Source organism: Dendrobates tinctorius, unplaced genomic scaffold (genome assembly GCF_039654945.1).
Source record: "Dendrobates tinctorius isolate UK_male_01 unplaced genomic scaffold, ASM3965494v1 ptg000189l, whole genome shotgun sequence".
Lineage (NCBI taxonomy): Eukaryota > Metazoa > Chordata > Amphibia > Anura > Dendrobatidae > Dendrobates > Dendrobates tinctorius.
Window position 1 is genome coordinate 3464827 of NW_027361856.1, and position 288358 is coordinate 3753184.

The 288358-nt window shown below is 46.9% G+C and overlaps 2 protein-coding genes across 3 annotated transcripts; both read left to right on the forward strand.

Annotated features, from left to right (window-relative positions):
- Positions 1 to 34560: 34560 nt before the first annotated feature.
- On the forward strand, positions 34561 to 109974 carry NECTIN4 (nectin cell adhesion molecule 4). Its single transcript, XM_073552275.1, has 9 exons — positions 34561 to 34760; positions 83107 to 83460; positions 83771 to 84061; positions 84259 to 84370; positions 86750 to 86901; positions 95262 to 95409; positions 100568 to 100649; positions 107464 to 107535; positions 108485 to 109974. Exons 1-9 carry the CDS (start codon positions 34706 to 34708, stop codon positions 108773 to 108775), a joined length of 1557 nt encoding a protein of 518 aa, XP_073408376.1. The 5' UTR covers positions 34561 to 34705; the 3' UTR covers positions 108776 to 109974.
- Positions 109975 to 110393: 419 nt separating this feature from the next.
- ARHGAP30 (Rho GTPase activating protein 30) lies at positions 110394 to 229322 on the forward strand. 2 transcript variants are annotated; one of them, XM_073552276.1, is made up of 12 exons: positions 110394 to 110703; positions 154034 to 154136; positions 154234 to 154378; positions 158639 to 158721; positions 169380 to 169487; positions 173941 to 174068; positions 174394 to 174559; positions 177684 to 177784; positions 213096 to 213164; positions 213873 to 214382; positions 226588 to 226751; positions 227304 to 229322. In XM_073552276.1, the coding sequence occupies exons 1-12, from the start codon at positions 110598 to 110600 to the stop codon at positions 229206 to 229208; spliced, it is 3588 nt and encodes a 1195-aa protein (XP_073408377.1). In that variant the 5' UTR covers positions 110394 to 110597; the 3' UTR covers positions 229209 to 229322. The 2 variants fall into 2 exon arrangements, with proteins under 2 accessions (XP_073408377.1, XP_073408378.1); XM_073552277.1 differs by lacking the exons at positions 110394 to 110703; positions 154034 to 154136; positions 154234 to 154378; positions 158639 to 158721; positions 169380 to 169487 and adding an exon at positions 171501 to 173149.
- Positions 229323 to 288358: the final 59036 nt, after the last annotated feature.

Sequence of the window (288358 nt, forward strand, 5' to 3'; positions counted from 1 at the left end):
TACCAGACATGGCAGGCATGATAGTTTGGTGCGCATGCACACTGCTCCAGGCATCTTGCAGCACAACAGTCACGAGGTACGTGTGCACACTGTTCCAGATATCTTGCAGCATAACAGTCATGAGGTACGTGTGCACACTGCGAGACCCGCGGGGCGCCCGCAGGGACCCGGACCTGGGGACAATGAGGCATGACAGGCATGACAATGGGGATCATGCAGTGCAAGCAGCATGGCCGGCATGACGGACATGACAGTGTACAAGAAGAGAGAGCAAAATGTACTAGCAGAGAAAACAACCAGTACAGACAGAGAAAGCAACAAGCAAAGAAAGAGAAATCAACCAGTATAGACAGTGAAAACAACCAGTACAGACATAGAAAGCCACCAGTACATGCAGAGAAAGCCATCAGTACAGGCAGAGAAAGTAACCAGTGCAGGCAGAGTAAGCAACCAGTACCGCCAGAGAAAAAAAACAGCAAAGAAAGGGAAAGCAACCAGTACAGACTGAAAAAGCAACCAGTACAGTAAAATAAAGCAACAGTACGGACAGAGAAAGGCACCAGCACAGGCAAAGAAAGCAACCAGTACAAGCAGAGAAAGTAGCCAGCACAGAGAAAGCAATAAGCACATATAGAGAAAGTCACCAGCACAGAGAAAGCCACCAGTACAGGCAGAGAAAGCCACCAGTACAGGCAGAGAAAGCCAGCAGCAAAGAAAAAGAAAGCAACCAGTAAAGACAGAAAAAGCAACCAGTACAGGCAGAGAAATGAACCAGTAAAAAAAGAGGAAAGCCACTAGTACAGACAGTGAAAGCAACCACTACAAGCAGAGAGAGCAACCAGTACAGGCAGAGAAAGCAACCAGTACAGGCAGAGAAAGCAACCAGCAAAGAAAGATGAAGCAACCAGCACAGACAAAAAAAGCAACCAGTACAGGCAGAGAAAGCAACCAGCAATAAAAGAGAAAGCAACCAATACAGAGAAAGCCACCAGTACAGGCCGAGAAATAAACCAGTACAGGCTGAAAAATAAACCAGTACAGGCAGAGAAATAAACCAGTATAGACAGAGAAAGTCACTAGTACAGTCAGAGAAAGCAATCAGTAGAGAGAAAGCAACCATTACAGACAGAGAAACCAACCAGTACATATAGAAAAAGCCACTAGTACAGGCAGAGAAAGCAAAAAGTACTGGCAGAGAAAGTAATCAGTATAGGCAGCGAAAGCAACCAGTGCTGGCAGAGAAAGCAACCAGCAAAGAAAGAGAAAGCAACCAGTACAGACAGAGAAAGCAACCAGTACAGGCAGAGAAAGTAACCAGTATACAGGCAGAGAAAGCAACCAGTACAGGCAGAGAAAGCAACCAGCAAAGAAGGAAAAAGCAACCAGTACAGAGACGACTACAGAGAGAGGAAAGAATGTGAATGAGATATAGGAAAAAAACAAAAGAAAAAGAACGTGAACAAGAGAGAAGAATAAAGAGAGCATGAATGAGAGAAAGAACAAGAAAAAAATTGTGAGACAGAGAGAGAGAAGAGAGAGAAGAAAGATTGAAAGACAGAGAATGACAGAACACTGCTGAACCTGTGCTGGAGCCTTGGGCTGTATATACTGAATTTGGTGATTCAGGGGGTCTTATTAGGGAGATCTACCTTAAACTACCACAAAGGCAGCAGTGTGATAAATTACACCATAATAGACATGGACCCAGCAAACATAAATGCCTTCATAGTCACCTAATGCAAGTTAATCTCATCACATCTTCCTTTTGTCCTCTGCATATTGGCGTGAAGGACAACAGTTGTGAACTATATAAGTGTGATATGCTTCTTACAATACAGTATACATCCAGACAGCCAAGAGATCCAGAGATCTAAAGATCCAGAGACTCTTTACAAAACCACAACCAGAATCACTCTACAAGACAGCTGCCAGATCAAGGCTCCATTACGTGGTACACAGGTTTGACATTCAACGGGATGCCAGCTTAGGGGACCACAGCCCCGCCTGAAAGAATACATATCTGCTCCATTGACCATCACTTAACCATTGATACATTTTGGAAAGCCAGGATTGGGACCCATCGGTCACCTGGCTCCATGGAGATGTTCGGAGAAGCCAGGATCTGACCCTCCGGTCACCTGGTCTTGTACCTCAATGGAATGTCAGCTTCCTAAGCTTGTCATTACCTCCTCTCTGTGCATGCCACAGGTGGGGGTAGTTAGCCCTGGAAGCTCTGAAGTCACAGCTGATCTCATCCCGGTGAGTCACCGAAAGGGTGAGACTCTGTAATGTGCACCATCTTGGGTATTATGCTGGGACTGTTCTATGTGTTATTTGGCTGTTTTGTGGTTCGATAAAGTATTGCCACTCGGTTTTACCCTCATCCTGTGTTGGCTGAGTAGTATTAAGCCGATGGTAAAAGGAGAGTGGGAGTTCAGTGGGATGTGCCCTGGTCCATGCGGTTTCAGCTAGCAGACTAGAGCACCCACTGATTCCCATGTCTTCACAATAACCAACAAAAACAATATTCAATAGCTACTTGTAAACTTTAACACAAGTTACTTTACACCAAAACAGCAAGGAGTCAACCTGGAAACGAACAACTTTAGTAACACCCTTTATACCATGGCAGAACTAGCAGGCCTCAGAAGGACCGTCCCCAAGAGACCTACAAATAAACAGTGCCAAAAAATGTATGAAAAAGAATGCAAAGCAAAAACCCTCCCTAAGGGTAGCCTCAAACCAAAAACACAGACCCCAACAACAGGGACCAAAGAGCGGCCAATGACATCCTAAAGATACAAGCGAATCCTCAAGTAGAAAAAACAGGCACATTTACCACAAACTACAGCAGCTTGAAGACTCCATCCAGAACAACTCATTCTGGAATGGTATAATCTGGAACAGCTACTTTGAGGGCCTCAACAAGAACATACCAGAAGAGGACCTAACCTCAGAACAGGAGCATCTAACCACAAAACTGAGAGATGAGATGTGGCGCCCCTGAGGGTTCAGTCACCACAGAGATACTGAACCTCCTCCTGAGGTGTGGTACCCCACCATTCAGGTAAGGTGGAGACTCCTGACCACGCTCCAACACCTGCATCCCACACAACACATTAGTGTAGCAAAGCACCCTTTGGTGGCTCCCTGCTTGGAACACGAAGCGTGCTGGGGGGCGGGTGAAGTTTAGTTAGCATCAAAAGAGCGGAAAGAGTTTAGGATTTGGTCAGTCAGTCGGTCAGTCTGACTAGGTCAGTCTGTGAGAGGAGCTCCCCTGAGAGGGATGGATGAAGGAAGTGCTGCAGCCGACCTCAGTGACCTGGGTCTGCTGGCACAGGAAAGGAACATTGATAGAAAGTCTGACTCCATAAGAAAGAAGGATTTGTACGGAACGTGAGGAGAGGAGGACTAAGGATTAGGGTTAGAGGAGAACCCTTCCCAAGTTCACAGCGCAAGGCTGGGGTCTGGTCCCCAAGGTTGTATGGATACTAATGGTCCTGCGACAGACAATACTAGTAGAGGAATAGTAGTTGTTACCACTTTATTCCCACACAAGACTTGGGGGCACAACAGCAACATGAGTGAGCCGGGACTTAGTAGCAAGAAGTCCCCGAAGTAGGCTACAGCTGTCTGCCGTACAAGTAGAGTTCATAGGAACATCTGACAGGAGGAACTTCAGTGTAACTCAGTACTGTGAGTACTTCACTATAGGTGCAAAAGGGAGACGTTCAGAAAAGGCACATATGTTGGCAGAGTGTTGGAGGGGAGTACTTCATCTTGCCTGGAAGTTGGCTGAGCCCCTGACCCGGAGGACACTGCACCGAGGCGGGCACCTGTACCTGCAACAGACTGTGAGTAAAGCTTTGGAACTACATGCCCTGGTGTCCTCCACTTATTCCTGAGTCAACACAGGGCTGCTACATCCTTGTGCCTAGCCCTGCACCATTCACGTCTCTCCCCTATCTCTTCATCTACACTGCCGTGGGACTACAGCCCTGCCTGTGGAGGGCTACACCATCATTGCTGCACCACACCATCTGTCCCAGAGGACCTGTCTGCAGCGTCGACTTAACATCTGCATTGCCGAATACCACAGGTGGTGTCACGAAACATTCATTAATAAACTTTATTCCATCACTCAACATTCCCCCCTTTTACAATGGACGCCCAGGGCGATGGACCGGGTCACTGCCACTGTGACAACCCCTATTGAAATCCACCGGGCCCGTCTCCGAGTACCCCGCTGCCCTGGGTGCGAGGGCGATCCATTTTTGGTGTCACGAACAGGATGACGAAGCCCAGTGCCACAGGGTTCTGTGTGCCGCTGCTTTATTGGACTTATGTTTGCTGAAAATGTGCAGAATAACCAAATTAATAGACTGTAAAATGGACTCTCAAAATGGCCGCCGACGCGGTGAAGAAGGGTGTGACAACATGGTGGTACTAAGAAAAGACCGCGAACCGTCCTGGACCTCCCCTGCCTGAACTTCTATGCAACTGCAACATGGCCCACCCCCCCCAGGGGTTCGGATACTGGCTTGGTATGGAGGAGTAGGAAGAAGATGCTGCCCTCAGAAGGAGGGGCGAGAGCCGAGAGCCAGTGGCGGGAAAAGAGGCCAGGAAGGAAGAAGGAGAGAACGCCATGATGGAAGAAGGAAGGAGGCCCGAAGAGCGCCAGGAGGCTGAGCTGAACCTCCCTGGCGCATTGGCTGAGGGCTCCGATCCGACTTCCACGTTGGACCGCCAGCAGCTGGAGGCCGAAATCGCCCAGCTGACACACCATCTACGGCTGAGGCAGGAGGTGCTCTGGATAATGAACTGGCAGCACGCCCGGGAGGGGCCTACATCATCGGTACCTCCATGCCCGGTACCCTCACCATTGGTACCCGTTGTCGCTGCTGTCACACCTGTACTTTCACCTGCGGTACCTGCCGCCGCTGCACCCGGCATCTCCCAGGCAGCACCTGTGGAACTCGCGGCCGCTGCTATGCCGCAGTCAGCACCTGTCTCCTCCCGCACGCTACCATCACTGCAAAGCGTGGCTTGTCGGGAGGAGTCCTCTGAGAACCTGGGAGCCGGAACGGAGGAAGTTGAGCTCCTGCCTGGACCTGACACGGCTGTGCCGGTCCCACCGGAGACCCCTGCGGACCCGGACCCGTCATCTGCTCCACCGCCGCCTCCGACAGCTAACTGGACTATTCCGGTGGATGTTCCTGCCGTTGATTGTCGTTCCAAACCTGCACCGGAGCATCGCCAGAGGGCCCCAGGTACGTCCACTGCCCCTGCACCTGGGAAGGCCTCGGGGTGTACCGTTGCTGCAGCGGCCAGACAGGTCATGCTGGACCTTGTCTGGGACCGGGACTCTGGGCCCTGGGGAGAAACACCTGAACCCCTAGCGGTAGTACCCTTGTCCACGGTGGGTAAAGGCAGATCCCAGGAGGAGGAAGAGGAGATGGAGTCCTTTTGTCAGCAGACCCTCCGCCAGTTGGCAGCCGAGCAGAGAGAGAACGGGAACAGCGGAGGCTGGCTGTGCTGGGCCCTGATCTGGACCGGAAGTAAAAGGTTCGTGCCGGTCACTACGGTCCCCGGGACTCAGCAGGATGGGGTCAGGTCCTGAATGTTAATCATGAGCAAGGGTTTGGTTTCATCTCAGACTTATTCTTCAGCAGGAGGGATGTGGAGTCTTACCTCAGGAAGGGACACTCTGCCAGAGACCTACAACCGGGAAAATACATTACCTTTACCCGGCATGAGGGGTTGCGTGGCTGATACGCTCTGAATGTGCGCCGCATACCAGAAGATTTCATTGTGGCCTACAAGAAGAGGCACGCCTATGTTCCCCCGGCAGGAATATCTCCCACCATAGTGATCACACCTGCCAAGGTCAGGCAGGCTATATCCACTAATGTTAACCACCCTATGGTACAAGTTGTTACACCCGCTGTGCCTCAGGCAGCCATTTTGTCAGCTGCCACCACCTCTTATGTCAGACCATCAACAGGAAGAGGAAAGCCTGAAAATTTCCCCTGGAAGCAGCCCAAGTCATCAGCTTTCAGCACCCCAGGAGGGGACCACCAACACTAACAATGATTAGTAACTAACTCTGTTACCCAGGAGGGTATTTGCACCGTTGTGCTTTAAAGTTATTTTGTTTTTGTTTGTTCATCATGTTTTTCCAGGTTGCCCAGTTTTATTGGCAACATTTTCATAGAACTGTGGAGATCATGGACACTGAATGATCCAGAACTGTAATGTACATAGTTGCACCTCCTTAGGTGCCCTCTCTTGGGCATAGTTGTATGTTCCTTATTTTGTCTAACTTTGTTTCACTTGCAGCCCGCGGACATGCTGTGTTTAATGAGGGGGGTATGTGGCGCCCCTGAGGGTTCAGTCGCCACAGAGGTACTGCACCTCCACCTGAGGTGTGGTACCCCACCATTCAGGTAAGGTGGAGACTCCTGACCACGCTCCAACACCTGCATCCCACACAACACAGTAGTGTAGCAAAGCACCCTTTGGTGGCTCCCTGCTTGGAACACAAAGCGTGCTGGGAGGTGGGTGGAGTTTAGTTAGCGTCAAAAGAGCGGGATGAGTTTAGGATTTGGTCAGTCAGTCGGTCAGTCTGACTAGGTCAATCTGTGAGAGGAGCTCCCCTGAGAGGGATGGATGAAGGAAGTGCTGCAGTGACCTGAGTCTGCTGGCACAGGAAAGGAACATTGATAGAAAGCCTGATTCCATAAGAAAGAAGGATTTGTACGGAACGTGAGGAGAGGAGGACTAAGGATTAGGGTTAGAGGAGAACACTTCCCAAGTTCACAGCGCAAGGCCGGGGTCCGGTCCCCGAGGTTGTATGGATACTAATGGTCCTGCGACAGACACCGGAGGAATAGAAGTTGTTACCACTTTATTCCCACACAAGACTTGGGGGAACAACAGCAACGTGAGTGAGCCGGGACTTAGTAGCAAGGAGTCCCCGAAGCAGGCTACAGCTGTCTGCCGTACAAGTAGAGTTCATAGGAACATCTGACAGGAGGAACGTCAGTGTAACTCAGTACTGTGAGTGCTTCACTATAGGCGCAAAAGGGAGACGTTCAGAAAAGGCACATATGTTGGCGGAGTGTAGGAGGGGAGTACTTCATCTTGCCTGGAAGTTGGCTGAGCCCCTGACCCAGAGGACACTGCACCGAGGCGGGCACCTGTCCCTGGAACAGACTGTGAGTAAAGCTTTGGAACGTATCCAAACTAAAGGAACAAAAAAAGCGCAATAGGGTCTTATCCGGGTTAATGCTGGAAAAGTAGATTAGAATTTACTCACCCTTTTTAGGAGAGGTTCAGGCATGTGGGATCAGTAATCTGCTTGTTGCACGTCCAAAGGTCAACTCTGCGACCGCTTAAACATCAGATTTCGGAATAAATTCTTGGACTTTTGTGCGCTACCAGATAAATTCACCAATCCAGTATTTAGGAGAAAAATTAATCCATTTATTTCCCAACGCATTTCGAAATGTGTACCATTTGTTCTTCAGGGGATGACATATATGATCAAACAGAACTGTCACAGATTATATACAGCAGGATTTCAAAAAACGGTGCCAAAGGGTCACATGTCATCTGGTGCAAATGTCAGGGTTCAAAGTGCCACAGTTGAACTAATGTGTTAATTAATCTCAATTCATTAAAAACATAATATTTTTATTATTTCATAGATAAAAGAAAGAAGAAAAAGAAGGAAAAAATAAGAAGACGGAAAACAGGGAATATATATAAAACAAGGGAGATATATAAAAAAACGAACTCTTGACATCTGAGCATAAAAATGGCAAAGAGTGTATCTTAGATCACTGAACCACGGTCAGGTCGTACCTGACAAGGAAGAAGAAAAGGACTTAAGGAAAAATGATAAAAAATAACCGAGTTATTGATTAAAATGATGTGTATAATTTATATGACAATAAAAGGAACTTTCTCTTTTTTTTATAAATGTGTATGAATCACCAATTAATCAATAAAAGTGTAAAAAAAATATATATATGAATGTAGTTAGGTAATATGTGTCCGAAAATAATGCGATCGATTATAAGAAACTCCCACGTCACTTAAGAGGGGGGCGTTGATTTCATTCACAAATCCTCACGTTGGGAAATAAATGGATTAATTTTTCTCCTAAATACTGGATTGGTGAATTTATCTGGTAGCGCACAAAAGTCCAAGAATTTATTCCGAAATCTAAAGCTTTGGAACGACATGCCCTGGTGTCCTCCACTTATTCCTGCGTCAACACACCCAGCACTGCTACATCCTTGTGCCTAGCCCTGCACTATTCACGTCTCTCCCCTATCTCTTCAACTACACTGCCCTGGGACTACAGCCCTGCCTGTGGAGGGCTACACCATCATTGCTGTACCGCACCATCTGTCCCAGAGGATCTGTCTGCAGCGTCGGCTTAACATCTGCATTGCCGAATACCACAGGTGGCGTCACGAATCATTCACTAATAAACTTTATTCCATCACTCAACATTCCCCCCTTTTACAATGGACGCCCAGGGCGACGGACCGGGTCACTGCCACTGTGACAACCCCCATTGAAATCCACCGGGCCCGTCTCCGAGTACCCAGCTGCCCTGGGTGTGAGGGCGATCCAGAGACAATCAAGGACTTCCAAAATTCTCTGGACACACCAATAAGTGTGAAGGAAATAAAGGACAGAATCAAACTGATGAAATGCAAGAAGGCTGGGGGCAGTGATGGCGTCTTGCCAGAGATGATGAAATACAGTTCCCCAGACATACACGCAGCACTAGCAAGACTATACACCCACGTCTTGAGTGCCAGCTACTTCACCCAAACCTGGAATCAAGGTCTCATAATGCCCATCTACAAGCATGGGGACCAATTCGATCCAGCAAACTACAGAGGGATATATGTCAATGGCATTCTTAGAAAACTGTTCAACAGCATCACTAATAAAAGGATCACCATCTTCCTCTCACGGACGTGATTTGTGGAACCACTGTGCCACGGACCGCGGAGAGCCTGGAGGGGAGTGACTGAGTGATCACCTGACTGTTCACTAGAGACTCTGATGGTGAGGTTAGACTTGGCTCCCGATGAATGCTTGGTGCCACTCCAGGACAGACCACCGGTCGTGCAGAAGCTGGACCCACAAGGACAGACTGGATGGAGCAGCAGGCAGAGCATGCATCAGAGTGCAGCTGACCAAGTTTGTATCCGAGTGCAGCAGAGTTTGTGTCAGAGTGCAGCAGGGTCTGCATCAGAGTGCAGCAAGCAGGATTTGCGCTTAGAGTGCAGCAGGCAGGAATTTCACTAGAGTGCAGCAGGCAGGATTTGCATCAGAGTGCAGCAGGCAGGATTTGCATCAGAGTGCAGAGAGCAGGGTTTGCACTAGAGTGCTGCAAACAGGACTTGCACTGGTATGCAACCTTACACAACATAGACTGTAACCAGGAAGGTTGCTCAGTCACTTCCCCAGTTGGGAGGAAGCAATATATACATAATGTCCCACAGCCATTGGCTGGGGAGGAAATAGCAAGTGAACGCGATGACCCTTTAAGAGGGCTGGCGCGCACGTGCGTGTGCCTTATGGACAAGGCTAGAGAACCGGCTGGAAGCATGCAGAGCATGGGGAAGGGAAGAACTGTCTGCAGCATGGGTGAGTGAAGAGTGACTCCAGAGACCCTGCCTGTCAGACCAGGAATCCGGAGTGGTGCTAACACTTCCTCACCCAACATGACATCATCAGCAAAAGCCAAGCAGGGTTCATGCCGAACCACTGATCACATCCACATACACCCTGCACAACCTCATCAAGACCTACCTCCATGTCAGGAATCCTATTTTGCGATCTCTCTTATATGTGAGGGATTTACTTGTATTTCCCACTTTCCAGTTCCGGTTAGGAACTTCCAGCTCTCTGGCACCCCCTTGCCCTCAGGTCAGTCAGGGAACTACACCGAGGTTAAGTAGTTGCCAGAAAGGCTGCCTTGCCGTGTACTGGCCATTGGGCACTCTGCAGTGAGGGCGGTATGTATATCCCCATTCTCAGGCCGGAAATACAAATGTAAGCCTCTGTTCTGTCACTGCTAGGGTCTCCCAAATCCCCCAGAACACTTTGCTGCCACCAGCTCCTTGTTTGCCATGAAAAACTAATATCAGGTCAAGGGCCCACCCACTAGGTAGCATAATTTAGCGTCCCTAACAAAAGGTCGGTGGGCAAGTTTTCAGACAACCCCACTTCCTTCACCCCACTCCCAGCACCCCAATCTATAAAAACCCGAGCCATCGGCAAGGGACAGGGAACGCCCCCAATCCTGGTGACAGTCAGGGTTTTTCCCAGAATAATCTCTTCATGGGTCACAAGTTTGGGTCAGATGAGGGTTCGTTCAGCCCCGGTGTCCTTGAGGCCTATAGCGCCATGGCTCCCCGCGATGACATGCTGCAAATTTTCACAGACCCTCCCAACCTCTCACCCACAAAAAGAACTGCTACATTAGGCCCCGAGGCCTTAGCTGGGGGGCTCTTCTTATGCTTTTCCGAACAAGTGGCGTGGAGATGTCCAGTCTGATAGAAGAAATAACACTTGCGAGGGTCGAATGTAGACCTTGCGCTGGCAAAAGGGACAGGGCCTCTGGTGGGTCATCTGGTAGGGATACTGGGGTTGGCTGATGGCTTACTCCCTTTCCAGCTGGCTTCTGCACTTCCTGTTGGCCTCGTAGATGTCGGTGATCTGTGCTGCTTTGTCTGCTTCTTTTGACTCACAGTCCATCATGAACTGTCGCACCTCAGCTGGACAAAGATTTAGGAACTGGTCTTTTATCATCAGGTCCTGCAGCTGCTCGAAGGTGGTTGCTGAGAGTCTTTGGATCCACTGGTCAAACTGGGCTCTGAGTCCATGCACCACATCGCTGTAACTGTCATGTGGGTCACGTTGGAGGTTCCAGAACTTTTTACAGTAAACCTCAGGAGTCAATTGGTACTTTTTTATCAGGGCATGCTTGATGGACTCATAGATTCCATCTTGGTCTTGAGAGAGAGAAGCAAATGCCTCCAGAGCTTTTCCTTTGAGCCCTGGGGTTACATATCGGGCCCATTGGTCCCCAAGCAGCTGGTACTGTCTGCAGGCTTTCTCAAATCCCCGCAGAAAAATGTCCAAGTCTCCATCCTTTTCCATCACTGGAAAGTGCTCTGGCCAGGGTTTAGGAGTTGTTGCATTATTGGACTCACAGCTCCGTGGGGTAGATGGTGTTACCACTAGGGATGAGCGAGTAGTGAAATACTCTGACTCGCTGTACTCGTACGAGTACCTCCTATTACTCGGGTACTCGTAACGAGTCCAATGTAAGTCTATGGGAAATGCGAGTAATGGGCTGTGCGGGACTGTGCCGGGCTGTGCGGGATTGTGCTGGGCTGTGCAGGGACTGTGCGGGACTGTGCAGGGACTGTGCTGGGCTGTGTGTGTACTCTGCGGGGACCGAGCTGGGCTGTGCGGTACTGTGCTGGGCTGTGCGTGGACTGTGCCAGGCTGTGTGGGACTATGCTGGGCTCTGCGGGGACTGTGCAGGGACTGTGCCAGGCTGTGCGGGAGTGTGCTCGGCTGTGTGGGACTGTGCTGGGCTGTGCAGGGACTGTGCGGGACTGTGCGGGGACTGTGCGGGACTGTGCTGGGCTGTGCGTGGACTGTGCGGGGACCGAGCTGGGCTGTGCGGTACTGTGCTGGGCTGTGCCAGGCTGTGCGGGACTGTGCTGGGCTATGTGAGACTGTGCTGGGCTGTGCGGGGACTGTGCAGGGCTGTGCGGGGACTGTGCCATGCTGTGCGGTACTGTGCTGGGCTGTGTGGGACTGTGCTGGGCTGTGTGGGACTGTGCTGGGCTGTGCAGGGACTGTTCTGGGCTGTGCGGGGACTGTGCGGGACTGTGCTGGGCCATGCGGGGACTGTGCTGCGCTGTGCGGGGACTGTGCCGGGCTGTGCGGGACTATGCTGGGCTGTGCGGGGACTATGCTGGGCTGTGCGGGGACTGTGCGAGCTGTGCCGAATATTCCGAGAAAAGTAGTGAAATACTCGCCAGGATTCGAATACCGTGAGTAACACATTACTCGCCGAGTACCGAATCCTAACAAGTATACTCGCTCATCCCTAGTTACCATGAGTCGGGCCAACTGCAGTTCATGGTCTCTTTGAGCTTGGGCCTCCCGTTCAGCTCTCTCAGCCTCTCACTGGGCTAGGGATGAGCGAGTAGTGAAATACTCGGACTCGCTGTACTCGTACGAGTACCTCCTATTACTCGGGTACTCGTAATGAGTCCAATGTAAGTCTATGGGAAATGCGAGTAATCGGCTGTGCGGCTGTGTGGGACTGTACTTGGCTGCACGTGGACAGTGCGAGACTGCGCTGGTTTGTGCGGGGACTGTGCAGGGATTGTGCCAGGTTGTGCGGGACTGTGCTGGGCTGTGCGGGACTCTGCTGGGCTGTGTGGGACTGTGCTGAGCTGTGCAGGAACTGTGCGGGAATGTGCTGGGCTGTGCGGGACTGTGCTCTGTGGGACTGTGCTGGGCTGTGCGTGGACTGTGCGGGGACCGAGCTGGGCTGTGCGATACTGTGCTGGGCTGTGCCAGGCTGTGCGGGACTGTGCTGGGCTATGCGGGACTGTGCTGGACTGTGCGGGGACTGTGCCGGGCTCTGCGGGGACTGTGCCAGGCTTGCGGGACTGTGCTGGGCTGTGTGGGACTGTGCTGGGCTGTGTGGGACTGTGCTGTGCTGTGCAGGGACTGTTCTGGGCTGTGCGGGGACTGTGCGGGACTGTGCTGGGCCGTGCGGGGACTGTGGTGGGCTGTGCGGGGACTGTGCTGGGCAGTCGGGGACTGTGGTGGGCTGTGCGGGGACTGTGCTGGGCTGTGCGGGGGACTATGCTGGGATGTGCGGGGACTGTGCGGGCTGTGCCGAATATTCCGAGGAGAGTAGTGAAATACTCGCCAGGATTCGAGTACCGCGAGTAACGCATTACTCGCCGAGTACCGAATCCTAACAAGTATACTCGCTCATCCCTAGTTACCATCAGTCGGGCCAACCGCAGTTCATGGTCTCTTTGATCTTGGGCCTCCCGTTCAGCTCTCTCTGCCTCTCGCTGAGCTAGGGATGAGCGAGTAGTGAAATAATCGGACTCGCTATACTCGTACGAGTACCTCATTACTCAGGTACTCGTAACAAGTCCAATGTAAGTCTATGGGAAATGCGAGTAATGGGCTGTGCGGGACTGCGCCGGGCTGTGCTGGGCTGTGCAGGATTGTGCTGGGCTGTGCAGGGACTGTGCTGGGCTGTGCAGGGACTGTGCGGGACTGTGCTGGGCTGTGCGGGGACTGTGTGGGACTGTGCAGGGACTGTGCCAGGCTGTGCTGGACTGTGCTGGGCTGTGTGGGACTGTGCTGGGCTGTGCAGGGACTGTTCTGGGCTGTGCGGGACAGAGCTAGGCTGTGCGGGGACTGTGCTGGACTGTGCGGGGACTGTGCTGGACTGTGCGGGGACTGTGCAGGGACTGTGCCAGGCTGTGCAGGGACTGTTCTGGGCTGTGCGGGACAGAGCTAGGCTGTGCGGGGACTGTGCTGGACTGTGCAGGGACTGTGCCAGGCTGTGCGGTGACCGAGCTGGGCTGTGCGGTACTGTGCTGGGCTGTGCGGGGACTGTGCCAGGCTGTGTGGGACTGTGCTGGGCTATGCGGGACTGTGCTTGGGCTGTGCGGGGACTGTGCCGGGCTGTGCAGGGACTGTGCGGGACTGTGCTGGGCTGTGTGGGACTGTGCTGAGCTGTGTTGGACTGTGCTGGGTTGTGCAGGGACTGCTCTGGGCTGTGCGGGGACTGTGCTGGGCCGTGCAGGGACTGCACTGGGCTGTGCGGGGACTGTGCCGGGCTGTGCGGGGACTGTGCTGGGCTGTGCGGGGACTGTGCCGGGCTGTGCGGGACTGTGCTGGGCTGTGCGGGACTGTGCTGGGCTGTGCAGGGACTGTGCGGGACTGTGCGGGGACCGAGCTGGGCTGTGCGGTACTGTGCTGGGCTGTGTGGGGACTGTGCCAGGCTGTACGGGACTGTGCTGGGCTATGTGGGACTGTGCTGGGCTGTGCGGGGACTGTGCCGGGCTGTGCATGGACTGTGCCAGGCCGTGCTGGACTGTGCTGGGCTGTGTGGGACTGTGCTGGGCTGTGCAGGGACTGTTCTGGGCTGTGCGGGACTGTGCTGGGCCGTGCAGGGACTGTGCTGGGCTGTGCGGGGACTGTGTCGGGCTGTGCGGGACCATGCTGGGCTGTACGGGGACTATGCTGGGCTGTGCGGGAACTGTGCGGGCTGTGCCAAATATTCCGAGAAGAGTAGTGAAATACTCGCCAGGATACGAGTACCGCAAGTAACGCATTACTCGCCGAGTACCGAATCCTAACAAGTATACTCGCTCATCCCTAGTTACCATGAGTCGGGCCAACTGCAGTTCATGGTCTCTTTGTGCTTGGGCCTCCCGTTCAATTCTCTCAGCCTCTCGCTGGGCTTGGGCCTGGCGCTCGGCCCTCTCCTGGAATTACTGGATCAGCTGCAGACATCGCTCCTGATCATCTGCGGGGAGTTGTTCCAAGGCCATCCGCAGGTGGGGGTCCACACTACCCTTGTTGCGTGTAGGGCTGGCAGGCACAGGTTGGACCTCCGCAGCAGCAACACCACCTGCGCTAGGGCTAGCTTCCGAACCACATTGCATCAGGGCAGCAACCAGATGGGCATTGGTTTTGCCATGGAGTCAATCTATTTGTGCATGCAAAGGGCAAAAAGAGTGTCCTTGGACTGCTGCTTATACCAGGCCTCTCCCCTTGTAGCCATAATTATCAAATAAAAGGACAGAAAAACAAAGAGAAGGGGAGGGGGTAACTGCTATACACACAGTATTGTCTCAGCACTAATAAACACTAAGGCAAGTTTCACACTAGCGTATGGAGGAGCTGCAGACTTCCTGTGTCTTTTTGACGGTGCGGCGACCGCACCAAAATGCAACATGCCGCAGGTCGCCGCACCTTCAAAATGACGCATGCAGAGGCATCCGCATACATCGGCACAGCCTGCATATCTAATGTTAAAGATAGGATACGCAGGCCGCATGCCGACAGAGGCGGAGCTGATCAACGGCGGTGCGGCCGGGGCGGAGCTTCACGGAGGAAGACCGCAGCCCTCTGCAGCTCCTCCATACACTAGTGTGAAACTAGCCTAAGTTCATTCTCCAAAACGTTTTACGCAAGATCCTCGCATGAATATGTTTTTAGTGAGAGGAATGATTGCTCAAGCCAGGTTACTAATGCTCTATGATCCCACCAATGTGTCAGGAATCCTAGTTTGCGATCCCCCTCATATGCCAGGAATTTACTTGTATAACCCACTTTCCAGTTCTGGTTAGGAACTTGCAGCTCTCTGGTGCCCCCTTGCCCTCAGGTCAGTCAGGGAACTACACCAAGGGTAAGAAGTCACCAGAAAGGCTGCCTTGCTGTGTACTGGCTATTGGGCACTCTACAGTGAGGGCGGTATGTATATCCCCATTCTCAGGCCAAAAATACAAACATAAGCCTCCATTCCGTCACTGACAGGGTCTCCCAAATCCCCCATAACACTTTGCTGCCAGCTCCTTGTTTGACATGAAAAACCAATATCGGGTCAGGAACCCACCCACTAGGTAGTATAATTTAGCGCAGAGGTTGTGGCGGTTAGTTTACATAGCAAGGAAAATGAAACTAGTAAATTTTTTAGATTTACTCCAGAAAATATAGGCAGTGTTTACAAAAATATAAAAGATGTTACAAAAGAGACCAAATACAGTATATATAGACAGTTAGAAATAAAAGGGATTAAAGTAAGAACTTACACATATCAGTCACAGGTATGCCGTGTGCATGAGGGGGGAGGGGAACCTTCCCAGAACAAAAGGGTACATGTTGTGAGCTCATTTTCAGGTTTGCCTCTGGCTTCTGGTGAGGGTTATGGAGCTGGCTGTGCTGAGAGAGGAGTAGTGAGTTCTCTATCTGGACTCCCTCTGTTGGTGAAGGGAGGTAATGAAGCTGATCTAAATGGCAGAGACCGGCCACTTGAGGAGGAGGACTGCGATTGGACATCAGGAGTTTCTGATTGGATTTAAGGCAGCCGACTCCCTAGTTTCTTGCTGGTTATTTTTCCTGACTCTGGCTCCTGGTTTCCAGTTTGGTTCCTGCCTTCCTAAAGCTAAGTTTTCTCTGCTATTGTTCATATGAGATTTTGTCTGGTTTACTTAGTTTTTGTGTTCAGCCAGCCCTGGCTGGGACTGGGCTGAATCCCCATTTTGTCTCTGCTCAGTTGATCTCTTTTGCTCTGTCTTCAGAATATACCTGAGTTTTTCTATCAGACGTGTTGGACATTCTTTTTGGCAGGGTTTTTTGCGTGATTGCAGACAGCAGCTTTTCTTTCCTGTCCTTTCTAGTTAGCGAGGGCCCCATCGTTTGCTCAGCCTATCTTTCTACCTGTGTCTGTGTTTTCATCTTGTTTCACTGACAATACATGTTGGGGCGTTCTATTGCTTTGGGGTCTGCTCTGGGGCAGTTTAGATTTTCCCTTTCTTTCTTTAGGCTTATTTAGTTCTCCGGCCGTGACGAGGCGTCTAGGATCACCGTAGGCACGCTCCATGGCTACTGCTAGTTGTTGTGGATAGGATCAGGGGTCTGCAGTCCGCTAGTTACCAACCTCTCCGGTTTTCTGGGCTTAGCTTGCTTTTTGTTTTTTCCTCCTCGGTGACTCATTCATAACAGGTACATCTGTGCAGCTGGCTGTAGCTGATTCCCCAGGCAAAAGACAACTTCCTAATCAAGCATCCTAGCTTTATGCATTTCGCTGGCTGACCTCACTGGGTGGGCGGAGCTATGGAATGTACTCCCCTTTTGAAAGTTACTAAAAAACTTCTGTGGGCCATATCTCAGGCTGCGAGGCTCCCAGAGTGACGACAGGAGTATCATCTGTCTTCTTACAAATTATCTTTCATTTAAGACCAAACATCATATATGTAGGTATTAATGAGTGGCAGATACCCGTTTTTCTGTTTCTGGTGGGAGCACAATCTCCAAAACACTGCTGTGAATAGCTTTAATTTTGCAGTGTCACGCTGCAGCACTGCAGGTAGCTGCAGAGTAGTGCAAACTCCACAGAATCAGGTCAGAGCCAAAGCTGAGTTGAGTACCGGGGAATTCAAACACACAGAGACACACAGAGACAGGACGGGCAGGGACAGAGTACACAGACACAAGAAAAGTCAGCTCAATGCAGCAGGACAAACCAGAGATTCTGCAAAGCCAGCTACACATGTCGTAGGCAGAAAATATAACTAACACTGCCTGCAGGATGCAGCGCAGAGAAATAGCAGACCTGGCACCAGAACGAGGCAGAGAAAAGATAACCCCTGACATAACCAAACTGGGGAAAGGAGAGATAGGAAAAACCTGGTCTGGATCATGACATGCAGATTCCAAAAATATATGTGTCCTGCCCCTATGTCCATTCTGTGTTATTAAATTCGATCCTGAATAGACAAAGAACTGTGTGCTCTAAACCTTCACTTCCTGCCTGAGCCAGTGGACCAGGATCTCACATTACAAGAGCTGGCATAGCTGGAGGGAGGGGGCAAGTGGACATTTCCACTAGGAGGGAAAAGGGAGGAGGTTGAATTCTGCAGCTACGTGCCAGCACATGAGAAGCGCAGTTCTGCACTGCACAAATGTAATGGAAGAGGGGCAGCACAAGCCCTGGAAGCGTACATAGAATTTAAGGAATTATTCATATTTTCCTGACAGTCCACAGCAAAAAACAAGGTAAATTATCCTGTCCTGTTTCGTGGACATCAAGAAGGTCTTTGACTCAACGTGGTACCGTGGGACTGTTCCTGAAACTCCTAGAGAGCGGAATACGTGGCAGAACCTATGACGTCATCAAGAGCTCATACACTGAGAACCATTGCAGCATGAAGGTGAACAGGAACAGAATGGCTTTCTTCATGCAGGGGGGTCAGACAGGGATGTAGTCTGATCCGGATAGAATCACCGCCATATAGTATATATGGATGCGGTGAAAAAAAGGTGTCGGGGCTTGTATGCATTTCCCCAACCTCTCTGCTTCGGCCATATGTCTCACGGTAATCAGTATTACTGTAGTTTCTTATTTCTGTTGCACTATATTTTCACTCATTATTGATTATCTTCATTGCTGGTCTGCCAACCTTAGCACTTACATGAGACTATAGCCGTGTGTTTACATCTATGCAGCACTGCTGGGGAATGCTTGTTTTTTTAAGTACTATATATTCCATCTTATTTAGTACTTAGAAGTTTGACTGTATTTACTCTGAATACCCTGTCTTTTATGAAAATTTTTTGCAATAAAGTTTATTACTTTTTTCTAAAAGAGACCCCTAGCTTTTGGCTTTAATTTATGGTAATATAATTTATATACCATATGGCAGTGATTCTATCCGAATCTTTCTATTGAGGTCACATTTCCTTTTCTTTTCTTTTTGGTTTATACATACTGGCCTAGGGGCTCTGTCACATTTGGCCATGGTGACAATTTTGTAGGTTTAGGGATGTAGTCTGAGCCCAACTCTGATAAACATATACATAAATAGACTGGCTGCAGCTCTGGAATCCTCCTCCACCCCAGGCCTTAGTCTGCATGACCAAGAAGTGAAGTTCTTGCTGTACTAAGATGATATCCTGCTACACCAGGCCCGGATTGGTAATATCACCAACCGGGCATTTTCCCGCTGGGCCGCTGTCATGTGGGCCGCTGTCATGTGGGCCGTGGGCGGCAGCGCCCGATCATCTGGCCGCTTGCCAGCTGATGCGGCCACTGGCCTGGCTGTTGCTCCTGCCGCCGGCCCTCTGCGTGCACGGCGTTTATAGTTTCCAACCCTCCCGCACTGCAGGGAGATAAGCTGCCACGCCCCCCCCACGCACCCCATCGCTTGCCTGCTCTCTTCTCTGTTCACAGGACCTGTGATGAGGTCACAGGAGGGGAGGAGTCAGGGGTCACATGATCAGGAGCCTTTGTCCAGACCCCTGATCATGTGACCCCCTGACTCCGCCCCTCCTGTGACCTCATCACAGGTCCTGTGCGCTCAGCCTTGCCTCTTGGTGTCTGCAAGACTCTGCTGTGCTGTTGTCATGGTGCTGGATGAGGTAAGTATGTGTGGGGTCAGGAGGGGTTTACAGGGTAGATGTAGCAGAGCTGTGTGTGTATGAGGTGTACGGTGTGGAGCCATGTGTGTACGAGGTGTACGAAGCGGAGCCGTGTGTGTACGACGTGTACGGAGTGGAGCCGTGTGTGTACGAGGTGTACGGAGCGGAGCCGTGTGTGTACAAGGTGTATGGAGAGGAGCCGCGTGTGTATGAGGTGTACGGAACAGCGCCGCGTGTACGAGGTGTACGGAGAGGAGCCGCGCATGTTCGAGGTGTACGGAGTGGAGCCGCGTGTACCTGGTGTACGGAGCGGAGTTGTGTGTATGAGGTGTACGGAGCGGAGACGCGTGTGTATGGGGTATACGGAGCGGAGCCGTGTGTGTACGGAGTGGAGCCATATGTGTACGGGATATACGGAGCAGAGCCAAGTGTGTACGAAGCATAGAAAGCGGACTTTTCCCACGGACACAGGAGTACATGGTGGAGCCCCAATGAGCATTTTGAAACACACACATGACGGTCCACCTGAAGTGATGTCCTGGAAGCTGACCGGAAATGAGATAATTTCTTGAGATTGTGACGGAACCAGGGATGCTTCAGATCCATCACCGTGTCCTCCTCCGACAGCAGGATCGCCTTGGAATCGGGGATGCCGGCCATGTGAGCGGATCATGATATGTCCTGCACCGGGAGGCTCTGGTGGGCACGACAATGGGAGACGGGCTGCTATAGTATCTTTATAGAATCTTTCTTTATTTCTTTCTCTCTTTTTCTTTCTTTCTCTGTTCTTTCTTTCTCATTCTCTGTTCTGTCTTTCCCTCATTTTCTTTCTCTCTCTTTGTTCTTTCTTTCTCTCTCTAATCTTCTTTTTTCTTTCTCTCTCTCTGTTCTTTCTTTCCCCTTTTTCTTTTTCTTTCCTCTCTTTCCTTTCTTTCTTTTCTTTACTTCTTTCTTTCTCTCTCTGTTCTTTTTCTGTCTCTCTCTGTTCTTTCTTTCCCCTCTTTCTTTCTCTGTTCTTTCTTCTTTCTCGCTCTGTTCTTTCTTTCTCTTCCGCTCTCCTTTCTTTCTCTCTTTTTTCTTTTTCTCTCTCTCTGTTTTCTCTCTTCCTTAGTGCCAGTCACTGTGCCCATAATGCCAGCCACTGTGCCCTCAGTACCAGTCTGTGTGATCAGCAGTGCTAAATGGGTGTGATTGGGAGTGGACATGGGTGTGACTAGTTGCAAAATGGGTGTGGCCGGGCGTGGCCTAAAATTTGCGCAGTCTTTATCCCTCTTTACCTTCTTCAAAAGTTGGGAGGTATGATAGAGGCAGCTATGACCAGGGGGTCTGGTTGCCCAATGGATAGCAGTTCTGCCAGGAATTCTGTCACCGTGCGTATAAAAGGGGACAGAGCTTTGGGAGGAGTACTGTACCTAAAAGCAATAAATAGGACTGAGCTGAAATACTGGGCACAGCTCTGACTACATGTTATATAGTTGTGTTAATCTCCTCTCACTTCTTGTAACCTACAAGTGTACAAAGATATTATATAGTCACCATGTGACTAGTGGGCCTGTGTAACTTCAAATGCCAGGGCTGAATTTTAGTCCAAGTCCGCCCCTGTGCTACTCTCCCCAAACTTGAGAGGCCATCAAGATAGCCTGGCAGCGCTGGAAACATTCAGCACCACATGGCTGCTGCCCATCAACCAAAAGCAGACCAAAGTCATGGTGTTTCAGAAAAGAAACCAGAACAAAACACCCTCTCCCTCACATTAAATAGCTCCACACTGGAGACCAGCAGCTATACCTACCTCGGTCTGGAGCTAGGCCAAACCTGGAGCCTCAAGCAAGCAGCAGAGGCCCTAAAAATAAAAGCGTGCAGAACCTTCTATGCCATCAGAAGACAACTGTAACATCTCAAACCACAGGTGAGAGTCTGACTTAAGATATTTAACAGCGTCATTATTCCTGTATGGTATGTGGCCAAGTGAACTGCCCAGACCAGACAAAGTGGGAACTCAGCCCAAACGAAGTCTTCCACCTGGAGTTCTGCAAATGTTTCCTCCAGGTCCATTGCAGCTCCTTAAATATAGCCTGTCAGGCAGGGCTGGGCTGATTCCCTAAATGGCTCACTATACACAGGAGGGCGCTTATGACGACACAACATTTCTTCTTAATTATGCCAGATGTTAATTCAGTAGGCCCAGAATCATAAACTGTTGTCTGAAGTATTGAATCTTCTTGTAGGTTGAATTAATATTTGCAAATGGATGAATAGTTATTTACTTCCTATATCAGCTCCTACAGTTTATTGTACTGTTAGCTTTGCAAAACAGGGATGCGGGGTCACTGAACAACAATGTTTGCTGACATGTTGATTACACACAGTACCGGGCCATACAGTCTGTTGATTTGCAAACTGTGAAGAAACTGTCACACTGCTGATATGCAGGTAGATGCAAGCTCCACTAGATGGCAAAAGAGTGGAGGGAGGACTGCACACAGCAAGAGCAGACCTGCAGCGTAGCGGTGAGGCTACCAGTAGGTGGCAGCAGAATAGTCAAACAAGCCGGGTCTATATTAGTCTGTAGTGCAGTACCAAAGGAATAAACAAACACAGAGTAAGCCAAATGGTTCAGTACCAGTCAGGAGCAGATATGCCAAAGACAAGAGACAAACAGCAGGTCAGGGTCCAAGCCAAGTCAAATACCAGAGAGTCCAAAAAATGTAAGGGGGAACCAGAGTCTGGACGGGAAGAGGGGAACAAAAAAGACCAAGGGGAAGTCAGCAACAGCAAAAGGACAAATCAGGGCATACACGGAGTCAGCTACTCACTCCATAGGCAGAAACTATAACTGTAATTGATACCACCTGCAGGATGCAGCCTGGCGCCAGAATGAGGCAAAGAAAAGTTAACCCTTGACATGATCAGACCTGGAAAGGGAGACAGGATACAAAACCCGGCCTGGATCATGACAGAAACCAGATTGCATCTTAAGTTCCCAGACAACTATGTTTTTGCAAACCAAGAAGAATTGACTTTTTATCTGTATATTGGCATGTGGATTTAAGTGTTTATTTCTGGTGGGTCAAGAAGACAGATTTGCAAACTGATATACTATTTAACATACTGTGTAAGTCTGTAATAGTGACTTGTACTTAATGTGTGTTTATATTTGTTTATTCATGTTTGCTGATATGCTAATTGTGCATTGAATTCTGGAACCAGCTTGTTGACTTCAAAAGTAGTTAGGGAAAGGCTGTGAGGGTGGACAGAAGGACAATGGGTAATTCTAAAAATAGCTTACATGCTTCGGGTATAAAAAGACTCAGAGATCTCATCACTAAATCTGAAGTAACACAGAGCTACCAGTCGGACATTCTGCAAAACACTCAACGGACGAGAGACAGGACTGTAGCCAATTCATCATGGCACCATCATGAGGGACACGGATCTCTGATTCTATAGGAAACAACCTAGGGGTTTTCGGCTCTTGTTGGAAGGACTCAGATCTGATCCAGTGTCCATCTCTGAACCATGGATATGTTTGGAGAAAGCCAGGTTTGGGACCCGCTTGTCACCTGGTTCCATGGAGATGGTCGGATAAGCCAGGTGGTGTCTCATGTCACCTGGCTTTGGACCTTGTATGGACTCCATGGACTGTCATCTCCCTACACTTGTTGTTACCTCTTCTCTGTGTGTATGACAGGTGGAATAGCGACCCTGGTAGCTCTGATGTCATGTCAACTGGCTTTGGACCTTGTATAGAATCTATGGACTGTCATCTCCCTACGCTTGTCATTACCTCTTCTCTGTGTGTGTGTATCACAGGTGGAATAGCGACCCTGGTAGCTCTGACGTCATGTCAACTGGCTTTGGACCTTGTATGGACTCTATGGACTGTCATCTCCCTACGCTTGTAGTTACCTCTTCTGTGTGTGTGTATCACAGGTGGAATAGCGACCCTGGGAACTCTGACGTATCATCTACCATTATCCCGGTGAGTCAGTGGGAGAGTTAACTTCATTCACATCTTTCTCTTGACATCTGGATGCTGGCTTGAAGGACAGTTATGAACTATATAAGGATACTTTTTCCTCTGTTCCAAGCGAGTCTACAGATTGTCAGCTCAGGGGACCACAGCCCCAGCTGGAAGAACACAGAAATGCTTCATGCTTCATGATGAACCCTCAGAGATGTCTTGAAGAAACCAGGTTGGGACAATCAAGTCACCTGGCTACATACCTCGCTGCTCTCAGTTAGCTTCCTAAGCTTGTCATTACCTCCTCTCTGTGGGGGCCCGCCAAAAGTGGGGTGCCACCGATGGTGGTAGTCGGCCCTGGAAGCAGCTCTAATCCCGGTGTGTCAGTGGAAGTGTGAGACTCTGTAATTTGCACCATCTTGGGTATTTCCTGGGACTGTTCTATATGTTATTGTTTGTTGGTGGTTCATTAAGTCATTGCCACGCTGTTTTACTCTCACCCTGTGCTGTCTGAGTAGTGTTCTGACTACAGTAAAAAGGAGAGCAGGCATTCGGTGAGATGTTCCTTGGTCCAGGTAGTTTCAGCTAGCAGACTAGGGCACCAACTGACCACCATGTCTTCACAGCACTATCACACCAGGCGCACATACAGAGCAGCAACTCCAGCTGCTACCATCATAAAGCCCTGCTTAGCTGGAGCCCAGAGCAATCCAGGAACCCTGCCAGCCAGTAAATGCGACCTCAGAGATCTGCAAGAAGCGATACATAAAGGGATGGAAGAGTGAATTTGAGACACCCAGAAACTCAATATCTACTAGTAACTGCGGAGGGACTACACTCTGGCTCCATATCTGAAGAGGTTACGCCACCCCAAAAAAGGCAGATCTTGTGTCTGTACAGACTTAGTTTCCACAGCCTAGAGGTGGAAACAGGGTGGCACTAACAGACATACAAGCTGCGGGAGAACAGACTGTGCCAGCACTGCAGCAGGGGGCCCTGGAGGACGAGGTGCACTTCCTGCAGCACTACAACAACTACTTAGCAGTGAGGGCCTTACTTCCCAGGCTTTCCACCCATGGACGAGGAAAGGAAACTCTGCATCCTATTGTGGGAAGAAGAATCAACGGTAGAGATTAAAGGGAATCTGTCACCCTATTTTTCGCCCATCAGCTGCCGGCACCGACATCAGGGGCTTATCTACAGCATTATGTAATGCCGTCGCGGCTCCTGCGCCGATGCACTGCTCTGCCCTGTTGAGGGCAGAGCAAAGCCCTGCAGTGCGCAGGCGCCGGGAGAGGTCCGGCGCCTGCGCACTGCAGTATTCTGCTCTGCCCTCAATAGGGCAGAGCAGTGCGCCTGTGCAGGAGCCACGACAGGCAGCAAAGAAGATGTCACCATTAGAAGAAGGGAGGCGCCGGACCGGACTGTGACACCCATCGGACACGGACCGGACCAGGACCGTCCCTGTGTGAGTATAATATAACTCATTTTTCTTGAGCCTGAACGTGAAAGAGAACATGAACAAGAAAGAACGAGAGAAAATAGGGAGAGAACGACAGAGAAAATGAGAAAGAGAATGAGAGAGCATGAGAGAGAGCGAAAGAGAACGTGCATGACAGAATGACAGAAAAAACACAAGGATGCAAATGTGAAAACGAGACAGAACATGAGTGAGAACAAGACAGAGAAAACAAGACAAGGAATGTTAAAGAAAGAATACGAGAGAGAGCAAATGAAAGAGAGAATGCAAGAGAACATGAGGGAGAGAAAGAAAGAGTAAATGAAAGAGCAAGAGGATAGTTTTCTACTGTCTTCATGTAGTGTGATAGGCGTCCCTCACACCCGAGTTGTGGGGGGGGCTTTGTGTTTTGAATAAGAAACAGCTCTGGGATCCTCCCCAAAATCAGGTCTCGACCTCAATTACATCAATGAGTGTCCACTGATTAGGAATCTTCCACAGCACCACAACTCACCATCCATGACATCAATGAGCAGCACTGAGTGGTCACTCCTTTGGGATCCAAATCAACACCCGGTCTAAACCTTCCATGACATCAATGAGCACTACTGCTCTGAGATCCTACTCAGCAACAGGTCTCACCCTCCATGACATCAATGAGCAGCCACTGTTCTGGGATCCACATCAGCACCAGGTCTCACTCTCCATGACATCAATGAGTCGCTATCGCTCTGGGATCCTACTCGGCACCAGGTCTCACCCACCATGACATCACTGAGCAGCCACTGTTCTGGGATCCTCACCAGCACCAGGTCTCACTCTCCATGACATCAATGAGCTGCTATTGCTCTGGGATCCTACTCGGCATCAGAAGTTATCCTCCATTACATCAATGAGCGGCCACTGCTTTGGGATCGTCCCCAGCACCAGGACTCACAATACATGATATAAATGAGAGACCATTGCTCTGGAATTGTACCAGGGACCAGGCCTCACCCTTCATGACATCAATGAACAGCCACTGCTCTGGGATCCTCACTAGCACCAGGTCTCATTTACATGACATCAATAAGCCGCTATTACTCTGGGATCCTATTTGGCACCAGGTCTCACGCACCATGATATCAATGAGAGGCACTTCTCTGAAATCCACACCTGCACCAGGTCTCACCTGCTATGACATCAAGGAGGCACCATTCTGGAAATCTCCCCAGCACCAGGTGTTATCCTCCATTACATCAATGTGCAACCATTGCTCTGGGATTCTAACCACCACCTCACCTCCCAAGTATTTACAAGGAAATACTGATATAATCATTTAGTAATATAGCAATTTAGTAATACACGCTCCTCAACAATAAAAATGCAGCACCACGAAGTCATGGGATTATGAAAATCACATGGCTAAATATGCCACCATGGCTACAGCGCTTCTGGACGTGTCTCCCATCGATCAGGGACGTAACAGGTCGGTGATTACACAGGAGCTGCCAGCAGTGGATTCTAATGATTTGCTCTAGTGGATTCAGAGCCAAAACTTTCCTCAGATGATAATTCATAATTTCAGTGATAGCAGACAAGGGTGTAAGTGCCCGGATTTCTGGCTGGATCATACACCAGATGTTTTGAAAATTTAGTTTTCATTTTTTCATAATTTGTAGATGAGTATCGTCTTCATCCAGCAATTTCCATAATTCCACCACTTTTTCTTCTTGGTTTTGGAATTTCAGTGTTAAGAAGTGTATTAACAGAATCCCATAGATTCACAGCACCATAATGACATATTATCTGTTAGTAGCATTGTAACATACTGAAAAGAGAGAAATGATAGATAATAGTGAGATATAAATATAGGGTCATTAGAGAGCAGATACATAGTTAAGTTGGCTGCCATAGATGTAATGGACCAAAGGGGTGGAAAAACCACTAAAATGCGACTACAGATCCGGTGTAAAAATAGAATATCTTTATTAAGGCAAGTACACAGTACCGGTCCACGGCCTTTTTAAACTTCCCGGTCTCGCTGTTTACCACGCCCCCTGACGAAGGACGAGCATCCGAAACGCGCTTCGGGGCAGACGCACGGACCCCCCCAGGACTCTCCGACCTACCGACCTATTTTGGTGAGATTCTACTGCTCCCGGTTTTGTATTTTTGAATTGATGGGAATTGAGCGAAGTACTACCTGACTGGGACTATGGCCAGAGCTATATTACATTCATCTCGGTATGGTGGGATTGTGTAGGAACTTATACCCCATATATATTTGGACCTTTTCTTGTTTAGCGCTCCTCTGGTATTTTTGCTATAGTGATCCATGGGCTCATACTGATGCTGTGACATGCTGTTAAGGTGGGCTTGATTATTGATATATATAACTTATGGGGATTTATATGATGCATGAAGGTATTTAGGTGACCATAGATGTATTTCCTATATATATATTTTTTCCGTTTTGGAATATAATATGATGAGTTCCTGAGGTGGGTCTGTTCTGCAGTTCACACTGCGTGGGTTGTTTTTATGCACCATTCCACACTGTCTTTGTCCTGTACTGTGTACTTGCCTTAATAAAGATATTCTATTTTTACACTGGATCTGTAGTCGCATTTTAGTGGTTTTTCCACCCCTTTGGTATATTGCTTTGGCGATGGATCTGAATTTAGGTCCTATTTAACAAACAGAGACATCTAGGTGTGATATACATTATGCCAGGAGTATGTTCTCTTAGTTTGTTTTTGCTTATGAGTATTTCTCTGGATTTACATATTTCTGTGTTTTGCACAGGTGTGACTCGTAAAAGGATGGACTACAAAGCCAGGGAGAAATCCTGGCTAGGGCAGGTGGACCAGGTCTTCGGCAATGACGGTGTGGGTGACCAGCCAGTGGGTGATACTGGATTTGAAAGTCTCTGCGATTCAGCACAGACGTTATTATTACGACGCACCAGGATTTGGTGGAGTCGTGCGTTTTTGCAGAAATATATTGCACGCAAAATGATCCCTAGAGGTCTCAGGATAAGAGTAACACCCACTTTTGTAGTGGAGGATCAGACATTTATTAAAGAGTGGGAGGAGGCATGCAACACGTGTTCTGTGAGTTTGATGCAGTTATTGATTGGTCTGAATACCAGATTGATTAATGAGCTGGATAAAGATATTGATTCTACGCTGCTGGATCTACGCGGAAGCAATTCTGAAGAACGCATCAAGTCATTTGAGGTCGAACTGGAGAAGACGATTGATAGTGTAGTCAAAAAAATCAGTGACTCACAGACGTCTAAAATTAATAGAGACATAAAGGACTACCAGTCCAGTAGTGTATATCATTGGAGGAAGATATTTACGGATACACGCCAGATACAAAGGGCTATCTCTAATCAATCTGTATCTTCACTAAGCGCTCAATCTGATACATCAGTCTCGTCGGTGACAACTCGGTCGGGAAGCACTCGGTCAGCAAATAGACGGACCAGGAACCATGATTATCATCCCTATAAGAGATATAAGACCAGGTTCCATGAAAGTGGTCATGATACAAACAAGGTAATCAATTTGAGTCAGCATGTGCTTTCTGACCTTGATTGTTCACTTTTATATAAAGGTCTCTCTTTTTCTCCAGCTTCAGGTCCGGATGTCTTTTCCATAGTAAAGGACTTACATGTTTTTGCACGCTCTTTATTATTTAAGAGATTCTTTTTTAATAACGATGTACATAAACTCTTCCCTACAGAAGACGAACAGGCAACGCTAAGAATTTTGGAGGAACTATCTGAAGAGCATACCACAGTTGAGGGAGGTAAGATACCTCCTATTAGGCCACGATCAAGACGGTTTCCTCCTTTATCCAACTGTAGTTCCATCGATCTATTCGTTAAAGTGGTATCGAATGAATTATCTGGTATTCCCCGATTTATTCGTAGTGATAATTTGAATCGGGAGGAACGAGCAAGATTAAAACACCTGCGTGGTCTCTCTGATGTGGTAATCAAGCCGGCGGACAAGGGGGGCAACATTATTATATGGCCGAAAATGATGTATGAGAAAGAATCATTTCGCCAGTTAACAAATGACACCTGTTATAAAAAACTTACGTTTAACCCCTTGTCCGCCTTTGATTCCCAACTCAGAGAGATCATATCGGCGGCTATCAGGGCAGATATTATTACCAAGGAATTGGGATCTGCTTTGGTTGTCCATGAGCCGACAATATCTACTTTCTACTTGCTCCCAAAAATTCATAAAGATATACAATGTCCACCGGGAAGGCCGATAGTCTCAGGTCGGGGTAACTATTTAGAACATGTAGGCCGTTGGATCGATTCAATACTACAACCTCTTGTGGAAGAATTACCATCTTTTCTTAAAGACACAAATCAGTTATTACGAAGAGTAGATGGACTTTCCCTAGATAAAGATGTTGTACTAGCAACGGCTGACGTGGAGTCACTGTATACTAGTATACGACATGCCGATGGTCTGAGAGCTGTTAAATTTTTTCTTAATATTTCCAGTATGTCTATGGGTTTACAACGCTTTGTACTGGAGATGCTCGAATTTGCACTTACGCACAATTTTTTCGTCTTTAAGGGGTCCTTCTTCCTGCAGACCCAGGGGACAGCCATGGGGGCGGCCTATGCGCCCTCCTATGCAAATCTGTTCCTGGGTCTGTGGGAGAGGGATCTCTTCCAGTCAGATCTACATGCATCTATGGACTGCGTCCTTCTATGGACGAGGTACATAGATGACGTGTTCTTGATCTGGCAGGGTCCTAGCCATCTGCTGGGACAATTTTTCCAACAGCTTAATGACAATATGCTGAACATCAAGCTGACCTTTGCGTATAATGAGAATAAAATTGAATTCTTGGATGTTCTACTCAGGAGGGATGATCATGATTTGATTCAGACCAACATCTTTAGAAAACCGACCTCTACGAATTCGTTATTGCATGCCTCCTCTTCACATCCCGGCCATATGATTAGATCAGTTCCGACAGGACAATTTTTGCGCCTAAGGCGTATTTGCTCGACTGATGCCGACTATGAAATACAGGCCAAGGATTTAAAACAGCGTTTTCAGGAGAGGGGTTACAGTCATAGATCAATTAAAAAGCATACAATCGTGCAAAGTATAGTACGCGTAATTCCCTTTTATATAAGACTGATGTCTCTCCATCTAAAGAAGATCGATTGAGATTTGTAACCACCTTTCACTCCCAATCAGATAGGGTCAGGAAGATATTGGAAAGGTCCTGGCCTATCTTATTAGCTGATCCAATAATGGCCAAAATGTTACCTAAAAAGCCCAGCATCGCATATCGTAGGGCAAAGAATCTGCGGGGACATCTAATTAGGAGCCATTACGAGACCAATCCACCATTGACATTTTTGAGCAGTGGTACCCCACGAATAGGGTGTTTCACCTGTGGACAATGTGTGGCTTGTACCAATATCGATCGTAGTGATACATTTATGGACTCATCTGGTACCAAGGTATTCAAAATCCAAAAGAGAATCACTTGCTTATCAAAATATGTGATATACTACGCCACCTGTCCGTGCTCCCTGATCTATGTGGGATTGACCACACGTCAACTGAAAGTTAGGGTCAGGGAGCACGTGTTGGGTATACAGGCTGCGGTGAATGAAAATGATGTTTCAATGCTTAAGACCATACCTAAGCACTTTAAGTTACATCACCAGTGTGATAGCAAGTTATTCAGAGTTAAAGGGATTGATAGTTTGAACTTCGGTATTCGGGGAGGTAGGCTTTCATTATGTCTAGCCCAGTGTGAGGCAAGATGGATATGGACCTTAAATACGGTCCATCCGAATGGGTTAAATGAATGCCTTAATTTTGCGTCTTTTCTATGATCACCTGCTGGCTGTATCATTCTGTGCATCTAGCCATCCACGTTTGTGTGATTGTTTTTATCTGGCTGTTATTAATTTTTATTTTATTTTATATTTCTCACTTTTAGGCCTTTAGTTTATTATGCTGTGTTAGATCGGGAGCCGGATCCGTGGACCTTTTACATTCTGATCTACGCGGGCCATATACCAACATGTTATATCTATAATCCACTATACATGTTTATCCCTGTTGTACTTGTACAAGTATTGTCTTATGATAACCAATGAACCATTAGAGGCAATACATGGGATTGACTAAACAATTTTTTGCATGGACATTTATATTTATCTCCTTTATATATGGGATAAATATGTACTGTATTATTGTCATCTAATGGAAGGGAAATAGGATGGATCTATGAACCTGCTTGTTCCATAATATACTATATAATCTTTATTCGTTTGTGGCTGGCACAATATATACTATTCATGGTATATTTATCCTTAAAGTGATGTATAGCAATTTGTACACAGGCAAACACTGTTTAGTATCAATAACATGTGTATTGGTGTGCCTCATATGATATATATGGTTAATGTGGCTTAAACTATATATATATCGTTATAGATATGTCTATTAGAGTGCATATGTGCATAGGGCCACTCTATATATGGTATATGTGACTAATGGGCTAAAGTATATGTATGCTGCTACTGATATATTTATTAGAATACATATAAACGGCCATTTATTATATCTTATATGCCCCCTAGTATTTTCAAGCTGATTCATTGATCCGGATTATCCCTATGTCCTGTCCAAACATTATGCCCCTTTTATGATTAGAAATTTTCCCTGTGCTAATTGTTATGGATTTTAGTTTGACCCACATGATCTGTCCTGACCAGCACGCATGCGTGTCATGGTCTGGGGCTGTGACGCGGCCTCTGGCGTCTGTGATCGGTGCGTTGCCATGGTGCCGGTCTATACCTTGGCGCGCGCTGATAGACGCTGGCGCCGCCTCACATCCCTGGTCTTCATGACTGCGGATGCGTCACTTCCGGTCGGACTTCCGGTCCATGGCCTTTTTAAACTTCCCGGTCTCGCTGTTTACCACGCCCCCTGACGAAGGACGAGCATCCGAAACGCGCTTCGGGGCAGACGCACGGACCCCCCCAGGACTCTCCGACCTACCGACCTATTTTGGTGAGATTCTACTGCTCCCGGTTTTGTATTTTTGAATTAATGGGAATTGAGCGAAGTACTACCTGACTGGGACTATGGCCAGAGCTATATTACATTCATCTCGGTATGGTGGGATTGTGTAGGAACTTATACCCCATATATATTTGGACCTTTTCTTGTTTAGCGCTCCTCTGGTATTTTTGCTATAGTGATCCATGGGCTCATACTGATGTTGTGACATGCTGTTAAGGTGGGCTTGATTATTGATATATATAACTTATGGGGATTTATATGATGCATGAAGGTATTTAGGTGACCATAGATGTATTTCCTATATATATATTTTTTCCGTTTTGGAATATAATATGATGAGTTCCTGAGGTGGGTCTGTTCTGCAGTTCACACTGCGTGGGTTGTTTTTATGCACCATTCCACACTGTCTTTGTCCTGTACTGTGTACTTGCCTTAATAAAGATATTCTATTTTTACACTGGATCTGTAGTCGCATTTTAGTGGTTTTTCCACCCCTTTGGTATATTGCTTTGGCGATGGATCTGAATTTAGGTCCTATTTAACAAACAGAGACATATAGGTGTGATATACATTATGCCAGGAGTATGTTCTCTTAGTTTGTTTTTGCTTATGAGTATTTCTCTGGACATAGATGTAATGGTAAAATGGGACCAACAGTCCCATATATATAAATATACAGTTTATTGAGAGGGAACATATCACCATCACATTGAGCATTGAAGCATGGTCTCATCATAGCTTGAAAGGAAAAAGAGCTAACACTTCACTCAAACCCCTATTCAGCTGTGACCTCCTGCTCTGAACAGGTAATTGAAGTTGGTTATCTGATAATAATGAGATTACCTTGACGTTGGTGAATGGGCTCACATTTTTTGGCCAAATTTTGTGCTAAGTATCTCATGTGCTTTTTCTAAATTTCAAAAGCCATTATGCTATTCACACTTCATATATTTCATATTGACATGCCTTAATGCAATTGAGTGCAACCATTTTCTCATTTTGATATGTAAGGCTGGTTTCACACTTGTATTTTTTTGCGCAAAAAAATGCATGCGTTTTTTCTTCCTATACTTTACATGGGTGCGCATACACATGCGTTTGTACGTGTTTGTGTGCGCATGCTTTTTTTTGTAGTGTGCGCTCGGACGCACAAAATGCATCCTGTTGCATTTTTTGTGCGTCGGACTTGTCCCAATGCGTTTTTTTTCACCCAACCACCCATTATAGTCTACGGGTGCGCTGACGTGCGCATGGTAATGTTTTTTATGTGCGTTTGCACTGCGCACGGTGCACAGCGCAAAAAACGCAAGTGTGAAAGTAGCCTAAGCTGTTTTTAGTATGCAACTATTCAGACTAGTTCTTGATGTGCCGTCAGATTTTCTGTTATTTGTAGGCTTGCTTTCTGACTGAGCACTCCGCCCTTCACAAAGCTGTGATTTTAATTACATCCAATTGCATTTGGTTCCTATCTTCCTATAAATATAGGCTTTACCAAGTTATTAGCCAGAGGTAAGTGTTCACACTAGGCAGTTAGAATAGGGACCCATTCGATCATGAGATCACCTTGACGTTGGTAAATGGGCTCACATTTTTTGGCCAAATTTTGTGCTAAGCATCTCATGTGTTTTTTCTAAATTTCAAAAGCCATTATTTCATATTGACATGTCTTAATACAATTGAGTGCAACCATTTTTCTCATTTTGATATGTAAGCTGTTTTTTGGAATGCACCTAGTCAGACTAGTTCTTGATGTGCCGTCAGTTTTTCTGTTATTTCTATCCTTAGGATAGGTCATCAACGTCTGATCGGTCGGGGTCCGACACTTGGCATTCTCGCCAATAAGCTGTTCTCGGTGTCAGCGGCAGCAGCCGCAGGGCGGAAATGCTCAGTTTCCTTCTGTGGTCCACTTACGGTTTCCCCCTCCTGTCGTCAATGTCAAACAAATCAAACAGAAAACCAAAAAAAGAACTGGTTTCAAGGTAAAAACTGGTGATCACCAGAAATCAATATTTCATATGTAATGCATGTAATACTTCCACTTATACACTGCTCCAAAGACTCGCTGTAATAAATGTAGACACATCATGACCTCGAGTCACCAGGCCCAAAGGTGATTGTGTAAATAGCGAAGAATCCAAGTTTCTGTAGTGCTTCAACCTGAAGAATGGCTGCGGTCAGGGCTGAGCCCTGCAGTTACTCAGTCGCGCAGAGCTGTGTAGACAGGACCTTTCATTTTATTGTAATCAGATAAACCGAGTCACAAAGCTCTTCCAACCTGTTTGTAACACTCTGGAATCATTAAGAGGAGTTTTTGTCCATCAATGAGCTCTTCTTTTGTATGTCATTGTTTATTGGTGTCTTCCTGGCTGTATCTGACACCATAACAAGCTCGGTTGAAGCTGTGGGATGGTCTTCATAGGACATTACCAGAATCAGTTCTCCTCCATACGGAATAAATGTCACTATGTCAGTGGAAGGAATAAATGGCTGTCAGTTTAGAGTTTTGGGTCAGAGTTAGAGGTTTCGCTGGCCTCGACCTGGTTCCACCCTCCCCCTCCACTATTTCAACACCGAAAAGTAAACTAGGGTCAGTTTTGGGGGGCAAGATTGGAATTAGCAGGTTTAGGATTAAAGATGTCCATGTCCTTGCCCTAGTTCTACCCTCCTCTTTCTGCTCTACACTGGTCAGTGCGTTATGGTCAATGTTAGACTTAGTTTGGGTTTTGAGGTAGGATTAGATGTGTCCATGTCCTCGCCCTGGTTCCACCCTCCTCTTCTTCCACACCTCTCAATGGCTTAGCATTTTTGGAACTAGTTTGACGACTTTTTAATCCGGAACTGAGCAGTGAGAGGAAAGAGTGGCGACCTGCGAAGAGTCGCTGCCCGGCTCCCAGGGAGATCTGTGTGGCCTGGATTGTAGGGTACCAGCTGTTCTTGGGTTACACTGGACTACAGAAAGCTGTTGGGGCACATACAATGCCTGGAGGACACTGGGATCTCTGGGGGGCAGTGCTGCTGCTCACCTGTACAGGTAAGGAGGCAAAACTGCTGTACATGGTGCTGTCTGCAGGAGGACATCTCAAACATAGCAGGTACCCCTGTTTATAAATATACATCCAGCAGAGACCCCTATAAGTGATCAGTGAATATATGCACACACACGCATCCAACATATACTCCTGTATACTGTATGACCACTGCATATAAAAATACATCGGCAGAGACCCCAATATACTCCAGGGCCAGTACATATAAATGTACGCTGCACAGACCCCTATATATGACCAGTATACACACATTATATATATAGATATATATATATATACTGTATATATACACACACACATCACAGTCCTATGTTTAACTAGTACATATATGTATATATAAATATTGAGCATGGTCCCCTATAGAATTGGCAGTGAATATATGAATATATATGTTCGCACACTCAGCATACCCCTTCATATGAATAGATATACATCCTGTAGAGAGCCATATATATGTCCAATGCACATATATACATCCAACATAAACCTCCTACACATAACTAGTACAAATATTATATACATATATATATATATACACACATACACACACACACAATGAGCATAAAACCATATGTATGACCAGTGCATGCATATACATACATGTTTGTGTGTGTATACACACACATATACATACACTGTATATATCCCCAGTATGTACATGTGTATATACATATATCTGTGGTCACAGCACGGTCAGGGTGATGGTTCTTCTGGTGACTGGATATATATTATTATCCTCCTGATGATCTTGTCACTGCTGTTATGATGAGGATGATGGGATACATGGCATGCTGTCAGGGTGAATCACGCTGTGATGTTATTCTTGTTGTATGATGACTCCTTATAGTCACGCACGGTATGGAGGGTGTTTTATGGGATTGGGGTGATTTCTTGTACACTCAGCCCTCACCACTCTCTGTATTTAAAGATTTAAGAGCCATGAGACAAGTATAGAGGCTGGCGAGGGCCAAACAGGTACTACTGGGATGTAGCTATAAGTGGTGCCCTGGAGCCTGAGGCGCCACTATGCCGCTTAAACAGACACCAGTATTAGCAGTGGTGAACAGGACTCTGCCTCACCTAAGAGCCTGAAGTGAATGACATGATAACATGGACCCATCCACCCATCATCACTGTTCTTTATTATCAATGATAGAGCTGTGATGGATCCCAATGATGGGTGAAGTGTGGTCAGTACGAATGGCCTACAATGACGGGTCTATTACGGTCACTATTAATAGTTTATTAAGATGGGACTACTATGTTGGGTTTAGTATGATCACTAGGAATGGTGTTATGATGGGTCTACGGTGGTCACTATGAGTCTACTATGACTGATCTAATAAGATGGGTCTACTATGGTCACTATGATGGTTCTATTGTGGTCATTATTACGGGTCTACTATGACAGGTCTACTGTAGTCACTATGAATGGTCTACTATGAGATGTCTACTATGGTTACTATCAGAAATCAATTATGAATGAATGATCTACTGTGATCACTATGAAAAGTCTATTATGGACACTATGAATTGTCTAATATGACAGGTCTACTAAGACCAGTCTACAATGATCACTTTGATGGATCTACTATGATCACTATGAATGGTCTACTAAGAAGGATCTATTATGATCAATATGACATATCTACTATGATGGGTTTTCTATGATAGGTCTACTATGGCAGGTCTGATATGAAGGATCACTATAACAGGTCACTATGATAGATCAATATAAAGGGTTACTATGACAGTTCACTACAGTGTTTTTCACTTGTTTATATGTTATAAGACCACCTGCACAGTGAGAGAATTAGAACAAATCCCCCTGGTGAAGAGGTAAAAGCCACACCAGAGTGTCAGCTCCTGAGGAGACCGGCCTGGTGACTGTCTCCTCTCAGGGCGTGTGAAGCTTTGAGCCATTGTGTATTAATCACACCGATACAGCCACATTCCCCAGGAGCAGTAGACTCACCTGTCTGGGACGACACAGGTGGAGCCCTGAGGTGGGCCAGTTCAGACACATAGCTGGGAGTAAGGGGCAGGTTCTGCCTCAGAACAGGTGTGATTATGACACAGCCAGTGATTAGATGAGCATAGAGCCCTCATGTTCCTGGCTTCAGTATTGCTCATTGTATCATACAAAGATAAAGGAATAGCACATTCCTGAAGTCCTAAGAGGACCATCCACCACCAAGACCCCAAAATAATTGGTGAACAAAGGCTTAAAGGAGTCAGTCAGCACTGGATGACTGTTCAAATCAAGTACTGAAGCTTTGTGCTTGATCTCGGGCACAATAATTTAAATAAACCTTCCCACCTGTTTGCTTTCCATCTATCTCCATCCTTCTCTGGCTCTATGAAGTCAGACCTGTCAACCAAAGAAGAAGGTTGTTGATAACTAAGGGAAAACAAGCAAGTGGGAGGGTGTATTTAAATGTGTGGCCATGACAAAATGTGCCAAGCACCTGTATTTGGTTTGAACAAACATCTTGAGCTCACAGAGTCCCTTTAAGATAAGCATCCAGCATAATGCAACCAATACACTTGTGATCAGAGGTCTAAGATGAGCATCCACCATCTTGGCCACAATACACTAGTGATCAAAGTTCTGAGAGGAATGTTTCTATCCTGTTGACAATGCCCTGGTAACCAAAAGCTTAAGAGGAGTATCAGGAGTATCCACCACCCAGACACCAATACATTGGGGAAATAAGGTCTAAGAGGAGCAATACCATGCTCACTTCAATACACTAGTGACCAGAGGACTGAGAGGGGCGTCCGCCATCCAGAACCCAGTACAATAATAAATAATAATACATTTTATTTTTATAGCACCGACATATTCCGCAGCACTTTACATTTCAGAGGGGATTTGTACAGACAATAGACATTACAGCATAACAATAATCACATACAGTACATTATAACAAATACCAAGAGGAATGAGGGCCCTGCTCGCAAGCTTACAGTCTATGAGGAAAGAGGTAGACACGAAAGGTGGGTGGTAACAGTTGCCCTGATTGTATGGACCAGCTATAATGTTAAGTGTGTAACAGTTCGGACACAGAGGGCTAATGGATGCATAAAGCATGTGGGAACATGATGCGGGGAACCTGGTTATGGTAAAACTTTTGGCTGTGCCACACAGGGATAGGTTAGGTTAATATGTTGAGGCGGTAGGCCAGTCTGAATAAACGCATTTTCAGGGCACGCTTAAAATTTTGGGGATTGGGGACTAATCGTATTGACCTGGGAAGTACATTCCAAAGAATTGGCGCGGCACGTGTAAAGTCTTGGAGACGGGAGTGGGAGGTTCTGACTAGGATGCTAACCTCAGGTCATCAGCAGAACGGAGGGCGCGGGTAGGGTGGTATACTGAAACAAGGGAGGAGATGTAGGGTGGTGCTGAGCCATGGAGGGCTTTGTGGGTGAGGGTAATAAGTTTATACTGAATTCTGGAGTGGATGGGTAGCCAGTGTAATGACTGGCACAAGGTAGAGGCATCGGTGTACAATGGTGACTAGAGGACTGAATGGAGCATTTACCATCCTGACCCCAATACAGTTGTGACCAATTGCCTGAGAGGAGCATTTTCCAAGTGACCTTGTAATAAATGCAATGGGAGAACATGGACGTTCCCTTATTTCCACGGAAATTATGGTTGTTGTTCTGGATTAGTTGTTACAATGCCAGGAAACTTAAACCTCTGAGGTCTCCCACAACCCGTAGTGAATGTGGTGTGAATATTACCGACTCCTCCACATTGGACTAATGTAGGTAAACATTATAAATTCCAGCTCTCTGAGGACGTCTATGGAATCCTACTGTTGATAGTTGGATAATAATTATTATAATTGGCAGGAAGTGACCCACATGCCACCCTCCTTGCTCTTCTGCTTTGCTATGCAGCTTCCGTGCCCAGCTTGGGCGTTCAGACCCAGCCCCGCTCCACCCATCATATTGTCTCCTACATTGCCTAATAAATCCCGAGACTAAACTCCATTATTCTGCCTCACTTGCTTTTCAATGATTCATGTCTTGTTATTGTAATGAGGAAAGTTTACATAAAGCTCCGTATCCATCCCAGGCCTTGTATAGATAACTATGTCAGAATGCATCATATGGAAATGTTGGTAAGTAGTAGAGAGAATGCATAGACATGATGCGGACAACATAGAGGCAGTGTATATTAGTGTGACCCTAATGTGTACCCTACGGAATGGTAAGATCATAATAAGTCTGTATACTGCCTTCACGCGGTTTATACTATTATATGTATATACAATATATATATATACACTATACTAATATATATATATATATATATACTGTGTGTGTGTGTGTGTGTATATATATATATATATATATATATATATATATATATACACATGGATCTGAATCCAGGACAGGTTGCTGGGTCATGTAGTCCCACAAACCTGTAGTATTGTGGTAAAGTGCTGGATTTAAGGATTAATCAGAAGTGATGGGTGGGACTGGTTAACCACACCCCTCCCATGTGGTGTGCTCCTGTGACATCAGGAAAGTCCTATATGTGTTTTCTGTTTGCACCACATGGAGATGATGGCCTTGTGTGAGACTGGAGCTGGCTGGAGCTCCTGAAGGTCCAGAAAGCTACTGAAAAATCTGGACTACTGACAGGACTCATGTAATGCCAGCCTGTGAAGCCTGCAAAGCTGTTAAGCAGGTAGCCCAGAGCATGGTGAACTGTGTGCACCGACGGGGGTCAGTTACTGAACTGTGCGGACATAACCGAGTGTGGACTGTATGTTAAGTCTGTGATGTATAACATGGCCTGCAGTGGTTTATGATTGCCTAATAAACCAGGACTGGACTTGTTTAAATGAAGAAACTGCTGTTGTGCGTTTGAATATCGCTGCCCTGTGAGTGTTCCCAAGCCCGCTGAGTGATCGCTACGTCACTTGTGGTGGAGAATGCTAGGGGCACTCTTGTAGCCTTGTTGCTACGGGCAACAAACTAGGCCTACTAACTCGGTTGCTGGGGGCAACAGACGAGGTGCATGTCTTCTCGATTCTGCAGCAGTGCAGCCTGGTTGCTAGGGGCAATGATACCACTGCAACATCACATGTGGAAGCAGGCATCTGGCTGTGGCTCGGCGGATCCACAAAGATTAAACCTTCTGGCGGTAACTTGGCGGGGTTACGAAGGTTTCAACACCCTCAACTCAGGTTTGCTGTGGCTCGGAAAAGCATGCCAAGACCAAGAGTGACTGCAGCAGGAGTTGTGTATCGGTGTGCAGGGCCAGGGGGTCCAGCCACAGTCATGGGAGGCGAAGCAGCCATATGTGAAGTGGTTTGCAGTGACGCTTTCAAGGAGTTCTATCACTTCGCGATCCGCGGGTATCCACAGGAGTCCCAAAAGGGGTAGTTGCCCAAAAGGGGGTGGGGTCCCAAAAGGGGGCAGTATCCCAAAGTGGGTAGTTGCCCAAAAGGGGGAAGAGTCCCAGAAGGGGGCGCTATCCCAAAGTGGGTAGTTGCCCAAAAGGGGTAAGAGTCCCAGAAGGGGGCGGTATCCCAAAAGGGGGTGGTTACCCAAAAGGGGGAAGTGTCCCAAAAGGAGGTAGTTGCCTAAAAGGGGCAGAATCCCTAAAGGGTTGGTGGTCCTAAATGGGATAATGGCCCAAAAGTGGGCAGAGTCTCGGAAAGTGGTCATTGACCAAAACAGGGAGGAGCATCCCGAAGTCAAAGGGATGGCGCAGACGGACTGTTGCCGGGAACAATGGTACTATGTATGCCCAGTCTGTCATATGTACTACCCACCCAGCAAGGGGCTACATGAGTGTGCCCTGCAGATGGACGCAGAGGGCGTGGTCAGACTGGTCGATTCTGGAAGCTTGGTGACTCTATTTGGGGCTGTGTCCAGTGTATTTGAGTAATCCAAAGCTAGATCAGGGTCACCTGCATCCATGGGGACACTAAAGATTAACAGGTGACCAGGGCGATCCTCGACATGGCCACTGTCATTGCCAGCCATGATGTCGCGGTAGTCCCGAACTTATCCTATCCGTGATAGTAGGCCGGGACTCTAGGCTGTTCCTGGAGTTGTGGGAGAAGGGAGCTCCTCTACAGCAGGAGGATGAAGGGCTCTATGCTGATGGGGTTGGGTACATTACGGCACTTACACCTCCCAACATTGACGGTTCAGATTGGACTTGTTTAAATGAAGAAACATCTGCTGTGCATTTGAATATCACTGCCATGTGAGTGCTTCTCAACCCACTGAGTGATCGCTACGTCACAATATATATAACAGATCATATACAGTACATATATGACAGATCATGCTACTAAACAGTACATGCAGGCGCTTCTCACAAAATTAGAATATCATCAAAAAGTTAATTTATTTAAGTTCTTCAATACAAAAAGTGAAACTTGTATATTATGTAGCGTCATTACAAACAGAGTGATCTATTTCAAGTGTGTATTTCTGTTAATGTTGATGATTTTGGCTTACAGCCAATTAAATCAATGGAAGTCTTCAAACAGAGGCTGGACAGACATCTGACTGGGATGATTTAGCGAATCCGAGAAGTGGTGAGTTCTCCTACAATGGAAGTCTTCAAACAGAGGCTGGACAGACATCTGACTGGGATGATTTGGCGAATCCTGCTTTGAGCAGGGGGTTGGACCAGATGACCCAGGAGGTCCCTTCCAACTCTACGATTCTATGATTCTATGAAATCCCAAAAGTCATTATCTCAGTAAATTAGAATACTTTATAACACCAGCTTGAAAAATGATTTGAAAATCCGAAATGTTGGCGTACTGAAATGTGTTATGATTGAGTCACCGTAGGAGGCAAAAACAGAAATACAAGCTAAGTCCAGAAAACCAGAGAAGTTGGCAACTATCAGATTGCAGACCCCTGAACCTATCAACACAACTAGCAGTAGCCGTGGGGGTTCCTACGATGCCCTAGACCCCTCGATCACAGCCGGAGAATTAAATAGGCCTAAAGAAAGAAAGGGGAAATCTAAACTGCCCCAGAGCAGACCCCAAAGCAATAGGCAGCCCCCAACATATAATGACGGTGAAGCAAGATGAAAACACTAACACAGACAGAAAGATAGACTGAGCAAAGCCGGGGCCCAAAACTACCTAGATAGGAAAGGACAGGAAGGCTGCTGTCTGCAATCTGCAAAAACCCTATCAAAGACATAAGCCAACAAGCTGATATGAAAAAGACCCTGAAGCAGCTAGGCTTCAAAAACTAAATCAGCACTCAGGTATTTTCAGAAGACAGAGCTAAAGGAATTCAGCACACCCCAGCAGGGAATGGCAGAAATCCAGAAAAACAAAGCAAAACAAAGTCAAAGCACAAATGCAAGAAGCCGAGCAGCAAACTTAGCGTTAGAGGAGCAGGAATTCAGACTGGTCTCCAAGGATCCCACAGAGAAATCACCTGCAGGGCAGAAGGGCGTCGGCAGCCTTATATCCAGTCAGTAACTCCACTCAGCCAGTCATCATCATCAGCCTCAGGTGTTTGATAATCAGGCTCACTACCTTTCTTTACCAGAAGAGGGAGTTCCTCGGGCCTCAGTAGTGAAGGGGAAAATGAACTCACAACAGTACCTCCCCCTTGAGGAGGGGTCACCAAACCCTCAACCACGCCACCAGGGCGATCAGGGTGAGCCCGATGAAAGGCACGCACCAATCTTTTGGCATGAATATCAGAGGCAGAGACCCAGGAATTATCCTCCTGAACATAACCCTTCCACTTAACCAAATACTGGAGTCTCCGTCTAGCCAGACGGGAATCCAGTACTTTCTCTACCTCATATTCCATGTTACCTTCAACCAATACAGGGTCTGGAGGTGCCACCCCCAGAACAACAGGTTCAACAAACCTCTTCAACAAAGATTTATGGAACACATTATGGATTTTAAATGTGACAGGAAGAGCCAAACGAAAAGAGACCGGATTAATAATCTCCACAATCTTGTAAGGTCCAATAAATCTAGGCTTAAACTTAGGAGAAGCCACCTTCATAGCAATATTTTTTGATGATAACCACACCATATCACCAACCTTAAACTGGGGACCAATAGTCCTATGTCGGTTGGAAAACCACTGGGCCTTTTCCTGGGAGAGAGATAACTTATCCACCACTTGGTCCCAGATCTGGTGCATTCTCTCCACCACAGTGTCAACACCTGGGCAGGCAGAGGGCACCACCTGCCCTGAAGAAAATCGAGGATGAAACCCAAAGTTACAAAAAAAAGGTGGCATCAAAGTGGCAGAACTAGCTCTATTATTTAAAGCAAATTCGGCCAAGGGCAAAAATGAAACCCAATCATCCTGATCAGCAGAAATAAAACATCTCAAATATGACTCCAAGGTCTGGTTTGTTCTCTCTGTCTGCCCATTGGTCTGAGGGTGAAAAGCAGAGGAGAAGGACAACTGAATTCCCAGCCTGGAACAGAAAGTTCTCCAAAATCTAGACAAAAACTGGACTCCTCTGTCAGATACAATGTTCTCAGGACTCCCGTGCAAACGAACCACCTGTTGAAAAACAGGGGCACCAACTCAGAGGAAGACGGCAACTTAGGGAGTGGTACAAGATGAACCATCTTAGAGAACCTATCACAAATCACCCAAATAACAGTCATCCTTTGAGAGACTGGCATATCAGAGATGAAATCCATTGAAATATGGGTCCATGGCCTCTTGGGGACAGGCAAAGGCATCAACAACCCACTAGAGCGAGAACACGATTTAGACCGGGAGCACGTCCCACAGGACTGCACAAAATTCCTGACATCACGAGACAAGGCGGGCCACCAAAAAAACCGACTCACCAGATCTCTAGTACCAAAAATACCTGGATGACCAGCCAAAGCAGAGCAATGAACTTCAGACATCACTCTCTTCTTCCACTGGTCAGGAACATACAACTTTCCACTGGGACAACGCTCAGGTTTGTCCTCCTGGAACTCTTCCAGAGCACGTCTCAAATCGGGCGAGATGGCAGAAAGAACTACCCCTTCGCCTAAGATGGTAGCAGGCTTGGTCACCACAGGAGAATCAGCAAAGAAGCTCCTCGAGAGGGCGTCTGCCTTGACATTCTTCGTTCCAGGAAGAAAAGAAACCACAAAATCAAAACGTGTAAAAAATAAGGCCCACCTAGCATGTCTAGGGTTCAAGCGCTTAGCCGACTCTAGGTAAATCAAATTCTTGTGGTCAGTGAGGACCACGACTTGATGCTTGGCTCCCTCCAACCAATGTCTCCACTCCTCAAATACCCATTTCATGGCCAACAGTTCCCTATTCCCCACATCATAGTTACGTTCAGATGGAGAGAACTTTTGGGAAAAGAAAGCACAGGGATTCATTTTAGATGTTACAGGATCCTTTTGGGACAAAACAGCTCCTGCACCAATCTCAGAAGCATCCACCTCTACCTGGAATGGAAGTGAGACATCAGGTTGCCGCAAAACCGAGGCGGAGGTGAATCTTCGCTTCAGCTCCTGAAAGGAAGAAACAGCCTCCGGAGACCAATTTAACACATCAGCACCCTTCTTAGTCAAATCAGTCAATGGCTTGGCAATACTAGAAAATTTTGCTATAAATTTCCGATAAAAATTAGCAAAACCCAAAAACTTCTGGAGGGCCTTCAAAGAAGTGGGCTGAACCCAATCGTAAATGGCCTGTACCTTGGCCGGGTCCATTTCAATAGTTGACGGGGACAAAATAAATCCCAAAAAAGAAATCCTCTGTACTCCAAAAAGGCATTTAGATCCTTTGACATACAGGGAATTCTCCCTCAAGATCCGGAACACTGTCCGAATATGTTCCACATGAGAATCCCAATCCTTGGAGAAGATCAAAATATCATCCAGATAATCAAAAATTTATCGACAAAATCTCGGAAAATGAAGCACTGGAAGACAGAAGGGGCATTAGTGAGCCCAAAAGGCATCACCAGGTACTCAAAATGTCCCTCCGGAGTATTAAACGCCGTCTTCCATTCATCCCCATACTTAATGCGAATAAGATTATACGCCCCCCTGAGGTCAAGCTTGGTAAACCAGCAAGCACCTTTAACTCTGGAGAATAGATCAGAAATCAGGGGTAACGGATACTGATATTTAACAGTAATTTTGTTAAGGGCATGATAATCAATACAAGGTCTTAATGATCCATCCTTTTTGGCTGCAAAAAAAAAAAACGGCACCTAAGGGTGACGAGGATGGTCTAATATGACCCTTCTCCAACGCCTCCTTAATATAGGATCGCATAGCCTCGTGCTCGGGTACAGATAAATTGAAGAGCCGACCCTTGGGAAATTTACACCCCGGGCTCAGTACAATTGCATAGTCGTAACTCCTATGAGGAGGCAGAGACGCAGACTCATTCTCACTAAATACATCATAAAAGTCCGCCAAATAATCAGGAACATCATGCGACTGAGGAGAGGTGGAAAACACCGGAGCCTCACTAAAGGCACACCGACAACCCCAACTCACCACAGAGACAGATTTCCAATCCAAAACTGGATTATGAATTTGTAACCAGGGAAACCCCAGAACAATAGTATCATGCAGATTATGCAACACCAAAAATCTGCAATTTTCTTGATGGTCTGGGGCGACCCGCATTACCACCTGGGTCCAAAACTGAGGTTTATTTTTAGCCAAAGGAGTAGCATCAATCCCCCTCAAAGGGATAGGCGTCTGCAGAGGTGTCATCGGAAATCCACAACGTTTAGCAAAATCCAAGTCCATTAGGTTTAGGGCTGCTCCCGAATCCACAAAAGCCTTGGCGGAAGATGTGGACAGGGAGAAGATCAGAGTAATAGCCAGAAGAAACTTAGGTTGAACACCCCCAACGGAAAACGTGTGTGCAAAGCGTTTCTCTCGTTTAGGACAGACAGAAATAATATGAGAGGCATCTCCACAGAAAAAACACAACTTATTACGCCTTCTGAACTCCTGATGCTGCTCTCTGGAAAAAACTCTATCACATTGCATAGGTTCAGACATTTGTTCAACAGGTGGCAACACCTCTCGTGCAGCTTTGCGTTCGCGGAAACGCCGATCAACCTGAATGGCTAATAACATAGAATCATCAAGACCAGAGGGAACAGGAAATCCCACCATAGTATCTTTTACGGCTTCTGACAAACCCTTCCGAAAGAGAGCAGCCAAGGCACTATCATTCCAGATAGTAAGTACTGCCCACTTTCGGAATTTTTGACAGTACAATTCTGCAGAATCACGACCCTGGTTCAATGCCAGCAGGGTCTTTTCAGCCTGATCAATGGCATTAGGTTCGTCATACAACAACCCCAAGGCCTGAAAAAATGCGTTCACATTAGTCAGAATAGGATCATCTGGTTTCAAAGAAAACGCCCAATCCTGGGGATCGCCACGCAGCAAAGAGATGACAATTTTAACCTGCTGCGCGGAGCTCCCTGACGAGTTAGGCTTCAAGGCAAAAAATAATTTACAATTATTTTTGAAATTCAAAAATTTAGACCGATCCCCAAAAAATACATCAGGTGTAGGAATCTTTGGTTCAGCAGCATGTGAATGAGCAAGGTAGGCGGAAATTCCCAGCACTTCCGCAGCGAGCTGCTCCACACGATCATACAATTGCTTTATCTCCATTGAGAGAAAAAAAAATTCCCCCTACGGCCTCAGAGATATAGAGGAAAAAATATACACACTTTTTTTTTTTTTTTTTTTTACAATTCTTTCCTGCTATTGAGTACCCTAGGATCTGCGGTATGGCGGGTGATTCTGTTATGATTGAGTCACCGTAGGAGGCAAAAACAGAAATACAAGCTAAGTCCAGAAAACCAGAGAAGTTGGCAACTATCAGATTGCAGACCCCTGAACCTATCAACACTACTAGCAGTAGCCGTGGGGGGGTTCCTACGATGCCCTATACCCCTCGATCACAGCCGGAGAATTAAATAGGCCTAAAGAAAGAAAGGGGAAATGTAAACTGCCCCAGAGCAGACCCCAAAGCATTAGGCAGCCCCCAACATATAATGACGGTGAAGCAAGATGAAAACACTAACACAGACAGAAAGATAGACTGAGCAAAGCCGGGGCCCAAAACTACCTAGATAGGAAAGGACAGGAAGGCTGCTGTCTGCAATCTGCAAAAACCCTATCAAAGACATAAGCCAACAAGCTGATATGAAAAAGACCCTGAAGCAGCTAGGCTTCAAAAACTAAATCAGCACTCAGGTATTTTCAGAAGACAGAGCTAAAGGAATTCAGCACACCCCAGCAGGGAATGGCAGAAATCCAGAAAAACAAAGCAAAACAAAGTCAAAGCACAAATGCAAAAAGCCGAGCAGCAAACTTAGCTTTAGAGGAGCAGGAATTCAGACTGGTCTCCAAGGATCCCACAGAGAAATCACCCGCAGGGCAGAAGGGCGTCGGCAGCCTTATATCCAGTCAGTAACTCCACTCAGCCAGTCATCATCATCAGCCTCAGGTGTTTGATAATCAGGCTCACTACCTTTCTTTACCAGAAGAGGGAGTTCCTCGGGCCTCAGTAGTGAAGGGGAAAATGAACTCACAACAGAAATGTATATTCAGTAAATGCACTCAATACTTGATCGGGGCTCCTTTTGCATCAATCACTGCATTAATATGGCGTGGCATGGAGGCGATCACTCATCTGCATTGTTGGGTCTGGTGTCTCTCATCTTCCTCTTGACAATACACCATAGAGACTCTATGGGGTTAAGGTCGGGCGAGTTTGCTGGCCAATCAAGCACAGTGATACTGTTGTTTGGGTACTTTTGGCAGTGTGGACAGGTGCCAAGTCTTGCTGGAGAATGAAATTTCCATCTCCAAAAAGCTTATCGGTAGAGTGAAGCATGAAGTACTCTAACATTTCCTGGTAGACGACTGCGCTGACTTTGGTCTTGATAAAACACAGTGGACCTACACCAGCAGATGACATGGCTCCCCAAACCATCACTGATTGTGGAAACTTCACACTAGATCTCAAGCAGCTTGGATTGTGGCCTCTCCACTCTTCCTCCAGATTCTGGAACCTTGATTTCCAAATGAAATGCAAAATTTACTTTCATCTGAAAACAACACCTTGGACCACTGAGCAACAGTCCAGATCTTTTTCTCCTTGGCCCAGGTAAGACACTTCTGGCGTTATCTATTGGTCTTGAGAGGCTTGACACAAGGAATGCGACACTAGTACCCTATGTCTTGCGTACATCTGTGTGTGGTGTATCTTGAAGCAATGACTCCAGCAGCAGTCCACTCCTTGTGAATCTCCTCAAAAATTTTGAATGGCCATTTCTTAACAATCCTTTCAAGGCTGTGGTTATCCCAGTTGCTTGTGCACCTTTTTCTACCACACGTTTGTTTTCCTTCCACTCAACTTTCCATTAATTTGATTGGATACAGCACTCTGTGAACAGCCAGCTTCTTTAGTAATGACCTTTTGTAGCTTACCCTCCTTGTGGAGTGTGTCAATGACTGCCTTCCAGACATCTGTCAAGTCAGCAGTCTTCCCCATGATTGTGGAGCTCACTGAAACAGACTAATGGACCTTTTTAAATGCTTAGGAAGACTTTGCAGGTGTTTTCTGTTAATTATTCTAATTTACTGAGATAATGGCTTTTGGGTTTTCATTGACTGTAAGCGATAATAATCAACATTAACAGAAATAAACACTTGAAACAGATCATAAAAGCAAAAAGTGCACCGCGCTAGAGTTGTTGCTAAACAGGTGAAAAAATGCCTGCTTGCAATAATTGGTGACTGAAGAGATATAGATGATATGGCATGTAAATGGTGAAAAACCTGCTTACCTCAAGATGAACCGGTACTCCAACCAGGAAATGATGACAAAGTGAAATGGGGGTCATGTGAAATAAAATCGCTTTTGTGAGCGGGGAGGTTTGTCACCATAATACGCCCAGTGATGAACCTTTTGTGCTCTGACAGACATAGAGACCCCTGAGCGTGCAAATATCTCCATTTTTAACTTGGCATATTCCCGGTCATCCTGTAAGGCCAAGTCAAAATAAGCTTTCTGGGGTTCACCTGTCAGATAGGGGGCCAGCACCTCCGCCCACTGCTCCGGGGGAAAGCCTCTCCCATTCTGCAACCTGTTAGAAAACAGTCAGTAGTGCCTCTATATCATCCCATGGGGTCATCATTTGCATGGCTCGTCTTACCGGATGCACAAGTCAACCCCTTGATGTGGGGGAGGGGCTGTTTCTGCTCTGGACATCTCCCACAAGGAGTTCCATCTGCCTTTGTTGTTATTGAATCTGCTGCATAAGGAATTTATTTGTCTCCTGCTGTTCCTGCTGCTGCTCACAAAACTGCTGCTCCTGGCGCTGCTGCTGTTCACGATGCAGTTGGTGTTGCTGCTGTCGGCTCAGGATCAGGTGCTTAATTAGCTCCTCCATTTTTTCGACAATTGTGCCATCTTCGTACCCGCCTTAATCTAGAACATATGATTTGTCCACAGCTGCTACCCGTGTTCCTGGAACGTTGCCCACATCCAAAACACCACTTTTGGAAGGTCAGCTCACTTAGATACTCCCTGAGGTAGACACACAAGGAACATGTTTGGTTAAAGTCTCTGGGTGGTTTATTGCTTCATAAACCATAAAGCCCAAGCTAGTAACAGAAAAACAGCCTTTCTGGCTCAAATGAAAGTAAAAAGTCCATATAAAAGTCATTCCCAGTATCATGGCTCCCACCTACTGGGACAACACATACTGCAGCTCTCATAGGAGCTTCAGTCTGGAGTCTTGCTTCCTTCAAACAAAACTGACAGAGAAAAAATACTGGCTGGACATGTAAAGGGAATCTGTCACCCTATTTTTCGGTGAGTTAGATTATACTCACCGGGGGCGGTCCGGTTTTGGCCCGATGGGTGTTGCGGTCCTTCGCCTCCCTTCTTCTAATGGTGATGTCTTCTTCTTTGCTGCCTGTCTTGGCTCTTGTGCAGGCGTACTGCTCTGCCCCATTGAGGGCAGAGCAGAATACTGCAGTGCACAGGCGCCGGACCTCTCCCAGCTCCTGAGCACTGCAGGACTCTGCTCTGCCCTCAGCAGGGCAGAGCAGTGCGCCTGCGCAGGAGTCACAACAGGCAGCAAAGAAGAGGACGACCGTTAGAAGATGGGAGGCGCCGGACGGGACGGCGACACCCATTGGACCGGACCGCCCCCCTGTGAGTATAATCTAACTCTTTTTTCTTATCTTTCAGGTTACATCTGGGGCTTATCTACAGCATTACCGAATGCTGTAGATAAGCCCCTGATGGCGGTGTCGGCAGCTGATAGGCGAAAAATAGGGTGACAGATTCCCTTTCTCCCTACAACCACATACTGGAGGTGGAGATATGGTGGGTAGGCATCCTGCCCATCTATGACCTACCCACTATGAAAGCCAGGCGCATCTAGCGACTTGATTGCTCTCACAATATATCATAAGGAAAACTTATGGCTTTCACATCACGCAGGATAGCAACCATTGCAACACATATCTCCCCTCATGTACAGCTCCAGTGACCCTGTTACAGTATATAGGACATGTCCTGCACCTATACAGTACATATATAGGACATATCCCTGCATCTTTACAGTACATATATAGGACAGATTCTGCACCTATACTGTACAAATATAGGACAGATTCCGCACCCATACTGTGCATATATAGGACAGGTCCCGCCCCTATACAGTATATATGTAGGACAGATCCTGCACCTATACAGTACATATATGACAGATCCTGCACCTATACTGTACATTTATAGGACAGATCCTGCACCTATACAGTACATATATAGGACAGATCATGTACCTGTACAGTACATACAGTATATAGGACATATCCTGCACCTATACTGTACATACTGTATATAGGAAAGTTCTCGCACCTATACTGTACATACATAGGACAGATCCTGCACCTATACTGTACATAAATAGGATAGGTCCCGAACTTATACTGTACATATATAGAACAGGTCCCGAACCTATACTGTACGTATATAGGACGTATCCTGCATATATACTGTACATATATAGGACATATGAAGCACCTATACTGTACATATATAGGACAGATCTCGTACCTATACTGTACATATAGGACAGATCCTGCATCTATACAGTACAAATATAGGACAGATCCTGCATCTAAACAGTACATATATAGGACATATCCCGCACCTATACTATACATATATAGGACAGATCCTGCGTCTATACTGTACATATATAGGACAGATCCTTCATCTATACTGTACGTATGTAGGACAGATCCTGCACCTATACAGTACAGATTTAGGACATATCCTGCATCTATACTATACATATATAGGACATATCCCGCACCTATGCTGTACATATATAGGAGAGGTCCCGCACCTATACTGTACATATAGAGGGCAGGTACCACACCTACACTGTATATACTGTATATAGGACAGATCCCGCACCTATACTGTACATATGTAAGACAGATCCTGCACCTATACTGTACATCATAAATATGGCAGATCCTGCACCTATACAGTAGATATATAGGACAGATCCTGCATCTATACAGTACATATATAGGACATAGCCCACACCTATACTGTACATATATAGGACATATCCTGCACCTATACTGTACATATATAGGACAGATCCTGCATCTATACAGTATGTATGTAGGACAGATCCTGCACATATACGGTACATATATAGGAGAGTTCCCTCACCTATACAGCACATATATGGGATAAACACTGCACCTATACAGTACATATAGACAGGTCGTGCATCTATACAGCACATATATAGGATAAACCCTGCACCTATACAGTACATGTATATGACAGATACTGCATCTGTACTGCACATATATAGGACAGTACCTGCATTTATACAGTACATTTATAGGACAGATCCCGCACCTATACTGTACATATGTAAGACAGATCCTGCACCTATACTGTACATCATAAATATGGCAGATCCTGCACCTATACAGTAGATATATAGGACAGATCCTGCATCTATACAGTACATATATAGGACATAGCCCACACCTATACTGTACATATATAGGACATATCCTGCACCTATACTGTACATATATAGGACAGATCCTGCATCTATACAGTATGTATGTAGGACAGATCCTGCACATATACGGTACATATATAGGAGAGTTCCCTCACCTATACAGCACATATATGGGATAAACACTGCACCTATACAGTACATATAGACAGGTCGTGCATCTATACAGCACATATATAGGATAAACCCTGCACCTATACAGTACATGTATATGACAGATACTGCATCTGTACTGCACATATATAGGACAGTACCTGCATTTATACAGTACATTTAGAGTACAGATCCTGCATTTATACAGTACATATTTGACTGAATATGTACCTAAACAGTACTTATAGATCAGATCCTGGATCTAAACAGTATATGTACAACAGATCCTGCACTTGCACAGTACATATATAGGACAAAACCTGAATCTGTATAGTACATGTACAGTATATAGGACAGATCCTCCAGATATACAGTGCATACATAGCACAGATTCTGCACCCATACAGTACATGTATATAGGACAGATCCTACACCTTTACTGTACATATATAGGACAGATCATGCACCTATACAGTACATATATAAGACATATCCTGCATATACAGTATATATATATATATAGTACATTCAAAGCACAGATTCTGCAGCCATAAAGTACATATATAGGACAGATCCTTCGCTTATACTGTACATATATAGGACAGATCATGCACCCATACAGTACATATATAGGACAGATCCTGGATATGTAGAGTACATACATAACACAGAATCTGCACCTATACAGTACATATGTAGGACAGAGAATGTACCTACTGTATACAGTACATACACTCACTGGCCACTTTATTAGGTACACCTGTCCAACTGTGTGTTAAGACTTAATTTCTAATCAGCCAATCACATGGCGGCAACTCAGTGCATTTAGGCATGTAGACATGGTCAAGACAATCTCCTGCAGTTCAAACCGAGCATCAGTATGGGGAAGAAAGGTGATTTGAGTGCCTTTGAACGTGGCATGATTGTTGGTGCCAGAAGGGCTGGTCTGAGTATTTCAGAAACTGCTGATCTACTGGGATTTTCAAGCACAATCATCTCTAGGGTTTACAGAGAATGGTCCGAAAAAGAAAAAAAATCCAGTGAGCGGCAGTTCTGTGGCCGGAAATGCCTTGTTGATGCCAGAGGTCAGAGGAGAATGGGCATACTGGTTCGAGCTGATAGAAAGGCAACAGTGACTCAAATTGCCACCCGTTACAACCAAGGTAGGCAGAAGAGCATCTCTGAACGCACAGTGCGTCGAACTTTGAGGCAGATGGGCTACAGCAGCAGAAGACCACACTGGGTACCACTCCTCTCAGCTAAGAACAGGAAACTGACACTACAATTTGCACAAGCTCATCGAAATTGGACAGTAGAAGATTGGAAAAACGTTGCCTGGTCTGATGAGTCTCGATTTCTGCTGCGACATTCGGATGGTAGGGTCAGAATTTGGCGTAAACAACATGAAAGCATGGATCCATCCAGCCTTGTATCAACGGTTCAGGCTGGTGGTGGTGGTGTCATGGTGTGGGGAATTTTTTCTTGGCACTCTTTGGGCCCCTTGGTACCAATTGAGCATCGTTGCAACGCCACAGCCTACCTGAGTATTGTTGCTGACCATGTCCATCCCTTTATGACCACAATGTACCCAACATCTGATGGCTACTTTCAGCAGGATAATGCGCCATGTCATAAAGCTCGAATCATCTCAGATTGGTTTCTTGAACATGACAATGAGTTCACTGTACTCAAATGGCCTCCTCAGTCACCAGATCTCAATCCAATAGAGCATCTTTGGGATGTGGTGGAACGGGAGATTCGCATCAGGGATGTGCAGCCGACAAATCTGCGCCAACTGTGTGATGCCATCATGTCAATATGGTCCAAAATCTCTGAGGAATGCTTCCAGCACCTTGTTGAATCTCTGCCACGAAGAATTGAGGCAGTTCTGAAGGCAAAAGGGGGTCCAACCCGTTACTAGCATGGTGTACCTAATAAAGTGGCCAGTGAGTGTATATAGCATAGATCCTGCATATACAGTATATATAGCACAGATTCTGCACCCATACAGTGCATATATAGTACAGATCCTGCATCTGTACAGTACATATATTGGATAGATCATGCACCTATACAGTACATATAGGGTACAGATCCTGACAGACAGCCCCACTAGACTGACAGTCAGCGCCAGTGTTGAATTAGTGCTGGGGCGCAGTTACAGCCGCCGCTCTGTATACTCAGTACGGTAAGTGAACCAGCGCTGGCGTGGACCCCGTGACTGAGACCGGAATGCTGCCAGAGGGAATAAAGTTTATTTTCTCCGGACAGCGTTCAGCTACGTTCGGGTGCCAGGCAGGTTAATAGTGCTAACCTGCATATTAACCTCATACCTGCAAAATAACTATTTTTGTATGGTGACAGGTTCTCTTTAAAGAGAAGTGTGGAGGTATGCAACGCAGCTCAAAACCCAAGTGCAGGTAGCCCCGCTGCCTGGTTAGAAGCAATCCTAGCCCTGCTGTTACGACTCCTTCCCTGTCCTTAACGCTAGGGGCGCCCTAGCTTGGCCTGTTCCACGGATTACTTCTGATGATGAAGATGCCAGGGCCACGTACCTTGCCTTATCTCCTGAATCTGCCCTCAATCTGTACCCTTCCCCTACCCAGGCAAGAGGGGAGTAGTAGTCTACCATAATACACCAACCAGACTAACAAGGTAGTACGAACAGGGAAAACGAAAAATACCAATCATACAAATATACTCACACATACAACAGATGAATGCACCGGGTTGTGGAGGATGGAGTTAAACCAATGTAGAAGAAGAAGGGGAATTAGCACACATCCAAAATCTAGCAACAATCACAGATAAATCAACCAAACTCCTTCTCCAATAACAACCACCAACAACTTCCAGCCATGCAGCTACTCTGACAATGAGTGCTTGCTAGGGCCCAGATTATATAGGAGATGGAATTGGTTAACAGTACACACCTGAGAGCCTTAATGCAGAAGAGCTTCAAGGAGCTCTCAACTGAGCAGATTAACCCCTGCACTGCTAAAAGAAATTTACACCATTTAATATGAAGGTGAAGTGCAGGAGTAAGAGAAATCAGACATGGCGGTCTTCTGTCCCCTCTCTGTCACAGTAAACCAGTGACACCTGCTGCCCAGGAACAGCACTTTTAGCCCTGCTACCCAGGGTCATCGTTCTTAGCTCTACTACCCAGGAACTGTATTCTTAGCTCTACTACCCAGAGGCAGCACTCTTATCTTTACTACCAAGGGACAGCGCTCTTAGCTCTACTACCCAGGGACAGCACTTTTTTCTCTACTACCTAGGGACAGTGCTCTTAGCTCTACTACCTAGGGACAGCGCTCTTAGCCCTGCTACCCAGGGACAGCGCTCTTATCCCTATTATCCATGAACACCTTTTTAGCCCTTATACCCAGGGACAGTGTTCTTAGCCCTGCTACCCAGGGACAGCACTTTAGCCCTGCTACCCAGGGACAGCGCTCTTAGCTCCACTACCCAGGGACAGTGCTCTTATCCGTATTATCCAGGAACAGCTCTCTTAGCCCTTCTACCAAGGGACAGTGCTCTTATGCCTGCTACCCATGGACAGCGCTCTTAGCCCTGCTACCCATGGACAGCGTTCATTGCTCTACTGCTCAGGGACATCATTTTTAGCTCTATTAACCAGGGACATGGCTCTTAGCTCTACTACCCAGGGACAGCGCTCTTAGCTCTATTACCCAGGGACAGCGCTCTTAACTATACTACCTAGGGACAGCACTCTTAGCCCTTCTACCCAGGGACAGAGTTCTTAGCCCTACTACCCAGGGTCAGCTTTTTATAGCCCTACTACCCAGTAAGACTTCGCTTATCCCTACTTACCCGGAAGAGTGCTCTTAGCCATACTACCCAGTAACAGCGCTCTTAGCCATACTACACAGGGACAGTTCTTTCAGTCCTACTACTCAGGAACAGCGCTCTGAGTCCTACTAACCAGAGACAGTTTTCTTAGCCCTGCCATCCAGGGACAGCTCTCTTGGCCCTACTTCCCAGAGATAACTCTCTTAGCCCTACTATCCAGGGACAGCACTCTTAGCCCTACCACCCAGGAACAGCTTTTTTTAAATGCTACCCAGGGACAGCTCTCTTAGCCCTACTACCCAGGAATAGCTCTCTCAGTCCTACTAGCCCGGGACAGCGCTCCTAGCCCAACTACCCAGGTATAGCGCTCTTAACCCTCCTATCCAGGGCCAGTTCTCTTTGGCCTAAAACTCAGGAACATCTCTTTTAGCCCTACTACCCAGTGTCATAGATGTAATTAAATAAGTCATTTCACAGTTAACCCCTTAATGTCCAATGACGGACACAGTCCGTCATCAGACATTTCCCCTGCTTTGATGAGGGCTCCGGCGCTGAGCCCGCATCAAAGCCGGGACATGTCAGCTGTTATGAACAGCTGACATGTGCCCGCAATAGGCGCAAGTGGAATCGCCGTCCGCCCGCGCCTATTAACTAGCTAAATGCCGCTGTCAAAGCTGACAGCGTGCATTTAAATAGCATTTCCGGCCGCCGGGCCGGAAATGACGTCACCGCCGACCCCCGTCACGTGATCGGGGGTCAGCGTCATGTTGCCTGGACAACCAGAGGTCTCTATGAGACCTCTATGGTTGTTCCAGGCATATGGCTTTCAGCGCCACCCGGTGGTCGGCGCTGAAAGCACAGCAGTAAATCTGCTACATATGGGCGATCTGCTCATCGCCCATATGTAGCAGAGCCGATCGGGTTGCGCAAGCTTCTAGCCTCCTATGGAGGCTATTGAAGCATGCCAAAAGTAAAAAGAAAAAATGTTTAAAAATAAAAAAATTAAAAAAACCTATAAGTTCAAATGACCCCCCTTTCGCCCCAATCAAAATAAAACAGTAAAAAAAAAATCCCACATACACATATTAGGTATCGCCGCGTTCAGAATCGCCCGATCTATCAATGAGAAAAAAGCATTAACCCGATCGCAAAACGACGTAGCGAGAAAAAAATTAAAAACGCCAGAATTACGTTTTTTTGGTCACCAAGACATTGCATTAAAATGCAATAACGGGCGATCAAAAGAACGTATCTGCACAAATGTGGTATCATTAAAAACATCAGTCCGGCACGGAAAAAATAAGCCCTCACCCGACCCCAGATCATGAAAAATGGAGACGCTACGGGTCTCGGAAAATTGCGCAATTTTTTTTTTTTTTTTTAGCAAACTTTGGAATTTTTTTTCACCACTTAGATAAAAGAGGACATAGACATGTTTGGTGTCTATGAACTCGTAATGACCTGGAGAATCATAATGGTAGGTCAGATTTAGCATCTAGTGAACTTAACAAAAAAGCCAAGCAAAAAACAAGTGTGGGATTGCACTTTTTTTGCAATTTCACCACACTTGGAATTTTTTTCCCGTTTTCGAGTACACGATATGGTAAAACCAATGATGTCATTTAAAAGTACAACTCGTCCCGCAAAAAATAAGCACTCACATGGCCATATAAACGGAAAAATAAAAAAGTTATGGCTCTGGAAAAAAGGGGAGGGAAAAATGAAAATGTAAAACCAAAAATACCCTTGGTCATTAAGGGGTTAATAGTGACCTCCAAATAACTCCAGTGCAGGGGGATCCCCTGATGTGAACAGGTAATTAAACAGAACTATCTGATTGATAACAGACCAGGCAGGGTTGAAAGAGGAATTTTGGAATATAACAGATTTGTGGTCAGTAAAGAACATATCATCTCTAGTTTCAGCTTGAAGAGAAAGGCAAGCAGAATACTTTGTGCTTCTTTGATTCCAATTATAAATATTGTTTTTTATGAACAGCAAGGATCCTACTGATATGAAAGACATATTTTCAATGTTGTGACGAATTGACGAACATAACGCATTGTCTTCCGTCACTCGACGGTTGCAGCAACTCCTCCAAATTAATATCAGTCAGATAGATTATGCTATCTGTGCCATGTCTCCAATCTATAGAAAGGTAAAATTGTGATAGGTAACACGGCAGTAATATCTCTCGCCTGGGACCCCCAGGGGTGACGATGTAACGGAAATTGGGGATCCAATAATTTTTTTAAAAGAATTAGACACATCCTTGACCAACCATATTTTGAGTAACTGGATGATAGATATGTGGGTATGACTTGTGTTAATAAAAGCAAATGATGAGAAACGATCAGTATCAGTCCTGAGAGGCACAGTGCACTCCCTAAAAAAATACCCCCAAAAATGGAAGAGCTCCCCCTCCTCAGAGACAGAGCCAACCTTGAGACATCAGATTTAGTACATTTCTTCTGTTTATCATTTTTATTTTAATTTATGTGATTGCTTGTACTGTTTTGTTTTATCCATATTGCAACATCTTTCTTTATTTTTATAAACTACTTTTTGTATTAAGTATATAAAAATGTAATAGCTTTGTCCCTCTTGCCCTATAAACCGCATCGCTGAAGCCATACGCTACGTATAGCAGGTGTCTAATCGGCCTGTATACATAATTGATGATGGCAGCTAGTTCCCTTTTCTATTGTGGAGTTTGGCAGCGACTGTACCGAGAAAAGTGTGTGTGTGTGTGTATATATATATATATAGCGCCCTGGCAAAGATTGAGAGTAAAATGTAAATTGTTCTTTTAGTCTATAATCTTCTGACAACATGTCTCCGAATTTCCAAGCAATAAATATTATATTTTTTCTGACAAAGAAATATGGTCAAAATTAAAAGAAAAAAACAGTGCTTTCAGACCTCAAATAATGCAAAGAAAACAAGTTCATAATTATATAGAAACAACAATACTAGTGTTTTAACTCAGGAAGAGTTCAGAAATCAATATTTTGTGCAATAATCATGATATTTAATCACAGCTTTCATATGTCTAGGCATGCTTGCCACCTGTCTTTCACACTGCTTCTGGCGCTTCGTCTGACTTTCAGGCTCTATATCTCACCATCCACTACAGGTTTGATCGCGAGACTGCCATCATTTTATAGACAATCATCTTTGATATCTTATACATAAATTTGACAAGCTACTATTTAGCATATGATTTGTTGTGCAGCTTTTTATCATGTTACTGCATTATTACTGTTTTGACGATAATAATAATTTGTGGATATCTCCCACGCTGCTGTGTATGGAAGGAGGCACATCTCAGGGATTTATTCAAACATGTGGTTTTTATTCAACACATTTTAAAGTGTTAAGCACTTCTTCCTTAGGAAATGACCACAGATGGTAGCCTCACTATCAAAGCAGTAGTGGTACCATTTTGCTCTTCAATGTATATATTCCATGCCTTGGAATTGGATGTGTTTATACCATACACTCACTGTGAGTTCCCCAATAACCAGCCTAGTAGTGGGAGCAGCTGCGGTCTCATCAACCACTCGTCAGTCAGTTGCGTAATTGTCCTGACGATTGCCACCCACGGAGTGTTGGTTTATGATTATCTGATAATGGCGGGGAGATATGTGTGGGATCTCCCTCCTGTTCTTTGTGACAAATTGGTAGCAGTGTTGGGATCTACGTGATCTCCCGAACATTAATACACATCCCGCCCATGTGTGTAAAGCAAGTAAAAGGATGCAATAACACAGAGGCGCAGAGCAAGGGTTAACAAGGGTGTGGTTTACTTAACACAAAAGGGGTTCTCCTCGCAGGGAGCTAACAAGTGGTTAAACAGTTTTAATAGTGTAAGGGTTATTTTAACTCAACAGTCTTTTTATCAGGCTCAACTTATCATGACTCCGCTGTCCTTTATACGCTTGCAATCCGATGGGTGATGTGATCCCGGCGGAGGACGGTGCTGCGTCTTCAAGTTTCCTGCCTAACACATGGTCCCGTTTATGGCAGCAGTGAGCGGTCACCGGTGAAGCTCTGCACAAGTGTCTACTTGGCGTGTGCTTTCCTGTGCATCCACCAAAACCTGGATGCCCGCACCGCAATGCTGCACTTGGCGCACAACTCTCAGCGCATCTGCTGGTACCTGAATAGCCGCACTGTGATGCTTCCCTCGGTGCCCGTCTCTCTGCACATTAACTGGTACTTGGGAGTCCCCACTGTGCCCTTCCAGGGTCTCTGCTCTGCAGTCTGTCTCTATGGTGCGCAGCAGGTCCCTGGCACTTCTTTTCCTTCCTCAGGACCCTGGGATAGGCAGGGACGCAATATTTAATGATGAACTATCCAGGTAGGCGCTCCTTATTCTCGTTCAGGCTGGACTTCATATAACGGTCCATCAGAACCGACTCGGCGCATCACCTTATGCGGAGTCTTCTCCCATCGGTATTCCAGTTTTCCTCGGGGCCGCTTGTTCCGGTTTCATGGTGATGGAGTTCTCAGAACTTTGTCTGCACCAGCCGGTGAAGAGCCCTGAATCCAGGAAGACACCCCCATCTGCAGGTAGTCTTCTTCTGGGTCTAACTGCAGCTCGGTAATCTCTTGTCCCTTTTGCCCAAATAGCAAGGTATACAGGGTTTATGTCGTACTGTGCACTCAATTGTTGCACACCCACACCAGTTCAGCCACGAACTCAGGACACCATATCTTACAATCTTCCTCCAAAGTTCAGAGCATCTGGATCAACGTCCAATTAAAGCGCTCACAAGCTCCATTCCCCTGAGGATGATAGGATGAACTGACTTCTCAATTTGGTTCAAACGATGTAACTCTTCCATCACTCAACCTTGGAAGCAAGCACCTGGGATGAAGCCTCGGCAAATGGCCTGCGCAGCTGACTCAGCAGTCTGGTCCCAGGTTGGAGCACTACAGCGAACTTGGTGAAGTGGTCGGTCATCATCAGATGATGGTCATACCTGAGATGTGCCTGGTCTACGGCTAAGTAGTCAATCATCAATAGCTCAAAGGAGGCAGAAGTCACGATGAGCTGCGTTGGGGCCTTCTGCTCTGGAGATTTAGCTAGTTCACAGCTCTGACATCTTTGACAGACCTCTTCTGCTGCAGCCCTTAATCGGGGGTGATACACCAGATTCTGTGACCACTGGAACGTCATCTCCGGACCGAAGTAAGCCCCTCTCTCATGGGCCTCCGTAGCCACCACACGGATCAACTTTTCTGGGAGCACTACTTGCCAAGTGACCCCCAATTCTCGTAGTAACTGTACTCTTCTGTATAGCAATCCATTTTCCAACTGGAGCCTCTCCCACTGTCTCAGAATCTATAGAGCCCCTGGGGACAGAGCATCTCTCTCTCTCGCCGGCTGGGAAGTTGCTTCAGGGCCACCCACTGTGTCAGCTGGGCAAGTTCTTTATCTGTTTACCGGAGTTGCACCCAGTCATCCTGAGGTTGTCACAGCACCCTTTCTCCAAATGCCTCTCCGATATGGCCCTGTGTCCCCACCAATGACCTAGCAAGGTCCCGAAAACCAGGAATCTCTTCTGCCTCCAACTCTTCATCTCGGTCGCATTTGAGCCGCTCATGAGTCACTCTCAAGAGAGCATCAGCGTGTGTATTCTCGACCCTGGCCCTGTGAGCGATCTTGTACCGATACTTCGCCACATGGGCCACCTATTATTGTTCCAAGGCCTCCAATTTTGCATTTTCCAGGTGGGCAAGGGGATTATTATCGGTGCGCACCAGGACTTCAGACCCCAACAAATACTCTGCGAACCTTTTGGTTATTGTCCACACCAACGCCAGAAGTTCCAACTTGAATGAGCTATAATTGTCCGGGTTCCGTTCCAAGTCGTGAAGAGACCAGATCGCTTAGACTATCACTCATTCATTTCCTCCCTGCATCTGTGATAGAACGGCCCCCAGACCTTGTAGACTTCCATCAGTGTGAAGGATGAAGGGCTGAGAGAAATCCACATAGGCGAGTATTGGGACCTCTGTCAAGGCCATTTTTAAGGCTCTGAAGGCTTCTTCCCCATTGAATAGTTCGATTCTTTGAGCCAGATGGCACTCCCTTTACTAGTTCCAATAGTGGATTAGTGTGATAAGTGAAATTCTTCAAGAATCTTCAGTAGTACCCGGTAAGCCCCAAACGTCTTTCACTGTTGTCGGGGTGAGCCACTCTTGCATGGCTGCCATCTTTTCATACGCAGGCCGCACTCCTTCACTGGATACAATATGTTCCAAATACTCAATTTGTTTGTGGAAAAGGTGACATTTTTGAGGCTTCACCTTCAGGCCGTGACTCTGCAGCCTGTGAAAAATGAGGATGAATGAACTAATGGAGATCAACATCCAACACTGCGGAGACACCATCACATGTTTCTTAACACAGTGATTCTAGAGCAATGCCCCCATCCCTTATGGGAAATATGTAAAAACATGCAAAACACAAGCCGCGGAGACACCATCACATGTTTCTCAATGCAAGCAATGACTAGCCAGGCCTTTCCCCGGGAAGGAACAACCACGGGAAGGGCAGTCTCCAATGAAGGAAACCACCTATGCCAAAACATGGTGTCCATCCACAGACAGCTGCCTCGGGGTATTGCCCTTCATCAGTGTGGAGTAGGAAACTGGCCAGTAGGAGCAATGCCTAGTAGAAGACTGTGAAAAATGAGGATGAATGACTGCAGCCGACTCAACACTTCAGTCGCCGAAGATGTTCTTCAAAGGTGGCCGCGTAGACAATAATGTCATCGAGGTAAAAGAGTGTTGCTTCAAAATTAAAGTCTTCCATGCATCTTTCAATCAACTGCTGGAATTCCCCGAGGGCGTTGGTCAGTTGAAAGGGTATCCTATTAAACTCAAACAGTCCCATAGGCAGTATGAACGCTGTCTTTGGCCGGTCGTGTGCAGCCATACTTTTCCTTTCCCAAGGCAGACAGTGATTCCTCAATTCTGGGCAATAGATAGGAGTCCCGCACTGTAGAAGCATTCAGTCGTCTGTAATCCACGCAGAGCTCCATCCTTCTTCCGGACTAAAACAATGAGAGCCGCCCATGGGCCCTGACTTTCCCGTATGACCCCGCTCTGCAGCATGTGAGCCAGCATCTCCTTTACTTCTTTATACATCTAAGGAGTTATCTGCCGATATCTCTCCCGAGCTGGTGTAGAACTTCCTGTAGGAATTTTGTGGGTGATAGCTTAAGTGCCCCCGAAGTCATCTTCATGACAGGCAAAGACCTCTTGATATCGCTCTAACACAGCTTCCACCTGTTGCACGTGCTGAGGTGAGAGTCCAGTCAATTCGGCCAGCATTTGCTCAAAGATTCGGCGGCCCTCCCTCACGCCTCCAGATGAGTGTTTCGGTGTCATTGTAACAGCTAGGGTCCAGGGATCTCCTTGCATTACTGCCAACTGCATGGCCTCCGGTTGCACCAGTTCTTCTGGCATTCCCAGGACCTGAGCCACTTCACTCGTAGGTGAAAGGGTGAGGCTATCTTTGCTCAGGTTGACGCACCGCACTACAACGTTACCGTCATGGACTGTGGCCAATGTTCAAGCTATGAGGAATCCAGGGGGTACCTGTCCCACCGATGTCGGCTCTGTCTGTACCTCAACTCCCCCGAGGGGCGTACAGGCTTGTACTGGCAATGTGAGCACTGTTTGATCAGGCAGTAGAGTAAGTTTAATGATCACCTTTCCTAGAATATTTCCTTCGCTTGATGATTCCTGAGCCTGGGCAGCTTGAATCAGTTGCTGAAATACCTTTTTTTGGGGAGTTCATGGGCTCCAAGAATCCAAAAAGGCCTTTTGTGGCTCACTGATCAGGAGAGTTCTGATATCTTTCAGTACATTCATCCTGAGAGTCACCACAGGCATGCCACCGACATCCTCGGCGACCAACACGACTCAATTTCAGCCTACATCCATTCCACATACTCTAATCTCCATCCAGACCACCCCTGCGACCGCGATGGGCAACTGGTTGGCTGCCGTCAGTCTGATCACTGGGTCCCACTCCAGCCGCACCACTTCTGGAAAATGACGTCTAAAGTAAGCTTCTTGCATGGTGGTCAACTGTGATCCGGTATCAATCAAACAATGAACTGCTCGCCCATTAGCCCACATGGTAGGACTCGTAGAAATTAAACCTCAAGGACTTCCATCTCTCCTCCTTGGTCTTTCAGGCTCCGGGCTGCATCCTCCAGCCATGGAGCCCATTTGTTTAATGGCTGCCTTGGTAGGGACCGTCCCCGTCTCGCACAACCTCGGGCATAGTATCCAGTGTTCCTGCACTTGAAACAAGTCGGATCCCATTCTGCATGGGGCTGTCTCATTCCTTGACGAGGTTCGACAAACAAGTGGGACTCTGATACGCTCCTATCTTGTGACATATTTTGGGCTAAAGCAGGGACTCTTCTAAGGCTGGACCACTCTTCTCGCATTTCCTGTATTTCCTTCTGGATTTCCCGGGCCCACTCTGGTTCAGCTGCAGTCAGGGTGGGTACCTCCTTGCTCCGGACCATCCCTGCCAAGGCCGCCATCCCCTATTCTTACTATCTCACACGTGCCTATTTCTAGGAAGGTCATATGCGGTTTAGTACGCAGGCGCTCTGGCAAAGCTTGTTTATGCGATGTGTCCCTGAGGTCCGCCACAAACTGATCCATCAGTATTACAACAGAGTGTCCCTTCCCTATAGCCTACTTGGTCACAGACTCCCCTTCCCTCTGGACGTGGTGAAACAGTCGCATCCGTAATTCCCACACATTGGTGGGATCCCCATGCATTTCTTCCAGGATCCGCATCACTTTGTCCAGAGTATCCCGCTCATGGGGGGGAACCGAAATATAACAGAGCACCGAGCCTCACCATCCAGGGCCATCACAGCAATCTCAGCTTGCATAGCAGGGGTCATGTGGTGCATGCTCAACATGCTTTTAACGTGCTTGGTCCAGTCCCACAACATTATATTACTCCGCGTGAATTTTGGGAAATTGCTAAGCATGGCCCCCAACGGCAGGCTAGACCTCAGAGCACTCATGATGGATTGGTCTGCTGCGTCTGTGTCCGAAGACTGCATCCTGCTGACTACGCCAAATGTAAAGCAGGTAAAAGGATGCAGTAACACAGAGGCTCAGAGCAAGGGTTAACAAGGGTGTGGTTTACTTAACACAAAAAGGATTGATTCTCCTCACAGGGAGCCGACAAGGGGTTAAACAACTTAAACAGTGAAAGGGTTATTTTAACTCAAGTCTTTTTATCAGGTTCAACTTATCGTGACTCTGCTGTCTTTTACATGCTTGCAGTCCAATGGGTGATGGGTTGCCGGAGGAGACCAGTGCAGAGTCTTGAGGCTTCCCTGCCTAAAACACGGATCCGCTTCTGGTGGTAGGGGGCGATCATCGGTTTTGCCCACTGAGCCCCTAGTCCATTGAACTGCAGAGCTGAAAAGTGAAGCTCTGCACAAGTCTCTACTCAGCGTGTGCTTTCCTGTGCATCCACCGATACCTGGATGCCTGCACCGCAATGCTGCACTTGGCGCCCGACTCTCAGCACACCCACTGCAATGATTCCCTCAGTGCCCATCTCTCTGCACACTCACTGGTACCCAGGAGTCCCCAATGCACCCTTCCGGGGTCTCTGCTCTGCTTTCTGTCTCTCTCTGAGGTGCGTAGCAGGTTCCTGCTCTCTCTTCCCTACGGAGGGAACCCGCTGCCTTTTCCCATGCTTGACTCTCCCTCTTCCCCTCGCTTACCACGCCCCTTCTCTCTAGGTCATGGACTTTTTCTGACTCCCATTTCCTTCCCACCTGCAACACTGGACTTGGCCTCGGCAGTTCTGGACCCGGTGTCTCATAGGTACCCACAGCCCGGTCTCCTTCCTTACATGTGCACCAAATTAGCAGACACATTCAAATGGTGATTTAAGAAGAACCATAGAGAGGATTTCTTCACCAAAGGTATAAGTGTAATTTGTATCACTGCCTTTTCTGTACTTTACATTACAAGATCCTGCTGACAGGTTTTCTTTCATGGTGGCTAACAATGAAAACTGTGGTTGTTAGTTGTTAAAAGTTGCAAATCCACAATGCACAACTGAGAGGAACTGATCTATAAACAAGAATGTGGAGGAACAAACAGAGTGAGATCTCTCTGTCTGTGTGTGCACAGCACCAAGTACCCAAGAAAGTAACTCCACTGAGCTGACTAGCAACCAACTCCACCGAGCAGACAAGCGGCCGACTTCACCGAGAAGGCAAGCGGCTGACTCCACCGAGCAGACAAGCGACCAACTCCACTGAACAGATAAGCGACCAACTCCACCGAGCAGGCAAGCGGCCGACTTCACCGAGTAGACAAGTGACCAACTCCACCGAGCAGACAAGCGACTGACTCCACCGAGCAGGCAAGCGGCCGATTCCACCGAACAGACAAGCGGCCGACTCCACCAAGCAGGCAAGCGGCTGACTCCATTGAGCGGACAAGTGACTGATTACACCAAGGGTGGGGAACCAATTTTCTTTCAAGGGCCAAATGGATATTTATAAAATAGTTCCCCAGTCATACATAATTATCAACATAAAAATTATCCTGCTAGATGTGGTCAAACATTTAAATAACTCGCCTCTAATATGATGTCCAGAACTGCTTCTCTTTGGAGAGTCTTGTGCTGTTATATTGTTGATGTTGCTATTCGCAACTGCTTTTCCATCACAAAGGAGACCTCAATTCTGTTGTATATACATCACATAGGAGACACCGAGACTGATGTATATACATCAGTTACAAAACACCGAAACTACTACTGCATATACATGACATAGGAGACCCAGAGACTGATGTATACTTCAGATAGAAGACACATAGACTGCTGTATATATCACATAGGAGACACAGAGAGTACTGTATATACATCATATAGGAAATTCTGAGACTGCAGTATGCATCACATAGAGATCACTGGGCCTGATGTGTATATACATCAGATATTGAGACACCATGACTGATGTACATAAATCACATGAGCCTGATGTAAATGCATCACATAGGGGTAACTGGGCCAACGTTGGGAGGAGCCAACATCCGACATTAATTCTTCATTTGTGCGTGCGTGCCGGCGCTCTTTGAAAAATTAAATGGCATAAAAACAGTCCAGAAACCGAGGCCCACACCAGAAGTTACCATAGGCAGGACATTCCCCACCTCTGGATAACACCAACATTGTACACATCACTGATGCCAGATTTACTCCATAGACGATGTGGATCTTCATAACAGTTCACCACTACGCACATCCTGCAGTCCCTGAGCATTGTACACTGTCAACTGTCAGCAATTGTCTCCACCAACTGCAGATTATCACCCTTCATCACTTATTCATAGTCTGTAGGAACAGCTGCCTCGTGGGCACAAACTTTTCCATCCTCAAATAGTGACCTATCACTGGTGTGTCTCCCCTGTGACTGTGTCTGCAGTGCATTTTGGCTGTGGAGACCCTAGGCAATAGGGATACTGGTCTTTTGCTAAGGTGTGGCTACAGCATATATATGAAAAGGAACATTAATTTCCCATAACAGATAACAAACAAAACTACGGAGACAACAGATGACAAAAAGATACCAATAGCCCTCACCTCTAATATAGTCATGTACATTATATATCAATATCTCCCACCCCTAATATAGTCATGTACATTATATATCGATATCTCTCACCTCTAATATAGTCACGTACATTATATATCAATACCTCCCCCTCTAATATAGTCATGTACATTATATACGGATACCTCCCACCTCAGCACCTCTAATATAGTCATTGTCAGGAAAATATGAGTTATTTCCTAATATCCTAGGTACACATCCAGCGCTGCCAGTTGCCCTTCCCACATTGGTTTGTGAAAAACCAAGCTCACAAGCGATCCCCCTCGCAGCTGCAGCCCCCTGTGTCTGCCTCGGTGAAATTCTATCCACTCCCCCCTCCCTTCAGCAGATGGTTACTTTTATTACTCTGGCCAGTTAAAGTGAATCTGTCACCCCTTTTTCCGAATATGAGCTGCCGGCACCGACATCAGGGGCTTAGCTACAGCATTCTGTAGATAAGCCCCCCCCAATGTAACCTGAAAGATAAGAAAAAAGAGTTAAGGTCCCGTTACATTTAGCGATGCACCAGCGATCCAGACAACGATACGACCCGGTCAGGATCGCTGGTGCATCGCTAAATGGTCGCTAGTGAGCTGCCAAACAGGCAGATCTCACCAGCGATGCAGCAGCGGTCGGCAGTCGTTACTTACCTGTCACACGCAGCTCTGATGACGTTTTCCGCCCACGTCCATGCGTCGCTGGTCGGCACCAGCAGGAAGCCGGCGATGAGAAAATGGACCAGGACGTTCTTGCGCGATCAGCGATATCTAGCAGGGGGGCCGGTCGGAGGTAAGTGTCACATGTAGCGAGATCGCTAGCGATATCGCTGTTGCGTTACAAAATCGGTGACGCTTTAGCAATATTGCTAGCGATATCGCTATGTGTAAAAGGCCCTTTAGATTATACTCATCTGGGGGGGCGGTCCGGTCCGATGGGTGTCACGGTCCGGTCCGGCGCCTTCCATCTTCATACAATGCCATCCTCTTCTTTCCTTCCTGTCTTGGCTCTGGTGCAGGCGCACTGCTCTGCCCTGTTGTGGGCAGAGCAGTGTACTGCAGTGTGCAGGCGCCGGACCTCTCCCGGCGCCTGCGCACTGCAGGACTCTGCCCTGCCCTCCACAGGGCAGAGCAGTGCACCTGCGCAGGAGCCACGACAGGCAGCAAAGTAGAGGACGTCACCGTTAGAAGATGGGAGACGCCGGACTGGACCGCCCCACCCGGTGAGTATAATCTAACTCTTTTTCCTTATCCTTCAGGTTACATCGGGGGCTTATCTAGAGCATTACTGAATGCTGTAGATTAGCCCCTGATGGCAGTGCCAGCAGCTCATATTCGAAAAAAAGGGTGACAGATTCCCTTTAAGTGTGTTTTTTTTTTCATTTCCATCCAAAACTTTCATTGTCTATTCCAGGTCGAATTTAATAATTCCCGTTAATCCTAGAAACAGGAAAAGTAGATTTCCAGGATCAGGATAATTAATGCCACGCACGGCAACGTTTTGCAGCCAGTACGGCCATCAGAAACCTGGGAAATTGTTTCTAATTTTTCAAAAGGGGTGTATACGTCCTCTAACGTAGCCCACCAAGTGAGGACAGCAAGGGAGGAGTCCCTAGGTTTGGGGGCAAAGCATAAAACTGAAACGCTCAATTGGGGAGGTGTCAGATGTCCGGAGAGCCAGCTAAACAACATGCTATGCTGATGAACCATCTTTCCTTGGGAAGGCTCTCCTCCCCTTTATCGACACGTCATACCTTTGATGGAGATAGAGTAAGTTTCTAATTTTAATCAGTTACATTTTCTAACTGTCTGTACATACTGTATTTTGTCTCCTTTTGTAATATCTTTTGAACTTTTGTAAACACTGCCTATATTTTCTGGAGTAAACTTATAAATTTGCTAGTTTCGTTCTCCTTGCTCTATGACCGAACCGACACGTACTCTGCACCAAATCACGCCACCTGTGGGATAGTTCCTGACCCGATTTAGGCTTTAGTATCAAACGAGGAACTGGTGGCAGCATAGCATCCTGGCAGTATTGGAGAACACTGGCAGTGACGGAGCGGAGGTTTATATGTGTATTCCCTGCCTGTGACTGGTTATATACACGCCGCCCTCACTGCAGAGTGCCTGATAGCCAGTACGCAACAAAGTTTCTGGCAACTACTTATCCTAGGTGCAGTTCCCTGACTGACCTGAGGATAGGTTCATTTTATCAATGAGAGATAGAATATCAAAAATAAAATGCAGAAAATCACATTGTATAAATTAATTTATTTGCATTTTGCAGTTAGAAATAAGTATTTTCTGTTCCCCTATAAACCATTAAGAGTTCTGGCTCCTACAGACCAGTTAGACGCTCCTAATCAATGTTACCTGCATTAATGACAGCTGTCTTACATAGTCACCTTTATAAAAGACTCCTGCCCACAGATTCATTTAATCAGTCAGACTCTAACCTCTACAATATGGGCAAGACCAAAGAGCTTTATAAGGATGTCAGGGACAAGATCATAGACCTGCACAAAGCTGGAATGGGCTATAAAACCATAAGTATGATGCTAGGTGAGGAGACAACTGTTGGTGCAAAATGACTGTCAATCGACATCGATCTGGGGCACTGTGCAAAGTCTCACCTTATGAGGTATCCTTGATCATGAGGAAGGTGAGAGATCAGCCTAAAACTACATGGGGGAACTTGTAAATGATGTCAAGGCAGCTGGGACCACAGTCACCAAGAAAACCATTGGTAACACATTACGCCATAAAGGTTTTAAATCCTGCAGTGCTCGCAAGGTCCCCCTGCTCAAGAAGGCACATGTGCATGCCCGTCTGAAGTTTGCCAATGAACACCTGGATAATTCTGTGAGTGATTGGGAGAAGGTGCTGTGGTCAGATGAGACAAAAATTGAGCTCTTTGGCTCAACGTGTTTGTAGGAAGAGAAATGCTGCCTATGACCCAAAGATTACCTTCCCCACTGTCAAGCATGGAGGTGGAAACATGTTTTAGGGGTGTTTCTCTGCTTAGGGCACAGGACTACTGCACCACATCAATGGGAGAATGGATGGAGCCATGTACCGTAAAATCCTGAGTGACAACCTCCTTCCCTCTGCCAGGACATTAAAAATGGGCCGTGGCTGGGTTTTCCAGCAAGACATTGACCCAAAACATACAGCTAAGGCTACTTTCAGACTTGCGTTAGGAGGCACAGGGCCACCGCTACGCTCCGCCCCCGGCCACCCCTCCTCCGGTCAGCTCCTCCTATGGGCGCATGACGCTGCATGCGACCAGCGTACCCTATATTTAGCGTTGGGTACGCTGGCCATGGGCTGGTATGATTTTGGAAGCGTGTGCGCCCTTTTGGCGCTGCGCCGACGTGCGCCAAACGCACCGTGGTGCATTTTTGTGTGCTCGGCGCAGCGCCAAAAGGGCGCACGCGCCAGCAAAATCATACCAGCGCACGGCCAGCGTACCCAATGCTAAATATAGGGTACGCTGGTCGCATGCAGCATCATTCGCCCATAGGAGGAGCTGACCGGAGGAGGCGCGGCCGGGGGCGGAGCTTAGCGGCGGCCCTGCGCTGCGCCTCCTAACGCAAGTCTGAAAGTAGCCTAAGGCAACAGAGGAGTGGCTAAAAAAGAAGGGCATTAAGGTCATGGAGTTGCCTAGCCAGTAGTGATGGGCGAGCACTAAAATGCTCGGGTGCTTGTTGCTCGGGTGCTTGACCCGAGCAACGAGCCAAATGTAAGTCTATGGGAAACTCAAGCATTTTTGCCGCAGCACCCCCGGCGGTCTTTAGTGGGTCTAAACCAGAACAAGGAAAAAGAAGACCACTATGATGAATTCACACCACAATTGTAATTTGTGGATAGAAAAAGCTTTATTGGCAACACCGAATAAAAACATTTTTTTAGTGGGTCTAAAAATGCAGAAATCTATGGGAACAGTGCTCAAATTACATGGGAACATCATGGGGAAGACCCGTGGAAATATTTCCAACTCCCAGGTCACTGATGTGGACAATGTTGTCTGAATATAACGCCACTTTTACAGGCACACAATAAAACATACAAAAACAAAACCAAAGTGGATTTTCCTGGGAAATATGTTAAGGAACATCCTTTCCAGGATAATGATTTGTAAATGATTTGCATATAAGGCAAAATAAATAACCCAAAGCAAAAATGCTCCTCCACCACTTGGGCTATGTTCACACGTAACGTTTTTTATGCCAGCAGGCAGCCTTTACTATTAAAGGGCCAGCAGTCGGTCCTCACTATTCTATTCTTAGAGAGCCATCAGCTGGCTATGCTTTGTTTTTTCTTTTATTAAACAGTGGGTCTCCTATACTGTTATTGCTTATGCAGTGAGTGGCAGGGCTGCCCAAAATTTGGATGCACCCCAATAACTCTTTGAAAAGACATACAGGAGGGCCACCAGAAAGCAATATTCCCATTATTAGGAAGTTGGTAATCCCATACTGCTTGCTTATGCATTTATTGCAAGGCCTGCCCCAAATTTAGATGCACCCCAATACCCCTTTGAATCCATGTACAGGATGGCCACCTGAAAGCAATGTTCCCATTATTATGAAGTTGGTACTCCCATACTGTTTGCTTATGCATTGCATGCAAGGCTTGCCCTGCATCAAATTTAGACCCACCCCAATACCCCTTTGAAGCCACGTATGGATGGCCACCTGAGAGCAATGTCACCCATTATTAGGAAGTTGGTACTCCCATACTGTTTGCCTATGCATTGAATGCAAGGCCTGGCCCAAATTTAGACGCACTCCAATACCCTTTGAGCCACGTACAGGATGGCCACCTGAAAGCAATGTTCCCATTATTTGGAAGTTGGTACTCCTATACTGTTTGCACGGCCTGCCCTGCATCAAATATAGACCCACCCCAATACCCCTTTGAAGCCACGTATGGATGGCCACCTAAAAGCAATGTCACCCATTATTAGGAAGTTGGTACTCCCATACTGTTTGCCTATGCATTGAATGCAAGGCCTGGCCCAAATTTAGACGCACTCCAATACCCTTTGAGCCACGTACAGGATGGCCACCTGAAAGCAATGTTCCCATTATTTGGAAGTTGGTACTCCCATACTGTTTGCACGGCCTGCCCTGCATCAAATTTAGACCCACCCCAATACCCCTTTGAAGCCACGTATGGATGGCCACCTAAAAGCAATGTCACCCATTATTAGGAAGTTGGTACTCCCATACTGTTTGCCTATGCATTGAATGCAAGGCCTGGCCCAAATTTAGACGCACTCCAATACCCTTTGAGCCACGTACAGGATGGCCACCTGAAAGCAATGTTCCCATTATTTGGAAGTTGGTACTCCCATACTGTTTGCACGGCCTGCCCTGCATCAAATTTAAACCCACCCCAATACCCCTTTGAAGCCACGTATGGATGGCCACCTAAAAGCAATGTCACCCATTATTAGGAAGTTGGTACTCCCATACTGTTTGCCTATTCATTGAATGCAAGGCCTGGCCCAAATTTAGACGCACTCCAATACCCTTTGAGCCACGTACAGGATGGCCACCTGAAAGCAATGTTCCCATTATTCGGAAGTTGGTACTCCCATACTGTTTGCACGGCCTGCCCTGCATCAAATTTAGACCCACCCCAATACCCCTTTGAAGCCACGTACAGGAGGGCCACCTGAAAGCTTTGTTCCCATTATTGTGAAGTGTGTACTCCCATACTGTTTGCCCATGAAGTGAATGCAAGGCCTTCCCCAAATTTGGATGCACCCAATAACCCTTTGAAGCCACGTACAGGAAAGCCACCTGAAAGCATTGTTTATTAATAATTTGGTACACCCATACTGTTTGCCTTTGCAGTGAATTGCAGTGTTGAGCCTGAAGAACCTGCATTGGAGAATGTCAGTGTTGAGGATAAAGATCCGGCAGTGGAGCTTTGCAGTGTTGAGCCTGAAGAACCTGCATTGGAAAATGTAATTGTCGAGGCAGAAGACCCGGCATTGGAGCATTGCAATGTTGAGGCTGAACACCCGACAGTGGAACATTTCAGTGTTGAGCCTGAAGAACCTGCATTGGAGAATTGCAGTGTTGAGGATGAAGACCCGGCAGTGGACAATGTCAGTGTTGAGACTGAAAAACCTGCAGTGCAGAATTTCAGTGTTGAGGCTGAAGAAACTACAATGGAGAATTGCAGTGTTGAGGATGAACACCCTGCAGTGGAGCATTGCAGTGTTGAGCCCAAAAAACCTGCATTGTAGAATTGCAGTGTTGCGGAAGAACACCTGTCAGTGGAGCATTTCAGTGTTGAGCCTGAGGAACCTGCAGTGGGGAATTGCAATGTTGAGGCTGAAGAACCTTCATTGGCGAACTGCAGTGGTGAGCCTGAAGAACCAGCAGTGGACAACTGCAGTGTTAAGGCTGAAGACCCGGCAGTGGACAATTGCAGTGTTGAGGCTGAAGAACCAGCAGTGGAGAATTGCAATGTTGAGGCTGAAGAACCTGCACTGGAGAATTGCAGTGGTGAGCCTGAAGAACCTGCAGTGGACAATTGGAGTGTTGAGGCTGAAGACCCGGCAGTGGACAATTGCAGTGTTGAGGCTGAAGAACCAGCAGTCGAGAATTGCAATGTTGAGCCTGAAGAATCAGCATTGGAGAATTGCAATGTTGAGGCTGAAGAACCTGCAGTGGACAATTACAGTTTTGAAGCTGAAGACCCGGCAGTGGAGAATTTCAGTGTTGAGGCTGAAGATCTGAGAGTGGAGAATTGCATTGATGAAGCTGACCAACCACCAAAGTTCACATTATTAGAAGTGGGTCTCCAATACTGTTTGCCTATGCAGTGAATGCAAGGCCTGCTCCAAATTTGGACGCACCCCAAAACCCTTAGATGAGACATGAAGGAGGGCCTCCTAAAAATCTGTTCCCATTACAAAGGAGCGGGTCTCCTATACTTGTAATACCCAAACACCAACTGTATGGGCTGACAAACATTTTCCCCTGGTGTATATACATCAACATACAGTCTTTAAAATGTATTTACTGGCATCATAAACAACCTTTACAACAATAATGTGGGTGTTGCATCACAGACCACGGTCATCCTGGTGATTTAGTGATGGTGGATGATGAGGTGAGGAGAAGGAGGAGGACAACAGCAAATAGGCCAAATCAGGAAGCGTATACCCATGTGTAGATGTGAAGAGGTGCATAGGAAGAGAGTTCCCAAAAAAAGACACTGGATTTGAGTTTATGTTACGCTGCTATCATTCAGTGGTGTTGAGAAGATTGACAGGTGGATGCGCTTATCAGTTATAATTCCACCAGCGGTACTAAATACCCGCTCTGACAAAATGCTGGCGGCAGGGCAGGCCAGGACCTCCAAGGTGTGGAGAGCCAGTTTATGCCACGTGTCCAGCTTGGATACCCAATAATTATACTGCACAGAGGAATCATGAAGGATGTTGGTATGATCAGCAAGGTACTCCCTCAGCATCTTCCAAAACCTTGTGAGAGTACCCCACGCCTCAGGCTAAGTGCGATGGGATGGTCTGAGAAAACTCTCTCAGAACTTTGCCAGTGTTCCCCTGCCTCTGAAGGATTGGAGTTGTCTCTCTCTCTCCTGTACTCCTTGGTTTTCCAACGAACTGTGACCTCTGCCGCCAGCGTTTTCAGAGGAGAATTTTTTAATAATTCTGCTACAAGAGCCCTCTGGTTCTGCACCATTTTAGTACACATGTCTGCTGTAGAATAAGAGATAGAAAGTTCTCTTTGTAGCATGGGTCTAGAAGTGTCACCATCCAGTAAAGACTGTCACCAAAATTTTGAGAATGAGAGGGTCACGGGAAAGGCAGCATAACATAAACTCAGCCATGCGTGCCAGACCGCTAACAGGCAAGATTTCCGTGTCATCATCAAGAGGACGACTGACCATGCTCTCCTCCTCCTCCCTGTCCTCAGGCCATCCACGCTGAACAGACGGTATGACAGTTGTGCTTGTAGTAATTATCTCCTGTTCTTCCTCCTCCTCCTCTTCCTCATTGTCACCCAATTCACGTTGGGATGAGATGATGCTGGGCTGTGTGTAATCACCCTGTATGGTTCCTTGCTCCATCTCACCATACTCTGTCTGCAATGCATCCTCTTTGATTGTGAGCAGAGAGCATTTCAGATCACAGATAAGCAGGATGGTGACACTAATTATGGCATCACTGCCGCTCACCATCTTGGTGGAGTCCTCAAAGATTTGGAGGACGGTACATATGTCTTACATCCATGTTCACTCCTGAGGTCTTATGTGTGGAGTCTGAACTGAATACCGACGGCCTTATTGATGCTAGTAGTCAACAACTACCCTCTTCTGCTCACAAATCCTTTCCAACATATGCAGTCTAGAGTTCCAACGTGTGGGAACATCACACAACAGTTGGAGAGCCGGAAGCTGCAAACGCTGCTGAAGCACGGCAAGGGCGGCTGAAACTGTGGCAGACTTTCTAAAATGGGCAAACAGGTGGCGTACTTTCACAAGCAGATCTGGCAGCTCCTTGTAGCTTTTGAAAAACCATTGAACAACGAGGCTAAGCACATGGGTCAGGCATGGTACGTTTGTGAGCTCACTTTGCCTCAAAGCCGCCACCAGGTTTTGGCCATTGTCACACACGACTCTGCTTGGCTGTAGGTTCAGCGGTGTCAGCCACAGATCTTCCTTCTCTTTCAGAGCTGTCCACAACTCTTCAGCATTGTGCGGTTTCTCACCTAAGCATATTAGCTTCAGTACAGCCTGTTGCCGCTTGGATGAGGCAGTACTGCAGTGTTTCCAGCTTGTGAATGATGTGGACATTTTGGAGATGTAGGCTGAAGATTAGGAGGAGCAGGGGCAGGAGCTGTAGACTGTGGGGGCAACCCTGATTGACGTAGGGCCCGCAATCCTCGACTTCAGGAGGATAATGTTCCATCCCAAGGTTCGACTGGGTCCTGTCTTCCACTATCTTCACCCAGTGTGCTGTCAGCGAGATGTACCATCTCTGCTCAAAAGCACTTGTCCACGTGTCCATGGTTAGGTGAACTTTCCCAGTAACTGCATTGTTGATGGCACGGCTAATGTTGTGAGAGACGTGCTTGTGTAATGCGGGGACGGCACACCTGGAGAAATAGCGGCGGCTGGGGACCGAGTACTGAGGGACGTCTGCCGCCATAAGGTTGCGGAAACCTTCCATCTCCACGAGCCTAAAAGGCAACATTTCGAGCGCAAGCTGACGAGAAATGTGTGAATTTAGTAGTGTAGCCTGTGGGGCATTGGCTGTGTATTTGCGCTTGCGTTCCAAGGACTGGGGTATAGACAACTAAACAAGGACTTGCTTGATGATGTAGTTAGTTGAGTGTGTGCAATGACAGGTGCAGGGCAGGAGGCATCTTCACATGCACCATGTACAGGAGATTGGCTTTCACGCACAACAGCGGAAGAAGCAGTGGTGTCACCTGCAGACACTGTTCGAGGACCCAGGGGTTCGGCCCATAAAGTCGGATGCTTTGCTGCCATGTTCCTGATCATGCTGGTGGTGGTCAGGCTGGTAGTTTTGCTACCCCTGCTGATGCTGGCATGGCAGGTGGTGCAAATGGCCTTTTTGAGGTTATCGGCAGAGTCTTTAAAATACAACCAGACTCTGAAAGACTTAAAGTTGGACTGGTAACTTCTGTCGTGTTGGTGTTACGGGGAATGGTTGCCTGCTTTCTGTCTGTTGCCACCACACTGCTTCTTCCTGCCTGTTTTGGTGCTATGTCTCCTTCCCTCTGTGTGCTGCTGCCCTCACTCTGCATATCCTCCTGTCAACTTGGGTCAGTTATTATATCATCTACCACCTCGTCTTCCACTTCCACACCCTGGTCTTCCTGACTTTCTGACAATTGTGTCTCATCATCGTTCACCTCTTGTGACACGTTCCCACCGTTGCCATCTCCTCTTGCCCTGCTTAAAATGGACCGAATCTATTAATGGAAAAGTGAACAGCTCTTCAGAGTGTCCAAGTGTGGGATCAGTTCCCTCCGGGCATTCGGCATGGTGGGAGGAAGGAGGATCAGGGTGAAGAATATGTGGTCCAGACTCACAGCTACTCAGACTTGACCGTGTGGAAGACAGTATGGTGGTGGTGGTGGTGGCAAAGTGACTGGAAGCATTATCCGCTATCCAACCAACAAACTTTTGACACTGCTCTGGGTTTAATAGTGGTGTGCTGCTGCGGTCCCCTAGTAATTGGGACAGGAAGGTCGGGCGAGAAGAGGTGGGTATTTGTTGTGGCACAATTTCAGCTTGCCCACGGTCTCGGCCTCTGCATGCACCATCACCATCACGTCCAGTTCCCCATACCTTGCCACGCGCCTTTCCCATTTTAAATGGAGGACAATATTTTGCACGGTCACTACAAATGGCTGAGTTTAAAATAGCCTGTAAGCAACTATTTATTTTCAGCAAACTGGTGTCAATAACTTGTATAAGACAATCCAACAAAATATGACAGTAGCCCAGAAATGGCAGAATTTTCTGCGCACTCGTGATCGCTGTGACGGCAAAACCTCTGTTTAAAAGAGCTGGATTTTCACGCTCTAATATGGAAAGGATTTGGCTGTATTCTGCACTTCCAACAAGCAAATGGAGCAAAAAAATATGTGTGCTCTGGATTAAAATGCAAAAAAAAATTTTCCTGACCACTGATACCTGGGGCTATGTATACTGTGTGTATACGGTAAATAGCTGTAATAGGCAGCAGCAGGCAGTAATGGAATGGACCCTCTTGCCGTATGCAATCAAGTATTCCACATACAATGCCTGCCTACCACTGATATCTATATATGCCGTAATTAGTCCTCAGAAGGACTGTTTGTTCAGATGGATTTGTGTATTCAATAATGGTATACTCATACTATCTTATACACCACCAAATCTGTCCCTATCTCTGCAGCAACTCTCCCTACACTGCCTAAGTCCGGAGCTGACTGGGACGAGAAGAGCGGCGCCAGGTCTGATATAGACCTGATGACGCTGTGCGACCAGCCAGTCACTGTAATGCCACAACCAACATGGTGGCGGCATTACAGTGTGTGGCAGACAATTCCTGCATGCTGATTGGTGCTCTAAAGAGCGCCAAACATGCAGGGCAGGTACCCGAGCTGCCGACAAGCAACCCCGGAAATTCTTGGCACTCGCCGAGCATCGCGAGCAGCGATATGCTCGTGCGAGCACCGAGCACTTCCGAGCATGCTTGTTCATCACTACTAGCCAGTCTCCAGACCTTAATCCTATAGAAACTTATGAAGGGAGTTGAAGCTCCGAGTTGCCAAGCGACAGCCTCAAAATCTTAATGATTTAGAGATGATCTGCAAAGAGGAGTGGACCAAAATTCCTCCTGACATGTGCGCAAACCTCATCATCAACTACAAAAAATGTCTGACTGCTGTGCTTGCCAACAAGGGTTTTCCACCAAGTATTAAGTCTTGTTTGCCAGAGGGATCAAATACTTATTTCTCACTGCAAAATGCAAATAAATTTATATAATTTATACAATGTGATATTCTGGAATTTATTTTTGATGTTCTCTCAATGTTAAAATTAACCTACCCTTAATATTATAGACTGTTCATGTCTTTGTCAGTGGGCAAACTTACAAAATCAGCAAGGGATCAAATATTTCCTTCACTGTATATACCGATAGATACCTCCCACCTCTAATATAGTCATGCACATTATAAACCGATACCCCCCCCTCTCCCCCTCTAATATAGTCATGTACATAATATATCGATACCTCTCACCGCTAATATAGTCATGTACATTATATATCAACACCTCCCACCCCTAACATAGTCATGTACATTATATTCCAACACCTCCCACCTTTTATAGTTTCATGCACATTATTTACCGATACCTCCCCCCTCTAATATAGTCATGTACATTATATACCGATACCTCCCCATCTAATATAGTCATGTACATTATATACTGATACCTTCCCCCCACTTATATAGTCATGTACATTATATGCCGATACCTCCCCTCTTCTCATATAGTAATGTACATTATATACAGATATCGCCCACCTCTAATATTGTCATGTACATTATATACTGATACCTTCTCCCTCTAATATAGTCATATACATTATATACTGATATGTCCCTGCTTTCACCTCTGGATCCCTCTCCTTCAGACTCCTCTGTTCCTTCCAGAAAGACATCTGTGACCTTGAACAGTCTTTCTCTTCTGGACTCTTCTGTTCATTTTGGCCCCCTCTGTCTCTCCCTCTGGAGTCCTCTGTTCATTTGGGCCTCTCTGTTCCTTCTCTCTGGACCCCTCTGTCTCCTCTGTCCATTTAGGTCCCTCTGTCTCTGCTCTCTGGAGTCTCCTGTCCATTCAGGCCCCTCTGATGGTTCCTCCGGATCCGTATCCCTCCGGACTGTCCATTTGGGTCCCCCTGTCTTTCCCCTCTGGACTTTTCTGTACATTTTGGCCCTCTCTGTTCCTTCCCTTCGGACTCCTCTGTCTACTCTGTCCATTTGGGCCCCTCTGTTCCTTCCATCCGGACCCCTCTGTCTCTCCCCTCTGGATGCTTCTGACCATTTTGGTCCACTCTGTTACTTTCATCCAGACCCCTCTTTCTCCTCTGTTCATTTGTGCCCCTCTGTTCCTTCCCTCTGGACCCCTCTGGACTCCTCTATTCATTTCAACCCACTCTGTTCCTTCCCTCTAGCCTCCTCTGTCTCCCCTCTGGAGTTCTCTGTTTGTTCCTCCAGAACCGTGTCCCTCCCGAGTGTCCATTGAGCCCCTCTGTCCCTTCCCTCTGGACCCTTCCGTTTGTCTGTGAGTCTTTGAGTCTATCTGTATATCTACTGCTCTCACATTTTAAACTGTCAGCATTGTAGAATTTGCATTATGGGTTATTTTCCTGTGAATCGCTACAGGTCTTATGGGGATGGGGGGTTATATCTTTGAAGTAGAACAGAAGTTGCTGACTAATATTTCAGCACCTATTTTTCAGGTTTTTGCTTTCCCCCTGGACTTGGCTGAGTATTAACAAGTTTTCGCATGATGCAGAGTAATATGTAGAATCCGGAGCATCAGGTTTTTCTAGTATAAGGCGCCTGTCAACATTTTCTGCTTGATTTGGCTGATAGAATCTTTTGAATGTGACTTATGACCCTGTCAACCACCCTTCCGGCCTGATCAGAAAAGTGAGGTGCCCAAAAATGAGTTCTCCATAAAGGAGGCTTGGTTCATACTGTATACAAAGTTTCTATTTTTGGATTGAACATTTATTGTTATGTAATAAAATTTATACAATTTTTATGGGTAATTGTACTCCTTTTTCTTTTGCTTATATGATTCTATTTTGGAGTATACCCTTTTTAGTGGTATAAGTTACTGAATTAACCCCTTTTTTCTGGATTTTTATTCATTGTATACAAAGCTCTAGTATAGGCACATGGCTAAGTTACAAGCTCAGATACCAGGCTTGGGCATATGGCTCAGGATCAAGACTAGGGCAGATGACTCTGGAAAAAGGCTCAGGGAAGAGCCTTGAGAAAATGGCCCAGGTACAATGCTTGGGTATATGGCTCAGCCACAAGGTTTGGGTACTTGATTTGATCCAATGCTAAAGTATACCGTATGTCTCAGGTACAAGGCTCTGGCACTTGGCTTAGTTAAAAGATTCTGGCACCTGATTCAGGGACAAGGTTCGGGCATTTGGCTCAGGTACAAGGACCATGCACATAGCTCAGTTGTAAATCAAGGGGCTAGAAAGCTCTACTGTATACTAAAAACTCAATAAAAGCAGTATTCTAATGGTAGTCAAATGCAAAAATGATGCCATCATAGGGAGCATTTAAGGATATCATGTGCAATAGACTAGTATATCATAAGTACCTTGCCTACTGTGCCCTTCTTGATGGCATTCCTCAACAAGGACAGATCCTAGATGAAGGCATATCAGAGTTCTCTGAATTGCAGCAGTCTGTCAACAGACATACACATAGTAAATAGCACACACCCCAGTCACTCTACAGGTTCCTCAGAGATCTGATGCTAGGCACCATTCATGGTCACAGTGCACTCACAAGCCAAAACCTGCTCACCTGAGCCTGGCCCACTGCATGTGATTTGTGAACAATCCCTTTCATTGTCATGTACTCATCCAAGAAGATGTACAAAGAACTAAACTGAATGGGAATACCCTAGAACAGTGGTCCCCAACCTTTCTGACCTTGAGAGCCACATCCAGCTCTGAGAGAGGGTCATGAGCCACATCCAGCTCTGAGAGAGGGTCGCGAGCCACATCCAGCTCTGAGAGAGGGTCGCGAGCCATGTTCAGCTTTGAGAGATGGTCGCAAACCACATCCGGCACCCACACTCCCTCACATTAGTGGCAACCAAAGCCCCTATTATGGGTATAATGGCAGCCAAAGCTTTTCCACAGAAGCAGTATACCAAGATCCAAGGATTCCCACAATCCCCCCTTCAGTATTCTCCCAACAAGCACTCCCACCACACTGTCGTATCCAGCTTCAAGCACCTCCTCTGACTGGTAATATCATCCTGTCTCCAGCACATCAGACTTAAATTATCTCTAAACCCCTAAGACCAGTATGTGTGCATCAAGATTTGCTATTCTGTGCCGGGATACTCACAAAATTCACCATTTTGAGATGCGCTCTTCATAGCTCTTTGCTAGACCTGGAGCTAATGCACCAAGCTAGGAGACAGCCACTAGCCACAATTCATGAGATTGCGAGCCACATGCGGCTCCCAAGCTACACGTTGGGGACCCCTGCCCTAGAAGAAAGATAGCAGGGGTCTTCTTGATACCACATGGGTTGTGTTACTGTAGGGTGTGCCATATACTAGAGGTAAGGTAAGGGTCTTCTAGACATCATAAAGGTTGAATAACAGTATGTGGTATATACAGGGCCGGACTGGCCATCAGGCAATTCTGGCAAATGCCAGAAGGGCCTGTCTGGTCGTGGGCTGCCTTGTCTGCTATGTTGTTAACAAAATCAATGTTCTCAAGACACCCATACTGTAAAACTGTTAAGTGTTGTGACGGAACACAAGGTCACTGACTCCGTCACTTACCCCAGCAGGCCACTGGTATCATTTGAAATATTGATCTTGTAGTAAACATTGCTCTCCTCCCTCTACGGTAATATTAGTACTATATCCTTATCTGATACTTGGGGACGGGAACAATATGGGCCTGTGTAATTTCAAATGCCAGAGCTCAATTTCAGCCCCAATCCGTACCTGGGTATATACTAGAGGTAAGGAGCATAAGGACTTAGAATGGTAAAACTGTTGGGCTGTTGTCCATATCACACAAGAGACATGACAGAAGAGGCATCATTGGCGTATGTATGTACAGTATCTGAGGGGATATGGTCTCTGCAGTGTGTGATGTATAAGAACTGCAGTGGACAATTAGGAAAGCTAGCCCCTGTATAGGAAGGGTATTAATATACAGAAACCCAGAGCTGAAGAGAGAAGATATGAAGAGGCACATAGCCCCATGTTTTCGTTGAGGTGGCATAGGAGGGTGCCCCATGTGTTGGGTATTGATTTTCTTCTCTTCTCACAGGAAGTTTTGCTGGCATTGTAAGGACAGAGAATGGAGTCACTGTAATCCTGGGATTAGATGTCTCCCTTACATGTTATTATGAAGCCCAGGAACTAGAGAAGGTCACTCAAATGATCTGGTCAAAAAAAGTTATGAATGGTCAAAGCATGCAAATTGCCATTCTAAACACAGAGTTTGGGGCTCATGTCACTCACGAGTATGAAGGAAGAGTAAAGGAAAAATCTCCTTTAAAGCCAGAAGATGGGACAATAATACTGAAGAACGTTGTCCAGGCGGATGAAGGTCTCTACCAGTGTCGCGTCTACACCTTCCCAGCAGGAACCTTTGAGGCTGATGTGACACTAAAGGTGCTAGGTAAGACGAGTGACATGTAAGGTCGACATTATTTCTGCAACATTTATCCCTGCAGAGTGGTATAGGCGAGATATACAGTACATAGGGGTACGTGGGTAACACGGATAGCAAACAGTGATTTGACTGCTAGCTGTGTGCAGCTCCTCTTTTTTCTGCATTAGTCTGATCATTGTGCTCCATCCTCCATTGTTTAGGGCTAATCCATGACTGTAGATTCTAGATAAGTGCAATAACAAAGAAGTCCCACCACCTGAACAATGGCTGGAGATTTTCTGTATGGTTTTAATTCCTGTTTTCTTGTGCCATGTAGTGCCCCCTTTGCCAACATTGAACACGGGTCCATCGCTGGTAGAGGGAGTGGGCCTGAGCCTCGCTGCCTCCTGTACAGCTGAGGGGAACCCTGCTCCCAGCCTGACATGGGATACTGAAGTGTCTGGGAAGAATACATCCCACACGTATACTCACTCTCGATCGGCCTCAGTGACTAGTGAGTTTTTTGTGGTCCCAACTCGAAGTATGCACAAAAAGTTGCTTACGTGCGTGGTGTCTCACCCAGTGTTCCAGCAGGAGAAGCGGATCACACATGTCCTGGAGGTGGAATGTAAGTACTTGCTATTTTCCCATGTCACAAAGAGAACTACTAGGAGTCTCCTCTTCATTTCAGCTCTCCTTGATTTGCCAGATTGTTGGATCTGTGCACCAGATTGGTGGAACACATCCTCTTACTGCACAACACATACTTGTACAGTACAGAACATTCAAATGCTTTTCTAATAGAATATTCCATGTTTCCTACAGACCTGGCTGATGTCACAATACAAGGACATGATCATTGGTTTGTTGGAAAAAATGACGCAGCCCTCAAGTGTTTATGTGATGGGCACCCCAATCCCCAATACACGTGGTTCAGGTAATGAGTATGACAAATGATAAACTGCAGTGACAATGGTCTGTGCACAACCATGTATACCTTTATTAAAGAGTAAATTTTGTGGTTACTCTGCCCACTCCAGAACTATCTAACCCTATCAGACTGTCCCTCTCTAGAAATCTGTTTAATTCCAGACCCTCTGATTGCCTTCAGATTCCTCTGTTCTCTTCCTGACTCAACTGGCTGCTTGCAATATCTTCCTCCAGACTCCCACCTTCTCTTCCAGACTGCACTGTCAACTTCCAGACTCCTCCTCCACATTCCCATGTCCTCTTCTAGAGGCCTCTGTCCTAATCTAGACACCTCTGTTCATCTTCAGACACCTCTGTACTTTCCCAGACTCCTCTGTCCTCTTCCAGGCTCCCATATCCTCTTACAGCCCCCCATGTCCTCCTCCAGATCCCTCTATCCTTCTCCTGCAAACTCTGCTCTAGTCCTTTCAGAATCATTTGTTCTCTTCCAAACAGCTGTCAACTTCCAGACTCCTCCACATTCGCATGTCCTCTTCTAGATGCCTATGTCATAACCTAGACACCTATGTTCATCTCCAGACACCTCTGTACTTTTCCAGGCTCCTCTGTCCACTTTCAGACTCCCATGTTCTCTTACAAAACCCCATGTCCTCATCAAGATCCCTCTATCCTTCTCCTTCAAACTCTGCTCTAGTCCTCCAGAATCCTCTGTTCTCTTCCAGATTACTGTCCACTTCCAAACGCCTCTTCCAAAGTCCCATATTCTCTTCAAGTTGCATCTGTTGTCTTCCAGACTCTGTTCTTCTCCTCCAGACTTCTCTGTCCTCCTTAAGATGCCTCTCTCCTCCTACAGACGCCTCTCACCTTTTTCATAGTCTTCTTCCAGACTCCCATATCCTCTTCCAGACCCCTGTGTCCTTCTCCAGACTCTGATCTCCTCCTCCAGACTCCACTGTCATTTTCCTGATACTTCTGCTCTCTTCCATCCTCTGTCCCTTCTGACTTCTCTTTTCTCTGTCTCCCCTATATTCTACACTCATTTTTTCTTCTCTGTTCCTCACTTCTCTATTTTCTCCTGTCTCTTCCTTTCCTTGGGCTCTTTTCTCCTCTGTACCTTGTGTCTTCTCTTTCTCCTCTTTCTCATCTATCTTGTGTCATTTTGCTCCTTTTGTCTCTTCTTTCTCCTCTGTCTGTTCTCTTTACCTTCTGACTTTCTCTTCAGTCTATTTACTTTACCATCTCTCCTTTGTTCTTTCCCCTTTCTATTTTCTTCTCGTCATTGTCTCTTATCTCCTTTGTCTTTTCTGTACTCTTTTTTTCTTTTTGCCAATTTCTTTTCTCCTCTGTCTCTATGCTCTTCTGCCCTCTTTCTCTTTTCTTATCTGTATCTTCATGTGTATTTTGTGTTTTAATTTTTTGTTCCTTCTGCCCTCTTTTTCTCCTCATTGTCTCTTCTATGTCCCTTTGTCCTTTCCACTTTGCCTATTCTGTATTTTCCCTCCTTTTTCTTCTCTATCTCTTATGCCTCTTCTCTTCTGTCTCTTCTCTCTTCCTTTTGTCTCTTATGTCTTCTCTTTCTCCTTTGTCTTTTCTCTGTCTCTCTCCTCTCCTCTGTCTTTTTTTATCTTTCTCCATCTCTTTTGTCTTTTCCATTGTTTGTATTCTGTCTCACCTCTGTCTCCTCTTTCTCCTGTCTCTTCCTCTTCTTTTGTCTTCTCTCATTTGTCTGTCTTTTGTCCCGTTTACCCTCTGCCCTTTCTCTGTCACATTTGTCCTCTCTTTTTCCTCTGCCTTGTCTCTTGTCTTTTCCCTCCTCGTTATCTTCTTCTCTAGTTTCACATACAATCATTTGCAGACCACATTGGTGCGTCATCCCTTTCGCACCATGGCGGCCTCTAGACCTGAGGTCCTTTATCCCCCCAGTTTGTGTACACCAATCAGATGGCAGGGCACGCGCTCTGATCTCACAATACCTGCTGTCAGATCCAGACAATCCCTTGTTTTCTGCCAAACCAGCAAGTGTGTGGGAAAGTCGAGGCTTGAGATTCTGGCTGGACCAGTTCCTGGTGATGTCACCAGTCACACCTCTCCATACAAGCTGCGACTTGTGTCCATGAAGATGACTCCGGTTACTCCTCGGTAACCCTTTCTATTCCAGTCACCAGGAGCACAGGCCATACTCTTAACCCCATCATGTCAGGGCACTGCTCCCTTCAGCCTGTAGACATGGTGTTGTGCCCGCTCACCTCCTAATTTATATATCTTCTCAGCCTAGTAGCAGATAGAGTGAGGTAAGCAGGCAATATGCATCTGCTCTGTTACATGGGTCTTCAGGTACACTTACAGTCATAGAATAAAGTATATCCTTATTCGTCATTCTTTACAGGGTCAATAGTTCTCTACCAGAAGACGTAAAGACTGAAGGAGACCGGCTGAAATTCACCAGCCCGCTCCGAACTGAGGATGCTGGAGTCTACATTTGTGAGGCAACCAATCGTGTATCCAGCCGACAAGCGAGTGTCACCGTCACCATTACAGGTAGTTGTTATCACAAAGAGTACATGTCAGGAAAATATAAGTATTTCCTAAATGTCCTAAGTACACTTCTGGCGCTGCCTGTCACCCTACACCCAGTTAGTTTGTGCATTGTGCCTCTGAATTTGAACATGAAGCCACACTGCTGCAAGACTTCCAGCCTCCCTTTCTCTCTCTACACTGTGTAATTCTATCCACTCCCTCCCCCTCCTTTCAGCAGAGGGGCACATTTATTGCTCTGGCCATCTCAGAGCAGATTCTCCTGCCAATGATTTAAAACTTCCTTTGTCTATTCAAACTCGAATTTTATAACACACATTAATCCTAGAGACAGGAAACATATATTTTCAGAATCAGTATAATTTTGTTAGCACCACGTTGGCTTCCCGGCTAGTGTTGAGCGATACCATCCGATACCATGAAGTATCGGATCAGACCGATACCCAAAAAGTATCGGGTATCGCCAATTCCGATACCGGAAACCCCATTCAAGTCAATGGGACAGAAATATCGGAATTAAAAAACCCCCTTTCTTTACTTGTACATCCAGTTCGGGAGGGGGGAAGAGTGTGGGCGGACACTGTGCGTGTCTGTGTGTGCGGGCTGGGTCTGTACGGGCCTCTCGGGGGTCTGTGCGGGCCTCTCGAGGGTCTGTGCGGGCCTGCCGGGGGGTCTGTGCGGGCCTGCCGGGGGGTCTGTGCGGGCCTGCCGGGGGTCTGTGCGGGCCTGCCGGGGGTCTGTGCAGGCTGTCGGGGGTCTGTGCGGGCTGTCGAGGGTATGTACGGGCTGCCGGGGGTCTGTGCGGGCCTGCTGGGGGTTGTGTGTGTGTGCAGGCATCGTCCGATGGGACTACTAGTCCCTGCTACAATGACAGTGATTGACACATTAGCTAATGATGGGACAGTAGTAGTCCCATCATCCGGCTAATGTGTTGAATGTAAAAAAAACCCAAAAACATACATACTACATATGTACTACATTCATACAACATACATACATACTACATATATACTACATTCATACAACATACATACATACTACATACATAGTTCATAAATACTACAGTCATACAACATACATACATACTACATACATGCTACATATATACTACATTTATACAACATACATGCATACATACTACATACATACTTCATATATACTACATTCGTACAACATACATACATACTACATACATACTTCATATATACTACATTCATACAACATACATACATACTACATACATACTTCATATATACTACATTCATACAACATACATACATACTACATATATACTACATTCATACAACATACATATTGTACATACTACATTCATACATGCATACATACATACTACATGCTACATACATACTACATTCATACAACATACATACAACATACATACTACATTCATACAACATACATACATAGTACATACTACATACATACTACATACATACAACATACATAAAACATGCTACAGACATACAACATACATACTACATACAATACATTCATACAATACATACATATAGACATACAGTACATAGAACATAGAGTACATACTCACCATCACTTGTCACTTTGATCCCCGAAGCCAGTGTCATCTGTAAAAAATATTAAAATAACAAACAACCGATATACTCCCTGATCCGCAGAAATCCACGAGTGTCCCATGACGATCTCCCGTGGAGAACAGCAGCATCAGCTGATGCCACCGCTCTCTAGGGGCCCCAGGAATACAATGACGGGAGGTAGGTATCCTTCCGCACTGTATTCCTCCGCCACTGTAAAAAAAATAGTCCCTAGTCTCACTTTTGGCATTGCTGTGTGAGAAAGTTCCCACGCAGCTTTTGCCATAAAGTGAGACCAGTGAACTATAGTAACCTCTCAGTGATGCACTGCAGGAGATCGTCGTGGGACACTGTGTAAGGTCACATACCAGTGCAGGCTCTATCTGCTGTACTCTAAGTAAAAATCCTGCCTGTTGTACTCCAAATAGAAATCCTGCAATCCTGCCTGCAGTTCTCTAAGTACAAATCCCACTTGCTGCACTCTGAAGCAAATCCTGCTTGCTGCACTCTGAAGCAAATCCTGCTAGCTGCACTCTGACACCAACTCTGTCTCTGATACCAACTCTGTCTGCTGTTCTCTGATACTTGCTCTGCCTGCTGCTTCTTCTAGTCTGTTCTTCGGGCCCAGCTGCTGTGCGACCGTTGGACTGCCCTGGAGTGGCACCTGGTGTTCATCGAGCGCCAAGTCTACCCTCATCATCAGAGGCTCTAGTGAATAGTGAGGTGCTTGCTTAGTCACACCCAACCAAGCTCTCCGCGGTCCGTGGCACAGTGGTTCCACAAACCACGTTCGTGATAAACTTAGGCTACACACAGCAACGTCTTGCAGCCTGTGCACCCATCAGAAGCCGGGGAAATGGTTTATGCACCCCAGTGACACACAGAGGTGTCATATTTGGTCTCAAAAGAAAGATAATTTTGTAATAAAAAATATAATATCCCTGTCATCACTCTGTGAGCTCCCCAGCCAGAGATATGGCAAGTAGAAGTTTTAAGAACTTTTAACAAAGGGGCGTACATCCTCCATCTCAGCCCACGTAGTGAGGTCAGCAAGAGAAAAGCATAAAGCTCAGATGCTCCATGAGGTGGGTGTCAGATGCCTGGAGAACCAGCTACACAATGCTGTGCTGAAGGACCCTTTGCCCTGGGAAGATTCTCCTCCCCTTTATCAACACGTTATATCTGTGACTGAGAGTGCCCGATAGCCAGTACACGACAAGACAGCCTTTCCAGCGACTACTTAACCTAGGTGCAGTTCCCTGACTGACCTGAGGGTAAGGGGTGTGCCAGAGAGCTGCAAGTTCAGAACCGGAACTGAAAGTGGAAGCAAAAGTAGGGGGTTATATAGCCCACAACCCTAAATAATAATAATTATATTCATGTCAGTACATTATCAGCTAAAACAGGTGGGGGCATTATAACAGGTATGGACATTCACGGGATGAAGTTATCACAGGTGGATTGATGTTATCACATTATTACTGGTGGCTGGACATTATCGCAGATTGTAGAACAATAATAAAGGTGGGAAACAATACTACAGGTGGGCTCATTATCACAGTTGAGAGAACTTTATCACATGACTATAGAGACTATCTCAGCTGATGAATATATCCTTGAAAATCAGACTGCGCTCTAATGACATTTGAGTGCAATCCGATGTTTTACAGGCACCAATAGACTTGCATGTGTGACCCTGATCTGATTTTTGAAGCCACTCGCAGCATGCTGCTACTTTTCTCTTCATTTGGCATGAGAAAATAATTGCAGATGTGCACTGCCCCAAGGAATAACATTGGTCCGAGAGCTATCCGATAAAACATAACACTTGAGTTGGTCCACATTTTGAGATGTCTTTCTGTATGTAGCCTTCAATATATCTGTCTCTGACATCCCTCAAGCCTCTGTCAATGCTCGGGATGCTGGTCTTGGCATACCTATGCCTAGATGCTGATCTTTGTCCATCTCTGATGTAATGCCTAATCTGGTCCATGTCTCTAGATAGCAGTCTCTTTCCACCTTTCATAAGATACATGTCTCTATCCTACTTCAGTCCACCACTTGGATTGCCCGAATCTGGATATATCTGGTGCAATGTCTGTCTATCATTGTCATGTGAGAACTTTCTCTGTCTACTTCTCGGTATGTGTGTTTCTGACTACACATAGAAGAATGCCTGTCTTTTTCCTAGATGTCTGACAGTATAGCATGGCTGGGTGCTGTGACCGTATAGCTAGGCTGGGTGCTGTGACCGTATAGCGTGGAGGAGATGATCTGGCATTACAGGAAGCAAAAGAGTGCGCTAAGTTGAAAGCTGAGGTCTAGGCGCGCTTAGGAGTGACTGACTGTCAGGGCGTAACGGGGGGCACCACTAGGCCTATTGCTAGAACAAACCTCCCCGGTCCCAAATGTTCGACCTCCTACACCTGGCCCAAAAGTGGTTGCAACCTGAATCTTCTTCTAAAGCACAGATGGTGGAGAGGGTCGTCATGGACAGGTTCTTAAACTCCCTTCCGTGGCCGGGGCAATACTGGGTTGCCCACGGAGATCAATGACCTGGCGGAAAGGTTCTAGGTGGTCGAGAGTTCCTTGTGGAAGCAAGGGGTCTTAGCATCTCCATACTGGGGTTCCCAAAGTGGGGATGACACCCAAAATAGGGGAACTAAAGCCACAGTTGGGGGCGTCCAAGAGCCCGGGAGGTCTCTGAGTTGTTCCCAAGGAACCCATCTAATAATGTGATTTGTTGGATGTGTCACACCCCAGGTCACATAGCCGTCCATTGCCCCATGACCACTGAGCCAATGGATTGCAACATAGGACAACGCTGCTCGTATTTTGCATATCATGCCTGCATTTGCTGTCCCTCAACCAGGCGAGGGGCTGCAGGCATGTCCCATATTAGCGTACGGAGTGCAAATGTCTGGTCTGTTGGACTCAGGAAGTCTGGTAATCTTAGTGAGGGCCACAGATTCCTGCTAAGATGGTGGATGTCCGCTGTTTTCAGGGGGTCGATAAAGACTACCCTGTGGCCTGAGTGATTATAGACACAACTCTGGCACCGAATCCCATGAGGTTGGTGTAGTAAAGGCCCTAATACACCCTGTTATAATATAAAAATAGAACTTGCTTTGTTTTGTGACTTGGGAGGGAAAGGGAGGACACCTGATTGCCCGGATGACAGCCAGGTCCCTCCTGAAGAAACCTTTTTTCAGGCCGTAGCTGTCGGGTTTCCCTTCTGTGTGCTTGTTGGCGATGAGGCAGCATCCAGGAAGGCAGCATCTCTGAGCTGAAACTGCCCAACTCAGGGATTAACTCTAAATGGGGCATTTGATAATGTGACTGTACTTAATGGTGTTGCTCAAGAGCCGAAGACTGACATCCGATATCCATATTTTCCAATAAATGGGTAGTTACTCTAACGGGTCACCAAGCAAAGAGGGAAGATAATAATCAAGCAGTTACTGGTGCCAAAGCAGCACAGACGAAGGGTGTCAGACATGGCCTGTACTCATGTGCTAGGTCCATAGTTCCAAAATAATCGCTCTTCCAATCAAGCTATAATCCAAAAAGAGAATGGAAGCAAAAAGCGAACAAATAACTGAAGACTAAAATTATTTTCTGTATCGAGAATATTAATGACAAATATAGAACAAGGAGAAGTGTCAGTAAGGGTACCTTTACACTAAACAACGCACCAGCGATCCCGACAACGACACAACCTTGTAAGGATCGCTGACGCGTCGCTACATGATCGCTACATGGTCGTCAAACAGGCAGACTTACCCAACGACACAGCAACAATCCAGCGATCCGTATACCAACCTTGGCAGTCATTGGGATCTTGTCACACAGCAGCGATTCTGATGACTCCCGCCTGCGTCCATGATTTCTGCGTCGCCAACGAGGTCACTCGTCGGTGTCAAACACAGCGATGCATGCTGGCCAGCGGGACACCAGTGATCAGAAAATGGCCCAGGACATTCGAGCACGATCAGCGATATCGGGGGGGGGGGGGGCGGGGGCCGGTCGCCGCTACGTGTCATACGTAGTGAGATCGCTGGCGAGGTCACTGTTGCGACACAAAATCGGTGACGCTTCAGCGATCTCGCTATGTGAGACTGTGAGACAGGGCCTTTAGTGTCACATCACCAGGGGTACATGGATCTCCCCAAACAGTACATAATGATAAATCTTCAATAACTATACAAATAACAGGATCTGATGGCATTTCATGGAAGAATGTGGAGTATGAATATATATTTCTCTTTGTCAATATAGAGTATAACAGATATCACATATTATCCCCCTAATGCAGGAGCAAATAGTGGTGACAGCTTTAGATTGCTACATATACAGTGCTCAGTATCAGCAGGAAATATCCTAAATGTTGCAAAGGCACTACAGCGATATTACAGCGATAACAATACCAACCCTCCTCACACCTGATAGCATATTTCACATTCAATGTTACTCACTCTCAGCAAATCAATGCATGATAGATAAACACATATATTACCTGGTGATGAGGTACAGCAAACCCCAACGTGCATTTCGCGTCGGCCTCTGGGTTATGCATGATTTTAGCTTCCATGAAGAGGATAGACTCGGGAAACTGTGGCAAAGCTGATGCTCTGTCGAGTGTCCACTGTTTGATGGTGGAAGGTGCCAAGCACCGCGTCTTTGGTCAGGGGGGGTTTGTAAGATTGCCACCGGTCAGGTCCTTGAGGGGAGATATGTATCATTGAGGTTGGTAGTTTCAGTGATGTAAGCCCGGGAAAGCAGTCTCCAGCACCTATAGTGCTGAGAGAGTTAATAGGGCGTATCAGGGCCGGGTTTACGAGCAGTCAAATAGATGGTTGGGGCTGGTTCGTATTTCCCCATTTTGGGTTGTGTTCTGAGAGATAAAAAGGAGACCAGTTGTCTCATTCAGTGTCTTTGGCTGGAGTTATATAGACCTCCTATATTTCTTGTGTTTGCTAAAGGACTCAAGAGCTGGACACTAATCTGAGAGGGCAAACCCGCATTACTGTATAGATTATTTACTTTGTGTTTTCACTCTGTGCTGAAAAAGGATGTCTTTTTGTTTGGTTATGCTAAACAGTTTATGAAGTTTTAATAAACCAGCCTGGACATTTTACAGAAACCACTTCCTGTGCCTACCTCAACTGCAGCTGAGTGAGTAGAAATCCTATAGCATATAGTATGAGAGTAAGCCGAGACCATATAGTATAGGTGCGTTCAGTGACCGTAGTAGTATGGGTGTGAGCTGTGACCTTATAGTTTGAGTATGTGCCGTGACTGTATAGTTTAGGTGTGTGCCATGACCATATAGTTTGGGTGCATGCTGTGATCGTATAAGTTGTGTGTGTGCCGTGACTGTATAGTATGGTTGTGTGCCGTGACCTTATAGTATGGGTGTGTGCTGTGACCGCATAGTTTGGATGCGTGCCATGACCATATAGTGTGTGTGTGACATGGCTGAGGACCTCTGGGCTCTGTGGCCTATCCACATCACAAGTATCTCCTCCTCTATAATGTGTGTGCGTGCCGTGACCGTATAGTTTGGGTGCGTGCCATGACCGTATAGTGTGGGTGTATGCCGTCACTGGGGACTTCGGTGCTTTTTGGCCTATTCATATCACAAGTCTCCTATAGCAATATTGCAGTTCCAAGATTCCATATGTACATAATGTAGCACTTACCCATGGCAGTAATGCAGTTCCAATTTTGTAGATTTTCTACGTAGCCTTGTTTTTTTCATAGAATTATTGTGTTAGCTGGCACCTATTCACACCAGTTGGGATGTGCTGGTCAGTTTATCTCTTTGGCCTATCCACATATCAAGTCTCTCCTCAGCTGTAATAAGGGTGTGTGCCGTGACCGTACAGTATGGTTGTGTGCCGTGACCGTATAGTAGGAATGTGTGCCGTGAGCGGGGACCTCTGTGCTCTTTGGCCTATCAACATCACAAGTCTCTCCTCAGGTGTAATGTGGATGTAAGCCGTGACCATACAATATGGATGTATGCCGTGACCAGGGACCTCTGTGCTCTTTGGCCTATACACATCACAAATCTCTCCTCAGCTGTAATGTGGGTGTATGCCATGACCATACAGTTTAGGTGCGTGCTGTGTATTGTATGGGTATGTGCCGTCACCATACAGTATGGGTCTCTCCTCCACTGCAGTGTGGGTGTCTGGGATACAATGCTTTTACCATGAGATGTCTAGGTCCTTCCTGCAGATTGGGGGTATATCTACTAGTAAATAAATAATGAGGCAGCGGTTTGCTATTCGGCAACTAGAAAATAACAATTCTACCGTAAGAGACTAAGATGTCCGTCGCCTGCTATGGAACCATCAGCAAGTGCAGGCGGCAGCAGGTGAGACAGGCGCGGTCTGGGTGGAGTCCGCACTTCAAAGAGCAGCTTATATCTCCTGCTCTATGGCCGGAAACTCCCACCTCCCCCATGTCCAGGAGCATTCACGATACACACCCCACCTCCACAACAATAACCTGCTGGTGCTTGTAGTGCTCCTGGGGGGAGTAGTAGTGGTCTCATCTTATCAATTCTGACATGCTGTGGGTTGTGATGCTCCTGGGTGCTCAGGGGTTGTGGTGTTCTTGGAGGTTTGGGTTTTAATGACTGTCCGTTCCTCATGGCCTCCTGTCCCTGGAACTTTATGACCTCCAGACCAAATATGATTCCTAATGTAATAATGTATTTTAGGGGTCCGTGATGTGGGGAGGATCTTCTAAAAATCAATTTAGTCCTGCTCTTTACTTCTCCAGTCAGTGAACCCCGGAAGGTGGACCTGGTGTCAGTCTCGCTGGTGTCAGTGGCTGTAGTGACGGCGCTTCTGGTACTGATTCTAGTGATAATCGTCATCCTGGTGAACCGACATCACAAGAGAAAGACAAAGAGACTATCAGAGAAAATGTAAGTATTCATGTGGGGATGAAGCAGTTAGTGCTGGGTGCATGGGAGGGTGGAGTGGTCAGTGCAAGGTTCATGTGAGAGTGGACCGGTCAGTGAAGGGTGCATGCAAGAATCATAGAATCATTGAATGTTAGAGTTGGAAGGGATCTTCAGGGTCATCGTGTCCAAGCCCCCTGCTCAATGCAGGATTCATTGAACCATCTCAGGCAGATGTCTGTCCAGCCTCTGTTTGAAGACTTCCATTGAAGAAGAACTCACCACCTCTCATGGCAGCATGTTCCACTTGTTGATGACCCTCACTGTCAAAAAGTTTTTTCTAATATCTAATCTGTCTCCTCACATTCAGTTTAATTCCATTGATTCTAGCCTTTCCTTGTGCAAATGAGAATAAGGATGATCCATCTACACTGAAACAGCACTTCAGATATTTTTAGATAGCTATTAAGTCTCCTCTTAGTCTTCTATTTTGCAAGCTAAACATTCCCAGATCCTTTAGCTGTTCCTTGTAGGACATAGCTTGCAGTCTGCTCACCATTCTGGTAGCTCTACTTTGAACTTGCTCAAGTTTTTCAATGTCTTTTTTAAAATGTGAGGCCCAGAACTGAACACAGTATTCCAGATGAGGTCTGACCAAGGAGGAGCAGAGGGGGATAATTACTTCAGGTGGTCTAGACGTTATGCTTCTCTTCATCCTAGAACTGTGTTTGCCTTTTTTGCTGCTGCATCACACTGTTGACTCATGGGCAGACTGTGATATATTAGTATGCCCAAGTCTTTTTCACACGTTGTGTTGCTTAGTTTTATTCCTCCCATTCTGTATATGCTTTTTTCATTTTTCTTGCCCAGATGTAGTACTTTGTATTTCTCCCTGTTAAAAACCAAATGGTGGAGCAGTTAGTGTCGGATGCATGTGAGGGTGGATCGGTCAGTGCCAGGTCCATGAGAAAGTGGAGCGATCAGTGTTTGTTCCATGTGAGTGTGGAGCGGTCAGTGATAGCTGCATGCGAGGGTGGAATGGTCACTGCTGGGTCCATGTGAAGGTGGAGCAATCAGTGCTTGTTCCATGTGAGGGTGGAGCGGACAGTGACAGGTGCATATGAGGGTGGAGCAGTCACGGCTGGCTACAGGTGGGGGTGGAGCATTCAGTGACTGGTCCATGTGACAGTGGAGGGGTCAGTGAAGGGTCCATGGGAGGGTGGAGCAGTCAGTGCCAGGCCCATGGGAGGGTGGAGTGATCAATGATGGGTGAATGTGATGATAGAGTGGTCCGTGAAGAGTCCATGTGAAGGTGGAGGGGTTAGTGCCAGATCCATGTGGGGGGAGGGGTCAGTGACTGGTCCATATTAGGGTGGAGCAGTCAGTGCCAGGTCCAAATTAGGGAGGATCAGTCAATGTGGGGTCCATGTGAGGGTTGAGTGGCCAAAGACTGGTCCATGTGAGGGTGGAGCCGTCAATGCCAGGTCCATGTGTGGGGAAGCGGTCAGTGTCAGGTCCATGTGGGGGGAGAGTAGTCAGTGCCAGGTCCATGTGGGGGGAAGCAGTCAGTACCAGGTCCATATTGGGGTGGAGCAGTCAGTTTCTGGTCCATGTGAGGGAGGAGCGGTCAGTGACTAGTCCATGTGAGGGTGGTGAGGTCAGTGACTGATCCATGTGAGGGTAGAGCGGTCAATAACGGATCTGTCATGGTCACTGTGTGTCTGGGCGCAGGTGTTACCGCAAGGCGAACCCATAACACACGTGACCCTGGATGCAGTGCCTCCAGTGGGGCGAATTTAAATAATAAAACGTGCAGATGGATACACCGCCTCCACCTGGCGAATTTAGGTATTACACGTTAATATAATTTCTGGACACCCCGCCTCCAGTACGGCGAATTTAAATAATAAGGGGGACCTGGGAAACATTAACAATGGTGGGCCCTGCGATAGGGAAAAGGGAATTGGAGACCTCCTGAGCTCCCCTGAGCCAGTGTCCCTGCACTCCTAACGTTCCCTATGCCGGTTCCGCACCGGGCGCCGCACGCGTACCTCAACGCCCTTGCTCCCCCTGACCCTAAACCCTCACTAGGGAATAGGGCAGTGCGGAGACTAATCCCACCACTGCACTAACAACCCACATGAGGGAAGAAGACAATACAGGGGGACACCACTTAGCTTTATGCTCTGTGCTTATGCTCCTGCAACAGAGCCCTCCACCTGCGTGCGTCTTCTCCTCCACCCGGATCCATCACCATAACAGGATCCTTCACCTTAGAGCAGCCTTGGAGCAGAGTCCACCACCAGTTGCTGCTGCTTAGTAACAGAGTCCCAAAGACGAGTTCAGCTTCTGACACGAAGTCAAGCATGCTTGAGTCCAGCTCGGCAGCCAAGTCCCACATGGTGAGTGCCACTCTCCATAGTCGCCACTCCACCAGTCCATGCAGACACTTCCCGCTGACACCATCACTGCGACCCCACCACGCCATGCCAGCCCTTCGTCCAGACACCATAGCTGACACACGTCCCCCCTGGCTAAGCTGCGCAGGACTCCTCCTCAGCTCCATCCTTCCACCAGGCTCTCACCAACTCAGAACAATGAATGAATGAATATCACCAGCAGTGATTACACACCCTGAGACTCATTTATAGAGCCCCACACCTGATTCATAATTATGTGCACATTAAACCTAAAGTGCGATACCACTAACCACCACCGGGGACAGTCAAGTCACTTTGGCAACTTGCCAAAAGGAAAAAAAGTTCACTCTGTGCTTTTAAAACTGTCAGATCACTTCAGATCATGACAGTACCCCCTCCTTAATGAGGGGCCTCTGGACCCTCAAGACCACCCCTCATTAGGGAAACACCTACAGCGGGGACGCCCAGATCCTGAGTTCACCCCACCACTACCTGACACTTCAGGTTTATGACAAACGCACCGCTGGTATTGGCAATATATGTTCATTTTGGAGGCACCACTCGTCTCCACAGCGCCGACCTGGGGAACGAGTTTATGTATGGGTATGTTTGCTATGAGCTGATCAGACTCCACAACACACTTCCACAAGATGTTTTTTGGTGGCCACCCATACACGCTCGTTCACACACAGGTCCGGACCTGAACGTTTATTGCACACATTCGTTTGTCATAATTAGTGAACTCATTCAGGACTTGACAACAAGGGCGTCCTCCTGTGTCACCACACTCACACCCCCGCCATTCACCAAGGGACACCACCCTCCAACCCTCTTCACCATGAGGTCTGCGCCTCCCAGGGTTGGTTAATGGCGAGGGTTGAGATTTGTCCCTACTCCCCCGCAGCACACCTGCTGCTCACACCAGGAGGAGAGGGACCGGATATGGAGGAAATATACACTCACTGGTCGCCTCCACACGACCAGGAGGGGAGGCTTCTTCGGTGGTATTTGAAGATTTGGCGTAAACCCCGCGGACTCCACACCAGTCTGCTCATCACCGGGACGTACCCCTTCTCCTCGGGGAATACTAAGCAGCTCCGTGGGGCACCATTCCTCCCACCTGCCTGGGTACGCCCGCGTGCATGAGCAAGTCCCGCTCCCCAGCAGCGACACTAGGGGCTTTTAGCCAGATCACAGCCGCCATTTTGATTTTCTGGTTGAGCCAAAGGAAAGGCCCCAGACCCTGATAATTGCTGCCGCAGCTGCTTCAACACCATGCAGCTCCTCACTCACCTCAGTGAAGCCCAGCAGCAATTGCTCACAGGTCTCCACATGGCCCAAAAGCTCACCAGAAAAAAGGTAAGGCTGGTGATAATGTCATGATCACGTGTGTCAGGACGCAGATGTTTCCGCAAGGCGAACCCATGTGACACACGTGACCCTGGATACACCGCCTCCAGTGGGGCGCATTTAAATAATAAAACGTGCAGGTGGATACGCCGCCTCCACCTGGCGAATTTGGATATTACACGTTATACATACAATCTGGAAACCCCGCCTCCAGTGTGGCGAATTTAAATAATAAGGGGGACCTGGGAAACATTAACAATGTTGGGCCCTGCGATAGGGAAAAGGGAATTGGAGACCTCCTGAGCTCCCCTGAGCCAGTGTCCCTGCACTCCTAACGTTCCCTATGCCGGTTCCGCACCGGGCGCCGCACGCGTACCTCAACGCCCTTGCTCGCCCTGACCCTAAACCCTCACTAGGGAATAGGGCGGTGCGAAGACTAATCCCACCACTGCACTAACAACACACATGAGGGAAGAAGACAATACAGGGGGACACCACTTAGCTTTATGCTCTGTGCTTATGCTCCTGCAACAGAGCCCTCCACCTGCGTGCGTCTTCTCCTCCACCCGGATCCATCACCATAACAGGATCCTTCACCTTAGAGCAGCCTTGGAGCAGAGTCCACCACCAGTTGCTGCTGCTTAGTAACAGAGTCCCAAAGACGAGTTCAGCTTCTGATACGAAGTCAAGCATGCTTCAGTCCAGCTCAGCAGCCAAGTCCCACATGGTGAGTGCCACTCTCCATAGTCGCCACTCCACCAGTCCATGCAGACACTTCCCGCTGACACCATCACTGCGACCCCACCACGCCATGCCAGCCCTTCGTCCAGACACCATAGCTGACACACGTCCCCCCTGGCTAAGCTGCGCAGGACTCCTCCTCAGCTCCATCCTTCCACCAGGCTCTCACCAACTCAGAACAATGAATGAATGAATATCACCAGCAGTGATTACACACCCTGAGACTCATTTATAGAGCCCCACACCTGATTCATAATTATGTGCGCATTAAACCTAAAGTGCGATACCACTAACCACCACCGGGGACAGTCAAGTCACTTTGGCAACTTGCCAAAAGGAAAAAAAGTTCACTCTGTGCTTTTAAAACTGTCAGATCACTTCAGATCATGACAGGATCCATGTGAAGGTGGAGGGACAGTGATGGGTTCATATGAGGGTGGAGAGTACAGTGGCTGGTCCATGTGAGGTCAGAGAGGACAGTGACGGGTCTATATGAGGGTGGAGCGGACAGTGATTGATCTATGTGAGGGTGGAGCGGTCGTAACGGATCCAAGTGAGGGTGGAGAGGACAGTGACTGGTCCATGTGAGGGTGGAGCGGTCCGTGACTAATCCATGAGAGGGTGGAGTGGTCACACATTGATCTATCTGGTTAATTTCTGGTGTTTTTCAGTGAGGAGCTTTCAACATTATCCAGACAGACGTCGCGGCGGAGACTGAACTCTAACACAGCGAGTACAGATACACGGATGCAGGTATCCACACACTGCCCTGGTACAGACAAAAGGACACAGGTATCCACACACTGCTGGGGTACAGAGGCAAGGAATCAGGTATCCACACACTGCCCAGATACAGGCACAAGGACACAGGTATCCACATACTGCCCGGGTACAGAGGCAAGGAATCAGGTATCCACACACTGCCCAGATACAGGCGCAAGGACACAGGTATCCACACAGTGCCCGGGTACAGACACAAGTACACAGCTAATTCACACACTGCCCGGCTACAAACACAAGGACACAGCTATCCACACACTGCCCGGCTACAAACATAAGGACACAGCTATCCACAAACTGCCTGGGTACAGACACAAGGACACAGGTATGCAAACAAAGCGCCAGGGTACAGGCGCAAGGACTCAGGTATCCACATGCTGCCCGGGTCCAGACACCTGGACACAGGTATGCACAAACTGCCCGGGTACAGACACAAGGACACAGGTATCTACACACTGCCTGGGTATAGACACAAGGACACAGATATCCACATACTGCCCGGATACAGACGCAAGGACACAGCTATCCACACACTGTCCAGGCACAGACGCAAGGACACAGATATCCACACACTTCCTAGCTACAAACACAAGAACACAGTTATCCCCGCAATGCCCGGGTACACACACAAGGACATAGCTATCCACACAGTGCCCGGGTACAGACACAAGGGCACAGGTATCAACACACTGCCCCGGGTACAGACACAAGGACACAGATATCTCCGCACTGCCCGGGTACAGATGCAAGGACAGGTGTTCCCACACTCTGCCTGGATACAGAAACAAGGACACAGATACCCAAACACTGCCCCGGTACAGACACAAGTATGCAGGTATCCACACAATGCTCGGGTACAGACACAAAGACAAAGGTATCCACACACTGACTGGGTGCAGACACAAAGACACAGGTATCCGCACGCTATCTGGGTACAGACACAATGACACAGGTATCCACACACTGCCCGGGTACAGGCACAAGGACTCAGGTATCCACACACTGCACGGGTAAAGACACAAAGTCACAGCTGTCCACACATTGCCCGGGTACAGACACAGGGACACAGGAAACCACACACTGCTCGGATACAAACACAAGGACTCAGGTATTCACAAACTGTCCGGGTACAGACACAAGGACACAGGTATCCACACACTGCCTGGGTACAGTCACAAGGACACAGGTATCCACACACTGCCCGGGTACAGACACAAGGACACAGATATCCACACACTGCCCGGGTACAGATGCAAGGACACAGGTATTCCCACACTCTGCCCAGATACAGAAACAAGGACACAGGAAACCACACACTGCTCGGATACAAACACAAGGACTCAGGTATTCACAAACTGTCCGGGTACAGACACAAGGACACAGGTATCCACACACTGCCTGGGTACAGACACAAGACACAGGTATCCACACACTGCCCGGGTACAGACACAAGGACACAGCTATCCACACACTGCCCCGGGTACAGACACAAGGACACAGATATCCACACACTGACCGGGTACAGACACAAGGACACAGATACTCAAACACTGCCCCGGTTCAGACACAAGTATGCAGGTATCCACACAATGCTCGGGTACAGACACAAAGACAAAGGTATCCACACACTGACCGGGTGCAGACACAAGGACACAGGTATCCACACACTGCTCGGGTAAAGACACAAGGACACAGCTATCCACACACTGCCCGGGTACAGACACGGGGACACATGTATCCACACACTGCTCGGATACAAACACAAGGACTCAGGTATTCACAAACTGTCCGGGTACAGACACAAGGACACAGGTATCCAAAACTGCCCGGGTACAGACACAAGGACACAGATATCCACACACTGGCCTGGTACAGACACAAGTATACAGGTATCCACACAATGCTCTGGTACAGACACAAAGACAACGGTATCCACACACTTCCTGGGTACAAACACTAGAACACAGGTATCAACACAATGCTCGGAAACAGACACAAGGACACAGGTGTTCACACACTGTCCGGGTACAGACAAAATGACACAGGTATCCAAAACTGCCCGGGTACAGACACAAGGACACAGCTATCCACACACTACCCAGGTACAGACAAAAGGACACAGGTATCCAGACACTGCCTGGCTACCAACACAAAGCCACAGGTATCCCCTCAATGCCCGGGCACACACTCAAGGACACAGATATCCACACACTGCCCGGGTACAGATGCAAGGACACAGGTATTCCCACACTCTGCCCAGATACAGAAACAAGGACACAGGAATCCACACACTGCTCGGATACAAACACAAGGACTCAGGTATTCACAAACTGTCCGGGTACAGACACAAGGACACAGGTATCCACACACTGCCTGGGTACAGACACAAGACACAGGTATCCACACACTGCCCGGGTACAGACACAAGGACACAGCTATCCACACACTGCCCCGGGTACAGACACAAGGACACAGATATCCACACACGGACCGGGTACAGACACAAGGACACAGGTATCCAGACACTGCCTGGCTACCAACACAAAGCCACAGGTATCCCCGCAATGCCCGGGCACACACTCAAGGACACAGCTATCCACACACTACCCGGGTACAGACACAAGTACACAGCTATCCAGACACTGCCCGGGTACAGATGCAAGGACACAGGTATTCCCACACTCTGCCCGGATACAGAAACAAGGACAGAGGATTCGCACACTGTCCGGGTACAGACACAAGGACACAGATATCCACACACTGCCCCGGTACAGACACAAGGACACAGGTATCCACACACTGCACGGGCACAGACACAAGGACACAGGTATCAACACAATGCTCGGAAACAGACACATGGACCCTGGTATTCACACACTGTTCGGGTACAGACACAAGGACACAGATATCCACACACTGCCCCGGTACAGATACAAGTATACAGGTATCCACGCAATGCGTGGGTACAGACACAAAGACAAAGGTATCCACAAACTTCCCAGGTACAAACACAAGCACACAGGTATCCACACACTGCATGGACACAGACACAAGGACACAGGTATCAACACAATGCTCGGAAACAGACACAAGGACCCAGGTATTCACACACTGTCTGGGTACAGACACATGGCCACAGCTATCCACACACTCCCGGGTACAGACACAAGAACACTGGTATCAACACATTGCCCGGATAGAGACACGAGGACACAGGTATCCACACACTGCCTGGGTACAAACAAAAGGAAACAGGTATCCACACACTCCCCGGGTACAGACACAAGGACACCGATAGCCACACACTGCTCAGATACAGACACAAGGACTCAGGTATCCACACACTTCCCGGCTACAAACATATTAACACAGATATCCCCGCTCTGCCCGGGTACACACAAGGACACAGCTATCCACACACTGCTCGGATACAGACACAAGGACACAGATTTTCCCGCACTGCCCGGGTACAAACACAAGCATACAGATCCACACTCTGCCCGGGTACAAGCACAAGAACACAGGTATCCACACACTTTCCAGCTACAAACAAAAGAACATAGGTATCCCCACACTGCCCGGGTACACACACAAGGACACAGCTATCCACACACTGCCCGGGTACAGACACAAGGGTACAAGTCTACACACACTGCCAAGTTACAGATGCAAGGACACAGATATCCCCGCACTGCCAGGATACACAAACAAGGACACAGCTATCCACACACTGCCCGGGAACAGACACAAGTAAACAGCTATCCGCACACTGCCCGGGTACAGACACAAGGACACCGGTATCCACACTCTGACCGGGTACAGGCACAAGGACACATGTATCAACACAATGCTCAGAAACAGACACAAGGACGCAGTTATCCACGCACTGACAGGGTACAAACACAAGGACTCAGGTATCCACACACTTTCCAGCTACAAACAAAAGAACACAGGTATCCCCACACTGCCTGGGTACACATACAAGGACACAGATATCCCCACACTGCCTGGGTACAGATGCAAGTACACAAGTATCAACACCCTGCCCAAGTACAGACACAAGGGCAGTGGTATTCACACACTGCCCAGGTACAGACACAAGGACACAGGTATCCACACACTGCCCGGGTACAGACACAAGGGCAGAGGTATCAACACACTGCCCAGGTACAGAAACAAGTACACAGATATCCCCGCAGTCCCAGGTACAGATGCAAGGACACAGATATCCCCGCACTGCCCAGATACACACACAAGGACACAGCTATCCACACACTACCCGGGAACAGACACAAGTAAACAGCTATCCACACACTGCCCAAGTACAGACACAAGGACACAGGTATCCACACTCTGCCTGGGTACAAACACAAGGGCAGAGGTATCCACATACTGCCCGAATACCGACGCAAGGACACAGGTATCCACACACCTCCCGGCTACAAACACAAGAACACAGCTATCCACACACTGCCAGGGTACAGACACAAGGACTCAGATATCCACACACTGCCCTGGTACAGACACAAGGACACAGATATCCCCACACTGTGCGGGTACACACACAAGGACACAGCTATACACACACTGCCCGGGTACAGACACAAGGGCACAAGTATCCACACACTGCCCAGTTACAGACACAAGGACACAGATATCCCTGCACTGCCAGGGTACAGATGCAAGTACACAAGTATCAACATCCTGCCCGGGTACAGACACAAGGGTAGTGGTATTCACACACTACCCGGGTACAGACACAAGGACACAGGTATCAACACACTGCCCGGGTACAGACACAAGGACACAGGTATCTAAAACTGTCTGGGTACAGACACAAGGACACAGGTATCCACACCCTGCCTGGGTACAGACACAAGGGCAGAGGTATCAACACACTGCCCAGGTACAAACACAAGTACACAGCTATCCCCACAATGCCCGGGTACAGACACAAGGAAAGAGGTATCCACACACTGCCCGGGTATAGACACAAGGACACAGGTATCCACACACTTCCCGGGGACAAGGACTCTGAAATCCACACACTGCCCGGATACATACATAAGGAGACAGGTATCCACATACTGCCCGGATACAGACGCAAGGACACAGGTATCCACACACTGCCCGGGTACAAACACAAGAACACAGGTATCCACACACTGCCCGGGTACAAACGCAAGGACACAGGTAGCCCCACACTGCCCCAGCACCGACACAAGTACACAGGTATCAACACACTGCCCAGGTACAGACATAAGGACACAGATCCACACACTGCCCGGTACAGACGCAAGGACACAGGTATCCACACACTGCCCAGGTACTGAAACAAGTACACAGATATCCCCGCACTCCCAGGTACAGATGCAAGGACACAGGTATCCCCGCACTGCCCAGATACACACACAAGGACACAGCTATCCACACACTACCCGGGAACAGACACAAGTAAACAGCTATCCACACACTGCCCAAGTACAGACACAAGGACACAGGTATCCACACTCTGCCTGGGTACAAACACAAGGGCAGAGGTATCCACATACTGCCCGAATACCGACGCAAGGACACGGGTATCCACACACTTCCCGGCTACAAACACAGCTATCCACACACTGCCAGGGTACAGACACAAGGACTCAGGTATCCACACACTACCTGGATACAGACACAAGGACACAGCTATCCACACACTGCCTGGATACAGACACAAGGACACAGGTATTCACCCACAGCCCGGGTACAGACACAAGGACACAGGTATCAACACTAACCGGGTACAGGCACAAGGACTCGAGTATCCACACACTGCCCAGCTACAAACAAAAGAACACAGATATCCCCACACTGTCCGGGTACACACACAAGGACACAGCTATCCACACACTGCCCGGGTACAGACACAAGGGCACAAGTATCCACACACTACCCAGTTACAGACACAAGGACACAGATATCCCTGCACTGCCAGGGTACAGATGCAAGTACACAAGTATCAACATCCTGCCCGGGTACAGACACAAGGGTAGTGGTATTCACACACTACCCGGGTACAGACATAAGGACACAGGTGTCCACACACTGCCCGGGGACAAGGACTCTGAAATCCACACACTGCCCGGATACATACATAAGGAGACAGGTATCCACATACTGCCCGGATACAGACGCAAGGACACAGGTATCCACACACTGCCCGGGTACAAACACAAGAACACAGGTATCCACACACTGCCTGGATACAAACGCAAGGATACAGGTATCCCCACACTGCCCCAGCACCGACACAAGTACACAGGTATCAACACACTGCCCAGGTACAGACATAAGGACACAGAACCACACACTGCCCAGTACAGACGCAAGGACACAGGTGTCCACACACTGCCCCGGTACAGACAGAAGAACACAGATATCCACACACTGCCCAGGTACAGACACAAGGACACAGCTATCCACACACTGCCCGGATACAGACACAAGGACTTAGGTATCCACACACAGCCCGGGTAAAGACACAAGGGCACAGGTTTCCACACATTGCGCGGATAAAAACACAAGGACACAGATATCCACAAACTGCCCCGGCACAGATACAAGAACACAGGTATCCACACACTGCTCAGATGTAGACACAAGGACACAGCTATCCACACACTACCCGCCGGTAAAAACACAAGGACACAGGTATCCACACACTGGGGGGCAACTGCCGGGTCCAGAACTGGCTCTGCAAATATACGTATACCTGGACCTCGTGATAACTGTGTTTCTGTTTTAGTTAGAGGAGAGCATGAACCTGAGAGGACATCATCCTGACAGTCTGAGGGACCCCAGTATCAGCTCCATGATGGTGAGGATCCTTTGTTATACACAGGGTGAAATGTGACAGATGGCATGTCAACCTCATCCCAGCATTGCACTCATTAATGAAGATGTGTAGGAGGTCGTTCACATGAGGCCACAATACCTATGGAAAGTAGAAGGGACCTTATGTGGGTGACCGGGGACCCTCATAATAATGGGATGTAGGAGGCCAAGCAAATATCTCTACTGAGCGCATAAGAGGCACCACAATTTTTCTTCTTCTGCCCGATGAACCTGGATGGACATTTGTCCGTCTCCATGTAACGGGGGGCCATGCCCATACAGTTAGTAGAAGACCCTCATCTGTAAATTGCTCAATAATGAGTGTTCACCTTGGTGGTTGTTTTGGCCATTGTTGGCTAGAGCTATAAATAATTGGCAGGGGCAGATATGAATAGTGTAGGCCCCATGTGTAGAAATAGAATGTGGGCCCCCTCCGCATGTATCACTGATGGGTGCATAGTAAGGCTCCATCCAATCCATGCCCTCATCTGCATACCAGGTTCAGGTACTATACCCAAGTCACTATGCAGTATGTGACAAGAGCTCCGGAGGAGTGCCTGAGTACGGTGATCTGTGCAGAAGCTCGTGGCTCTGCCACAGGCCATAATAATAACACACTGACTTTGTGTGATATCACGTGGCGGCCCCTTTCCCACATGGGGCAAGTACTGAGACCTTAGCTGGATTTCATTATCTTAGCATTCTTCATATCTTGTGATCTGGACCTCAGAGGGTCAGTGGGAATAGGAAGAAGGAAAACTGCCTAAAATATCCTCTGACGGTTTAGTCTGACATGTAGATGAACGACATGTCAGACAGGCCGACCATGTTACCCCAACATGGCGTCAGTCCTGATATATGATGTGATGTAGAATATATTCAGCTGGGTGTTAGTCTTATGTTGACCTAACATACTTGTTGGTGCCCATCAGGGAGAAGAGGTGGACAGACGCAGCTACAGCACACTGACGACTGTCCGGGAAATAGAGACTCAGACTGAGCTCTTGGCCACAGTTCCTGATGAGGAGGTGAAGGAGGAGGAAGAGGACGAACCTCTAGAGGAGAAAGAACTTGAGCTAAGTGACAGAGGGAGCACAGGAGTACTGTCCACCCAGCCATTCATTAAGCAAGGGATGAGCCATTTTTATCAGGAAAATGGGACTCTTCGAGCCAAGCCAACTACGAATGGTATCTATATAAATGGCCGAGGACACTTGGTATAACTGTAACTGTGACCTTCCACCCCTGTGAGACGTTCGCATTGGGGGTACACGACAATATATGTGAACAGTATTCTTTGGCTACACCAGGAGGTTCTTTAGCCACGGGACATTATGTGGCCACTAAAAAAATTGGACTTTCTCAAGACATTCATGTCAACCTTAAATGGTGATGATCTGATAATATCCACCAAATGAGCCGATCTCAAAGTGGGGAGTTGAAGATGGATGGAGCCATGTCCTGGATCACCCAAAATGAGCACCACCACACCACACCACACCACCATGAGCAGCACCACCACAAAATGGACCCAGTCATGGCTGCTGCATCCTCTTCCGTGGGCTTGAACATTTGGCATTAGCACTGATTAACCTGTGGTGGGTCAGCAATAGACTGTGCCCTGCTGGATATTTCAGCCTGTTGACCAGTGCAAACCATCCTGGCCTAAGAAATGTGAGCAATGTATATGTTGCACTATGGACGAGCAACCTCTGCTGTGCTTGTATACTTGTGTAAATCTGATCTTGTAACAGCAGTAAGTACATTACCAGCATCCAAGAAGAGGAAGGAAGTCTTCTCCAGCATGACTCAGTACAGGACCATTGTGAAATGTCAGCTCGGATAAAGAGAATTGTTAATAGGGCCAACGCAGGCAACTCGCCCTCCTTCATCAGAAAAAAAACACCTATGAGCAAGCTCCTTCCATGACATGTGCTAAAAATATAGCGATCTCGCCTTCTGTCGCACATGTGACTACTCTACACGCAAGCCCACCTCCTATCATACATGAACCCTCCTATAGCGTGCCCTCCCTCTATGGCATTCGTGTGGCCTCTGACTATCGAACACAATCCGCCCCATATTGTCAATGATGATGTGGGATGATTTCCAATCAAAGAAGCCTTACTGTGGGCAACCCTGAGAAATGAGAACCATACATGTTGACTACTATTATTTTCCGGGGATTACCCCAAAACGAGGATTTGTACATATTGATGTAAATTTCTTTTCAGCCGATTCTAAGGGCGCGTAAGACGAGCGGAAAGTCTCGCTATTTATATGTGCTGTATAGATTTTCTACGGACAGTATTTATGTTGGGTCGGGGTGGTTTTCTCGTCATTGCAGGGAAATTCTTGTACAAAGCTGATTAAAACTTGAAGTTCAATGTCTATAAATCACACAACCTGGTATGTGAAACCATCTAGTGTCCGCGTCTACATGTCCAATGATACCTTCCAGTTCATTATCATGTCTGCCTACAGGTGTGGGGCACATCCAGAGAAGGGAACAGTACATTCCTGCAGAGATTCAGGGAACCAACCCTTCTGCACCAATCATGGGACTCGTGTAGTACTAAATCCAAAACTGCTTTGTGTCTCTAGGATACAGTCCAGAAGACCAACTTTCTCACCATACACACCCTGATGGTGGTACAATTGGGTTGGGTCATGAAAACTAACGTGTGCTACAGAACAACCTGCTCCTCAATTCTCACTCTTATAATGTTCTGCGGTTTGGGTGATGCTCTACACAGGATGTGGTTCTCAGACAGTAACTCAACCTTCCTCTAAATTCTAATCATTATATTCAAAGCAGAAAAGGGGCAGGAGCTTGGTGCAACGCTCATCACGTCAGGGTAGTAATCGCTGCTGTTACACGGCTGCTTCCTCCACCAGAACCACATCCTGCGCAGTATTAAGTTCTGCATCTCATTTTCCCCAAAAGAAAGAGTATAGAATTAGAGCAGCAGCAGGTGACAGAGGATGTACTAAATCTTCGAAAGGTCAACACGTCCAGGAAGCCAGGTGTCTACATCTGCAGCCATGTCACTAGCCATGAAGGCCAGACAGAGAGTAAAGAAGAAGACCGTCAAAGATAAAATCTTTGGGTGTGATTTGCTGGAACATCTCCAAATGTCAGGACAGGAAGGTTAGTGACGGTGATGAGTTAAGTCTTCTTAAACTTTCTGCGTACTTGTCCATGCAATATCTGAAAGAATTGTTGGAGATAGGATTCTGGTGGTTTTGTGCCAGCAAATACCATGTTCCCAGGTCTAACCTCAGAATGTCCTGGATTATTATTATTATTTATTTATATAGCGCCATTAATTCCATGGTGCTGTACATGAGAAGGGGGGTTACATACAAAGTTATAGATATCGTTAACAGTAAACAATTTAACAATGACAGACTGGTACAGTGGGGAGAGGACCCTGTCCTTACGGACTTACATTCTACGGGATAGCGGGGAAGAGACAATGTCGGGGGTGCAGCAGCTCTGGTGGTGATGAGGCGGCAGCATGGCCGTGGATGACCCACAATCTGCAGAAATACAAATAATCAGAAGCGAGAGACATCAAATACTTCAATGGGTCAGAAACTTACTTCCGTGTGAGGCCAGTAGATGTCTAATAAGTGACAGGTGCAAAAAAAGAGCATTTTCTCCACTGGTATAAAACTGGCATAAACCTGACACAACCAACCACTTTCAAGCATTTGCACTTTATACCTCCTATTCTATGATACACTGTGCTGGTTAATAATTAATTTTTTTCACAGTATTACATATACATTGAACCTTGATCCCCAACTTCTCCTTTGGACATTCGTCCATTTATTCGGGGTAAGCGCCCCTTGTTTTTATACTACCATATTTGTTTCACTTTCTTTGTTCTGATATCCTTGTTTATGACCTGATTTAAATCATTTTTATTATGATTCACTACTTCTGACATACTGGGACTTTTTTTGGTCAGATTTGTCCTCTCTACTCTATTCCTTGGTTTTCACCGACTGTCCTGTTTAGCCACACGCATGGTCCAGTGGTAATGCAGGTGTCTGAACGCAATGAACAGAGCTCACGAGGCGGAAAAAGCTAGGGGTTCTTATATTGGTGGGTCGCCAGGGCTGTGGGGTGCTCGGTACCGGGCCGGTGTCAGGGGAATGTGTCACAGCAGCGGTGACCCGGTCCATGGCCCTGGGCGCCCAAGTAATGGGGGAATGTAGTTAATGGAATAGTTCGTGACGCCACCTGTGGTGCTCGGCAAGGGAGGTGTTAAGCCGACGCTGCATGCATATCCGCTGGGACTGATGGTAGGGTGCAGCAAGGATGTAAAAGCTCCCCACAGGTGAAGCTATAGTCCCAGGGCAGTGTAGAGGTGGTTGGCACGGTGATGTAGCAGTGCCGTAAGGGTAGGAAGCAGACAAGACACAGCGGGGTGCAATTTCTGTACCTTTACTTGATAACTGCAGTCCAGGGTCCTGATTACAGATGGTAGCGGAGCAGGCTAGCCTGGAAGCAACTCAGGGATTCTCTCTCAGCAGACGGGCTGTGCAGTCTCCTTCCCTAGCGCTTGTTTGAATGAAGTACTCCAGTACTAAGTTACTCTGAAGTTCCTCCTGTCAGATGTTCCCAAGAACCTTACTTGCACGGCAGACAGCTGTAGCCTCTCTCGGGGACTCCTCTTTCTCTGAGTCCTGGCTCTCTATCCAAGCTGCTGTTGTGCCTCAAGTCTTAGATGGGAGTAGGGCATTTACAGCCTCCTACTCCTCTGGTATCTGCTGTAGGACCGTTAGTATCCGTACAGCCGTGGAGACCAGGCTCCAGTTCTTGCGCTCTCACTGCAAGGGAGCTCTCCTTTCCTAGCTCAACCTCCAGCAGCTCTCTACACATCTGCACATTTCACCCTCCGCAGACTAACTGACCCCTCCTTCCTCTTGGCCCTCAGAGAGCAATCCTCCCCTTAATCCTGGTTCAGAGTTCCCCCTGCTGGCCTGGAGTGGAATTGTGTTGCATGTATGGATTGACTGCGAGAGAGACCCATCATTGCCTCCAAGCCTGGCATTACCCTCCCCTGGAGGAAGGCAAAGCCACTGTGGCGGCCATACTCCTGGGGGCGCCACATTCCCCCTAGTGCAAGTCAGCACTTCTGAGCTGAACAAAACCATGAACATATGAAAACAGTTAGACAATAACAATTGTACAAGATTTAAAAATGAAAAATGTACAAAAACCAAGTGCTTCAAAAATGGTCCTATGATGGCAAGTCCAAGCATCAGTGACCATGGTCCATTCCTGGGCAAATGGTAAAAGTTTTTGACCACACACAAGTCCTGTGGTTCAGTGTCCATAAAACAAATTCCAAAGGAAACTCTTACAGGTTACCTGTAGGCACAAAACTTGAGAACAGTTACATATTTACACTTACAATTTCAACAATTACATCTATTTTGCTATATACGATATCTAAGGGGTGGTATACCTTGTGTAGTGCGGGTAGACCTGCGTAAGACTGGTGTAGTGGGTAATGTACTGGATACACTACTGGGGGTTCTATGTAACACAGGGATACTAGACTGACTGTGACCTCTTAGACTCACCAAGGGTACAACAGGTTCACCACTGGCAGGGCGAGGGTTCTCTGGCTCCACTGCTGGTGTGGCATCTGCTACCTGATTTTCCTGATTCTCTTGAGTCACATCTTCCTGTGCTACCAATTGGGGAAACAGCAACACTGGCACCACTATAGCATCGTTCACTCTAGTCCAATTTGCAGGGAATTCTCCAAGCACTGTGCTGACCTTCTCTTCTTTCACTATGGGTTGGATGTTATCTGGTTCTTTTTTCCTTTCTTTCAACTGGTCAGGACACAACTTGAAATGATCTCTCGATACCGCTGCCGAGGTCTCCCCTCCATCTTTACTCACAAGGCATACCTTAGTATTATCAAAGTTCGAGGGCAGAATGGTATAAGGTTCAGCTTCCCATTGATCATCGAACTTGTGCAATCTTCTCTTCCGTTTCAAGACTTGCTCCCCCGGCGACACAGGAACGGCAGGTGCATTTTGATTGTAAAGCTTCTCCTGCTTTTGCCTTGCTTGAGCCAGACTCCTTTCCACGCATTCTTGAACTCTCCGGTACTGTTGCTGCCTCTCCGTGTCCCAATCAGCATCTGGAAAACCTATAACAAATACCTGTGTGAGTTGCTGAATTGTAGGTTGCTGAGTGCTTTCTACCTGTTCAATTTTTGCGGGGCTTTGGGGGCTTGTTTAACCTATATTTTCTCTCTTCAGGGTTAATCTCTTATTTTACTATCTGTGTTTTTAAGGGTTAACTATATTGCATTTAAATCTTGAGGTGTAACTATATTCACAAGGGGTTAATTAAGGGTGGGAGTTCATACAGTAATTAAGGGTTTATAAGGGGCAGCTGGTTGGGGCTCAACTCCTTTTGGAAGTGCATTGAGCAGCAAGGTGGTGTGCTGGTAAAAGGGGAAAAAAAAAAAAAAACTCTTTTAAATCTTCTTCCTGAGCGAGTGTGAACGAGCTGAGTGTGACCTGAGCGTAAGTGCGAACTGTGATAAGTGTGTGACTTGAAATTCAGTGACTTTAGATTCAGGGAGTTTCCAAGGGAGGTCTTACTGAATTGCTGTTATATTAATACTTTTTTTTTTTTTTTAATTTATTTTTGCTTATCTTATTGTGTGGTGCAATCCCCATTAGGATGTGCTCCACTATTGCCAATGCCATCCAGTGCACGTCTTGCCGCATGTATGAAATCCTTGAACAGCCGGTCGAGGGTGCATACTGCTGTGCAAGATGTGAGCACGTTGTGCATTTGGAAGCCCAGATACTGGATCTAAATGTGCAGCTGGCAACACTGAGATCCATAGACAATATGGAATGGAGTCTTCTGCTCACTGAGCAGACGCTCAATGGGATAGATGAGGGGGGGGATGCTAGGTTGGAGCTGCAGGACAATGAAGCAGCTAGCTGGGTGACAGTTAGAAGGCGGGGTAGAGGGAAGAGCAGCAGGGAGGCTAGTCCTGATCTGGCACACCCCAATAAGTTTGCAAAGTTGGCAGATGAGGGGAGTGTTAGTGCAGGAGTAGCACTGCTGCAGCAAGGCATGTCCTCTGAAAGCCGGAGGAGTGTCTGCTCCAGTAAGGGGGGAAATAGGTGAGCAGGGCAGGCCAGACAGGTTCTGGTAGTGGGAGACTCAATTATTAGGGGAACAGATAGGGCAATCTGTCACAAAGACAGGGATCGTCGAACGGTGTGCTGCCTACCTGGCGCTCGAGTCTGACACATCGCTGATCGGGTTGGCAGATTACTGGGAGGGGCTGGTGAGGATCCAGCGGTCATGGTGCACATTGCCACAAATGACAAAGTTAGAGGTAGGTGGAAGGTCCTTAAAGATGATTTCAGGGAATTAGGCTGTAAGCTTAAAGCAAGGACCTCCAAGGTGGTATTTTCGGAAATACTTCCTGTACCACGTGCCACGCCAGAGAGGCAATGGGAGATTAGGGAGGTTAATAAGTGGCTCAGGAATTGGTGTAGGAAGGAGGGGTTTGGGTTCCTGCAGAACTGGGACGACTTCTCAGTTGGCTACAGGTTCTACGCTAGGGACGGGCTGCACCTCAATGGGGAGGGTGCAGCTGTGCTGGGGGAGAAAATGGCTAGAAGGTTGGAGGAGTGTTTAAACTAGGGACGGGGGGGAGGGTATTCCTTTTATAGGAGGGGAAGACAGTGCAGATAGAGACCTGGGCACAAATAATGACATTGGGGGTGGAGGTGGCATGGGTGTTGGGGTTAGAACAGTTAATAATTTAAGAAAGAATAGAGGTACAGAGAGATACATAGAGTGCATGTATACTAATGCCAGAAGTCTCGCCAACAAAATGGAGGAATTGGAGTTAATGTTGTTGGAATATAATTATGACATGGTGGGGATATCTGAGACATGGCTGGATGAGAGCCACGACTGGGCGGTTAATTTACAGGGCTATAGTCTGTTCAGAAATGACCGAACAAATAAGCGAGGGGGAGGTGTGTGTTTATATGTAAAATCATCCTTAAAACCCATCCTTCGTGATAATATATATGAATCTAATGAAAATGTAGAGTCCCTGTGGGTAGAGATAAGGGGAGGGGGGAAAAATAATAAATTACTGATAGGGGTTTGTTATAAATCTCCAAGAATAATGGAAGCTACAGAGAATATCCTCATAAAGCAAATAGATGAAGCAGCGACTCAAGAAGAAGTCATTATTATGGGGGACTTCAACTACCCTGAAATACATTGGGGAACCGAAACCTGCAGTTCCAGCAAAGGTAATAGGTTTCTGACAACGATAAGAGACAATTACCTTTCACAACTGGTTCAGGACCCAACAAGAGGGGGGGCACTGCTAGACCTAATATTAACCAACAGGCCAGACCGCATATCAAATGTAAGGGTTGAGGGTCACTTGGGTAATAGTGATCACAAATTAATAAGTTTTCATGTATCCTTTAATAAGATGTGTAGTAGAGGGGTTACTAGGACACTAAACTTCAGGAAGGCAAATTTCCAACGGATGAGAGATGATCTTGGTGCAATTAACTGGGACGATATCCTGAGACATAAAAATACACAAAGAAAATGGGAGACGTTTATTAGCATCCTGAATAGGACCTGTGCACAGTATATACCGTATGGGAATAAACATGCGAGAAATAGGAGGAAACCACTATGGCTAAATAGAGCTGTAAGGGGTGCAATAAGAGATAAAAATAAAGCATTTAGAGAATTAAAGCAAGTAGGTAGTGATGAGGCATTAACTAAATACAGAAGATTAAATAAATTCTGTAAAAAGCAAATCAAGACAGCAAAGATTGAGACAGAGAGACTCATTGCCAGAGAAAGTAAAAATAATCCCAAAATATTCTTTAACTACATAAATAGTAAGAAGCTAAAAAATGATAGTGTTGACCCCCTTAAAAATAGTCTGGGTGAAATGGTGGATGAGGATGAGGAAAAAGCCAATATGCTAAATGACTTTTTTCAACAGTATTTACACAAGAAAATCCCATGACGGATAACATGATCAGGGATAAAATTCTCCATTAAATGTCACCTGCTTAACCCAGCAGGAAGTACGGCGGCGTCTACAAATCACTAAAATTGACAAATCCCCGGGCCCGGATGGGATACACCCCCGAGTACTGCAGGAATTAAGCACAGTCATAGATAGACCACTATTTTTAATCTTTAAAGATTCCATAATAACAGGGTCTGTACCACAGGACTGGCGTATAGCAAATGTGGTGCCAATATTCAAAAAGGGGACAAAAACTGAACTTGGAAATTATAGGCCAGTAAGTTTAACCTCAACTGTGGGTAAAATCCTGGAGGGTTTTCTAAGAGATACTATACTGGAGTATCTGAAGAAGAATAACCTCATGACCCAATATCAACATGGGTTTACAAGGGACCATTCCTGTCAGACTAATCTGATAAGCTTTTATGAAGAGGTAAGTTCCGGACTGGACCAAGGGAATGCAGTGGACGTGGTGTACATGGACTTTTCAAAAGCTTTTGATACGGTGCCACACAAAAGGTTGATACATAAAATGAGAACAATGGGGATAGGGGAAAATATGTGTAGGTGGGTTAAGAGCTGGCTCAGGGATAGGAAACAAAGGGTGGTTATTAATGGAGCACACTCGGACTGGGTCACGGTTAGCAGTGGGGTACCACAGGGGTCAGTTTTGGGCCCGCTTCTTTTTAACATATTTATTAATGACCTTGTAGGGGGCATAGAGAGTAGAATTTCAATATTTGCAGATGACACTAAACTCTGCAGGGTAATTAATACAGAGGAGGACAATTTTATATTACAGGAGGATTTATGTAAACTAGAAGCTTGGGCTGATAAATGGCAAATGAGCTTTAATGGGGATAAATGTAAGGTCATGCACTTGGGTAGAACGAACAAGTTGTATAATTATGTGCTTAATTGTAAAACACTGGGCAAAACAGTCACTGAAAAAGACCTGGGTGTATGGGTGGACGACAAACTCACATTTAGTGGCCAGAGTCAAGCAGCTGCTGCAAAGGCAAATAAAATAATGGGATGCATTAAAAGAGGCATAGATGCTCATGAGGAGAACATAATTTTACCTCTATATAAGTCACTAGTGTGACCACACTTAGAATACTGTGTACAGTTCTGGTCTCCGGTGTATAAGAAAGACATAGCTGAACTGGAGCGGGTGCAGAGAAGAGCGACCAAGGTTATTAGGGAACTAGGGGGTCTGCAATACCAAGACAGGTTATTACACTTGGGGTTATTTAGTTTGGAGAATCGAAGGCTTAGGGGTGATCTTATTACAATGTATAAATATATGTGGGGACAATACAAAGACCTTTCTAACGATCTTTTTACTCTTAGACCTGTGACGGGGACAAGGGGGTATCCTCTACGTCTGGAGGAAAGAAGGTTTAAGCATACTCACAGACGCGGATTCTTTACTGTAAGAGCAGTGAGACTATGGAACTCTCTGCCATATGATGTTGTAATGAGTGATTCACTACTAAAATTTAAGAAGGGACTGGATGCCTTTCTTGAAAAGTATAATATTACAGGGTATATACACTAGTCTCCTTAATATTGCGTTGATCCAGGGAGCTAGTCTGATTGCCGTATGTGGAGTCGGGAAGGAATTTTTTTCCCCAATGTGAAGCTTACTGTTGCCACATGGGTTTTTTTTGCCTTCCTCTGGATCAACATGTTAGGGCAAGTTAGGATAGGATATGGGTTGAACTAGATGGACTTAAAGTCTCCCTTCAACCTTAATAACTATGTTACTATGTTACTATGTTACATAAGGTGTCAGGACTCCCATATCTAAGTCAATAGGCAGTTTACCAGGTCTGGCTCTCATTAAATAGGCTGGGATACAGTTGGTGGAGTTCACTGGGATATGGTTGTAGAGGTCCACCAGATCGGGCAACTTCTCTGGCCACAGATTCCTCTCCTCCAAGGGCAAAGTCTTCAGGAGATCCATCACTACCTGGTTCATCTTCTCGCACATGCTATTGGTCTGTGGGTGATACGGCGTTGTCCGGATCTTCTTACAACCATACAGGTTACAGAATTCTTGGAACACTTCTGCCTCGAAAGCTGGACCTTGATATGTAAGCACTTTCTCCGGGTACCCATGTGGTCTACAGAAGTGCTGTTGGAATGCTCTGGCTGCTGTCCTCGCAGTTTGATCTTTGACAGGCACAACTACCAGGAATCTTGAGTAGTGGTCCACAATGGTAAGTGCATAGATGTTGCCTGACCGGCTTGTAACCAGCTTCACATGGTCCAGGGCTACCAGCTCAAGGGGCTGTTTGGTGATGATTGGCTGTAGGGGAGCTCTCTGGCTGTCCCAATCCTTTCTGCGCAGGTTACATTGTCCACACTCCCGGCACCACCTCTCAATGGCTTTCCTCATACCAGCCCAGTAGAACCTCTCTCAGAGCAATACTTCCAACTTCTTCCATCCGAAGTGTCCAGCTCCATTGTGGTATGCTTCCAGGACCATTGATGCCTCTCTCTTTGGGACTATCACCTGCCAAACCAGCTCATGAGTGCGGGCATTGATACTCCTCCGACACAGCTTTCCTTCATAAATGAACAGCCGGCCTCTCTCCTTCCACAACTGCTGAGTTTCTTCAGGAGCATTCGACCCTGGACGTGAGTCAGCTCGTGTCAGCAGCTCCTTCACCAGGCGGACTGCAGGGTCACTATCTTGCGTTTCTGCCCAATCATGATGGGGCAATGGGTTCAGGGTGACCTCCTTCAAGCCAGACCGTCTGTTTCTCACTCCTTGAGCATGCTGGGCCGCAAGGGGCCGGTGGAAGGGAGGTAGCTCTATCTCTTCAAGAGCCTCAGGGTCTTCTCCGGCATCTGGTAGGTTAGGCATTCTGGACAGCGCATCAGCATTGGCATTCTTGTGCCCTGCCCGGTACTTGATGGGAAACTCATAGTTCGATAGCCGAGCCATCCATCGCTGTTCCAGTGCAGCTAGTTTTGCAGTGTCCAAATGCGTCAACGGATTGTTGTCCGTGAAGATAGTGAACTTGGCAGAGGCTAGGTAATGTTTGAACCTTTCAGTGACAGCCCAGACTATGGCAAGGAACTCCAGCTTGAAAGAACTGTAATTATCAGGGTTCCTTTCAGTGGGGCGCAGCTTCCTGCTGGCATAGGAGATTACTCTTTCCTTCCCATTCTGTACCTGCGACAGTACTGCTCCTAGTCCCACGTTGCTGGCATCCGTGTACAGCACAAAGGGTTTGTCATAATCTGGGTAGGCCAGAACTTCGTCTCCTGTGAGAGCCATCTTCAATCTGGTGAAGGACCTTTCCAACTCTTCAGTCCATTCAAAGGTGGAATGTTTCTGTTTGGTCTTCTTGGACTGCCCCACCAGGAGATTTTGCATAGGGATGGCTCTTTCAGTAAAGCCCTTGATGAATCTTCGGTAGTAGCCTACCAGTCCAAGGAATTGGCGCACTTCATGAAGGTTGCTGGGCTTCGGCCAGTCCCGGATGACTGTGACCTTATCAGAATTTGGTGCCACACCTTCTGCACTGACCACATGACCGAGGTACTGCACCTTGGGCATCAGGAGGTGGCACTTGGAGGGCTTCACCTTCAGGCCAAAATTGGACAAAGCTTCAAACACTTCAGCCAGGTGCTCCAGATGATCGTCATAGGTTTTGGAGAAAACAATGACGTCATCCAGGTACAACAGGACCGTCTCAAAGTTCATGTGTCCCAGGCAGCACTCCATCAGCTGCTGAAATTTTCCTGGAGCAGTGCAGAGCCCAAATGGCATATAACTCACAGAGACCCATTGGAGTGGTAAATGCTGTTTTCTCCTTGTCTGCCTCTGCCACGGGAACCTGCCAATACCCACTAGTGAGGTCCAAGGTGGAAAAGTAATTAGCAGTTTTAAGTGCAGCCAATGATTCCTCAATTCTAGGTAATGGGTAGGCATCTTTATGTGTAATGCTGTTAATTTTCCTGTAATCAACACACATTCTCATGGTACCATCCTTTTTCTTTACAAACACTATTGGAGCTGCCCAGGGGCTGGCTACAACTGTCTCTGATGACCTCTGCCTCCTTCATCTCCCTCAACATACTCTTAGCACACTGGTATTGTGTTGGGGGTATAGGTCTGTACCTCTCCTTTATGGGTGGATGGTCTCCTGTGGGGATATGATGTTGAACCCCTTTTGCCTGCCCAAAATCTAGTGGGTGTTTGCTGAATACCCGCTCATACTCTTGTGTCACTCTGTAAACCCCATTTTTCTGGTATGAAGGTGTAGAGTCAGTTCCTACCTGCAGTTGCTGACACCACTCATCTGGCTGCTTCACAGAGCCATTGTCCTCCACCTGATCGGATGAGACCAAGGGTTCTGCTGCCTGCAAAGAGTTGTTACTAACGGTGAGCAGCTTAGCAACTGTGGCGTACCGAGGTATTGTGGCTTCCTCTTCCCCACAATTCAAAAGACGTACAGGTACTCTCCCTTTTCGTACATCAACCACCCCTCTGGCTGTCAGGACAGTGGGCCTGCTCTCGGAGTATACTGGTTCTACCAACGCCTGGTAATCTCTCCCTCTAAGACCTATAGCTGCCCGACACCAAACCAACATTTCACATCTGGGGGGTATTGCAATGGGAAAAGCATCACTCACTCTGACGCTGCCAATCTCTCCGCCAGAGAGTTCTACCTGTTGCCTTTGCATCAGGGCTCGGATCTCCTTCTGCAGGACTCGTTGTTCTCTGGAACCAGCAGTCTTAGGCCTCTTTCACACTTCTGTTTTTGACAATCAGTCAAGATCCGCCAATTTTGAAAAAAAACGGATCCGCCATTTTTCTTTGCGGATCCGTTTTTTCCCCATTGACTTTCATTAGTGGCGGATCCTGACTGATTGCCATCCGTTGCATCCGTTTTTTTGAGGATCCGCCACAATGTTAGTGTCCGTCACCATCCTCAAAGATTTCCAAACGGACCTTGCAACGTTTTTTTGGCTGGCGGATCCTCCAGACACTGAATTAACCCCAAAATCTGTCTGGGTGCCGGACAAAAAATTCTCTCTCTCTCTCTCTCTCTCGCCACCGGTTCCTTTAAATTTCCTCATTTCCAGGATCCGTCTAAAAACGGATCCTGTGCCATCCGTTCACATCAGTTGAGAACGGATCCGCTTGTCTGCCTTTTTGGCGGATTTTAACTGATGCAAATAACTGAAGTGTGAAAGAGGCCTTAGCTACCTGTTGCAACAAGACAATAACCTCGGACAGACAGTTTTCAATTACAATTGTACCAAGAGTCATCATGGGATTACATTCACGTCGATCAATATCAACAACTATTAAACCTTGAGACTTTAGCTCTTCCCGCCCCACTTTAACAGTAATTTCTTTGCATCCTATCTGCAGTAAAGACTGACCATTACTAGCAACTACTGTTAGTTCATCAGTTCGGCCACGGGTAAGTTCTGAATCAGCCCAATAACTCTTGTACAGAATGTATGGCATAGTGGTCACCTGGGAGCCAGTGTCCAGCAAAGCGTTCATGGGGATGCCGTCAATCACCACAGGAAGGATTGGTCTCCCTCCCACATACTTGGCTCTCCAGTTCCTTGGGCCTGGGGATCCTATTCCTGGGGGTTGGCCCTCTGCCCCAGGGGTTGCTCGTTTAATTGACAATATCTTGCAAGATGACCGGCCTTGTAGCAGCGACGACAGATGGGACGTCCGTACTGGTCATAGCGATCGTTGTTCCTTCCTCGAAGTGGCGGGGCTCTCCTCCTCCGGAGCCAAGGGACATCCTCTGGACTGGAAGCAAGCTGGATCTTTTCTTTAGAGGACACTTGTAGGGACTGCACGGTTTTCGTAAGTGCAGCCATCCCTTTGGTCAACTCCTGGACCTGAAGACGCAACTCTTCAGTTGGATCTTTATCCAGAGTCTGTGCATCAGCCTCCACAGGGATGGAAGGAAAAGATGGTGCTTCCTGATGGTAGGTGATCGCTGGGCGCCTAGAGGGCGCTGGACAGCTGTCAGTGGACTCCTGCAGTACCCGAATAGCCCTGTCCTTAAAATCATCAAAGTCCAGATCAGGGTTTTGCAGGGTTATAATACGCAACTGTCCTCTGTGGGTACTGGATAGAAGTCCTTCAATGAACTGCTCCTTTAACAGTTTATCTTCCTCCTTCACACTGTCATGATCAACTTGCTTAACGGCTCGCTTCGCCTCCTGCAGGTTGAGAGCATAATCCCTGATACTGTCCTGCGCCTTCTGTTTACAGCCAAAGAACCTCATCTTGATTTCAGCTGCAGTGCCGGTGTCAAAGGTGCTCCTCAGCTTGGCCAGGATCTTTGCAACAGTCTCTTTATCAGTATCCTGCCAGGCCTTCACTTCTCTCTGTGCTGCACCGGTTAGCTGTCCAATCAGGATATTCACTTTCTGGTTCTCAGACAGAGGGTATACTTTAAACAAACTGCACAGTCTTTCTTTAAATTCACTCAGGGTATGCGACTCACCCGAGTACTGCAATAGCCAGGCCGCTCCTGGTATGTAGGGCATAGACAGCGGCATTATGGAGACCGCTGTGGCAGGCGCTCCTCCTAGCGGAGCTGCGGGGTTGGCACCGGCGCCTGCTGCTGCATCGCCGTTGGGCACGGACATCCTCTCCCCCCCTAGTTAACGTTAGCCATTGCAGGGGGTTATGGGAGCTCACCGGCGCCCGCTTCGCAGACCCGATGCTCCGGGCTGTAGGCCTCAGCTCCTCTCGCGCGCTGTCCTCTCTTCCCACGCGGCACTTCGCTTCTTTGCGCTCCGCGGCAGGCTCCGCCCACGAAGGCCTGCCTCTTTCTTCCCGCGCGCGCCATACAGCACGGTAATGGCGGCTATTGGCGCCAATTATACACACAGTCTTTTTGCACAAACACAGTCTATGGCACACAGGACCCGGGGGTACCGGGCCCCGTAATCCTGTTCGTGACGCCAAATTGGGTTGCCCTTCCAGGGCTGTGGGGTACTCTGTACCGGGCTGGTGTCAGGGGAATGTGTCACAGCAGCGGTGACGGTCCGTGGCCCTGGGCGCCCAAGTAATGGGGGAATGTAGTTAATGGAATGGAATAGTTCGTGACGCCACCTGTGGTGCTCGGCAAGGGAGTTGTTAAGCCGACGCTGCATGCAGATCCACTGGGACTGATGGTAGGGTGCAGCAAGGATGTAAAACCTCCCCACAGGTGAAGCTATAGTCCCAGGGCAGTGTAGAGGTGGTTGGCACGGTGATGCAGCAGTGCCGTAAGGGTAGGAAGCAGACAAGACACAGCGGGGTGCAATTTCTGTACCTTTACTTGATAACTGCAGTCCAGGATCCTGATTACAGATGGTAGCGGAGCAGGCTAGCCTGGAAGCAACTCAGGGATTCTCTCTCAGCAGACGGGCTGTGCAGTCTCCTTCCCTAGCGCTTGTTTGAATGAAGTACTCCAGTACTAAGTTACTCTGAAGTTCCTCCTGTCAAATGTTCCAAAGAAACTTACTTGCACGGCAGACAGCTGTAGCTTCTCTCGGGGACTCCTCTTTCTCTGAGTCCTGGCTCTCTATCCAAGCTGCTGTTGTGCCTCAAGTCTTAGATGGGAGTAGGGCATTTACAGCCTCCTACTCCTCTGGTATCTGCTGTAGGACCGTTAGTATCCGTACAGCCGTGGAGACCAGGCTCCAGCTCTTGCGCTCTCACTGCGAGGGAGCTCTCCTTTCCTAGCTCAACCTCCAGCAGCTCTCTACACGTCTGCACACTTCACCCTCTGCAGACTAACTGACCCCTCCTTCCTCTTGGCCCTCAGAGGGCACTCCTCTCCTTAATCCTGGTTCAGAGTTCCCCCTGCTGGCCTGGAGTGGAACTGTGTTGCATGTATGGATTGACTGCGAGAGAGACCCATCATTGCCTCCAAGCCTGGCATTACCCTCCCCTGGAGGAAGGCAAAGCCACTGTGGCGGCCATACTCCTGGGGGCGCCACATTGGTATTTTTATACAATAACTTTTAAAGAATTAGTTTTAGTAAATATGCATTATAACAATACACTGTGTTCCAAATTATTAAGCAAATTATATTTTTCTCTGATTTTCCTAAATAGTTGGTACAAATGACAGTCAGTCTAATAAAGATCATCACCGGTTAGAGTATACATCAAATTTTATTGAAGAAACCTCCCAATGATAACAGTATAATCTCCAAAATGAATAAAAACTCAAATTGCACTGTTCCAAATTATTAGGCAAATTAGAATTTCTAAACATTTGATATGTTTTAAAGAACTAAAAATGCTCATTTGTGGAATTTGCAGCATTAGGAGGTCACATTCACTAAACAAAAAAGCTATTTAACTTCAAAACATTCCTAACAGGCCAAGTTACATGTTAACATAGGAACCCTTCTTTGATATCACCTTCATAATTCTTGCATCCATTGAAATTGTGAGTTTTTGGAGAGATTCTGCTTGTATTTCTTTGCATGAAGTCAGAATAGCCTCCCAGAGCTGCTGTCTTGATGTGAACTGCCTCCCACCCTCATAGATCTTTTGCTTGATGATACTCCAAAGGTTCTCCATAGGGTTGAGGTCAGGGGAAGATGGTGGCCACACTATGAGTTTATCTCCTTTTTTGCCCATAGCAGTCAATGACTCAGAGGTATTCTTTGCAGCATGAGATGGTGCATTGTCATGCATGAAGATGATTTTGTTCCTGAAGGCATGTTTCTGCTTTTTATACCATGGAAGAAAGCTGTCAGTCAGAAACTCTATATACTTTGCAGAGGTCATTTTCACACCTTCAGGAACCTTAAAGAGCCCTACCAGCTGTTTCCCCATGATTCCGGCCCAAAACAAGACTCCACCACCTCGTTGCTGACGTCGCAGCCTTGTTGGGACATAGTGGCCATCCACCAACCATCCACTACTCCATCCATCTGGACCATCCAGGGTTGCTCAACACTCATCAGTAAACAAGACTGCTTGAAAATTAGTCTTCATGTATGTCTGGGCCCACTGCAACCATTTCTGCTTGTGAACACTGTTTAGGGGTGGCCAAATAGTAGATTTATGCACCACAGCAAGCATTTGAAGGATCCTACACCTTGAGGCTCGAGGGACTCCAGAGGCACCAGCAGCTTTAAATATCTGTTTGCTGGTTTGTAATGGCTTTTTAGCAGCCACTCTCTTAATCCGATGAACTTGCCTGGCAGAAACCTTCCTCATTCTGCCTTTATCAGCACAAACATGTCTGTGCTCAGAATCAACCACAAATCTCTTAACAGTACGATGATCACATTTAAGTTTTTGGGAAATATCTAATGTTTTCATCTCTTGACCAAGGCATTGCACTATTTGATGCTTTTCAGCAGCAGAGAGATCCTTTTTCTTTCCTAAATTCCTTGAAACCTGTGCCCTGCTTAATAATGTGGAACATCATTCTTAAGTAGTTTTCCTTTAATTGAGCTCATCTTGTAAACTAATTATCACAGGCGTTTGAGATTGATTTCAGTGATCCAAAGAGCCCTGACACACAATACCATCTATGAGTTTATTTGAAAAACAAAAAATTACATCTTTAGGACACTTAAATCCAATTTGCATAATAATTTGGAACACAGTGTAGAGGGGATTACAACAGGTTATGAACAAGCAAGAAAGTCTCTCAGTACTTAACATTAGTAGTGTGCCCAATCTTGGGAGTCACCATGTGAGTTCTCACTTGAACCTCTGGCCCTAGCGGGGGTCACCGGGTTTTCCTCCTGGGCCGCAAGTCTCTTCCTGACGAAGTCTATTAAAGCCCGTTGAGCCTCCCACGCATCAACCAGCCCCCTCCCAACCTGTAATATTATTCCCAGCTGACCCCGATACTGTAGGTGATTGCTGGAAGTGACGGCCCTGCTCACTCACACTGTTCCTCCTCTCTCACAGAGAGAGCTTCTCCTGTCGCAGTCGCCGCATGACTCTTCACGGCTTGACCATTGGCAGATGTCTCTCAGGCTTGGGGCAGAGAGGACCAGGCATCAGCTCTTGACAGGCATAGTCGGGCTTTGGAGGCTTGACCAGCATAGGGCGCAGATTTCATCTCTGTCCAGCGAAAGCCAAGGATATCTTCCGGGGGATCTGTACCTTGCCAGGTGGTGAACGACACCTGGGTAGCACAGACGTCCCGCTGAGGCCTGTCAAGTTCATCTCTGTGGTATCTCTGGAGCACATCTGCCCCGCTCTCTTCTTTGGAGCCAAATCTCCTTGTGGTTTGGCACGCAGGGCTTTTATATCAGGGAAGTCCTTACAGAGGGTCACCTAATCTGGTCCAGCACACAAGGTCATTCCCCCTGCAAACCTTCCAGCACACTTTGGTTCCACTTGATTTCGGTTAGCCAGCTGATGGCAGTCTCTCCTCATTAATGGCACATTCTGCACATCCTGCACTAATTTTCCAGATGGCACATGGCTTTTTGTTACACAGTCCTTTTGTTGAATGGATAATTTACTACCATTATTTACAGCACTTTAAGTTTTATCACACAACTTGACCCATACCTTCCTTGTCTCAATTTGTCAGTTATTATAGGTGTCTGATACCCCTGATCCCAAATATACTGTGTCCCTTACAAACAGTTCATCAACCTCAATAATACTGTGAATCCCACTTGCACACTATCACTGAGTTTGTGTCAGCCCCACTCCCACTCCTCTTTGCGCAAGATCAAACAATCCACATACTCCTCCCCTTCTCCCAACACAGGATCAGTTAGTCTTCAGACTCCTCCAATCTCTCTGCAAAGGACCAGTCAGTCCTTAGACTACTCTTCTCTCTGCACAGGATCAGTCAGTCATTAGACTACTCTCCTCTCTGTACAGGATCAGTCAGTCCTCAGGCAACTTTCCTTCTCTCTGCACAGGCTCACTCAGGCCTTAGACTACTCTCCTTTCTCTGCACAGGATCAGTCAGTCCTTAGAATACTCTCCTCTGCACAGGATCAGTCAGTCAGTCCTTAAGCTACTCTCCTCTCTGCACAGGATCAATCCATCCTCAGGCACCTTTCCTTCTCTCTGCACATGAACAATCAGGCCTTAGACTACTATCCTCTCTGCACAGGATCAGTCAGTCCTTAGACTACTCTCCTCTCTGCACAGGATCAGTCAGTCCTTAGGCTACTCTTCTCTCTGCACAGGATCAGTCAGTCCTTAGTCTACTCTCTTTCTCTGCACAAGATCAGTCAGTTATCAGGTACCTTTCCTTCTCTCTCAACAGGATCAATCAGACCTTAGTCAATTCTCCTCTCTCTGCACAGGATCAGTGAGTCTTCAGGCACTTTTCCTTCTCTCTTCACAGGATCAATCAGTCCTTAGACTACTCTCTCTCTCTGCGCAAAATCAGTCATTTCTTATACTACTCTCCTCTCTGCACAGGATCAGTCAGTCCTTAGACTACTCTCCTCTCTGCACAGGATCAGTCAGTCCTTAGACTAGTCTCTTTCTCTGAGCAAGATCAGTCAATCCTCAGGTACCTTTCCTTTTCTCTGCATAGGATCAATCAGGCCTTAGACTACTATCCTTTCTCTGCACAGGATCAGTCAGTTCTTAGACTACTCTGCTCTCTGCACAGGATCAGTCAGTCCTTAGACTACTCTCCACTCTGCACAGAATCAGTCAGTCCTTAGACTACTCTCTTTCTCTGCACAAGATCAGTTAGTCCTCAGGTACCTTTACTTCTCTCTGCACAGGATCAATCTGACCTTAGTCTACTCTCCTCTCCGCACAGGATCAGTCAGTCTTCAGGCACCTTTCCTTCTCTCTGCACAGGATCAATCAGGTCTTAGACTACTCTGATCTCTGCACAGGATCAATCAGTCCTTAGACTACTCTTTTCTCTCTGCACATGATCAGTCATTCCTTAGACTACTCTCCTCTTTGCACAGGATGACTCAGTCCTAAAACTACTCTCTCTCTCTCTCTGCCCAAGATCAGTCAATTCTTTGACTACTCTCCTCTCTGCACATGATCAGTCAGTCCTTAGACAGCTATCCTCTCTGCACATGATCAATCAGTCCTTAGACTACTCCCCTCTTTCTGCACAAGATCAGTCAGATGTTAGACTACTCTGATCACTGCACAGGATCAGTCAGTCTTTAGACTACTATTCTCTCTCTGCACATGATCAGTCAGTCAATTTACTACTCTCCTCTCTGCACTCTCTCTCTCTGGCCAAGATCAGTCAGTTCTTTGACTACTCTCCTCTCTGCACAGGATCAGTCAGTCTTTGGACTACTCTCCTCTCTGCACAGGATCAGTCAGTCCTTAGACTACTCTCCTCTCTCTCCACGAGATCAGTCATTTCTTAGACTACTCTGCTCTCCGCATAAGATCAGTCAGTCCTCAGGTACCTTTCCTTCTCTCTGCACAGGATCAATCTGGCCTTAGAGTACTCTCCCCTCTCTGCACAGGATCAATCAGTTCTCAGGCACCTTTCCTTCTCTCTGCATGGGATCAATAAGTCCTTAGACTACTCTCCTCTCTGCACAGGATCAGTCAGTCCTTAGACTACTCTCCTCTCTCTGCACAGGATCAGTCAGTCTGTAGACTATTCTCCTCTCTCTGCAGATCCATTGGTGAAGCATTATTTAAAAGCAAAAATCTTTAATATATAACATGGTTAAAATTATGGTATAAAACCATTAATTTAGAAAAAAGGCAAGGAACCTGGGAAGCTCATAGCCTTATGCGTTTCAAACCGACTGGTTCTTAACTATGATTAAGAACTCCTCTAAGTCATTGGACCTATACCAGCGGATGACATGGCTCCCCAAACCATCACCGATTGTGGAAACTTCACATTAGACCTCAAGCAGCTTGGATTGTCTGTCTCTCCACTCTTCCTCCAGACTCTGGGACCTTGATTTCCAAAGTTAAATGTGAAATATCCACATCCAATGATGATTTCAGGAGCCTTGCCATCTGCTGGTGTAGGTCCACTATGTTTTATCAAGACGAATGTCAGCACAGCCGTCTACCAGGAAATTTTAGAGTACTTCATACTTCCCTCTGCCGACAAGCTTTTTGGAGATGGAAATTTAATTCTCCAGCAGGACTTGGCACCTGTTCACACTGCCAAAGTACCAATTCCTGGTTTAAAAACATCAGTATCACTGTGCTTGATTGGCCAGCAAACTCACCTGACCTTAACCCCATAGAGAATCTATGGGGTATTGTCAAGAGGAAGATGAGAGAGACACCAGACCTAATAATGCAGACGAGCTGAAGGCTTCCATCAAAGCAACCTGGGCTTCCATAACACCTCAGCAGTGCCACAGGCTGATCACCTCCATGCCACGCCACATTGATGAAGTAATTAATGCCAAAGAAGCCCCGACCAAGTATTGAGTGCATTTACTGACTATACATTTCAGTAGGCCAACATTTCAGATTTTAAAATAATTTTTTCAAGCTGGTGTTATAAAGTATTCTAATTTACCGAGTCAATGACTTTTGGGTTTTCATTGGCTGTAAGCCATAATCATCAGCAATAGTAGTAAGATGGACCACGGTCAAAATGTAGCGCACAGGACACAGATGAAAGATGGTTATTTTTAATCCTGGTTATTCTTAATCCACAATGCGTTTCGACGGTAGAACACCGTCAGAGCCGTTCCAGCCTGGTCCTGTCAGTGCTGAGCTGTGTGCAGTGGAGGAGGAGCCAACACCACAAAACATCACCTCCAATCTAGACACAACCGAAGTGTCTGCTGCATTGCGAGAGTGGGAGAAGCTCAACATTAACAGAAATAAACACTTGAAATCAATCACTCATTTTGTAATGACTCTATATCAGGGGTGGGCAGTTACTTTTTCAAAGGGGCCACATAAGAAATTGGGACTGCTGTGGTGGGCCGGGGACAGGATAGTACGTCAGCGTGATCAGCGGGGCTCACGGGGGGGAGCGCCGCTGACCGTGGCCGGGTGTCAGCTAATTATCACAGCTGACACCCTGCACTATGTGCCAGGTGCGGTCACGGACCGCCCCCGGCACATTAACCCCTGGCACAATGCAATCAAACATGATCGCAATGTACTGGGGGCACAGGGAAGAATCACGCAGGGAGGGGGCTCCCTGTGTGCTTCCCTAAGACCCTCAGAACAGCACGATGTGATCGCGCTGTTCCGAGGACCTCCTCCCTGCAGGCCCCCGGATCCAATATAACCGAGGGGGCCTTCAGGGTCCTATAGGGAGGCAACTTTTTCAGTGCCTGCTGAGAGCAGACACTGAGAAAGCCTATATAGTGCCTGTCAGATTGCTGATCTGACACAGTGCACTGCAATGTGTCAGATCAGTGATCTGACACTTTATAGTAATGTCCCACACTGGGACATTACTATAAAGAAAAAAAAAAATTATGTGTAAAAATAATTTATAAAAAATCCCTAAATAAATTAAAAAAATAAATTCCCTAATAAATTCTTTTTTTTTAATTAAAAAAAACAAAACAATAAAAGTACACATATTTAGTATTGCTGCGTCTGTAACGACCCGCCCTATAAAACTGTCCCACTAGTTATCCCCTTTAGTGAACCCCATAGAAAAATATAAAACAATGCTTTGTCATCATACCACTGAACAAAAAGTGCAATAATGTGCAATCAATAATGGTACCGCTGAAAACATAATGTTGTCCCTCAAAAAACGAGCCACGATACAGCGTCATCAGCGAAAAGATCAAAAAGTTATAGCTCGCAGAATAAAGCAATACAAAAATAATTATTTTTTAATATAAAATTGTTTTTATTGTATAAAAGCGCCAAAACATAAAAAAATGATATAAATGAGGTAATTTTACCACACGCAGAAAGGGGTAAACGCACCCCCCCAAAAAAATTCATGAAATGCTGGTTTTTGTTCATTCTGCGTCCCAAAAATCGGAATAGAAAGCGATCAAAAAATGTCAGATGCCCGAAAATGGTACCAATAAAAACGTTAGGGTTAGGATCAGGGTTAGGACTGAGAATAGGGTTAGGGGTGTCTTGGGGTTAGGGTTGGAGATAGAATTGTCACTGTTTAGGCACATCAGGGGCTCTCCAAACGCAACATTGCGTCTGATCTCAATTCCAGCCAATTCTGCATTGAAAAAGTCAAACAGTGTTCCTTCCCTTCCAAGCTCTGCCATGTGCCCAAACAGTGGTTTACCCCCATATATGGGGTATCAGGACAAATTGTACAACAACTTTTGGGGTCCAATTTCTCCTGTTACCCTTGGGAAAATAAAAAATTGGGGGCAAAATTATCATTTTTGTAGAAAAAAATATGAGTTATTTTATTTTTATGGCTCTACGTTATAAACTTCTGTGAAGCACATGGGGATTCAAAGTGCTCACCACACATCTATATAAGTTCCTTGGGGGGTCTAGTTTCCAAAATTGGGTCACTTGTGGGGGTTTCCACAGTTTAGGCACATCAGGGGCTCTCCAAACGTGACATGGCGCCCGATCTCAATTCCAGCCAATTTTTCGTCAAACGGTGCTTCTTCCCTTCCGAGCTCTGCCATGCACCCAAACAGTGGTTTACCCCCACATAATCTCGTCACAGCCACTGGACTACTACCCCTAATATCCCACATCATCCCGTCAGCCAGAGCCACGGGACTACTACCACTAATATCCCACATCATCCCATAAGCCAGAGCCACCGGACTACTACACCTAATATCCCACATCATCCCGTCAGCCAGAGCCACCAGACTACTCCCCTAATATCCCACATCATCCCGTCAGCCAGAGCTGCCGGACTACTACCCCTAATATCCCACATCATCCCGTCAGCCTGGGGTCAGAACCAGAGCGCTGAGCGGAACCGTCCTAACTTCCATACCAATGATCCCTTTAATAGAAGCCTGGGGTGAGTATCAGAGCGCTGAAGGATTTACCCTAACTTCCATACCGGAGATCCCTTTAAGAGAGGCCTGGGGTCAGTACCAAAGCGCAGAGTGGATTTGCCCTCACTTCCATACCGGGGATCCCTTTAAGGGAGACTGGGATCAGAACCAGAGAGCTGAGTGGATTTGCCATGACTTGCATACCAATGATCCTTTTAATAGAACCCTGGGGTCAGAATCAGAACGTTGAGGGATTTGCCCTAACTTCCATACAGGAGATCCCTGTAAGAGAGCCTGGGGTCAGAACCAAAGTGCTGGATGGAATTGCCCTGACTTCCATACCGTAGATCTCTTTAAGACAGGCCTGGGGTAGTACCAAAGCGCAGAGTGGATTTGCCCTCACTTCCATACCAATGATCCCTTTAAGAGACCCTGGGGTCAGAACCACAGAGCTGAGTGAAACGGTCCTAACTTTCATACCAGGGTACCCTTTAAGAGAGGCCTGGGGTCAAAACCAAAGCCCTGGATGGATTTGTCCTGACTTCCACACCGAAGATACCTTTAACAGGGAAGATGTGCCTATAGGATGGAGGATGTGTGATGGGGATATGGGCACGGAAGGGGGGATTCATTTCTGTCATGCGCCAAAGACATACTGATAGGGAATTTAGATAGTGAGCTCCATTGGGGACAGTGATGATAATGTGTGCAAACTGTAAAGCGCTGCGGAATATGTTAGCGCTATATAAAAATAAAGATTATTATTATTATTATTATTATGTGCTCTCTGCTCCTTTCAGGGGGGGCACACAATGGCTGGGAGCTTGTGTTCCCAGGGATGCTAGATTTCTCCCACCATGTCAGTGTCTGCTGAGGTGTTGTCAAGTGGGAAAACTTGCTCATAGCAACCAATCACAGCTCAGCTACTTTCAACCACCTCTGGTGAAATGAGAGATGCTTAGTGATTGGTTGCAAGGAAAACTGTTGCTCGTAGCAACCAATCAAAGCTCAGCTTCATTTGGACAGCTCTGGTGAAATGAAAGATGTTTTGTGATTGGTTGGTGATACACACATACAGTTGTGGCCAAAAGTATTGACACCCCTGCAATTCTGTCAGATAATTCTCAGTTTCTTCCTGAAAATGATTGCAAACACAAATTCTTTGGTATTATTATATTCATTTAATTTGTCTTAAATGAAAAAACACAAAAGAGAATGAAGCAAAAAGCAAAACATCAATCATTTCACACAAAACTCCAAAAATGGGCCAGGCAAAAGTATTGGCACCCTCAGCCTAATACTTGGTTGCACAACCTTTAGCCAAAATAACTGCGACCAACCGCTTCCGGTAACCATCAATGAGTTTCTTACAATGCTCTGCTGGAATTTTAGACCATTCTTCTTTGGCAAACTGCTCCAGGTCCCTGATATTTGAAGGGTGCCTTCTCCAAACTGCCATTTTTAGATCTCTCCACAGGTGTTCTATGGGATTCAGGTCTGGACTCATTGCTGGCCACCTTAGAAGTCTCCGGTGCTTTCTCTCAAACCATTTTCTAGTGCTTTTTGAAGTGTGTTTTGGGTCATTGTCCTGCTGGAAGACCCATGACCTCTGAGGGAGACCCAGCTTTCTCACACTGGGCCCTACATTATGCTGCAAAATTTGTTGGTAGTCTTCTGACTTCATAATGCCATGCACACGGTCAAGCAGTCCAGTGCCAGAGGCAGCAAAGCAACCCCAAAACACCAGGGAACCTCCGCCATGTTTGACTGTAGGGACCGTGTTCTTTTCTTTGAATGCCTCTTTTTTCTCCTGTAAACTCTATGTTGATGCCTTTGCCCATAAAGCTCTTCTTTTGTCTCATCTGACTAGAGAACATTCTTCCAAAACGTTTTAGGCTTTTTCAGGTAAGTTTTGGCAAACTCCAGCCTGGCTTTTTTATGTCTCGGGGTAAGAAGTGCGGTCTTCCTGGGTCTCCTACCATACAGTCCCTTTTCATTCAGACGCCGACGGATAGTACAGGTTGACACTGTTGTACCCTCGGACTGCAGGGCAGCTTGAACTTGTTTGGATGTTAGTCGAGGTTCTTTATCCAACATCCGCACAATCTTGCGTTGAAATCTCTTGTCAATTTTTATTTTCCGTCCACGTCTAGGGAGGTTAGCCACAGTGCCATGGGCTTTAAACTTCTTGATGACACTGCGCACGGTAGACACAGGAACATTCAGGTCTTTGGAGATGGACTTGTAGTCTTGAGATTGCTCATGCTTCCTGACAATTTGGTTTCTCAAGTCCTCAGACAGTTCTTTGGTCTTCTTTCTTTTCTCCATGCTCAATGTGGTACACACAAGGACACAGGACAGAGGTTGAGTCAACTTTAATCCATGTCAACTGGCTGCAAGTGTGATTTAGTTATTGCCAACACCTGTTAGGTGCCACAGGTAAGTTACAGGTGCTGTTAATTACAAAAATTAGAGAAGCATTACATGATTTTCCGAACAGTGCCAATATTTTTGTCCACCCTCTTTTTTATGTTTGGTGTGGAATTATATCCAATTTGGCTTTAGGACAATTCTTTTTGTGTTTTTTTATTTAAGACAAATTAAATGAAGATAATAATACCAAAGAATTTGTGTTTGCAATCATTTTCAGGAAGAAACTGATTATTATCTGACAGAATTGCAGGGGTGTCAATACTTTTGGCCACAACTGTATATCCATTCAGTTTTACATATATAGATGAGAAGCACAGTCCTTGTTTCCTCAGTGATTCTGTTCAGTTTCATCAGATCTTCCACAATGTCAACATTTCATCTGAGTTTGGTCTAAGTTTCATCGGTTTTTCTCCAATGAGAAAAAAATAAGTTTATCCACCTTTGCCTATCTAGCAGCCGATGACATCTGAGAGCTGGCCCATTTTTTTTTTTCACAGACTTGCATTGCTGATTTTGATAAGACACCTGGAACAATACAAGACATGTGTCTTTGATTTTGCAAAGACCACTCAGTATGCAAAAATAAAAATAAAAATGGGACATGTGTAGGGTTGAGCAGGTTCGCAGGATGCAGTGACGAGACACTAGACGGATGGTGGTTTGCGAAATAACTTTTATCTAACTGTAGCCACTGGGCTTGGCTGAACAAACATAAATTAAGGACAAAAACAAACAGTCCACGCAGGGACTCAACAATCTTAACAAGATTATAATGCCACTTAGCCTTCCAGGGACTGCTGGTTTCGTGAGCGTGGCCGCGTAGAGGTCGCTGAGGCGGCTGTCCTGAAGCCTCGCTACTCCGGGAAGGAATGGGGCTCAACAGGCCCTGAAGAAAGCGATGTCGGTGGGGCGCAACAGGCCCTGAAGAAAGCGATGCCGCTGGGGCGCAACAGGCCCTGAAGAAAGCGATGCCGATGGGGCGCAACAGGCCCTGAAGAAAGCGATTCCGGTGGGGAGCAACAGGCCCTGAAGTAAGCGATGCCGGTGGGGCGCCACAGGCCCTGAAGAAAGCGATGCCGGTGGAGTGCAACAGGCCCTGAAGAAAGCGATGCCGGTGGGGCGCAACAGGCCCTGAAGAAAGCGATGCCAGTGGGGCGCAACAGGCCCTGAAGAAAACGATGCCGGTGGGGCGTGGTGATTATGCAGTTCCCCAGATGACCTGTAGCCGTCCTTTATCAAGGAGTCTCTCCCAAAGCCGGGGTAGTGGGCCTTTTATCTCGCCTGTGACGAGGTGGTGTATCTTCTGGCCAGTGTCGGCCGTGTCGGCGTGATGGGGGAAGGCTGGGGGGAAGTGTCCAGGCCTCTGTGACCTGGTTACATGTACTTACGGCCACAACCTGAGGTAAAGTTCCTCTCCCACCAAGGCGGGGGGCAGCGGGGATGATTCTCTCAGAACAGGGGCGGGGAGCAGTCTCTGGTAACAGTCTCTCACGTCTCTCTTGTTGGTCACTGCGCAGCTTTCTACTTTCAGGCTCCTCTCCGTGCCCATGCAAGTCACCCTGCCTCCTGCCTTTTCTCTCGCTCTCTCCCAACTGCCACCGCAGCGCGCCCCCTGCTCCTTTTACCCTAGCCCCGCCCCCTGTTGCCCTGACAACTTCAGTCGCATGTCTCTCTTTGTAATCCTCCTGATGTGGTTCCTTCAATAACCCTGATGGCGGTCCCCTTGGTTCCGGCCCAATCACTATATGGGGGTCCTCCTCCCCACATTCCCCCACCCTGTAAGCTCGCCAGTCCTCGGGCAAGGGTGTTAGTCTATTGAGATTGGCCTGTAAAGGTGTCAATATTTGTTGCCATACGAACTGGTCTTGTTCATACCGTTCGGGGGGTTTGCCGGCTGTTGACCGCTCGGAGCGTTTAAGTTCGACTGGGGTGGAATCTTCTGGGGTGGTGGATGTCGGTGGGCTGCATGATGCAGGCGGGTTAATTGTGTCAACTGGCTCATAATTGGGTGGAGGGCCCTTGGCGTCTGGAGGGAAATCCTCGTCATCCGAGTCCCAGCATATGGACTCCGGTTCGGATGTCAGCGGGACGGGCTCCAGTTATTTCGGGTCGGTGGAAATACATGGGCGTAACATATTACGATGCACAATGCAGGTGGGCAGTGTTTCATCCTGCTCGGGCAGTATTTCGTACACAGGTCCTTCTGGATGGATACGGCGTAGTACCCGATAAGGACTCTCTTCCCAACGTGACTCCAGTTTGTTCTGGGGCGTTGATCCAGTACAAGCACACGGTCCCCGCTTTGGAGATGAGGAGGGGAAGCTGTATTCTTCCCTGGGTGTTCCCAGTCTTGAAGTTTGGTATGTACAATTCGGTGAAGAGTTTGCAGCCTGTGGCGATGATTTCGGACCCAAGAAGACACTCCGGTCCAGGGCCGAGGCTCTTCGGGGTCCAACTCTACCTCTGTGATCCCTTTACCCTCTTATCCAAACAGCAGGGAATAAGGAGTATAGCCCGTAACTCGATGTACCCGATTATTATAAACCCATACTAATTCAGAAACATATTCAGGCCAACGAGCTTTCTTGTCACTCTCCAGAGTGAGTAGCATTTGAATCAATGTTCGATTAAATCGCTCACAAGCCCCATTCCCTTGCGGGTGATATGGTGTGGTCCGGGATTTGTCGATCCCATAAAGATGATGTAGTTCCTCCATAACTTTCCCCAAAAAACATGCTCCCTGGTCGGAATGTATATGCTGAGGACAGCCGTACACTTGTATAAAATTTCTGCAAATTGCGGAGGTGGCCGACTCCGCGGTCTGGTCTCGAGTAGGGGTGACCACAGCGAACTTGGTGACATGATCCACCATGACGAGGCAGTGTTCGCATCCCTGGAATGCGGGACCAATGTTCAGGTAATCCACTGTCAGGAGCTCAAGGGGTGCTGAAGTCACAATCGTCTGTGTTGCTGCTCTTGAGCGGGCGGTTTGGCCAATTCACACAAGCGGCATGTACGGCAAACTTCGTCCACAACAGCCGACAAGCATGGGTGATAAACTTTCTGTTGTAACCATTGCAAAGTCTTTTTGACTCCAAAGTGGGCCCCTTTTTCGTGAGCCTCTCGAGCCAGTTCGTGTAGTTGAGCTCCGGGCGTAACCACCTGCCACACAGTCATTGAGGTTGTTTGCGAAGTGATTTTACGGTACAGTAGTCCCTTTCGGATAATCAGTCTCTCCCATTGTCGCAGCATCAGCGACAGGTCTTGGGTCAAAGTTTGCCGTTGAGTATCAGGGGGTAATTGACCAGCGGCGACCCATGTCAGGAGTAGTCCAACTTCTTCAACTTCTTGTTGTTGTTGTTTCCACTTATCCCGAGATTGTTCCAGGATGCCCCTGCGGGCCTCTGGGGAAGATACTTTTGAATCAACATTGGTGAGCACAACAGCGGTAAGAGCGAGCGGTATTTCCTCTCCTTCTAATTCTTCATCTCGATTCTGTCCGGGAGTTGTATGTCGAATCCTGGAGAGGGCATCTGCATGAACATTCTCGGCCCCTCTTTTGTAAATAATCTTGTAAATTGTACTTCGCCATCCGGGCCACCCATCGCTGCTCCAAAGCCCCCAACTTGGCGTTTTCCAAATGAGCCAGTGGGTTGTTGTCAGTTCGCACTACCACCTCGGAGCCCGCTAGGTACTCTGCGAATCTCTCCGTCATAGCCCACACCACTGCGAGGAGCTCGAGCTTAAAAGAGCTGTAATTGTCAGGGTTACGCTCGGAGTCATGGAGTGAACGGCTTCCATATGCGATCACCCTCTCCCGGCCATCCTGAACCTGTGACAACACAGCCCCCAGCCCGTGAAGACTCCCGTCAGTGTGCAGGATGAACGGCTGAGAGAAATCCGCATAAGCCAACACTGGGGCATCCGAAAGTGTAGCCTTGAGGTCTCGGAAGGCCTCTTCCTGAGGGTGTTGCCACTGGATTTTTCGCCCATTGGCCCCAGCGGGAGCCCCCTTCAGCAGGTCATGCCGGGCTCGAGCTCGACATGCAAAATTCTTTACGAAACGACGGTAATATCCAGCTAACCCCAGAAAAGCCTGCACGTCTTTCACCATCTCGGGGGTAGGCCATTCCTGGATAGCAGCAATCTTCTCCCGGGATGGCCTCACACCCTCTGCCGAAACGACATGACCCAGAAACTCAATCTGAGAGCGAAATAGGTGGCATTTCTGAGGCTTCACCTTCAACCCGTACTTTTTCAGCCGGCTGAGTACCTGTCCCAACCGCTTCAGGTGGTCCTCGAAGGAGGCGGCATAGACAATGATGTCGTCCAGGTAGATCAACGTGGTCTCAAAATTGAGATCCCCTAGACATCGCTCCATCAATCGCTGAAAGGTCCCGGGGGCGTTGGCCAGCCCGAATGGCATCCGATTAAACTCAAACAGTCCCATGGGCATTATGAACGCCGTTTTAGCTCTGTCCTCTTCTGACATGGGCACCTGCCAGTACCCACTGGCCAAGTCCAGGGTCGAAAAATATGTGGCCTTGCCCAATGCAGACAGGGATTCTTCTATGCGGGGCAATGGGTATGAGTCTTTAATAGTGCAAGCATTCAATTTACGATAATCCACACAGAATCGTAGTGTGCCATCTTTCTTCCAGACCAACACGATTGGGGCCGCCCAGGGGCTTTGACTTTCCCGTATCACCCCTTTTCGCAGCATTTGGGCCAGCAAAGTTTTCACCTCTTGATAGAGTTGTGGCGGAATCTGTCGATATCGTTCTCGAATAGGGGCCGCTCCTGCTGTGGGGATCTCATGAGTGATTGCGGTGGTACATCTAAAGTCATCCTCATGGCTAGCAAATACTTCATGGTACTGTCCCAGCAATGCTTTTACTTGTGAAAGTTGGGCTGCAGTTAGCCCAGAAAGCTCAGCCCGCATCTGCTCCAAAATATTTCGGCCCTTCTCTTGTGTCGAGACTTCGTGGGCCTGTAAGGTTCGTATTGTTACCTCCCAAGGATCCTTGGGTCGTACTCGTAATTGAACCTCAGGAGCGGGCAGCACTTCTTCTAAAGGCTTTACTAGTTTGTCCAGTACAGTCCGTGCTTTCAGAATGGTATCTCGGTCTTCAAGGTTAACGCAGCGTACCAGGACGGTTCCTTTTTGCACCGTAGCGAGGGAACGGGCCACCAGTATGCCAGGAGGTAAGTGCTCTGAGTGACACGGCTCCACCTGCACCTCTACGCCCTCCAAAGGTATCGGGGCCCGAATTGGCAGGGCCACCACTGTCTGTCCAGGAGGTAGCACAAGCAGGGGTGCCGCAGACGTGATGACCTTGCCTAGAGCCTCACCATCCTGTCAGTCCTGATGCATCCGCGCACCTCGCACCAGCGCGAACCCCACTGCTTCAGTATCTTTTGGGTGGGATCATTAAGCAACAGGTTACCAAACTCTTTTAAAATATTCATGCCTAGGGTGACGGGGTGTCGTTGATCAGCTTCTCCTTGAGTCAGCACCACCCCTCTGCGGCCAAGGGGTTTACCGCACAACGTCACCTGCACCCACACTACCCCGGCAACCGGGACCAGCAGTTGGTTGGCGGCTACTAGTCTAATCATGGGCCCCCACTGAGGCCTTGCTGCCTCCGGAAAGTTTTGTTGAAAGTACGCTGCGGACATAGTGGTTACTTGTGACCCCGTGTCCACCAGACACCGGACGGCCCGGCCCTCTACTTCTGCCCAAACTACCGAACACTTTGCTACCAAATCTTCGGGACTTCCACCACCCCTCGTTGTGGTTTTCGGCTCCGAGCAGCGTCCCCCCAGCCCGGAGCCCTTTAGTTTAATGGCCACCGGGGTGGGTATCTCCCACGCCGCGGACACTCACGGGCGAAGTGGCCTGGTTCTCCACACTCATAACACCGAGCTGGTATAGACTGACCCCCCCGCGGGGAATGTGGCCCCCAGGGGCCGGAATTAAAGCTAGGTCGCCCAGTCCCAGTTTCGGTTCTTCTCTTTACTTCGGCCAACTCGCCCCTAATATTCTTCAATTCCTTCTTCATCTCCTCCACCCACTGAGGCTCCTCACCTGCGTTTGAGGAGGCCTCCACACCTCGGACCTTCCCCACGGGGACCGCCATCCCTTGCTCTTGCTCTCGTACCCGTGCCTGACTTCCCACTTCTGAAAAGTCTATTTGAGGATTCATTCTGATCTGCTCCCGTAATGCCTGCTTTATTAGTGGATCTCGCAGTCCAGTCACCAGTAGATCACGTAGGGTAATGTCAACAGGTCCTACCCCTACTCCGTCTTTCCTTTCTATAGCCGTATGCAATTCTTGGAGAACATTCATATACTCTGTGATCGTCTCCCCCTCTACTTGCATCCAACTAAACAAACGGGTTCTTAACTCCCCCACATCTGTAGGGTCCCCATGGGTCTGTTCTACTATCTGTAACACTTTTTCAAACGTTTTGCGGTGCCCCGGAGGTTTCAACATCACAGACCTCCGCGCCTCCCCATCCATTGCCATGAGTGCCACCTTGGCCTCCAGATCTGGGGTCATAGGATGCATCCGGAAGAGCCCCCGCATTCGCTCTGTCCAGCTCCATAACATAGTATTGGAGCCGGAAAATCTAGGCAGGTTGTTCAGCATGGCCCCCAAGGATATACTGATACGGGGACCCTCCTCATTTGTGGAGTTTACCACTCTACCCTCATCTGGGGCACCACTGTCTGTGCTCGGGGACTGCATCCTGCCGACTACGCCAAGTGTAGGGTTGAGCAGGTTCGCAGGATGCAGTGACGAGACACTAGACGGATGGTGGTTTGCGAAATAACTTTTATCTAACTGTAGCCACTGGGCTTGGCTGAACAACCATAAATTAAGGACAAAAACAAACAGTCCACGCAGGGACTCAACAATCTTAACAAGATTATAATGCCACTTAGCCTTCCAGGGACTGCTGGTTTCGTGAGCGTGGCCGCGTAGAGGTCGCTGAGGCGGCTGTCCTGAAGCCTCGCTACTCCGGGAAGGAATGGGGCTCAACAGGCCTTGAAGAAAGCGATGTCGGTGGGGCGCAACAGGCCCTGAAGAAAGCGATGCCGCTGGGGCGCAACAGGCCCTGAAGAAAGCGATGCCGATGGGGCGCAACAGGCCCTGAAGAAAGCGATGCCGGTGGAGCACAACAGGCCCTCTGAAGTAAGCGATGCCGGTGGTGCGCAACAGGCCCTGAAGAAAGCGATGCTGGTGGGGCGCAACAGGCCCTGAAGAAAGCGATGCCGGTGGGGCGCAACAGGCCCTGAAGAAAGCGATGCCGATGGGGCGCAACAGGCCCTGAAGAAAATGATGACGGTGGGGCGCGGTGATGACGCAGTTCCCCAGATGACCTGTAGCCGTCCTTTATCAAGGAGTCTCTCCCAAAGCCAGGGTAGTGGGCCTTTTATCTCGCCTGTGACGAGGTGGCGTATCTTCAGGCCGGTGTCGGCCGGGTCGGCGTGATGGGGGAAGGCTGGGGGGAAGTGTCCAGGCCTCTGTGACCTGGTTACATGTACTCACGGCCACAACCTGAGGTAAGGTTCCTTTCCCACCAAGGCGGGGGGCAGCAGGGATGATTCTCTCAGAACGGGGGCAGGGAGCAGTCTCTGGTAACAGTCTCTCACGTCTCTCTTGTTGGTCACTGCGCAGCTTTCTACTTTCAGGATCCTCTCCGTGTCCATGCAAGTCACTCTGCCTCCTGCCTTTTCTCTCACTCTCTCCCAACTGCCACCGCAGCGCGCCCCCTGCTCCTTTTACCCTTGACCCGCCCCCTGTTGCCCTGACAACTTCAGTCGCATGTCTCCCTTTGTAATCCTCCTGATGTGGTTCCTACAATAACCCTGATGGCGGTCCCCTTGGTTCCGGCCCAATCACTATATGGGGGTCCTCTTCCCCACACATGTGAACAACCACCAACAGATGATACTAGGGAAGAGTGCTCTCTGTGAAAAACAAGGATAGAACAGGGGAACAGTGAGTTTTCTGAATGTGGAAAACTTCTTTAAGAAAAAAAAATTCAGGGCATTCTAAAAATTAATTGCTCACCACTCATGTGGGGAGAACTTGACAGACAATCGGTAAAAAGTCTTCCCTTCAGTCCATGGAGTGGAGAAGAGACAGACAGACACACACACAGACCAGCCACCAAAGTACATGGGGCACACATGGACACGCACACAGTCCAGCCACCAGTGTACATGGCGCACACATGGGCATGCACACAGAAGAGCCACCAGAGTACATGGCGCACACATGGGCACGCACACAGACCAGCCACCAGAGTACATGGCGCACACATGGGCACACACACAGACCAGCCACCAGAGTACATGTCGCACACATGGACACGCACACAGAAACAGACCAGCCACCAGAGTACATGGGGCACACATACAGACACATGCACAGACTAGACACCAGAGTACATGGCGCACACATGGGCATGCACACAGACCAGCCACCAGTGTACATGGCTCACACATGGGCACGTGTGGCGCCCCTGAGGGTTCAGTCGCCACAGAGGTACAGCACCTCCTCCTGAGGGGTGGTACCCCACCATTCAGGTAAGGTGGAGACACCTGACCACGCTCCAACACCTGCATCCCACACAACATAGTAGTGTAGCAAAGCACCCTTTGGTGGCTCTCTGCTTGGAACACGAAGCGTGCTGGGAGGCGGGTGGAGTTTAGTCTGCACCAAAAGAGCGGGAAGAGTTTAGGATTTAGTCAGTCTGACATAGTCAGTGGAAGAGTGAAGATCCCCTGAGTGGGATGGATGAAGGAAGTGCTTCAGCCGACCTCAGTGACCTGGGTCCGCTGGCACAGGAAAGAGACATTGATGGAAAGCCTCTCTCCATAAGAAAGAAGGATTAGTACGGAACGTGAGGAGGGGAGGACTAAGGATTAGGGATAGAGCAGAACCCTTCCCAAGTTCACAGCGCAAGGCCGGGGTCCGGTCCCCGAGGTTGTATGGATACTAATGGTCCTGCGACAGACACCGGAGGAATAAGCGTTGTCACCACTTTATTCCCACACAAGACTTGGGGGCACAACAGCAACGAGAGTGAGCCGGGACTTAGTAGCCAGGAGTCCCCGAAGCAGGCTACAGCTGTCTGCCGTACAAGTAGAGTTCATAGGAACATCCAACAGGAGGAACTCCAGTGTAACTCAGTACTGAGAGTACTTCACTATAGGCGCAAAAGGGAGACGTTCAGAAAAGGCACATATGTTGGCGGAGTGTTGGAAAGGAGTACTTTATCTTGCCTGGAGGTTGACTGAGCTCCTGGCCCGGAGGACACAGCATGGATGTGGGCACCTGTATGCACAATAGACTGTGAGTAAAGCTTTGGAACTACATGCCCTGGTGTCTTCCGCTTATTCCCGCGCCAACCCACTCAGCACCGCTACATCTCTGTGCCGGACACTACACCCTCTCCCTCAACACCTATCTTCTTCACCTACTCTGCCCTGGGACTACAGCCCTGCCTGTGGAGGGCTACACCACCATTGCTGCACCTCACCATCTGTTCCAGAGGATCTGTCTGCATCGTCGGCTTAACATCTTCATTGCCTAACACCACAGGTGGCGTCACGAATCATTCACTTATAAACTTTAATCATCCACACGCTCAACATCTCCCCTTTTACAATGGACGCCCAGGGCCACGGACCGGGTCATAGCTACCGTGACATCTCCCATTGAAATCAATGGGCCCGGCTCCGAGTACCACGCCTGTACCTGTGTGCGATCCACACGCACACAGATTACCCACCAGAGTACATGGGGCACACATACAGACACACGCACACAGCATAGCCACCAGAGTACATGGAGCACACATAGACACACACACGTGAACGTACACAGACACACACACAGACCAGCTAACAGAGTACATTGGGCACACACACACCAGCCATGAGAGCACATGGAGCACACATGGGCACGCACACAGATACATACGTGCAAACTCAGACAAACACAGACCAGTACTTGGGGCACACACAGGCACACACGCATGCACACACCAGCCACCAGAGTACATGGGGCACACACAGACACACACACACCAGCCACCAGAGTACATGGGGTGCACACCGGCACACACACAGATGCACACAGACCAGCCACCAGAGTACATGGGACACATACAGACACACACACACACCAGCCACCAGAGTACATAGGGCACACACACACAAACCAGCCACCAGAGTACATGGGGTGCACACCGGCACACACACAGATGCACACAGACCAGCCACCAGAGTACATGGGACACATACAGACACACACCAGCCACCAGAGTACATAGGGCACACACACAAACCAGCCACCAGAGTACATGGGGTGCACACCAGCATGTACACAGGCCAGCCACCAGAGTACATGGGGCACACACAGAAACACACCAGCCACCAGTGTACATGGGGCACACACAGACACACACACAAACACGAACGTGCACACATACAGAAACACACACAGACGTACACATAGCAGCCATCAGAGTACATGGGGCACACAAAAAGAAGAGAAGCTATCATTAACCCCTTAATAACCGCCAATACGTCTTTTAACTGACCTGAGATATAAGAGAATAGCATCCTCATACAGGTGACAATCCAGCAGCTGTCTGCTGTGCACTATAGCTGACAAATTGCTGCATCAGCCATGATCAGTGTTTGCACCGTCCAAGTCTGTTTAACCCCTTAGATGCTGCTGTCAATAGTGACTAGATGATATAAATGGTTAACAGAGTGTGGGGGTTCCCTCTTTATCCCCATCGGCAGCCTGAGATCATGATTGTGTGATCCTGATGTTTTCCATGGCAATTCATGACCAAATAGTGGCCTTAGAGTCTGACAGCTGTTGTAACCTATTCAGAAGTTAGCAGCATTTAGGTGGTAAAAATGCACATTTTCATTTATGTCATGCCACTTTGCATTGATTCCTGAAAATCACCTGAAGGGTTAATAAACTACCTGACTGCAGTTTTCAATATGTCAGGGGGTGCTGTTTTTAAAAAGGTATCACTTTTGGGGTTTTCCAATATATATGATCCTCAAAGTCACTTCAAACCTGGATGAGTACCTCAAAAAAATAAATTTAGTAAATTTCCTTGAAAAAAGGAAAAATTCCTGCTACATTTTTAAATCTCCTAAAAGGCTAACAAAATAAAATAACATTTTACAAATGGTGCTGATGTAAAGCAGACATGAGGAAAATGTTATTTATTAATGTTTTGCTGTGGTATAACTATCTGTATTAAAGGGATAATCATTCAAAGTTTGAAAATTGCTAATTTTTTAACATTTTTCTCAAATTTCTGATATTTTTTATAAATAAACAGAAAACATATCAACCTAAATTTACCATTATCATAAAGTATAATGTGTCATGAAAAAACAATCTCAAAATCATTGGGATTTGTTTAAGAGTTATTACCAGATAACGCGATACTGATTAGATTTAAAAAATTTGGCTGCGTCACTAAGGGGTTAATGAAGGTTAGAGAGAAGGGGTGGATACAGAATGTCAGATTTCCAGGCTGCATGCAGTGATGCTGAGAGTGCTGTGGATTCTACTGCGGAAGCTGCGGTGTACAGTACCATTATAATCAATGGAAGAAGAAATCCGCAGTGCGCACGGTGTGGAATTTTCCGCGCTGATTTGCTGCGGTTTCAAAACCGCAGCATGTCAATTCTTTGTGCGGATTCCGCTGCGGTTTGGCCTCTGCTCCATGACAGGTGTCAAACTGCAGGGGAAAACCGCAGGCTAAATCGTAGAAAATCTGCAGATAAACCGCAGGTCTTTTGACCTGCGCTTTTACCTGCGGAATTACACAAATCCGCGCAGAAAATTCCGCAGGACAATCCGCAGTGTGTGCACACATCATGACGGTGCACTTCACTACTTGGCCTAAGGGTCCCGTCACACACAGCGATCTCCCTAGCGAGATCGCTGATTTTGTGACACATCAGTGATCTCGCCAGCGAGATCACTGTGTGTGACGGGGATCAGCGACCGACCCCCCCCCCGGCGGGTATCGCTGATCATGCTCGAGCAGCCTGGGCCGTTTTTAGATCGCTGGTCTCCCGCTGCCCAGCACACATCGCTGCGTGTGGCAGCGAGACACCAGCGATCAGCGGCGCTAGTTACTAATGTAAACGTCGGGTATCCAGGAGTCACGCGGCTCCTAGATACCCGATGTTTACCTTAGAAACCAGCGTGTACGCCGGGTTCCAAGGTAAACAGCGAGTATCCTGGAGTCGCCCTGCTCCTGGATACCCGACGTTCACGTTAGAAACCAGCGTCCAGCGTCATTGGTCCTGATCGCTGGGGCTGTCTATGTGACAGCTCACCAGCGATCAGCCTAACGATTTCCCAGCGATCCTATCATATCGGATCGTTGGTGGGATCGCTGGGACATCGTTTAGTGTAACGGGGGCTTAAGTGTTTTATCTCCAGTCATCCTGATGCCTGAGCTGCTAGACGTTGCTGGGGAATGAGAGAATGGTGCAGCAGATAATAATTAGCTGTTCGCCCTCTAGTTTGATTTCATGCTGTGATTCAGCAGTTGTGGAATAAAAAGGACACAGCTCTGCAGGTCTTATTCACACAGCAGGGACCCAGCACAACTGTCCCCTTCTTCTAATTTCAAACATCCCCCTTACAAGGTGACTAATTACCAGGTACATATGTGCAGAAGCTGCTGGGGCCAGGCAGCGATGCTACAACAGCTGCTCTGCTGTGAGTAGTGTTGAGCATTCCGATACCGCAAGTATCGGGTATCGGCCGATACTTGCTGTATCGGAATTCCGATACCGACTTCCGATATTTTTTCAATATCGGAATTCGGCATCGGAATCGGAGGTTCCAAGTTGATTGACAGACTGACGTCATCATGATGCGCGGTGTGTGCGCATCATGATGCGCCATCATTTCGGGCCTTCCGGGGGTCTCTGCCGGCCTGCCGGGGGGCTGTGCCGGCCTGCCGGGGGGCTGTGTGGACTGCCCGGGGTCTGTACCGGCCTGCCGGGGGGCTGTGCCGGCCTGCCTGGGGGCTGTGCACCCTGTGGGGGTCTGTACCGGCCTGCCGGGGGGCTGTGCCGGCCTGCCGGTGGTCTGTGCACCCTGTGGGGGTCTGTACCGGCCTGCCGGGGGGCTGTGCCGGCCTGCCGGTGGTCTGTGCACCCTGTGGGGGTCTGTACCGGCCTGCCGGGGGGCTGTGCCGGCCTGCCGGGGGGCTGTGCTGATGTCCGGGGGTCTGTGCAAGCATCGTCCGATGGGACTACAAGTCCCATCGGGCGATGCCTGCTACCATGACAGTGATTGACACATTAGCCAATGATGGGACAGTAGTAGTCCCATCATCCGGCTAATGTGTTAAATGTTAAAAAAAAAAAAAAAAAAAAAATACTACATACATACTACATGCATGCTACATACATACTACATGCTACATACATACTACATATATACTACATACATACTACATGCATGCTACATACATACTACATGCATGCTACATACATACTACATGCATGCTACATGCATGCTACATACATACTACATGCATGCTACATGCATGCTACATACTACATATATACTACATGCATACTACATACATACCACATACATACCACATACATGCTACATACATGCTACATACTACATACATACTACATACATGCTACATACATACTACATGCATGCTACATACATACTACATGCCACATACATACCACATACATACTACATACATACTACATGCATGCTACATACATACTACATGCATGCTACATACATACTACATACATACTACATACATACTACATGCATACTACATACATACTACATGCATGCTACATACATACTACATGCATGCTACATGCATGCTACATACTACATATATACTACATGCATACTACATACATACCACATACATACCACATACATGCTACATACTACATACATACTACATACATACTACATGCATGCTACATACATACTACATGCATGCTACATACATACTACATGCCACATACATACCACATACATACTACATACATACTACATACATACTACATGCATGCTACATACATACTACATGCCACATACATACCACATACATACTACATACATACTACATGCTACATACATACCACATATATACTACATACATACAATACATTCATACAATACATACATAGACATACAGTACATATAACATAGAGTAACATACTTACCAATACTTGTCACATTGTTCCCCGAAGCCATTGTCTTTTCCGGAATAAATATTAACATAACAAACCACAAAAATACTCACCCACGATCCGAAGCAGTCCACGAGTGTGTCCCACGACGATCTTGGGTAGAGAACTGCAGCATCAGATGATGCTGCCGTTCTCTACGGGCTGCAGGAATCCAATGACGGAAGGTAGGTATCCTTCCGCACTGTATTCCTCCGCCACTTAAAAAAAAAAAGTCCCTAGTCTCACTTTATGCCATTGCTGCGTGGGAAATTCCCACACAGCAATGGCATAAAGTGAGACTAGGGACTTTTTTTTTTTTTTTTAAGTGGCGGAGGAATACAGTGCGGAAGGATACCTACCTTCCGTCATTGGATTCCTGCAGCCCGTAGAGAACGACAGCATCATCTGATGCTGCAGTTCTCTACCCAAGATCGTCGTGGGACACACTCGTGGACTGCTTCGGATCGTGGGTGAGTATTTTTGTGGTTTGTTATGTTAATATTTATTCCGGAAAAGACAATGGCTTCGGGGAACAATGTGACAAGTATTGGTAAGTATGTTACTCTATGTTATATGTACTGTATGTCTATGTATGTATTGTATGAATGTATTGTATGTAGTATGTATGTAGTATATATGTGGTATGTATGTAGCATGTAGTATGTATGTAGTATGTATGTAGCATGCATGTAGTATATATGTAGTATGTATGTAGCATGTAGTATGTATGTAGCATGCAGTATGTATGTAGCATGCATGTAGTATATATGTAGTATGTATGTAGCATGTAGTATGTATGTAGCATGTAGTATGTATGTAGCATGTAGTATGTATGTAGCATGTAGTATGTATGTAGCATGCATGTAGTATATATGTAGTATGTATGTAGCATGTAGTATGTATGTAGTATGCATGTAGTATATATGTAGTATGTATGTAGCATGTAGTATGTATGTAGTATGTATGTAGCATGCATGTAGTATATATGTAGTATGTATGTAGCATGTAGTATGTATGTAGCATGCATGTAGTATATATGTAGTATGTAGCATGTAGTATGTATGTAGCATGCATGTAGTATATATGTGTTATGTATGTAGCATGTAGCATGCATGTAGCATGCATGTAGTATGTATGTAGTATGTATGTAGTATATATGTGGTATGTATGTAGCATGCAGTATGTATGTAGCATGCATGTAGTATATATGTAGTATGTATGTAGTATATATGTAGTATGTATGTTGCATGTAGTATTTATGTAGTATGAATGTAGCATGTATGTAGTATGTAGTATGTATGTAGTATATATGTAGTATGTATGTTGCATGTAGTATGAATGTAGCATGTATGTAGTATGTAGTATGAATGTAGCATGTATGTAGTATGCATGTTGTATGTATGTAGCATGTAATTTTTTTTTTTTTTTTACATTTAACACATTAGCCGGATGATGGGACTACTACTGTCCCATCATTGGCTAATGTGACAATCATTGTCATGGTAGCAGGCATCGCCCGATGGGACTTGTAGTCCCATCGGACGATGCCTGCACAGACCCCCGAAGCCTGCACAGACCACCGGCAGGCCGGCACAGCCCCCCGGAGCCTGCACAGACCACCGGCAGGCCGGCACAGACCACCGGCAGGCCGGCACAGCCCCCCGGCAGGCCGGCACAGCCCACCGGAGCCTGCACAGACCACCGGCAGGCCGGCACAGCCCCCCGGCAGGCCGGCACAGACCACCGGAGCCTGCACAGACCCCCTGGCAGGCCGGCACAGCCCCCCGAAAGGCCCGTACAGACCCCAGAGAGGCTGTACAAGGGCAGGAAAGGGTTTTTCTTATTCCGATACCGGAAGTCCCATAGACTTGAATGGGACTTCCGGTATCGGAATCGGCGATACCGATACTTTTTTTAAAGATCGGCCGATACCATCCGATACGATACTTTGAAGTATCGGACGGTATCGCTCAACTCTAGCTGTGAGTGATCTCAGGAGGTCCTCTCTAAGGGGCCCGTCACACACAGCGAGATCGCTGATTTTGTGATGCATCAATGATCTCTCCAGCGATATCGCTGTGTGTGACGGGGATCAGCGACCAGCCCCCCTGCCGGGTATCACTGATCGTTCACGATCGTCCTGGGCCATTTTTTGATCGTTGGTCTCCCGCTGGTCAGCACGCATCGCTGTGTGTGGCAGCGAGAGACCAGCGATCAGCGACGCTTGATGCTGGTTTCCAACCAAAACATCTGGTAACTAAGAGACGCGTGGCTCTTAGATACCCGCTGTTTACCCTAGATACCAGCGCACGCTGGCATCTAGGGTAAACAGCAGGTATCCAAGAGCCACGCGGCTCTTAGTTACCCGATGTTTATGTTTGATACCAGCGTGCACGCTGGTATCTAGGGTAAACAGCGCGGTGCGGCTCTTGGATATCCGCTGTTTACATTGGAAACCAGCTTGCTCGCTGGTCCTGATCGCTGGGGCTGTCTATGTGACGGCTCACCAGCGATCAGCCTAACGATGTCCCAGCGATCCCATCCATGTCGGATCGTTGGTGGGATCTATGGGACATCGTTATGTGTGGGCCTTTACTCCAGCAGAAGCGCTTCACCAATAGTAAGACATCGGGGCAGGGCTAATACCAAGCTGTGAGCTCATATGTAAGGTCCTGCACTTTCAGTGTTTCTGTCTGCGGGCCGGACAGAAACAACCATAGGGCCGGATGTCGCCTGCAGGCCGCCATTTGCCCACGTCTGCTTTAGATCCTTGAAAAGAATAATGAAAATGTTTGCTATACAGAGAATTAAGGCCCCGTCACCCACAGCGATCTCGCTAGTGAGATCGCTGATTTTGTGACACCACAGCGATCTCGCCAGCGAGATCGCTGTGTGTGACGGGGATCAGCGACCGGCCCCCCTGCCGGTTATCATGCAGCATCGGCCAGGGCCGTTTTTCGATCGCTGGTCTCCCGCTGCCCAGCACGCATCGCTGCGTGTGGTAGCGAGAGACCAGCGATCAGCGACGCTGAACGCTGGTTTCTAATGTAAACATCGGGTATCCAGGAGTCGCGCGGATCTTAGATACCCGATGTTTACCTTGGAAACCAGCGTGTACGCCGGTTTCCAAGGTAAACAGCGGGTATCCAGGAGACGCCCGGCTCCTGGATACCCGATGTTTACATTAGAAACCAGCGGTCCTGATCGCTGGGGCTGTCTTGTGACAGCTCACCAGCGATCAGCCTAACGATGTCCCAGCGATCCCATCATGTCGAATCGTTGGTGGGATCGCTGGGACATCGTTATGTGTAACGGGGGCTTAACTCCGACTGAACAACACAATAAGACTCCAAGGAAGCTGCTAACAAGCTGGTCAGAGTTTGTTATAAAAGTTCAATGTTTTTGGCTTCACAGAAAAGATTGTGTCAGGTATAGTGACAACAGAGAGAAGAAATGTGTAAAGTAGGGCTCCCTTGCTGGTAGGACATACAGTCATGGTCGAATGTGTTGGTACCCTTGAAATTGATCCAGAAAATTAAGCTTTTCTCCAAGAAAATTATTGCAGTTACACATGATTTGTCATAGACATGTTTGTTTCCTCTGTATGTATTGGAACAACAGAAAAAAAAGCAAATTGGATAATTCCACACAAAACCCAAAAATGGGCTGTACAAAATTCTTGCCACGTTTCCAAAATTGTGGGTGAACAACTTTGCTTCCAGCATGTGAGCTCCTTCACACTCACATGTGGCAAGTAACAGGTGTGGGCAATATAAAAATCACACCTCAAACCAGATAAAAATATGAGAAGTTGGCTTAATCTTTGCATTGTGTGTGCCACACTAAGCATGGAGAACAAAAAGAGGAGAAGAGAACTGTCTGAGGACTTAAGCAAAATTGTCGAACAATATCAACAATCTCAAGGTTACAAGTCAGATCTTGATGTTCCTTTGTCCACGATGCGCAACATAATAAAGAAGTTTGCAACCCATGACACTGTTGCCAAAATGTAAATGTGTAAGCTGAAATCCTTCTGGGAAAGCATTTTGTGAACAGATGAGACCAAGATAGAGCTTTTTGTTAATGCACATCATGCCACAGTTTACCGAAACAATAAGAAAGGCAGCATGAAATCTGCAGATTTCAAAAGGATTTTGGGTGGCAATGTAATGCCCAGTGTCAGAAAGCTGACTTTGTGTTCTAGGTCGTGGGTCTTCCAGCAAAGACAACGACTCCAACCATACTTCAAGAAGCCCCCAGAGATGGATGGAAACAAAGCGCTGGAGAGTGCTGAAGTGGCAGCAATGAGTTTGGATCTAAATCCCATTGATCTCCTGTGGAGAGATCTAAAAATTGATGTTGGGAGAAGGAGCCTTCAAATATGAGAGGCCTGGAGCAGTTTTCAAAATTAAAGAGCTCAAAAATTCCAGTTGAGAGATAAAAGAAGCTTGTTGATGGTTATAGGAAGTGACTGATTGCAGTTATTTATTCAAAAAGGTGTGAAACCGAATATTAAGTTAAGAGTGCCAACAATATTGTTCAGTCCATTTTAGGGGTTTTGTGTGAAATTATGTCCAATTTGCCTTGTTTTCTGTTGTTTTTTCTGTGTTCTTCCAATACACACAAAGGAAATAAATATGTGTATAACAAAACATGTTGAATTGCAATTTTCTGTGAGAAATATTTAATATTCTGGAACAATTTCAAGGGTGCCAACACTTTCGGCCATGACTATATATGTCATCACTCATATAATGGGAGAAGAACAGTAAAATCACCAACTTATCAGCTCGTGTGGTCAGTTCCTCAGGTTCTGAAAAGTTGTGCAGAGTTTGTGGAGGAACATGGAATCGTGGATGGTATCTACAGATTGTGCGGCATTGCCTCCAATGTACAGAAATTGAGGTATGTGGCTTTTAAATTGTTCCATAGAATAAAACATGAAAACTGATTTAGAGGACATTATTTTGTATAATATTGTTGTGTTATTTCTCCAATCCAGACAGGAGTTTGACATAGAACGGCCCCCTGACTTAAATAAGAGTACTTACCTGCAAGATGTCCACTGTGTCAGCTCCCTCTGCAAAGCATATTTCAGAGAACTGCCTAATCCACTTCTAACATATCAGCTCTATGACAAGTTTGCTGTACGTATATCAAACATGCTCGCCTAACAATCCAGACTGTATTCCAGCTCATCACATGGTCCCACCCCTCAGATGCTCATTAAGTATCCCTTCTATCCTTAGAAATCCTTAGAACCTACAGATGGTGCCACTATATTAAAAACTCCTTATTTACTTCAAATATCTTCAGTCAACATCCACACATTACAAAAAAAACAACAAGCAACAGATTCCACATTATCCATTAAATCATCGGATGTTCCCATCATAGCCTGAACTTCATCAGATGTTCCCACAATAACCAGAAACTCATTGGATGTTCAAATCATAGCCAGAACCTCATCAGTTGTTCCCACCATAACCAGATGCTCATCAGATGTTCCCATTGGAGTGCCCGCCAGGGCAGTGGGGATACTCGCTACCGGGCAGGTACTTAAAGGGGAATATTTACAAGGAATAAGAGTTTGTAATAAAGTTTATAAAGTGTTCGTGATGCCACCTGTGGTATCTGGTCAGAGGTGACCAGCGCTGCAATGCAGATCCTCTGGGACTGGTGGTGATGCAGCTGAGTTGATATAGCTCTCCACAGGCAAAGCTTTGTCCCAGGGCAGTTGTAATAGAAGAGTTCTAGTATTTGGCAATGCTGGCAGATATTGCAGTGCCAAGTGGGTGTTTAGTAAGGATAGATGTAGCAGAGTTGGATAGGTGACACAGGAATAATTGGAGGACACAGCTGGGTGCAGTTCCAAAGGTTTACTCACAGTTCTCAAGAGCCCAAGAGCCCGCTTGGCGCTGCATCCTCCAGGCAAGGGGCTCAGCAAACTCCCAGGTAGATCAGGATCCACTTTCCCAGGACTCCCTTCAGTGTGTGCCTTTCCTGGACGTCACACTGTGCTGGTTTCTCACCTTTCCTGCCCAACACCTCACAGTCAGTGTCCCAGGCGAGCAGCCACGGACCTTGTCGGGTAATGTTTTCTCTGCGTTCCCTTGCTCCCTTTTGACTGCCTTTCTGGCGAAGATAACTGTGGCTTGTAGCTGGAACACCTATAGGTGCCCCTGCCTCTGACTTTCTAGTTAAGGAAAATACTAAAACCCTATGTTTCATTTTTGTCTATACCTATGCCTATGGTAGATTAACCCTATGTTTCATTAACCCTATGTTTCATTTTTGTCTATACCTATGCCTATGGTAGATTAACCCTATGTTTCATTAACACTATGTTTCATTTTTGTCTGTACCTATGCCTATGGTAGATATTTTAGTCATATTCATCTATACCTATGCCTATTTTAGATTATTTTTATCGTTTCATTTTCTTAATTTAGTTTTACTTTCCACTTCACTCTATTTGAAGCAGAGTAACCAATTTATTTACTTATGTATTTATTTGACATAAAGTTGCTGTAAGGCGTCAGATTCCTGCGTTGGCTCTGCAGGAATCCAGACCCTCACATTCTGCAGTCTCCTGCTGCAGAATCTGGTATCTGGGACCTTCCGGAAGCCTCCAGATCTCCGAGCTGGACCAATGAGATCTGAAGCAGGACCTGAGCACATGACTCCCGATCTCCAGTGGGAGATCGTCTCATGAGCATGCTCAGAAGATGGACAGAAGGACTTAGCCTCTGGAAAGATTTGCTGCAAGGCAATCTCCTCTGCAATCTCCTCTGCAGCATGAGACGATCTCCCACTGGAGATCAGGAGTCATGTGCTCAGGTCCTGCTTCAGATCTCATTGGTCCAGCTCGGAGATCTGGAGGCTTCCGGAAGGTCCCGGCTACTATAAAAGGCGTGCATGGCTGTTCCGCCATGCGCTAGTATAGTCATACTTGCTGCTGTGTGAATGAGGATGGATGCATGATTCTGGTGAATGACTCATTTGAAACCCCTACCCTCTGATATTACGTTTGTGGTTAGGGATTGAGTTTAGTTCCAGCGCCAGCGCCAGTGCACCTCTGCTTCATCATCCACAGTTGCTAGCGTCCGACATTGCGCTTGCGTACTAGCATTGTCGTGTAGCGGCAGTGTCCCACGCCGCGTTGCAGTAGCAGCACTCCTTGGCGTCCGCAGTTGCAACGTCGCACACACGGTAGGTCTAGAGGGACGCAGTCCCGCTGTCCTTGGCTCTGCTCCTGTGACCTGATACCGTGTGTGCAACTATCCTGAGCACTGTGACTTTAACAGGCTCAGCACTATTGTATCTGTCTTGTGTTTGGCGTCTCTGTGACTTATCAGAGATTGCTCTGCGCACCTGGGTGAAGTTTAACCCCGTGCGCACCTCCGCCATTTTGGTCCTGCCACTACTTAGCAGCGGTTATATCACCTACTGCACGGTGGACCTCGAGCGGCGAACGCACTTTATTAGTTTTTTATTTAGTGCGTTCCGCCGTTCCTAACAGTTGCTATACATGAATGTAGTGGTTAACTTTTTTGGAAACTGAATAACAGTTTTAAGCTCCATTTTTTTTTATTGTAATAAGTTCATATTAAGTTCATATTAGTACAACAAGGTTATCTTCCCAGTTTCATTAAGATCTTTTTTGTCTATACCTATGGTAGATATAGGTATGGCAGCACATAAAGACTGAATCCCTAAAAAGATCTTGATGAAACTGGGAAGATAACCTTGTTGTACTAATATGAACTTATTCCAATAAAAAAAACAGAGCTTAAAACCGTTATTCTGTTTCCAACCTTGATAACACACTAGGCATAGGTATGGCAGAATATGGCGGCACATAAAGACTGAATCCCTAAAAAGATCTTAACGAAACTGGGAAGATAACCTTGTTGTACTAATATGAACTTATTCCAATAAAAAAACCGGAGCTTAAAACCGTTATTCTGTTTCCAACCATGATAACACAATAGGCATAGGTATGGCAGAATATGGCGGCACATAAAGACTGAATCCCTAAAAAGTTCTTAATGAAACTGGGAAGATAACCTTGTTGGACTAATATGAACTTATTCCAATAAAAAAAACGGAGCTTAAAACCGTTATTCTGTTTCCAACCATGATAACACACTAGGCATAGGTATGGCAGAATATGGCGGCACATAAAGACTGAATCCCTAAAAAGATCTTAATGAAACTGGGAAGATAACCTTGTTGGACTAATATGAACTTATTCCAATAAAAAAACAAAGCTTAAAACTGTTATTCAGTTTCCAAAAAAGTTGACCACTACTTTCATGTATAGCAACTTTATGTCAAATAAATACATAAGTAAATAAATTGGTTACTCTGCTTCAAATAGAGTGAAGTGGAAAGGAAAACTAAATTAAGAAAATGAAACGGTAAAAATAATCTAAAATAGGCATAGGTATAGATGAATACGACTAAAATATCTACCATAGGCATACTGTACGTATAGATTAATTTGGCACATAGGGTTTTAGTATGCACCCTAGTTAAGTCCGGTGATGACTCCACTAGGCTATTGGGCCAGTACCCCCGTGCAATCTGGTCCCTCCGCTTACGGATTGGGCCCCACGGAAAGTATGGTCACTTATCCGTGCCCCTAGGACCCCTTTCCTCTTCAGGGAGCTTTCTTCTGTCTCTTTCCTTTCTGCAGCTCCTCCTGACAGGGAGCTGCTTCTCACACGTCTGCTTAGTTTCACTTTCTCCTCATGACTGACCAACTGAACTCTCTTCTTCTGCTCTCATCCCACTAGTTCCACCCACCTCCCAACACCCTTTAACACCCAGACAGGATTGAGATCATCCTTCTGAAGTGTCCATCCAGATGCTCTGCTGCTATAGGGTGTGTATTGGGTGCAGATGCTAGAGTACTGTCAGGTGCCTCCAGCTTACCTGGGAAGTGGGATACCACACTTCTGGGTGAGGTGCAGTACCTCTGTGGTGACTGAACCCTCAGGAGCGCCACACCATCATAACCAAAAGCTCATCAGATGTTCCCACCATAGCCAGAAACACTTCAGATGTTCTCATCATGGTCAAAAATTTACCAGATGTTCCTACCATAGCCAGAAACACATGAAATGTTCCCACCATAACCATAAACTCATCAGATGTTCCCAGTATTGCCAGAACATCATCAGATGTTCCCACCATAACCAGAAACACATCAGATATTCCCTCCATAGCCATAAACTCATCACATGTTCCCATCATAGCCAAAAGGTCCTCAGATGTTCCCACCATAGCCAGAAACACATCAGATGTTCCCATCGTGGCCAGAATCTTACCAGATGTTTCCCAAGCAAACATTCAGAACCAGCTCTGCGCATGTTTATGTGTTGTAATTTTGTCTTTTTCAGGATGCAGTGGCTATACAACTGGAGGAGCAGAGACTGATAAAAATTAGAGAAGTACTGAAAGAGCTTCCACTTTCACATTACAGGTAGAAATCTTTGCAAACCCTAAACACTACATTTTACCAAGCTAGTGCTTCCACTGAAGATAAGTGCCACTACTGTACTGCTGACTGTCTCCCTTTCTATTGGAATAACATTTGCTCAGATAAAATGAAAAAATGAAGATCCACTAGGGCTGTGGGGTGAACCACCGGCTAGGTGGAAAAAGTTGTATATAGTTAGGGATGAAGACCAAAGAGCAAAAAGTAGGCTTTTGAATGAGCGTACTTACTGATTTATAATGCTCCAGGGGTTCATGCGTGATATACTGCTCTGATTAGAGTCAATGTGGTTATGCTGGGTACCTTGAGAAAATTATGAGTGATTTGGTGTCAAAATAATGAAAAAGAGGTTTATATATACTGTATTATAGTTTTGTTTTTACTTACTGGTAATAGGACTGTTTCAATTGAGCTCAAAGAACCAGTAGCGATTATGGCTAGAATTTGGCCTCTGGTGGTATTAGCACTGGTTACCAAGGTTGTGAGGCTTGCAAGGGCCGTTTTGTGTATTTGGTACAGGCCCACGGAAAAAGATAGTATGGTTTTAGCGCTTTTTGTATAGATATAACTACAGTCCAGACAGAAAAAATATGTCACATGATGGTATAGCATGCATGAACAGACCAAGTTAGCTGTACAGGATCTCCTGAGCTTGGTGCTCCACCAAAGGTGATGTGGTATATCCAGGTACTTATGTGCAGACAGCCGCAGAAATTGTAGAGGGCTGCGCTGTATCGTCAGTGGTATTGCGTGCAGAGCTCCTGTGTCTATGGAGCAGGTATCGGGAGGAGAGAGAGAAAATTTTTGCCAGCCACCAGACCTGGCATTTAGGGTTAAATTTCCAGCAGAGGCAATCCTTCCGGGCATGCGCAGTGTACAAATGCGGATTCGGCCAGCAAAAAAACGTTGCAGTGTCCGTCCTGTCATGTCGGCGGACACCAAAATTTTGGCAGATCCGTAAAAAAACGGATCCAACGGATGACCATCCATCAAGATCCGCCGATAATGCAAGTCAATGGAAAAAAACGGATCCGCCAAGAAAAACGGCGGATTTTGACTGATGGTGACGGATGTGTGAAAGAGGCCTTAGGGCTATGGAACCGCTTAGTCATGGGGGGCGGGGAGACAGGAACCCAGGAGGGAAATTCCCGAGGAGGGGGATAAATAGGACAGGACAGGGTTCCAGACGGTGCTAGTCCCGGGAGGAGCTCAGGAGCAGAAGAATCAATACGGAGAACTAACAATGGTGGAGAGCTCGACCAGGGGACTGATAGGACGAAACAGTCAGGGGGGTGGCCCTGACACAAGGAACCGCAGGACAGACGAGGCCACGGGGGTCCCGATTGGACAACGACCTCGGACTGGTGAAGCGCTGGCGGTAGATAGGCCTAGGGCAGCCCCAGTGAAAGATCTGTGAGGAACGTCACTACGACTGAAGGAAGGTGAAGGTACCCGGGCCTGAATACGGAGAGCTGTAAAGGTGCTGCGGTGTATGGCTACGGTCGTAAGGAGGGCGGCCAATAAACTCGGACCTGTTGCAACCGAAATCTGCCTCCATCTGGTGTCTGTGTCGTCTGGTCACGGTAAGCAGTGGACCACCCCCCAATCTGGGCCCTTACCACATTTGGCGTAGTCGGCAGGATCGCCGCTGCCAATACTACAACTTCAGCGGCAAGCCTGCGACAGAAGAAATCAAAAGGACTTAAGTTGCTTTATTTGTGGATTACAAATTTGAGACTTTGTTCCAGATCATTGGCTGCTATCAGAGGATCTGGGGCGGTACAAAAACTGGACTGTGGATTGCTGGTTTCCTCAGGCGGATCCGGAACGGAAGAAGAGGGAAAAAACCAAAAACTTTGCTAGATGGTGCCCGAGTGGAATACGAATTGGGACTGTGTTTGGAGCCAGCAAAAAAAAACCCGAAAGAGACTCTGCGCCCCTGCTACGCTGGTGACCTGCGAGCAGGAAGGGGTTGGCGCTGAAATGGATTACCCAGGGCGGCAGCTTGAGGAACTGTTGTCGGTCGTCCCTGCAGAACTATCCGGCCTGAAGGCTGGTCCTGCCGAAGGGTGGGATGAAGAGCAACGGAGGAGCAGTGGAGGCCGGCGACACCCCAGACCGAGCTCTGGGAGAGTGGAGGAACAGCCTGCAGAAAGCTGCGGCGCCGGGAAAGGTGAGAGTACCTCCGGCACAGCCGGTGGCCCCGCAGGCAGGTCCTGCCCCTACGTCCCGAGCACGAGACTGGTCCCAGGTCCCCGACACCGGCCCTCGGCCTCCCCGCTCGGCCTCCCGCTCTCCAGTGTCCCCGACTCCGGATGACTCCGCGGCCCTCACCGGGCCGACCGACGCCTCGGCCAACGATTCCAAGCCACCCCGCTCGGCGGCGCCATGTCCCGCATCGCCAGTGTGGAACCCACCTATGGTCACTCCTGCTGCGCTCCATCCTCCAGCGGCGGTCTATCCATCGAGACCTCCCGCCACTTCGACCCCGTCCCGTAAGACCACGGCGGCCGGGTCGCCAGGCTCTGCGGCCTACCCTTCGACATCCGCGGCCACCACTGCCTCGATCACGGTTCCAGCAGTGGCCTACTCACCGGTACTTGTGGCTGCCGTCATTCCGTCCTTGACTTCGGTTGCGGCCTGCTCACCGGGACCCATGGCCGCCTCTGCCGCACTCCATACCGAGGCTGCGGCCTGCCCATCAAGGTCCGCAGCCACACCAGCCCCACTCAAGATCGCGGCTTCAGCCAGGTCACCGGGCTCCGCCGCCTCTGCAGAGCCATCTGCCATCTCCACTAGCATGCCCCAGCTTCTCCGCTCTGCTTCCCGCCGGTCAACAACCCCGGTCCCCTGCCTGCGGTTGGAACTGCAGGAGCTTAGGGCCGGATGGAGCGAAGCCATCACATCACCGGAGATGAGAGCGCCTACTCCACCACCGGTGGTGGACTGCTGGGCCCCTGCGCTGTCCCCCAGCGGGGACATGGGACCTAAGTCTCCTGTCACTGAACATCCGTGCTGGGCACCCCCAGGGGTCACTGGGCCCTCTGGAGAGGGTGACAATCCATGCGCAGGGGCGAGTGAGGCCGGCTCTGCCCCTGAGACTTTTCTGACAGTTAACGATGCTGCGGCGGCGGAGTTCCCTTCGGCCCGTGCCAGGGCCTGGTCCCCAAGCAGAGAAATGGCGCGGAACGCGCGCCGTGGAACCACCTTTGGCACCTTCTACCCCTTTTGACACATCTATCAGGAGGGAGATTACCCCTGAGCCCTGGGCAAAAAGAACAGTCAGGACCCAGGAACAGTCGAGACATCCCGGGAGCTCCACGGCTGTGGAGTTCCTTGCTATTGGCGGCACATCGGCCATCAGGAGACGGCCGGGAGCACCGCTGAACAAGGACTACCAGGACTGCTGTGCGCTGTTGCGCAGCATAAGGGACTGTTCCGCGTCCCTTTGGGGTAAGGGACCCCACCTCTTGTTGTAGCAGGGATGTATGGGAGTTCTTCCCACAAAGGAAGGGGGCGCACCATTGTTAACCAAAAAGGAAAATGTTTTGGTAATGTTTTTGGAGTGTTGTATAATACTGATAGATGTAGATATGATGTAGAGAATAATTTACATGGAAAATATATAGTAAGTTTATTAGTAGCATACCAGGATGATAATTAAGGTAGAATGTTGTAGGCAGAATGGGTAATCGTTGTACCTATTACAAATAGTATAGTTAATGCTATGTCTAGTATATACAGTTGGTTTAAAATGTTATCGGTAAAAAAATGTCTGTGAAAAAATGTTCAACAGGTCCCGGGTATGAGGTGTGACGAAGACGCCGACCATGACTTTTTTAAATTGATGGACAAACAGACGAGAGAGATTGAACCAGACAGTAGTCCTTCAGTCAGGTCCTCGATACCACGGACACCCCAGAAGGACAGGCAGGCGCTAACGATGACCTGGTAGGCGTAGGGCCTCGGTCATGGCGTTCCGGACAGTTGAGGGTGACAGAAAGGGAGAGTAGTGGGAGGTACACGCCGTAGAGTAGTCCGGGTGTGTATTGTAAGGGTTCCAGTTGATTGTAATGAATAAGAAAATGCTCACACAATAATTGAATTTACTAAATTGATTTACTATATAAATGATAAGATTAAAATATAAAACTATAAATACATATGCATTAATCAGAAACAGGCATTATTCATAGATTACATTATTCAGATAGACTCATCTCAGTGTCCTCTCTGGTCTGTCTCATCTCTTTCTCTGTGTGGCTCTCTGCCTCTGCTAATCAGTACCCTCCTTTTATCCCCCCCAAAAGCATCCAAATGTGTCTTAGTTAAAAAGCTTTGATCTATCTAATTATGGCAACGAAGGTCCTTTGTTGGTAGATAAGTGTAAGCCAGTTATTTGCTCTGCTTGGCCAATTTGACCATCGGGTTGAAACAAGTTTCAACGACCTTCTAGGAAGGTTCAAAGAGCTGAATATATATATATATATATTATAACTGATTGAAACTATATCAATAGTTGGTATTAATTAATTGGAGTGTTGAAACCATTAAAAATAAATCATAGTATACATTGGGTGGACCTAGCCCAACTTGAAAGACGTTGTCATGCGGCGTGCGCGCCGGCGAGTAGCGGTAGGCTGCTCGGAGCATGGTGCTCTCGGTTTGGTTCGGCCCCCCGCATATGGCGGGTTTGGCCCAACAACCGGTCCGACAACAGACAGTGGACGAGCTTCAGGATGACGTAGGTAGGGAATACGATTGTCGAGGATAACAATAGACAAAGGAAGGGGGAGTGTGGGGAAGGTGACTTAACAGACGGACTTGACAGAAGGAAGAAGGGACGGTTTGTGCACTGTAGACAGATATTGGCAATTACAGAAGGGAAACAGCTGGGGAAGATGGGAAAGGAGTGCAGTCCCTAGATTTGACCACAACATGGCAGGGGGAGTTTGAGAACAGGACTTTACAGCAGCTTAGGGCTACGGAACTGCTTAGTCATGGGGGGCGGGGAGAAGGGAACCCAGGAGGGAAATTCCCGAGGAGGGGGATAAATAGGACAGGACAGGGTTCCAGACGGTGCTAGTCCCGGGAGGAGCTCAGGAGGAGAAGAATCAGTACGGAAAACTAACAACGGTGGAGAGCTCGACCAGGGGACTGATAGGACAAAACAGTCAGGGGGGTGGCTCTGACACAAGGAACCGCAGGACAGACGAGGCCCCGGGGGTACCGATTGGACGACGACCTCGGACTGGTGAAGCGCTGGCGGTAGATAGGCCTAGGGCAGCCCCTGTGAAAGATCCGCGAGGAAAGTCACTATGACTGAAGGAAGGTGAAGGTACCCGGGCCTGAATATGGAGAGCTGTAAAGGTGCTGCGGTGTATCGCTACAGTCGTCAGGAGGATGGCCAATAAACTTATACCTGTTGCAACCGAAATCTGCCTCCGTCTGGTGTCTGTGTCATCTGGTCGCAGTAAGCAGTGGACCATCCCCCAATCTGGGCCCTTACCACAGGATCAGCAGAGTTCAGTAGACAATCAGGCACCTTGCTACAGGAGTGCGGATACCACACAGGATCATCAGAGTTCAGCAGGCAATCAGGGACCTTGCTCTAGGAATGTGAATAGTGTAGGGGAAGTGGACTGACATACGGACCTGTCTGCAGCAGGAAGGGTTAACGTACAATATGCTGGACATGGACTGCTGTATAGGAAGGTGGGAGACAGCTAGACAGAGGGGAAGGATGTTGTAGTACAGGGGTTTTGCCACTAGAGGGAGACCAAGGACAGCAGAAATGAAGGAAGGTGTAGTACTGCAGTTTGGCCACAAGATGGCAGTAGAGAGTTGTGAGAAAAAGACTGAACATCAGCTTAGGGCTACAAAACCGCACAGTCATGGGGGGCGGGGTTACAGGAACTCTAGAGGGGAATTCCGAGAGAGAGAGGGGATATAAGAGAGAGAAGAGAGTTCCAGAAGGTCAGTCCAGGGAGAGGAGCTCAGGAGTGAAGAAGGCTGGAGGGAGAGGCAGGAACAGAAGAAGCTCCAGGGAGGATTGGTGAGAGAAACGGTCAGTGGGGTGGCCCTGACAGGAGAGCCACAGGACAGAGAGAGCCAGAGACGGACGGACTCGAACGGGTGAAGCGCTGTGATGGTAGGCCTAGGGCAGCCACAGTGAAAGAGCCACGAGGGACATCATTCAGGAAGACCGAAGAAAGGGAAAGGTACCCGGGCCTGTGTGCGGAGCTCGTTGTGCGGCAGCTGTGTGGTGCTGCTGTCGTCAAGAGGACGGCCAATAAAGAGGACCTGGTGGATGCACTTCAGTCTCTGTCTCAGTCTGTTCGCGGCGGTGAGAGGACCACCCCCCCCAGTCGGCACACCTACCTACATTAGCACACAGGAACAGCAGAGTTCAGCACACATTCAGACACCTTGTTGCAGAAGTGCGGATAGAACACAAGATCAGCAGAGTTCTGTAGACAATCAGGCACCTTGTTGCTGGATAGCAGATAGCACACAGGATCAGTAGAGGTCAGCAGACAATCAGACACCTTGTTGCAGGAGTGTGGATAGCACACAGGATCAGTAGCGGTCAGCAGATAATCAGGCACACAGGATCAGTAGTGGTCAGCAGATAATCAGACACCTTGTTGCAGGAGTGTGGATAGCACACAGGATAAGTAGTGGTCAGCAGATAATCAGGCACCTTGTTGCAGGAGTGTGGATAGCACACAGGATCAGTAGTGGTCTGCAGACAATCAGGCACCTTGTTGCAGGAGTGTGGATAGCACACAGGATCAGCAGAGGTCTGCAGATAATCAGACACCTTGTTGCAGGAGTGCGGAGAGCACACAGGATCAGTAGCGGTCAGCAGACAATCAGACACCTTGTTGCAGGAGTGTGGATAGCACACAGGATCAGTAGCGGTCAGCAGATAATCAGGCACACAGGATCAGTAGTGGTCAGCAGATAATCAGACACCTTGTTGCAGGAGTGTGGATAGCACACAGGATAAGTAGTGGTCAGCAGATAATCAGGCACCTTGTTGCAGGAGTGTGGATAGCACACAGGATCAGTAGTGGTCTGCAGACAATCAGGCACCTTGTTGCAGGAGTGTGGATAGCACACAGGATCAGCAGAGGTCTGCAGATAATCAGACACCTTGTTGCAGGAGTGCGGAGAGCACACAGGATCAGTAGCGGTCAGCAGACAATCAGACACCTTGTTGCAGGAGCGCAGATAGCACACAGGATCAGCAGAGGTCTGCAGATAATCAGGCACCTTGTTTCAAGAGTGCAAAGAGCACACAGGATCAGTAGTGGTCAGCAGATAATCAGGCACCTTGTTGCAGGAGTGTGGATAGCACACAGGATCAGTAGTGGTCAGCAGACAATCAGGCACCTTGTTGCAGGAGTGTGGATAGCACACAGGATCAGCAGAGGTCTGCAGATAATCAGGCACCTTGATGCAGGAGTGTGGATAGCACACAGGATCAGAAGAGGTCAGCAGATAATCAGGCACCTTGATGCAGGAGTGCGGATAGCACACAGGATCAGTATCGGTCAGCAGACAATCAGACACCTTGTTGCAGGAGTGCGGATAGCACACAGGATCAGCACAGGTCAGCAGATAATCAGGCACCTTGATGCAGGAGTGCGGATAGCACACAGGATCAGCAGAGGTCAGCAGATAATCAGGCACCTTGTTGCAGGAGTGCGGATAGCACACAGGATCAGCAGAGGTTAGCAGATAATCAGGCACCTTGATGCAGGAGTGTGGATAGCACACAGGATCAGTAGCGGTCAGCAGACAATCAGACACCTTGTTGCAGGAGTGTGGATAGCACACAGGATCAGTAGTGGTCAGCAGACAATCAGGCACCTTGTTGCTGGAGTGTGGATAGCACACAGGATCAGCAGAGGTCAGCAGATAATCAGACACCTTGTTGCAGGAGTGTGGATAGCACACAGGATTAGTAGAGGTCAGCAGATAATCAGGCACCTTGATGCAGGAGTGCGGACAGCAACCAAGAATCAGCAAAGGTCAGCAGATAATCAGGCACCTTGATGCAGGAGTGTGGATAGCACACAGGATCAGTAGCGGTCAGCAGACAATCAGACACCTTGTTGCAGGAGTGTGGATAGCACACAGGATCAGTAGCGGTCAGCAGACAATCAGACACCTTGTTGCAGGAGTGTGGATAGCACACAGGATCAGCAGAGGTCTGCAGATAATCAGGCACCTTGTTTCAAGAGTGCGCAGAGCACACAGGATCAGTAGTGGTCAGCAGATAATCAGGCACCTTGCTGCAGGAGTGTAGATAGCACACAGGATCAGTAGCGGTCAGCAGACAATCAGACACCTTGTTGCAGGAGTGTGGATAGCACACAGGATCAGTAGCGGTCAGCAGACAATCAGACACCTTGTTGCAGGAGTGTGGATAGCACACAGGATCAGCAGAGGTCTGCAGATAATCAGGCACCTTGTTGCAGGAGTGTGGATAGCACACAGGATCAGTAGCGGTCAGCAGATAATCAGGCACCTTGTTGCAGGAGTGTGGATAGCACACAGGATCAGCAGAGGTCTGCAGATAATCAGGCACCTTGTTTCAAGAGTGCGAAGAGCACACAGGATCAGTAGTGGTCAGCAGATAATCAGGCACCTTGTTGCAGGAGTGTGGATGGCACACAGGATCAGTAGCGGTCAGCAGACAATCAGACACCTTGTTGCAGGAGTGTGGATAGCACACAGGATCAGTAGTGGTCAGCAGACAATCAGGCACCTTGTTGCAGGAGTGTGGATAGCACACAGGATCAGCAGAGGTCTGCAGATAATCAGGCACCTTGTTTCAAGAGTGCGAAGAGCACACAGGATCAGTAGTGGTCAGCAGATAATCAGGCACCTTGTTGCAGGAGCGCAGACAGCACACAGGATCAGTAGCGGTCAGCAGATAATCAGACACCTTGTTGCAGGAGCGCAGATAGCACACAGGATAAGTAGTGGTCAGCAGATAATCAGGCACCTTGTTGCAGGAGTGTGGATAGCACACAGGATCAGCAGAGGTCTGCAGATAATCAGGCACCTTGTTGCAGGAGCGCAGACAGCACACAGGATCAGTAGCGGTCAGCAGACAATCAGACACCTTGTTGCAGGAGTGCAGATAGCACACAGGATCAGTAGCGGTCAGCAGATAATCAGGCACCTTGTTGCCGGAGCGCAGATAGTACACAGGATCAGTAATGGTCAGCAGATAATCAGGCACCTTGTTGCAGGAGTGTGGATAGCACACAGGATTAGTAGAGGTCAGCACATAATCAGACACCTTGTTGCAGGAGTGCAGATAGCACACAGGATAAGTAGTGGTCAGCAGATAATCAGGCACCTTGTTGCAGGTGTGTGGATAGCACACAGGATCAGCAGAGGTCAGCAGATAATCAGGCACCTTGTTGCAGGAGTGCAGATAGCACACAGGATAAGTAGTGGTCAGCAGATAATCAGGCACCTTGTTGCAGGAGTGCAGATAGCACACAGGATAAGTAGTGGTCAGCAGACAATCAGACACCTTGTTGCAGGAGTGTGGATAGCACACAGGATCAGTAGCGGTCAGCAGACAATCAGACACCTTGTTGCAGGAATGCAGATAGTACACAGGATCAGCAGAGGTCTGCAGATAATCAGGCACCTTGTTGCAGGAGTGCAGATAGTACACAGGATCAGCACAGGTCAGCAGACAATCAGGCACCTTGTTGCAGGAGTGCGGAGAGCACACAGGATCAGCAGAGGTCTGCAGATAATCAGGCACCTTGTTGCAGGAGTGCGGAGTGCATGCAGGATTAGTAGAGGTCAGCAGATAATCAGGCACCTTGTTGCAGGAGTGCGGAGTGCATGCAGGATTAGTAGAGGTCAGCAGACAATCAGGCACCTTGTTGCAGGAGTGTGGATAGCACACAGGATAAGTAGTGGTCAGCAGATAATCAGGCACCTTGTTGCAGGAGTGCGGATAGTACACAGATCAGTAGCGGTCAGCAGACAATCAGACACCTTGTTGCAGGAGTGCGGAGAGCATGCAGGATCAGCAGAGGTCAGCATACAATCAGGTACTTGTTGTCATCTTCCACTCTGAAGATGACATTTGCATATTTCAATTCTCACAGGAGCATTGCAGGGCCTATAAGTCTCCTCATTCCAGCTCAGTACTCTCTACAATTGGAAACGTCCCCCTTACACCCAATGTCGGAGGCCTCTCACCAAGCAAGATCAGACCTCCTGCTTTGCACTAAAGAGGAACAAACACCCTGAAACACAAATGTCTGTGAAGGGAGTGTCTGGTTATCCCAACTCTTGTGGAAAGGCTTCTTAAAAAGCCGCTCTTGACTTAGGATTACTTCCTCCAATAGGTGGCACTAGAGCTCTAGTTTTCTTCCTCTCAGAAAAGGATCATCGCATATTACTCTAGGGTAGAGACCGCAAGAGATGGTTTAATGTAAATTACACTAGTCTGTTTTCCCACCGTAGAAGTTGAATCTAATCCATAATTATATCAATCTTGCAGTAGATTTTATGTTTAATAGTGTTGTAAAATATTATCCATGTGCAGGATGCATCCTTCATCTGGAATTAACTGTATTTACGGTGATTTATTCTAGGACCCTGGAATATCTCATGAAACATTTAGTCAGAATGGCCTCCTACAGCTCTCAGACCAACATGCATGCACGAAACCTGGCCATCGTCTGGGCCCCTAACCTGCTCAGGTAGGCTAACACATCCGAAACCTAGAGTCATAGGGTTATTATTGCAGCAGCCTCATGTGGTGTACGGCAGGGAGTTGTGATCCTGCAATCTATAATTTGCCTCATAGAGGCACAGCTTTGTCACTATAAGCCTCTTCCCCCTCTCCAATTGAAGGGGCGTGAAGTAAGATGTCCCCTTTAATATCACCTCCCCTGTAATGTCACCTCCCTTTAAGAAGTCCTAATGTATACATGTAATTATTTTTGGTACTGCTACACTTATAGTGTATTACCATTGTCTGCTTTATTGGTACTGCCACATCATATATGTGTTACCATGCTGTAAAGATTGTAATATATTGTGTTGTATAATATTTTGCATATTTATGTATAGATTAGGGTAAGCTAGTACAGTCATGGCCAAAAGTATTGACACCCCTGCAATTCTGTCAGATAATACTCAGTTTCTTCCTGAAAATGATTGCAAACACAAATTCTTTGGTATTATTATCTTCATTTAATTTGTCTTAAATGAAAAAACACAAAAGAGAATGAAGCAAAAAGCAAAACATTGATCATTTCACACAAAACTCCCAAAATTGGCCAGACAAAAGTATTGGCACCCTCAGTCTAATACTTGGTTGCACAACCTTTAGCCAAAATAACTGCGACCAACCGCTTCCGGTAACCATCAATGAGTTTCTTACAATGATCTGCTGGAATTTTAGACCATTCTTCTTTGGCACACTGCTCCAGGTCCCTGATATTTGAAGGGTGCCTTCTCCAAACTGCCATTTTTAGATCTCTCCACAGGTGTTCTAAGGGATTCAGGTCTGGACTCATTGCTGGTCACCTTAGAAGTCTCCAGTGCTTTCTCTCAAACCATTTTCTAGTGCTTTTTGAAGTGTACTTTGGATCATTGTCCTGCTGGAAGACCCATGACCTCAGAGGGATACCCAGCTTTCTCACAGTGGGCCCTACATTAAGCTGCAAAATTTGTTGGTAGTCTTCAGACTTCATAATGCCATGCACACGGTCAAGCAGTCCAGTGTCAGAGGCAGCAAAGCAACCCCAAAACATCAGGGAACCTCCGCCATGTTTGACTTTAGGGACCGTGTTCTTTTCTTTGAATGCCTCTTTTTTTCTCCTGTAAACTCTATGTTGATGCCTTTGCCCAAAAAGCTCTACTTTTGTCTCATCTGACCAGAGAACATTCTTCCAAAATGTTTTAGGCTTTTTCAGGTAAGTTTTGGCAAACTCCAGCCTGGCTTTTTTATGTCTCGGGGTAAGAAGTGGGATCTTACTGGGTCTCCTACCATACAGTCCCTTTTCATTCAGACACCGACGGATAGTACGGGTTGACACTGTTGTACCCTCGGACTGCAGGGCAGCTTGAACTTGTTCGGATGTTAGTCGAGGTTCTTTATCCAACATCCGCACAATCTTGAGTTGAAATCTCTTGTCAATTTTTCTTTTCCGTCCACATCTAGGGAGGTTAGCCACAGTGCCATGGGCTTTAAATTCTTGATGACACTGCGCACGGTAGACACAGGAACATTCTGGTCTTTGGAGATGGACTTGTAGCCTGGAGATTGCTCATGCTTCCTCACAATTTGGTTTCCCAAGTCCTCAGACAGTTCTTTGGTCTTCTTTCTTTTCTCCATGCTCAATGTGGTACACACAAGGACACAGGACAGAGGTTGAGTCAACTTAAAATCCATGTCAACTGGCTGCAAGTGTGATTTAGTTATTGCCAACACCTGTTAGGTGCCACAGGTAAGTTACAGGTGCTGTTAATTACAAAAATTAGAGAAGCATCACATGATTTTTCGAACAGTGCCAATACTTTTGTCCACCCTCTTTTTTATGTTTGGTGTGGAATTATATCCAATTTGGCTTTAGGACAATTCTTTTTGTGTTTTTTCATTTAAGACAAATTAAATGAAGATAATAATAACAAAGAATTTGTGTTTGCAATCATTTTCAGGAAGAAACTGAGTATTATCTGACAGAATGGCAGGGGTGTCGATACTTTTGGCCATGAATGTACATCCTTTGTTGTCACTAGAGGAGGGCACTATTAGTATAGAGTTCCTAGATATGGGTAAGTGTAGTTCTGTTGTTGGCCACTAGATGGGGGCATACTAGTGGGCCTTGTAGGTATATCTTGTAGGAAGTTCATAGAGGGTTAATTGTAGGAGGAGCTGCTATGGGATAAGTAAGTGTAGGAGATAGGAACAGGTTAAAAGGGCGAGGATGCCCAAAGTGTTCACAAGGGCTCTAGGCCCAGGACGACATAGTAGCTGTTAGCTCCCCGCTAGACAAGGCGGGATTCCCGGAGTGGACCCTCTGGACCGTGGCACCGAAGGGCCTCGGACGAGCAACCAGGTGGACCCGACGCCTATACAGGGACCGTTAGGAGCAGGTCCGGAGGTTCGAATGCCACGGTAGCCGGTACCAAGAGGGGCAGCTCGGAATGGAGTGTCGTGATGAACACAGGAGAGCGGGAGTGAGTGGGATTGCCTAAGTGGACACAAGTAGGGTGGACTGGAACAAGACAGCAGATGGCACCACGGTTAGGCAGGACTGGAGTTAGGCAGCAGGCTCCGACACGGAAGGCAGGACTGGAGTCAGACAGCAGGTATGGACACGGAAGGCAGGACTGGAGTCAGACAGCGGGAACGGACACGGAAGGCAGGACTGGAGTCAGAAAGTGGGCACGGACATGGAAGGCAAGACTGGAGTCAGACAGCAGGGATGGACACGGAAGGCAGGACTGCAAGGAAGCACAAAGAAGTCAGTAGGTAGCCGCCTGATGCACGGCGACCACAGGACCTGGAGTGCTGTAGAACAACAACGATCAGGCGCGTCTACTGAGGGTGGCCTGATATAGACGCAGCTTTGTCCCCATTGGTCCGGCGGTGCTACCGGGTCAGGGCACCGCCGGAGATAGGATCAGAAGCAGTGAGCCGGCCGCGGCCTACGGCGCATACGCAGGGCCTGTAATGACGTCACCGGCCGTGGGCCGGTCAGAGGAGGACGCGGAGGCCGGGGCTGGAGTGAGCGAGGCTGCAGCGCGAGGGGAGTACAAGCGCGCGCGACGGGGGGCCCAGTAACGTGCGCGGCAGGAGGCCTGGGGACCGTGACAGGAGGCATGGGGGCCGTGACAGTAGCTACGAAACGTTCTGTTGGAAGAAAAGTGCACGGCACAGCCAGATGGGTACTGGATGAGATGTAAGCACCCCGCGAGTTACGGTGTTTCACAGCAGTAAGGAAAGGAGAGAATTACGTGTTCAAAAAGTCGTGCAGGGTGCAGAATATTCACAATGTGGCAGATCTTAAATAAGGCTGAGGCTTGTAAGCCGGGGCAAAGCGGATGAACAGGATCCCCTATGTCTTGAGGCCCTACAGAAGTGATGCTGCGGTACCATCTAGGGCGCTACTACCCCATGATGTGTGTGAGGACAAAGAAAGCAGGAAAGGGAAAGTGCAGGAGGAATGCTGTGTGGACTGTAATGTTACTGATGTGTCCGGGAACGATGAAGAAAAAAGTAAAATTGTTTGTTTGGCATTTGAACCAGTATCTGTATCCGTTCTTTTCACCCTATGCACTGAAACTGAGTGTACAGGAGCTGTGCAACACCGCTGTTGAATCCCTGACGGTGAACTAGAACCCCAAAAAGGTACGCCGGTAGAAGCTGACAATTTTTCTGTGGGATGAGGCCAGGACACCAAGGCCCCGGTGTCCCCTGCCACGACTACCGTCCTGGCCGAATCCTACACAATTACACACATACACAAAGTCGCCAAAAAACATATAAAAAAGTAACAGTGGGAAATAGTTAATCACGATGCCAGGTGTCTATCAGACAGTTGGAGAGCCCTGGAGAGGGACTATTGAGTGCTGCCTGTCAGCAAGCCTCACAATTTGTTACAACATACAGTTTACACAGAAATAACAGTATTTGCATGGGACACACTATACATCCGGTATCCATGGAGATGGCTACTTTGTGGGATACCACATTATCACTTATGTATGAATCTTCAGTGAAGAATGTCTGTCTATAATATTTTGGACCCATTTCTATCCATTATAGTTGGTTCACCCTTTCAGTCTTCACTGACAGGACAATAACAAATAGCAGTAACCATGGTCCACCGTAGTATCTAGCATTATGGATGAAATCAATGAAATTACATTCTGAAGGTTTATCTTGACCATTATTTAGGTAGTGGCTTTCATCATAACAACCCAGGATGTTTATGCTCGGTGTCCAACATGGGCTGCTGCCCCGTTTCTGCCATCAAACCGATGATGATTGAGGTGTCACACGATTCATGGTCTCGAGATGTCTCTAAAATCTATCCTGATAAAAAGATTTAATTTTACTATATCTTACAAAGCAAAGCCCCATTATGACACAAAATCCATTGGAATGATCCCCCTAATGGTTTCTAATATCATTTATAGGTCCAAAGATATCGAGTCCTCAGGCTTTAATGGCACAGCCGCATTTATGGAAGTCAGGGTCCAATCCATTGTGGTTGAATTCATCCTAACCCATGTGGAGCAGCTGTTTGGAGACTGCACAAAAAATGGTAGGAATTCATTTTACAGACAAAGTTTCCCCCTTAAGCCTCCCAGACATCACAATGTTCCCTGGTGTTCACATAGAAGTGTACATTCTGGATGGCAGCTGCTCCCTTTGTGGTCATGTGAAAGTGTTGGTCAAAAACTGCACCATCCAATATGCTGATAAGTCATGGTATTTTTGGTCTCTGTCACTGTCACGCTTCCATGTGCCCATCACAATAAGTGCTTCAGATACTGAAAATAAGTCAGTCAATACCAGCAAATACCCAGCGGGCCAAACCCCAGAAGCTTTCAATATTGTCTGATGTCCATATGGTGTTATACCACCAGGAAAAAAGAATGAAGGCAGCAATGCTGACACAATGAACTGGCCAAGCTGTGTTCCTGAGGATTATTATCGGTCGCTGTCCTACAATCTACCCAACATGCTTAACCATGGGGATGGCCCACCACAGATTCGTCCTTACCACACGATCATCGAGTTCTCAGACCACAAGTAAGTCCTTACTGTCATGTCACCTTGTGCTCCCTGGAAGGTTCCACAATTAAATATTTTCTACATAATTATAATGGTTTAGGTTTTGAGGTGGCTGGTAACTACAGAGGTGTAACTCTATCTGGGAATGTCACACTTCAGTGTCGTAACCCCAAACTACAAAGGGAGATTAATATAAGGGCCCATGCCCACTTGCGATGACATTGGACAAATTCAATCTGATAAAAAATTGGATTGAATTCATACCAATGTTAATATATGATTGTATGCTCATCTGCGTTTTTTTTTCCAGCTCGAATTGGATCACGATCGGGCTGGAAAAAAATTGCATCATGCTGTGATTGTAATCAGAAAACGGATCGTATCCCACAATAGAAGTCAATGGGTGCGATAAAAAAAAATCGCACAGCACTCGCTTCATGCGAGTGCTGTGCGATTTTTACGCACCGGTGTCCTTTGAAAAGCCGGCAACTCATATGCGGCTACTGTAAAAACACACTGACAGGTTAGCATAGAAGAGCTAGATTACATATATACACATAGAATAGGTATATATATATATATATATTATATATCAGTGACACACATATTTAAATATATATATATATATATTTATCATAGTAGAAAAAGACAGCAGGATGGCACTCACCGTTCTCTTGAAATGATTCACTTTATTTCATATTAATAAAGCATAGGCAATGGCACGGGAGAAATGCAAAAAGACGGACGACAGCCGTTTTGTGCACAATGCACTTCAACAGGTCCCATCAGGGACCTGTTGAATTGCATTGTGCACGAAACGGCTGTCGTCCGTCTTTTTGCATTTTTCCCGTGCCATTGCCTATGCTTTATTAATATGAAATAAAGTGAATCATTTCAAGAGAACAGTGAGTGCCATCCTGCTGTCTTTTTGTACTATGATATTTCATGTTTTTTCTTCACATGGATAGAGCACCCGTTCAGCAAGGGTTACAGGTGTCACACTGATAGCGGTTATAAGTGACTTTGCGGGTATTTCTTTCTCAGGGATAGTGCCGGATGTTTCTTTTTTCTTTGACTGACTATATACGTATTTATATGGCATAGAGATAAAGATAGAAGATTAGCCATTAATTCAATTGTCGCCTTCAGTAAACTCAAAGCAAGAGCTGACAGGATAGGAGACATGGTTTACATACAGTAAACACATGCATAATAGTTTGATATATAGATGTCAGTGACCAATATAAATAGTACAGTGTGTGTGCAAATTATGGGACATGTGTGTATTTAATAAAATAATCTTTTTGGGGAAAAAATGCTGTGGCCTCCCGCGCAATTTTCTGTGCCAGAGCGGGAAAGCCAGCACAACTGGGGGCATATATTCATAGCCTAGGAAGGGACCATGGGTATTGGACCCCCCACGGCTACAAACATCTGCCCCCAGCTGCCCCAGAAATGGCGCATCTCTAAGATGCGCTAATTCCGGCACTTAGGGTCCCGTCACACATAGCGATATCGCTAGCGAGATCGTTGATTTTGTGACACATCAGCGATCTCGCCAGCGAGATCGCTGTGTGTGACGGGGATCAGCGACCGGCCCCCCTGCCGGTTATCGCTGATCATGCTCGAGCGGCCTGGGCTGTTTTTCGATCGCTGGTCTCCTGCTGCCCAGCACGCAACGCTGCATGTGGCAGCGAGAGACCAGCGATCAGCGACGCTGGATGCTGGTTTCTAATGTAAACATCGGGTATCCAGGAGCTGCACGGCTCCTAGATACCCGATGTTTACCTTGGAAACCAGCGTGTACGCCGGTTTCCAAGGTAAACAGCGGCTATCCAGGAGTCGCGCTGCTCCTGGATACCTGATGTTTACATTAGAAACCAGCATCCAGCGTCGCTGGTCCTGATCGCTGGGGCTGTCTAACGATGTCCCAGCGATCCCATCATGTCAGATCGTTGGTGGGATCGCTGGGACATCGTTTAGTGTAACGGGGGCTTTAGCCTCTCTCTTTTCCCACTGCTTTGTAGTGGGTGGCATGTGGGGTAATAGTTGGGGGTTGATGCCACCTTTCTTTTGTAAGGTGACATCAAGCCTGGCTTAGTAGTGGAGATGTGTCAATAAGACACCTATCCATTACTAATCCTAGAGTTGTTAAGTGGTTAAAAAAAGACACACAGCCAGAATGAAGTCTTTTAATTAAATAAAACAATAAACACAGTTTGCCATCTTTATTGTTCTGCTAATCTATGCGACACTCTCGTTCTCCTGTAATAAAGAAAAAATAACAAACCAACAATATACCACACCTGTCCGGCATTCAGTCCCACGCCGTAATCCATATGCGAGCCATATACAGTTTACAACCAGGAGCTGTGCTAAATGCGACCGCCCCGGTTGTAAACCTGAATGAGAAGCTGCCAGCGCTTGCTTCAGCGACTAGCAGTGACGTCATTAATGCTGCGCTGCCTGACAGCCTGACCCGTGCTGAACTCTTTAGCGTGGGAAAATGTCAGTTCTTTCTCCCACGCTCCAGAGTTCAATGCGGGTCAGGCCAGCAGGGAGGGCAGACTCAGTGACGTCAGCGCTTGTCTCTGAATCAAGCGTCGGCAGCTTCTCATTCATTCTTCAGTGGTTTACAGCCGGGCGGTCGCATTTAGTACCGCTCCTGGTTGTAAAATGTATATGGCCCAGATATGGATTACGGCATGGGACTGAATGCCGGACAGGTATGGTATATTGTTGGTTTGTTATTTTTTTCTTTATTACAGGAGAACGAGGGCGTTGCATGGATTAGCAGAACAATAAAGATGGAAAACTGTGTTTATTGTTTTATTTCATTAAAAGACTTTATTCTGGCTGTGTTTTTTTTAACCACTTAACAGCTCTAGGATTAGTAATGGAGAGGTGTCTTATTGACACCTCTCCATTACTAAGCCAGGCTTGATGTCACCTTACAATAGAAAGATGGCATCAACCCCCAACTATTACCCCATATACCATCCGCTACAGGGCAGTGGGAAGAGAGAGGCTAAGTGCCGGAATTGGCGCATTGCATTACACTCGTCCGACTCTCCTGCATCAAAATCGGACCGATTTTTAAATCGCTAGTGTGCATCCAGCCTAACCATGGTATCGCCCGCAGGAGGAAAGGTTCTTTGAAGGCCAAGAAATGGAAATCAATCTTCAATCTTGGAAGATCCAACCCAGATTCCAAGCGCAAGTCACAAAAACAAGATGATAGAGGTATGAGAATAGGGCCCATCATTAAAAAGCCCACTGCCCTCTATAATGAGTCTTACAAGGTTTGTGCACCTGTAGCACACAGCTCCATCCATTACCTCAATCGCAGGGTCTCATCTATAAACCTCCACTGGCAGCAAAAAAATGTCAGTCACATGTATCCTGCAGAAATTATCAGTTATGCCCACGTCTCCTTTAAGCCCATAGACAATTTTTATTTTTGCGATTTCATTCTTTCCTTCCCCTTTGTTAAAGAGCTGTAATTTTTGTATTCCTCTATCCACATAGCTGTATGAGAACTTTGCTTATTTTGTGGGACAAGTTGTAGTTTTGAACGATTCCATTCACTTTACATATCAAGTACGGAGTAACAGGAAAAATTTCTATGTGAGGTGAAATGGTAGAAAAACACAAATATCTTTTTGGCTGGAGTAAAAATGACTGCTAACATGATTCTTCCAGATCAGTATGATCATGGTGATCCAAACGTATGGGTGATGAAGATGTGTGAGGACTTGTGTATTGTGGGCTGAGCAGTAGTTGGAATACCATTATTTCGGTCATTCAGAATTTTGCAGGTGCAGCGATAGCAAATAGGTTTGTCTTTTTTATTTGCTTTAACTGAGAAAAGTGATGTTATGTTATGCAGTATTGCGGGATGGTGTGTGATATATATCGGGATGCTGTATGTGATTTGTGTGTGATATACCTCAGGATGCTTTGTGAGATATATCAGGATTCCGTGTGTGACATATATCGGGATGCTGCTGGTGATATACTGTATATCGGGATGCTGTGTAATGTATACTGTATCTGGATAGTGTGTGTGATATACATCGGGATTCTGGGTGTGATATATTTTGGGATGCTGTGTGTGATATACAGTATATCAGGATGCTGTGTGTGATATACAGTGGGGAAAAAAAGTATTTAGTCAGTCAGCAATAGTGCAAGTTCCACCACTTAAAAAGATGAGAGGCGTCTGTAATTTACATCATAGGTAGACCTCAACTATGGGAGACAAACTGAGAAAAAAAAAATCCAGAAAATCACATTGTCTGTTTTTTTTTTTCATTTTATTTGCATATTATGGTGGAAAATAAGTATTTGGTCAGAAACAAAATTTCATCTCAATACTTTGTGATATATCCTTTGTTGGCAATGACAGAGGTCAAACGTTTTCTGTAAGTCTTCACAAGGTTGCCACACACTGTTGTTGGTATGTTGGCCCATTCCTCCATGCAGATCTCCTCTAGAGCAGTGATGTTTTTGGCTTTTCGCTTGGCAACACGGACTTTCAACTCCCTACAAAGGTTTTCTATAGGGTTGAGATCTGGAGACTGGCTAGGCCACTCCAGGACCTTGAAATGCTTCTTACGAAGCCACTCCTTCGTTGCCCTGGCGGTGTGCTTTGGATCATTGTCATGTTGAAAGACCCAGCCACGTTTCATCTTCAATGCCCTTGCTGATGGAAGGAGGTTTGCACTCAAAATCTCACGATACATGGCCCCATTCATTCTTTCATGTACCCGGATCAGTCGTCCTGGCCCCTTTGCAGAGAAACAGCCCCAAAGCATGATGTTTCCACCACCATGCTTTACAGTAGGTATGGTGTTTGATGGATGCAACTCAGTATTCTTTTTCCTCCAAACACGACAAGTTGTGTTTCTACCAAACAGTTTCAGTTTGGTTTCATCAGACCATAGGACATTCTCCCAAAACTCCTCTGGATCATCCAAATGCTCTCTAGCAAACTTCAGACGGGCCTGGACATGTACAGGCTTAAGCAGTGGGACACGTCTGGCACTGCAGGATCTGAGTCCATGGTGGCGTAGTGTGTTACTTATGGTAGGCCTTGTTACATTGGTCCCAGCTCTCTGCAGTTCATTCACTAGGTCCCCCCGCGTGGTTCTGGGATTTTTGCTCACCGTTCTTGTGATCATTCTGACCCCACGGGGTGGGATTTTGCGTGGAGCACCAGATCGAGGGAGATTATCAGTGGTCTTGTATGTCTTCCATTTTCTAATTATTGCTCCCACAGTTGATTTCTTCACTCCAAGCTGGTTGGCTATTGCAGATTCAGTCTTCCCAGCCTGGTGCAGGGCTACAATTTTGTTTCTGGTGTCCTTTGACAGCTCTTTGGTCTTCACCATAGTGGAGTTTGGAGTCAGACTGTTTGAGGGTGTGCACAGGTGTCTTTTTATACTGATAACAAGTTTAAACAGGTGCCTTTACTACAGGTAATGAGTGGAGGAAAGAGGAGACTCTTAAAGAAGAAGTTACAGGTCTGTGAGAGCCAGAAATCTTGATTGCTTGTTTCTGACCAAATACTTATTTTCCACCATAATATGCAAATAAAATGAAAAAAAAACAGACAATGTGATTTTCTGGATTTTTTTTTCTCAGTTTGTCTCCCATAGTTGAGGTCTACCTATGATGTAAATTACAGACGCCTCTCATCTTTTTAAGTGGTGGAACTTGCACTATTGCTGACTGACTAAATACTTTTTTTCCCCACTGTATATCAGGATGTTGTGTTTGATACATACAGGGAAGGGGTTGTGATATATATCGGGATGCTGTGTGTGATATATATCAGGATGCTACATGTGATATATATTGGGATGCTGTGTGTGATATATATATCAGGATGCTGTGATGCTGTGTGTGATATATATCGGGATGATACGTGTGATATATATTGTGTTGGGATTCGAACCTAGTGGCTCCTGTGCACCAGTTGGCAGCTCTTCCTTCTGAGCGCTTCAGCTCGCTAGACAGTTCCATGCTAATCCAAATACTTGAATCTATGTTGTTGCTGATGTCTCCTCCCTGAGTTTCTTGTTTGTTACCACCCTGAGTTCTTGATTGGTTTATTCTGATTGCACACCCTATTTAAAGTGAATCTGTCACCCTGTTTTTTTGCCTTTAAGCTGCCGGCACCGACATTAGGGACTTATCTACAGCATTCTGTAATGCTGTAGATAAGCCTCCTATGTAACCTGAAAGATAAGAAAAAAGAGTTAGATTATACTTACCCATGGGCGGTCCGGGTCCGGTTTTGGTCCAATGGGTGTCACGGTCCGGTCCGGCGCCTCCCTTCTTCTAACGGTGACGTCCTCTTCTTTGCTGCCTGTCGTGACTCCTGCGCAGGCGCACTCCTCTGCCCTGTTGAGGGCCGCAGGCGCCGGACCAGTTACATGCACCCCAATAAGCCTTTGAACACACGTACTGGATGGCCACATGAAACCAAAGTTCCCATTATTCTGATTTTTTAAGTCACCTAAAGTTTGCCCACGAAGTGAATACAAGGTCTGCCCAAAATTTGCACACTCTCCAATCCTCCAAGGAAGAAATGTGGAGGATGGTTTCTGAAAAATGTTTTAATAGTTTACAGGAGTGGGTCTCGTATACTTGTAATGCCCACACACTAAAGACCCCGTCACACACAGCGAGATCGCTAGCGAGATCGCTGCCGAGTCACAAGTTTTGTGACGCAACAGCGATCTCACCAGCAAAATCGCTGTGTGTGACAGGTATCCTCCGGGTATCGCTGATCGTTCTGGAAAGCCCTGGACATTTTTTTGATCGTTTGTCTCCCGCTGGTCAGCACGCATCGCTGCATGTGGCAGGCGGGAGACCAGCGATTAGCGAGCTGGAGCTGGTATCCAAGGTAAACTGCGGGTTTCTAAGCGCCGCGCAACGCTTATAAACCCGCTGTGTACATTAGATACCAGCGCGCTAGTGCAGGGAGCTGGTAACCAAGGTAAACAGCGGGATTCTAAGCGCCGCACGGTGCTTAGAAACCCGCTGTTTACCTTGGTTACCAGCTCCCTGCACCAGCGCGCTGGTATCTAATGTACACAGCGGGTAACTAAGCAATGCCCTCGCTTGTTACCCGCGTCATCGCTGGTCCTCATCGCTGGTGAAATCTGCCTGTTTGGCAGCTCACCAGCGATCATGTAGCGACACACCAGCGATCCTGGCAAGGTCAAATTGTTGTCGGGATCGCTGGTACGTCGCTATGTGTGACTGGTGTACATACGGGTGATGTGTGTATGGGCTGACAAAAAAAAAAAAATTCCCCCTGGGGGGTACACTTCAACCTACTCTGTAAATATTTTTTTTACAGCCATCATAAACAATCTTGCAAAAAAGTATAGTGGCTGTTGCATCACGGACCATGATTACCCTGGTGATCTAGTGGTGGTGTTGGAAGAGACGTGGAGGATGGCCTACTCAAACTGTTTTCTCAGTTTACAGGAGCGGGTCTCCTATACTTGTAATGCCCTTACACTAAGTGTATAGGCTGAAAAACATTTTACCCTGGGGTGAACCAACCTCAACATAGAGTGTAAACATTTTTGGAACGGGCATCATAACCACCCTTGAAAAAAATTACTTGGCTGTTGCATCACGGAACAAGTTCACACTGGTGGTGTTGGAAGAGATGTGGAGGATGGCCTCCGAAAAATGTTTTCCCAGTTTAAAGGAGTGGGTCTCCTATACTTATAATGCCCATTCAGAAAAGTGTATAGGCTGAAAAACATTTTCCCCGGGGGACACACCTCAACATAGAGTGCAAACATTTTTGGAACGGGCATCATAAACACCCTTGCAAAAAATTCTAGTGCCTGTTGCATCACGGACCACGGTGACCATGGTGATCTAGTGGTGGTGTATGATGAGGATCAGGAGAAGGAAGAGGATAACAGCAGATATCCAAAATCAGGAAGCGTATACCCATGTGTGGGTATGAAGAGGTGCAAGGGAATATACCTCACAAAAAAAGACACTGGATTTGAGGTTAGGTTTCACTGTTATCATGCGGTGGTGTACAGAAGTCTGCCCAATCCAGCCCTTGTTCATTTTTATGAGTCAGCCTGTCTGCATTTTCAGTTGACAGGCGGATGCACCTTATCAGTTATAATTCCACCAGCGATTCTAAAAACGCTCTGAGAAAATGCTAGCAGCAGGACAGGCCAGGACCTCCAAGGTGTGGAGAGCCAGTTCATGCCACATACCCAGCTTTGAGACCCAATAATTAAAAGGCACAGAGGAATCTTGGAGGACGTTGGTACGGTCAGCAAGCTACTCCCTCAACATCTTCCAAAACTTTGCACTCCTTGTGAGAGTATGCTGCGCCTTATGGCCACTGCGAAGGAAGGGTCTGAGAAAACTCTCCCAGTGTTCCCCTGCCTCTGCTGGATTGGAATTGTCTCTTTCGCCTGTACTCCTTGGTTGTCCAACGAAATGTGAACTCTCCCTCCAGCGTTTTCAGATGGGAATTTTTTTAATAATTCCACAACAAGGGCCTTCTGGTACTGCACCATTTTAGTACCCATGTCTGCCACTGGCAGAAGAGATTGAAAGCTCACTTTGTAGCGTGGGTGTAGAAGTGCCACCAACCAGTAATGACTGTCAGCCAAAATTTTGACAATCCGAGTGTCACAGGAAAGGCAGCACAACATAAAGTCAGCCATACGTGGCAGACTGCTAACAGGCAAGAGTTCTGTGTCCTCACCAAGAGGACAACTGACCATGCTCTCCTCCTCCTTCCTGTCCTCAGGCCATCCACGCTGAATAGACAGAATGACAGTTGTGCTTGTAGTACCGTCTATAGCGCATGAAATTAGCTCCTTTTCTTCCTCCTCCTCTTCCTCATTGCCACCCAATCCACATTGGGATGAGATGAGGCTGGGCTGTGTGTTATTACCCTATATGGGTCCTTGCTCCATCTCATCGTGCTCAGCCTGCAATGCCACCTCTTTGATTGTGAGCAGAGAGCGTTTCAGAAGACAGAGAAGCGGGATGGTAATGCTAGTTATGGCATCATTGCCGCTCACTATCTTGGTGGACTCCTCAAAGTTTTGTAGGATGATACATACAGTTGTGGCCAAAAGTATTGACACCCCTGCAATTCTGTCAGATAATACTCAGTTTCTTCCTGAAAATGATTGCAAACACAAATTCTTTGGTATTATTATCTTCATTTAATTTGTCTTAAATGAAAAAACACAAAAGAGAGAGAATGAAGCAAAAAGCAAAACATTGATCATTTCACACAAAACTCCAAAAATGGGCCAGACAAAAGTAATGGCACCCTCAGCCTAATACTTGGTTGCACAACCTTTAGCCAAAATAACTGCGACCAACCGCTTCCGGTAACCATCAATGAGTTTCTTACAATGCTCTGCTGGAATTTTAGACCAATCTTCTTTGCTAAACTGCTCCAGGTCCCTGATATTTGAAGGGTGCCTTCTCCAAACTGCCATTTTTAGATCTCTCCACAGGTGTTCTTTGGGATTCAGGTCTGGACTCATTGCTGGCCACCTTAGAAGTCTCCAGTGCTTTCTCTCAAACCATTTTCTAGTGCTTTTTGAAGTGTGTTTTTGGTCATTGTCCTGCTGGAAGACCCATGACCTCAGAGGGAGACCCTGCTTTCTCACACTGGACCCTACATTATGCTGCAAAATTTGTTGGTAGTCTTCAGACATCATAATGCCATGCACACGGTCAAGCAGTCCAGTGCCAGAGGCAGCAAAGCAACCCCAAAACATCAGGGAACCTCCGCCATGTTTGACTGTAGGGACCGTGTTCTTTTCTTTGAATGCCTCTTTTTTCTCCTGTAAACTCTATGTTGATGCCTTTGCCCAAAAAGCTCTACTTTTGTCTCATCTGACCAGAGAACATTCTTCCAAAACGTTTTAGGCTTTTTCGGGTAAGTTTTGTCAAACTCCAGCCTGGCTTTTTTATGTCTCGGGGTAAGAAGTGGGGTCTTCCTGGGTCTCCTACCATACAGTCCCTTTTCATTCAGACGCCGACGGATAGTACAGGTTGACACTGTTGTACCCTCGGACTGCAGGGCAGCTTGAACTTGTTTGGATGTTAGTCGAGGTTCTTTATCCAACATCCGCACAATCTTGAGTTGAAATCTCTTGTCAATTTTTCTTTTCCATCCACATCTAGGGAGGTTAGCTACAGTGCCATGGGCTTTAAACTTCTTGATGACACTGCACACGGTAGACACAGGAACATTCAGGTCTTTGGAGATGGACTTGTAGTCTTGAGATTGCTCATGCTTCCTCACAATTTGGTTTCTCAAGTCCTCAGACAGTTCTTTGGTCTTCTTTCTTTTCTCCATGCACAATGTGGTACACACAAGGACACAGGACAGAGGTTGAGTCAACTTTAATCCATGTCAACTGGCTGCAAGTGTGATTTAGTTATTGCCAACACCTGTTAGGTGCCACAGGTAAGTTACAGGTGCTGTTAATTACACAAATTAGAGAAGCATCACATGATTTTTCGAACAGTGCCAGCACTTTTGTCCACCTTCTTTTCTTTGTTTGGTGTGGAATTATATCCAATTTGGCTTTAGGACAATTCTTTTTGTGTTTTTTCATTTAAGGCAAATTAAATGAATATAATAATACCAAAGAATTTGTGTTTGCAATCATTTTCAGGAAGAAACTGAGTATTATCTGACAGAATTGCAGGGGTGTCAATACTTTTGGCCACAACTGTAGGTCTGACATCCATATTCACTTCTAAGGTCTTGTGTGGATTCTGAACTGAATACCAATGGCCTTGTTGATGCTGGTAGTCAACAACTGCCATCTTCAGCACACAAATTCTTTCCAACATGTGCAGTGTTGAGTTCCAACACGTGGGGACATCACCCACCAGTCGGTGAGCCGGAAGCTGCAAACACTGCTGAAGCACAGCAAGGGCGGCGGAAGCTGGAGCTGACTTTCTAAAATGGGCACACAGGCGGCGTACTTTGACAAGCAGATCTGGCAGCTCCAGGTAGCTTTTGAGAAACCGTTGAACAACGAGGTTAAGCATATGGGCCAGGCATGGTATATGTGTGAACTCGCCACCAGGTTCTGGCCATTGTCACACATGCCCATGCCTGGCTGTAGGTTCAGCGGTGTCAGCCACACATCTGCCTGCTCTTTCAGAGCTGTCCACAACTCTTCAGCATTGTGCGGTTTGTCAACTAAGCATATTAGCTTCAGTACAGCCAGTTGACGCTTGGCTGTGGCAGTGTTGCAGTGCTTCCAGCTTGTGACTGATGTTGTCATTTCAAAGATGGAGGCTTAAAAGGAGGATGAGGTGCAGGAGCTGTAGACTGTGCGGGCAACCCTGATTGACGTAGGGCCCGCAATCCACGGCGTCAGGAGGACGTGTTCCATTCCAAGGTCTGTCTGGGTCCCGGCTTCCACTGTTAACCCAGTGTGCCTTCAGCGAGATGTAGCATCCCTGCCCACAAGCACTTGTCCACGTGTCCATGGTTAGGTGGACTTTCCCAGTAGCAGCATTGTTCAGGACACAGGTAATGTTGAGGGACAAGTGCTTGTGTAATGCCGGGATAGCAGACCGGGAGAAATAGTGGCAGCTGGGGACCGAGTACCATGGGATGGCTGCCGCCATCAGGTTGCGGAAAGCTTCCCTCTTCACAAGCCTAAAAGGCAACCTTTCGACCGCAAACAGACAAGAAATGTGTGAATTTAGTACTGTGGCCTGTGGGGCATTGGCTGCGTACTAACTCTTGCGTTCCAATAACTGGGGTATGGATAATTGAAGACTGCGCTGGGACAAGGACATGGATGTGCTTGATGATGATGGTGTGGGCAGCGACAGTTGCAGGGCAGGAGGCATCTTCCCATGCTCCGTGGACAGGGGATTGACTTGCATGCACAACCGTGGAAGAAGCAGTGTTCCTTGAGCCTGGGGTTTGGCCCACAAAGTCGAGTGCTTTGCTGTCATGTGCCTCATCATACTGTTGGTGGTCAGTCTGTTAGTTTTGCTACCCCTGCTGATGCGGGCATGGCAGGTGGTGCAAATGGCTTGTTTGGGGTTATCGGCAGAGTCTATAAAAAGCAACCAGACTCGGGAAGACCTAACAGTTGTACTGCCAACTTCCGTCATGCTGGTGTTACGAGTATCGGTTGCCTGCCTTCTGTCTGCGGCCACCACACTGCTTCTTCGTGCCTGTTGGGGTGCTATGCCTAACTCTCCTTGTGTGCTGCTGTCCTCGCTCTGCATGTTGGGTTAGTTACTATATCATCCACCACCTTGGCTTCCACTTCTGCACCCTGGTACTCCTCCTGACTTGCTGTCAATTGTGTCTCATCGTCCACCTCTTGTGACCTGTTCCCACTGTTGCTTTCTTGTGACCGTGGCTGCTCAAATAGTTGGGCATCACTACATGTAACATGTGATCTCATCTTACCCCGCTTCCAGTGGACCGGGCAAGAAGCCCGAATCTATAAATGGAAAAGTGAATAGCTCTTCAGAGTGTCCATGTGTGGGATCAGTTGACTCCTGGCACTTGGCATGGTGGGAGGAAGGAGGATCAGGGTGAGGAATACAGTATGCGGTCCAGACTCACAGCTACTCAGACTTGACAGGGTGGTAGTGGTGGTGGTGGCACACTGACTGGAAGCATTATCCACTAACCAACCAACAAGCGTTTCACACTGCTCTGGTTTCAATAGTGATGTCCTGCTGCAGGCCCCTAGTAATTGGATCATGAAGGTCAGGCAAGAAGATGTGGGTGTTTGTTGTGGCACAATTTCAGCTTGCCCACGGCTTTGGCGTCTGCATGTACCATCATGTCCACTTTCCCATCCCTTGCCATGCGCCTTGCCCATTTTAAATGGACAACAATATTTTCCATGTTCACTACAAATGGCTGAATTGGGAGCGAACTTGCACGTGATCCGTGTGCGGGAAAACCATACTTTAAAATATCTGGATTGAAGGTAATTTTTTTTTTTTTATCAAACTGGTGTCAATAACTAGGGTAACAGACAGCAAATACAGTAGAATGGAAGCCTGAAATGCCACAATTTGTAGCCCTCAGATCAACTTCCTGTTTGTGGCACATTAGTATATGGGAGGGGGAAAACTTTTCAAGATGGGTGGTGACCATGGCGGCCATTTTGAAGTCAGCCATTTTGGATCCAACTTTATTGGATCCATATAAATGGCCCACCCTGTATTATTTAACAAGCAAAAAAGAATTGTGATTTCATTTCTTTGTCCAACCTCTTCTTTTACATACTCCATTGAAGAATAATGTTTACACACACAGATAGATTGATAGATAGATCTATAGATATCCATAGATATATCTATCCATAGATATATCTATCTATAGATAGATATATCTATAGATAGATATATAATACCAAAGCCGATGTTTACATAGTAACATAGTAACATAGTTATTAAGGTTGAAGGGAGACTTTAAGTCCATCTAGTTCAACCCATATCCTATCCTAACCTGCCCTAACATGTTGATCCAGAGGAAGGCAAAAAAACCACATGTGGCAAACAGTAAGCTTCACATTGGGGAAAAAAATTCCTTCCCGACTCCACATACGGCAATCAGACTAGCTCCCTGGATCAACGCAATATTAAAGAAACTAGTGTTTATACCCTGTAATATTATACTTTTCAAGAAAGGCATCCAGTCCCTTCTTAAATTTTAGTAGGGAATCACTCATTACAACATCATATGGCAGAGAGTACCATAGTCTCACTGCTCTTACAGTAAAGAATCCGCGTCTGTGAGTATGCTTAAACCTTCTTTCCTCCAGACGTAGAGGATGACCCCTTGTCCCCGTCACAGGTCTAAGAGTAAAAAGATCATTAGAAAGGTCTTTGTGCTGTCCCCGCATATATTTATACATTGTAATAAGATCACCCCTAAGCCTTCGATTCTCCAAACTAAATAACCCCAAGTGTAATAACCTGTCTTGGTATTGCAGACCCCCTAGTTCCCTAATAACCTTGGTCGCTCTTCTCTGCACCCGCTCCAGTTCAGCTATGTCTTTCTTATACACCGGAGACCAGAACTCTACACAGTATTCTAAGTGTGGTCGCACTAGTGACTTACAGTGGGGAAAAAAAGTATTTAGTCAGTCAGCAATAGTGCAAGTTCCACCACTTAAAAAGATGAGAGGCGTCTGTAATTTACATCATAGGTAGACCTCAACTATGGGAGACAAACTGAGAAAAAAAAATCCAGAAAATCACATTGTCTGTTTTTTTTTCATTTTATTTGCATATTATGGTGGAAAATAAGTGTTTGGTCAGAAACAAGCAATCAAGATTTCTGGCTCTCACAGACCTGTAACTTCTTCTTTAAGAGTCTCCTCTTTCCTCCACTCATTACCTGTAGTAATGGCACCTGTTTAAACTTGTTATCAGTATAAAAAGACACCTGTGCACACCCTCAAACAGTCTGACTCCAAACTCCACTATGGTGAAGACCAAAGAGCTGTCAAAGGACACCAGAAACAAAATTGTAGCCCTGCACCAGGTTGGGAAGACTGAATCTGCAATAGCCAACCAGCTTGGAGTGAAGAAATCAACTGTGGGAGCAATAATTAGAAAATGGAAGACATACAAGACCACTGATAATCTCCCTCAATCTGGTGCTCCACGTAAAATCCCACCCCGTGGGGTCAGAATGATCACAAGAACGGTGAGCAAAAATCCCAGAACCACGCGGGGGGACCTAGTGAATGAACTGCAGAGAGCTGGGACCAATGTAACAAGGCCTACCATAAGTAACACACTACGCCACCATGGACTCAGATCCTGCAGTGCCAAACGTGTCCCACTGCTTAAGCCTGTACATGTCCGGGCCCGTCTGAAGTTTGCTAGAGAGCATTTGGATGATCCAGAGGAGTTTTGGGAGAATGTCCTATGGTCTGATGAAACCAAACTGGAACTGTTTGGTAGAAACACAACTTGTCGTGTTTGGAGGAAAAAGAATACTGAGTTGCATCCATCAAACACCATACCTACTGTAAAGCATGGTGGTGGAAACATCATGCTTTGGGGCTGTTTCTCTGCAAAGGGGCCAGGACGACTGATCCGGGTACATGAAAGAATGAATGGGGCAATGTATCGTGAGATTTTGAGTGCAAACCTCCTTCCATCAGCAAGGGCATTGAAGATGAAACGTGGCTGGGTCTTTCAACATGACAATGATCCAAAGCACACCGCCAGGGCAACGAAGGAGTGGCTTCGTAAGAAGCATTTCAAGGTCCTGGAGTGGCCTAGCCAGTCTCCAGATCTCAACCCTATAGAAAACCTTTGGAGGGAGTTGAAAGTCCGTGTTGCCAAGCGAAAAGCCAAAAACATCACTGCTCTAGAGGAGATCTGCATGGAGGAATGGGTCAACATACCAACAACAGTGTGTGGCAACCTTGTGAAGACTTACAGAAAACGTTTGACCTCTGTCATTGCCAACAAAGGATATATCACAAAGTATTGAGATGAAATTTTGTTTCTGACCAAATACTTATTTTCCACCATAATAAGCAAATAAAATGAAAAAAAAAAACAGACTGTGATTTTCTGGATTTTTTTTTCTCAGTTTGTCTCCCATAGTTGAGGTCTACCTATGATGTAAATTACAGACGCCTCTCATCTTTTTAAGTGGTGGAACTTGCACTATTGCTGACTGACTAAATACTTTTTTTCCCCACTGTATATACAGGTAAAATTATGTTCTCCTCATGAGCATCTATGCCTCTTTTAATGCATCCCATTATTTTATTTGCCTTTGCAGCAGCTGCCTGACACTGGTCACTAAATGTGAGTTTGTCGTCCACCCATACACCCAGGTCTTTTTCAGTGACAGTTTTGCCCAGTGTTTTACAATTAAGCACATAATTATATATCTTGTTTGTTCTACCCAAGTGCATGACCTTACATTTATCCCCATTAAAGCTCATTTGCCTTTTATCAGCCCAAGCTTCTAGTTTACATAAATCCTCCTGTAATATAAAATTGTCCTCCTCTGTATTGATTACCCTGCAGAGTTTAGTGTCATCTGCAAATATTGAAATTCTACTCTCTATGCCCCCCACCACGTCATTAATAAATATGTTAAAAAGAAACGGGCCCAAAACTGACCCATGTGGTACCCCACTGCTAACCGTGACCCAGTCCGAGTGTGCTCCATTAATAACCACCCTTTGTTTCCTATCCCTGAGCCAGCTCTTAACCCACCTACACATATTTTCCCCTATCCCCATTGTTCTCATTTTATGTATCAACCTTTTGTGTGGCACCGTATCAAAAGTTTTTGAAAAGTCCATGTACACCATTCCGCTGCATTCCCTTGGTCCAGTCCGGAACTTACCTCTTCATAAAAGCTTATCATATTAGTCTGACAGGAACGATCCCTTGTAAACCCATGTTGATATTGGGTCATGAGGTTATTCTTCTCCAGATACTCCAGTATAGTATCTCTTAGAAAACCCTCCAGGATTTTACCCACAGTTGAGGTTAAACTTACTGGCCTATAATTTCCAAGTTCAGTTTTTGTCCCCTTTTTGAATATTGGCACCACATCTGCTATATGCCAGTCCTGTGGTACAGACCCTGTTATTATGGAATCTTTAAAGATTAAAAATAATGGCCTATCTATGACTGTGCTTAATTCCTGCAGTACTCAGGGGTGTAGCCCATCCGGGCCCGGGGATTTGTCAATTTTAGTGATTTTTAGACGCCGCCGTACTTCCTGCTGGGTTAAGCAGGTGACATTTAATGGAGAATTTTATCCCTGATCATGTTATCCGTCATGGGATTTTCTTGTGTAAATACTGTTGAAAAAAAGTGATTTAGCATATTGGCTTTTTCCTCATCCTCATCCACCATTTCACCCAGACTATTTTTAAGGGGACCAACACTATCATTTTTTAGTTTCTTACTATTTATGTAGTTAAAGAATATTTTGGGATTATTTTTACTTTCTCTGGCAATGAGTCTCTCTGTCTCAATCTTTGCTGTCTTGATTTGCTTTTTACAGAATTTATTTAATCTTCTGTATTTAGTTAATGCCTCATCACTACCTACTTGCTTTAATTCTCTAAATGCTTTATTTTTATCTCTTATTGCTCCCCTTACAGCTCTATTTAGCCATAGTGGTTTCCTCCTATTTCTAGCATGTTTATTCCCATACGGTATATATTGTGCACAGGTCGTATTCAGGATGCTAATAAACGTCTCCCATTTTATTTGTGTATTTTTATGTCTCAGGATATTGTCCCAGTTAATTGCACCAAGATCATCTCTCATCCATTGGAAATTTGCTTTCCTGAAGTTTAGTGTCCTTGTAACCCCTCTACTACACATCTTATTAAAGGATACATGAAAACTTATTAATTTGTGATCACTATTACCCAAGTGACCACCAACCCTTACATTTGATATGCTGTCTGGCCTGTTGGTTAATATTAGGTCTAGCAGTGCCCCCCCTCTTGTTGGGTCCTGAACCAGATGTGAAAGGTAATTGTCTCTCATAGTTATCAAAAACCTATTACCTTTGCTGGAACTGCAGGTTTCTGTTCCCCAATGTATTTCAGGGTAGTTGAAGTCCCCCATAATAATGACTTCTCATTGAGTCGCTTCTTCATCTATTTGCTTTATGAGGATATTCTCTGTTGCTTCCATTATTTTTGGAGACTTAGAACAAACCCCTATCAGTAATTTATTATTTTTCCCCCCTCCCCTTATCTCTACCCACAGGGACTCTACATTTTCATTAGATTCATATATATTATCAATATATGAACAATATGTTTAATTTTAAAAAAGGGGAAAAAATGGTGTGGGCTACTGCAAAATTTTTTGCACCAGACAGGGAAAGCCAGCGACTGGGGGCCGATGTTTATCGCCTGGGAAGCGGGTAATACCCATGGATCTTCTCAGGCTATGAATATCAGCCGGCAGCTGTATATTTAGCCTTTACTGGCTATTAAAATAGGGGACCCCCCCAAAAAAAATGACGTGTGGTTCCCATATAATTAATGGCCAGAAAGGCTATTCAGACAGCTACGGGCTGATATTCATAGCTTAGGAAGTGGCCATGGATATTGCTCCCCCCCCCCGGCTACAAACAGCAGCTCACAGCCACCCCAGAAATGGTGCATCTGTAATATGCTCCAATTTTGGCACTTAGCCCCTCTCTTCCCACTGCCCTGTAGCGGTTGCATATGGGGTAATAGGGGGTTGATGTCACCTTTGTATTGTAAGGTCACATCAAGCCTGGTTAGTAATGGAGGGGCATCAATAAGACGCCTATTCATTACTAATCTAATCCTATAGTTGGTAATGGGTTAAAAAAACACAGCCAGAAAAAAGTATTTTAATGAAATAAAACACCACACACAATTTGCCATCTTTATTATTCGCCTAATCCATAAGATGCCATCAATCTCCTGCAAAAAAAAATAGAAAATAAACAAGCACAAATACTCTCTGTCTGACGTAATTCAATTAATAACGAGTGTCCCACGATGATCTCCCCTGTAGAACAGTGACATCTTCTGATGTCACTGCTCTACAGGGCTTTCAGTGACTCACTGACAGGAGATAATGGCTCCTGCAGTGCATCACTGAAGAGGTTACCTGAGTTCAGGCTCTCACTTTACAGCAATGCTGCTTGAGAATTTTCTCAAACGCGTTGCCAGTGAGAGAATGAACTCAGGCGACCCCTCTCCCAGTGGCGGAGGGATAAAACACGGAGGATTACCTCCGCCTGTCAGTGTATCGCGGAGGCCCTGTAGAACACTGACATCACCCGATGTCACTGTTCTACATGGGAGATCGTCGTGGGACACTTGTTATTAACTGGACTACAGCGGAAAGGTATGTATAGGTTGGTTTATTATTTTATTTCAGTAGATCGTGGGCTTCGGGGACTAGGTGATTGGTGAGTATGTACTGTATATTATATGTTGTATGTACTGTATGTGTATATGTATGTACTGTCTGTTTGTTTTTTTTTACAATTGAACACAGCCATTGTCTGATGGGACTACTGTCCCATCATTGGCTAATGCTGTCACTGTCATACCTGACAGCATTCATAGCCGAATGGGAGCAGTAGTCCCATCAGACAATGGCTGCCTACACAGACACACACACACCAGCACACAGACAGGGACACATGCATACACACAGAGACACACTGTCATGCCGGCGCCGCCTGTCAGGCCGGTGCCGGCACTCCCTGTCATGCCGGCGCCGGCTGTCAGGTCTGTACCGGCACACGCTGTCATGCCGGGCCCCGCTCCCCCTTCTGCTGCTCTCAGGATCTCTCCCCGTCTCCCTGCTCACCGCTCCTGCTGCCACGCTGCGCCCTCAGCCTTCTGTCCAGCAGCCCGGGGGATCCAGCATGTCAATCTTCCTCCCTGTCTTGCTCCTGTTCTGGGCATGCGCCTTAGGCCGCTGGCGCGCGCTCCTCTCCCTCCTTAACTCCTTCTGCACCATCCCGGTGGAGCGATCTCCAATCAAGCTCCAGCACAGGGTATATCAGGTGGCTCCTCCCTCATGGAGGCGCCTGATTATCGTGTGCATCCTGTACGGTACTTTGGCACCGTCCTGACACTCCTGACTCCGGTCGCCCCTGACTCCGGTTCCTCCTGACTCTTGTTCCTCCTGACTCCGGTCACTCCTGACTCCAGTCGCTCCTGCCTCTGGTTGCCCCTGATCCCTGCTTGGTGTGTCCTCCTGCTTAGTCTCCTGCACCACCACATCCATATTCCTTTCCGCCTCTCTTAGCCTCCGCCTTGCTAGCCTCATACCCCAGGCCCGGTTAGGCAATCTTGTTCACACGGAGCCGTCCCTCTTGGTATCAGCTGTCGTGGTATTCGACTCCCTCTGGCCTGCTTCTAACGGTCCCTGTATAGGAGTCAGCACCACCTGGTCAGCTCGCCCCTGGGAGCTTCGGTGCCGCGACCCAGAGGGTCCACTCTTGCCACACATCACAGTATAATCAGGGCATGGACCCCGCTGGTGCCTCGGCTGCGACCCAAAAAGAGTTACTCTTTTTGCGGGCGAACCAAACCCGGATTATGACCTTTATGAAATCCATGGACACCCGGTTATCCGCCATGCAAACCTCCGATCCTGGGAGTGCCCCCATGCTGGTGGGACTCCAGCAGGAGCTCGCGCAGCTGCGTGATACTCAGTCCCATATCCTTAGTTATATGGCTTCTGTCGATAACCGTTTACTTTCCCTCCAGTCATCTGCCGGGGTCTCTGCCCTGTCTCGTGACTCAGTCCCTCACCCGCCGCCACGTTTGGGTAAACCTAGGTATAACCGGATCCTAAATTGTGTCTGGGGTTCCTCAACCAATGTCGCTTACATTTTGAGCTTTTGCCCCAGCAGTACCCGTTTGATCGCGCCAAAGTGGCATTTATCGTGTCCCATCTCGAGGGGGAGGCCTTGGCGTGGGTGGATCCCCTATGGGAGCGGGATGACCTAGTTGTGTCCAGCATACAAATTTCATGGACAACTTCCGCCGGGTTTTTGATGAGCCAGGGAGCTTGGCTTCCACCACTGAATCCCTTTTTAACCTCCGTCAGGGAACTCATACAGTGGGACAGTATGCCATTCGTTTCAGAACACTATCCTCAGAGCTGGGGTGGAATAATGAGGCTTTGGTAGGGGCCTTTTGGAAGGGTCTTTCGAGTAAAATCAAAGACGAGCTTGCTGGTAGGGACACCCCCACTGCATTAGAGGACCTTATATCCCTGGCCACACGTATTGACCTACGGTTCCAGGAACGCTCTCGCGAGTCGGTCAGGGGGAGAGGGCCCTCTAGGTTTAACCCGGCTTTTTGTCCACATCCCACCAAGCCTCCCAGTAGTGCTGCCCCGGAGCCCATGCAGATGGACCGCGTGAAGTTGTCTGAGCTGCGGCGCAGGGAGAGACTTGCGCAAGGGTTATGCCTCTTTTGTGGTGGAGCCAATCACTTTGTACGTCCCTGTCCAGAGAGACCGGAAAACTCCTCCGCCTAGGCCAGGTAAGAGAGGCCTCCCTAGGTAACTCTGTTTCCTCTCTACCCGTTACTGTCTCAGCATTTTACCTGCGTCTATTACCAAGGTTACTCTTGAGTTGGAAATGCAGATCGGAACCCTGCACCGGGAGAAGATTGCTTTTTATGTTTTGCCCAATTTGTCCCACACCCTGCTCCTGGGTTTGCCCTGGCTCAGGCTGCATGAGCCAGTCCTGGATTGGCACTCAGGGGAAGTTCTTCGCTGGGGTCACTCTTGCCACGAACGCTGTCTCCTGCCAGTCATCCGCTCTAAGCCCCCGTGGATCTACCAGGGCTTCCCAAGGCCTATCATTCCTTTGCGGATGTCTTCGACAAGGAGGCTGAGACCCTTCCTCCACATCGGGCCTACGACTGCCCTATCGAGCTGGTTCCTGGAGCCACCCCTCCCAGGGGGAGAACCTATCCGCTGTCCCCAGAAGAAACCTCAGCCATGTCGTAGTACATCCGGGAGAACTTGGCCAAGGGCTTCATACGGAAATCATCTTCCCCAGCAGGTGCGGGGTTTTTCTTTGTTCGGAAGAAGGACGGATCCCTTCGACCCTGCATCGACTACCGAGGCTTAAACAACATCACAGTCAAGAACAGGTATCCTCTACCACTCATCCCCGAGCTTTTTGATCGCCTGCGTGGGGCCCGGATCTTCACTAAGCTGGACCTCCGGGGGGGCTACAATTTGGTCCGAATACGTGCCGGAGACGAGTGGAAGACTACCTTCAACACACGGGATGGCCATTATGAATATTTGGTTATGCCCTTTGGACTTTGTAACGCTCCAGCAGTCTTCCAAGAATTTGTTAATGAAGTCTTCAGGGATCTTCTTTTCTCCTTTTGGAAGTGCATTGAGCAGCAGGGTGGTGTGCTGGTAAAAGGGAAAAAAAAAATCTTTTAAATCTTCTGCCTGAGCGAGTGTGAACGAGCTGAGTGTGACCTGAGCGTAAGTGCGAACTGTGGTAAGTGTGTGACTTGTGATTCAGTGACTTTGGATTCAGGGAGTTTCCAAGGGAGGTATTACTGAATTGCTGTTATATTTTATTAATACTTTTTATCTATTTTTGCTTATCTTTTTGTCTGGTGCAATCCACATTAGGATGTGCTCCACTATTGCCAATGCCATCCAGTGCACGTCTTGCCGCATGTATGAAATCCTTGAACAGCCGGTCGAGGGTGCATACTGCTGTGCGAGATGTGAGCACGTTGTGCATTTGGAAGCCCAGATACTGGCTCTAAATGTGCAGCTGGCAACACTGAGATCCATAGACAATATGGAAAGGAGTCTTCTGCTCACTGAGCAGACGCTCAATGGGATAGATGAGGGGGGGATGCTAGGTTGGAGCTGCAGGACAATGATGCAGCTAGCTGGGTGACAGTTAGAAGGCGGGGTAGAGGGAAGAGCACCAGGGAGGCTAGTCCTGATCTGGCACACCCCAATAAGTTTGCTAAGTTGGCAGATAAGGGTAGTGTTAGTGCAGGAGTAGCACTGCTGCAGCAAGGCATGTCCTCTGAAAGCCGGAGGAGTGTCTGCTCCTGTAAGGGGGAAAATAGGAGAGCAGCACAGGCCAGACAGGTTCTGGTAGTGGGAGACTCAATTATTAGGGGAACAGATAGGGCAATCTGTCACAAAGACAGGGATCGTCGAATGGTGTGCTGCCTACCTGGCGCTCGAGTCCGACACATCGCTGATCGGGTTGACAGATTACTGGGAGGGGCTGGTGAGGATCCAGCGGTCATGGTGCACATTGGCACAAATGACAAAGTTAGAGGTAGGTGGAAGGTCCTTAAAGATGATTTCAGGGAATTAGGCTGTAAGCTTAAGGCAAGGACCTCCAAGGTGGTATTTTCGGAAATACTTCCTGTACCACGTGCCACGCCAGAGAGGCAATGGGATATTAGGGAGGTTAATAAGTGGCTCAAGAATTGGTGTAGGAAGGAGGGGTTTGGGTTCCTGCAGAACTGGGCCGACTTCTCAGTTGGCTACAGGTTCTACGCTAGGGACGTGCTGCACCTCAATGGGGAGGGTGCAGCTGTGCTGGGGAGAAAATGGCTAGAAGGTTGGAGGAGTGTTTAAACTAGGGACGGGGGGAGGGTATTCCTTTTATAGGAGGGGAAGACAGTGCAGATAGAGACCTGGGCACAAATAATGATTTGGGGGTGGGGGTGGCATGGGGGGTGAGGTTAGAACAGTTAATAATTTAAGAAAGAATAGAGGTACAGAGAGATACATAAAGTGAATGTATACTAATGCCAGAAGCCTCGCCAACAAAATGGAGGAATTGCAGTTAATGTTGTTGGAACATAATTATGACATGGTGGGGATATCTGAGACATGGCTGGACGAGAGCCATGACTGGGCGGTTAATTTTCAGGGCTATAGTCTGTTCAGAAATGACCGAACAAATAAGCGAGGGGGAGGCGTGTGTTTATATGTAAAATCATCCTTAAAACCCATCCTGCGTGATAATATATATGAATCTAATGAAAATGTAGAGTCCCTGTGGGTATAGATAAGGGGAGGGGGGAAAAATAATAAATTACTGATAGGGATTTGTTATAAGTCTCCAAAAATAATGGAAGCAACAGAGAATATCCTCATAAAGCAAATAGATGAAGCTGCGACTCAAGGAGAAGTCATTATTATGGGGGACTTCAACTACCCTGAAATATATTGGGGAACCGAAACCTGCAGTTCCAGCAAAGGTAATAGGTTTTTGACAACTATGAGAGACAATTACCTTTCACAACTGGTTCTGGACCCAACAAGAGGGGGGGCACTGCTAGACCTAATATTAACCAACAGGCCAGACAGCATATCAAATGTAAGGGTTGAGGGTCACTTGGGTAATAGTGATCACAAAATAATAAGTTTTCATGTATCCTTTAATAAGATGTGTAGTAGAGGGGTTACAAGGACACTAAACTTCAGGAAGGCAAATTTCCAACGGATGAGAGATGATCTTGGTGCAATTAACTGGGACGATATTCTGAGACATAAAAATACACAAAGAAAATGGGAGACGTTTATTAGCATCCTGAATAGGACCTGTGCACAATATATACCGCATGGGAATAAACATGCTAGAAATAGGAGGAAACCACTATGGCTAAATAGAGTTGTTAGGGGAGCAATAAGAGATAAAAATAAAGCATTTAGAGAATTAAAGCAAGTAGGTAGTGATGAGGCATTAACTAAATACAGAAGATTAAATAAATTCTGTAAAAAGCAAATCAAGACAGCAAAGACTGAGACAGAGAGACTCATTGCCAGAGAAAGTAAAAATAATCCCAAAATATTCTTTAACTACATATATAGTAAGAAGCTAAAAATGAAATATTGTTGGCCCCCTTAAAAATATTATGGGTGAAATGGTGGGTGAGGATGAGGAAAAAGCCAGTATGCTAAATGACATTTTTTCAACAGTATTTACACAAGAAAATCCCATGACGGATAACATGATCAGGGATAAAATTCTCCATTAAATGTCACCTGCTTAACCCAGCAGGAAGTACGGCGGCGTCTAAAAATCACTAAAATTGACAAATCCCCGGGCCCGAATGGGCTACACCCCCGAGTACTGCAGGAATTAAGCACAGTCATAGATAGACCATTATTTTTAATCTTTAAAGATTCCATATTAACAGGGTCTGTACCACAGGACTGGCGTATAGCAAATGTGGTGCCAATATTCAAAAAGGGGACAAAAACTGAACTTGGAAATTATAGGCCAGTAAGTTTAACCTCAACTGTGGGTAAAATCCTGGAGGGTTTTCTAAGAGATACTATACTGGAGTATCTGGAGAAGAATAACCTCATGACCCAATATCAACATGGGTTTACAAGGGATCGTTCCTGTCAGACTAATCTGATAAGCTTTTATGAAGAGGTAAGTTCAAGACTGGACAAAGGGAAAGCAGTGGACGTGGTGTTCATGGACTTTTCAAAAGCTTTTGATACGGTGTCACACAAAAGGTTGATACATAAAATGAGGACAATGGGGATAGGGGAAAATATGTGTAAGTGGGTTAAGAGCTGGCTCAGGGATAGGAAACAAAGGGTGGTTATTAATGGAGCACACTCGGACTGGGTCAAGGTTAGCAGTGGGGTACCACAGGGGTCAGTTTTGGCCCGCTTCTTTTTAACATATTTATTAATGACCTTGTAGGGGGCATAGAGAGTAGAATTTCAATATTTGCAGATGACACTAAACTTTGCAGGGTAATCAATACAGAGGAGGACAATTTTATATTACAGGAGGATTTATGTAAACTAGAAGCTTGGGCTGATAAATGGCAAATGAGCTTTAATGGGGCTAAATGTAAGGTCATGCACTTGGGTAGAACGAACAAGATGTATAATTATGTGCTTAATTGTAAAACACTGGGCAAAACTGTCACTGAAAAAGACCTGGGTGTATGGGTGGACGACAAACTCACATTTAGTGGCCAGTGTCAGGCAACTGCTGCAAAGGCAAATAAAATAATGGGATGCATTAAAAGAGGCATAGATGCTCATGAGGAGAACATAATTTTACCTCTATATAAGTCACTATTGTGACCACACTTAGAATACTGTGTAGAGTTCTGGTCTCCGGTGTATAAGAAAGACATAGCTGAACTGGAGCGGGTGCAGAGAAGAGCGACCAAGGTTATTAGGGAACTAGGGGGTCTGCAATACCAAGACAGGTTATTACACTTGGGGTTATTTAGTTTGGAAAATCGAATGCTTAGGGGTTATCTTATTACAATGTATAAATATATGCGGGGACAATACAAAGACCTTTCTAATGATCTTTTTACTCTTAGACCTGTGACGGGGACAAGGGGGCATCCTCTACGTCTGGAGGAAAGAAGGTTTAAACATACTCACAGACGCGGATTCTTTACTGTAAGAGCAGTGAGACTATGGAACTCTCTGCCATATGATGTTGTAATGAGCGATTCCCTACTAAAATTTAAGAAGGGACTGGATGCCTTTCTTGAAAAGTATAATATTACAGGGTATACACACTAGTTTCCTTAGTATTGCGTTGATCCAGGGAGCTAGTCTGATTGCCGTATGTGGAGTCGGGAAGGAATTTTTTCCCCAATGTGAAGCTTACTGTTTGCTACATGGGGTTTTTTGCCTTCCTCTGGATCAACATGTTAGGGCAAGTTAGGATAGGGTATGGGTTGAACTAGATGGACTTAAAAGTCTTCCTTCAACCTTAATAACTATGTTACTATGTTACTATGTTCTGTACTCATGTCTCGTGGTATTCCTAGATGACATTCTCATCTTTTCACCCGACCTGCCTTCCCACAGAAAGAGTATTCGCCTAGTCTTGCAACGCCTACGGGAGAATCGACTCTATGCCAAAATAGAGAAATGCCTGTTTGAGCAGACCTCCTTACCCTTCCTGGGGTATATCATCACAGATTCAGGGCTGCAGATAGATCCGGAGAAATTGTCCACTGTGCTCAAATGGCCGCGTCCTGTCGGAGTGAAAGCCATCCAGCGATTCTTGGGCTTCACAAATTATTCTAGGCAATTCGTCCCTTGCTTCTCCTCTTTAACCAAGCCTATTGCAGCCCTTATCCGGAAGGGAGCAAGACCCAACATCTGGCTATCGGAAGCTGAGGACGCCTTTCTCGCCCTGAAGCAGGCCTTCGCCACAGCTCCAGTTTTGCATCGACCAGTGGTCAGCAGGCCCTTCGTTCTGGAGGTGGACGCCTCCTCCACAGGGGCTGGGGTGATCCTCTCCCAGAGGATGCCCACCGGACGCTTGGCTCCTTGCGGGTTCTTCTCCAAGTCGTTCTCCCCCGCAGAATGCAATTACACGATTGGAGATCGAGAATTGCTAGCCATCAAGATGGCGTTGGAGGAGTGGCGCTATCTCTTGGAAGGGGCTGTCCATCCCTTTTTGATATTCACTGACCACAAGAACTTAGCCTACCTCCAGTCGGCGCAAAGACTTCACTCCAGGCAAGCCAGATGGTCATTGTTTTTCTCTCGCTTCAACTTCGAGCTCCAATTCCGACCTGGTGACAAAAATACTAAGGCTGACAAGCTGTCCCGGTCCCTGCAGTCATCCAAAGTAAAGAAAGCTCCGTCTTATGCCATCGATCTTGCCAACGTTATCACGGTAGCCCCCGTGCGTCTTCACCCTGTCCCGCCGGGCAAGACCATCGTCCCGCAAGAAAAAAGGGTAGAAGTGCTGCGCTGGGGTCACTCCTCCAAGATTGCAGGACATGTTGGCACCAAGAGGACTCTCGCTCTTCTTTTCCGCTATTACTGGTGGCCTTCCCTCCGTCAAGATGTGTTGGACTTTGTAGCCTTCTGTCTGACCTGCGCTAGAAATAAGGTACCCAGAAGGTTGCCCTCCGGCCTCCTACATCCGTTGCCTGTCCCCAAAGCTCTGTGGCAACATATCGCCATGGATTTTGTTACTGATCTACCTCGCTCCTCTGAATGCACAACTATTTTGGTGGTAGTAGATAGATTTTTCAAGATGGCTCATTTCGTTCCATTGCGTGGCTTACCCACGGCCCCTGAATTGGCCAAGATCTTCATTCATCAAATTTTCAGACTACATGGGCTCCCTCAGCGGATCGTATCTGATCGCGGGGTACAGTTTACCTCCCGCTTCTGGAGAGCGCTTTGTAAACTCTTGGGCATATCTCTGGATTTCTCTTCAGTATATCACGCACAGACCAACGGCAAGTCGAACGAGTCAACCAAGTTTTGACCTCCTACCTACGCAACTTCCCTAACGCCTTCCATGTCTCGCTCCTGAAACCAGTCATCCTCAAACAGTTTTGCCCTGCTCCCCCCCGGTGCTCCTCAGCCAGTAGGGGCAGATGACGTCTTTGAAGTGAAAGATATTTTGGCCATGAAAAAGGTTAGGGGAAAGACCTTCTTCCTCATCGATTGGAAGGGGTTCGGTCCTGAGGAGTGGTCTTGGGAACCTCGAGAGAATGTTAATGCTCCACGCATCATAGACAGGTTCTTGGCCAATCTCCGGAGGGGGAGACCTAAAGGGGGAGTACAGTCATGCCGGCGCCGGCTGTCAGGTCGGTACCGGCACACGCTGTCATGCTGGGTCCCGCTCCCCCTGCTGCTGCTCCCTGGATCTCTCCCCGTCTCCCTGCTCACCGCTCCTGCCGCCGCGCTGCGCCCTCAGCCTTCCATCCAGCAGCCCAGGGGATCCAGCATGTCAATCCTCCTCCCTGTCTTGCTCCTGTTATGGGCATGTGCCTTAGGCCGCGGGCACGCGCTCCTCTCCCTCCTTAACTCCTTCTGCACCATCCCGGGGGAGCGATCTCCAATCAAGCTCCAGCACAGGGTATATCAGGTGGCTCCTCCCTCATGGAGGCGCCTGATTATCGTGTGTATCCTGTACAGTACTCTGGCCCCGTCCTGACACTCCTGACTTCAATTGTCCTGACTCCGGTCACTCCTGACTCTGGTCGCTCTGACTCCGGTCGCTCCTGACTCCGGTCGCCCCTGACTCCGCTCCCTCCTGACTCCAGTTCCTCCTGACTCCGGTCGCTCCTGCCTCCGGTCGCTCCTGCCTCCGGTTGTCCCTGATCCTTGCTTGGTGTGTCCTGCTGCTTAGTCTCCTGCACCACCACATCCGTATTCCTTTCCGCCTGTCTTAGCCTCCGCCTTGCTGGCCTCATTCCCCAGGCCCAGTTAGGCAATCTTGTTCACACGGAGCCATCCCTCTTGGTATCAGCTGTCGCGGTATTCAACTCCATCTGGCCTGCTCCTAACGGTCCCTGTATAGGGGTTGGCACCACCTGGTCAGCTCGCCCCGGGGAGCTTCGGTGCTGCGACCCAGAGGGTCCACTCTTGCCACACGTTACACACACACAGACCCCCGCACACAGACACGCACATAGTCTCCGCCCACACACTCTTCCTCTTCCCGATCTGCAGCGTTTCTCGCACCCACATCCGCAGCAAATGCACAGATCTTTTTACACCTGCGGTTTTGCTGCGGATGTGCCTGACTCGATGGAAGTCAATGGGTGCGGAAATGCTGCAGATCCGCAAAAAGAATTGACATGCTGTGGAAAAAAAACACTGCAAATCTGCACGGATTTTTCCGCAGCATGTGCACAATAATTCCTAATTTCGCATAGATTAACATTGGCTGTGCACTACACTGTGGATTTGATGCAATTTCGTGTGGAAACGCATCAAAATCTGCAACGTGTGCACACAGCCTTAAACATTATTCTTTAGCTCATAGAACAAAGCATATTCCATCACCTGAGGCTGATGTGAGACCCCTGTGGTGACAGCTCCTCTGGGTCTATTATTCCCATCCACCGAATGGGCCAAGGAGTGGGAGTACAATGGTGTGAAACCTTGCGATACAGAGGGGATTGATAGGATGATTGCTTTACATTTAACTTTAGCAGTCTTCTGTCTGGCCATAGGTTTACATAAGATCTAGCCTGCTCATCTTCCTCTGCTTACTGTCACTGAATAGAAACATTGATTCCTGAGGATGAACTGACGAGCAAGCAAATCACTAATAAAACACAGCAAGAAAATATCTAATAAAACATAACAATATCGGTGCTCCGTGCTGGAAAAAATCTCTATCTCTAAGAGCTGTGGACTCTACATCCATTTGTCCTATAGTCTTTAGAAAGCCTCACACTGTGTGATATATATATATATATATATCGGGATGCTGTGTGTGATATATATCAGGATGCTGTGTGATGTATATCGGGATACTGTGTGATATATATCACACACAGCATCCTAATATATATCGGGTTGCTGTGTGTGATATATATCAAGGTGCTGTGTGTGAGATATATATCGGGATGCTGTGTGACATATATATCGGGATGTTGTGGGAGATATATCGGGATGTTGTGTGAGATATATCGGGATGTTGTGTGAGTTATATCGGGATGTTGTATGAGATATATAAGGATGTTGTATGAGCTATTGGGATGCTGTGTGATATATATTGGGATGACATGTGATATATCACGGTAACTCAATGGTTAACACGGCTTCCTTACAGCACTGGAGTCCTGGGTTTAAATCCCATCAAGGACAACATCTGCAAGGAGTTTGCATCTTCTCCCTTTGTTTGCGTGGGTTTCATCTAGGTTCTCTAGTTTCCATCCACACTCCAAAGACATAGTGATAGGAAATCTACATTGTGAGCCCCAATGGGGACAGTGCCAATAATGTTTGTAAAGCACTGTGGAATTAATGCCTCTATATAAGTGAGTGAAATAAATAAATATATCAGGGTACATTGTGCCTAGTTTGCTGTTTATAATATACAGTTATGTGAAAAAGTGTTTGCCCCTTCCTGATTTCCTATTTTTTCGCATGCTTGTTAAACCTAAATGTTTCAGATCACCAAACAACTGTAAATCTTAGACAAAGGTAACACAAGTAATCACAAAATGCAGTTTATAAATGAAGGTCTTTATTAAGGGAAAAAGAAATCCAAACCTTTCACTGCGTGAAAAAGTGATTGCACCCCTCTTAAAACATAAATTAACTGTGATTTAGACCAATAGTTCCTCAAAATCTAGACATCATGCCGTGATTCAAAGAAATTCTGGAATAAATGAGAAGTAATGGAGAACAATCTATCTGGCAAAGTTTCTAAAGCCATTTCTAAAGCTTTGGGACTCCAGCGAACCACCATGAGAGCCATTATCCACAAATGGCGAAAACATGGAACAGTGGTGAACCTTCTCAGGAGTGGCTGGTGGACCAAAACTACCCCATGAGTGCAGTGATAACTCATCTAAAAGGTCACAAAAGACCCCACAACAACATTCAATGAACTGCAGGCTTCACGTGCCTCATTTAAGGTCAGTGTTCATGTGGCACCCATGAGGGTCCAGTCGCCACAGAGGTACTGCACCTCATCCAGAGGTGTGGTATCCCACCCTCAGGTAAGGAGGGGGCACTACTCAGGACTCCAACACCTACACCCAACACACACTATAGCTGCAGGGCACTCTAGATGTACCCTACAGGAGGATGATCTCATTCCTGGCTGGGTAGTGAAGGGTGTTGGGAGGTGGGTACAGTTGGTAGGTAGAAGGGGGAGGAGATTAATGAGTCATGTGAGAAGTGACAACCAATGAGTGACAGTTAGGGGGAGGAGTTAGTGCTGAGGTAAAAAGATTGTTCTAGAAAGAGTCAGTCAGCCAGAGGGGGGTGAGAGGAGGAGTGAATGCTGACATAGTCGGAGGAGAGTTGGTGATGGGACAGCGGAGAAGGACGAGAGTAGGAAGAATAAGAGCCAGAGCGTAGTGAGGAAAATTTGAAGGAAGTTCCTAGGAAGACAGAAGGGTTCCTTGGGGCACGGTAGTGCGGAAGCCACCCGTGGGGCCCGTATCCAGAAGTGGAAGGACCAGGTCGCAGTGGGGGAGCCTGTCCCTAAGACTAGTGGAGAATAACCAGGCTCAGCTAGAAAGCCGGAGGCTGAGGTATTTGTAAGTGCCTCAGCCGCAACCACATTCATTCCCTAAAAAGGCAGCCAGATAGGAGCAAGGGGACACTGAGAACGTCGCCCGACAGGGTCCGCGGCTGCTGGCTTGGGGACACTGTTTGTGAAGGCATTGAGTAGGAAAAGTAAAGATCAGCGCAGTGAGACAGCCAGGAAAGGCAAACATCAAAGGGAGTCCTGGAAAAGTGCTTCACGATCTGCCTAGGAGTTTGCTGGACCCCTCACCTGGAGGACGCAGCACCAAGCGGGTATATGCATGCAGAACAGTGAGTAAGCCTTTGAAACTGCACCCCGCTGTGTCCCTTGTATCATTCGTGTCTCACTTGCCCTGCACCGCACGCACCACCGCAGCCACCATCTTAACCCCTTCCTGACATCAGACGTACTATCCCGTCCATGGGACCCGGGCCCCTATGCCCATGGACGGGATAGTACGTCTACCGCGATCAGCGGCGCCCTCGTGGTGAGCACCGCTGATCGCGGCCGGGTGTCAGCTGATTATCACAGCTGACACCCGGCACAATGTGTCAGGGGCGGTCACGGACCACCCCCGACACGTTAACCCCTTGCACACCGCGATCAAACAGGATCGCGGAGTACCGGAGGTTAAAGGGAAGCATCGGCAGGGAGGGGGCTCCCTCCGTGCTTCCCTGAGCCCCCCACGGCAGCACAATGTGCAGCGCTGCTGCTGGGGGCTCCTTTCCTGCAGGCCCCCGAATCCAAGATGGCGACGGGGGCCTTCGGGGGCCTGCAGGAAGCTGGCTTCCTCAGTGCCTGCAAAGCGCAGGCATGAGGAAGCCTTCGGCACTGTCTGTGACAGATCGCACAGGACAGTGATAAAAAAAAAAATATTCCCCCAAATAAATCCATTTTTTGGAAATAAAAAAAAAAAAAAACAATAAAATTACACATATTAGGTATCGCCGCGTCCGTAACGACCCGCCCTATAAAACTGTCCCATTAGTTAACCCCTTTAGCGAACCCCTTAAAAAATAAAAAATGAAGCAAAAAATAATGATTTATTATCATACCGCCAAACAAAAAGTGTAATAACGCGCGATCAAAAAGACGCATACAAATATCCATGGTACCGCTGAAAACGTCATCTTGTCCCGCAAAAAAACGAGCCACCACACAGCATCATCAGTGAAAAAATTAAAAAGTTATAGCTCGCAGAATAAAGCGATGCAAAAATAATTATTTTTTATATAAAATAGTTTTCATTGCATAAAACCGACAAAACATAAAAAAACGACCTAAATGAAGTATCGCTGTAACCGTACTGACCCGAAGAATAAAACCGCTTTATCAATTTTACCACACGCGGAATGGTGTAAACGCACTCCCCCAAAAGAAATTCATGAAACGCTGGTTTTTGTTCATTCTGCGTCCCAAAAATCGGAATAAAAAGCGATCAAAAAATGTCACGTGCCCGAAAATGGTACCAATAAAAACGTCAACTCGTCCCACAAAAAATAAGACCTCACATGACTCGGTAGGTCAAAATACGGAAAAATTATAGCTCTCAATATGTGGTGATGCAAAAACTATTTTTACAATAAAAAGCGTCTTTTAGCGTGCGACAGCTGCCAAACATAAAAACCGCCATAAATAGTAAATCAAACCCCCCCCCGTTAGGGTTAGGGCTAGGGTTAGGGCTAGGGTTAGGGTTAGGGCTGAGATTAGGGTTAGGGGTGTGTTGGGGTTCGGGTTGGAGTTAGAATTGGGGGTTTCCACTGTTTGGGCACATCAGGGGCTCTCCAAATGCAACATGGCGTCTGATCTCAATTCCAGCCAATTCTGAGTTGAAAAAGTCAAATGGTGCTCCTTCCCTTCCAAGCTCTGCCATGCGCCCAAACAGTGTTTTACCCCCACATGTAGGGTATCAGCCTACTGAGGACAAATTGCAAAACAATTTTTGGGGTCCAATTTCTCCTGTTACCCTTAGGAAAATAAAAAATTGGGGGCAAAAATATTTTTGTGGAAAAAAATGATTATTTTATTTTCACGTCCGAGCGTTATAAACTTCTGTGAAGCACTTGGGGGTTCAAAGTGCTCACCACACATCTAGATAAGTTCCGTGGGGGGTCTAGTGTCCAAAATGGGGTCACTTGTGGGGAGTTTCAATAGTTTAGGTACATCAGGGGCTCTCCAAACGCACATGACACCCGCAGACCATTCCATCAAAGTCTGCATTCCAAAACGTCACCCCTTCCCTTCCGAGCCCCGACATGTGTCCATACAGTAGTTTTCTCCCACATATGGGGTGTCAGCGTACTCATGACAAATTGGACAACAACTTTTGGGGTCCAATTTCTCCTGTTACCCTTGGGTAAATGAAAAAATTGGGGACTAATTGATCATGTTTGTGGAAAAAATACGATTTTTTTATTTTCATGCCCGGGCATTATAAACTTCTGTGAAGCCCTTGGGGGTTCAAAGTGCTCACCACACATCTAGATAAGTTCCTTAGGGGGTCTCGTTTCCAAAATGGTGTCATTTGTGGGGGGTTTCCACTGATTAGGTACATTAGGGGCTCTCCAAAGGCAACATGACACCCGCAGAACATTCCCTCAAAGTCTGCATTCCAAAACGTCACTACTTCCCTTCCGAGCCCCGACGTGTGTCCATACAGTAGTTTTCTCCCACATATGGGGTGTCAGCGTACTCAGGACAAATTGGACAACAACTTTTGGGGTTCAATTTCTCCTGTTACCCTTGGGAAAATAAAAAAATTGGGGATTAATTGATCATGTTTGTGGAAAAAATACGATTTTTTTATTTTCATGCCCTGGCATTATAAACTTCTGTGAAGCCCTTGGGGGTTCAAAGTGCTCACCTCACATCTAGATAAGTTCCTTAGGGGGTCTAGTTTTCAAAATGGGATCATTTGTGGGGGGTTTCCACTGTTTAGGTACATTAGGGGCTCTCCAAAGGCAACATGACGCCCGCAGACCATTCCATCAATGTATGCATTCCAAAACGTCACTACTTCCCTTCCGAGCCCTGACGTGTGTCCATACAGTAGTTTTCTCCCACATATGGGGTGTCAGCGTACTCAGGACAAATTGGACAACAACTTTTGGGGTCCAATTTCTCCTGTTATCCTTGGGAAAATAAAAAAATGGTGACTAAAAGATCATGTTTGTGGAAAAAATACGAATTTTTTATTTTCACGCCCGGGCGTTATAAACTTCTGTGAAGCACTGGGGGGTTCAAAGTGCTCACCACACATCTAGATAAGTTCCTTGGGGGGTCTAGTTTACAAAATGGTGTCATTTGTGGGGGGTTTCCACTGTTTAGGTACATCAGGGGTTTTCCAATCGCGACATGGTGTCCGATCTCAATTCCAGCCAAAAACGTCAAATGGCGCTGCTTCCCTTCCGAGCTCTGCCATGCGCCCAAATAGTGGTTTACCCCCACATGTGGGGTATCAGCATACTCAGGACAAATTGCACAATATCTTTTAGGGTGCTGTTACCCTTGGAAAAATAAGAATTGAGGGTGAAAAGATCATTTTTGTGGAAAAAATATGATTTTTTAATTGTATGGCTTTATGTTATAAACTTCTGTGAAGCCCTTGGGGGTTCAAAGTTCTCACCACACATCTAGATAAGTTCCTTAGGGGGTCTAGTTTCCAAAATGGTGTCATTTGTGGGGGTTTCCACTGTTTTGGTACATCAGGGATTTTCCAATCGCGACATGGTGTCTGATCTCAATTCCAGCCAAAAACGTCAAATGGCGCTGCTTCCCTTCCGAGCTCTGCCATGCGCCCAAATAGTGGTTTACCCCCACATGTGGGGTATCAGCGTACTCAGGACAAATTGCACAATAACTTTTAGGGTCCTGTTACCCTTGGGAAAATAAAAATTGGGGTGAAAAGATCATTTTTGTGGAAAAAATATGATTTTTTAATTGTACCGCTGTACGTTATAAACTTCTGTAAAGCCCTTGTGGGTTCAAAGTTCTCACCATATATCTAGATAAGTTCCTTGGAGGGTCTAGTTTCCAAAATGGGGTCACTTGTAGGGGGTTTCCACTGTTTAGGTACATCAGGGACTCTCCAAACGTGACATGGCGTCAGATCTGAATTCCAGCCAATTTTGCATTGAAAAAGTCAAACGGCGCTCCTTCCATTCTGAGCTCTGCCATGCGCCGAAACAGTCGTTCCCCCCCACAAATCAGGTATCAGCGTACTCAGGACAAATTGCACAATAACTTTTGCAGTCCAATTTCTCCTGTTACCCTTGGTAAAATAAAAAAAATTGAACCTGAAGTATTTTTTTTGTGAAAAAAAGTTAGATGTTCATTTTTTTTAAATATTCAAAAAAATTCCTGTGACGCACCTAAAGGGTTAATAAACTTCTTGAATGTGGTTTTGAGCACCTTAAGGGGTGCAGTTTTTAGAATGGTGTCACTTTTGGGTATTTTCTATCATATAGACCCCTCAAAGTGGCTTCAAATGTGATGTGGTCCTAAAAATAAAATGGTGTTGTAAAAATGAGAAATCGCTGGTCAACTTTTAACCCTTATAACTTCCTAACAAAAAAAATCTTGGTTCCAAAATTGTGCTGATGTAAAGTAAACATGTGGGAAATGTTAGTTATCAAGTTTTTTGTGTGCCGTATCTCTGTGATTTAAGGGCATAAAAATTCAAAGTTGGAAAATTGTGAAATTTTCAAAATTTTTGCCAAATTTCCGTTTTTCTCACAAATAAACACAAGTTATTTGAATGAAATTTTACCACTAACATGAAGTACAATATGTCACGAGAAAACAATGTCAGAATCACCGGGATCCATGGAAGCGTTCCAGAGTTATGACCTCCTAAAGGTACAGTGGTCAGAATTGTAAAAATTGGCCCGGTCATGAACGTGCAAACCACCCTTGGGGGTGAAGGGGTTAACTGATAACACCTTAACTACCCTGGGACAAAAGCTCTACCTGTGGAGAGCTATAACAACTCGGCTGCGTTACCATCGGTCCCAGAAGATCTACTCTGCAGCACTGGTCACCTCTGACCAGAAATCACAGGTGGCGTCATGACCAAAACATCCCTAACAAACTAACCCATCATCATCTTTAACAACCTACCCCATCATCATCTTTATCTACCCCATCATCTTCTTCATTTATCATCTTTTACTGGATGCCCAGGGCCACGGATCAGGTCAAGGCTGCCGTGACATCCCCTTTAAAGAACCGACCGGCCTGGTACCAAGTACCCCACGTTCCTGTGGGACGCTCCAATTGGCGTCACAAACAGGATTCAGAGCTCAGCAAAGCTGGGTACTTGGAGCCCGGCAAAGCTGGGTACTGTGAGCCAGAGACTTCATTATATAGTGTGACAGAGACTTTAATATATTGTGAGCTACAGACTAACATATTGTGTGACAGAGATTTATTTGCCTTGCTAGAGACTTTATTTTATGGTGTCCCAGAGATTTTAACGGTCTGTTAAACCATCGCTGTAACTGCGCCACAGGGTGCGCGCGCTTCTCAAACCACTGTCATAACTGCGCCACAGGTTGTCTGAGCTTGTAAAATTACAGACATGACGGCGACACAGGGTGCAAACGCTGGAACTTGGAAAATAACCGCCATAGCTGTGTCTAGAAGCGAGCGCGAGCTCAGAGGGGTGAGCTGTGGTGGACGGGGCCTGAGAGTGAGTGCAGGGATGATGCCTGCCCACCGCCAACGTTATCATGGGATGCAGAGGTGTCCGTCAGGACGAAAGACCCACCTCCTGCATTACTTTGATAGGCATAATGAACAGAGGAAGACCCGTCACCGGAAGAAGTCAGGGGTGAACAGGAAAAACACAGGAGACGGAACTGCAGGCAGCACAGTGGGAAGGTACCCAGAGGTTGGCGATGGTCCGGACCCGGAGCATCGGAGGACCTATGTTCAATATGTTCAAGAGCTGAGTCACCAGCTCCTGGACCTGTCTCTGACCGCGGCTGGTGGGAGTCAGAGGAGGCTGCTGCAGCAGGTACTACGGCTGACACTAACCCGGTCCTGGAGGCTGACAATGACCCAGTCACCGAGGCCACTGACACCTTGGTTGGCCCCCTTCCAAGTCCCAAGGTGCATGGACCCGGTTGGGCTCATTACAATGTAGCATGGGACCAGTCGACGGGGATAGAGGAGCAACAGAGGGAACTATTAGCTCCCATCAACACCCCCCCTGACAGTGCAAGCAGAGAAAGTGGCCTTCAGGTGGGAAAACCCTGGGGACAATATGATGGGGTTCCCTGGGGAGGGCCACTCAGAGGGGTCATGAATCAAGGTCCTCAGCTGGGGAGAGTACCGAGAACAACTAGAGCATAAACGGGCAGAGGAAGACAAGTAGCGTGAGACCCAGCGCAGAGCAATGGACGAGCGGGACCTGCAGGCCAAATGGCAGGCCCACAGAGCTAGGCGCGTGGACCAGGGATCATTGCAGCAGGGCACGGTAGTGGCCTTCAAGCTCGACAGAGGCTGGGGCTTCATCAAAGAACCTGGCATGTTGGCGGACGTCTTTGTGAATCGGCGGGATGTCGCGTCACATCTCCTGGAGGGGAACCCTGACCGGGACCTGTAACCAGGAGACCGTGTGACCTACACCCACCTTTGGGGAAGGAAGAGCTGGTATGCCCTAAATGTTAAAAGGAGCAGGCCTGCTGTCCCTGGTTCAACCGCTAAACGACAGCCAGCTTCTCAGTGACTTCTCAGGCCCATTCTTGGAGCAGGATGTTGAGTGAATGCTGTCACAGGTGGAAGGCTTTATTGTACATCTTATCTGACTCTAAGCCTGAAGATCACATTGGACAATAATAATAACAACAATGACGTGGAATGTTGCATGTAGCAGGAGTGAGTCTGTCATGACTTGGTTGTAATACACACCAGTAGAGCATCACTGACAACAGCATTTTTTTTATTTTTATAACCTAATCTAAAGATTTGCATATTTTTCAGATGGAAAAATGAGTCTGCGTCCAGCCAAGAGCATGGATTCCCTGAGCTCAGTCCCTCATACAACACACGGTAAGAAGAGACTTCTTTATATTTTTACTGTGGCAGATTGGCAAAAAGATTTTATCCTAAACGGCTATCACTTCCAGAGGGGCTTCACCTGCTGAAAGTCAAATATATCTAATGTTAGAAAAATTTCCAAACCCAGACCCAAAAAATATCTGTTTAATTATCTAAAATATTCAATGCTAGACCACCAACCAACGAAGCTGCCCACCTTTCTCTTTCCTCTCCCCTCTGCATGCCAGTCCATAGCTCACATTTACTAGGATTGGTGTAAGCAGATCGTTGGAGGGATCTACACCTGATTTATCTCCGCTCCTCCAGGATCATTTGCCTCAGGAATGTTGGGTCAGTAGATCAAACCTCCAACAACAAATGGCTTATGTGTAATAATCAGTAATAACACACATTTTGCAGTGAGGCTGTGTGAGTTTCACATGTAATACATTATATATTTAGCTTTTCTTTCAATGCCAACTCTACCCAAACTCCTGTGATTCCATAACTCTGGCCCCATCACGAGCCCCAAAACTGAATACACTAATTTCACAACACTATCTACACAGCCCCAGATACCACATCTCTGACTCCCTGTCTCGGAATCCCCTGTTTCCTCCTTGCATATTACAGTGAAGAAGCTCCCATGACTAGCATTAATAGTGAAGACTATTTCTAGCATCTTGTCCTCCTAACAGTGTCTTTTCTTTTCCATCACAGCCAATGACTTGGAGCAGAATGGTTCATCATTACGATCTCCTAGAAACCAACTCTCTCTTCGAAGGGAAAGTCTTGATTCTCCATCCAAAGATGAGAATGTTGAGTTTATGTTCTTGGATTCTGAAGAGCAGTCACATTCGATAGACGCAAATGATGTGGAGTATGAAGAAGAAGAAGGACAAGCCAAGTCAGAGCCCACAACACCAAAATCTGGAAGATCTTCAATAACTGGGAACCCACCAGGTCGTTCACCCAAATCTAATCTGAGCAGGGCAGAGAAGTGTGTTGGAGTCCACATCTCGGGACCCTTCTCTGTCACTCTCCCTTTTCATATTACATCCAATTTATCTCGTCTGACCAGAGGAATGGAGTGTCCTGGATTCAACATTATGACTCCAAGCAGAAGCTCTGAGAAGTTTTCACTCGATGGGAAACCGTCCTTGGAGCCTGATGACACCAATACAATGAGAGCGAGTGAAGTTGCCACCAATGAAATCGACAATCCTGGCGGTAAATATAAATATGTACAAAGAGAATCTGAATAGGACTTCATTGGGTCACGTACTTCTGAAAGTCCAGACAGGAAGGAGTCATTTCTAATTCTCCAGCATCAGTAATATTATTCTGTCAGATGTCCTCTAGAGGACAGATGACCAATAAGCTCCATCCAGGGTGAAAATGATACATCATGGGACAGTTCTATATATTTACATAGGGTATCATTGTCCCATATACCATATACTGATATTAGAGTACAACACTTGAATAGCTGCAGATTTAAGGAGAAAGGAAAAGGGACAAAAGAGAGTGAAAACAATGTAATCTAAATATATACAGCTGAGTGTATGTTTGTGTGTGTGTGCGTGTGTGCATGTATCAAGCCATGTCCACTCTACATAGCACTGCCCACTCCGCATAGCCACACTCACTCCACTCGCAAAGCCCCGTATAATAAATATATATATATATTTATAAATATATACTGTGTATATATATATATATATAGTAAATATCTAATATATATATTTCAGAGGCACATCTTCTTGACCACAACAGGTTACACTGCCAGTGTTGCCTATAGCAACCAATCACTGAGCATCTTTCATTTCAGTAGCGCAGTTTAAAGGGATCCTGTCACCAGTTTTGGGACATAGCAGCTAAAATATTGCCTTATTCAGCATCTGCTATGCATTCCCTACATCCTTATAGAGCCCCCTGACCCCCCTTGTATACTCACAAAAATGTTTTTTAATGTCTCCCGCGCTATATGGTAATCTTCTCAGTCCAGTCCGATGGGCGTGGTTTCTGGCCTCTACATCACGCCCATCGGCTGTTGCTCGCCGTCCTACTTCATGGATAATGCCTCTTGCGCCGTGAGACAACTCGCACCTGCTCATAAATATTGCATTTCGTACCTGCGCAGTATGCTTTGCCCAACTACGGGCAAAGCCCAAAAACAGAATTGTCATGCGCCGACACACGTACTTCCAGCTCATGAACCAGAACTACGTTTGCCAGCACATGCGCACTTCTGTTTTTCAGCTAAGCAGATGCTGAATAAGGCGATATTTTTAGCTGCTATGTCATAAAACTGGTGACAGGTTCCCTTTTAAAAGATGAAAGCTGAGCTGTGATTGGTTGCTATGAGCAACAGTTTTCCTTGTAGAGGGTTGTGGTAACTGAGGCCTATTATACTTATCATTTCTATGGTGTTATCGTCCTTCTGTAAAACTGGAAATACAATTTATTACTGTGCCAACACAGACCACCCTCTCACACAGACTGCAGGGGGAGCCCAGAATCAGGAACTTCTTTTTGTCTGGCAAGAAGAGTCTAATTTACTTAAAAATTCAATGACAGATTAAAAGAAGAAACACAAGACAGATTTCTCCAACCCAGGTGTCATTTTAATCGGTGTAACAGCGCGAACCTGACAATGCCTAGTTCGCTTTAAACTTATTTATAAAGCTACAACTAATGCCACTCTAAATTAGTCCTTCTTTAAAATTTCTAACTAAATGGTATTACACTCCTACAAGGTTGAAATCTGCTTTCTCTAAGAGAAAAGCTGTAATACGCCTCAATGAGCAAGACTTACAGAAAGAAGAAAGGGAGCCAAGACTTACAGAAAGGAGTACAGCAATGGAAGAAAGGGAGGCAAGAGCTAAGAGCTGCTTCTTCAAGGGCCACTGAAATGTCTCAGCAGAGAGAAGCAAGACTTGCAGACATGAGAATAAGAGCTGCTTCCTCTAGGACCACTGAAATGTCTCAGCAGAGAGAAACAAGGCTTGCAGGCAAGAGAATAAGAGCTGCTTCCTCTAGGGCCACTGAAATGTCTCAGCAGAGAGAAACAAGGCTTGCAGGCAAGAGAATAAGAGCTGCTTCCTCTAGGGCCACTGAAATGTCTCAGCAGAGAGAAGTAAGACTTGCAGACATGAGAATAAGAGCTGCTTCCTCTAGGGCCACTGATACGTTTCAGCAGAGAGAAGCAAGACTTGCAGACATGAGAACAAGAGCTGCTTCCTCAAGGGCCACTGAAACGTCTGAGCAGAGAGAAGCAAGGCTTGCAGACATGAGAATAAGAGCTGCTTCCTCTAGGGCCACTGAAATGTCTCAGCAGAGAGAAGCAAGACTTGCAGACATGAGAATAAGAGCTGCTTCCTCTAGGGCCACTGAAACGTCTCAGCAGAGAGAAGCAAGGCTTGCAGACATGAGAATAAGAGCTGCTTCCTCTAGGGCCACTGAAACGTCTCAGCAGAGAGAAGCAAGGCTTGCAGACATGAGAATAAGAGCTGCTTCCTCTAGGGCCACTGAAATGTCTCAGCAGAGAGAAGCAAGACTTGCAGACATGAGAATAAGAGCTGCTTCCTCTAGGGCCACTGAAACGTCTCAGCAGAGAGAAGCAAGGCTTGCAGACATGAGAATAAGAGCTGCTTCCTCTAGGGCCACTGAAACGTCTCAGCAGAGAGAAGCAAGGCTTGCAGACATGAGAATAAGAGCTGCTTCCTCTAGGGCCACTGAAACGTCTCAGCAGAGAGAAGCAAGACTTGCAGACATGAGAATAAGAGCTGCTTCCTCTAGGGCCACTGAAACGTCTCAGCAGAGAGAAGCAAGGCTTGCAGACATGAGAATAAGAGCTGCTTCCTCTAGGGCCACTGAAACGTCTCAGCAGAGAGAAGCAAGGCTTGCAGACATGAGAATAAGAGCTGCTTCCTCAAGGGCCACTGAAACGTCTCAGCAGAGAGAAGCAAGGCTTGCAGACATGAGAATAAGAGCTGCTTCCTCTAGGGCCACTGAAACGTCTCAGCAGAGAGAAGCAAGGCTTGCAGACATGAGAACAAGAGCTGCTTCCTCTAGGGCCACTGAAACGTCTCAGCAGAGAGAAGCAAGGCTTGCAGACATGAGAATAAGAGCTGCTTCCTCTAGGGCCACTGAAATGTCTTAGCAGAGAGAAGCAAGGCTTGCAGACATGAGAATAAGAGCTGCTTCCTCTAGGGCCACTGAAACGTCTCAGCAGAGAGAAGCAAGGCTTGCAGACATGAGAATAAGAGCTGCTTCCTCTAGGGCCACTGAAATGTCTCAGCAGAGAGAAGCAAGGCTTGCAGACATGAGAATAAGAGCTGCTTCCTCTAGGGCCACTGAAATGTCTCAGCAGAGAGAAGCAAGGCTTGCAGACATGAGAATAAGAGCTGCTTCCTCTAGGGCCACTGAAACGTCTCAGCAGAGAGAAGCAAGGCTTGCAGACATGAGAATAAGAGCTGCTTCCTCTAGGGCCACTGAAACGTCTCAGCAGAGAGAAGCAAGACTTGCAGACATGAGAATAAGAGCTGCTTCCTCTAGGGCCACTGAAATGTCTCAGCAGAGAGAAGCAAGACTTGCAGACATGAGAATAAGAGCTGCTTCCTCAAGGGCCACTGAAATGTCTCAGCAGAGAGAAGCAAGACTTGCAGACATGAGAATAAGAGCTGCTTCCTCTAGGGCCACTGAAACGTCTCAGCAGAGAGAAGCAAGACATGAGAACAAGAGCTGCTTCCTCTAGGGCCACTGATACGTTTCAGCAGAGAGAAGCAAGACTTGCAGACATGAGAACAAGAGCTGCTTCCTCTAGGGCCACTGAAACGTCTCAGCAGAGAGAAGCAAGGCTTGCAGACATGAGAATAAGAGCTGCTTCCTCTAGGGCCACTGAAATGTCTCAGCAGAGAGAAGCAAGACTTGCAGACATGAGAATAAGAGCTGCTTCCTCTAGGGCCACTGAAACGTCTCAGCAGAGAGAAGCAAGGCTTGCAGACATGAGAATAAGAGCTGCTTCCTCTAGGGCCACTGAAACGTCTCAGCAGAGAGAAGCAAGGCTTGCAGACATGAGAATAAGAGCTGCTTCCTCTAGGGCCACTGAAACGTCTCAGCAGAGAGAAGCAAGACTTGCAGACATGAGAATAAGAGCTGCTTCCTCTAGGGCCACTGAAACGTCTCAGCAGAGAGAAGCAAGGCTTGCAGACATGAGAATAAGAGCTGCTTCCTCTAGGGCCACTGAAACGTCTCAGCAGAGAGAAGCAAGGCTTGCAGACATGAGAATAAGAGCTGCTTCCTCAAGGGCCACTGAAACGTCTCAGCAGAGAGAAGCAAGGCTTGCAGACATGAGAATAAGAGCTGCTTCCTCTAGGGCCACTGAAACGTCTCAGCAGAGAGAAGCAAGGCTTGCAGACATGAGAACAAGAGCTGCTTCCTCTAGGGCCACTGAAACGTCTCAGCAGAGAGAAGCAAGGCTTGCAGACATGAGAATAAGAGCTGCTTCCTCTAGGGCCACTGAAATGTCTTAGCAGAGAGAAGCAAGGCTTGCAGACATGAGAATAAGAGCTGCTTCCTCTAGGGCCACTGAAACGTCTCAGCAGAGAGAAGCAAGGCTTGCAGACATGAGAATAAGAGCTGCTTCCTCTAGGGCCACTGAAATGTCTCAGCAGAGAGAAGCAAGGCTTGCAGACATGAGAATAAGAGCTGCTTCCTCTAGGGCCACTGAAATGTCTCAGCAGAGAGAAGCAAGGCTTGCAGACATGAGAATAAGAGCTGCTTCCTCTAGGGCCACTGAAACGTCTCAGCAGAGAGAAGCAAGGCTTGCAGACATGAGAATAAGAGCTGCTTCCTCTAGGGCCACTGAAACGTCTCAGCAGAGAGAAGCAAGACTTGCAGACATGAGAATAAGAGCTGCTTCCTCTAGGGCCACTGAAATGTCTCAGCAGAGAGAAGCAAGACTTGCAGACATGAGAATAAGAGCTGCTTCCTCAAGGGCCACTGAAATGTCTCAGCAGAGAGAAGCAAGACTTGCAGACATGAGAATAAGAGCTGCTTCCTCTAGGGCCACTGAAATGTCTCAGCAGAGAGAAGCAAGGCTTGCAGACATGAGAATAAGAGCTGCTTCCTCTAGGGCCACTGAAACGTCTCAGCAGAGAGAAGCAAGGCTTGCAGACATGAGAATAAGAGCTGCTTCCTCTAGGGCCACTGAAACGTCTCAGCAGAGAGAAGCAAGACTTGCAGACATGAGAATAAGAGCTGCTTCCTCTAGGGCCACTGAAACGTCTCAGCAGAGAGAAGCAAGACTTGCAGACATGAGAATAAGAGCTGCTTCCTCAAGGGCCACTGAAATGTCTCAGCAGAGAGAAGCAAGACTTGCAGACATGAGAATAAGAGCTGCTTCCTCTAGGGCCACTGAAATGTCTCAGCAGAGAGAAGCAAGGCTTGCAGACATGAGAATAAGAGCTGCTTCCTCTAGGGCCACTGAAACGTCTCAGCAGAGAGAAGCAAGACTTGCAGACATGAGAATAAGAGCTGCTTCCTCAAGGGCCACTGAAATGTCTCAGCAGAGAGAAGCAAGACTTGCAGACATGAGAATAAGAGCTGCTTCCTCTAGGGCCACTGAAATGTCTCAGCAGAGAGAAGTAAGACTTGCAGACATGAGAATAAGAGCTGCTTCCTCTAGGGCCACTGAAACGTCTCAGCAGAGAGAAGCAAGACTTGCAGACATGAGAATAAGAGCTGCTTCCTCTAGGGCCACTGAAATGTCTCAGCAGAGAGAAGCAAGGCTTGCAGACATGAGAATCGCAACTGCTTCCACCAGGAAAAAGGTAGAAGTTGGAAATTTGAAATACTCTGCCTTTTGCTACCACTCAGACATCAACTATCAGGATAATCCAATAGTTAACATAGGAAAAATGGATGTGGTCTGCATGTACTGCAATGCCCTGAGTGGAAAGATGAACCGCTAGGTTTATGCTGTGCAAATGGCAAGGTAAAACTGCTTCCTCTCCTCTCACCACCAGATCCCCTGAAGTCTCTGATGACAGGCACCACTGCAATATCAAGCCATTTCTTGGACAACACCAGGAAGTACAGCTCCTGCTTCCAAATGACATCATTTGGTGCAAAAGGAGAAGTTTTTTCAACTGGATTTATGCCCACATTCAAAGTTCAAGGACAGATTTACCACTCAATTGGCTCACTGCTTCCATTACAAGGAAAAGAACCTCAATTTCTTCAACTCAACTTCATGGGAAATGTAGTAGCAGAAGCTCAGCAGAGATGCTCTTTAAGGCCGGGTTCACACTAACCGACGCAAAATACGGTCCTTAGTTTACAGGCGTAATACGGATGAATGACCCCTAAATAGTGCTCCATATGTCATCCGTAAGCAAGGTGTGGTCGCGTATTTTGCGCATGTCTGCATCCGTATGTAATCCGTATGGCATCCGTATGCAATTCGTATGGCGAGATTTTCTCGCCGCCTTGCAAAATGGACATATAATGGAGCCCTATGACAGGGTTTCTAACAGAAACGAAATAATACATATAGACACATAAAATGCATATATATATACAGTATATATATATATATATATATATATATATATACAGCAATTGCTTACGAAAAAGACTTTGGCCTTCCAGATCTTTTCATTTGGGAGGAAATCAGAGAGCACCTGTTACCAGGCCAAAAAACTGTCCATCGCCATGATGACATTGCACAAGTTTTCAAAAGAAAACATGCAAAAATGGTTCATTTGATTACAAAAGCACACGTTTTTGGTGAGACACAGTGCTGGATGTATTCAGTAGAATGGCAAAAAGAGGCCTTCCTCATGCCCATATCTTGATCTGGCTGAAACAAAAAATACAGCCCACTGAAATTGACAATATTATCAGTGCAGAATTGCCAGACCCTGAGAATGGCCCATTACTGTTTGACACCATCACAAAGAACATGAGCCATGGTACCTGTGGGAATCTCAACAGAAATTCTCCCTGCATGGTTGAAGGCAGGTGTTCAAATAATTACCTACGAAACCTGGTCCAAGAAACACAAACTGGACAAGATGGATATCCAGTCTACCGAAGAAGAAAGCGAGGGGATGGTGGTTTCATAGCAAAGCTAAAAATGCAGGTTGGATAATCACTCCAAGACATAGAAATTGACAAGTGGGTGGTGCCTTACAATCCTCTGCTCTCAAAAATTTTCCAGGCCCACATCAACGTCGAATCTTGCCACTCTGTGAAATCAATCAAGTACATATGCAAATATGTCTACAAAGGAAGTGATCAAGCAGTGTTTGAACTGCAGAAAAATGGACCTATTGATGAAGAGGCATTCCAGATGTGCAGGTACATCAGCAGCAATGGAGCTGTTTAGAAAATACTAGGGTTCTCCATTCATGAGCGCTACCAACCAGTTATGCATCACAGTGTTCATTTGGAACATGAACAGAGGATTTACTTTGACCTGGCAAACCTGATCCAGTAGCTTCAAACACCATCTAAGACCACCCTCTTGGCATTTTTTTTAACTTTATCAACAAGATACATTTGCAAAAACAATACTCTGCTGTGATCTACCAATGTACTACACTTGGATCGCATCCAGAAAAACACTGGCACAGAGGAAACAGGGCTTGATGTTGAAGGCCAATCAGGGGTCAAAGCAAATGATACTCTTGGTCACGTCTACACTATTCATCTGTCATATGCAGAGTGCTTCTACCTGCGCATGTTACTTTATGTTGTCAAGGGTCCAACATCATTTTCTGACTTGAAGACTGTCGGAGGCCATGTTTGTGAGACATTCAGAGAAGCTTGACAAAAAGGAAGACTTCTGGAAAATGACACACACTGAGCTATGACTCTCAGTGAAGCAGCAGCCGCACAAACCCCAAAGCAGCTAAGACACCTCTTTGCTATTCTTCTAATAACCTGTAACATTTCAAATCCCCTTGACATTTGGACAAAGTTCAAAACTGATCTCAGTGATGACATCCTCAGGCAGGTTAAAAAGGAAAATCTTCAGCAACTTATCAACTTCACTGAATAAATTTTCAACAAAACCTTAATTCTCCTTGAGGACCACTGCATGGAAATGTCTGGAAAAGCATTACACCTACTTGGCTTACCTACTCCAACAAGAAATCAGGAAGGTAACCAAATGTGCAGGGAGATTTTCAGAGAAGCAAAGTGCAACATTGATGAACTCACAGCATTTGTCTCTCACAATGAGCCACTGTTGGTACCAGAGTAAAGAAATGCCTGCAACCAAATTTTAAGTCTCACTGCAACCAACAAAAGTGCGATTGTCTTCCTAGATGCTCCAGGTGGAACAGTAAAGACATTTTTAATCAATTTGCTCCAAGCAAAATTTCTGCAGCAACAAAAGAATGCTCTTGCAGTGGCATCTTCTGGAATTGCAGCTACACTTTTAAGTGGTGGTAGGGCGGAATATACGAAATTAAAGCTACCACTTAACCTGTCTCACTTTGACAGCCCAGTTTACAACATTGCCAAAGAATCAGGACAGGCCAAACTGCTACAAAAGTGCAGTGCCATCATTTGGGATAAATTCACGATGTCACACATAAGGGCTCTGGAAGCAGTTGGACAGACTGCTGCAAGACTTGCGTGGAAACAATTCTATCATGGTAGGTGTAGTTGTTTTGGCAGGTCTTTTGACAAACACTACCCATTCTACCAAGATCAACCCCTGCAGATGAACTCAATGCCTGCCTAAAAAGCATCATACCTTTGGAGACAAGTGAAGAAAATGTCACTGAACACAAATATGAGTGTACACATGACAGCCGATGTTTCTACTGGACTGTTCTCAAGTCAGCTGCTGACTATTGGAGATGGCAAGGCACCAATAAACTCAACCACTGGACAGATTGTGTTTCCAAGCAACTTTTGCTGCATCATTACATCAATGGAGGATGTGTGAGAGGGTTATTATAGCTCAGAAAAATGATAATGTAAACAAGATCAGTCTTCAAATTTTAAGTCTCCTTCCAGGTATGTGCATGACCTACAAGTCAGAAACAGTAACAGACCCTGATCAATCATTATTCTATCCAATAGAGTTCCTCAACTCCTTGGAACCACAAAGACTTCCTCTTTCTAAACTTTTTCTAAAACCTGGAGCACCTATTCTGCTGTTGAGAAATTTAAATCCACCAAAGCCGTGTAATGGAACAAGACTCTTGATTAAGAACCTGTTTACACATGTAATTGAAGCAACCATTTTGACAGGATGTGCCAAAGGAGAGGATATTTTCATTCCAAGAATTCCACTCATTCCATCTGATTTGCCTTTTGATTTTAAACGCCTCCAGTTTCCAGTTCGACTGGCATTTGCAATGTCCATTAAAAAGGCTCATGGACAGGCTTTGAAAATAGTAGGGATCGATGTTCAATATCCATGCTTTTCTTATGGTCAACTTTACGTGATCTGTTCAAGAGTTGGAACTTGTGCCAAAAATCTGTTCATCTTTGCACTGGAAGGAAAAACCAAAAATGTTGCTTATCAGACTCTTGAATGAGTTGAAAATAAAATACTATCAACACTTGGGTAATCATTTAGTTAATTTGTGTTGCAAATCTGTAGTGTTGAATATATGATGTGAAATGTTTTTATGTGCAATATAATTATTATAATTTGTCATAACTAACCACATTTAGTTACTGTGCCCGGGCAACGCCGGGCACTTCAGCTAATTGTTATTATATATATCAATGTGAGCGCACTATAAGATGTTTACACCGTACGCTAGCAGTTAGGCTTAAGTAGAACCCTAGTAGTTAGGCATAGGTAGCACCCTAGCACTAACGCAGCACCCTAGTGGTTAGGCTCTTGCAAAACCCTAGAAGTTAGGCTAAGGTAATACCGTAAAAGTTAGGCTTAGCTAATACCCTACCAGTTAGGCTAAGTTAATATGCTAGCAGTAAGACTTACGCAATATCCTAACAGTTAGGCTTAGGTAATACCCTAGCAGTTAGGCTTAGGCAATACCCTAGCAGTTAGGCTTAAGCAATATCCTAGCAGTTAGGCTAAGTTAATACGCTAGCAGTTAGGCTTAGACAATACCCTAGCAGTTAGGCATAGATAATACCCTATGAATTAGGCTTAGGCAATACCCTAGCAGTTAGGCTTAGGCAATACCCTAGCAGATAGACCTAGGTAATACACTAGCTGTGAGGCTTGGATAATAGCCTAGCAGTTAGGCTTAGACAATACCCTAGCAGTTAGGCTTAGACAATACCCTAGCAGTCAGGCTAAGACAATACCCTAGCAGTTAGGCTTAAATAATACAGTCCCATTAGGCACATTGTGATTGCACTGACAGTCTCTATAAGATAAGGCACTGATACACACTGTACAATATCTGATATTAAAAGGGTTGTCCACTACTCTGAAAACCCCTTCTTAAGGTAAATGTTTGGCCCCATTAAAATAAATAAACCTATAGTCACCTCCTGTGCCGGCTCCATTCCAGCAGTATCGGCACTCACGATCTCGGGGTTGTGATACAGTGAAATGACACGTGATGTCTGGCGCGAAATCAGTGCTGTCGTCACTGTCTCCGCCTCCTGTCGAAATGAACATGAAGAATAAGTCTGAGATCAGCTGTAGCACAGACTTACGCTTTGTGCTCAGTTTGTCTGAAGGCGAAGACAGTGATGCCAGAGCTGATTGGGCACCAGGCATCACGTGTCACAATACCACTTCACAGTCACGGGACCACGAATGCTGGAACCGAGCCAGTGCAGGAGGTGAGTATAGGTTTATTTATTTTATCGGATATGAATATTTAGTTTAAGAAGGGGTTGTCCTAGTAGTGGAGAATCCCTTTAAGTATGACGTAGACACACTGTAAATCCCCACTAAGTGGTAATGTCTCTCCTTGTGGAGAGTGACAGGCCAGGCTAAGGAGACTTATAGGCAATGCAATGCTCCTCAGGGAAATTATATATGCAAATTGGGTCTTTAGGAAGGAAGAAGACTTGAACTCTAGTGAAAGCTACTGGAATTAACAATCTTAAAAGTCAGTTTTGACCCTTTAAAGAGTCTTGTCACATGACTTAGATATTTTGGTTTAGCATTTATCCTAAGACGTATGGCAAGGCTCTTTAAAGGGTCGATATTTACTTTTAGGATTGCTACTTCCAGTAGGTGGCACTAGAGTTCAAGTCCTCTTGCATCCCTACAAAGTGAGAAACTTGCACCCTGTATAGGGCTGAAAACACATGGGTGTGCTAAGTGCACATATTCAGTCCCATAAATGATTGTGTGAACATACTGTGAATATTATATGACCAGCATCCAATCATTCACCATCACTCCACATGCACTAATAAACATTTAACTAACGCAGTCACTAGCTGCAGGGTAATGTATTATATTGGCAGGCAGCAATTGTATCCATAGACACACGGACAAGCTGTGAGTCGAGGAAGTCAAGGACTCTGAGGTCAAGAGCCAGGAGGGTAGTCATAAACAGAGAATAGAGAAAAAGTTGTACTCAGCAGACTGGGGTCAGAATTCCATGGTCAGAGTGTGTCAGAGTGTGTCAAGGCAAAATGTGTAATACATACAAAAGTCAAATCCAAGGTTCGGCACCAAAGACCAGAATATCAGAGTACAGAACATAGAGCAAATACCACTGAGCTGAAAGCTACGACTGTAAAAAGTACCAGCATAGCCAGCCATCTAAATGGCCAAACAATCACATTGAAAGGGCGACACCTGGAGGATTTCCAGTAGGCCCGGCCTAATTGGGCTGCAAGTAAATTCAATACACAAAACTGACAGCCCAGCGCGTCTCTGCATAGTATAGGATAACCGAGCTGTCACTCACAATGCGGAAAGCCCGGCATGCCCCTGCAATCCATAGGATGGCTAAGCTGTCACTCACTTCGTCCATAGGACACAGAGAGCGGCGGGATCATGACACCTGTGACAGAGCAGTCAGCACTTCACAGGTAAAATGCACCTTCTATCACAATTAATAATGTTATATTGACAGGCAGCAGAGTTAGAGAGTGATGTGCGCCTACACTAAGGTGCTAGCAGCAGCTAATAGTGCAGTCAACCTTCCACATGTGCACTGAGATACTCCCACATAGACTTGTCACATGACTACTTCTGGTCATCACAAGTTCAATAAACTTGTATAATGTCCCTCTCCCAGTTTGATGGCTAAGTGCTTGGACATGTGCTCCCTTCTTTATGAATCCTTCACAGGAAGAGTGACCGCAGCAGGGCAACTAATCCAGTGAAGGAGCTTTTACTGCCCCTTCTTACCAAGGTTGTGACCACCAGAAGCTTCTTGTAGCAGTCAGCTCCTTGCAGTGACTCACAGCCAGAGGTTCTGGTGATGTGATTGACATTTCTGCCATTTTCCCTAATCAGGAACAGAAACCTCAGAGACAGAGGAGCCAGGAGCAGAGAATGTCCGCATCTCACTAGAGGACACTTTCTCCTTCCTAGACATCCAGGACTCCAGCATCGAAAAACTACCAGAAAACACAGCGGACAGCGAGATGATGGGATACTCCCTGCACCCCGAGAACAAGGCAAGAACTTTCCACCCTCCGCCTACCCCTGTCCCAAATATTAAATACCCCAAAAGAGCGAGAGAGAGGAAGAAAGAGAAGAATACAGGCTGCCTTCTGTAATCAGTGCAGCCATACAGAAGGTGACGGGGTAGATAGAGCACCGCTCCTGGAGTCCCTATATAGTAATGAACACGCAGGGAGCATGACAACAGCAACTGAACCTAGGGTGAAGGGGAAACTGTATTCAGGAAGCAGGGGGCTAAAGAGAAGGCCCTGTATACGTTGAGATCCCCCTCCTCATAAAGGTATCAGCTCTGCAGTTTCTCCATAATCTATTCCTTGTGTTGACTCCTCACCTCCACATCTGACTGTATATGGCAGGGGCAGCTCTGCTCAGATATGGGCTGTGTGTGCTGAACCTTCCAATGGTCAATCTATGCATTGTCGAATAGTCACCTCTTTACACAAGAAATTCTAATATTCAACACATGGTGGTGGCTTTACCGACATGCGACTGTTCTATTACAATGACATCCATTCTCACCATTGTCTATTTTGTTTGATTTTCAGATGGAGGAATTCTCTGTAGAGCCGCCACCAGATGACTTGTGTGGGGAAGATGAGGAAGAGCAGACCTATTTCATGCCCATGGGCATTGTGGATGAGGTTGGGCGTTGGAGGGAGATGCAGGAGAGCCTAGAAGACATCTATATGAGCGCTAACGATGACCTGAGTCCAATAACACTGGCTCCAGAGGTCAGCATGGAGAACAAGGAGCTACCTTCAGAGGAGCAGCATGGTATATTACTTGAGAATAGAAAGATAGCAGGGGAGACACCTCAGGACGACCCGCACCATCTTGATGATGATTCCTACAGCCAAAAACATCCACAAACAGTGGTGACAGCTTCAGATACACAATGTAATGATAAACACAAGATGGATGATCAAAACACAAATCCAGGTGATGGAGCTTCGGAACAGCATGACTCGTATGGTGAAGAATCTGAACTTACTGGGTCATACTCCCCTAACAATGAAGTGAAGGGTGCATCCTTAGTAAAGTCTGGAGCCAGTGAAGGCCAGAGCATGGCCATACCCAATACAGAGAGTATAGCTACCATGTCAGCATCAGAAGAAATACATTATGAAGGACTTGCACAAGAAGAGGACATACAAATTGTAAATAGTCAAAAATTAGAGGACAGTCTTGTGCATGAAACAGCTGGAAATAGCATTGACTGTGCAGAACAGCAGCATCATGGATGTCAGGATGAAGATTTACCGGAGGCACTAGTGACACCTCAACAATCAATAGATGTTGTGCAGGATCTCAATATCCTGCAGTCTGAGGATGTACCCAAGAATGGAGATTGTAGGAATCATCAAGACTCAAGTGCAGAAATTTCTGATTCACATGATGGAGGAGATGACGCCTCATCCAACACATTTGATAACAGCATCTCCAGATCAGAGAATGGCTGTAGCATCACTCCTACCCTTGGACACATGGAGACAGTCAGTCAGCAGGATGATGGTAATGAAGGAAAAACTGCAGGAGAACTTCAGTCCATCATTAATGAGTACTGTTCTGAGCAAAAATCCGGTTCCTGTCTGTGTTCATCTGATGACGGAGCCATAGGAGATGGCCAATCTGATCAGATAAACTTGATAACCTCAGAGGAACAGCTAAAGGACTGTCCACAGCAAATGAAACAAGCTTGCATCAAACCAAGTGGAGACAATGAAACTTATGTGTCAGAGCAGCCACTTATATCCAGGCCTCTTGCTGAAATGGAGAACATTGCCTCTGAGGGAATGTTTCATTATGGAAGTGTAACCATGAAGCTGATGGCCTCCGCTAATAAAATCCAGCAAGCAAAATCTGTTCCTGTTGTGCCACCAAAACCACAGTTTGCTAAGCTGCCTCCAGCTCTAAAAAGCAAGATACAGGTCAGCTCTACCATGTCTACATCCAGGGAAACCAGGTCAGAAAAGAGCAGCCACACTGAGATAACAGAGGCATCTGCTGACAGTGCCCCAAAGAAACGATCTAGTTGGAGGAACACCACCAGTATTTCCTTTGATACAGGAATGACCATGGACAAAGCTCGTCAGTCACAGAATCCAGTCAGACGTATGCAGACATACTGTATGGGAGATGGCTATGATTTGATAGACACATGTAAACCAGATAACCCCAATCTTCCGAGGTTCACAGTGAAGTCAGCCAACAGTAGAGCGCACAGACCTTTCAGCTGTATGTCTCAAACTTGTGGTGAGGGAGAACTGCACAGACCTAATATTCTAGTAGACCTGACAATTCCTGGTATCCAGTCTATATTAAGCCAGGAACCTGAAACCAAATCAGAAGAAGCAACCCACAGGAACAGGCTGAGCATGCCACGGTTAGGCCAACAGTCTACTTGTGATGCCCATAGCAAATGTCATGAGCAGCGCCGGTCATTGTTGTAAGATTTCCCCTCCTACTCGACTCACATATAAAATCTCCTCCCCCTCAACATGTAAAATGTATGTATTCTGTATGAGCAACTGATCAAGTCTTATAAAGGTAAATTCAGAATGTCACCACATGCACCACGTGAGCTTACACCTAGTGGAGGAAATTCGCCACCTCCGATATTACACTGCATGCACAAACTAATGAGAGACATCAGGGAACAGGGGTCACGAAACATAACTCCGCATCCTCCAATCATCAAGACAAGTATGCAATTGACTGACAAGCAGAGATGGCTGAACCCGAACAGTAAAGTTCATCATCTGTACCGAACACCTACTGTTTGGGCATGGACACCGAACACAGACTTCACCAGGAAGTCTGTGTTACTGTTCGAGTTTGGCCCCCCGAACACCGGGTGTTTGTCACGCAGTCATGTGCATGACAGCTCAGCAAACATTTCTTCTAATCGGCGGTAAAATCATCACCAGACAAACAACTGCGGTTCCCACGCTGTCAACTGACAGCATGAACCCATAACTGTGAACAAAGGTTTAAAGTTTACCTCTGATCAGCTGATGGGACTACTGCTCCCATCAGCCTATGCCTGCTGCAGCTAATACCACTGAGAGCAAGAGGCGGCTAATGGGAGTATTCATCAGCTGGGACATGCGATTTAAATAAATAATTAAAAAAAAAAAACTGCATGGGTTCCCCTGTATTTTTGATAAACAGCCAGGCAAAACTGACAGCTGCAGTCTGCAACCCTCAGCTGTCAGCTTCCGCAAGACTGGTTTTCAAGAAGAGAGGGGTCCACACCCCAATATTTTAAATTATTTAAATAAATAATTAGAAAAATCAACGTGGGGTCCCCCACATTTTTGACAAACTGTCTTGCTAAAGCAGACAGCTGAGGGCTGATATTCTCAGACTGGAAAGGGGCCATGGATATCCCTCCCCCCGAGCATAAAAATAGCAACCCGCAGCCACCCAGAAAAGGTGCATCTATTCGATGCACCAATTCTGGCGCTTTGTCCAGCTCTTCCCACTTGCCCTGTAGTGGTGACAAATAGGGTTCATATTTGTGGGGTTGATGTCACCTTTGCATTTTCTAGTGACATCAAGCCCATGGGTTAGTAATGGAGAAGCATCTATAAGAGACCTATCCATTACTAATCCTATAGTTACATGGTAAATAAACACACAGCCAGAATAAAAAAGTTCTTTATTTGAAAGAATGACATAGACTCCTTCAATGATTCTAAATTAAACCATACTCACGTCATTGCCCATTCCACTGAAGCCCTTGTCTCCTGTAATAAAACAAAAAGAAAAAACAACATATTCCTCACCTGTCCATCATTCTGTCCCACACCGTAATCCATGTCTGGGGATAAACAGTTTTCAACTTGGATGGTGCCAAGATGCAACTGTCCAGGTTGAGAACCACTGAGAAATTAGCTGCTGAAAGATGCCTGCTTGCACAGTGAGAAAAAACCACACGGTACAGCGGTGAGTTCACCGCAGTTCACTGGGAGAAGTTTCTAACAGTGAACTGTGGTGAACTCTCTGAGCTCATTCTGCAACGTGAGACTTTCTCACTGTGCGAGTGGTGATCTCTCCGAGGTCTCTGCAGTTCAGGGGCACAGCTGAGAATGCAGCTTCAGTGGCCTGCGGTAATGTGGATGACATCACCACTAGTCACTGAACGACTGAGAGGTGAGATATGGTTGTTTTCTATTTTTGTTTCATTGCAGGAGACGAGAACATCAATGGAATGAGCAATAACATGAATATGGTTTAATTTAGAATTATTAAAGGAGTCTGTGATTCTTTCTATTAAAGGACTTTATTCTGGCTGTGTCTTTATTTACCATATAACTATAGGATTAGCAATGGATAGGTGTCTTATAGACCCCACATGATTTTTTGTTTCCACTTTCAGTTCCGGTTAGGAACTTGCAGCTCTCTGACATCCCCCTTATCCTCAGATCAGTCAGGGAACTGCACCCAGGGTAAGTAGTCACTGGAAAGGCTACCTTGTCGCATACTGGTTATCGGGCACTCTGCAGTGAGTGTGGTATATATATCACCAGTTCCAGGCAGGGTATACACACATAAACCTCCGATCCATCACTGCCAGGGTTCACTAATACCACCAGGTCGCTATGCTGCCACCAGTTCCTCGTTTGATACTAAAGCCTATATTGGGTCAGGAACCAACCCACAGGTAGCGTGATTTGGTGCGGAGTACATGTTGGTTCGGTCATAGAGCAAGTAGAACGAAACTAGTAAATTTATAAGTTTACTCCAGAAAATATTGGCAGTGCTTACAAAAATACAAAAGATATCACAAAAGGAGACAAAATACAGATATGTACAGATAGTTCGCAAATAAAAGGGATTAAAATATGAAACTTACTACAGCTCAGTCACTCATATGACGTGTTGATGAAGGGGGAGGAGAGCCTTCCCAAGGAAAAAATGGTTCATCAGCACAGCATGTTGTTTAGTTGGCTCTACTGGCATCTGACACCTCCCCAATTGAGCGTTTCAGTTTTATGCTTTGCCCCAAACCTAGGGACTCCTCCCTTGCTGACCTTACTTGGTGGGCTGTGTTAGAGGACATACACCTATTTTGAAAACTTATTAAAAAATCCAATCTTCCATATCTTTGGCTGAGGGCTCACAAGGCGACGATAGGGCATTACATTTTCCCCTGCGACGAGACCATTCTTTTGAGACCAAATATGACATGTCTGCAGGAGCCTGGGGGGCAGAAACTATTTCCCTGGTTTCTGACGCCCATACCAGCTGCAAAACGTTGCCATGCTTAGCTTTAATTCCCCTGATCCTGGAAATCTACTTTTCCTGTTTCTAGGTTTAACGGGAGTTATGAAATACAGTAACTCATATTTTCCTGACACCTCCCTTTTTGGACTGCGCTACGGAGGCAGAACCTCTTGATACTCTGTTATGAATGGGCACTGAGGAGGATAGCAGGCCCAAGCTAAGCCACAGAAAACCAGAGAGGTTGGTAACTAAGCGGATGCAAACCCCTGATCCTGTCCACTCAACTAGCAGTAGCCGTGGAGCAAGCCTACGATGATCCTAGATGCCTCGGTACAGCCAGAGAGATAACTAAGCCTAAAGCAAAAAAGGGGAAATCTAAACTGCCTTGGAGCAGACCCCAAAGGAATAGATAGCCCCCAAACATATATTGTCGGTGAGACAAGATGAAAACACAAACGCAGGCAGGAAAATAGACTGAGCAAATGATGGGGCCCACACTGACTAGACAGGACAGGAAAGGAAAGACACTGTCTGCAATCACGCAAAAAAAACTGCAAAAAGTCCAACACGTCTGATGCACAAAAAACACTGAAGTTGCACGACTTCACCCCCACTATATCAGCACTCTGGTATATTCTGAAAGCAAAGCAAAAAGAGACCAATATAACAGGATAAAACAAACTGGCACATGCAATAACATATGGGCAGTGATTCAGCACAGCCGCAGCTGGCTGACCTGCACAAAGCAGAGATAAACAAAACCAGATCAAATGCAAACAGAATAACAAATGAACCACTTAGCTGAACCATGCAGGGAAAGAGCAGGAGACATCAGACCTAGAAGGCACAGGAAGAAAATCACCAGAAGGGATAGAGGGAGTCAGCTGTCTTAAATCCCAACCAGAAACCCTAGATCTCCAATCGTCTTTATCATTATCAGGTGGCAAGCCTCTGTCAATCAGATCAGCTCCACTACCTCCAGTAACCACCAGAGGAGTCCAGAAAGAGAACTCGCAACCCCTCTGTCAATCTGACCAGCTCCACTACCTTCAGTAATCACCAGAGGGAAGCCAGAGAGAGAATTCACAACAGTACTCCTCCATGCGCACATTTGCGGTCTCGCCTTGTTGGGATAACCCATCTGCTCTCTGCCCATTTTATGTTTAATGGTAAAGTCGTACTGCTGGAGGGCATGGCTCCAGCCTAGCAACCTTCTGTTGGTACCAGACACGTTGTGCAGGAGGTTGTGGTCGGTCACAATGGTGAAAGTGCTCCTGTACAGGTAAGGCTGCAAATGTTGCAGAGCCCAAACCATGGCCAGGCATTCCTTCTCTATGGTGGAATAGGCCACTTCCCTCGACAGGAGATTCCGGCTCAGGTAAAACACGGGGTGCTCTTGGTTCCCCAAGTCGACCTGGCTGAGCACAGCACCGAGGCTAAACTTGATGGTGTCAGTCTGTACAAAGAACGGTCAACTGACCTCAGCACAGGAGAGCTTCTCAGGGCTGTTTTCAAAGCCCGAAAGGCCACTTCACAGTTGTTTGTCCAATCGACTGTATGGGGTAGGTTTTTCTTGGTGAGGTCCGTGAAGGCCTTGTCAGGCAACTACAGTTTTGTACAAAGCGCCTATGGTACCCTGCAGTACCCAGGAAGGACATCACCTGGTTCTTGATCCTGGGGTGGGCCAGGAGGCGATAATGTCCACTTTCCCAGGCTCTGGCTTCATACTACCCCTCTTACCCGGTGCCCCAGGCAGTGGACCTCGCTCATGCCCATCTGTCACTTTCCCGGCTTCATGGTCAGTTCTGCTTGGTGGATGCGCCAGAGTACCTGCTCCAGATGCTCGAGGTGCTCCTCCCAGGTTTAAATGAATACGGCAATGTCATCCAGTAACGCCACTGTGCACCTCTCCAGTCCCTGGAGCAGGTGGCTGACCATCCGCTAGAATGTGGCAGGGTCATTCTTCATGCCAAAAGGCATGACCGTGGACTCATACAGTCCGAAGGGGGTGATAAAGGTGGACTTCTCCTGTGCCTCAGGGCTCAGGGGAATCTGCCAATATTCCCGGCTCAGTTCCATAATGGATAGCGCGCGCCAGCTAACTGCTCAAGCAGCTCCTCGTTGCGTGGCATTGGGTGTGCATCAGAGGTTGTTAAGGTGTTGAGCCCCCTGTAGTCTACACAGAACCAGGTCATCCGTTCCTTCTTTGGCACCAGGACTACTGGTGAGGCCCATGCGCTCTTAGACCACTTATTCACCCCCAAGTGTAACCTCTCATGGATTTCCTGGTGCATGACCTGCTGCACCTCGTGATCTGATAGGATGTCCGCCGGTTTGTGGCATGATTCCCAGTGTCCACTTCATGGACCACTACCTCAGACCTTCCAGGTCTGTTGGTAAACATGGCCCAGAAGGATTCCACCATGACTCGCAGCTGCGACTGCTGGTGTGCGGCTAGCAAGGCGCTTAACTCCACATCCTCTATGGACCCGCTGGCCTTAGCTTGGGCCAGCATGTCCAGGAGGGGGTCTTCCGCCCCATCCTCAGGCAGTTTGCAGACCGGTAGGATGCAGGCTCCACCTCCTTGATGAGCTTTCATCATATTGACGTGGAATGCCTTCATCCTACCCCGAGTGTGGTCAAGAGTGAGTGGGTTGAGCTGTTGGTGTATGACGTACAGTATGGGCCTTCCCATGCCGCCTGAAGCTTATTTTTTGGCAAGGGGACCAGCACCCACACCTTCTGACCCACCAGGTAGGTCCGCTCCTGGGTGCTCTGGTCGTACCAGTGCTTCTGGTCAGCCTGGGCCTGCACCATTTTTGTCATGCACCAACTGCATCAAGGTCTGCATCTTGTCACGGAAGAACATGACATATTCCATGATGGATGCTTCTGAAAGGATTGGCTCTTCTGCTGAACCTAAGATCCCTACTCCTGATGTGTTTTCTGGGGATCGGTCTAAATTTCTGAATTTTAAGAATAATTGTAAATTATTTCTGGCCTTGAAGCCTAACTCATCGGGGAGCTCTGTGCAGCAGGTTAAAATTGTCATCTCCTTGTTGCGCGGCGATCCCCAGGATTGGGCTTTTTCTCTGACACCTGAAAATCCTATTCTGACTAATGTGGATGCATTTTTTTCAAGCCTTGGGGTTGTATGATGAACCTAATGCTGTTGATCAAGCTGAGAGAACCCTGTTGGCATTAAACCAGGGTCAGGATTCTGCAGTTATACTGTCAAAAATTCCGAAAGTGGGCGGTCCTTACTACATGGAATGATAGTGCATTGGCAGCTCTCTTTCGGAAGGGTTTATCAGAGACCGTAAAAGATGTTATGGTGGGATTTCCTGTTCCCTCTGGTCTGGATGATTCTATGTCATTAGCCATTCAAGTTGATCAGCGTTTACGTGAACGTAAAACTACACGGGAGGCGCTGCCACCTTTTGAACAAACGTTTGAACCTATGCAATGTGATGGGGTTTTGTCTGGGGCGCAATGTCAGGAGTTTAGAAGGCGTAATAAGCTGTGTTTTTTCTGTGGAGACGTCTCTCATACTATTTCTGTCTGCCCAAAACGAGAGAAACGTTTTACACACACATTTGCTGTGGGCAGTATACAACCTAAGTTTCTTTTGGCAATTACTCTGATCTGCTCCTTATCCACGTTTTCCATGAAGGCTTTTGTGGATTCAGGAGCAGCGTTGAGTCTGATGGATTTGGACTTTGCTAAACGTTGTGGTTTTTCCATGACGCCTCTGCGGACGCCTATTCCTTTGAGGGGTATTGATGCTACTCCTTTGGCGGAGAATAAACCTCAGTTTTGGACCCAGGTGACAATGCGAGTTGCCCCAGACCACCAAGAAAATTGTAAATTTTTGGTGCTGCATAATTTGCATGATACTATTGTTCTGGGTTTTCCTTGGTTGTAAACTCATAATCCAGTTTTGGATTGGAAATCTGGGTCTGTGGTGAGTTGGAGTTGTCAGTGTGTTCTTTGGGACGCTCCTGTTTTCTCCACCTCTCCTGTCTCATGATATTCCTGATTATCTAGCCGATTTTTCTGATGTATTTAGTGAGAGCAAGTCTGCGTCTTTGCCTCCTCATAGGAGTTATGACTGTGCAATTGAGTTGATGCCTGGGTGTAAATTTCCCAAGGGTCGGCTTTTCAACTTATCAGTACCCGAACATGATGCTATGCGATCCTATATTAAGGAGTCATTGGAGAAGGGTCATATTAGACCATCCTCGTCACCTTTAGGTGCTAGTTTTTTTGTGGCCAAGAAAGATGGTTCATTAAGACCGTGTATTGATTATCGTTCCCTTAACAAGATGACGGTTAAATATCAGTATGTCTGATTTATTCTCCAGAGTTAAGAGTGCCTGCTGGTTTACTAAGCTTGACCTCAGGGGGGCGTATAATCTTATTCGCATCAAGCACAGGGATGAATGGAAGATGGCGTTTAATACTACGGAGGGACATTTTGAGTACCTGATGATGCCTTTTGGGCTAATGCCCCTTCTGTCTTCCAGTCCTTTATGAATGATATTTTCCGTGACTTTGTGGATACGTTTTTGATCATCTATCTGGATGATATTTTGATCTTTTCTAGTGATTGAGATTCTCATGTGGAACACGTCCGGACTGTGTTCCGGATTTTGAGGGAGAATTCCCTGTTTGTTAAGGGATCAAAATGCCTCTTTGGTGTACAGAGGCTTTCATTTTTGGGATTTATCTTATCTCCATCGACTATTGAAATGGACCCGGCCAAGGTACAGGCCATCTATGATTGGGAACAGCCTACTTCTTTGAAGGCCCTCCAGAAGTTTTTGGGTTTTACTAATTTCTATCGTAAATTTATAGGTAATTTTTCTGGCATTGTCAAACCACTGACTGATCTGACCAAGAAGGGCACTGATGTGCTGAATTGGTCTCCTGAGGCTATCTCAGCATTTCAGGAGCTTAAGCAGAGATTTACTTCAGCTCCAGTTTTACGGCAACCTGATGTCTCACTTCCATTTCAGGTGGAGGTAGATGCTTCTGAGATTGGTGCAGGAGCTGTTTTGTCCCAAAAAGACCCTGTGATTTCTAAGATGAATCCCTGTGCCTTTTCTCAAAAGTTCTCCCCATCTGAACGCAACTATGACGTGGGGAATCGGGAATTGTTGGCCATGAAGTGGGCATTTGAGGAGTGGAAACATTGGTTGGAGGGAGCTAAACATCAAGTTGTGGTCCTCACCGATCACAAGAATTTGATTTATCTGGAGTCGGCCAAACGCTTTAATCCTAGACAGGCTAGATGGGCCTTGTTTTTCACGCGTTTTAATTTTGTGGTCTCTTTTCTTCCGGGCACTAAGAATGTTAAGGCAGACGCCCTTTCTAGGAGTTTCTTTGCCGATTCTCTTAGTGTGACCGAGCCTACTACCATCCTAGGTGAGGGGGTAGTTCTTTCTGCCATTTCGCCCGATTTGAGATGCGTCCTGGAGGAATTTCAGGAGGATAAACCTGAGCGTTGCCCTATGGGAAAATTGTATGTTCCTGACCAGTGGAGAAAGAGAGTGATGTCTGAAATTCATTGCTCCGCATTGGCTGGTCATCCAGGTATTTTTGGTACCAGAGATTTGATGAGTTGGTCCTTTTGGTGGCCTGCCTTATCTTGTGACGTCAGGAATTTTGTACAGTCCTGTGGGACTTGTTCTCGGTTTAAACCCTGTTCTCATTCTAGTGGGTTGCTGATGCCCTTGCCGGTGCCCAAGAGGCCATGGACCCATATCTCAATGGAATTATTTCTGATCTTCTTGTCTCTCAGAGAATGACTGTTATCTGGGTGATTTGTGATAGATTTTCGAAGATAGTCAATCTTGTACCACTCCCAAAGTTGCCATCTTCCGCTGAGTTGGTGCCCTTGTTTTTACAACAGGTGGTTCGGTTACATGGGATTCCTGAGAACATTGTGTCCGACAGAGGAGTCCAGTTTGTTTCCAGATTCTGGAAAGTCTTTTGTTCCAATCTGGGAATTCAGTTATCCTTCTCCTCCGCGTTTCATCCCCAGACCAATGGACAGACTGAGAGAACAAACCAGACCTTGGAGTCTTATTTGAGATGTTTTATATCTGCTGATCAGGATGATTGGGTCTCATTTTTGCCCTTGGCCGAATTCGCACTGAACAATAGAGCTAGTTCTGCCACTTTGATGTCACCCTTTTTCTGTAATTTTGGGTTTCATCCTCGATTCTCTTCAGGGCAAGTGGAATCTTCACCCTGCCCAGGTGTGGACACTGTGGTTAAGAGAATGCAGCAGATATGGGACCAAGTGGTGGATAAGTTGTCACTCTCTCAGGAAAAGGCCCAGCGATTTTCCAACCGGCATAGGACCATTGGTCCCCAGTTTAAAGTGGGTGATATGGTTTGGTTGTCATCTATGAATATTCCTATGAAGGTTGCATCTCTTAAATTTAAGCCAAGATTTATTGGACCTTATAAGATTTTGGAAATTCTTAATCCTGTTTCGTTTCGATTGGCTCTTCCAGTTACGTTCAAGATCCGTAACGTATTTCACAAATCTCTGTTGAAGAGGTTTGTTGAGCCAGTGGTTCCTATGGCAGCACCTCCTGACCCTGTGTTGGTTGATGGCAATGTGGAATATGAGGTAGAGAAAATATTGGATTCTCGTTTGGTTAGACGGAGACTCCAGTATTTGGTCAAATTGAAGGGTTATGGTCAGGAGGATAATTTTTGGGTTTCTGCCTCCGATATTCATGCCAATAGATTGGTTCGTGCTTTTCACCGGGCCCATCCTGATCGGCCTGGTGGTGTGGATGAGGGTTCGGTGACCCCTCCTCAAGGGGGGGTACTGTTGTGAGTTCATTCTCTGGTTCACCAGTTGTGAGTTCTCCTTCCAGACTCCCTCTGGTGGTAACAGGAGGTAGTGAGGCTGATTTGATCGGTGGAGATCTGCCACCTGAGAATGAGGATGACGATTGGACCTCAGGAATCTCAGACTGGATTTAAGACAGCCGACGCCCTATTCAGTTGCTGGTGATTCCTTCTGGCTTGTCAGCTCTTGGTTTTCAGCTCTGTTCCAGTCATCTAAAGCTAAGTTTTTCTGCTAATGTTCACACTTGATTGTGTTGGTCTATTTAGTTTTTTGTGTGGTCAGCCAGCCCCAGCTGGGGGCTGTGCTGAATTTCCACTCTTATTTATCAGTATTTTGCCAGTTTACTTTTTGTCCCTTACTAGTTTGGTTTCTTTTTGCTCTGTCTCAGAATATTTCAGAGTGCTGATATAGTGGGAGAAGCCTAGTGACTTCAGGGTTAATTTTGCTATCAGAAGTGTTGGACATGTTTTTTGCAGGTTGCAGACAGTGTCTTTCCTTTCCTTTCTAGTTAGTTTGGGCCCCATCATTTGCTCAGCCTATTTTCCTGCCTGTGTTTGTGCCTTCATCTTGTTTCACCGTAAATACATGTGTGGGGGCTATCTATTCCTTTGGGGTCTGCTCTGGGGCAGTTAGATTTCCCTTTTCATGCTTCAGGCTTATTTAGTCCTCTGGCTGTGACGAAGCGTCTAGGAACATCGTAGGTACGCTCCACTGCTGCTGCTAGTTGTGTGGTAGGATCAGGGATCTGCAATCTGCATAGTTACCAACCTCTCTGGTTTTCTGTGACTAAGCTTGTTTTGCTTTTTTCTCCTTGGTGACCCATTCATAACAGATGTGACTAAGCGAGCACTGGACTGTTCACTAGAGCCTCTGATGGTGAGGATAGGCTTGGCTCCCGATGCACGCCAGGTGCCACTCCAGGACAGACAAATGGACATGCACCAGCTGAACTCAGAAGGACATACTGGATGGTGCAGCAGGCAGAGTTCGTAGCAGGTTGCAGCAGGCACGATCTGCACCAGAGTGCAGCAGGCATGATCTGCACCAGAGTGTAGAAGGCAGGATCTGCACCAGAGTGCAGCAGGTGTGAGGGAGGTCCAGGACCTAGTCATAGCCGAGGAAACTGGGACTCTGGTGTCCTGGCCTCTCCTCACAGAAAAATCATGCTCACTAGTCAGCATACCTGTCTACGGATTCAGCTCCTACAGGGTCCTCCCTATGTAGTGGGAGACTATTTCCAGGAAAATTCACATCAACTGAGACACAGTCCATTATAACCTCAACAAAGACATCTTTACTTGGTTCATTACATAGCACTTCCTAAGTCTTTCCAGCGTTTACAACAGGCTTCACATACAGTGGGGCAAAAAAGTATTTAGTCAGTCAGCAATAGTGCAAGTTCCACCACTTAAAAAGATGAGAGGCGTCTGTAATTTACATCATAGGTAGACCTCAACTATGGGAGACAAACTGAGAAAAAAAAATCCAGAAAATCACATTGTCTGTTTTTTTTTTTCATTTTATTTGCATATTATGGTGGAAAATAAGTATTTGGTCAGAAACAAAATTTCATCTCAATACTTTGTGATATATCCTTTGTTGGCAATGACAGAGGTCAAACGTTTTCTGTAAGTCTTCACAAGGTTGCCACACACTGTTGTTGGTATGTTGGCCCATTCCTCCATGCAGATCTCCTCTAGAGCAGTGATGTTTTTGGCTTTTCGCTTGGCAACACGGACTTTCAACTCCCTCCAAAGGTTTTCTATAGGGTTGAGATCTGGAGACTGGCTAGGCCACTCCAGGACCTTGAAATGCTTCTTACGAAGCCACTCCTTCGTTGCCCTGGCGGTGTGCTTTGGATCATTGTCATGTTGAAAGACCCAGCCACGTTTCATCTTCAATGCCCTTGCTGATGGAAGGAGGTTTGCACTCAAAATCTCACGATACATGGCCCCATTCATTCTTTCATGTACCCGGATCAGTCGTCCTGGCCCCTTTGCAGAGAAACAGCCCCAAAGCATGATGTTTCCACCACCATGCTTTACAGTAGGTATGGTGTTTGATGGATGCAACTCAGTATTCTTTTTCCTCCAAACACAAGTTGTGTTTCTACCAAACAGTTCCAGTTTGGTTTCATCAGACCATAGGACCTTCTCCCAAAACTCCTCTGGATCATCCAAATGCTCTCTAGCAAACTTCAGACGGGCCCGGACATGTACAGGCTTAAGCAGTGGGACACGTCTGGCACTGCAGGATCTGAGTCCATGGTGGCGTAGTGTGTTACTTATGGTAGGCCTTGTTACATTGGTCCCAGCTCTCTGCAGTTCATTCACTAGGTCCCCCCGCGTGGTTCTGGGATTTTTGCTCACCGTTCTTGTGATCATTCTGACCCCACGGGGTGGGATTTTGCGTGGAGCACCAGATCGAGGGAGATTATCAGTGGTCTTGTATGTCTTCCATTTTCTAATTATTGCTCCCACAGTTGATTTCTTCACTCCAAGCTGGTTGGCTATTGCAGATTCAGTCTTCTCAGCCTGGTGCAGGGCTACAATTTTGCTTCTGGTGTCCTTTGACAGCTCTTTGGTCTTCACCATAGTGGAGTTTGGAGTCAGACTGTTTGAGGGCGTGCACAGGTGTCTTTTTATACTGATAACAAGTTTAAACAGGTGCCATTACTACAGGTAATGAGTGGAGGAAAGAGGAGACTCTTAAAGAAGAAGTTACAGGTCTGTGAGAGCCAGAAATCGATTGCTTGTTTCTGACCAAATACTTATTTTCCACCATAATATGCAAATAAAATGAAAAAAAACAGACAATGTGATTTTCTGGATTTTTTTGTCTCAGTTTGTCTCCCATAGTTGAGGTCTACCTATGATGTAAATTACAGACGCCTCTCATCTTTTTAAGTGGTGGAACTTGCACTATTGCTGACTGACTAAATACTTTTTTGCCCCACTGTAACAAGGTTCCTTCTATTTCCCTGCACTGTTTCCACGGTTCCTCTGCACGGGCCCATGTTGGACTGTCCCTGATGATTTCTCAGTTTCGCTCTGTTCTGCTCTGCCACGGCCAAGCATCCCTTGGTCTGTTTTGCCCAAGACACAAGATCATTAATCGCCGGAGTCAGTAGCCACTGAGGATGAGCCCTGATCTGATGCACTGTCCTCTGTACTGGCCCCGCTTCTTCTCCATCTGTACTTACTGCCTCTGTGGGTTCCCCTGACCATTTCACCCTGGTCTTAAAGGTATGTGCCCAAGCAATGAGTTGCCACATTCTGCTGTACTGGCCCCTTGTTGTGCTGTGCTGGTGCAGAGGAAGACTGGGCTTCTCACTTTTAATGTTGCAAGACTGCTGCTGTGTCCTAGGCTTATTACCCATGTGGACCCTTCAGGCGCCTCTGTCCCTCAGCCCTAACCCAAGGCTGTCACTAGCTTATCCAGTAGCAGCCCCTCCTAAAATTAACTATGTGTTTGTACTATCTACACTATCTAGGAACTATGAACATTAACATGTCCCCCATCTTGTGGCCAACCCTGCCAACTGCACTTTCCCTAACCTTGTGCACATCAGTGTAACAATATACGTCATACATTATACACTTAACAGTAAATGGTAATACACTTAGATGTGTAGCATACTACAACTGAACATTGGTAATATATGTAAGGGTGTAGCAGTACCAGCATAAAGATAAACAAACATTTTTCTCATCCCCTTACATAGGCACCGGTATGCAACCTTACACAACTAGGCTGCAGAACAGGAAGGTAGCTCAGGCATCTCCTCAGTGAGGAGAAAGCAATATATACATAATGCCTCTCAGCCATAGGCTGGGGAGGAAATAGCAAGTGCACACGCTGGCCCTTGAAGAGGACGGGAGCGCGCTTGCGGATGCCCTAAGGACATAGCTGGAAGCTCTGCTGGGAGCATGCAGAGCATGGGGAAGGGGAAATCTGACCGCAGCATGTGTGAGTGAAGTGACATGCCGGAGAACCTGCCTGTCAGAGTGGTGCTAACAGTACCCCCCTTTACGCTCCCTCCTCAGGCCATCAAGGAAGTTCCGGAGGAGAATCGGAGCATGAATGTTTTCCTTCGGCTCCCAGGATCTCTCTTCAGGACCAAATCCCTTCCAGTCAACAAGGAAGGTCTTGCCTTTCATCTTCTTCATGGCTAAGATTTTCTCCACTTTAAAAACATCATCTGAGGCAGTTGGCATGGGCATGGTACTGGGATCCTTGAAGAAGGGACTCAGGATTCAACAGAGATATTTGGAAGGAATTTGGAATCCATAAGGAAGGAGGCAACTTCATTTTATAGGAGACCTTGTTGATCCGCTTCAAAACCTCGAAAGGCCCAATAAAATGAAGACCTAAGTTGCAAGAGTGAACCTTCATCCAGACGTACCTGGACGAGAGCCATACCTTGTCGCCGGGGCTGAAGCAAGGAGGATCCCAGCGCCTCTTGTCTGCATGTCTCTTCATACAGGCAGAGGATGCTTCTAAAGTGGCTTTGGTGTCCTCCACAACTTTACAAAATCCTTGGAGAGGACATCTACTTCAGGGACAGATGGAACCGTCACCGGGAGGGGAACCTCGGGTTGCCGACTGAACACAATGTAGAAAGGAGACTCTCCCGAGGCTTTACCGACATGATTGTTGTACGAGAAATCAGCCCAGGAAAGTAATTTCATTCAATCATTGTGGTGGGCATTGACAAAGTGTCGCAGGTAGTAATGAGCGAGTATACTCGTTGCTCGGGTTTCCCCGAGCATGCTTGGGTGTCCTCTGAGTATTTTGTAGTGCTCGGATATTTCGTTTTCGTCACCTCAGCTGCATGATTTGCAGCTGCTGGACAGCCTGAATACATGTGAGGAATACAGTTGTGGCCAAAAGTATTGACACCCCTGCAATTCTGTCAGATAATACTCAGTTTCTTCCTGAAAATGATTGCAAACACAAATTCTTTGGTATTATTATCTTCATTTAATTTGTCTTAAATGAAAAAATGCAAAAAGAATTGTCCTAAAGCCAAATTGGATATAATTCCACACCAAACATAAAAAAGAGGGTGGACAAAACTATTGGCACTGTTCGAAAAATCATGTGATGCTTGTCTAATTTGTTTAATTAACAGCACCTGTAACTTACCCGTGGCACCTAACAGGTGTTGGCAATAACTAAATCACACTTGCAGCCAGTTGACATGGATTAAAGTTGACTCAACCTCTGTCCTGTGTCCTTGTGTATACCACACTGAGCATGGAGAAAAGAAAGAAGACCAAAGAACTGTCTGAGGACTTGAGAAACCAAATTGTGAGGAAGCATGAGCAATCTCAAGGCTACAAGTCCTTCTCCAAAGACCTGAATGTTCCTGTGTCTACCGTGCGCAGTGTCATCAAGAATTTAAAGCCCATGGCACTGTGGCTAACCTCCCTAGATGTGGACGGAAGAGAAAAATTGACAAGAGATTTCAACGCAAGATTGTGCGGATGTTGGATAAAGAACCTCGACTAACATCCAAACAAGTTCAAGCTGCCCTGCAGTCCGAGGGTACAATAGTGTCAACCCATACTATCCGTCGGCGTCTGTATGAAAAGGGACTGTATGGTAGGAGACCCAGGAAGACCCCACTTCTTACCCCGAGACATAAAAAAGCCAGGCTGGAGTTTGCCAAAACTTACCTGAAGAAGCCTAAAACGTTTTGGAAGAATGTTCTCTGGTCAGATGAGACAAAAGTAGAGCTTTTTGGGCAACGGCATCAACATAGAGTTTACAAGAGAAAAAAAGAGGCATTCAAAGAAAAGAACACGTTCCCTACAGTCAAACATGGCGGCGGTTCCCTGATGTTTTGGGGTTGCTTTGCTACCTCTGGCACTGGACTGCTTGACCGTGTGCATGGCATTATGAAGTCTGAAGACTACCAACAAATTTTGCAGCATAATGTAGGGCCCAGTGTGAGAAAGCTGGGTCTCCCTCAGAGGTCATGGGTCTTCCAACAGGACAATGACCCAAAACACACTTCAAAAAGCACTAGAAAATGGTTTGAGAGAAAGCACTAGAGACTTCTAAGTAGGCTAGCAATGAGTCCAGACCTGAATCCCATAGAACACCTGTGGAGAGATCTAAAAATGGCAGTTTGGAGAAGGCACCCTTCAAATATCAGGGACCTGGAGCAGTTTGCCAAAGAAGAATGGTCTAAAATTCTAGCAGAGCATTGTAAGAAACTCATTGATGGTTACCGGAAGCGTTTGTTCGTAGTTATTTTGGCTAAAGGTTGTGCAACCAAGTGTTAGGCTGAGGGTGCCAATACTTTTGTCTGGCCCATTTTTGGAGTTTTGTGTGAAATGATCAATGTTTTGCTTTTTGCTTCATTCTCTTTTGTGTTTTTTCATTTAAGACAAATTAAATGAAGATAATAATACCAAAGAATTTGTGTTTGCAATCATTTTCAGGAAGAAACTGAGTATTATCTGACAGAATTGCAGGGGTGTCAATACTTTTGGCCATGACTGTATATCTGGATTCAAATGAGGTTTATTGTACTAACAGAAAATGTGCAATCTGCATTTAAACAAAATTTCACTGGTGCAAAAGTATGGGCACCTCAACCTAAAAGTGGCATTAATATTTCGTAGATCCTCCTTTTGCAAAAATAACAGCCTCTAGTCGCTTCCTGTAGCTATTAATGAGTTCCTGGATCCTGGATGAAGGTATTTGTGACCATTCCTGTTTACAAAACAATTCCAGTTCAGTTAAGTTTGATGGTCGCCGAGCATGGACAGCCCGCTTCAAATCATCACTGTATGTGTTTGTTAGGCAATCCCCTCATGTATTCAGCTTGTCTAGCGACGAAAGTAAGTCTCGGAGCACTACAAAATACTTGGAGATCACCCGAGCATGCTCGGGGAAACCCGATTAGTCGCAGGTAGTTGCCCAGGACCTGGTTGACACGCTCCACTTGTCCACTGGACTGAGGGTGATAGATGGAGGAGAAATCCAAGATGATGTTCAGATGTTTACACAGAGCTCGCCAGAATTTGGAAGCGAACTGCGAACCTCGATCAGACACAATGTGACGAAGAAATTCATGCAGGCGGAAAATATGTTTGATGAAGCTGTCAGCCAGTTCCAGAGCAGACGGAAGAGTAGACAACGGGGTAAAATGTGCCATTTTGCAGAGGTGATCCACGACTTCCCAGATGATGGTGCAACCCTCGGATACTGGTAAATCTGTAATGAAGTCCATTGCCATGTGTTGCCATGGACTAGATGGCACAGTTAAAGGCAGGAGAACCAGCAGGAAGTCGTCTGGGGACTTTATTGCGGGCAAGAATTGGACAAGCAGTCAGGTAAGCATAGATCTCCCTCCTCATGGATGGCCACCAGTAGTGACGAGAGATCAATTGTAGTGTCTTCCTATTTCCCGCGTGACCAGACACCTTGGACGAGTGGCTCCATGACAAAACTCGGTCCTTCAGCCACAAGGGTCTTTCCTGGGGGAATTTGCGACAGGCTGACTGGAGCAACAGTAAACATCTTGGATGGTTCGATGATAAATTGAGGATTCTCCTCTTGGTCCTAAGACAGAAATGAGCGAGAGAGGGCATCAGCTCTGACATTCTTGTCAACGGACCTGAAATGCAATAAAAAGCGGGCAAAAAACAAAGACCACCTGGCTTGGTGTGGATTAAGTCTCTGGGCGGACTGGAGGTACGCCAGGTTCTTATGGTCCGTGTAGATGACCACTGGATAGACTGCGTCCTCCAGCAGCTATCGCCACTCCTCCAAAGCCATCTTAATGGTGAGTAACTCCTGGTCTCCAATGGAGTAGTTACACTCTTGAGCGGAGGAGGCCTTAGGCTAGGTTCACATTGCGTTAGGGCATCTGTTTAACGGATCTAATATAATTATATCACCAAAAATATGGCCCCATACAGACCCTAAAAATGCCCCCTGAGGAAGCCCACGCGAAACGCGCATTGGGGCTGCACATTCTGACCATTTACCAGGACAAATTTGGGTGAGATTTTATTTTGTGCTGGAATTGTTATGTTGGCATTTTTAGGATCTGTATGGGTCCACATTTATGGTGATATAATTATATTAGAGTTGATAATACCCATAGTTACTGTTCAAGAGTGCCCAGCACGATGATAGTGTTATAATTAGTGTTGAGCATTCCGATACTGCAAATATCGGGTATCGGCCGATATTCGCTGTATCGGAATTCCGATACAGAGTACCGATATTTTTACAATATCGGATACCGGAATCGGAAGTTCCCATAATGCAATGAGCCAGTGTTGTGGCTGTGATTGGCTGCTGAAATTATGTCATCATGATGCGCGGTCTGTGCGCATCATGATGTGTGGTCTCTGCGGGCCTGCCGGGGGTCTGTGCGGGCTGCCGGGGGTCTGTGTGGGCCTGCCGGGGGTCTGTACGGGGCTGCCGGGGGTTGTGTGTGTGTGCAGGCATTGTCCGATGGGACTATAAGTCCCATCGGGCTATGCCTGCTACAATGACAGTGATTGACAGATTAGTCAATGATGGGTCAGTAGTAGTCCCATTATCCGGTAATGTGTTGAATGTAAAAAAAAAAACATACATACTACATACATACATACTACATATATACTACATTCATACAACATACATACATACTACATACATACTTCATATATACTACATTCATACAACATACATACTACATATATACTACATTCATACAACATACATACTACATACTACATATATACTATATTCATACTACATACATACATACTGCATACTACATTCATACAACATACATACTACATACATACTACATATATACTACATTCATACAACATACATACTACATACTACATACATACTACATTCGTACAACATACATACTACATACATACTACATATATACTACATTCATACAACATACTGTAGGGATTCGACTCGCTTAGGTGCAGCGGGAGACAAACATGAGGCACGTTCCTTTAAAATTTCACCAGGTTTATTACTCCATAAACCATAGACAGCATAACACTGAAATGTAACCTTCACTTCAGGCAAAGGAACAGAAATGTCCGTGGCTTCAGACTCGGACTGAGAGTCTCAGCACATGCTGGGAGCTGTAGTCCTCCCCATATACACTCTCTGTAGTGTCCCACCTGGACACATGGAAGTCTGTCTACACTTAGACAGACTCACTCTCACACTGTCTCACATGTGCCAAACACCTCAATTACATAGCCCTGTAACCACACCCACAGGTGATCACATGGCTATGACATCACTAAAGGTTGTATAGACACACACAGGCTTCCCTGACACAGTGTAACAGAAAGATCAGCAGTACCTCTGCTGATCAATACACCCTGGAGCCTGCATCCCAAGGCCACCCACCTTGAGACCCATAATGGTCATTTAGGACCCTGCTCCTGTTACCACACTGAATGTGCCTGTACACCTGTCCTGGGACACCCACACAGCGCCCCCTAGCTGACATAGTGGTAACTACACCACATACCTCCCCCCTCTGTTCAAACTTGTGGGGTTGAACACATGACATCACCCAGGGATCTTGAGACCTGGCACCCATGTCACCTTGCCCTACCAGTCGGGAGGACCATCTCCATCTGTTTCGGTAGTCATACTGCATATTTACGTTAGGCCTCCCCTGCCCCCAGCGGTCAGTATCTCGGCCTTGGGCTTTGACCTTCCCGTCAACGTCCGTCAGTGTGACCAGACACTCTTTAGTCTCCACCTGTCTGCAGTGCGCTCCGTCACCCGACCTTTCTCTCACCGGCCGGCTCTCCCAGTTCACACTGTCATGAGTCCCACGTCCAGCTGGGCCAACTGGCTGGTCTGAGTCTGACCCTCTGTCACTATGTCCACCACCGGGTCTCGTGCCTATGTTACTACGATTAGAACGGCCACTTGCGGACTCTCGACGTTCTTGCCTTCGACTACCTGTCCTTTCATTCCTTGGAGGATCCCTTCTGGTCCTTACACCATGGGTTGGAGGTGGACGCCACCTGACGTTCTCTATCTGCTCATTCATCTGCAGTCGATCCTGTCTTAGCTGCTCAATCTCCTTCAGGTATGCTACCCGATATTCCAGGAGCATGTGAAGCTTCCCAATGCTTTCCACCGAACCAACCACAATGACAGGAACCATGTCATCTTCAATAACGACTTGGATTTCACCAGCAGGTGGGATCCTCACTCTCTTCACACAGGATCGATTCACCATCTCCTGCATCACCTTTCCAAGTCTGCCAACGACTTTCCCCACCAGATTTCTGGGCACCGGAATTATGTCTTCCACAAAGCCCAGCCGACTTTGTGCTTCCCTTGCAAGCTCCAGACGTCGAGCGGCTTTCCAATTACGCTTCACAAGCATCTGTTTCGTGCGGAGACATTGTAGGTGCATCTCCTTCAGGACAGCCACCCTTCTCTCTGTGTCTTCCGTTTCTGCCAGTATCACCAACTGGTCTGTTTCTGGTGCCCTGCATTACACTATAGGCCTTTACTGCCTTTTTAAAGGTCTCATGCACACCTTCGCTGGCACACGCTTCTCGCACGTCTTCGGGTACCTCCATCACACACTTGAAGGTCATGGACTTGCTCTCATCCTGGACAGATGGCTCTGGGTTCCCCACGGACACTTCCCTCAAGGTATCTGCCAAGACCGGGTGACTGTCTTGTGCAGCTCTTGGTTCACCATCTTCCTGAGATTTACAGTCTTCAGGACCCTTTTCCAAGATGGGCTTTGGCAGTTCTGCCTTGCTATCAGTCGGGCACTGCCGCTGTACGTCTTCACCCATCCACTTCTTCTGCAGAAGACCTTTTACTACTCCACTGAGTTCTTGCAGAACTTTATCTCGCTCCTCTGCCAGGTAGCGACGCTGATCCTCTCTCCTGAGAATCTCCTGTTGATGCTTCTCTTGGGCCTCTCTGAGCACCTCCATATCTTCCAACAGGGTCTTGTTCATGGTTTTACATGCTGACAGGTGACCTCTGAGCTCAGAGACTTCCTTCTCCAGCTCATCCACTCTGTGCTCAGCTGCTTGCCTTAGGACTCTTTCCCGTTCGACATCTTCTGTTACAGTCTCCTTTATCAGCTGTATCTCATGATCTTGTTCTCTTTTGGCCAGCACGTGTCTCACCACTACCTCTTTAATTATATCATCAAAGGGTACCACTGGGTCAGTCACACCAGTCGAGTGAACCCTCCAGTTACCGTCCAGCACCAATGTGTCTAGTCCAGTAGTCTCATCTCCCAGCCCACCATCTGTCTTATCACGAGACGTCAGGTCCGTCAGTTGGACAGATGTACTTCTTCCTCTGGTCAGTTCTACCTCTGACCTGTCCATGTCAGGAGCCGTCACTGTCTCAGTGTCTGCTTGTCCCACAGTCGAAGCATCTCCATCGTCAGACCAAACGTCATCAAACAAAAGAAAGTCCCGGCCCCTCTCCCAGGCATAGACTAAGTCCCGTGGTATTCCTCTACCTTGGCACTCACCACCTTTGGTCCCCTCAAACACTACTGTGTCTACTGCGTAGTTCACCGTGACCCCGTGTTTACAGCGAACCCTGACGTTTTTCTCGGTCAGAGAGAAAACGAGAGGCGTTCCTGTCAGAGTCACCTGACTCTCTGAGTCCAGCCGACCAAAGGCTCCTTCCCGGTGCAGCATCACTGTACACATCTGTGGCCCATCATTACTACCTGGAAAGGATATTCCACATTCTGAAAAAGACCTGCACATACACTGCGGTACTCCAGACATACCTACTGAGTCACCCAGTGCTGTCACTTCTTCACACTTGGCCACTTTCTGGACCACCACCCCACTTTGGGTTGCCACTCCAATTTTGGTCACCGCCCCCTTTTGGAACTCCACCCCTTTTTGGGTTACCACTCCAATTTGGGTCACCGCCCCCTTTTGGGACTCCACCCCTTTTTGGGTTACCACTCCAATTTGGGTCACCGCCCCCTTTTGGGTTACCACTCCAATTTGGGTCACCGCCCCCTTTTGGGTCACCGCCCCTTTTGGGTCACCGCCCCCTTTTGGGATTTCCCCATGTCCGTCCTGCAGAACCTCTTAGGCCACAGTTCACACAGTACAGTTTGTCTTTTAACGATACCACACAAGTCTTTGCTGGCACCACCACAGCTCCTGCTGTCACTGATCACCAGCACCTCCGGCTGCTGTTCACACACATACACAGCGGCTGGTGTCACTGCAGCTCCTGCTGCGCCATCTTCGTGGACCCGCCGATCCACCGGAAGCCGCTTGTCACCTTCGTAACCCCGCCGGGTTACTGGAAGCCGCTTGTCACCCTCAAAGATAAAAAAGCCACAAAAGTGCACCCATAGGGCCTTACCAGTGCAGGTATAATGGGTTATGCAGCAATAATACAGGGTACTCACCCTTAATAGTTGTGTAAAGCCACAACTACTGTATCCGCTTAGTCACATGCCATAAAGCTGCAGCAGGATGGCATAGACAGACAGCGTCTGCTACCAATGCTCCCAGGGCAGATCCCTTAAAGAAAACACCAGGTCCCTGTGCTGCGAGACCTTCATGACCCCACTGAGCCACAGCAAGCACCTTCAGGTTTTGCAGAGGAAAAGAAAAAAAAAAGAAAAAAAACACATGCACAGTCTCTCACGTGTCCTGTTCGTGTGCCACTCAGGACGTACCGTCTCCACCTGAGACCGTCCAACACACAGGGAACACCGGGTGCTATTCAGGGAGCCGACCCTCCTCCCAGGGTCTCCCAACACACCAGCCTCACCAGGTCCAGGGGCTCAGCGGGTGCTCTTCAGGACATCCGTCTCCGCCTGAGACTGCCCAACACACGCCTCACCAGGTCCAAGGTCATGTCACATGTTCCAGGGATCCGATTCCTCTCCCAGAACCTCCCAACACTGACCCTCCAGGACCTTGCTCACTGACCCCTCCAGGAACACAGTCTCTCACTGACCCTGGTCACTGCAACACAGACTCCTGTCTGTTACCTGTGTCGGCCACACAGGTTCCTGGACGCCTCTTCTCCTCCAGAGGTATCCCACAAATATTAATACAGTCACTTTCTCTGACCTCGGTCAGTATTACTCACGGTTGTCAGACCATCTGCTCTCCTGGCTCAGAATCGCCAGCGCTGCCACACGTGCTTCTGGGAATCGCTGCCCGCAGTCTGTCACCAATTGTAGGGATTCGACTCGCTTAGGTGCAGCGGGAGACAAACATGAGGCACGTTCCTTTAAAATTTCACCAGGTTTATTACTCCATAAACCATAGACAGCATAACACTGAAATGTAACCTTCACTTCAGGCAAAGGAACAGAAATGTCCGTGGCTTCAGACTCGGACTGAGAGTCTCAGCACATGCTGGGAGCTGTAGTCCTCCCCATATACACTCTCTGTAGTGTCCCACCTGGACACATGGAAGTCTGTCCACACTCAGACAGACTCACTCTCACACTCTCTCACATGTGCCAAACACCTCAATTACATAGCCCTGTAACCACACCCACAGGTGATCACATGGCTATGACAACACTAAAGGTTGTATAGACACACACAGGCTTCCCTGACACAGTGTAACAGAAAGATCAGCAGTACCTCTGCTGATCAATACACCCTGGAGCCTGCATCCCAAGGCCACCCACCTTGAGACCCATAATGGTCATTTAGGACCCTGCTCCTGTTACCACACTGAATGTGCCTGTACACCCATCCTGGGACACCCACACAGCGCCCCCTAGCTGACATAGTGGTAACTACACCACAATACATACATGCATACTACATATATACTACATTCATACAACATACATACATACTACATACATACTACATATATACTACATTCATACAACATACATACATACATATATACTATATACATACTACATACAATACATTCATACAATACATAAATATAGACATACAGTACATATAACATAGAGTACATACTCATCATCACTTGTCACTTTGATCCCCGAAGCCAGTGTCACCTCACTGTAAAAAATATTAAAATAACAAACAAGCGATATACTCCCTGATCCGCAGAAATCCACGAGTGTCCCACGACGATCTCCTGCACTGCATCACTGAGAGGTTACTATAGTTCATTGGTCTCACTTTATGGCAAAAGCTGCGTGGGAACTTTCTCACACAGCAATGCCAAAAGTGAGACTAGGGACTCTTTTTTTACAGTGGCAGAGGAATACAGTCCGGAAGGATACCTACCTCCCGGCATTGTATTCCTGGGGCCCCTAGAGAGCAGTCGCATCAGGTGATGCTGCTCTTCTCCACGGGAGATCGTCGTGGGACACTCGTGGATTTCTGCGGATCAGGGAGTATATCGGTTGTTTGTTATTTTAATATTTTTTAAAGATGACATTGGCTTCGGGGATCAAAGTGACAAGTGATGGTGAATATGTACTCTGTGTTATATGTACTGTATGTCTATATGTATGTATTGTATGAATGTATGAATGTATTGTATGTAGTATGTATGTTGCATGTCTGTAGCATGTTTTATGTATGTTGTATGTATGTAGTATGTATGTAGTATGTATGTTGTATGAATATAGTACAGTCATATGTTAAAGTTTGGGCACCCCTATTAATGTTAACCTTTTTTCTTTATAACAATTTTGTTTTTTGCAACAGCTATTTCAGTTTCATATATCTAATAACTGATGGACTCAGTTATATTTCTGGATTCAAATGAGGTTTATTGTACTAACAGAAAATGTGCAATCTGCATTTAAACAAAATTTCACTGGTGCAAAAGTATGGGCACCTCAACCTAAAAGTGGCATTAATATTTCGTAGATCCTCCTTTTGCAAAAATAACAGCCTCTAGTCGCTTCCTGTAGCTATTAATGAGTTCCTGGATCCTGGATGAAGGTATTTGTGACCATTCCTGTTTACAAAACAATTCCAATTCAGTTAAGTTTGATGGTCGCCGAGCATGGACAGCCCGCTTCAAATCATCCCACAGATGTTCTATGATATTCAGGTCTGGGATGGCCATTCCAGAACATTGTAATTGTTCCTCTGCATGAATGCCTGAGATTTGGAGCGGTGTTTTGGATTATTGTCTTGCTGAAATATCCATCCCCTGCGTAACTTCAACTTCGTCACTGATTCTTGCACATTATTGTCAAGAATCTGCTGATACTGAGTTGAATCCATGCGACCCTCAACTTTAACAAGATTCCCGGTGCCGGCATTGGCCACACAGCCCCAAAGCATGATGGAACCTCCACCAAATTTTACTGTGGGTAGCAAGTGTTTTTCTTGGAATGCTGTGTTTTTTAGCCTCCATGCATAACACCTGTAATGTCCGTCTGCGGTTCTGGGCTGCAGCCAGACAACACCCCGAGAAACACTGATACCCTTTACCCCTATACAGGGATCTGGATTTACAACAGAGCCCAGGAGGTAGCTGTCTGAATATGAGCAGCGGCCAGAGCAGGACGGTCGTCAGAGGGAAGTACAAAAACAGCAGGCAATAGCAGTCAAATTCAGGCCAAGGTCAGAGTCAAAAACCAGGAGGGCGGCAGAGGTACAGAATCGTTAGGAAGTGGCAGAGTCAGAATATCCAGGCCAAGGTCACAAACCAGGAGAGTAGCAGAAGTACAGAATCGCCCTGAGTCTGACGGAGACGTAATAGAACCACGGCGCCTCCCAGTGGCCAAGGCAGGAACAGCCGTCCCCGAGTCTGACGGCAAAGTGGCGGTCCGGCGCCTCCTAGTGGCTGCGACCGGAACAGCAGGCCCCAAATCTGACGGAGACGTGACAGTACCCCCCCTTCCAAGAGGGGCCTCCGGACCCTCAAAACCTGGTTTGTCAGGGTGAAGGAGGTGAAACCTTCTAATTAGTGCCTTGGCATGGATGTCCCTCGCAGGGACCAAGGACCTCTTCTCCGGGCCGTAGCACCTCCAGTGTACCAGATACTGTACGGACCCTCTTACAAGGCGGGAGTCAAGGACACCCTGGACTTCATACTCCAAGGACCCTCCGACCAAAACGGGAGGAGGAGGGGACGGGACAGGGTGAATTGGGGAGCGATACAACTTGAGGAGAGACTTGTGGAAGACATTGGGTAATTTGAAAGACTGAGGGAGTTTTAAACGGAAGGCCACCGGGTTAATCACCTCTATAATCTCGTATGGACCAATAAATCTGGGACCCAGTTTGGCAGACGGTACTTTAAGCTTGATGTTTTTGGTGGAGAGCCAAACCTTGTCTCCAACTCCCAGGTGCGGTCCTTTGGATCGCCGTTTGTTCGCTGCCGAGGTCTGTCTAACCTGGGCCCCTTTCAAGTTCGAGTATACCTCAGACCAAATGGTTTTTAAACGATGTATATTTTTCTCTACCCCAGGAAGCTCCGACATTCTGGCCGAGAATGAGCCAAAGCGCGGATGCAGCCCGTGGTTGCAGAAAAAGGGGGTAGACTTAATGGAGTCCTGATACTGATTATTTAGGGCAAACTCGGCTAGTGGCAGATGTTCTGCCCAATCGGACTGGTGTTCTGAGACGTAGCAGCGAAGGTATTGCTCCAGAGCCTGGTTGACACGTTTGGTTTGACCATTGGTTTCAGGGTGGTAAGCCGAGGAAAAAGATAGCTCAATACCAATGCATTTACAGAACGCCCTCCAGAATTTTGACACGAATTGGGTACCCCTGTCAGACACAATATTGACCGGGGCACCGTGTAAACGTACCACATGTACAATAAACAGTTTACTCAGCGTTTCCGAGTTAGGTAACCACGACAGGGGGACAAAATGACATTGTTTACTGAACCTGTCCACCACCACCCAGATACACGTTTTTCCATCTGAGGACGGCAGGTCCGTAATGAAGTCCATGGAGATGTGGGTCCATGGACTCTCGGGGATGGGCAAGGACTGGAGCCAGCCGGCAGGGCGATTATGGGAGGATTTGGCGCGGGCACAGACTTCACATGCTAAAACATATTCTTTGCAGTCCTTAACCACCGTCGGCCACCAAAAATTCCTAGTTATCAATCTGGTGGTATTATTGAGACCAGGATGGCCTGCCAAGACAGAGTCATGTGATTCTCTAAGCACTTGTAGGCGAAACGCAGGTGGAACGAACAATTTGTTGGGTGGCGTAGTGTCAGGGGCTTGTTCTGGGGATTTACGGATCTCCACCAGAAGGTCCAAAGACACTGCGGACACAACGATCCCAGTGGCCAATATCGGAACTGGTTCACAGTCCTCAGCTTGTGAGGGGCAGAAACTGCGAGAAAGGGCATCGGCCCTCACATTTTTTGTACCAGGGCGGAAGGTGATTATAAAATTAAACCTAGAGAAAAACAATGCCCACCTTGCTTGTCTAGGATTTAACCTTTTTGCTGATTTCAGGTATGTCAGGTTCTTATGATGGGTAATTACCGTGATCTTGTGTTTGGCGCCCTCGAGGAAGTGACGCCATTCCTCGAAGGCCCATTTAATTGCCAATAGTTCCCGATTCCCTATATCATAGTTTTTCTCCGTGGAAGAGAATTTGCGGGAAAAAAACGCACATGGACGAAGCTGAGTGAGGGATGTAGTGCCTTGTGATAGCACTGCTCCCACTCCGACTTCAGAGGCATCCACCTCCACAATAAATGGACGGTCCAGATCCGGCTGAACCAAAACCGGGTTGGCCACAAAGCACTCTTTTAACGTAGAAAACGCCTGAATTGCCTCAGGATTCCAATTGGCCACGTCCGCCCCTTTCCGGGTCAGATCCGTGAGTGGCTTGGCAATCTCTGAGAAACCTCTAATAAACTTGCGGTAATAATTAGCAAACCCCAAAAATCGCTGCAGCGCTTTCAGCGATTTGGGTTGCACCCAAGCCTTAATAGGCTGGACCTTGGCAGGATCCATGCGGAAGCCTTTACCTGAAACCATGTATCCTAAAAACTGTACCTCCTCAGCAAAAAAGACACATTTCTCCAGTTTAGCAAACAAGGAGTGTTCACTTAGTCTCTGTAGCACAGAACAGACGTGTTGAGAGTGTGTCACAGGGTCAGCAGAGTAAATAAGAATGTCATCTAAATACACCACGACATACACCCCGCAAATGTCTCTAAAAATATCATTAACAAAGTGCTGGAATACGGCAGGTGCGTACTGAGTCCGAACGGCATTACCAGGTACTCAAAATGGCCAAGGGGTGTATTAAAGGCCGTTTTCCATTCATCTCCCTTTCTTATGCGGACCAGATTATATGCCCCCCGGAGGTCAAGTTTAGCAAACCAACGGGCTCCTGTTAGCTGATTAAAAAGATCAGGGATGAGTTGAAGCGTATACTGGTTTTTTATAGTGATTGCATTCAACTCCCGCGCCTCCTAGTGGCCGTGAACGGAACAGCAGGCCCAGAATCCAACGGTGACATGACAGACCGGCGCCTCCTAGTGGCTAAAGCTGGGACCATAGGCCCTGAGTCTGACGGAGACGTAATAGAACCATGGCGCCTCCCAGTGACCGAGGCAGGAACAGCCGTCCCCGAGTCTGACGGCGAAGTGGCGGTCCGGCGCCTCCTTGTGGCTGCGACCGGAACAGCAGGCCCCAAATCTGACGGAGACGTGACAACACCTTTTTGTATGACCAAACAACTCAATCTTTGTTTCATCAGTCCACAGGACCTTCTTCCAAAATGTAACTGGCTTGTCCAAATGTGCTTTTGCAATACCTCAGGCAACTCTGTTTGTGGCGTGCTTGCAGAAACGGCTTCTTTCGCATCACTCTCCCATACAGCTTCTCCTTGTGCAAAGTGCGCTGTATTGTTCACCGATGCACAGTGACACCATCTGCAGCAAGATGATGCTGCAGGTCTTTGGAGGTGGTCTGTGGATTGTCCTTGACTGTTCTCACCATTCTTCTTCTCTGCCTTTCTGATATTTTTCTTGGCCTGCCACTTCTGGGCTTAACAAGAACTGTACCTGTGTTCTTCCATTTCCTTACTATGTTCCTCACAGTGGAAACTGACAGGTTAAATCTCTGCGACAACTTTTTGTATCCTTCCCCTGAAAAGCTATGTTGAATAATCTTTGTTTTCAGATCATTTGAGAGTTGTTTTGAGGAGCCTATGATGCCACTCTTCATAGGAGAATCAAATAGGAGAACTACTTGCAAGTGGCCACCTTAAATACCTTTTCTCATGATTTGATACACCTGGCTATGAAGTTCAAAGCTCAATGAGGTTACAAAACCAATTTAGTCAGTAAAAAGTAGTTAGGAGTGTTCAAATCAAGAAAATGATAAAATGATAAGGGTGCCCATACTTTTGCACCGGTTAAATTTTGTTTAAATGCAGATTGCACATTTTCTGTTAGTACAATAAACCTCATTTGAATCCAGAAATATAACTGAGTCCATCAGTTATTAGATATATGAAACTGAAATAGCTGTTGCAAAAAACAAAATTGTTATAAAGAAAAAAGGTTAACATTAATAGGGGTGCCCAAACTTTAACATATGACTGTATATATGTAGTATGTATGTATGTAGTATGTATGTATGTTGTATGAATGTAGTATATATGTAGTATGTATGTTGTATGTATGTTGAATGAATGTAGTATATATGTAGTATGTATGTAGCATGTAGTATGTATGTTGTATGAATGTAGTATATATGAAGTATGTATGTAGTATGTATGTATGTTGTATGAATGTAGTATATATGAAGTATGTATGTAGTATGTATGTATGTTGTATGAATGTAGTATATATGAAGTATGTATGTAGTATGTATGTATGTTGTATGAATGTAGTATATATGTAGCATATATGTAGTATGTATGTAGTATGTATGTATGTTGTATGAATGTAGTATATATGAAGTATGTACAGTATGTAGTATATATGTATGTTGTATGAATGTAGTATATATGTAGTATGTATGTAGTATGTATGTATGTTGTATGAATGTAGTATATATGTAGTATGTATGTATGTAGTATGTATGGTTTTTTTTTTACATTCAACACATTAGCCGGATGATGGGACTACTACTGGCCCATCATTGGCTAATGTGTCAATCACTGTCATTGTAGCAGGCATCGCCCGATGGGACTTGTAGTCCCATCGGATGATGCCTGCACACACACACACAACGCCCGGCAGGCCCGCACAGACCCCCGGCAGCCCACACAGACCCCCGGCAGGCCCGTACAGACCCTCGGCAGGCCCGCACAGACCCCCGACAGCCCGCACAGACCCCCAACAGCCCGCACAGACCCCCGGCAGGCCCGCACAGATCCCCAGCAGCCCGCACAGACCCCCGACAGCCCGCACAGACCCCCGACAGCCCGCACAGACCCCCGGCAGGCCCGCACAAACCCCCGAGAGGCCCGTACAGACCCCGCCCCGCACACAGACACGCACAGTGTCCGCCCACGCACCGCCCACACTCTTCCCCCCTCCCGAACTGGATGTACAAGAAAGGGTTTTTTTAAATTCCGATATTTCTGTCCCATTGACTTGAATGGGGTTTCCGGTATCGGAATCGGCGATACCCGATACTTTTTGGGTATCGGTCCGATCCAATCCGATTCGATACTTCATGATATCGGATGGTATCGCTCAACACTAGTTATAATAGGTATACATATTGCTATGAAAGCTTTATAATCTCTTAATCCCAAGTACACACAACTATGTAAATGTGTTAGATTCATGGTCACTTTGTTACTTTTTTATGTAATAAATTTTTTATTTTTATTTTTTGGAAATTTTTTTATTGACATTAATTAATAAAATCAATATTTTATACGGGTATTTGAACTCCTTTTTTCTTTTGGTTGTACATGTTAGATGGAGTATACCTTTTAGTGGTGAGTTTTATTGATTTAACCCCTTCTTTTCTGGATTTTTATTCATAGCTTGGGTCTCAGCTGGGAACAGAGGGTAAATTTGGCATCTAGGGGTGTAGATCCTGGAATCAAGTCGATAGGGCAGTCATACGTCCTGTGGGGAGGCAAAGTCTCTGCTTCCTTTTTGTCATACACATCAGCAAAGGACCAATAGGCAGACGGCAAACCGGGCAGCGATGCTGGAGAAGACTGAGCATTAGCAGGACGTACTGGAGCCAGACAATTCTCATGACAGGAATGTGTCCAGCAGAGCATCTCTCCAGTTCTCCAATCCAACACAGGTTCATGCTGTCGTAGCGATGGTAGGCCTAAGAGAAAGGTGTGAGACATATGGGAAAGAACATAGAAGACTATCCTCTAAGTATTAAGCATCCCTATACGGACCTCAAGCGGCTCAGTACCAAGATGAATCGTCTCCCGAAGAGTTCTTCCATTGACAGATGTTATTGCCAGAGGGTTTTGGAGCGGCCGAACTGGGAATTGGAACCGATCCACTACAGCCTGGAGGATCGGATAAAATTTCCTGCTGCCACGGAATCCAAATACGCTGACTCAATAAACTGGGATTCACCGATTTTCACGGCCACAGTAAGGTACAGGGGTAGAGAGATTTTTTTTTGTCTAGCGAAGCCTCTCCTACTGGCCATAGATGCTGGAGTTTCTCCAACTTCACCAGACAGGCTTGAAAGCAGTGACCCATATCCTCACAATACAGGCCCTGGCCTTTAGCGCGGCGATCCCTCTGTCGCTGACTGGCAAGGGCAAAGCAGTCGACCTGCATGGGCTCAGGGGAGACCTCGACAGGAGAGGGCAAAGGAACAAGCAGCCTTTGAAATGATGGAGCCAGGCGCCGTGGTCCTCTTTCACGTGCAACCTCACAGGCACACTCTCAGAAACAAAGGTCTATATGGATGGTGAGGAAGATCAGGTCATCAGAGGTAGTTGATAGGTCTCGACCGGCTAGCTCATCCTTAATGTCTCAAGCCCCTCCCAGAATGTCGCTACAAAACCTTCATTATTCCATCCGAGTTTGGATGCCAGAGTGCGGAAACGTACGGCATATTGTCCTACAGATGAATTGGGCTGACGTAAACGAAGAAGGGCGGAAGATGAACAGGTGGTTCGCCTGGGTTCATCAAATACTTTATGAAAAGCTTCCATGAATGCAGGCAAATTGGAGATAATTGGGTCCTCTCTCTCCCATAATGGGTTCAACCACACCAGGACCCCGCCTCTAAAGGTGTGATTTAGGGAATGCCACCTATGCTCGGTCCAACGGGAAGTGGTGAGGAAGAAGTTCAAAATGTAGCCGGCACTGATTAATGAACCAGTGGCAGGGCTTCAGATTGCCGTCAAAGCGTGATGGAGCTGTGAGTCAGGGACCTGGTGTCAGGAAGTGTCACAAATTTACTTAAAAAAAATACAACAATTTGTCATAGGGTATACCACCCCACAACTTTTGTTTCCACTTTCAGTTCCTGTTAGGAACTTGCAGCTCTCTGGGGTTTCCCTTATCCTCAGGTCAGTCAGGGAACTGCACCTAGGATATGTAGTCATTGGAAAGGCTGCCTTGTCGTGTACTGGCTATCGGGCACTCTGCAGTGAGGGCAGGGTGTACATCACCAGTCCCAGGCAAGGAATACACACCAAAACCTCCGATCCGTCACTGCCAGATTCCCCAATACCACCCAGACTCTATGCTGCCACCAGTTCCACGTTTGATACTAAAGCCTATATCGGGTCAGGAACCAACCCACAGGTAGCGTGATTTGGCATGGAGTATATGTCTGTTCAATCCTAGAGCAAAGAGAACAAAACTAGTAAATTTATAAGTTTCGTCCAGAAAATATAGGCAGTGTTTACAAAAGTTTAGGCAAAGTTTGTATCAGAGTGCAGCATTCGGAGTTTGTAGCAGGGTGCAGCAGACAGGATCTGCAGTAGTGTGCAGCAGGCAGGATCTGCACCAGAGTGCAGCAGGCACTGATATGCAACCTTACACAACTAGACTGCAGAACAGGAAGGTTGCTCAGGCACCTCCCCAGTTTGGAGGAAGCAGTATATATGTAATGCCTCTCAGCCATTGGCTGGGGAGGAAATAGCAAGTGCACGCACTGGCCCTTTAAGAGGGCGGGAGTGAGCGCACGTGCCCTAAGGACATGGCTGGAAGCCCGGCTGGAAGCTCTGCTGGGAGCAAGAAGAACATGGGGAAGGGGAGAACTGACCACAGCGTAGGTGAATGAAGTAACACGCCGGAGACCCTGCCTGTCAGCGCACAGATCCAGCGTGGTGCTAACAATATCATACCCTGTACGGGAGGGAGGTAACATCATAAATTGTACTGGAGGGAGGTGACATCATACCCTGTACTAAAGAAAAGTGACGTCATACACTGTACTGGAGGGAGGTGACATCATACATTGTACTGGAGGGAGGTGACATCATACACTGTACTGGAAGGGAGGTGACATCACATGCCGTATTGGAAGCAAGTGACGTCATACCCTGTACTGGAAGGAGGTGATGTCATACCCTATACTGGAGGGAGGTGACGTCAAACCCTGCACTGGAGCGAGGTGTTGTCATACCCTGTACTGGAGGGACGTGATGTCATAGGCTGTACTGGAAGAAGGGGATGTCATACCCTCTACTGGAAGGCGGTGACGTTATACCCTGTAGTGGGGATAGGTTACTTCAAACACTATACTTAGTAACATAGTAACATAGTTTTGAAGGCTGAAGGAAGACCTTATGTCCATCTAGTTCAGCCTATTTTTAGTGCAGCTGTTCTGCATTGTTGATCCTGGGGAAGGCAAAAAACCCACAGAGTAGAAGCCAATTTTCTCCATAGGGAAAAAAATTTCTTCCCCTAAGCTGGGTCAGCCATCTACCTTGAGGAAGGCGACGTAATACCCTGAACTGGAGAGAGGTGTTGTTATAGCCTGTACTGCAGGGAGGTGACGCCACACCCTGTACTGGAGGGAGGTGATGTCATACACTGTACTGGAGGGAGGTGACATCATACACTGTACTGGAGGGAGGTGACATCATACCCTGTATTGGAGGGAGGTGACATGATACCCTGTACGGGAAGGGTGGTGGCATCACATGCCGTATTGGAAGCAAGTCACATCATACCCTGTACTGGAAGGAGGTGACGTCATACCCTGTACTAGTGAGAGGTGACATCATATCCTGTACTGGAGGGAGGTGATGTCATACCCTGTACTTGAGGGAGGTGACGTCATACCCTGTACCGGAGGGAGGTGTTGTCATACCCTGTACTGGAGGGACGTGATGTCATATGCTGTACTGGAAGAAGGGGATGTCATACCCTATACTGGAAGGCGGTGATGTTATACCCTGTAGTGGGGATAGGTTACTTCAAACACTATCCTGGAGGGAGGCGACGTAATACACTGTACTGGAGAGAAGTGATGCCACACCCTGTACTGGACAGAGGTGACATCAAACCCTGTACTGGAGGGAGGTGACTGTCAGGAAAATAGCAATTATTGCATAAATAACTGAACCCACTGAACCCAGTGCTGCCTGTGGCATCTACCTGGTTTGCGAATGACATGCTGCCACACACCCATTAGGTTTGTGCAGTGTACACACGAAGCCCCACGTGCAGGCACAGCTCACAAACATCCCCCTCACAGCTGCACCAGCCCCCTCTTTCTCCCTGATGGAATGTCCACTCACCCCTCCCTGCAGGTAAACAAGCTCTGTGTAGTGTGAGCTCCTGACCGGTTAAATCTGACTTTGTTTAAGCACATTTCTTTGTTCATTCAAACAAGAATTTAATAACACAGAATAATCATATGGGTAGGACATTTCCAGAATCTGCATAATTAAAGCTATTCACAGCAGTGTTTTGTAGCTTGTGCGGATGCCAGAAACAGAGAAAAGGATTTCTGCCCACCTGCACCACCCAGACACGTTATGTCTGCTCTTAAATGAAAGAAAATGTCGTAACTGAAAAGATAATCCCCCCGACATCACTCTGCTAGCTTCCCAGCAATAGTTATGACCAGTGGAAGTTTTAATAACTCTTTCAAAAGGCGCGTGCATTCCCTGACTCAGCCCCCACAGTGAGCTCAGCCAGAGAAGAGCATAAATCTAGGATGGTCGATTAGGAAGTTGCCTTTTGCCTGGAGAATCAGCTACAGCCAGCTATGCATTTTCACCCTTTGTTCTGGGAAGCTTCTCCTCCCTCCTCATCCACACGGCATACCAGTGACTGAGATGTGTAAGTTCTCATTTTAATCCCTTTTATTTCTAACTGTCTGTATATATTGTATTCTGTCTCTTTTGTAACATCTTTTGTATTTTTGTAAACACTGCCTATATTTTCTTGAGTAAATCTATAAACTTTACTAGTTTTGTTTTCCCTGCTCTATGAACGGACCGCCACGTCCTCCACGCTAAATTACGCTACCTTGTGGGTGGGCTCCTGACCCGATATAGGTTTTCATATGAAATGAGGAGCTCGTGGCAGCAATGAATTCTGGTGAAATTTGGGAGACCCTGGCAGTGACAGAACGGAGGTTTATGTATTTCCTGCCTCAGACAGGGGATATACATAGCCTGTACACGGCAAGGCATCTTTTCTGGTGACTATTTATCCTAGGTGTAGTTCCCTGAGTGACCTGAGGGTAAGGGGGGCACCAGAGAGCTGCAAGTTCCTAACCGGAACTGGAAAATAGGATAGACAAGTTAATCCCTGACATATTGGTGGTAGCGGTGGGATCATAGAGCATTAGTGACCTGGTTTGAGCAATCATTCCTCTCATTAAAAACTTACACGATTCTTGCGAGGACCCTGCGCAAAAAGTTTTGGAAAAAGAACTCCGTGTTCATTAGTGCTGAGACAATACTATGTGCAAAGCAGTTATCCCCTCCCTTTCTCTTCATTTTTCTGTCCTATCTTTTATTTGGCAATTATGGCTGCAAGGGGAGAATCCTGGTACACCTAGCAGAAAAAGTACATTCTCGTTGGAATATGTACTTTCCAAGGCCTTAACCCCCATGGCAAAGCCAAGGACCAAATGGTCGCGGTACTGGTGCAACTTGAAGATGATCAAGCCCATTCCCAGAGTCCAGTGGAGGCATGGGTCAGCCAAAGTATGGACGTTACCGGACCAGTGCCCCAACCGATGCAGGCCAGCCCTACTCGCAACCAGGGTAGCGTGGACCACTATCTGCAAATGGATCTACAACACTGCCCCGCAAACAATCAGGAGAGACTTCTGCAGCTGATCCAGCAATATCAGGAGAGAGTCGAGCGAGAGGCCGAGAGAGACGAACGACAGACCCAATGAGAGGCCAAGCGGGAAGAGAGAAAGCACCAGCTGGAGTTAGCTTGAATTCTGGGGCAGAGGTGTCCCCAGCCAAGCAGTGAGTCCAGCAAGGCTCAGTTCCTTAAACCCCAGCCAAAGCTGTCAGGAAATATGAGCTATTTCTTATTGTACTTACTACACCTTCAGAACTTTCTGCTGCATCTACCGGGTTTGACATTCTGCCCCTCCCCCATTACATTTGTGTTGTACAGGGCCACAGCTGCAGTTCTCTCGCCTGCGTGTAATTCTTCCTGGTATGGCTGGCTAAAGTCGGAAGTAGTAGGTTAGAAGCACATGGTTTTGGAAGTTCCTTTGTTCCTTCAGGATCGAATATAATAATGCAGATTAGAAATAGAATCAGGAAATCCACATCATAAAGGCTATTTACAGCATCGTTTTGAAACTTCAGTGACCACCAGAATCCGAGAAACTGAATTCTACCCGACCGAACCACGCAGCCATGGCATGTTTAAACTTAAATGAAAGGTAATTTCGCAATAAGAAAAAAGATAACCCTGTTGACTCAATGCTAGGTTTCCATCCAGAGTTATGACAAATAGTAGTTTCTTAATACAATTCTAAAGGGGAGTGAATTCCATAGCTCAGCCCACCCAGAGAGGTCAGCGAAGTATAAGGCTATGATGCCCAATTAGGAAGTTGTCATTTGCCTGGGGAGCCAGTTAGGGAGCTGTGCTGATAGACCATTTTCCCTTGGGGAAGGCGCCCCTCCTCCACACGGCATGCCATTGACTGAGATCTGTAAGTTTGATATTTTAATCCATTTATATTTTGTAACTATCTGTATAGTCTGCATCTTCTCTCGTTTGTAATATCTTTTATATTTTTGTAAACACTGCCTAAATTTTCTGGAGTAAATTTATAAAAATTTACTAGTTTAGTTCTCCTTGCTTTATAATGTACCGCCACGTCCTCCGTGCTAAATTTACACTATCTAGCGGGTTGGCTCCTGACCGGATATTGATTTTTATGCAGAACAAGGAACTGGTGGCAGCAAAGTGTTCTGGGGTATTTGGGAGATTCTGGTAGTGACGGAACGGAGGTTTTATGTGTGTATTACCTGCCTGAGACTGGGGATATACATACCACTCTCACTGCAGAGTGCCCAATAGCCAGTAGCCAGCAAGGCAGCCTTTCTGGCGACTACTTATAATATACTTATAATAGGTGTAGTTCTCTGACTGAAATGAGGGTAAGGGGGGCGCCAGAGAGCTGCAAGTTCCAAACCGGAACTGGAAAGTGGGATATAATAAATCCCTGACAACTGGGGGGAAACCTCACACCCCGAGTTCATCAAAAATGCAATTTCCTGTGAAGGAGAAGGAAGGGGACCTGGACAATTTCTGCAGGGATTTAAAAAAGCCTGCAGACAGTACCAACTGCCCGAGACCCAATGGACCCGATATTTAACCACAGGGCTCAAAGGAAAAGCTCTGGAGGTGTTTGCTTCTCTCTCTCCAGATCAAGATGGAAACTATGAGGCTATCAAACAGGCCCTGATAAAGAAATACCAACTGACTACTGAAGTCTACCGTAAAAAGTTCCGCAGTCTCCAACGTGGCCCACACGACAGCTACATTGATGTGGTCCATGGACTCAGAACCAATTTTGACCAGTGGGTCCAAGGACTGTCAATGACCACCTTTGAGCAGCTGCGGGACCTGATGATAAAAGACCAGTTCCTACATCTTTGTCCAGCTGAGGGGCGACAGTTCATTATTGACCGGAGCCAAAAGATGCAGACAAAGCAGCGCAGATCGCCGACACCTATAAGGTCAACCGTAAACCGGAGGTGCGGAAGCCGGTTACTGCCTGCTGGAAAGGGGGTAAGCCATCAACTAACCCCAGTACCCCTACCAGCTGACCCATCGGAGGCCTTGTCCTCTTTGCCAATGCCAGGCCTACAACCGATCCCCGCAAGTGTTATTTCTGCAATTGGACTGGACATCTCAGTGCCACTTGTCCGGAGAAGCAGAAAAAGAGCCCTCCAGCCAAGGCCTCAGGGCCTAATGCAGCAGTTCTTTTGGTGAGTGGGGTGGTTGGGAGGGCCTGTGAAAATTTGCAGCATGTCACCGTGGGGGGCAAGGTCGCTATAGGCCTCAAGGACACCGGGACAAACCCTCTTCCAATCCGAACTGGTGGCCCCTGATGAGATTATTTCGGGGAAAACCCTGACTATCATCGGGATTAGGTGCGTCCGCTGTCCCTTGCTGATGCCCTGGGTTTTAAAAGATTGAGGTATCGGGAACGGGGTGAAGTAAGTGGGGTTGTCCAAAAACTTGCCTGCACACATTTTGTTTGGTAACTGATTTGGGAAGGATGGTTGTGTGGCACCTCAGTAATCCGGTTGCCACAGTGGCATTGCCTCCCAAACATGGGGAGTGATGACATGCCTGGAAGCAAGGAGGAGTCCCTTAGCCATGTAATACCAACATCCAACACTTTTCCTACTCCAGACCAGAAGGGAGAGCTCTAAACACAGTTTCAGGGGAGCTTTCCTATAAGTTCTGGACTGGAGGTGGAGTTAGCTAGTTGCAGTCTGTGAGAGTCTGTACAAGGGACAGGAGCTGTGAGGAGCTCATCCCAAGAGCAGAGTGAAGAGAGAGGAAAGTGGAAGTTTAGGAAAGCTTGGGGATTGGAGCTGTGACCAATCTCACCCCAGGGAAGAGCGCTTGACACCGGACGCCGGAGTCCGTGGCTGCACGGGTACAACAGTCCCAGCAGCCAAATCTGGAGGGCAGGAGACTGCAGGCCTCCCAGTCCCATCACACAACTGAAGGCACAGCAGCATACCAGAGCCGGAGCCACCACGAAGGAGTGACAAGTATAAAAGAATCAAGCTGCCTGCCATATAGGCAAGGACTAAAGAACAGTAAGGAACAGAGGACTGAGCACAGCTTCAGGCAGCAAGGACCTCAGAGAACAGCACAGTAAGGAGGCCTCCAACACCATCTGGATTAGAGGATCCCAAATTGCTTCCAGGCTGCCTGGATCTCCATTACCATCTGTAATCAGTACCCTGGACTGCACCACAAACTGTGAGTAAAAGTGTGAAGACTGCACCCTGCTGTGTCCTCAGAGTTAAGGGGGTTTTACACATCGCTAGCAATATCGCTAAAGCATCACCGACTTGGTAACGCAGCAGCAATATCGCTAGCGATATCGCTATGTGTGATACTTACCTCCGACCGGCTTCCCCGCTGTCTGTTGCTGATCGCACGAGATCGCGCAGCTCCATTTCTCGTCGGCCACTTCCTGCTGGGCTTCCTGCTGGCGCCGACGAGCGACGTGTGGACACGGACGAGTGGACGCCAGGATCGCTGCATGTGAAAGGTAAGTAACGACCACTGTATTGCTGCTGCATCACTGTGAGATCTGCCTGTGTGGCAGCTCACTAGCTACCATTTAGCGATGCACCAGCGATCCTGACCGGGTTGTATCGTGGTCGGGATCGCTGGTGCATCGCTAACTGTAAAGGGGCCTTTATTTACTGCACAATCCCCTCTGCACTACAACCATCACTCTGCACTATAACCATCACCACTATCTTTAACATCATAAGTGCCCTGGGACTTCGCTTTAACTGTGGAGAGCTGTACCAACTCTGCTGCATCACAATCAGCTCCAACGGTCTCTTTAAGCAGCGTTGGCTATCCCTTGCCGAATACCACAGGTGGCATCACGAACTATCTTTCATAAACTTTATCATCCCCTTATTTTAATTGGACGCCCAGGGCCATGGACCGGGTCACTGCTGCCGTGACACATCCCCTTAAGAACCGGCCCAGTACCGAGTATCCCCACGGCCATGGCGGGTGCTCCATTTTGGCATCACGAACAGGATATCTGAGCCTGGCATAGCTGGGTGCTGTGTGCCAGAGACTTAAGTGAACTGTGAAATTGACGTGAGGGAAGCAGAAGAGAGTGTCGTTGTGAGCGGAATCCGAAAAAAGAGCTCTGACTCTGACATCAGCGGCGGGGAGCAGGAGGCCCCATCTGAGAAAACTGGAAGGAGCACCATCCAGACCGCCTGCGGAGCAGCCGCTCACTCTGGTAACGACACTCAGGGCCTGGCTGAGGTTCACTAGGGGGGAGGAGAAAATGTTCAATCGGGTGGAGATTCAGCCACAGCCAAAGCTCACATGATGCAGCCAGATTCAGCGGAGGCCGTAGCCCCCATTATGCAGCCAGATTCAGCGGCGACCGCAGCCCCCATGCTGCAGCCAGATCCAGCGGTAGCCACAGCTGCAGCCTTTGTAAAGCCACTATCAATGCCGTACATACCAGTAGCGGCATGGTTACCACAGTACTCAGGGGAGTCACACACCCTGAGTGATTTCAAGGACAGACTATGTAGTTTGTTTGAAGTGTACACCCTGTATGGGAGTCAAAAGGTCAGCATTCTCATTGGCCAGTTAACTGGCGTGGTCCAGAGGGAAGTAAGGTCCCGGTTGGACACTGATAAAAGAACTGTCAAGCAAATATTGGCCAGGCTGAAGGACACCTTTGACACTCACACTGCAGCAGAAATAAAAATGAGATTCTTTGGATGCAAAGGGTGCAGGACAGTATACGGGACTATGCTCTTAACCTTCAGGAGGCGCTAGGGGCCGTAAAGCAGGTTGACCCTGACAATGTGCAAGATGAAGATAGATTGCTAATGGAGCAGTCTATAGAGGGACTCCTGTCTAACAATTCAAAGGACACAGCTGCGCATAATGGCCCTATAAAAATCCTGAACTGGACTTTGCATTCTTTAACCCCTTCGTGACCCAGCCTATTTTGACCTTAATGACCTGGCCATTTTTTGCAATTCTGACCAGTGTTTCTTTATGAGGTAATAACTCAGGAACGCTTCAACAGATCCTAGCGATTCTGAGATTGTTTTTTCGTGACATATTGGGCTTCATGTTAGTGGTAAATTTAGGTCGATAATTTTTGTGTTTATTTGTGAAAAAAACGGAAATTTTGCGAAAATTTTGACAATTTTGCAATGTTCAAATTTTGAATTTTTATTTTGTTAAACCAGAGAGTTAGGTGACACAAAATAGTTAATAAATAACATTTCCCACATGTCTACTTTAAATCAGCACAATTTTGGAAACAAAATTTTTTGTTAGGAAGTTATAAGGGTTAAAAGTTGACCAGCGATTTCTCATTTTTACAACAAAATTTACAAAAACATTTTTTTAGGGACCACCTCAAATTTGAAGTCACTTTGAGGGGTCTATACATTCAAGAAGATTATTAACCCTTCAGGTGTTTCACAGGAACTAAAGCAACGTAGAAGGAAAAAAATGGACATTTTAATTTTTCCAACAAAAATTTTATTTTAGCATCAATTTTGTTAATTTTCACATGGGCAACAGGATAAAATGGATCCTAAAATTTGTTGGGCAATTTCACCCGAGTACACCGTTACCTCATATGTGGTCATAAACCACTGTTTGGGAGCACGGCAGGGCTCAGAAGGAAAGGAGCGCCATTTGACTTTTTGAATACAAAATATGGTGGAATATTTAGCGGTTGCCATGTCACGTTTGGAGAGCCCCTGTGTGCCTAAACATTGGAGCTCCCCCACAAGTGGCCCCATTTTGGAAACTAGACCCCCCCCAAGGAACTTATCTAGATGCATAGTGAACACTTTTAGCCACCTGGTGCTTTACAAATTGATCCGTAAAAAAAAGTACTTTTTTTCACAAAAATTTTCTTTTAGCCTCAGTTTTTTCATTTCCACATGGGCAACAGAATAAAATGGGTCCTAAAATTTGTTGGGCAATTTCTCCTGAGTACACCGATACCTCATATGTGGTCATAAACCACTGTTTGGGCACTCGGCAGGGCCCAGAAGGGAAGGACTTGACTTTTTGAATGGAAAATTAGCTCCAATCGTTAGTGGACACCATGCCGAGTTTGGAGAGCCCCTATGTGCCTAAACAGTGAAAAACCCCACAAGTGACACCATTTTGGAAACTAGACCCCTTACGGAACTTATCTAGATGTGTGGTGAGCACTTTGAACCCCCAAGTGCTTCACAGAAGTTTATAACGCAGAGCAGTGAAAATAAAAAATAATTTTTTTCCTCAAAAATGATTTTTTTAGCCCACTATTTTTTATTTTCACAAAGCTAACAGGAGAAATTGGACCACAAACTGTTAGCTCTGCCTCTGGCCCCGCTGCAGGCCCCACTGCTAGCCCGGTACTCACTCCCTCTGGCCCGGGATCTTCCACTGCATGATTCCCGCTCACCGCCATCGACTCGGGGTCCGCCGCATTGTCCATTCCATTGCGCGCCTCCTGCTCCCCAGCAGGCCACATCCCGGCGCACTCCTCCTCTGCCATCGGCCGCGCGCACAGTGCCTTTGCGAATGCGGCCTAGGGCAAGGCCACGTTTCCCTGCTCTCCTTATGCCTCCTGGCGCGACCTGACCCGACAGCACCCTCGCACCTATCAGGAACGTCCACCAAGTATTTCAGGCTGCCCTCCCTTAGTGGAGGTGCCTGACTATTGAGTTCTTTCCCTGTGTCTAGGCCCCGCTTGCCACCGCTTGCCAACATTCGCTACCACTTGTCCCCGCTTGCTGCTGTCATTTGCCCTCTCCTAACCCTGTGTGTTGTCCTCTACTTCTTTCAGTGCCTCCTCCAGCCCTGCCTCCCTCTGGTCTCCAGCTCCATCTCTCCGTACTGCTTCCTACTTGCTCCACCCTCCGGACTCCGTTTCTCCCGGACCCCTTCCCGGATCTCCAGTCTCTCCTCACTGCCTGCACATCCTGCTGAGCCGAACCCTGGTCCTGGCCACCTTGGTGCTTGAAGTCCCTGAGCCTGCTCCCTAACAGTCACTGTATAGGGGTTGGCTCCACCTGGAGCGCTCGCGAGGGGAAGGTTCGGTACCACAGTCCAGTGAGTCCACTCTTGCACTCGCCGCCCTCGGCATAACACACCAGTTGTTGTGCAATTTGTCCTGAGTACACCAATACCCCATATGTGGGGGGGAACCACTGTTTGCGCGCATGGGAGAGCTCGGAAGAGAAGGAGCGCCATTATGGAATGCAGACTTTGAAGGAATGTTCTTTGGGTGTCATGTTGCGTTTGCAGAAATCCTGATGTGCCTAAACAGTAGAAACCCCCCACAAGTGACCCCATTTTGGAAACGAGACCCCCCAAGGAGCTTACCTAGATGTGTAGAGAGCACTTTAAACCCCCAAGTGCTTCACAGAAGTTTATAAAGGCAGAGCCGTTAAAATAACAAATCATTTTTTTTCCTCAAAAATGATTTTTTTGCCCACTATTTTTTATTTTCCCAAGGGTAACGGGAGAAATTCATTTCCCAGTTTTCTGATAGTCCAAAGTGCCACAAAATGCTGCCATGCCCAATCCCAAGTGCACAGATCCTGGAAATATAGTTTTCATGTTTCTGGGATTAATGTGTATTATTGAATTTGACTTTGAGTGTTATGCTTAGATGACAAAGAGATTTTTGGAGGGAAAATGCATTCAGCTCTGCTAGTACTTGCAGGCAACAAAACTCTGCATTCCAAACTGACCATTTGCTTGAAGGGAGGGGGGTGGAAATTCACAGGGAGAGGGGGGCAGTATGTAGGATTTGGTCCTACAGAAACCAATGGTGGGAGGGGTAGTAGGCGAGCTCTGGTTGTGTCCCCAGAACAATGGAAAATAATTAATATCTTCCTGACACCTCCCCCTTTTTGACTGCGCTATGGAGGCAGGACCTCTTGGTACTCCTCCATGCGCATCTCTGTGGGCTCTTCCCGCCGGGATAACCCTGCTACATTGCCATGCTCGCTGCCTTTTCTATGTTGAACGGTAAAGTCATACTGCTAGAGGGCGAGGCTCTAGTGTAGCATATATGTATATACACGGGAATAATTTTAATAATCTGGAGTGCTCAAAAAAGAGAGGAAATAATATCCAATTTTTGCTTTATATATAATGCATATTAGAGCGGTCCTAACATACCAGAAAAAATATTTATCCAGTTCCTAGATTTCAAATTAACATGAATTAACAGATTAACATGATTTCCTTTCTTTTATTGAGACCCAGTGGTAATTTTGTGTTTAATTTAAGTATCCACCAGGCTTCCCTATTTCTTAGGACCGCTTCAGTATCACCTCCCCTCGTGGGTTTATTAATTTTTTCTATAGCATAAATTCTGAGAGACTCCAAATTATTTTGATGGCGATCTATGAAGTGTTTTGAAACTTGGGACGTGTGCCTAGTAATATTTACATTCTCAACGTCATAAATGTGTTCTCTGATTCTCGTCTTTAATTGACGCTTTGTACTCCCAACATAATTCAAGCAACATGAAGTGCACTCCATAACGTAAAGTACATTACTTGTATTACAATTTAAAACAATTTTTATGGGAAACTTGTTGTGTCCGCTCGAATCAAAAAATTCAACACATTTTTTGGAAAATTTGCAGATTTTACAAACTATGGTCCCACACTTATGGTACCCCTTAATATTTAACCAATTGGTTGTCTGTATATTGCCAGATCTAAAGCAGCTTGGAGAAAGGGTCTGTTTCAGGGATGGCGCTCTTCTAGATACTACCCTACACCCATTTTTAATGAACGCTGCTATTTAAGAGTCTTCCTTCAAGATCGATAAATTATGAAGGATCATGTTTCTAATAATAAAGAACTGGTTACTGTACTGTAGAACTAAAGTTACAGGGTTCGTATTATTATTCCCGGGGTCAGATTCTGTTTTAAACCATGGTTTTTTATCCACTATTTTTTCAGCTCTGTTCAGACTCCACTTTTTGTAACCTCTATCACCCAACCGCTTTTTAATTTCATCAACTTCTCTTTTATAATCACTTTGGATACTGGAGTTACGTTTGGCCCTAGTCATTTCTCCCACTGGAATGCTCCTTATTGTGTGTTTAGGGTGATGACTGTTGGCATGTCAAATGGTATTACCCGCCGTCTTTTTCCTGAAGGTGGAAGTGATGACTATCTCATTCGGTATACCCCTCAATTTGAGATCGAGAAAATCTATACAGGAAGAATCATAATGAGCTGTGAATTTAAGATTGAAAGGGTTACAATTAACCCCTTTACTCCCAAGGGTGGTTTGCACATTAATGCCCAGGCCAATTTTTACAATTCTGACCACTGTCCATTTATGAGGTAATAACTCTGGAACGCTTCCATAGATTCTGGTGATTCTGACATTGCTTTCTCATGACATATTGTATTTCATGTCAGTGGTAAAATTTAATTGATATAAATGTGGTGCCCCTGAGGCTCAGTCGCCACAGAGGTACTGCACCTTCTCCTAAGGTGTGGTGCCCCAACATCCAGGTAAGTTGGAGGCTCCTGACCATGCTCCAACACTCGCACCCCACACAATAGAGTAGTTCAGCAAAACCACATTGTGGCTCCTTAGAGAGAAGCAGAGCACCTTTGGTGGTTCCCTGCTTGGAACACTAGACGTGCTGGGAGGTGGGTGGAGTTCAGAATATATATATGAGCGGGATGGTTTAGGATTACAGGTCAGTCTGACAGGAGGTCGGTGAGGAAGGAAGCCACTCAGGGAGGAGTGGGGATCCCTGGAAGAGGGATGGAGGAAGGAGTGCTGCAGCTGCCTCAGTGATCTGAGCCAGCTGGCACGGGAAAGGAAAGAAGGAGAAGAACATTGAACTGAAGCCTGAGCTTCCATAGAAGGGAAAGAACAAGTAAGGAACGTAGGAGTAAAAGGGAACACAGAGGACGTGGGTTAGAGGAAGAACCCTGCCTAGAAGTTCTAAGCGCAAGGCCAGGGCCCGGTCCCCGAGGTTGTATGGACACTAGTGGTTCTGCAGCAGACACCGGTGGAGTAGAGGGCTGTAAAGGCACTACTCCCATCTAAGACTTGAGGGCACAACAGCAACATGGATAGAGAGCCGGGCCTAGGAGTAGAGAGTTCCCGAAGCAGGCTACAGCTGTCTGCCGTGCAAATAGAGTTCTTGGGAACATCTGTCAGGAGGAACTCCAGTGTAACACGGTACTAGGAGATCTTCACACTTAAAGGCGCTATAGAGGAGACGTTCAGGAAAGGCACATAAGTTGGCGGAGTGTGGAAGGGAGCATTCCATCTTGCCTGGAGGTTGACTGAGTCCCTGACCCGGAGGACACGGCACAGAAGCGGGCACTACAGACTGTGAGTAAAGCTTTGGAACTACATGCCCTGGTGTCCTCCATTCCTTCCTGCGTTCGTCAGCCTGACACTGCTACATACCCTGCGCCGAACAATACACCATCTAAGTGTCTCCACATCTACACTGCCCTGGGACAAAAGCCCTGCCTGTGGAGGGCTATACCATCATTGCTGCACCACACCATCTGTCCCGGAGGATCTGCATGCAGCGTCAGCTTAACACCTCCCTTGCCGAACACCACAGGTGGCGTCACGAACTATTCATTTAACTCACATCTTCCTATTACTAGGGCGCCCAGGGCCACGGTCCGGGTCACCGCCACTGTGACACATCCCACTGATACCGGCCCGGTACCGAGTACCCCACAGCCCTGGGAGGGAGACCCATAACTTGCGTTTCATTTTTTAAAAAACGGAAATTTGGCGAAAATTTAGCAATTTTCCAACTTTGAATTTTTATGCCATTAAATCACAGAGATATGGCACACAAAAAACTTAATAAGTAACATTTCCCACATGTTTACTCTACATCAGCACAATTTTGGAACCAAATTTTTTTTGTTAGGAAGTTATAAGGGTTAAAAGTTGGCCAACGATTTCTCCTTTTTACAACACCATTTTATTTTTAAGTCAATATGAGGGGTCTACATGATAGAAAATACCCAAAAGTGACACCATTCTAAAAACTGCACCCCTCAAGGTGCTCAAAACCACATTCAAGAAGTTTATTAACCCTTCAGGTGCTTCACAGGAATTTTTTGAATGTTTAAAAAAATGAACATTTAACTTTTTTTCACAAAAAAATTACTTCAGGTCCAATTTTTTTTATTTTACCAAGGGTAACAGGAGAAATTGGACTGCAAAAGTTATTGTGCAATTTGTCCTGAGTATGCTGATACCTGATATGTGGGGGGAACCATTGTTTCGGCGCATGGCAGAGCTCGGAAGGGAACGAGCGCCGTTTGACTTTCTCAACGCAAAATTGGCTGGAATTGAGATCGGGTGCCATGTCACGTTTGGAGCGCCCCTGATGTGCCTAAACAGTGGAAACCCCCACAAGTGACCCCATTTTGGAAACTAGACCCCCCAAGGAACTTATCTAGATGTGTGGTGAGAACTTTGAACCCCCAGGCGCTTCACAGAAGTTTATAACGTACAGCCGTACAATTAAAAAAATCATAATTTTTTCACAAAAATGATCTTTTCAGCCCAATTTTTATTTTCCCAAGGGAAACAGGACCTCAAAAGTTATTGTGCAATTTGTCCTGAGTACGCTGATACCCCATATGTGGGGGGTAAACCACTATTTGGGCACAAGGCAGAGCTTGGAAGGGAAGCAGCGCCATTTGACTTTTTTGGCTGGAATTGAGATCAAACACCATGTTGCGTTTGGAGAGCCCCTGATGTGCCCAAACAGTGGAAACCCCCAATTCTAACTCCAACCTTAACCCCAACACACCCCTAATCCTAATCTCAGCCCTAGACCTAACCCTAACCCAACCCTAGCCCTAACCCTAGCCCTAACCCTAATGGGAAAATGGAAATAAATACTTTTTTTAATTTTATTATTTTTCCCTAACTAAGGGGGTGATAACGGGGGGTTTTATTTACTATTTAGGGCGGGTTTTATGTTCGGCAGCTGTCACATGCTAAAAGACGCTTTTTATTGTAAAAATAGTTTTTGCATCACCACATTTTGAGAGCTATAATTTTTCCGTATTTTGAATCACATGTCATGTGAGGTCTTATTTTTTGCGGGACGAGTTGACGTTTTTATTGGTAGTATTTTTGGGCATGTGACATTTTTTGATCACTTTTTATTCCGATTTTTGGGATGCAGAATGAACAAAGACCAGCATTTCATGAATTTCTTTTTGGGGGGGTGCATTTACACCATTCCACGTGTGGTAAGATTGATAAAGGGGTTTTATTCTTCGGGTCAGTACGATTACAGCGATACCTCATTTATGTTGTTTTTTTACGTTTTGTCGCTTTTATGCAATAAAAACAATTTTACATAAAAAATAATTATTTTTGCATCGCTTTATTCTACGAGCTATAACTTTTTAATTTTTTCGCTGATGCTGCTGTTTTGCAGCTCATTTTTTGTGGGACAAGATTACATTTTCAGCGGTACCATGTTTATTCATATCCTTCTTTTTGAACGCACGTTATTGCACTTTTTGTTCGGCGGTATGATAATAAAGCATTGTTTTTTGCTTTGTTTTCTTTAAGGGGTTCACTAAAGGGGTTAACTAGTGGAATAGTTTTATAGGGCGGGTCTTTATGGACGCGGCGATACTAAATGTGTGTAATTTTATTGTTTTTTTATTTTGAAAAAAATTTTTTATTAGGGAATATTTTTTTTTAATTTATTTTGTGATTTTTTTAAAATTATTTTTACACGTGTTTTCTTTTTCTTTATTTTATTGTCCCGGGGGGACATCACTGTCTTTTGTCAGATCGCCGATCTGACACTTAAAACAGCACGGTGCCAGATCGGCGATCTGACAGGCGCTACTGTAGGCTTCCTCCTACTTGGTCTCAGCAGGCAGTGAGGAAGCCGGCTCCCTGCAGGCCCCCGGAGGTCCCCGCCGCCATATTGGATCCGGGGACCTGCAGGGAAGGAGGCCCCCGCAGCAGCGCTGCACATTGCGCTGCTGCGGGGGTCTCAGGGAAGCTCGGAGGGAGCCCCCTCCCTGCCGATGCTTCCCTAAACCCCCGGTACACTGCGATAGTGTTTGATCGCAGTGTGCCAGGGGTTAACGTGACGGGGGCGGTCCGTGACCACCCCTGACACATAGTGCCGGGTGTCAGCTGTGATAATCAGCTGACACCCGGCCGCGATCAGCTGCGCTTCCCCCGTGAGCGCCGCTGATCGCCTGTGACGTAATATTCCGTTCTTGGGACTTAGGTCCCAGGTCACATGGACGGAATATTACATCCAATGTAGGAAAGGGGTTAAAGTAACAAACTAGATCCTGTACAGCAGAAACATCAAAGCCCCACACAATGATCGCGTCATCTATATATCTACCATATCACAACATAAACCCATAATAGGTGAAATAGTCAAGGTCCATAGTAAATAATTCCTTTACCTTAAGGTATGTAGGGCAGTGCTCCTGCACTCTGCCTGCTGAATGTGTTGTAAATTGGTAGAGATGAGGTAGGGTTAAGTAGGAGTCTGCATGGGTTATGGTCTGAATATAAGATGGTGGTAAATCGTTCTGTACCTTAGCCAGAAGTGTGTTGCCGTGTGCTCGGTATCAGCCCCTTAGTGCTCATGAGATCATTGCCTGAATGACGGGGTTATTTATGTCGGTACTCGGCGTCCAGGCCAGAAGCGCAACTGGAAATGATGCGGTCTGCCCAGAGTGAAGCCAATCTGGGAGTGGGGCAAGTACACAGGATGCGCGTAGCTCACTGGAGGCACCGCAAAGTTTGATGGGGATCTTGAAAGTAATAATATACGGCAGTTATACATGCCGGGTGCAGTATGTGTACAAGGGAAGTCCGGCAATGGGTTTGTCTATAATGTAACGTGTAAGAGAATAAAAGTATGCAAATGACATTAATAACTAAAGGTAAATAAATATATGTTATAAAACGGAGCCTTGTTTGCATATATTATCTTATAGCCAATATATTAGAATAGAGTATAAGATACAAAGTATTCTATGGATCGCAATATTATATAATCATCTAATTCTGTCTGTCTGTAGGAAATCCCACGTCGCTGAATGGTCGCGGCCGGCAGCAACCAATCATGGCACGGCATTCGAACGACGCACGCCACCGCTACCGTAGGGAGATCTGCAGCGCTAGCCGTTGATCTCCCGACGGTTGCCGCGGGTCAGCTCCTGCCGCACGGAGGTCAGCGGCGACGCAGCCGGGAGATGACCGGCGCAGCGCTCAATGTGCGGATGGTACCCAAGGTCCGGAGGAGAGGAGACTCTCCTCCAGGCCCTGGGTATCATAAACCAGTAAAAGATAGAATTAAAATAAAAAATAGTGATATACTCACCTTCTGACAGCCCCCGAACTCTTTCCCTCCTCTGACCACGCGCCCAGCATCTTCCGGTCCCAGTAATGCTTTGCGTGAAAGACCGCAGATGACGTCGCGCTCTCGCAAGAGTAACGTCATCTCCGGCCCGTCGCGCTAAACATTACTGGGACTGGAAGATGCTGGGAGCATGGAGAGATCGGGGGCCGTCGGAAGGTGAGTATATCTCTCTGTTTGTAACAGAAATCCCGCGTGCAGAGCACTGTGCCCTCCCGATGCGATAGCATCGGGCCTCCATCTAGTATTATATAATGATTAAAGTTGTAATATAGAGCTAGTGGGTAGGACTATGTTAGGTCACTGAGAGGATAATGGTACTCACCAGGGGGTTGAGGGAAGATCATTTTGTCTATAAGAGAAGAGTTAAAAATTAGTCTAACCAATTGATTTCTCTATTGAGTCCTCAAGGGGTCCGGGTACCCAATGTGTGTATCCAGAATGTTTCTCTGAGTTTGAGGAGTTTGATGTGGTTACCACCTCGTCTAGGTCTAGGGACATGTTCAATAACCTGGAAACGTAATTGTGCCACCGTATGTTTTGTGTTTATGAAATGATCAGGTAAGGGCAGTCATGTTTTGCCACATCTAATCGTGGATTTATGGCTTGCAATGCGGTCCTTAACATGTTGGGTCATATCACCTACATATAGCAATCCACAGGGACATTTGACTGCATAAACTACGAAATTCGAATTGCATGTGTGGAAGCCTTTGATGGGAAATGATTTGCCAGTCCTGGGGTGTGTGATGTGGTCAGCTTTAGTAACATTAGAACAAGCCGCACAGCTAAGGCATGGTATGTTACCGTTTCTGCGGTTCCCCAAAAATTGTTGTGTGGGAGTTTTTTCAATGCTTATGTCAGCTCTCACCAGTTTGTCACGTATATTGGGGGCTCTTTTAGTGCACATTAGGGCAGGTGACTGAAATGCTTCAATATTAGGGTATGCCTTGGTTAGGAGGTGCCAATGTTTTTTAATGGCGGCCTGGACTTTTGTCATCATTGGGTGATAAACATGAACAAAAGAAACTCTGTCTTTATTGTTTCTAAGTCTAGTAGAGGGAGCTTGTGTTGTCAAAACTCTGGACTCCTCTTTTTCAAGTAAAATCGTGGGATAGGCCCTATCTCTATATTTATTGGACAAGTCCTTGAGTCTGTCTGTCAGTGTCCTTTTGTCAGATACAATCCTTGAGACCCTCTGAAATTGTGAATGTGGAAGACTGTTTTTGGCTGCCTTTGGGTGGCAACTCGAAAAATGCAACAAGCTATTACAATCAGTGGGTTTGGAGTAAAGGTCGGAGGAAAGATGTTCATGTGAATCCTTAATGACCTTAGTGTCCAAAAATGAAATGTGGCTGATATCATGGTTTAGTGTAAAATGTAATTCAGATCTGACAGAATTAAGGTAAGAATGGAAGGTAGTGAGGGAATTGGGCATGCCATTCCAGACGCAGATGTCATCAATGTACCTTATATAGCAGAGAGAATATTGTTCAGAGTTCATTTGAGTAGATATATTGTTCCTCTAATCTGCTCATGTAAATGTTTGCATATGCTGGTGCCTCATTAGAGCCCATCTCGTTCCCATGCCTCTGCATGTAGAAGGTATCACTGAACAAAAAGAAGTTCTCATAAGGTCCCGTTACATTTAGTGATGCACCAGCGATCCCGACAACGATACGACCCGGTCAGGATAGCTGGTCCATCCCTAAATGGTCACTAGTGAGCTGCAAAACAGGCAGATCTCACCAGTGATGCAGCAGCGGTCGGCGGTCGTTACTTACCTGTCACACACAGCTCTGATGACGTCTTCCGCCCGCGTCCATGCGTCGCTCGTCGGCGCTAGCAGGAAGCCGGTGATGAGAAATGGACCAGGACGATCTCGCACGATCAGCGATATCCATTGGGGGATCGGGTCGCAGGTATGTGTCACATGTAGCGAGATCGCTAGCGATATTGCTGTTGCGTCACAAAATCGATGACGCTTTAGCGATATCGCTAGCGATGTCGCTATGTGTGAAGGGGGCTATAGACTACTAATGTTAGGAGTTCTAGGTAAAACTCAGCACTCATTGGATAAATTGGACTGTGATAAAGCATAGGAGACCGCTTCAAGGCCCTTTTCATGGGTGATTGAAGTGTAGAGGCTATTTATGTCTAGGGTCACCAGAAGGCTGTTAGGTGGTACCGTGGCGAGGGCTCTAATCACGGTAAGAAAATGACTTTGTCTAAAATGAAAGAATGTGCAGCCTTAGTCAATGGTGTTAGAATTTTCTCTAGGTATACCGATAGAGGTGACAAAATAAAGTCAGTGAAGGCCACAATTGGACGACCAGGGGGATTGGAAAGTGTCTTGTGGATTTTCGGTAAAACGTAAAACACTGGTGTTATTGAGTATGCATTCACTGGGAATGTAGCTGTTGGCTGATCAATAGTTTGCTTATCAAGGTAACGTTTTAGTAGATTCTACATTTCATGACTAATTTTAGTGGTGGGGTCCATGGAAATCCTTTCATAGGTAACCATGTTGGACAGTTGTCTAGCAATCTCATTGCGGTACATAGAGGTGTCCATAACCAATATGGCCCCACCCTTGTCAGCAGGTTTGATCGTAATGTGCTTGTTATCTTGTAGAGACCTTAATGCTCATCTTTTCTCAATGGGAAGGTTCTGGTGTGTTGAGAAGAGACCCTGATCATGTTTACTGATTAGGTGTTTAATGTACCTGTCTATCAAAGAGATACAAGCTTCTGCTGTGTGGTAAGTATGTGGGGGGTTGAATGTGCTGACATTACATAAACCCAAAGTAGAAATAGAAAGCTCTGCAACAGAGACATTGCTGGGGGGGTTGACACTCTGTTTACAGAGGTCTCGTTCAGTATCCCGCAGTACCCCGATGTGGGTTTTCAGATGGATCGATCTGTAGAAGCATTGTAAGTCTTTGTCTAACTGGAAGCTGTCCCAGTTGTGGGTCGGACAGAAGGATAAACCCTTCTGTAGTGCTGAGAGCTCACTCACACACCATTGGTTTGGGGATGATACACGCTCTATACCAGACGCCGAACCTGCATTTTCTTACAGAGAGCCTCCATTAAGCGAGACATGAACTGAGTCCACTGGTTGGTAAGCATCTCCCTGGGAAATCCTACTCGAGAAAAGATGGCCAACAGGGCATCCGTCACCTTATCCATCCTAATTGAGGACAGAGCCACTGCCTCCAGATACCGGGTAGCATAGTCTACCATAGTAAGGATGAAATGCTTTCCAGAGCTGCTGGGTATGGCCAGTGGTCTCAAAATGTCCACAGCAATCCTCTAGAAAGGCTCCTCTATCACTGGCAAAGAGATCAGGGGAGCTTTGGGATCAGGCCCTAATTTTCCCACTCCTTGACACGTGATACAGGAGCGACAGTAGTTTGTCACATCTGTCCCCATCTTGGGCCAATAGAAGTGGTGAGCCAGATGGGCCTTAGTTTTGCTGACCCCCAAGTGTCCAGCGAGTGGATTCTCATGGGCAATTCATAACATCTCATCACTAAATTGGTAGGGTAAAACCAGCTCTCTCCCTAAACCACTCCTGCTGGGGTTTACAGGGAACCGTCTCCTGGTACAACCTACCTTGCTCCCAGAATACCCTCTGCATATCAGTCTCGGAGGTGGGCTTCTTAGCGAGGTTCCTCAACGTCTCCAGGCTAGCATCTGAGTGCAGAGCTGCCAGGATCTCTTGGCTGGAGGCATCCAGAATTTATGTTAGGGTCCTGTTCAGTTATTCCTCTGGATGAGGAGAATCCAGAAGGCAGGGCATTACTTGTGTTCTGGGCACTCTGACTGCAGGTGACAGCGGCTATATAGGCCATATCCCGGGGAATAACGTACTCCCATCAGCCTACCCGGCTATGGGTACTACCTCCCCATCCTCCCCTATTACCTTAGGAGCAGTGCTTATTATGGGGCAGCTACCAATAGCCAGGTCACCTTCCTTTGTGACACTGGTCAGCTGCATGGCATCACCTGCTTCATGATCCCCGTGCTTCTCCCCATCCCCCTTTGCACTGACGTCTGCTGCGATTAGGGGATCCTCAGCAATATCACCCTGCAGCATGACATGGCTGAGTTCTCTTGTACCTCCATTTACATCATTATCAGGTAAAGCACTGACATTCGCATCATTAGCATTAATATTACCATCAGGTTTAGATTGGGGAGGGGTGTCGGGGACATAATAAGCAAACATCCTCCCCAAATCAGTTCCCAAAAAAACGTTTGTGGGTAGGTTTTCGGACACCCCCACTCCTGGCACACCAATCTATAAAAACCCCGGCCATAGGCAAGGGACAGCGGATGCCCCCAATCCTGGTGACAATCAGGGTTTCCCCTGGGATAATCTCTTCAGGGGTCACCAGTTCGGGTCGGATGAAGGTTAGCTTGGCCCCGGTGTCCTTCAGGCCTACAGTGACAGTGTCCCCCACGGTGACAGACTGCAAATTTTCACAGGCCCTCCCTATCAGCCCATCCACAAAAAAAAATTGCATTAGGCCCTGAGGCCTTGGCTGGATGGCTCTTTTTCTGCTTCTCCGGACAAGTGGCGCTGAGATATCCAGTCCGATTGCAGAAATAACACCTGCGGGCTGCATTAGGCCCTGGGGCCTTGGATGGGGTGCTCTTCTTCTGCTTCTCCTGACAAGTGGCGCTGAGGTGTCTGGTTCAGCTGCAGCTGCAGAAATGACACTTGGCAAAGGGGACAAGGCCTTGGGAGGGTCGGCTGCCAGGGGCAGAGATGTTGGTTGATGGCTTACCCCCTTTCCAGCTGATGATGACCGGCTTCCGCACCTCTGGTTTACGATTGGCCTTGTAGGTGTTGGCAATCTGCGCTGCTTTATCCACCTCTCTTGGCTCCCAATCCATAACGAACTGTCGCACCTCAGCTGGACAAAGATGTAGGAACTGGTCTTTCACCATCAGGTCCTATAGCTGCTCAAAGGTGGTCACTAACAGTCCTTGGACCCACTGCTCAAAGTGGGTTCTGAGCCCATGCACCATATTGTAGTTGTCGTGTGGTTCACATTGGAGGTTCCGGAATTTTTTACGGTACACCTCGGGAGTCATTTGGTACTTCTGTATTAGGGCCTGCTTGATGGCCTCATAGTTTCCATCTAGCTCTGAAGGAAGAGCAGCAAACACATCCAGGGCCTTGCCTCTCAATCCTGGGGTTAAGTAACGTGCCCACTGGTCGGGCAGCAGCTGGTACTGTCTGCAAGTCTTTTCAAATCCCATCAGACAGGTGTCCATGTCCCCGTCCTCTTCCATCACTGGAAAGTGCTCTGGCTGAGGTTTAAAGATTGTAGAATTATTGGACTCACAGTTCCGTGGGCTAGATGGTGATATCCCAAATTGGGCCATCTGCAGCTCATGGTCTCTCTGAGCTTGAGCCTCTGCTCAGCAGCCTCCCATTCAGCTCTCTCCTGGTGTTTCTGAATTAGCCTCAGCCATCCTTGATAATCCTCTGCGGGGCATAGTTGTAGAGCCATCTGAGGATAGGTGTCCCCGCTGCCCCGCTCGCTGATGCGGCGTGCCTCTACAGGTGGGACCCCTGGACCAGTATCGTCCATACTTTGGCTGACCCCTGCTTCCACTGAGCTCTGGAGATGGGCTTGCTCAGCTTCAAGTCGCACTAGTTCAGCAATCGTTTGTTCTTTGTTTTGCCAAGGGGGTCAATGCCTTTGGTCATACATATTCCTTTTTCTGCTGGGTGTTCCAGAACTCTCCAACTGCAGCCATGATCTCCAAATAAAAGCTAGAATATAAAAAACGAAGAGGGGTAGGATGTAACTGCTACACATACAGTATTGTTTCAGATCTAATAAACACTGAGTTCGATCTTCAAAACTTTTTGTGCGGGGTCCTTGCAAGAATGGTGCAAGCTTTTAGTGAGAGGAATGATTCCTCAAACCAGACAACCTATGCTCTATGATCCACCGTTCTGCCACCATTTGTCAAGAATACTTAGTCAGGAACTTGCAGCTCTCTGGCACCCCTGCTGACCAATAAGGGTATTGACAGAGGACAAGGCAATGAGCGCAGTTGCTCTAATTTATGTTGAATATTGCGGCATATGATGTGATGTATATACACCACCTGTTTCTGATAGAGACATATAGTAACATAGTAACATAGTTAGCAAGGCCGAAAAAAGACATTGCTCCATCCAGTTCAGCCTATATTCCGTCAGAATAAATCCCCAGATCTACATCCTTCTAAAGAACCTAATCACTGTAAGATACAATATTGTTACGCTCCAGGAAGACATCCAGGCCTCTTTTGAACCCCTCGACTAAGTTCGCCATCACCACCTTCTCAGGCAAGGAATTCCAGATTCTCACTGCCCTAACAGTAATGAATCTTCTTCTATTATGGTGGAAAACCTTCTCTCCTCCAGACGCAGAGAATGCCCTCTTGTGTCCTTCATCTTCCTTGGTATAAACAGATCCTTGGAGTGATATTTGTATTGTCCCCTTATATACTTACTAGTAGAATACCCGCGGCTTTGCTTGCGGAAAATATGTTAAATTGTTGGTTATGGTAGCTAAAGTCAAATTTTCAGTGTCACCCTGAAATTGACATTTTCAGAGTGCTAACGTAATTTTTTTTCCACTTTAAATTTTTATTATTTTGGCATTTTACTAATTTGTCGTAACATTGATGTGAACAACTTTTTTTTTAATTTCAACATTTTTATTGATTTTACATATTCAATACATATTATGTAGTATAAACTTACAACTATTTTTTTAACTATTTTTTTATAAGAAAAAAAAAAAAATGTATGCACATTACAAAAACATATAAAACATTTACACCCAATTAACAACATAGTGCAACCCTTCCCCCCTCTCTCCAGTGTAATCTGTAAGTAGTTCACAGACAAAAGTGTAAAGGCCCCGTTACACATAAAGATGTCCCAGCGATCTCACCAACGATCCGACATGGATGGGATCGCTGGGACATCGTTAGACTGATCGCTGGTGAACTGTCACATAGACAGACCCACCAGAGATCAGGACCAGTGAGCAAGCTGGTTTCCAATGTAAACAGCGGGTATCTAAGAGCTGCGCGGCTCTTGGATACCCGCTGTTTACATTGGAAACCAGCGTGCACGCTGGTGTCCAGGGTAAACAGCGGGTATCCAAGAGCCGCGCTGGTATCTAGGGTAAACAGCGGGTATCCAAGAGCCACGCGGCTCTTAGTTACCCAATGTTTACATTGGAAACCAGCATCCTGCGACGCTGAACGCTGGTGTCTCGCTGCCACACACAGCGATGTGTGCTGGCCAGCGGGAGACCAATGATCAAAAAATAGCCCAGGACGATGCTGCACAATCAGCGATACCCAGCGGAGGGGGGGGGGGGGGCGGTCGCTAATCCCCGTCACACACAGCGATATTGCTGGAGAGATCGCTGATGCATCACGAAATCAGCGATCTCGCTAGGTGTGACGGGGCCCTAAAATTGGTTTACAGTTAAACAACTATTGTAGTGCTTTTTGGTAAACAATGTTTCTGGTTTTACCTTCAGGTGCATATATGAAAAGATTTTTGGGGTTACCCACTCTAGAGCAAGCAACGTACAACTGTCCATGAGAAAAACATGGGCTCTCCAAATTAATGCCGGCTACTTTAAGTGATTGACTTTGTGCCTTGTTTATAGTCATAGCAAATGCAAGTCGGATTGGGAACTGCAGATGCTTAAAATTGAAGGGCATGTTGCTTGGTAGCAAATGAATATGCGGAATGAAAACATTTGCTCCCATAGCATTTCCCATAAGAATAGTAGCTTAAAGAACATTGGGCATGAGACTCTTAATGCACAATCTTGTGCCGTTACACATTTTTCGTAGGTCAAGGATCCGAAGCAAAATTATTATGGCTCCTATTTTTAAAGTGAGCTTATGCGGTGGAATTCCAGGAAGCTCCAAAGAATTCAGGAATTGGTTACCAGTGTTCAAGAGCCGTGTTGCTTGAAACGCGTATGGTCTCATTACACACCACCCCCTGTCATTGCTGTGCCATCTGAGATGTCTGTTTTGTCATTTTGAATTTTTTAAGGATCATTCAATAAAAATATTCTAATTTTTAAATAAGCCCTGTGCGTGAGCTGGATCCACTTCTATTTTTCCTATGAGACTCTTAATGCACAATCTTGTGCACATTTTTCGTGGGTCAAGGATCCGAAGCAAAATTTTTATGGCTCCTATTTTTAAAGTGAGCTTATACGGTGGAATTCCAGGAGGCTCCAAAGAATTCAGGAACTCCAATGGATACATTATGGCTTGCTCACTCTCCATGACTGAATCAATGGACATGTGGTCATTAGACCAGGCAGCCTTCCCTGAATTATTAGATTTACAAAAATCTTCCGGAAAGGAAATGAGGTCAGTAGTGGAATCAGTAGGGAACCTGCCATTTCCAAGGCATAGTACCTGGTGTGTAAATTTGTCCGCAGTTGAATTTCCCATCAAATGAATCCGCATATTAGTAGCAAGAGTTTGCTTCTGAACATTTTTTTTACAGATAAGAAGATTTTAGACAGGCATTCAGCTCATCCAATGGTGTTGCTCCCTTAAGAACAGGTAATGTCTGGCAGAAGTGTAATGGGGTGAAGAGGAAGAACAGCCTAAAAGGGGTTACCTTTCCTACTCCGTATCCGGAACCACCTAGCCAGACAGCAGGGTTGCCGGGGGGGAAGACATTCGGGCCCGGACAGACTGAACCATGTGACCGTAGGGGGTTGTGACAAGGGAGGAGAGGTGCTGGACAGGAAGCTGTGCAGGGAAAGGGTGTGAAAGCAGAGCGCGCAGTACGCAGAGCGCGCAGAACGCAGGACAGAGGGCAGGCTGCAGCACTGCACTCCAAGAGAATGAGAACCCTCCATCCAGAGACCGAAGGACGAGGTATAGAGAGTGCCGTATGTGAGTACGTGGACCCAGTAGCCTTCGTGACTA

Excerpts from the sequence above, each read along its gene's own strand:
- ARHGAP30 (XM_073552276.1), top strand. The coding sequence starts at position 110,598 with ATGTCACTAGCCATGAAGGCCAGACAGAGAGTAAAGAAGAAGACCGTC. Across the intron at positions 169,488-173,940 it reads TGGGCCCCTAACCTGCTCAG|GTCCAAAGATATCGAGTCCT; the intron begins GTAGGCTAACAC and ends TATCATTTATAG. Across the intron at positions 177,785-213,095 it reads ACAAAAACAAGATGATAGAG|ATGGAAAAATGAGTCTGCGT; the intron begins GTATGAGAATAG and ends CATATTTTTCAG.
- NECTIN4 (XM_073552275.1), top strand. The coding sequence starts at position 34,706 with ATGCCTGGAGGACACTGGGATCTCTGGGGGGCAGTGCTGCTGCTCACC. Across the intron at positions 34,761-83,106 it reads GCTGCTGCTCACCTGTACAG|GAAGTTTTGCTGGCATTGTA; the intron begins GTAAGGAGGCAA and ends CTCTTCTCACAG. Across the intron at positions 84,371-86,749 it reads CCCCAATACACGTGGTTCAG|GGTCAATAGTTCTCTACCAG; the intron begins GTAATGAGTATG and ends CATTCTTTACAG.